General features: G+C 43.8%; 4 protein-coding genes across 17 annotated transcripts; 2 read left to right on the top strand and 2 right to left on the bottom strand.

Moving 5' to 3' along the window:
* Nucleotides 1–40,957: 40,957 nt before the first annotated feature.
* On the top strand, nt 40,958–45,353 carry LOC147449966 (uncharacterized). Its single transcript, XM_086522321.1, has 5 exons — nt 40,958–42,214; nt 42,562–42,749; nt 42,984–43,122; nt 43,375–43,436; nt 44,818–45,353. The coding sequence occupies exons 1-5, from the start codon at nt 41,145–41,147 to the stop codon at nt 44,844–44,846; spliced, it is 1,488 nt and encodes a 495-aa protein (XP_086378447.1). The 5' UTR covers nt 40,958–41,144; the 3' UTR covers nt 44,847–45,353.
* A 16,928-nt stretch (nt 45,354–62,281) lies between these two features.
* On the bottom strand, nt 62,282–63,303 carry LOC147449965 (uncharacterized). Its single transcript, XM_086522752.1, has one exon. It carries the CDS (start codon nt 62,988–62,990, stop codon nt 62,544–62,546), a length of 447 nt encoding a protein of 148 aa, XP_086378878.1. The 5' UTR covers nt 62,991–63,303; the 3' UTR covers nt 62,282–62,543.
* Nucleotides 63,304–115,547: 52,244 nt separating this feature from the next.
* On the top strand, nt 115,548–121,110 carry LOC147449964 (uncharacterized). Of its 12 annotated transcripts, none has more exons than XM_086522312.1 (15): nt 115,552–115,751; nt 116,234–116,363; nt 116,706–116,838; nt 117,027–117,107; nt 117,214–117,312; nt 117,458–117,649; nt 117,733–117,837; nt 117,947–118,006; nt 118,102–118,168; nt 118,328–118,594; nt 118,672–119,536; nt 119,620–119,785; nt 119,875–120,039; nt 120,116–120,268; nt 120,646–121,110. In XM_086522312.1, exons 2-15 carry the CDS (start codon nt 116,350–116,352, stop codon nt 120,883–120,885), a joined length of 2,607 nt encoding a protein of 868 aa, XP_086378438.1. In that variant the 5' UTR covers nt 115,552–115,751; nt 116,234–116,349; the 3' UTR covers nt 120,886–121,110. The 12 variants fall into 12 exon arrangements, with proteins under 12 accessions (XP_086378445.1, XP_086378441.1, XP_086378440.1 ...); XM_086522311.1 differs by having other exon boundaries at nt 116,221–116,363; XM_086522319.1 differs by lacking the exon at nt 116,234–116,363 and having other exon boundaries at nt 115,548–115,751; nt 116,696–116,838; nt 120,426–120,704.
* Nucleotides 121,111–164,312: 43,202 nt separating this feature from the next.
* LOC147449963 (kinesin-like protein FLA10) lies at nt 164,313–282,208 on the bottom strand. 3 transcript variants are annotated; one of them, XR_015189490.1, is made up of 14 exons: nt 282,073–282,208; nt 281,071–281,175; nt 249,910–250,058; nt 248,492–248,539; nt 248,183–248,344; nt 247,973–248,107; nt 245,596–245,745; nt 245,286–245,510; nt 207,130–207,179; nt 205,974–206,154; nt 168,878–169,216; nt 165,399–165,547; nt 164,554–164,604; nt 164,366–164,450 (listed from the first exon to the last, which is right to left on the bottom strand). XR_015189490.1 is itself a non-coding variant. In XM_086522307.1 (12 exons), exons 2-12 carry the CDS (start codon nt 281,138–281,140, stop codon nt 167,676–167,678), a joined length of 1,998 nt encoding a protein of 665 aa, XP_086378433.1. In that variant the 5' UTR covers nt 281,141–281,175; nt 282,073–282,208; the 3' UTR covers nt 167,211–167,675. The 3 variants fall into 3 exon arrangements, 1 of the variants encoding a protein (XP_086378433.1); XR_015189489.1 differs by lacking the exon at nt 164,554–164,604 and having other exon boundaries at nt 164,313–164,450; XM_086522307.1 differs by lacking the exons at nt 164,366–164,450; nt 164,554–164,604; nt 165,399–165,547 and adding an exon at nt 167,211–168,164.
* Between the last annotated feature and the right edge of the window lie 6,150 nt (nt 282,209–288,358).

Below are 288,358 nucleotides of genomic sequence, written 5' to 3'. Positions count from 1 at the left end.
ATGGAACCATACTTGAATATGATATTGTGGGGTACTGAACAAACATGGTGAGTCTGCTCAACTTGTTACTCTATACATTTTGTGGCTTCATCTATGGTCTCCTGCATCTACTCAGAAAGCTTCCTGGTCTTCGCCATGGCTAATTCTTATAAACAGTCTTGCGAGGAAGATGACTCACCTATGTTTATGGAGAATGAGATGCACAAAAGTCTTAGAGTGTCAGGCTTATGCACGAATGCCATGGAAGTAGAAGGCAAGGGCGAAGGTATGGCGCTCTCTATGGGCTGTGTAGATTGTGAAGGTAGAGAGAGCTCAACAAGTGGAGACAATGACTCACCTGTTGTTTTGGAGGATGAGATGCACAAAATCCTCGGAGTGTCAGGCTTATATGTGAATGCCGTGGAAGTAGAAGGCAAGGGCAAAGGTATAGTGCTCTCTATGGGTTGTGTAGACTATGAAGGTAGAGAGAGCTCTACAAGTGGAGAAGCAAGTCACACGATTGCTTGAGAGTAAAGTGTGGGATTGTGCACCCTTTGCATAGTTATTCTTATATGTGCCATGAATGCTCCATGCTCATGCTCTCTTGGTTTTAGGGATGTCAACTGCCATGTGGCAACCATGCATTGTTCTAGTCGCCTACTCATTATGTGAAAGATTCTACCCTTGATTGTCAATTGCCTGTGACTGTTAAGACTATCAAATTGTATAGGTTTTGTATGTATCTGAGTTTGGATTGGAATTGATCCTAAAAACTCTACTGGATCTGGTAAATGTTGTATTTTTTCCTCTACTGGTCTGATATGAAACAAATCAAGTGGTTCATCTTCTAATTCTAGATGTGTTTCTCTGGTACTATTGTTGTTGGGATCTCATTTGACCTGGCATAGTACAGTTTAATCTTGGCCCCATTGTAGAAGTCATGCAATAGTAATCCTGATAAGTCTCTTCTAATAAGTCTCTTCTAATAAGTCTCTTAATCATACTATGCCATTAGAGAATACCCAGCCAACCTCACAGGGTCCAAACCATCCTATCTTCATATTAGGTTTCTTTGGTCCCAGCTTTGATTGGTATAATAGTACCAAATCACCTTTCTTGAACTTCCTGACCTTAATTTTCCTATCATGCCATTGTTTCCTTCTTTATTGGACTACCTCCTATTCCAGCATAGCCCGTTGTCTGATTTCATCCAGCTTTAGCAATTTATCTAACCTTTGCTTCAAATTTGCATTATAGTCTATATTGTGCTCCAAGGTCGGGCCGAGGCTTGGAATGACACTCCATGGGAGCTACTGCCTCTATGCCATATACCACCTTGAAGGATGTCATTATAGTGGCTACTTTATAGGCAATTCTATATGCCCATAACATGGTCTAGAGCTTGGTATCCCATTGATGTGCTTCCTTCTGAACTATCTTCGTTAGAAAGGTCTTAATTGTCTTTTTTTTTATCTTTGCCTAACCATTGTACCCTGGATAATATGGCATTGGTTTTGTGTGCTTGACTGAGAATAGTTCCATCAGCATCTAAATAGTGTCATTGATGAAATGGGTACCCTGATTGGAAACTATCTCTAGGACAACAATATCTTCAGATGATGTTCTCATATAGAAACATAAAAGTTGACTTAGCACTGTTATTTGGGAGTGCCTTTGCCTCCACCCACTTGCTCACATAACATGTATCCATAATGATGGATCTGTTCTTTTGGGGATTGATTTTCTTAAATGGACCCATGAAGTCCAGTCTGGGCCCATTTCATGAATACTCCCAATGGCTGCACTAGAGTCAAGGGTGTCATATTTGTTGTTGTTGGTCTTACCATCCTTTGAGATCTATCACAAGATTTACAAAAGTTCTGACATTTGCCATAATACTCTGCCACCATAAGCCTGCCTGTAAAATCTTCTTATAAGTGATGTTGAGGAGAAATGTCCTCCAGCATCTCCATTATGGGCCTCTGTGATGACTTGCATCCTTCCTACCATAGGTACACATCATCTAAGAACTCCATCAATGCCCAATATGTAGAGGGCTCCCCCAATGATGGTGAACTTTAGGCATTTTATGATTACTACTTTCTTATTTGTGTGGGATGAACCATCTGAAACTCTTCCATTATGACGGGAATTGTACATATCCTATCGTTCTGGATCAAGTTTGTCTGTTATTAAATTTTAAAATAATTCAATCCATTGGTTCATCTCAAAGGCAAATTTCTAAATATCCTTTAGTAATTCTTGAAAGGAAGTTTGCACCACAATGCGTCTTGCCTGGCTTATGAAATATCTTGAATTCAAATTCCATTAAGAACATCATCCATCTGATCAGCCTACTGTGGATAATGACCTTATTGATAAAAAATAGCAGAGCCTGATGATCCACATAAAAATGAAACAGTTTCCCCAATAGATATTGGTAGCAATGAAAATCATTCCCAATGCCTCCCTTTCTGTGGTGGAATACCCTTGTTCAACCAAGCCAAACTTGCGATTGGCAAAGTAGACTGGGTACTCTATCTTCCCATCAGATTGGGTCAGTATAGCCCCCATGGTTATTCCAAATGCATCAACATGCACGTGGAAAATGACATCTCAATTTGGTTGGCAAAGGATTGGCTTCCTATTGATCGCATCTTTTAAGCACTGTAAACGCTATTCACATTCCAAGGTCCAGATAAACTTCTTCCCTTTCTGAGTCAGTTCATATAAAGAAGAGCTTATGTTGTAAACATATGGGTAAACCATCTGTAGAAGTTGACATACCCCAAAAAAGAGCTCACTTTGGACATTGTCGTCGTCGGCGCTCTAGCTTGTTGAACACACTTAACCTTATCAATGGCCATTTCAAAATCATTTTTGGAGACAATGTGTCCCAAAAGTTGTCCTTTCCATACCATGAACACTGATTTGAAAGGTTTTAGGCATATTCTTTTCTCCGTATGGTGAAATCATCTATGAATATGGCCAAAAATTTGTGTATACACTCACTAAATATCTCCATCATATATCTCTGGAAGGTTGTTGGAGCATTACAAAGTCTAAATGACATAACTAGGTACATGAATGCTCCCCATTCAATGATAAATATTGTTTTAGCTCAGTCTTCAGGTGCAATCTTACGTTGATGGTAGCCATTGTATTCATCCATAAAGTTGTACATTTTGTGGTTTGTAATCTCATCCAAAAACATGTCTGTAAAAGGTACTAGAAAAGGGTCTTTGATTGTATGAGAATTTAACTTCCAATAATTCACACATACCCTTAGCTTTCCATTCTTCTTGGAAACTATCACTATTGGAAATAGCCAGTCACTGCTTGCAACCTCTGTTATGAACCCAAATTTGAGAAGATTTTCTATCTCCTCCTTGACCTTCTTAGCATAGTTTTGGTTCATCATGTATCTCAGCAGCCTCACTGGCTAACATTGCATTTGCTTTCTCCTTAATCTTCGGCTTTAGATGCTTATTAATTTCGGTCATTCAAGGGTCTCCCCTGAGTCGAGATTCCATTCTTTGACTTCTTGATCATGTGGAAGCAACCAATTTGGGCCTCTTCCCTTACACTTTGCTAGTGACTCGGCTTCCTTTTTAGTCTGAATGCCAATAGCGTAGTCATTGAAGGGATCTCTTAACTCTAATTATCCATTATGTGTTTCCGTTTGATCGACTACTTGATTTTCTTGATCTGAGTCTCCGCGTGACTGGTTTCCTCTACTAATCTGAAGTCAAACTAATATGGTGTTTGTTGCTTTAGTGGTCGTCCATCTAACTAGACTAATCTTTCCCCAGGATTTAGCTCAGTGAACTCAATTGGGTATTATCTTCTTGCTCCTTGTCCATCAAAATAGCAATCAGTGGAAAAATGTTCATTGAAGCCAACATTTTCTCAATATTCTTAGTATTGTACTTTTTGCATAGATCCTATGGTCTAATGGATTTCTTCTAGCTTTTGATATTATCAATTTTTACCTGTATTCACATATTAGATCCCTAAATTGTTAGAATCTGGTTAGCATAGTTATGAATTGATCCAGCCGTTCTTAACCACGGTCTACCCAAAAGCATCCTATAGGCTCCATGTACATCTAGGACTAAGAAGCTGGTCTTGAATTTCTCTTTACTAAATTTGGTCTACATGTTTTTAATAAGTCTTATAGCTTGGACCACCCTATGGCCAACCATTTTGACTTTGAATGGTGTTGGTTTCATATCAATGATCCCCAGTTTCTATCTCAAATGGTCTCCAAGGATATTGACTCCAGCTCCCCCATCCAGTATCACTCCTAATAATGGTTCCCACTGCTTCCTCAACTTGTAGTCAACTTGAATGACTAGAACCTCATCATGCCTGATGGTTGCCAGGTCTATTGCTCTTGATTCAACTTTAGCCTTCCTCTTTTGTCTTATGAAATTTGCAGCTTCTAGTAATGTGCGTTTGATATCATCTAATTCCACTGTCAATTTCTAAATCCTTTCAAAGACCTTCACATATATTTTGTCATGTTCATTACCAGAGCTACAATCTAAACTAGAAATTTTCTCCTCTTGGCTTTCTTCACAGTTCCACTCAGCTAACTTTCCTTCTCTAGTCGTTGGATGACCCTATGATGGATTAGTTCAGTGGCTCTAGCTTCAGTCAAGTTTGATTTGACTTGTCGTACTTCCTCAACCAGACTCTGGATTATAGCTATCATGGATTCATTCAATCCAAATACTACCTTCTCCCCTGTTTGTTGTAAGCGCTCTTCATGAGCCCTTGAAGGATGAGACCGTAGTTTTTGAATTGTTTGGGCATCTAAACACATTGGCTATTCTAGAATCTTCTTGGCTAGATTCTCTATAATCTTGGTTGCAAGCTCTAATGGTTCTTTCCATTCATCAACTACCTTCTCCTTGCCTTCCATATAGCTCTCTACTGCTCCCACTTCTTAGTTTCAACAGTTTTCTTCTTCTCAGGTTCAACTGAAATTTCTTCAATTATAACACCTTTACTTTTGGTCACAACTCTGACTGACACTGGTTCTCGTGCCTTTAGTTCATATCCCTCTGGTTTGGCAGCATTGAGGCACTGAGCTGTGAAGTGTCATAATAATCAATATCTAATTCTCCTAAATGATTTTCTCATATTAAACTGATCATTTAATGTGGGGAAGTACCAGGGGAGAAAAAAGCTAGAATATTGGTTCAGCTAGCAGACCGGCCACAGTAGGGATCCAAAGGAGGGAAAATAGGGATCCAAAGGGGGGGGGGGGGCATCTGCAAAAGAGCCATGTGAAACAATGGGCTAAAAAGACCCTAAGGTTCAGCCCATTAACACTTCCAAAATGCTAAGGTTCCAAAATTCAAAGGTTGTGTCCAAAGGTCAACCCTAGAGGAAATTGGATGCTTTGTGTGTGACCAAAAAAGTCTTTGAATATCCCTACATAGGAGGGGGCGAGCCTACCAAGTAGGGGATGAGAGAAAAGGCCACACGCACACACACACACACACACAAAAGCTCCCTTTACACAAAGGGAATGAGGGACACATGTCAGCTCCCTAGGCCAGATGCCCACAACGTGTACCCAATTCCTATTGGATGACCCTCGAAGTGGACCAATGAGAATTAGGCTAGAGTAAATTTAGCCTAATTAATTTTAAAACACTTAATAAAAAGAACCAATGAAAATTAAGTCTGCTGCATGATTATTGGACAGCCTGTGAAGGGGTCCAATAGGAATTGAGCAGCCCAATGGGCTACTTAATTCCTATTGGTCAGAATGGGGAAAGGTCCAATGGGGATTTAATTCATTTAAATCAATTAAGTTTAATTGATTAAGCTCTCACAAAAGGGGAAAGGGGGACACATGTCAGAAGGCTATCACTTATGCTGCTTAATAGCCATTGGCTTGACTTGGGGAGGTCCAATGGGGAGCCTGCAAGAGCAAATAGCAAGAGGGCTCGCCCAAGAGAGAGGGGGCTGATTTTTGCAAGGCATTATCACACACACACTCACACAATCTCATGTGTGAAGAAAGAGAAGACTATCTCTTTCCAAGCTTTAATGCAGAGCTCATCACCTACTCCAAGCTTGTGAGATAGAAGCCTACATCGACACACTCTTGGCTAGTGGATGCAAATCCAACCAAGAGCCAAGCTTCAATGCATGCTCATCTCCTCTACCAAGCTAATTACTAAGCTAAAGCTATGCTAATATGAGTGATTATGTGAGGAGATGTACATCTTTCTCGTAAGATACTCCTTCTTCCTCTCAATCTACTCTCATACCCTGCTAGCTCTGACCATGTTCGAAGGTGTGTGAGGTCTTAGGTCTGAGAACGGGGATAATTAAAGTTGTGTTTACTAAGTATTTTGCTTAGTGCATGAAGCTTTCATCTTCATTGCACTAGCTAGTCTTGAAGGAACACAAATAATTGTATTGTACAATGTCTCTCTTGATGGGAGAAACCATAATACAAAGCCTTTTGGAGGGGGGACCGGCTCCATGCAAATCTTGTCCTCAACTGTTGTCAATAGCTTAATTTCTCTCTCTTTTGAAAGTATTGTTGATGCTATCTATCTAGGTGATATGCTTTTTGTTGCTCTCTCCACCCAAGCACTCTTGTAATTCTCATTAGGAATCTATTCTAATGAAATGCCCACTATGTTCATGCTAATTTCCGCTACACACAAGTTATTAGGCCATTAAATGTTACATTGGTATCAGAGCACAAGGTTTCTCTTTTCTTGCTCAAGAAGGGAGGTCCTCAAGCTAGCTATAAATGGTTGGTATTATTAATTGCCTCTGAGTAAGTAGAATAGGGATTTTTCAGCCTTGCAGGGCGCAAGCCTTCGTGCAGTTAACGGGGCATCACCGTCGAGAGCTATGGTCTTAATAGTGGAGTCCTACGGGGCTTGCCTACGGCTTAACCACTATTGAGCTATTAGAAGCTTGACAGGAGCCGGTGCTGTTTTTGTGTCGAAAGACCCTCTCTTCTATTCCTTGCAATTAATGGTATTCGAGTCGCGGGTACAGTAGCTTGAGTGATTTTTCTAAAGGGGTAAAGAGGAGTAGCAACTAGGGCTTGAAGTGCCAAAGTACACCTAAAAGTTGTTAGAATGGCTGACAATAGTAAAGAGAGTGAAATTAATGTTGATAACTTTGATTTTGCTCATGAGCAAGCTACTAATGATGCTTCAATGCTTGTTAACTATCTTGTTTCTAGGCTTCAACAAGCCATGGGCAATCCATCTCTCCAAAGTGAAGTGCAACGGCAGCTCCGTGCTCACAGGATTCTCCAAGCTCGTCACCATGATGAGAGAACACCTAGGAAGCCTCCTTGTGAGACTCCCAAAAGAGGTCTCTCTCCGATTCGGGAAGAAGAAGAGAATCCATACGAAGGGCTCAAGAATTTACTTCTTGATGATGCATCTCCTTCCCAAAGGAGAACTCAAGAGCCTCCACCGAAGGAACGAGAAAGAAGTGAGTCTCCCGCCACCTCGGCGGAGATGGCTCCACGAAGACGGCGGGCTAAACGCTCTCCATCACCACCAAAGCGGAGAAGACCATCACACTCTTCTCCACACCATAATTCAAGAGGGATGATAAAAAGCAAGATAAGAAAAAGGCGAGAAAGAGGACACCCTCTTCTCCATCTTCTTCATCCTCTTCCTCTTATGAAAGTGATGGTGAAGACAACGAAGATCAAGACAAGAAAAAGACGAGAAAGAGGTCACCCTCTTCTCCACCTTCTTCAAATTCTTCACCTTCTGAAGAAAGTGATGGTGCAACCTTTGAACCATCAAAAAGAAGAGGCCATAGGAAATCCTATGCCGCATGGAAGAGGTCATCCAAGCTGAAGAAGTGCAAAGAGGGAGGGAAGAGCATCTCTTTCCTTACCTATGATGGCACCTTTGGTGCTACGGACAAAGTCTTGGCCTTTATCCAGCAACTTGATGCAGCGTTTGGAGATGAGGGCTTCACGAAGTCCTCTAAGCTACGCCATGTAGCTATGCACTTTCAAAAGTCCGCCAGGCAATGGCGGTCTAGCCTACGAGCCAACGGTGAAGCTCCACGAATATGGAAAGCTTTAAGAGCTTCCATTATGAAGCAGTTTTTGGCCACTGATGCCAAAGACAAAGTACTCACCGAATGGCGAAGCTTAAAGCTCTCTCCCTATGAATCCATCCACAAATATGTAGACAAGTTTTGGGACTTACAACTCAAAGCCACTGTCTTCAAAAAGTTGGATTTTGGAGAGCAAAAGCAACAATTTTGTGCGGGCTTAACCGAAGAAATGGCGGAGTATGTCAACTCCCAAAGGCCACGTACCATATCAGCGGTAATACACCATACTATGGTGGCCTCTCGAATCAATTTCCAAACGGGGGCTAAAAGAAATAATAAGCCCACGGAAAACAAGGGTTCCAATGAGCCTAAGGGGAAGGACAATGTCCAAAAGTCTCCTAAGGGCAACTCCAACAAAGCTAAAGAGAAGGGAGTTTACAAAGGTAAGAACAAACTCTCTCGTGAAGAGCTTGAGCGTTATCGCAAGGATAACCGGTGTTTCAAGTGCGGAGAACAAGGGCATGCGTACCATGCTTGTCCCCAAAAGAACAACCGCCAAGATCCTCCTAGAGCTTCCTTGGTTGAAATCCAAGAGGAGGAGGCTCACCAAACTCACCACAAAGGATCTCCTCTATGCCATGCTTGGGGAAAGGTAAGAGAACATGATGCTTTTATTCTCTTTGACCCTGGTTCTACTCACAATTTTATATCTATAGAGTTGGCTACCAAGCTATGCATACAATCCTACGAGATGGGAGATGTCCTACCCGCAGACAGTGCCTTCAAGGGGCAAGAAGCTTCAGTCACTCCCTTAATCGGGAAATTGAGGCTTCATGTCCAAGGCTATGTGGACAAAGAGGACTTCTATATCTCTCCTCTCAAGCATGAGGATGTAATCCTAGGGGCACCATGGTTTGACCGCCTGGCTGCCAATGTTAAATTTCCTGAAAGGAGAATCTCCTTTAAGTTCAAGGAAAAAGACATGTATATAGATGCTAAGGAAATGGGTAACACTATCCCCATTGTACATACACCAGCTTTCAACAAGTCAATAAAGAGCTCTATTTCCGTGTACATGATTTTTGTTAAAGATTCTCAAAATGAACCTAATGCTTTAATGAAAGAAAATACAAGCAACCAAAAGGAATTAGAGTTATCCAATTTTCTCAAGGGGTTTCAAGATGTTTTTATTGACGACATCCCTTGTGAGCTACCTCCTAAACGAGGTAATGATGACCATGCAATTGAACTTCTTCTAGGAAGTTCACCGCCTAACAAACCTCCTTATAGAGCTTCCCAAGCTCAACAAGAGGAGATTAGGCGGCAAGTGCATGAGTTAGTTGAGAAGGGCATGATTAGGCCTAGCTCATCTCCATTTTGCTCACCTGTGCTATTAGTGCAAAAGAAAGACGACACATATCGTATGTGTGTCGACTATAGAGCACTAAATAGGATCACTATCAAGAATAGGTTTCCCGTTCCACAAGTAGAAGACCTATTTGATAAGCTACAAGGATCGACCTACTTCAGTAGGATTGACCTAAAAAGTGGCTATCATCAAATAAGGATAGTTGATCAAGATATTGTAAAGACCGCATTTTGTACCACATTTGGTCTTTACGAATACATTGTCATGCCTTTTGGCTTGACCAATGCACCAGCCACATTCAACCGCTTGATGGAGAAGCTGTTCAGGCCTCATCGAACCTTCACTAGAGTGTTCTTTGATGATATTATCATCTACTCTAATTCATTAGACGAACACAAGCAACATCTCCAGGTAATATTTCAAGTTTTAAGAGAGAATAAACTTTATGTTAATCGAAAGAAAAGTGAATTTTTCTTGCAAGAGATTCAGTATTTAGGTCACATTATCTCTCAAGATGGCATCCAAATGGATCCATCAAAGTTAGAGGTAATAAAAGGATGGCCTAAACCAAGGAATCTTCATGAACTAAGAATCTTTTTAGGTATGTGTGCATACTATAGACGCTTCATAGAAAAGTTCTCACAAATTGGAAGACCATTACATGACCTAACAAAGAAAATCGTTAAGTATACATGGTCTGCTAAGGAGAACAATGCTTTCGAAAAGCTTAAAGAAAAGCTTATCTCTCAACCTGTGCTTACACTACCGGATCTCTCAAAACCATTTGAGGTCCAATGTGATGCTTGTGGTGATTGCCTTGGAGCTGTTTTGCTCCAAGAAGGGCACGCCATAGGCTATGAGAGTCGAAGGCTCGACCCTGTTGAGCAAGCTCTAGGCATATACGAAAAGGAACTCCTTGCAGTTCTACATGCCTTAGACTCATGGAAGCACTATTTATTGGGGACTCCTTTCATTCTGCGAACGGATCACCAAAGTCTTAAGTACTTCATGACGCTGACCAAGCTCTCCGACAAACAAATGAGGTGGGCAAATTTCCTTTCGCAATTTCATTTTCATATTGCTCACATTGCTGGCAAGCATAATCAAGTAGCTGATGCACTCTCAAGACGGCCGAGAGTGAATGCGGTTTCCATAGCAACTCACAATGATCTATCTTCAATGATAGATGAGTACGCTATTGATCCCAATTTTAGAGATGTGATTTCAGCCCTTGCATTAGGGAAGAAAGAAGAACCATTTACTCTACAAGATGGTTATCTTCTCTATGGCAATAGACTATGTGTTACTAACTCTCTACGTGAGAAAGTAATGTAAGAATCTCATGCTCCACCTTATGCGGGGCATAGAGGGATTCAGTCTACCTTAAAGGGAATTGAAACATATTTCTATTGGCCTACCATGAAAGTGAACATACAAGAGTATGTTTCTAAATGTGTGGTATGCCAAAAGACAAAATTTGATAGAGGGAAGCAACTTGGATTGCTTCAACCTTTGCCAATTTCTAATTCACCATGGGAGAGCATATCCATGGATTTTATCTTTGGATTGCCTAAGTCTATCCATGGGAATACGGGAATATGGACGATAGTAGACAGGTTCAGTAAACAAGCTCATTTTATACCTGTCAAAAAGACTATCAAAGCCCATCAAATGGCAACCCTCTTCATTTCACAAATTTTCAAGTACCATGGCTTGCCAATGTCCATAGTGTCGGATAGAGATCCTAGAATGACCAGTAATTTCTGGAAGGGTCTCTTTGAGAATTTAGGGACAAGGCTAAACTTCTTTTCGGCCTATCATCCACAAACGGATGGCCAAAGTGAAATAGCTAACCTAACAATTCTCGATCTACTAAAAGCCTATGTAACGGAAGTAGATCAAAGATCCCAATGGGAGAAGTACTTACCCTTAGTGGAGTATGCTTACAATAACACTGTACATACTTCCACGGGAAAAGCACCTTTCAAGGTAATCGAGGGAAGATCAAAAAGCCCCTTGCTACTTAAAGTACATGGGAAGATCTTCGCTGCAGATGAGTATAGCCGAGACCTACAAGAATCTTTTCAAAAGATTAAGGATGCTATCTCTATCTCACAGTAAAGGCAAAAGGTTGTTTCTGACAAGCACAGAAGATCCCAAGCCTTTAAAGAAATTGATTGGGTCTTGTTAAAGTTTCCCAAGGCTCGATTAAGGCACACGACGGGCAAGAATCCTACGGGCCACCAAAAGTACTATGCTAAACTAGCAAAAAGGTACTATGGTCCCTTCCAGATTCTTGGGCAAATCAATGAGATGGCCTATCAACTCAAGTTGCCTAATCATTGGCTCATACACAATGCTTTCCATGTGAGCCTATTAAAGCCTTACAAAGGAGAGCCACCTCAAGAACCAACTATTGAAGACCCACCGGAGATCGAGGACCAAGAGGAGGTGTTGCAGCCCGAGTCCATTCTCCGATATGAAGACAAGGTATTAAGAGGCGGTAAGACTATCCAATGATATCTTATTAAGTTTAAGAATTATCCTTTTGAAGATGCTAGATGGATGCAAGGCATACAATTAAAGGATAACCTAAACCTTGTCAATGCTTACAATGCTTCCCAAGAGTAAGCAAATGTACAAAATGTTAAAAATGAACAAAGTTTTTTGTCTTATAAGACTCTCTTTTTCTTTATTGTGCACAAAAATGAAGTAGTATGCATGCTTAGATCAAGTTTGCGGAGACGACGTCTCCCAAACACCAAGTAGAGCTTGTCACTCTATTATGGAAGACTGATAGGACTAATGTGCAGACATGCTTGCGGCAGCCTTAGGCTCTCAAGCGCCAAATGGACTAGTCATCCATTGTGGAATGATGTCGTAGGGTAACATAGGGATCCTCTACCCGCTAAGAAAAGACCTCATGAATATGCTTTATCTTCTCTACACCATAGTCAAGGACGACTATGATTTCAAGAGAGAGGTAATGTCATAATAATCAATATCTAATTCTCCTAAATGATTTTCTCATATTAAACTGATCATTTAATGTGGGGAAGTGCCAGGGGAGAAAAAAGCTAGAATATTGGTTAAGCTAGCAGACCGGCCACAGTAGGGATCTAAAGGAGGGAAAATAGGGATCCAAAGGGGGGGGCATCTGCAAAAGAGCCATGTGAAACAATGGGCTGAAAGGACCCTAAGGTTCAGCCCATTGAGACTTCTAAAATGCTAAGGTTCCAAAATTCAAAGGTTGTGTCCAAAGGTCAACCCTAGGGGAAATTGGATGCTTTGTGTGTGACCAAAAAAGTCTTTGAATATCCCTACATAGGAGGGGGTGAGCCTAGAAAGTAGGGGATGAGAGAGAAGGCCACACACACACACACACACACACACAAGCTCGCTTTACACAAAGGGAATGAGGGACACATGTCAGCTCCCTAGGCCAGATGCCCACAAGGTGTACCCAATTCCTATTGGATGACCCTTGAAGTGGACCAATGAGAATTAGGCTAGAGTAAATTTAGCCTAATTAATTTTAAAACACTTAATAAAAAGAACCAATGAAAATTAAGTCTCTTGGATGATTATTGGACAGCCTGTGAAGGGGTCCAATAGGAATTGAGCAACCCAATGGGCTACTTAATTCCTATTGGTCAGAATGGGGAAAGGTCCAATGGGGATTTAATTCATTTAAATCAATTAAGTTTAATTGATTAAGCTCTCACAAAAGGGGAAAGGGGGACACATGTCAGAAGGCTATCACTTATGCTGCTTAATAGCCATTGGCTTGACTTGGGGAGGTCCAATGGGGAGCCTGCAAGAGCAAATAGCAAGAGGGCTCGCCCAAGAGAGAGGGGGCTGATTTTTGCAAGGCATTATTACACACACACTCACACAATCTCATGTGTGAAGAAAGAGAAGACTATCTCTTCCCAAGCTTTAATGCAGAGCTCATCACCTACTCCAAGCTTGTGAGATAGAAGCCTACATCGACACACTCTTGGCTAGTGGATGCAAATCCAACCAAGAGCCAAGCTTCAATGCATGCTCATCTCCTCTGCCAAGCTAATTACTAAGCTAAAGCTATGCTAATATGAGTGATTATGTGAGGAGATGTACATCTTTCTCGTAAGATACTCCTTCTTCCTCTCAATCTACTCTCATACCCTGCTAGCTCTGACCATGTTCGAAGGTGTGTGAGGTCTTAGGTCTGAGAACGGGGATAATTAAAGTTGTGTTTACTAAGTATTTTGCTTAGTGCATGAAGCTTTCATCTTCATTGCACTAGCTAGTCTTGAAGGAACACAAAGAATTGTATTGTACAATGTCTCTCTTGAAGGGAGAAACCATAATACAAAGCCTTTTGGAGGGGGGACAGGCTCCATGCAAATCTTGTCCTCAATTGTTTTCAATAGCTTAATTTCTCTCTCTTTTGAAAGTATTGTTGATGCTATCTAACTAGGTGTTATGCTTTTTGTTGCTCTCTCCACCCAAGCACTCTTGTAATTCTCATTAGGAATCTATTCTAATGAAATGCCCACTATGTTCATGCTAATTTCCGCTACACACAAGTTATTAGGCCATTAAATGTTACAGAAGTGACCATATTTTCCACAAGTGTAGAAATTTCAGCTTCTTTTTTGAAAGTCACCTCTACCTCTGCCTCAGCCAGTACCCCCTTGGTATCTTCCTCAGCCATTGCTAGTACCCATGCTGGTCTCATTGTCCTTGGACCCACTGGCTCCATTTGCTTTTCTTGCCTCATGATTTGTCAGTGCAATCATTGACAAATCTTTTCCCTTCTTGAAATGATGAATCCTAATATTGCAGTTATTTCATACATGAACATAGGCCTTACAATATGTACACTGTGGGCATTCATCATATCTGTTATCTCTTGATCTGCATTCTAGACACTAGATTCCATCTTTTTAATTGAAGATCTTATCTTAGCTATTTGAACAGTTTGCTTTGACATCTCTTCCAGCTTTCTGATCCACGGTCCCTTTTTCTTTCCCTTGCCTTTTTGACCACTCTCAGATGAGCTAGAAGTAGTGCTGGATTCTGACCCTTCAGTTGATGACTCACTATTATTGGACTGTGTTTTTTTGTGGCCCTTCTCCTTTTTGGCTTGTTGCTCCAATTTCAACACACTTTGAACAAGATCATTAACTTTCTTCGTGGGTGATGGAACCTCTTGTTCCCTTAATTAACTCCTTGCTTCTGAAACCATTAAGGAACCAAGCTCACATCCTTTTCTCTGATGGAGGCTCCTACAATTGTTTGGTCAATTTCTTACTCTTTTACATATAGCTTCTGACCGATGACTTGTCTTGTTTGATCTTATCTAGTTCACATAATATGTCCTCTTCACCCCTATTATCTAAATACTCCAAGAAAAAATCTGTAATCACTTTGTTGTAGGATCTAAGCTAGCAGGATGGATAATGGTAATACCGTTTCTGAGCTACCTCTTTCAGTGTCTGAGGAAAATATTCCCCCCATTCATCCTCATCTATTTCCTTGAATTTAGTATATTGTTCAAGGCTTGGATGTGTACATCATGGTCATCTTTCTTTCCCCTTTTGAAGACTGGAAAAGAGATTTTTAGATCATTAGATTGTTCATGGTTACTGGTTCATGTTCTGGTTGTGAGAGCTGGTTTTCTATCTTTGAATCTTATTTTACTATAATGGTATGTATCAGCTTCCCAATCATTGTCTTTTTTAGTCTCAATCATCGTCTCTTATTCCATTCTCTTTGTTGATTTATGTCCTGCTGATTGATGACTTCGCTTGCTGCCCTCACTTTCCTCAGTATGTTTCCTAATATTATGAGATCCATGAGATCGAGTCCGTCTTTCTGCTCTCTATACGCGTCTTTGCTTGGAATGGGTCAAGTGCTGAGAATCCCTTGATTCATCACTTGTCAAGAGCAACTTAGCTCAAGCCACCATTATCGCCAAAATGGAATGAGCTAAGTTCACTAAGCACTTATGACATCTATTCTAGGTTGGTCGGCTAGAATTAGTTCAGACTAAGTCACAACTTCAGATCAAACAAGTGGAATGAAATGGAAGACTGGAACTAAAATATGAGCTGAACTTGGAAACTAAAATTGGACACTAAAATTGGAGGCTAAAACTGGAATATATTCAGAATAAAATATGCCAATACAACAATGAGTCAAGTCTGCTCAGAGCTTAATTAGGATTACAAGATACAAGAGGATACAAAACTCTAAGATATAAGCACTAGCTTCCAAAAGACATCCAAGAGATAGATAGCCCGTAAAATTGAGTAGAGGATCCTATTTATAGTCCTTCGATTGGACCTTTGACACTGTACAATGTACTAGTTATCGCAGTAACTAGTCTTAGTAATTACCAATCCAAGAGACTCAGCCACACATGTGACTCTTCCTTGAAATCTATTCCCATTGTTCACAACATTGATTGTGGGTTACACGGATGCGAATTATGTGGGTTGTGTGGATAGTCAAAGATCCACATCTAGTTATGTTTTCCTATTTGCTATATCAACCATGTCATGGAGATCATGTCTCCAAAACTATACGTCATCTTCCACCACAGAGGTAGAGTATGTGGTAGATTCTAATGCTAGCAAGGAAGCTGTATGGTTAGCTCGCCTAGTGGGAGATCTTGGCATTACTCAAACTCCAGTGTTGCAATGTGATAGTGGGAGTGTGATTGCCTTAGCAAAGAACCCTATGTTTCATTCCAAGTCGGAACACATAGAAGTCCATTATCATGTGATATGAGACATATTGGCTAGCAAGTGTTTTGATCTAGTCAAGGTTCATACGGATGAAAATCCTGCACATGCTCTCACTAAGAGCTTACCCTATGAGCGGTTTGCACATCGCATAGGTGAAACCACAAGATTGCTTCATGGTTGTACAGATGTACATACTTAAACAAATAAACACTCGGGCCACGTTGACCTTCAAGTGAGAGATTGTTAGGGTTTAGACCATGTCATAATAACTAATATCTAATTCTCCTAAATGATTCTCTCATGTTAAATTGATCATTTAATATGGGGAAGTACCAACGGAGAAAAAGTTAGAATATTGGTTAAGCTGGCAGACTGGCCACAGTAGGAATCCAAAGGAGGGAAAATAGGGATCCAAAGCAGGGGCCATCTACAAAAGAGCAATGTACAACAATGGGCTTTAAAGACTGTAAAGTTCAGCCCATTAAGACTTCCAAAATGCTAAGGTTCCAAAATTCAAAAGTTGTGTCCTATGGTCAAGCTTAGTAAAATTGGATGCTTTGTGAGTGTGCCAAAAAGTCTTCAAGACTCCTACATAGGAGGGGGCAAGCCTTGTAAGTAGGGAGGAGAGAGAAACACACACAAACACTCACAGGCTCCCTTTACACAAAGGGAATAAGGGACACATGTCAACTCCCTAGGCCAATTGTCCACAAGGTGCACTCAAATCCTATTGGATGGACATAGAGGTGGACCAATGAGAATTAGGCTAGAATAAATCTAGTTTAATTCATCTAAAAACACTTGATAAAAGAACCAATAAGAATTAAGCTCTCTAGAAGACTATTGGCTAGTCTCCCAAGGGGTCCAATGAGCATTCAACAGCCCCATGGCTTGCCTGATTCTTATTGGCCAGAGGACAAAGGGGTCCAATGAGATTTTAGTTGCATTATTTAATTACCTAAAGCTCTCACAAAAGGGGAAAGGGGAACACATGTCACAAGACTATCACTTATGCTTCTTAAATCCTATTGGCTAAGCTTGGAGAGGTCCAATGGGAAGCCAACAAGAGGATTTAGCAAGAGGGGTCGACCAAGAGAAAGAGAGAGGGGGCTGATTTTTCAAAGGCATTATTCCACACACACTCACACTAGCTCATGTGTGAAGCAAGAAGACTCTCTCTCTCTCTCCTTCTCAAGATTTAATGGAAAGCTCATCACCTACTCCAAGCTTGTGAGAAGGGAGGCCTACAGCAACAACTCTTGGCTTTGTGATGCAAATCCAACCAAGAGCCAAGCTTCAATGCATGCTCATCTCCTCTACCATGCTAATTACTAAGCTATGCTAAGCTTTTATGAGTGATTATGTGAGGAGATATACTTCTTTCTCATAAGACTACTCCTTCTTCCTGTAATAGGACTAGTCTTTGAAGTTCTTAAAGTCGAAAAGAATGTAGCAGGGCATATCTTTCGTTAGCACGATTTGAAAGATTGTTGAATAGTCTATTAAATAGAGCTTATACGAATGTGTTGAGATATTAAGAGAGAACATATATTCTTTTTTTTGAATAATACACTAAAGACGGATTTGATAAAGATTAATGAATAACAGATAGTCTGTCTATGAACAGTAAAATTGAGATTTTTATTAATATCAATGTTTTATATTTATGTGTTTTAGCTTAAAATGCATGGGTAGGCTTAAAATAAGTTGTAAAAGTAGTAGAGACCCAAAAATAGAGGTTTTATGAGTCGCGACTTAAAAGTTGCGTTTTTAACCAAACAAAGACGTTTTTCGCAATTTTGTCCGCGCACCCTTGTAGACCAGACCTATTCCCGTCGTTTTGAGTACCTGGATTGCTCTGTTTTGAGTTTGTTTGTAGAAGTTATGATGAAAACAAACAAAAGGTAGCAATAGTGTAGTATACACAAGGACAGATAGACATACAACATCATACAGCTCTCCCTACTATCAACCAAGAAGTGGATTGTTTCTTCATGGTAGAGTATTGCAATTGAGATTATGAAGGTATAAAATTATGTTTTTTTACTTTGGTTATCATGTTGAATTGGTTGCACGAGTATGTTCTTTTGACTATTTTGTAAGCGATGCAGAAATCAGTTTGTGAAACCGGATCTGTGCAAAGTGTCATGATAAAAATCTAACCTTTACGGATCGCTTAGCGATCACGTTCTTATCTTATTCTCGCAGGTATACTTGGTGCGAGAATCGAGTTGATTGAACGCCTAAAAAGCGACTATTTTGAGAAGCCGCATGCTTTTTGATGAAAAGAAGGATTAAAGAACGACGGATGGTGCGTTTGGGGATCATTCACAGATCTCCTCTTCTGCGAGTGTGAGTGCGAGTGCGAGTACGATTGTGAGTGTGAGTGCGAGTGCGAGTGTGAGTGCGAGTGCGAGTGCGAGTGAGACGCTGCAGGCAAGCGAACTGAAGCTCGGGGGTGGTCGGGAGGTTCGAGCTCCGTACAACGGAGTGCGCCCATATTCAATTGCTCCTCTGTTGTATCAAAACTCTACAAAGATTCATCAATACAAATATCTCTTTCTCTATCTTTTGCTGTCGATCTCTATTATTCGGTTCCCGTGACACTTCCTCTCAATCTACTCTCATACCCCGCTAGCTCTCACCATCTTCGAAGGTGCGTGAGGTCTTGGGTTTGAGACCGTGAAGTAATTGATGTTGTATTTTATAAGTGTTTGCTTAGTGCTTGAAGCTTCCATCTTCATTGCACTAGCTAGTTATTGAAGGAACACAAAGAATTGTATTGTAAAATGTCTCCCTTGATGGGGGGAACCTATAATACAAAGCCTTTTGGAGGGGGGACCGGCTCCATGTAAATCTGGTCCTCAATTGTTGTCAATAGCTTCATTTCTCTCTCTTTTGAAGTATTATTCATGCCTATCTAACTAGGTGTTATGCTTTTTGTTGCTCTCTCCATCCAAGCACTCTTGCTATGCTCATTAGGAATCTATTCTAATTAAATGCTCACTATGTCTATGCTATTTTCCGCTACGCACAAGTTACTAGGCCATTAAATGTTACATTGGTATCAGAGCACAAGGTTTCTCTTTTCTTGCTCAAGAAGGGAGGTCATCAAGCTAGCTATAAATGGTTGGTATTATTAATTGCAATTGAGTAAGTAGAATAGAGAGTTTTTGGCCTTGCAATGCGCCTGCCTTCATGCAGATAATGGGGCATCACCGTCGAGAGCTATGGTCTTAATAGTGGAGTCCTACGGGGCTTACCTACTACGGATTAACCACTATTGAGCTATTAGAAGCTTGACAGGAGCCGGTGTTGTTTTGGTGTTGAAAGACCCTCTCTTCTATTCCTTGAAATTAATGATATTCGAGCCACGGGTACAGTAGCTTGAGTGCTTTTCTAAAGGGGTAAAGAGGAGTAGCAACTAGGGCTTGAAGTGCCAAAGTACACCTTAAAAATATTACACCTACAAAATTGTTAGAATGGATGACAATAGTAAAGAGAGTGAAATTAATGTTGATAGCTTTTATTTTGCTACTAAGCAGGCTACTAATGATGCCCCTATGCTTGTTAACTACCTTGTTTTTAGGCTTCAACAAGCCATGGGCAATCCATCCCTCCAAAGTGAAGTGCAACGGCAACTTCGTGCTCATGGGATTCTCCAAGCTCCCCACCATGACGAGAGAGTACCTAGAAAGCCTCCTTATGAGACTTCCAAAAGAGGCATGTCTCCGATTCGGGAAGAAGAAGAGGATCCATACGAAGGGCTCAAAACTTTGCTTCTTGATGAAGCATCTCCTTCCCAAAGGAGAAATCAAGAGCCCCCACCAAAGAAACGAGAAAGAAGTGAGTCTCCTGCCACCTCGGTGGAGATGGCTCCACGAAGACGGCGGGCAAAACTCTCTCCAGCACCTCCTAAACAGAGAAGACCATCACTCACCTCTCCACACCATCATTCAAAGAGGGATGATAAAAAGCAAGAGAAGAAAAAGGCGAGAAAGAGGTCACCCTCTTCTCCATCTTCTTTGTCCTCTTCCTCTTATGAAGAAAGTGATGGTGCAGACAAGGAGGACCAAGGCAAGAAAAAGCCGAGAAAGAGGTCACCCTCTTCTCCATATTCCTCAAATTATTTATATTTTGAAGAAAGCGATGGTGCAACTTTTGAACCATCAAAAAGAAGAGGCCATAGGAAATCCTATGCCACATGGAAGAGGTCATCCAAGCTCAAGAAGTTCAAAGAGGGAGGAAAGAGCATCTCTTTCCTTACCTACGATGGCACTTTTGGTGCTACGGACAAAATCTTGGCTTTCATCCAACAATCCGATGCAGAGTTTGGAGATGGGGGCTTTACGAAGTCCTCTAAGCTATGCCACATAGCTATGCACTTTCAAAAGTCCGCCAGGCAATGGTGGTCTAGCCTACAAGCAAACGGGGAAGCCCCACGAACATAGAAAGCTTTAAGAGCTTCCATCATGAAGCAGTTTTTGGCCACTGATGCCAAAGACAAAGTACTCACCGAATGGCGAAGCTTGAAGCTCTCTCCTACAAATCTATTCATAAATATGTAGGCAAGTTTTGGGACTTACATCTCAAAGCCACTGTCTTCAAAAAGATGGATTTTGGATAGCAAAAACAACAATTTTGTGCGGGCTTAACTGAAGAAATGGTGGAGTATGTTAACTCCCAAAGGCCACACACCATATCTATGGTTATTCAGCATACCATGGTGGCTTCACGAATCAATTTCCAAACAAGGGCTAAGAGAAATCCTAAGCCCACAAAAAACAAGGGTTCCAATTAGCCTAAGGGGAAGGACAATGTCCAAAAGTCTCCTAAGAAAAATTCCAATAACAACAAAGCTAAGGAGCAGGGAGTTTACAAAGGCAAAAACAAACTCTCTCCTGAAGAGCTTGAGCATTATCGCAAGGATAACCATTGTTTCAAATGCGGCGAGCAAGGGCATGCGTACCGTGCTTGTCCCCAATAGAACACATGCCATGAGCCTCCTAGAGCTACCTTGGTCAAAATCCAAGAAGAGGAAGCTCACCATAAAGGATCTCCTCTATGCCATGCTTGGGGAAAGGTAAGAGAACATGATGCTTTTATTCTCTTTGACCCTGGTTCTACTCACAATTTTATATCCACAAAGTTGGCCACCAAGCTAGGCATCCAAGCCTATGAGATGGGAGATGTCCTACCCGCCCGCAGATGGTGCTTCAATCACTCCCTTAAATCAGAAATTGAGGCTCCATGTCGAAAGCTATGTGGACAAAGAGGACTTCTTTATCTCTCTCTCAAGCACGAGGATGTAATCCTAGGAGCACCATGGTTTGATCGCATGGCTGCCAATGTTAAATTCCCTGAAAGGAGAATCTACTTTAAGTACAGGAAAAAAGATATGTACATAGATGCCAAAGAGATGGGTAACACCATACCCATTGTACATACGCAAGCTTTTAATAACTCAATAAAGAGCTCTATTTCCGTGTACACGATTTTTGTTAAAGATTCTGAAAATGAACCTAATGCTTTAGCAAAAGAAATATAAAGAGTTATCCAATTTTCTCAAGGGATTTCAAGATGTCTATATTGATGACATCCCTTGTGAACTACCTCCTAAACAAGGCAATGATGACCATGCAATTGAACTTCTTCCAGGAAATTCACCGCCTAATAAACCTCCTTATAAAGTTTCTCAAGCTCAACAAGAGGAGATTATGTGGCAAGTGCATGAGTAAGTTGAGAAGGGCATGGTTAGGCCTAGCTCATCTCCATTTTGCTCACTCGTGTTATTAGTGCAAAAGAAAGACAACACATATCGTATGTGTGTCGACTATAGAGCACTAAATAGGATCATTATCAAGAATAGGTTTCATGTTCCACGGGTAGAAGACCTATTTGATAAAGCTACAAGGGTCGACCTACTTCAGTAGGATTGACTTAAAAAGTGGCTACCATCAAATAAGGATAGTTGATCAAGACATTGTAAAGACCACATTTTGCACTATATTTGGTCTTTATGAATACATTGTCATGCCTTTTGGCTTGACCAATGCACCAGCCACATTCAATCGCTTGATGGAGAAGCTATTCAGGCCTCACCGAACCTTTACTGGAGTGTTCTTTGATGATATCATCATCTACTCTAATTCACTAGACGAACACAAGCAACACCTCCAGGTAATATTTCAATTCTTAAAAGAGAATAAGATTTATGTTAATCAAAAGAAAAGTGAGTTTTTCTTACGAGAGATTCGGTATTTAGGTCACATTCTCAAGATGGCATCCAAATGGATCCATCAAAGTTAGAGGTAATAAAAGGATGGCCTAAACCAAGGAATCTTCATAAACTAAGAAGCTTTATAGGTATGTGTGCATACTGTAGACGCTTCATAGAAAAGTTCTCACAAATCGTGGGACCATTAATGACCTAACAAAGAAAAACGTTAGGTATACATGGTCTGCCAAGGAGAACAATGCTTTCCAAAAAGCTTCTCTCTCAACCTGTGCTTACGCTATCGGATCTCTCAAAGCCACTTGAAGTCCAATGTGACGCTTGTGGTGATTGCCTTGGAGCTATTTTGCTCCAAGAAGGGCACACCATAGCCTATGAAAATCGAATGCTCGACCCTGTTGAGCAAGCTCTAGGCATATATGAAAAGGAAATCATTGCAGTTCTACATGCCTTAGACTCATGGAAGTACTATTTATTGGGGACTTCTTTCATTCTGCGGACGGATCACCAAAGTCTTAAGTACTTCATGATGCAGACCAAGCTCTCCGACAAACAAATGAGGTGGCCAAATGTTCTAGAATGGATTCTGCGAAGTGAGATACTAACAATTATGGTCATGTGTGCATGATGTAGCAGGTCAAGGTAGCTGAGTCATGGGCAAAGTCATGGGCAAGTGGCTGGCAGCAGATAGCAGGACATGGAATAAGTCAATAAGAATTTAGTTATTTCAATAAAGTTTTTATCCCCAAAGTGGAGTAAATAGCCTCATTTATGAGCTGTCCCTTTTTGGAAAAATAATATAAATACATGCCTAGAGGAAGCCAGCTCACTCTAGGCTTGGGGGGATGATTGCACCCATTGCTGTGTTATCTCTCTCTCTCTCTCTCTCTCTCTCTCTCTCTCTCTCTCTCTCTCTCTCTCTCTCTCTCTCTCTCTCTCTCTCTCTCTCTCTCTCTCTCTCTCTCTCTCTCTCTCTCTCCATGGCATCCTCGTTCTAGAGGAGCATGTACGTGCATATGCAATTCTCGTCATCACGACTTCCTGGCACTCAACGGTGGTATTAGAGCCCATGGCGACGCTCCATTTGATTCTCAACCCAGAGGAGAAACATGCATATACAGATAAGTGCTACTCTACTTCCGATTCACATGATTATTCTTACAAAACATCGGTTTTTCTTAAATATGTAGTGATTTTTCTAATCAAATCTTAATTTCTTGTCCTAGCATAGAAAATTATCTCCGATGGGATTTGAAACCATGTCATCCCTTCGTGTAGAAAGGGAGCACAACCAGTTGTGCTACGGAGATGCAGATGTACAAAGACCAAGGGCCCATGCAAAGGAAATTATGCGTGCTCAAACTTTGCAACGAGATAGCGTTGAGAACCCAAAGGAAACGTAAGCTCAAAGCAAGACGAGGCAAAGAATGGATTTTGACATCGCAAGGGTTTGGATGCTCTTTGCTCGCGCAAGCATGGAAAACCAGTCTTGCAGTTGATCATTTTCACATTGTATGTACCCAAGAAAAAAAAAACTCGAGCATGAAGGCCAGCACAGGACGTTGGCTTAGAGGTGCCGGGCAAATTTCCTTTTGCAATTTCATTTTCATATTGCTCACATTGCTGGCAATCATAATCAAGTAGCCGATGCACTCTCAAGACGACCGAGGGTGAATGCGGTTTCCATAGCAACTCACAATGATCTATCTTCTATGATAGATGAGTATGCTATTGATCCCGATTTTAGAGATGTGATTTCAGCCCTTGCACTAGGGAAGAAAGAGGGACCACTTACTTTACAAGATGGTTATCTTCTCTATGGTAATAGACTATGCGTTACCAACTCACTACATGAGAAAGTAACGTATGAATCTCATGCTCCTCCTTATGCGGGGCATAGAGGGATTTATTCTACCCTAAAAGGGACAAGGTTAAACTTCTCTTCGACCTATCACCCCCAAACGGATGGCCAAAGTGAAATAGCTAACCTAATAATTCTTGATCTACTACAAGCCTATGTAACGGAAGTAGATCAAAGATCCCAATGGGAGAAGTACTTACCCTTAGTGGAGTATGCCTCCAATAACATTGTACATACTTCCACTGGAAAAGCACCTTTCGAGGTAATTGAGGGAAGATCAAAAAGTCCCGTGCTACTTAAGATACATGGGAAGATCTTCGTTGCAGATGAGTATAGTCGAGACCTACAAGAATCTTTCCAAAAGATTAAGGATGCTATCTCTATCTCACAGCAAAAGCAAAAGGCTACTGCTGATAAGCACAGAAGAGCCCAAGCCTTTAAATAAAATGATTGGGTCTTGCTTAAATTTCCCAAGGCTCGAATTAACGCACACCACAGGCAAGAATCCTACGGGACACCAAAAGTACTATGCTAAGTTAGCAAAAAGATATTATGGTCCCTTCCAGATTCTTAGACCAATCAATGAGATGGCCTATCAACACAAGTTGCCCAGTCATTGGCTCATACACAATGCTTTCCATGTGAGCCTACTAAAGCCTTACAAAGGAGAGCCACCTCAAGAACCAACTATTGAAGACCCACCGGAGATCGAGGACCAAGAAGAGGTGCTGCATCTCGAGTCCATTCTCCCACATGAAGACAAGGTATTAAGAGGCGGTAAGATTATCCGACGGTATCTTATTACGTTTAAGAACTATCCTTTTGAAGATGCTAGATGGATGCAAGGCATACAATTAAAGGATAACCTAAACCTTGTCAATGCTTACAATGCTTCCCTAGAGTAAGCAAATGTACAAATGTTTAAAATGAACAAAGATTTTGTCTTATAAGACTCTCTTTTTCTTTATTGTGCACAAATGTTAAGTAGTATGCATGCTTAGAGTCAAGTTTGTGGAGACGACGTCTTCCAAACACCAAGTAGAGCTTATCACTCTACTATGGAAGATTGATAGGACTAATGTGCAGACATGCTTGCGGAAGCTTAGGCTCTCAAGCGCCAAATGGATTAGTCATCCATTCTGGAACGATGTCATAGGGTAAGATAGGGATCCTCTACCCGGTAGAAAAAGAACTAATGAATAGGTTTTATCTTCTCTACCCCATAGTCGAGAACGACTATGATTTCAAGAGAGAGGTAATGTCATAATAACTAATATCTAATTCTCCTAAATTATTTTATCATGTTAAATTGATCATTTAATATGGGGAAGTACCAACGGAGAAAAAGTTAGAATATTGGTTAAGCTGGCAGACTGGCCACAGTAGGGATCCAAAGGAGGGAAAATAGGGATCCAAAGCGAGGGCCATCTGCAAAAGAGAAATGTACAACAATGGGCTTTAAAGACCGTAAAGTTCAGCCCATTAAGACTTCCAAAATGCTAAGGTTCCAAAATTCAAAAGTTGTGTCCTATGGTCAAGCTTAGTAAAATTGGATGCTTTGTGAGTGTGCCAAAAAGTTCTCAAGACTCCTACATAGGAGGGGGCGAGCCCTGTAAGTAGGGGATGAGAGAGAAACACACATACACACTTACAGGCTCCCTTTACACAAAGGGAATAAGGGACACATGTCAGCTCCCTAGGCCAATTGCCCACAAGGTGCACTCAAATCCTATTGGATGGCCATAGAGGTGGACCAATGAGAATTAGGCTAGAGTAAATCTAGTTTAATTCATTTAAACACACTTGATAAAAGAACCAATAAGAATTAAGCTCTCTAGAAGACTATTGGCCAGTCTCCCAAGGGGTCCAATGAGCATTCAACAGCCCCATGGCTTGCCTGATTCCTGTTGGCCAGAAGACAAAGGGGTCCAATGAGAGTTTAGTTGCAATATTTAATTACCTAAAGCTCTCACAAAAGGGGAAAGGGGAACACATGTCACAAGACTATCACTTATGCTTCTTAAATCCTATTGGCTAAGCTTGGAGAGGTCCAATGGGAAGCCAACAAGAGGATTTAGCAAGAGGGGTCGACCAAGAGAGAAAGAGGGGGGCTGATTTTTCAAAGGCATTATTCCACACACACTCACACTAGCTCATGTGTGAAGCAAGAAGACTCTCTCTCTCTCTCCTTCTTAAGCTTTGATGGAAAGCTCATCACCTACTCCAAGCTTGTGAGAAGGGAGGCCTACACCAACAACTCTTGGCTTTGTGATGCAAATCCAACCAAGAGCCAAGCTTCAATGTATACTCATCTCCTCTACCATGCTAATTACTAAGCTATGCTAAGCTTTTATGAGTGATTATGTGAGGATATATACTTCTTTCTCGTAAGACTACTCCTTCTTCCTCTCAATCTACTCTCATACCCCGTTAGCTCTCACCATCTTCGAGGGTGTGTGAGGTCTTGGGTCTGAGACCGTGAGGGAATTGATGTTGTGTTTTATAAGTGTTTGCTTAGTGCTTGAAGCTTCCATCTTCATTGCATTAGCTAGTTATTGAAGGAACACAAAGAATTGTCTTGTAAATGTCTCCCTTGATGGGGGGAAACCTATAATACAAAGCCTTTTGGAGGGGGGACCGGCTCCATGTAAATCCGGTCCTCAACTGTTGTCAATAACTTAATTTCTCTCTCTTTTGAAGTATTGTTCATGCCTATCTAACTAGGTGTTATGGCTTTTGTTGCTCTCTCCATCCAAGCATTCTTGCTATGCTCATTAGGAATCTATTCTAATGAAATGCTCACTATGTCTATGCTATTTTCTGCTACACACAAGTTACTAGAACATTAAATGTTACAGGCCAATAGGCCAGAGACCCATCATGTTGACCGTATTAACCTTATCTATTCTTTTGATTATATAGAACAATAAGGAGTAGCGAGGCAATTCGAATCTTCATTGAGAGCTCCACTAACACTCTGTGTCTGCTCTTCGTCTCCTTCTCAGTCCACACGCACCGCACACTCTTCAGATGTGCTAGTTTTAAGAAAAAGGGAAGAAAAACTGTGCAAGAGGTTTCGGCGGATGTCTTTTGTGCACTGAATAGTGTCTAACACTGTGTGTTGAACGAAGTTGGGTCCTCTTCGAGAGGAGATAAAAGGTATGGGTAAAGCGTGGGGAAAATTGAGGGTCTGGGATTCAAAATTAAGATGTGCTCGGTCACAACTTAATTTTATTGAGAAAAATTTGATGAAGCAAGACTTAAAATTTATGAGTGATGCAAAATGACATGATGACAACGGTCTTTGAATGATAAAGGATCTGGCTATCCCAAACAATACAAAGATGGTTGTGTATGGAGGCCTAAGAGATGGACTAAGGATTCGTTGATGGACTAAGAGATGCAAAATGAGAAGATGACAACGGTCTTTGAATGATAAAGGATCTTGCTATCCCAAACAATACAAAGATGGGGTCGGGTAGTTGTGTATGGAGGCCTAAGAGATGGACTAAGGATTCGTTGATGGACGAGATAGTCTTGCTTGAATCTAAAAGGGCTTCATGAGAACTAGAGGTGATTGCTAAATCAAACAGACTAGGCGGCTAGAAGAAGCTATGGCTTGAATGTGATGTGAATGGGTGTCTTCCACCAGCTATTAACTCAGATGTTTCCCGAGAGCTCAACATCTCCGAGGTGCACTTGTACATTCTGAATTTGATTGCGATCATTCTGAGCCCTCAATTTTTTGCAATGCTCACGCACATGGCCATAATTGTTACAGTAAAAGCATTTTGGTCTGGTTTGTGCATCATGGTCTGGCAAGCTTCCTCTAGAGGTAAATTATGCATTTTGAACAACAATATACATGGGGGTGGGATAATCCTGCTTAATGTGGCCTTAAAGGGGGAGGCTGCGAATGCATTGGAATTGCCTCAAGTTGGCTACTGCTTTCAATCATATGTGCAATATGCTAAACTGCATCATGAAATGTAATGGAACCCTGGTCTTTGACACGTTGAGCAATGTCGTGTTATAAACTTAGCCAAAGAAAGCACCACTTCATATCCTCCGACATGGAGGGGTCAACACGCAACAAGAGTTGCTTTAACTTCACAACAAATTCATGTGATTGTTAGCAGAGAGTATGTAATTGATGAAGTGCAGATTGAGTGATTTTCTTGTGGGCAAAGTTTTGCACCAATCATTGCTTCAAAAATGCCCAGTTACCTTTAACCTCCAGAGGTTGTTGCATGAACCAGGTGGTAGCGACTCCTTCGAGTAAGGTCCGAATCTCCAAAGCCTTGCATTGCTCGTCCCACTGATGGTATTCTGCCACATTCTCCAAATGGTTGAGCCAATTGAGTACGTCTTCTGAGGGTAGGCTAGAGAAAGAACGAGGGCGAATCTTGGGATCTGTGCGTTGTCTTTGAGTGTGTGTAGAGAACAGATAACTAATTAAGGATTAATTGGTATGTGTAGCTTGTTGTAATATGGTGGACATATCAACAAACATGTGTTCTAAAGGTGGTTGGGGGTTTGCAGCAAACTCAGGATTCATGGAGGGTATAAGGGAAGTATGTGCCACTTCCCCCAACTTGCGAGCCCCGTTTTCATGTGATTACTTGCGTCCCTTGTATTCGGCACTTTCTTATGATATTGATCATTCGTTCGCGTCCCTCATTCTCGTGTCCCTCTTGCGTTCAGTTTTCAAGTTGCGTTCTTGTGTATGCGTTTGCTTGCCTGCACGTCCCGTTTGCATCGCAGGTGAGCCGGCGCGGCCCCTTTTCCGCGACGCCCCGAACGAGGGCGTCACACTTGGTATCAGAGCTTCGGCTCGAGTCCCCGCCGACCCGACGTCGGCCCGTGGCCCGTGGTTGTCACCACGTTTTCGGCCTGTCTGCCTGGTTTTTCCACGTTTTCTCCGCGTTCTCGGCCCGTGTTGCCCCATTTTGCCCCGTTTCACCACGTCCCTTGCGTGATTGGCCCGTTCCTTGCGTTTTCTCCACGTTCCCCACAGCTTTTCACCGTTTTGCCTCGTCTGACCCGCGTTTCGCCCCGTTTTCACCGCATTCTTGGCCCGTTTTGACGCGTTTCTCCACATTGCCCATCGTTTTTCAACGTTTTACCTCGTTTTGCCCCGTCTTACACCGTTTGGGACTGGTTTTCACCGTTTTTGAGCCATTTATCGCAGTTTTCATCGTTTTGGACCCCGTTTTGCGCTGTTTCACAGTTTTCCAACGTTTTCAAGCCATTTTCTTGCAGTTTTCCAGTTTTTTTATATTTTTGAATTTCCCTCGGCTCCGGCCACAAGAGCACCCCAATGGCGGGAAATCAAGAAGATGAAGAAGGATACAGGACTGAACCGGAACCGCATAGAGCCCCCAAGAAGAACAAAGAGAAGAAGTCGCGACAAGACCACCAAGACTCAATGGAAGAAAGACTGGAGGCACGCATCATGGCCTCCGTAGAACACCAAATCAACGTGGTGTCCGCTAATCTGAGCGATCTACTGCAAACACAGCTAGGCCAGCGACACGAAGACCGCCCTGGGCCTAGTAATGTCAACGCGCGGCGAAACACACAAAGACAACCGCGGCCCGGAAGATTAGAGAAAGTCAACGAAGATGAAGACTACCGGGATGACCGAAGTGAAGGGCGCTACTACAGCCCTGAGAGAATTCTAGAAGATGAAAACAGACTGGGCAAATTCAAACCCATTCCCCCAGAGAAATACAAAGGCCATCGCACCTCACTGGAACTTAACAAGTGGTTAAGAGAGGTAGAAGACTACATGGAGTGGAACAACATAGGCAGACGTAGATGGGTGCAAGTGGCCAAAACCTTCCTGGCCGACGATGCCTATGTATGGTTCCTCACTGAACAGCCATCAAAGCACTGGGAGGACTGGTAAGACTTACAAAGAGACATGCTCAGCTATTTTGTCCCAGAGAATGAAGGCAACAAAGTCAGGGATTCGTGGCGCGATCTACGCCAAGACGGCCACATATCAGATTACGTTGTCAAGTACCGGCGACTGATGCTTCAACTTCCATTGATGCACACAGCAGACAGGCTACATGGCTTCCTATACGGCCTTAAGCCCTGGGCCCGTCGCGAGGTAGAGAAGCAGAACCCCAACACCTGGGAAGTGGCCGCCAATATGGCCGAAAAACTACGGGATACAAACTCAACCCCAGGTTTTCCCCCGAATAACCCTCGCCCCAACAATTTTGCCCCCAACAACGGGACTAACCCAACCGCCGGGCGAGGCCGCGGATTTGTACCCAATAACAAAAGCAACGAACCCCGCTCACCACCGCGCAGCTCTTTTGTGAGCAATTCCTACAGCACCACGTCCAGCAGTTCTGTCCCCAATACTTACAAGGGCAACAATAACAACCCGCACCCCGATCGCATCTGGTGCAGTGACTGCAGGATTGCTCATGGCCCCTACTACGCGTGTGTACGCAAGTGCAATCAAGCAGCCTCCTCATCTAGCAGGGTCAACACCCTCCAAATAGAAGAACCACCCTCCCCCCCCCCCCCGAATAAGAGTCAAAGAACTGGCTAGCCCTGTTGCTAACCAGCAACCCCGGACTGGAGTAGTATCCCTCCACCCGCAATGCATGGCAGCAGCGATAACGGACATTCAAAACTTATATGTCCAGGCAACAATTGGATCCCAGCATCAATGGATCATGGTAGACTCAGGCGCCACACACAATTTTCTATCACCACAATGCGCCGCACGCCTGGGCCTACGTCTCACCACCGTCAATGAAACGACAGTCAAGTTTGCCCAAGGAAAGGATAACAATGTCAAGGCAGCTCGTCAAGTCAGGATTGAGATGGGCGAATTCACATGCCGACTTGATTTCATAGTGGTCCCAATGGACGACTTCGAGGCAATTATTGGTCTCTCCTTCAACGATAAGTATCTCATTGCACTCCTAGGCATGAAGGTGGATCAATTACTGCTGAATAATCAAGGCAAAGCAGTGACAGTACAAGGCGCCAGACTCACAACAAAGCAAGCTGTCACCCGTCAGGCGCATCTTCAAACCAACCCCCCTCCCATCAACCGCCAAGACCCTGCTCAGTTAGCAGCAATGAAAGGCAAACAGAAAGTCCCAGAGCACTCGCCCCCCAAACTCAATCTCATGAATGCAAAGCAAGCAGAGCGGGCTCTTAAGAAAGGAGCTCAGGTTCACCTCTGCATCATGCAAGCAAAGGAACAGCCCACAGCAAGGCTCAACTCCATCACCATCGAGCAGGCCAAAGTGGGTGACCCCTCCCTTACCCCCATCCTCTAGAAGTACAAGGATGTCATGCCTCCAGAACTTCCCCCCGGCCTACCCCCTCCCCGTCAAATTCAGCATGAATTTGATCTCATCCCAGGAAGCACACCCCCGGCGAAGGCCCCCTACCGCATGAACGACATCGAGCTCAAAGAGCTCAAGAAGCAACTCCAAGAATTAGAGGATCAAGGTTTCATCCGGCCCAGCAGCTCTCCTTTTGGGGCCCCAGTCCTGTTTGTCAAGAAGAAAGACGGTTCGATGCGACTATGCGTGGCTTATCGGGCCCTCAACAAGATAACTATCAAGAACAGGTACCCAGTCCCCCTCATGGAAGATCTTCTGGACAGACTACAGGGTGCCCAATACTTCACTCGCATCGACCTCCGCTCAGGCTATCACCAAGTCCGCATCGCCTCTAAAGACATCCCGAAGACCGCCTTCCGCACACGCTACGGCTCCTGGGAATGGATGGTCCTGGGGTTCGGTCTCACCGGCGGTCCGGGCACTTTCTGTAGAATAATCCATGACAGTTTCCGCGACATGATTGACGACTACCTAATCACTTACATTGATGATTTGCTCATTTTCAGCAAAACCTTAGAAGAGCACCAGAAGCATGTCGCCGCAGTACTCTAGCGCCTCCGGGAACACCAGCTGTATGCCAAGCTGGAGAAGTGTGAGTTTGTTGTCCAGAAAATCGAGTTCCTTGGCTTCATCGTCACGTCAGAAGGTATTATGGTGGATCCCAAGAAAGTTGACGTTGTCATCAAGTGGGCTCCACCGACATCCATCAAAGAAGTCCGAGAATTTGTGGGCTTCTGTCAGTACACACGTCGCTTCATCCGCGACTTCAGCAAGATCGCTGCACCACTCACAGAGATAATCAAAGGCCACAAACCCTTTCAGTGGACCCATAAAGAAGAAGAAGCCTTTGAGAACCTGAAGATAGCCATGTGTAGCACCCCCGTCCTCCGACTACCCGACTTCACCAAACCCTTTGAAGTCCACACTGATGCTTCCGATGGTGCTATTGGTGGAGTCCTCCTGCAAGAGAATCAACCCATCGCCTACGAGTCCCACAAGTTCACAGATGTTGAGACCAGATGGACCACCCATGAGAAGGAAATGCTCGCTGTTGTTCACTGCCTCCGAAAGTGGCGACACTATGTCCAAGACAAACACACCAAGGTATACACAGACAACATATCCCTCAAGTACTTCCAAACACAGCCCAAAATAACCCCAAAGCAAGCCCGGTGGCAGGATACACTGGCAGAATATGATATCGAGATCATCCACAAACCGGGCACCACAAATGTCATGCCCGATGCCCTCAGTCGAATGCCCACCCTCACTGCTATCTCCACAGCAACCAGCACTCTACGCCAACGCATCCTCGACGCTCAAAAAGCTGATCTTGCTGTCCTCCGCATGCTCAACGACCACATCTCTGGTAAAGCTGCAGTGGGTCTTTTTGAAGTCAAAGATAACCTCTTCTACGCGCATGGCAAAATCTACATCCCCAATGATCCAGAGCTAAAGAAAGACCTCATGTGGGAGGCTCGTGACTGCAAGCTAGCTGGACATGGTGGCCAGAAGAGATCTTATGACAAACTCCATCAACACTACATGTGGCCCAAAATGAAGGATGACGTAATTGACTACGTGTGCACCTGCCCAACCTGTCAACTGGTCAAAGCTCAAAGAGTCAAGCCTGCTGGCCTCCTCCACCCCATGCCAACACCCTCCCGACCTTTGGACATGGTAAGTATGGACTTCATCGTCGACCTCCCCCCCTCCCACGGCCACACTACCATCATGGTGGTCGTCGACTACTTCACCAAGCAAGCCCACTTCATACCAGCAAAGCCTCCCGTCATTGCCTACCAAGTCGCCAAAGTCTTCAAATACCACGGCCTCCCCTTAGCCATAGTTTTAGATCGCGACACCCGCTTCCTTAGTGACCTCTGGCGCGAGCTCTTCAAGCTACTAGGCACCCAACTCCGCTTCTCCTCCGCCTACCACCCTGAAACCGACGGCCAAACTGAAAGAGTCAACCAAGGCATCGAAGACTACATCCGCAGCTACGTCAAGGCCGATCAGAAGGACTGGTCCGAATACATGGACGTCCTGGAATTCCACTACAACAACTCCATCCACAGCAGCACTGGCTACACCCCCTTCGAGCTCTCCACAGGTAAAGAAGTCATCACACCTCTTGCACTGGCAACCGGCGATGTGCATGCCCAAGATCTGGAATGTGAAGAGTTTCTTCAACAATGGCAAACCCGCATGCAAAGTGCCAAGAAGAGTCTCGAGCAAAGCAAGGTACGCATCGCCAAATACTCCAACCAAAAGTGAAGGCCTGCCGAACTCTTCCAAGAAGGTGACTTAGTCCTCGTTAGCTCTCAGAATATCACCCTCCCGCAAGGCCTCTCCCCGAAGTTCAACCACCGCTACTATGGGCCATACAAAGTGCTCAAGTCCTACAACGACATCACCTACAAGCTGGATCTCCCATCACACATCAACATCCACAACGCCTTCCATGTAAGTCTACTCAAAAGATTTGTGCCGGATAACACCTATGGTAGAAGCCTCCCCGAATATGTAAAGGATGGCCCGCCACATGAGCCAGAGGCCATCCTAAAGTCGCGTTTTGGGCGCCGGGGACAACTTTTCTATGTCAAATGGCGCAATCTCCCCATGAAGGAATGCACTTGGGTACCTGAAGAAATCATGCTTCGACTCGGAAGACCCCTTGTGCTGCGCTTCTACAACATGCCCACTGAAGAGGAGGACAACACACTACATGACAACAACATAGAGTAGTCCTCCCCCCCACTTGTAACTAGCATCACCCTAGGTAGCTAGACATTTTTGGCAACACTTCACTCCCCCCCTTGTAAATATCCGCCCCAAAACCTCGGCATCAACTTTTGTATCGGCACCTCTCAAAACCCCGGCTTGACGTGGGCGTCAAGCTCTCTCAACCCGGGGGTGTATATAAGGGAAGTATGTGCCACTTCCCCCAACTTGCGAGCCCCGTTTTCATGTGATTACTTGCGTCCCTTGTATTCGGCACTTTCTTATGATATTGATCATTCGTTCGTGTCCCTCATTCTCGTGTCCCTCTTGCGTTCAGTTTTCAAGTTGCGTTCTTGTGTATGCGTTTGCTTGCCTGCAGGTCCCGTTTGCATCGCAGGTGAGCCGGCGCGGCCCCTTTTCCGCGACGCCCCGAACGAGGGCGTCACAGAGGGATCCTCATATGCAAGGGATCCTAGGGCTTGGCAAGGGGGATTGACACGGCTCATGGTAGATAGTTGGGTTACAAGAGGTGAGCAAGGGATTCTATGGGGGTGTGATTTGAGTGTTAGGGATGAGAGAGAAACTCCTTCTCCTCCACCAATATGAGATACACTAGACTGGGTGCAACATGCAAAGTTCTTGTGTCTCAACTCTCTAATAGATAGACACGTCACAAGATCAAGCAAGATTGTACAAAGGGGACGCCCCCATTAGATCAGGGAGGAGGGCCTAACTAATATCACTTCGACCACACACCGATTAGGCACCATGGTTACTCGACTCTAGGATTCCCCCGGGTGTGCTGACAGCTGGCAGACCCGCCACAATATACATGCCTTGGAAAAGAAATTACCACATGGATAAGTTACAACATTCTTTATGGTAAATTTTCCAAGAAACAATCTAAAACGAGGAGGAGGAGGCAAATAAAAAGCTCTTGGAAAAGGAGTTGATTGGTTTTTTGTACAGCTTAGGATGGGGTGTTGGTCTTTTGGGACAATTTTGGCGACATCTCCAGGACAATGTTAAGGAGAGGGTGGGATGAAACTTGAAAAGGTTTGCTAGCACAAATACAGCTAGATAAAAGGTGTGTACCATTATGCACCAAGAGAAGAGAGAGAAAAGGGGGGGGGGGGGGGGGGGGGGGGGGGGGGGAGGAGGAGGAGGGAGGGGGGATGGGTACGAGAAAGTTGGAAAAAGAGAGGCCTTGAAGCCATGGATGTTCAAACTTCATCATAATAATATAGCCTAGGCTATGACATATGTAGACTATGCGAGGGGAGATAAGGCCTCCTTTTCACAAGAGCGGGGAGGACTGATGAGGAGTGTTCGGGGAACTGTGAGGCAGGTCAGCGAGCCAGCTTGGTGAGTCGCGGGCGCCCACACGGAGTCCGGTCGGCCACAAGGCCAGCAGGCGTCATCGGGGCGGGCCAGCCGTGTATTTTCCTTCCCTCATACGCCTCCCTCTACGTATTCGTAGGCTCCTGCAAGGACGCAGTATGTCCGGCTGCTCCCCTCGGTGGGTCCCGACATTTTGGTGTGCGGCCCCCACTGTCTGCTCCCCTTTTGTCCTCTGGTCACTGCCACGCTCTCTTTACCCTTCGGTCCTAGCGCCAGCATCTTTACTCGTTTCTCTTGCCAGATCTCGGCGTATCCAATCCACGGCCGTGGCATACACGGGCACCCCACCACACAAAAGTGGCTCTTTGGCTCCATTCCTCTCACGACTCGCAACTCACCAATGACCAATGACCATGTCTCCGATCTCACATACCCTCCAAAATAGCACTATTGGCAAATTTTAGCTCATTTATTCATTATAATTGCCAATTTTAACGCCATATCACGATACCATGCGCAAGGTAGCCTATGAATCGAGGATGGAAGGCAAAAGAAAAAGTCACTCATAGTAGAGAGAAATATGCCATCGTCATACTACGGACGGCTACATGAAACACACTTCATGTAATAAGTCCATTCAGGTTTGACCTCCTTGGTAGAGTCGCAAATTGCCTTTAACCTCGGCCCTTTTGAGGTGTAGCAAAGGCTCCTTGATAGACACAATAGATAGTAACAAATAGAGCAATTCATCAAATACAATTAATAGGCAACTTATATACCCAATGGTGACCAAGGACTAGAGCAGATTCCACCTTCCACATCACGATTCCCCCGTGCGCCCCCCTTCACAAATTCCAATGCTCTGCATGCTTGACCCTACGCCTTGCTCTACTGCGACAACCTATACCCTCCCCTGCACCGAATAGCTTGCATGCACATCTTGCTTGGCTTCCACGAGGCTCTGAACAGCATGCACCCTTTGGCCCTCTCAACAACACACTCCCTTGCCCACCTTCCCTCTGGTCCATGTCCAACTAGTCTTTGAACAAACTAGCACATCTGCAGACGTCTTCGACAACCTACACCTGTTGTTGCACAACATCTAGCCCTTTTGCAGTATGCCTTGCACCACCCACAGAGACACCCTGACCTGCATGGCATACCCACAATCTTGGTCAATATTTGACACCTCCTGTGCTTGAGAGAGATAGAGGCAATCCTGGCCGCACACCTACCTCTTGCTTCTCCTTGTCAATCCACTGCCTCCTAGCCTTCTCCTTGCTGTTCGTAGCTATGTATGCTCGAGCTTCTGCTGGCATAAACAGCCATAAGCTCTACTTGATCATCTGACAACCCCCTACTTATGCTTCACAGTGAGAGAAACAAATACGAAGGAAGAGAGAGAGAGAGAGAGAGAGAGAGAGAGAGAGAGAGAAGTAGACATAAAAATATCTTCACACTTCGCTTTTGATCTTTAATTTTGAATAGGCATCTTCCAAAACAAATTCAAAGCACCCAAGAAAAGAAAAACAAAAAAACTTTTCCTCCCCTCTTTTCCCAAGCAAGCATCGTCTTCGGTTCTCTATAAAAGAAATGCGTCTAAAATTGTTGCCACATACTGGTAGTTAGATTCATGCAACCATGGTCTTAGCTTGGATGAATCAATTGTCAAGGAGTTAATGTTGGGTATGTGGTAGCTTATTTAATTCTCTAGTTAAGTAGTGAAGTTTAGGATGTACACTAGCTCCATCTTGGACTTGAACCTTTGGCAATGGATGATTTTTTTAAAACAACGATAGCTCTTTATCTAGGAAGTGTTGCTACCATATTTCGTATAATAGTTTATGTATGAAAGTAGGAATGAACACATTGTTTTTGAGCCAGAATCTACAAAGATCCTTTGGCAAAATTAGTGCATGGAATAGTGTCTGTTTATAGATTAGATTGAGAACATAAATCAAATCCCTGACCCATGCTTAAACTTGATCTCAAAAAACAGTAACTTGCAAAACCCCTTACGAGATGAAAGCTCTACATTAAATACTAGGGCTTGTCTTAAATATATTAAGTTCTGGGTTTTACCCAAGGGTTCCTTGTTGTAAAAGAGGAGGTTTCATATCTCTCACAGACCAACATCCATAGGTTGTAAATCTAAAGAGTACTATGTTGATTTTTCTTTGTTAATACCCACACATTGATAAGATTCCTTTGATGTTTACTAGAGACCTCTCTATAGCAACCTCTCTGTGGCTAGCTTCTCAGAGATTGTATAGGAGAGTAAGGAGATAAGATGTGGGGTAAGTAAAAGGTATAACTCAGATGATTGGATTAGGGAAACTCTCACCATCCAGTCGAGTTGTGTTGTTTAAGGGTTTGAGAATGGGCATGTCTAAGTTTTGATGTAACCTTATGTCCCTCAAGGCTCGACATGAGCTTGAAGCTATTTTGTGATCTCTTTGTGACATTTTAATACAACCACCACTCACAATTGTGAGTTTTGCACACAAAAAAAAGATTTCTTTAATGTCTACCTAGAGAGATGTTGTGAGATTATTGTTTTACTATTGTATTCAATCCTTTGCTCGGTGGTATGCCCTTCGCAATGCACATTGCTTGAATTGTACCATGCTTGTGTGTAGTCACATTGTTACTACTATAAGAAATTATGCACCATTGCTAGGTAGCACTCATACAAGATAACAAATTGTCATAATCTACTTATAGCATAGAGCCCCTTCTTCAATCAAATTGGGTAGGGAAGGAGGTGTCCTAACATTGCCAAATTAGAAAGTTTACAGAAACCATGTTAACAATGGCTATTGTAGGACCAAGTCACTCTGATGTGGAAAAATCATGCAGCATTTGAATGCAAGCTCCAATTTTGAGAGGTGCAAAATCCACCCCTCTCCTTCTTCCCTTCTCTAACTTTGCAAAATTAAGTAGGCTTGTATAACCATCTTTGTTGTTCCACCCTTTTGATTGTCCAACACAACCCTTATCTTTTTCTTTTCTTTTTGGCAAAACTCACAATATGTGAGTGATATTGTATTAATATAATCACCAAAAAAAATACAGAACCCAACCCGGCTCACAACCGAGCCAGGTGCCAAGATCAACAACCCCAACCATACCAAATCAGACACGACAACAAGATCCCAAGTACATCGGCTATAGAAGGGGAGCCACCTCAAACAACAATAAAGACCATGGCTAAACAGGGTGCCACCCTCGAGAGAGTACAAACCAACCATATCTGTCGAGAAGGGCCGGGGCCCATAGTCCCCAACACCCAACTGGGACTGAAGAGGTGTCACCAGGGGACTCTGCTACCACAGGAGCACCCCATGCCTCCCGAGGCCAGTAGCAAAAAGTTGTAGACCACCATTCCAAAGGCCACAAGCGGACCACCAAGAGAGAATCACACCGAACACCAGCGACCAGTGCACCAGAGATGTTCCACCGCATGCCATTATGGAGGGCCAAGCTCCATCAACAGAATCTGACACCATGGAGAACTCCAAGCCCAAAAGCATGAAGCCCCCAAACTCCGCAGATCCAAACATCCAGAAGCTCCATATCACATGCAAACCCAACCATCTCAACTTTTTCAAAACCCAACCTGCATCCACCAGCACAACCTACAATCCACGCCCTCCCAAGACGGCCCCGTCACAAACACAACCCTTATCTTAAAACGTTTCAAGCGAAAACCATTATTATCTAGAGAGATTGTATGTTTTGTGCTACAATCATGAAATCTTGAAGGCTAGTCGTGCAGTTCTCTTGGTTAGCTTTTCTGAAATCATCTAGATCAGTGTTCTATCCGCATTTTAGCTCCTCCTTTATATACTATGTTATGATAAATCTAAAAACTTGTTGGTATGATTATTATAAACCTAGGTTTTTTTCGAGCATGATATTACCTATATGATCACACAATCAATGGGCAACTTCTCACTAATCACCAAGCTTTTATGGCTTTTCTCTTTAAATTTTGAACTGAGAATTAATCTTTTACCAAATACAATAAACAACATGCCCTTCAAGTTTTGTTTATGAAACACACAACAAAATATTGTCAATGATTCAATTCTAAGTAATGGAAAATCATCTTTATATATAAGCCATTACTGACAAGAGTGGAGCACAATTCAATGTTCAACAAACTTGGTGTGTCTAAGTAATGGAAAATCATCTTTATATATAAGCCATTACTGACAAGAGTGGAGCACAATTCAATGTTCAACAAACCTGGTGTGTGTGTGTGTATAGACATGCGCGATTCAATCACGATTCAATACACAACTTTTCAAGCAATGAAAAACAAACTCAACTTGCGCTAACACCTAAGAGATTCTACCTTAGGACAAAGCAAATGAGATTGGCCAACTCAGTAGGCAAGAAGACCAGAATCGCTAGTTGTCATGCATACTTAGTCCTTAAAGGTATCCCGCAACCAAAAAAACATTCACCTTGTTGGTTAACTCTACTTAGCAGAAGCAAAGTAGAATCTTGACAGGTAAATGATTTGAAGTAATGACCTGGATTAGCGAGGTGCCTAGGTGTTGATATGGGAAAATGTCTATTGGGGTGCTCTGTATTAAGGGTTGGAATTTGGGAGTGCTTGCAATTGGGTCCTTGATGTGCTACTAAAACATCAAGGAAGGATTCATAACGGTTTTTTTTGGAGTGTTTGATTTAATTTGAATGCTCTAGACCAAAAAAAGTGTTGGACGTTTTGGCGAAAGGGCAGTCCCTTTGAGGAATTAAATTACCCTTCCACCTACTAAGTACTATTTGATCGATTGGCTATGGTGCTCGTTCCTTCAGAGGTTTTCTGCATATAAAACCAACAATTTTTTGGGGAGTGTTTGATTTAATTCTAATGTTCTAAACCAAAGAGTGTTGGACGTTTCAGCAAAAGGGAAGTCCTTTTGAGGACTTAATTACCCTTCCGCCTACTAAGTACTATTTGCCTACTAAGTACTATTTGACCGATTGGCTACGATGCTCACCCATCTAGAGGTTTCTTGCATATTGAACCCATGACTTTTTGGGGAGTGTTTGATTTAGTTCAAGGAAGGACTTTGCAAATAGCTTTAAGCGAGGTGGGACGGGGCTCTAAGGCTTCGGAGAATTTGATTGATTGCTTTGGATTACCCATGGGTCCGAAACATTACACAAAGGACACAAGAGACCGGTTCCTTGGGAGTATGTCCGCTGGTTCTTCGGCCTTCTCTCCACTCATCATCCCCTCTCCTTTTTTCATCTCCGTCAGTTTTATCCTCATCTTCTTCAAAGCTCTCGCTCGCCATAGCCAAGCCAGCAGTCGCCCATTTCAAGCAGTGCACTCGAATTTGTCACTCTTCTTCTCCCCCCCTTTCTCCCTTCTACGCCTCTCCACTCCATTCCATCAGATTCTCTCGTTTATGCACGTAATTCTTCAATGGCAATGCAGGACTCATGGCGCGAAAGGATAGAGCAAGGTAAGGATCTTCTAAGCTTAGGAAATCAAAAGACGTTATCTTTCTCTGGCGATGGAGGAGGCGGGCCAGCTCTGTGGCCTTCTCTTGCAGAGAAGAACGATGGGAGCGATTCCTCTGCAGTAATTTCTCCTAGTGATGGAGCTGCAGATGCGAAGACCCCATCCGAAAGTTCTGAGCAAAGCGGCTCCACTCTTAAGGAGCATGACTACATCGGCATGGCAGAGGTTTCTTCGGCAAAGACTGAACACAGCAATGACAGCCCAGGGGAGCTCAATTTGAAGGAAACAGACCTATGCTTAGGGTTAGGGCTTGCATTAACGCCCTCAAAGAAAACTGAGCTTCCTGAAGATTCAGAAAAGACCATAGCTTTCACATTCTCTCAGGAGGAGGGCATGCCGAAGACAATGGTAGATGCTAACATCAGTGCAAGATACGCATTCTCAGAAGGTGCACCTGCAGAGCAGCGATCTCTGCAGTGGCCTAATGCATCCATGAGGTCGATCACGGGGGATAGCATGAAAGTGCCAAAGGTGCCACCAGTGCAACAGGGTAGAGATTTTCAGAGTTCTCAGATGGGTCTGCCTATGATGCAAGAGGCGAGCGGTGCGGCCAGAGCAGGCAATTCCTTTCAAAGCCCCCGTGTAGCTGCACACCCATCCACTCTGAAGAACGGTGTGAAAAGAGGCTACTCAGAAGCCATGTCTGATGTAGCCAGGTTCAACATGACTTCTGAAGCAAGGGCTATGGGAGCCATGGCTGTAAAGAGTGGGGAGGCAGATGTGAAAGCTTTGCCCAAGCAGCCACAGAATGCATTTTTACCCGGTTGGACACCCACCAAGCCACCCGTCGCAACTTCTTGGCTCGCAGGGCCAGAACAAGCTACGGCACATGCTTTTGGGGTCAACAAAGCTGCAAGCGTTAACCGCGTTGAGAAGTCAGGCGCTGATGCAACTGCAACCGCATTCAAGGGGAGCCATAATCTGGCTGATGCAGGGCAAGATGCTGCCACAAATGAGGCGCCTCCACCCAAGTAAGTTTAATATCTTACTCCCGTGGCTGGATTTGTTTGATGCCCTTTTGACTTACTGTGCTGAATGCTTAGAACTGCCTAAATTTCACCGCTTGGTCGCAGAGAATTGTAATGATCTCATTGTTATACTTATGTCGAAGCGAAAGCGTGCATGGAATCTGATGCATTGACCATTAGGTTGTTCTTATAGTTGTTGGTGTTTGTTAAACCTAATGCTGTTTGAGCTCTGCCGCTGCAAGCCCGCGTGCGCATAGGGATAGGGTGGATCTATCCATTACTTCGAGTGTTTATTTTCTCTTTAGGATAGCTCTCTCCTTTCAATTTTCTCTGTTTTCTGTACATTTCAGGGATCGAGTTGTGGGTTGGCCTCCAATTCGCTCATACCGGAAGAACACATTAGCAAGACCCATGGAGATGTTTGTCAAAGTGAACATGGATGGCGTAACCGTAGGCCGTAAAGTGGACCTCAATGCTCACAACTCGTATGATGGTCTACTCTCAGCACTGGAGGAAATGTTCCAGCCATCGAACAATGGTAACAAAAAATGCTGCCTAGACTTGGGCATGTATATTTTTCTGTCATCCTTGTGCATGTAATGATTTTGCGACTAAAATATTGTTTATCTTTGTCGCTTTGATGGTAATGATTCTGTTAGCAGGGTGGTAGTAGGCTATACTGTTCTTTACAGACAAAAGGTTACCTTGGCTTGGTGGCCAGTCGTGTTAGCAGTCATATGATTGAACCATAATTTATAATTTGTTTGTACAGTCCAAGGAGGTCCTCAAACAGCAGCTGGTAGCAAGGTTAACGATCCCAAGCACTTTCGCCTGCTCAATGGTTCTGACTATGTGTTGACATACGAGGACAAAGATGGTGACTGGATGCTTGTTGGGGATGTGCCATGGAGGTACGGCATTTGTCTAATTCACGTCGTGTCCATAGCTATACCTTTGTCAAATATACACACATTATGTTGCACTCAACTCCCTTAAGTTGTAATTTAGCTCTTGGGTTTCTGGGTCACTCCCACAAGGGCAAGACTCATGAGTGTTTGGGTCTCTTTGTGAATTTTAAAGGCACACACTCAAAACCACAACTAAATAGTGTATATCTCTGGTTGTGTGAGAAACAATTTCTTACTCTGCTTTTGTTATCACAGCATGTTTACCACTACAGTGAGGAGACTTCGAATCACACGTGGACCTGAGGCAGCGGTCCCCGGTAGGTCTCTGTTCTTGTGAATCTTATGTTATTTTCAAAGTTTATGACACATTGTAGAAGCAATTATTTGCCGAGGTAAAGGTTCACATAATTTGTCAAAACTGCTACATCAGCTTGGAGCATAGAATGCTTGTAGCATGGACCAGAACCTGTGGCTATCTTTGGCTCTTTATTGGGCAATGAGGTAGTTTAGAGACATTGGAATTTAGAACAGGGGCGTGAGTAAAGGGAGAGGGGTTGTGAGGAAAATTTTCGTGTCTATTCTTTTTACATATAATTCTAGGGTGTGAATAAAGAGAAAACCTAAGACATGTTGAATAGGGGTTTTTGAATGACCCTCCATATGCACTAGGCTTGTTAGTAGTGAACACCGCAAGATAATGATGAACATATCTATTTCTCTCAGTGGGAAGGCAGTGATTGAGCTCAATAACTCGAGCCTTTCAAGTTTCGTTTCCATTCTCACTCAAAAGGGCTAGACACAAGAATGTTGTGTAGCAGGTGGGCCTTGAGTGATTGAACACAACCAATGCCTTCCCACTAATAGGAATAGTTATGTACACCATTATCTTGGGGGTTCACTACTAACATGCGTGTCTGGAGGGTCATTTAGAAACCCCTATTTTAACATGTCTTCTTTCACACACTATCTCAACCTAAACACCTCTTGTTAAAATTTTTCTATGAATGTGGGGTCAACTCTAGAATTAAAATACCCCTCGTGTTGAACCTAAGTGGTACAGTAATAAAATGGGAAGGTGCACCCCGGAAGGAAAATATAGATTTATTCATCTCATGTTTGGAGGTTCCTGGAGCATGTATGGGGAGGTTGTTTAAGTTTGTGTGTCTTTCTAGGAGAATGCTTTCACATTTATGCTCATTTCTGCATGAATGTTTCTAGGTATATGCAAGCTTGTCGAGTACATATTGTGTGTTCATTCACATAGGCTTGCAGTGTGTATATTATGTGTTCATTATTATGACTGTGAGAGGAATGAGGTGGATATCTAGTATTGATGCCAATTGTATGGTAGCCTATTGGCAAGATGCTTATGTGGGTGTGATATAGAGCGAGTATGCGTGTGTGTGTGTGTGTGTGTGTGTGTGTGTGTAGACCCCAGCATGAGTACCAGTGGTGCTCAAGATAAAGAACGTGGTATGGAATATGCACACTGCAGTCGTGCATAATAAACTCAAGCAGATGAAAATTCCAAAATCTTATACACACGTGCACCCGCTTTTCAATCATTTCCGAAGAGGATCTTGAAGGTTCAATTAAATCAAACTATTGTATGCTTCCAAATTTGTATTCAAGCCAAATCAAAAGATGTGGTAGATGGTTTTTGCCTTCTTTGATGAAGCTAGTCTGCCTATGTTGCAGGACCAAGGGGATCAGAGAAAGTGAAATGATCTCTTTCGCCAGTGACTGATTGCTGCTCTTTGGTTCAAATGGTTGGCAAGTGGTATCGATTTTCGAAGCAAAGCAGCAGCAGCAGACTAAAAGGAAGCTCCTTATTTGCTCAATAGCCTTCTTTATGCTCTGTCTACAACCCCTCTCTTACTTTCTCTCTCCATTTCTGTCTCCAATAACACCCTTTTTAATTTCATGGGACTATATATGCATGCCCATAGGAATATAGATGGTCCTTCTCTTTTGCAATGGGTTTAAGAACCTCTCTTGCCATTTCTCTTTTGTAACATTTGATAAATCTATCTGGCATAAGCAAAGAGTCGGGTGCCGTTCTTTTGAGTGGGAGCAAAAGCATAGGCACCTTTTCTCTTGATGTTATACATTCCCTCTTTTTCTGTAAGGCTGATTCACATTTCCTTGTTGAAATCACTAGACCAGAATCTCATGTTTGGGATGCTTGTTAACCTAAATTAATGCCATATCATTTGACATGATTTCAAATGGCATGAAGCTGTGTCATCATCGTAGAGAAATGGTAGCAATAGGATTTGCACAAGTGTTTTCTAGCATGACTCAGCAAACAACCATTTGATGGGATGCCCAAAGGGCAAAGGCCATAGTGTTTGTGTTGCTTATAGCCTTTTTGGCTTAAATAACACTCTTAAAACTCGCTGCTACTCCAAGAAATTTTGCGATTGGTGGGAGGAACAAGTCATTTCACAACGATTGTGCAGCCCTTGAAAAGTTACTAGTGTTGTCTGCTCTATATCATCATCTGACATAGTTTCATATGCCATTAAGCTGGTCCACCATGGTAGACAAGTGCCTAGCAATACAATTTGCTCAAGTATTTAGTAGCTCAACTCTGCAAACAACCATTCAATATTTTTGTTTAGCCTGCCCGAGGGGCAAAGGCCACAGATGTTGCTTAGCCTTTTGGCTTAACTCAAAAACTCTATAAATTCAATGTCCCCACAATAAATTTTGCTAGTGGCGGAGAAGCAAGTTGTCATTCGTTAAAGATTAAAAGTTACACTTATTTGTCTGCTCTATAAGCTTGAAAATTTTATTGATCTTATCTCTACATTGAAGATGTGGCACTTGTTAGAAATGATGGTTTCTTACTCCTTTTTTTTCAAGTTAACACAACTTTTTTTGCACCTTTGCACTTCTAGCTATCTATATGGATTTGTTTATACATTGATATAGATTTGTGCGTGCGTGTGCTAGGGGGACTTCTTTACCTCCTACAATCCTCTCGTATAGGACTACCATTTTGAAAATACGAGTCCCGAAGGGTGCTTATAGACATGCCAATTTCAGCTTAATCTTTGGGTTGCTTGATAAAAACAACCACCATTGGGCTATTCTTCTAGCCTTTCGTCAGGGTTTTTTCGGCTTACATAAAGTGTGACATAGACGACTTTACATTCCCTCCAAATTTTCACCTTGAAAATGAATTATGTAGTTTATCATGAAAAAGGTACCTTCAACCTATGTTAAATCTCGACAGCCGTCTAGCCCTCCTCTCTCTCCCCCCCCGTCCATTTATTCCTACAATCTACTCTCCCAACCATTGCTCTAATGTGTCTGTTTCTTGTCAAGTTTTTCTCTTAGTTTGTAGCTTCAAACCCGTTGGAAAGGGGGAAAGAGGAACACAACCAGAACACAATGCTTCTCTGTTGCTCAAGAAATACACAACATCCCAATCCATTAGAGTTCACTTTCAAAACATGACACAATCCACAAGCAAACACCATTTGCACGCAACACGACGCACACGTGCTAGCAACACCACAGATCAGCCCAATCATTTCTCACTGTCCAATTCACAACCTTCCACTCACACAACCTTCCTTTATCTCTCTTTGCACAACAGACTTCAGGGAGGCACACTTGTTGACACACACACGGTAATGCACACACACAAGCAGAGAAGAGAAGGGGGAATCGACACAAGGAACACATGCATCAGTGAGCTCAACACCTAAACGAACAGCCCTCTCGGCTCCACGTAGCACAAAATGGCAAAAACCCTTACAAAAAAGCAAGAACCTCCTCTTATATAGAATACCAAAGCTTAAAATAGAAAAAATTGGGCTACCTCCTCTCACACAGTCTAACTTGGGCTTTTTGGCATTTTATTGCATTACTTAGAAGTGGCACATCATTTTTTTAGCATTACCCTGCATGGTTGGACACCTCGGCAAGTTCCCTTCTCTTTCTCTCACTTAGCTGTATGATAAGCACTTGTTGGCCGCTCTCTCTCTCTCTCTCTCTCTCTCTCTCTCTCTCTCTCTCTCTCTCTCTCTCTCTCTGTGTGCACTTGAGCACCGTGGGAAGGGGTCCCTACTGAGCACTAGTGCCAGTGCTAGTGGGGTCACCCCTTATCCTTCAAAATATGAGCATGTAGGGACGCGGGATTGGCCGCTCGGGCACGAATTGCCACGTAGCATTGCAGGTAAGCGCCCCATGGTCTCCACCGTCGCCCGTCGCTCTGCACCCCCGCCAAGAGCCGCCTGGTTGTGCCTGATAGGGCAGCTTCACGCACCACATGCAGCGCCAGGCAGAGGACCCCATAGCCAAGGACGCTCCAAAGCTCACGCCTCATCACTTGAATGCCTTTGAGGATGGCACCCTACCATATAAATACTATGGGTGCCTTTCTTGGTGGGATTTTCATACGCCACGTGGCACTCATATAGAAACTCCCCTCCAAAAACTTCAAAGACCACCACCAAAATTACAAAAACACCTTTTTCTTTTATGCCAACTTGGATCCTTTGCCATTCCCGAGCCGTAAAGCACCCTTGAAACTCCATATTGTTGGTTTCGCTCTCCTCTGTCTTGGCCACTTTTCAACTTCCCCAGGCCCTTCAACCATCGGTCTGAAAACTGCAAAAATACATATGGCATTGCACTGCCGTCCTTCGGCACCAACTTCAACATGCCACATCGCACTGTCCAGGCATCCGATTGACAAGTAGTTACTTCCTATCAACTCCATACTCTGTCTACAACCTCTGCAAATCTCGTCGAGCTTCATTGAACCATAGAGCACTCCACTACCACAACAGGTACATAATCAGCAGGCTTTAACAAGCCCAACTCTAGCTTTTGCTTCACTTTTTTGCTCTTTACTTTGGCCGAGTACACCATATCGTCATAGGTATCCGCACCAAACTCTACCTTGTCCCTGATCTTTGGATGCAAGCACTCAAGAAACTTCGACAGCTTCAAGTACTGATTGCCTCTAACTCCCGTAGCAATCTCCAATTGCTTCCAACATACTTCAAATTGCTCCAAGAAAATTGAAAACTTTTTACTTACATCTTGGCACACCATCTTCAGCTTTGCACTAGCCTCTACCGGAGTAATCACCTTTCGAAGCCGCTTCAAAAACTGATCCCGCAGCTCCTGCCTCCCATCGTCACTCTTTAAACCATCAAACCATATCTTTGCCCATCCAACAGCGGTACCGTCTGACTGCAGCTTTTTCGCATTTGTCAACATATGCATCGACAACATCCATAACTCAAAATCTGCTACCCAGTCTTCAAGGTCTTCAACGCCTATAAATATGGGACCAAAACGTGGCTCTCTCATCTCTGTCAACTTCAAACTCGACCAATGAACATTCTTCAACCATCCGCAAATCGCTTGTTAGCGTCAAACACCACCATCAATCTTCAAATAGGAGCATCATTACACTCCTCAGTAGGGGCACTGGAAGATGGAAAGGGGAACACACCCGGAACATAAACACAATGTCTCTCTATATCTCACGACATACACAACACCCCAATCCACTAGAGTTCACCTTCAAAACTCGACACAAATCCACATGCAAACACAGTTTGCACACAACACAATGCACATATGTGCTAGCAACACCGTAGATCAACCCAATCATTCCACACTGTCCAATTCACAACCTTCCACTCACACACAACCTCCCTCTATCTCTTTTTGCACAACAGACCTCGGGGAGGGGGGGGGGGGGGGGGGGGGGGGGGGCACTCTTGTCGACACACACACACACACACACACACACACACACACACACATGAAAATGCACGTACACAAGTAGAGAAGAGAAGAGGGAATCAACACAAGAAGAGAAGCGGGAGTCGACATAAGAAACACGGCAATGATGGATTCTCTACCATCAAAACAACCATGTACAAATGCCTCAAGCCGACACATGCATCGGTGGGCTCAACACATAAACGGGCAGCCCTCTCGGCTCCACATAACACAAAATGGCAAAAACCCTTACAGAAACGTGAGAACCTCCTCTTATAGAGATTATCAAAGCTTAAAATAGAAAAAAATTGGCCTACCTCCGCTTGTAGAGTCTAACTTGGGCTCTTTTTCGTATTTTATTGCATTACTTACAAGTGGCACATCATTTTTTTAGCATTACCCTACATGGTTGGACACCTCAGCAAGTTCCCCTCTCTTTCTCTCACTTAGCTGCATGAGAAGCACTTCTTTGCCCCCCCCCCCCCCCCCCCCCCCCCCCCTTCTCTCTCTCTCTCTCTCTCTCTCTCTCTCCCCCCCCCCCCCCAAACACTTCAGCACCGTGGGAAGGGGCCCCTGCTAGGCACTAGCACCAACACTAGTGGGGTCCCCCCTTATCCTTCAAAATATGGGTCCGTAGGGGTTTGAGATTGGCCGATGGGGCACGAATTGCCACATCAGGACTACGAGTAAGCACCCCATGGTCTCACCATCGTTGCTCTGTTGCTCGTCGCTCTGCACCTCCGCCAAGAGCCGCTCGACTGTGCCCGATAGGGCTGCTTCGCGCACCACACGCAGCGTTCAACAGAGGTCGCCATAGCTGAGGATGCTCCAAAGCTCACGCCTCATCAATTGGATCCTTTGCGGATGGCACCCTACCATATAAATACTATGGGTGCCTTACTTGGTGAATCCCATATGGGATTTTCATACGCCACGTGGCACTCGTATAGCAACTCCCCTCCAAATACTTCAAAGACCACCACCAAAATTTCAAAAAAACCTTTATCTTTTATGCCAAACTGGACCCTTTGCCATTCCTTGCTCACAGCCCCAATTCCCAAGCTGTAAAGCACCCTTGAAACTCCATATTGTTGGCTTTGTGCTTCTCTGTCTCAGCCACTTTTCAACTTCCCCGGGGCCTTCAACCATCTGTCTGAAAACTGCAAAAAAACATCTGGCATTGCACTGTCGACCTTTGGCACCAACTTCAACAGGCCACATCTCACTGTCCAGGCATCCGATTGACAAGCAGTCACTTCTTGTCAGCTCCATAATTTGTCCACAACCTCTGCAAATCCCGTCAAAAATCACATACAGGCACATTCTCCAAAGCAATCAAACTGGCTATGAATCGGCCCCTGGCAAAACTTCGACTAGTCATATCTCTCCCATTCTGGCTCCGATTGACGAGTCATCTGGACTTGCTTGCTCAGCATTTCAAGCTCTGTATTCCCAACCAAAAAACCAACCCTTCAGACATCCTTTCACGTGCCATCCCATTTAGTCCACTTTGAAGCCCATCTGGCCTAGAAAACCACATCAACCATACACAACCACTGCCACCTGCCTCCCAAGTCTCACTTGCTTCATCTCTCCCATTTTGGCTCTGATTGACGAGTCATCTCGACTTTCTTGCTCTGCATTCCGAATCGAAAAACCAACCCTTCAAACATCCTTTCAGTTGCCATCCCATTAAGTCCACTTTGAAGCCCATCTCGCCTAGAAAACCACACCAGCCATACACAACCGCTACCACCTGCCTACCCAGGTCTCTCCCGCTTGCTTCATCCCTTTGCCATGCACATGCTAGCACATATATACCTACTTGTGCCATCTTCTATGGTCGACCAACTTTAGCTGTACCACCGTGCTTAATAGAGTTCCATAAAACACACACACACACACACACACACGCGAACACACACGCACACATTTTCCCTAGAACAATGGAATTTGGCTATCCACTTTATCTCTATAACAAAAAGTAACCAGATTATGATACGATTCACATATTGGCTACAAGTATGAGTGATTTTCTTTTCATCCTATCAACTCCTACTGGCTCACTGTATATTATATTCAATCATTACAGAGATTCCTCCGGTTTTGGACTTGGACACACATGAATTTCTTTCACTCTTACTCACCCTTACAAAAACTAGAGTCCATAGGTCGAATTCATGCATTGATGACTAGAGCCTTAGGATGGACTCCCATAACCGCTCGAGCAATCGTATGAGATGCTGCAATAGCGGAGCTGTACAAATTATGAAATTTTGCATGTCTTCTCGCACAATGCAGGACTCTCACCCACGGTTCCAGAGCTCTTTGCCTCTGTGCGCTCCCTCCTTGCCCGCCCCCATGCCTCTCACCCAATATTCCTTGTCTGCATCACCTGGCCTTACCTCCTACTCAGCTGCCCACAATGACCTCCTATTTGACTGCCGCGTTGCCCAATACTTGGCTCCGTATCCTGTTTGATTCCTTGTAATTTTTGATTTTATGTGATTGGGCCCCCTACTCTTAAACCAATCAAAAGGTGTCCTCGCTTTATCTCTCCCTTTTCGTGCATAGGATTCTAATTTGTTTGATGCCACAAACTTAAACGTTGCCAGAGTATCTTACAATTTCGTAGCCCGCTAAACCCCACGTCCTTGGGATTACAATGGCAACTACAGTAGAATCAAGCCTTCAGTATCCATAACCCCTTGCATATTTGGTGACAATTTCCTTGCTCATCCACTCTATATTCATGCATTTGGCATCCCATTAATAGGCTCCTCACTTTAGGTCGGTTTCTTTAGTAAATTCGCTTTGTATGATCTCACTTAGTGAGATGTTGATGAGAAGCTATGGCCATTAAAACCAAGTGTTTGTTGAATTCCTTAGGAGAACAAATTCACTCATTCCTTGTCTGTGTCGACTTGCATGCGATGGGTGCACCCTCTCTCTCTATGTCACACCTTGCTCTCCACTTGGGTTCATTAGATACGATTATTCCACTTTAAGACATGCCTTTTAAAAGCGTACCCCAATCCATCAAACCTCCTAATGTAGGGGTTATTAGTCAAGTAATGGGTTTACTATGCACCACCCAACTACTTCCCCCCTCGCTATTGATACCGGAATGTACTCCTCATTACCACTCAAAAACCAAAACGATGGCCTTCCTCTCCGTTCCACATATAGCTGTTTTTGCCTCTGTGTGTGTGTGTGTGTGTGTGTGTGTGTGTGTGTGTGTGTGTGTGTGTGTGTGTGTGTGTGTGTGTGTGTGTGTGTGTGTGTGTGTGTGTGTGTGTGTGTGTGTGTGTGTACGCTTGTCTTGATCCACGAGGATGACAAGGCATTCAGCTGTAGATTTGGTAAAGTAATCCATAAAAAGTTTAATCCTTCAAAGCTTTGAAGCTTACAATGCCGATAAGAGCTCGAGGTAGGATTACCACTCTTTTTTGCTTACTGCATCTTCATGTGCCTTCATCGCATAACAACCTCCAATTTTAGGTAGGTGCTCTCACACCTACACAATACCTGGTTTTAAACATACACATGCTTGGGAAGTGAGTGATATTGTAGAAGGTGAGCAATACTATAGCAAATACACACACAATTGAACAAAGTCTAAACAATACTACGTCATGAAAACTCAGCTCAAGTGATGTCGTAAGTAGTTGATTTTGAAATAAGGATTGTGGTGATTTTTTGGTGATCTCATGTACATGCATACACATGGAAATGTTTCATAGAGGGTCTCTCAAGCCATGTCATAGTTAATATGGAAATGAAGATTGCAGTTTTTTCTATAGTCTCATATATATGCACATGCATGAAAATGATTAATAGAGGTTGATAGGGTTTAATATCTGCTTGATCTATTTGAGTCCAAAAGGGGAGAAGACTACATGTATATCTAGATCATAAATTCATTAATACATAAACTACTTACCTGAGAAATTTGCTGCTACTTGGTCTTGATCTCAGATAATAATGGGCTCATAAGCTGAGTATTCACACTTGTATGGGTGAAAATTGTGCTTTTGAAGTTTGATGGTCTTTCTATGGAAACTTTGACTACCAGTAATTGCCTTAAATCCTCCCTCCAGTGAGTTGGAGTACTGAAAATATCCCATAAAAGCATGGGAATTGTTGTCAAACTTTTGTAGGATTACCAGCTTTTCGGATGATTACCGGTATTTTGCATACATAAATTAGCTTGTAAAAAAATATTGATAGTTTGAATGAGTACCAATATCTTAGAGGTTTCTGCCTTGTAAAATTCAGCTTGTTTGCCTTTTTAAAAGCTGGTGGTCCTTCATTGCTAGCTGGAATCACATAATACTAGCAATTGCTGGCTTCCATTAATGACTTGGAATAGTATAATGGAATATTGCTAACCTAGTATTGTTACACAATTGAATATTTATTGGCTAGATCTAAGATATTATTTTATTGTCTAGTAATGTAATTCCTAATATATATGTGATTGCAAGCATATCTATAGATTACACTCAGATTGAAGCATATATACAGGGCCGTATTTGGCTACGACACTTATACCCATGGTGGTAATTCAATGAATAATAGATAGATCTTTAACATGTTGTTGTTTTTTTATTTCTTGAAAATAATACATGATTTCAACTTCACATATGCTGTGTTTTTTGATATGTTTTTATAAAACAAAGGGGAAAATGTGAATGGTTTGGAACATTGCATAAGCATGCTTTTACTGTTTGGGAGAATATGACTCGAGGCATATGCCTCGAGATTTTGTATATTGATTTGGAATTTCAACATGGCCTATGGCTTGGGATAGACAAGGCATAGATTAATTGGTTTTAAGGTTTCTCCTGCTTTGAACACATTGAGCTAGTTTTCTCTTTATGATGATAGCCGTAAGCCTCAAGTGCGAGCCCCTTATGAGATGACCATTATTGGATTTTTTAAAATATTGTTCGAAATACAAACAGAATGATGTCAAATTTTTTTCAAATGGAAGTCTACGCGATTACTAACAAATTTGCTTGACCTCTGCATAGTGGTAAGTTTCTTTGTAATTTCTGACACGGGTAACAAGGGAAAGGGATCATTGACATCCATCCTTCCATGAAATTTCGTTACTGATGTGCTTTGATGCATATGATTATGTTTTGAAATAATATTAACTTGTTGATCTCTCCTTAGTTGTCAGTTTCTTTGTAATTTTTGGCACCGATAACAAAGGGAAGGGGTTGTTGACACCTATCTTCCCAACTAATGCCATTTTTGATGGGCTTTCGTTTCTTGGATGGCGGCAAATAACAGGTTTCTTCCTTAGAATTACAATAGGATCAGCAACTATACCAATCGATCGACATACAAGGACCTATATTTGGCCTATTTTATTAGGTCACAAAACCTCAATGTATATGTAAAAATTATTGTTATCTAATAAGCATAATTCAATGGCATTTACAAAGGTCTCTCTCTTTTTTTGCCCATTAATATAAGGAAAGTATAATTTAAGTGATATAAAGTCTTTGTTTAGTATGGTCCATTTTATGGTTCAATAATTTGTACTCTTCAATCTATTGTTAGACAATCAATTCAATCTCTCTCTCTCTCTCTCTCTCTCTCTCTCTCTCTCTCTCTCACACACACACACACACACACACACACACACACACACACACACACTTACTTTGTGTACTTGATGTGCTCTCTTCTCAGATTTCCTCTATCTCAGTTGTGCTACTAGAAGTGCCCTTATCCCAAAGATCTGCCACCTTTTAATTTTGACGTTTCATCATGTGCGTGCGCACACCCCAGTCTCGGCTCTATAAGTGCTCCTGTCTTGATCATCTAGGGTTCTTCTAAGTTACCTACACTATTTTAGGAAATGTCTATGGTGCCCTACATTTCTTTGAGATAATGCCTCACTCTTACCTCAATTATTTTATGTTAAGGCTTTTTGAGCTCGGATCCTATAAGGAACTTGTTTTCTGTCCTTTATGCTTACGAGGACTTGTTCAAAAAAAACCCTATGAGGGTGGCCATAAAAACTGGTTCTAATATTGTGCAAGGCTGGTAGAGGGTGGGACTTGCCTCTTGGAGGTCACCCACCTAATTAAACAATGGATTGTCTCTGAGTTCATGCCTTGACTCATTCTCTCCTTCTCTTGTTCTCTCATCCCAACAAACCTCATGCGATAGAGCTGTTTCTTTGTTTTTCTCCCTTTTGTAGGCATCCTTACTGATACCTCCTCATGGCATGCTGACTGGCTTGTGACTCATTGAGGAAAGTAGGGCTGCTTTGCACATATCTTTGTGAACATTTCTCTCTATTTCATGTGATTTTTTTATTGCTCTGATTAATCGATTAGCATATCTACTATCCCCATAGTGTGATGCTAGCCTATGGTATCCTTGGAAAGTGATGGATGCAATATGGCTTAATGATTGATTAGCATATCTATTGTCCCCATGGTGTGATACTAGCCTATGGTACCCTTGGAAAGTGATAGATGACATATGGCTTAATGAACCATGCATAGTGGGTTTCCCTTTGATTATCGTGGGTAATCTACTTATCGGGTGATTGAGATTATATTGCCGACACTTCACATTGTGCTTGGTTTTTGGTTTACAACTGCAGATGAGGTAATTGGATAGGGTAGTTGATGTAATTTGTTGAGCGATGCACAAACCTTGATGTAATATTTTGATAAGCAATAAAACTTTTTGCTATGTCTTATCTTGTCATTTTAGCTCCATCTTGTGTAGTAAAATATATTGTACTAAATTGTATGATATATTTGTCGATTTATTTGTATAAACCTTGGTAGAGGCAAGTAGAGCATGATGTGGGGTGTAAGAAGGGGCCCACCATGATGATCAAAACCAAATACTAGGGGTGATTGGTACGCAATTTTTTGACAAAATCGGATCCTGAGGGGGGCATGGGACCATGCCGAGGACATGGCATGGTGTCGGGCAAGGCATCTGTCTTTGTTTTTCAACCTTACATCCTTTATTGAAGATTTCACAAGCTCAATTTCTTCATACCTTATTATTAATTGGTGTATGCATAATGCAAGAAGTTTTTCTTTACTCGTTCCATCTTCCCATGGCAGTACATTCCATGTAAGAACTACATCTTCAATTGGCATCATAGATTTTTTACCATACATCTAATCAACATGCATATAGCTATTGGTTGAACTATGTGTCATGCAATCAACCCATAATGCAAATGGTAGTTGCCTTGGTCACTCTCCAAGCTTATTTTCACAAACCTTAGCCAAAGCTTTAATTATTGGAGGATTCCCTCTTTCACTCTCAAGCCATTGTCCTACCTGAATCTGTGCCGATAGTCAAAAGCACACACATTGATTTTGAGAGTATTGAGCATATGCCACTGATGGACCTACCCGATACATCAAGTGTATCGGGTATATTTAGGACATGGAGGAGGACATACTAGACATAGATGTTTGAGATGAGCTAAAGCAATGGATAGCAAAAATGCCGAACAGTGTGGCTAAAGAATATATGGAGTTTGAGCTTAAGGTCTTAGAATTTGCTACATTACTGATGATCCAGCTAGATGTGCAAACCAAGAATTTTGGCCACACCATGCTAGCATTTCCACTGATGAAACATGAAGCTCTCTTGTGGAAAATGAAATTGCTTCCTTCTTTAAAGACAAATGTCCATGGAGAATATGAGGGAGTGGCAGTAACAAATGAGCAAGTTATAATCATCCTTGAGAGCCAACCCTTATGGAGAAAGAGATGGTTTGAAAAGAGGCCTCAAGATGAAACAATATATAGGAATGCACCACAACACCTAAGGATCAACATGACCTACTATCCTATTCCTAGAAGGTGATCCTAGAATAACTATGACATGTGGAGAAGCAAGCAGAAGATGGTGTTCAGCTATCCAATCCTTGCCAATCCTAAACCGAACATCAAGCCCATTGAAGCATACATGTTGCACACCCTCCGAGAAATGAGAAAGTTATTGAGAGATGTTCTAGACCTTACATCTCAAATGACATGTAAGATAGAAATGATGATTATCACATGTATAGAATCTTTTAATGTCATCAACAAAGCAAAGCATCCTTGGGAAGTTTTTGTTGAGGGCACAAATAGTATCAGCTGGGTATGTATGCCCATATTATGTTTCTGCCATTGCACTACATGCAAACTTTTGAAGAGGCTTTCATGACAAGGTTCTTTGAAATGGATTCAAACATATTTAATCTATTGACAAAGGAGCTTCAAGCACGGCATGTGGCCTACCAAAGTACCTTGCTCAACAACCCTCTTTGAGATCTCTCCTTTAAGGTGGACATAATGGCACGGGTAGTAAAATTCAATAAAGTACTAAAGTCCCTTGAGAAGTAGCACTTCAAAAATTATACATAGATCTTTGCAATGTGCACAAGGACGTGCATTGGTTAGGAAAGGGGGGAGTGTTTAGCCATTATAGCTTATGGACACCCTCTTAGCCAGACACAGATTTCATAGCCACATTTTTGATACATTGTACTTTATTTTTTCTGAGAACCATGTACATGAGCTTATGTAATTTGGATCCTAGAGCTATGGATTTCTGAGTTGTAAATGTCTTATTATGTATAAAGGCCCAAAGTAGCCAAGCCAGTGGCCATTTTTAAAGCCCTAGATATATAAGAAAATAGATCTAGTTGGAAAACGGATAGTTTTTTGGATAAAGAAAAAGCTCTGTTGTACGTACTATCAAACTGCTTCTCTATGTTATCAAGTTGCTTCTTAGCTCTACTTTGTAAGTAGCATAACTCTTACTTGGGTAATTCAAATTCTGAAACTTGTATCATGTTTCTCTTCTCGTGCTCTTTCTTTCAAGTGTAAACATTTTAAGTTACGTGATGATTCATGACTAAGTGTCTGTGAGCTATATTTTCAATTTTGAGTGCTTTAGACTTTGTTTTATGTCATTTTGACTATATGAGAGTGTTATTAGACCTTAGGGCAACACTTTTGTACATTTTTGTTGTAGTTTTGTATGACATGAGTCATGATGGACCATGATTCTTATACCTTGTCAGAATATTGCTAGACTTTGTAGACTTGTTCCCTTAGATCTAATATAGCTTCCTCTAAAGTTTTGTGGCTATCCAACTTTTGTTTAGTTATTGAGATAGCGTGATGAATGAGAGTGGTGAGAAGACATAGATAGATTTCTTGGTTTGAGTTGTTGATTTGCTTATAGAGACTTGCATCCTTGCTTCTTAGGTTCACTTATGGAAGTTGCCCCACTCAAAGAGTCTCCGTGCCCTATCAGAGTCACCTCCCAGAGTATTGACAAGTGTATGTTAGCGCCAGAAGGCTATGCTATGGACGTTCATTGTGACAAACAACTAACACATACAAAAATGCTTAAGGGTTGCATAACTTGCTATAAAACCTTTTAAGTAGATGTGAGTATAGAAACATGGTAGATGTGACGATACTGCAACTCTCCTACTTCTTACTGAAAGTCTGTAATGCATTGTACTGAACAAATGATCAATTACTTCACTGCAGGATAAGTATATTATTCTTTAGGCCCTCTCTACAATGTGACATGGTTGGACGAGCACTTGGGGGAACTAGTTCATGAATAGATTTCCAGACAAGGATTGCTAGGAAGAAAATACTACACTTGACAACATAACACTTGATATGTATACGAGGTAAGGTATATGTGATATCATGAAACAAGATCTACTGGGCGAGGGAACCATGCTTGGCAATGCTTTAGTGGACATGCATGCCAAATGTGGTGGTCTAGTAAAGACAACACAAGTCCTTGATGCTGAGCTGCCTGAGAGAGAGAGAGAGAGAGAGAGAGAGAGAGAGAGAGAGAGAGAGAGAGAGAGAGAGAGAGAGAGAGAGAGAGAGAGAGAGAGAGAGAGAGAGAGAGAGAGAGAGAGAGAGAGAGAGAGATTAAATGAAATAAAATGTTATATTATACGTCTTCAAAAGGTATGAGAACAAACTGATACAATCTTACTGGACCCAATGTCTCGGTACAAAAATAAAGCTGAAGTGAAAGACTAAAATTATCATCATATCATCAATGCTTGAGAATGCCTGGCATTGGGCGTTGTCCGAAAAAGTATTACATTGGTTGTTGAAGAGATTTGTCAATGTGCACCTCTATAAATAGTCATATTGGGCCTTCCATGTCGTGCTAGAATGTTCTGGTCCTATGATGGAGCCTCCATCAATGTTGTCGTCGCCCTTGTATACCTTGGGCATCTAGCTTTCTCAGGCTCAATGGCTCTATCAACTAATATACCTCTGGTATAAGTGGGCTCTGAAGTTTGCTATGAAGCATGCTCATTTGGCTGCTAAGTCCCTACTCTAAAAAAGTCAATGATCTCCCTCTGTGAATGTCTTCCACTGCATGATCTCCTCAAGAGACTCTCCATGTGTCTGCATATATCTAGCAAAAACAATCTGAGGAATATATGATCTGATATCTCATGACGTTGTCTACTAGTACTCTCCTAAATCTGCCAATCTCAATATCTAGCAGATGCAAGGATCTGTGCATCTAACCAATAGCATATCGTATCCCATATGATAAATGAGTGTCCATATAGGCCAGTCTGATCACATATTGATACTCTATTAGTTGGAAAAGATGCTCTCTATAGAAAGCCATTATCTTGTCCAACTCTTGAATCGGCGATATCCATATGCTCCTAGTATCTAGCTGAATCAAATCTTGACATACAAGTCTAGTGATCTCTGTCCATGGAGAGATAGGGAGGGTGCATGCAAGGTAGTCTATCCATGCTAAATCCATGTGATTGAAACCATGATGTCATATGCCCATAAATGTTGTGTCTCTCTGTAGCGCTCGCAATCAGGATGACTTGAGGGCAAGCTACACATATCTGTGTCTAAAGAGGTCACATAAAATATGCATCAAGGATACTAATCTAATAAGATCCCGAAGACCTCTCCCCTGCCCATCTCTCCCATGAAAGCAACTGCCTGCTTATGAGTAGTCGCTCCACCCTCTGCATGCTGCTGGCGAGTTCCTCCCTCCATGTGCTCCTCTAGATGTTGTTGGCAGCCCACCACGAGAGGGGAGGTCTCTCTCTCTCTCTCTCTCTCTCTCTCTCTCTCTCTCTCTCTCTCTCTCTCTCTCTCTCTCTCTCTCTCTCTCTCTCTCTCTCTCTCTCTCTCTCTCTCGTGCATGCACGCATGCACATTGCCTCAAGTTGTGCCAGCACTATCAAGAAAGCAAGATAAGTAAAATAATTGTAAATGGTAGATGCTGCTTTAGCCTCAGCTACTATCTGGCTCCCAAATGTTGTAATCAGAGGCCTTAGCTCAAAACATCCAAGACATCATATGTGCTCCTTTGGATGCTGCTCGCAGCCCACCACGAGAGGGGAGGTAGCTAGCTTCGCAAGAATTTGCTACCAGAACTTTTGTGGGGTGTGTGTGTGTGTGTGTGTGGAGAGAGAGAGAGAGAGAGAGAGAGAGAGAGAGAGAGAGAGATGGAACTTGATCCGTGTGAAGGTGCAATCAACAAACAACGTCAAGATTTGAAGGATAGAAAAAAAAAGGGGGAGGGGCTGGAGCCCCCCATCATCCGCACGCGGATGATGGGAGGGCTCCAGCCCCTTCCATTTTTAAAACAATTTTTTTTGCTAGGAGTCGTTCTTGTGCATATTAGGTGGTGATGCTACATGTGGCTCTTGCCCCATGGTATGCGGCCGTTGTCCCCGACCATGTTTCCTGGCTAATATTTGAAAGGGATAAGCATCTCCCCATGTTCATTGCCTAGGTCGATATATACGCCAAATGTGGTGTGCTTTACTGAGCAAGTTGTAGTGAGGTAGGCGTGCCATGTGTTGCTCATTGGTGATATGAGAGAGAGAGAGAGAGAGAGAGAGAGAGAGAGAGAGAGAGAGAGAGAGAGAGAGAGAGAGAGAGAGAGATTATGTGAGTCACAGGGTATTAGAAGCCAGAAATTCATTATCAAAAGGGAAAAAAGGGGAGGCTAGAGCCCCCTTATCATCTACGCGCGCACGGATGATGGACAGGCTCCAACGCCCTTTTTTATAGCTTTTTCCTTGAGAAGTTTAAGGTGAACATGAGCTTAACGGTGATGGCGATGAGGAGAGTAAGGGTGATGGTGAGGATGGATAAGGTGACGAGCAAGAGCGTGGCTCGGACTCGTGATGGGGTTGAGCAGCAGAAGATTTTTCCACCTCAGATTGCCAACTTGCCAGATGTGGACGAGATGCAGACTGTCTAGGAAGAATTAGCAGTAGATAGCATGTTCTCGACTATCTCCCATTTGCAACAGACTAAGGACCTCTCGTCTTTGCAACTCGGGTCGTGGTGACTTAAGCCAATTTTGTCCAACAAGGCCTCACGCTCTAGTAATGGCGGGTCTGGACCTCTGAGCCGTGATGGTTAATAGCCCGTTGGGTTGTGCTGACCCTCTCAATCGATGCATTTTTAAAGATTTTTTATGCACAACCTATATTAAAAGAATAATCACTGATCACAACCTTCAATACACTATGGACAATGCTTTTCCAATCAACATGAACATTAGCTCCTGTTTATAAACTCCTATGGACCCATGCAAGGAGACACTACATTTCAGATCTTCCAAATTCACATATTCACTCACATTAAGCATACTATAAGATCTGATTCTACAGGGTGTGGTGCTAGCGTTGATGCCCAATCTGCATCGGTTGGTGCTATTGGTAGTGGAGTTACAACAACAAACAATGCACGTTGGCCTGTGCATAGCACTATTTGCAAGACCACGTTTAGATAGCGGTGGTAAAGCCCAGAAGAGACTATCCACTGAGCGGGATTCATTTCCATGTGCATGTGCATACCTTTAGAACAAGAAGCCAACATCATTTGTTCTACAAACAATTATGAAAGACAAAGAGAGCATGACAAAGAGGATGATTTTGAAGATAGAAGGGATCATAGCCACAAGGATGCGATGATTGAAGACTCTCCGGCTACAATTGCAAAATCATGGCTAGATTCTGAGCTTGTCATGAAGAAGACGGGTATAATTTTACAAGTTTTAGTGGAAATATTGACAAATGCTTCAAATTTTAGTGTAAATACTGGCAAATGCTTCAGGTTTGTGTAAATATTGGCAAATGATTTGAATTTTGACTTGAAAACCGGAAGAGTTAACAAGTGTGCCCTTATTGTCTTGGATTATAAAAAATGTTCCTGGCATGGCAAGCCAGGGCACACAAGTTAGTCTTTCAACAAGTAGTAGATTCAGCTAAGGGCCTCTTTGTTAAGCTTTCTATTTTTTGAGTCCCTTTTGACATGTGTCAATAGGTTACACATCCCCATTTTTATGGCTTTTCATTAGCACAATGTTCAAGGTCTCACTAAGAGGGCCCAAAGAGCCTCTATTAATTAGTAGTAGAGATGCAAAACAAATGCATAGTGATCAAAGCTTAATATCATTCGTGCAAACCATCTCGGATATGGACCGATTGGACGCACAGACCGTAAAGTTGCAAACAGACAAAGCAGCAAAGTGATGCTTGAAGATGTTGGGAACGTTAACTTTGCCTGACATGTGAGTGTAGGTGGAGAAAGGCAAGGAGCCATTGTTGAGGTCACTGATAATGTGTGCATTCAAGATTAGCCGATCGGCTGTGAGAGCAAGACTCGAGGAGAATCGCTCCGTGCCACCACATAGCCGGAGGGGATATGAATTGAACCCACCTCGACATCTCTGTAGAACATGTGTGATGTGGTATCAGAGTACTTGAGGCTTACCCTGTTGGAATTGTGTATAAAGATGACAAGCTCCAGAGTAGCATTGACGGTAAGTGTAGGGGGGATGTTGAGGAGTAGGTTAAACTCAAAGCTCTGCAAGGTGACATCCTCTACATCTATTTTGGGGTCCTTTGGCTTCAACAGAGTGAAGGCCAAGATGACCAGGACCACTATGCCGAGGATAAGCAGAACACAGCATGCCCCGCAACATGCATTGATGCGGCGAGATGGCTTTCTTCGTGTGGGGCCCTCAGAAATGGCTGGCTTCATCTTGCCAAGCTCTATGAGCTTATTGCCTTCATCTTCCATGGCTTGCAGCTACTTATCCAACTAAACAAGCTGATCGGAATTTCCTGCACATATGTTGGCTTTGCCGCCACAACGGCCGAGCGACAACCGCAGCAAGGGCTTTCCCTTTCCCCTCTGTCGCTTAGCTCCTCTCTAGATCTGTCGCTGGAGGTTGAAGCAAGCTGCTTCTACAGGACTACATAGAATGCACCACCATACACCTAGCAAGCACCTTGGCGATGGAGGCCTCTCTCTCTCTCTCTCTCTCTCTCTCTCTCTTTTGCGCTTTTTCTCTACTCTGTGCGTACAGGTCGTTGAAGAGCGGGTGATTTTTAGGTCAGACCAAACCTTCAGTGTCCAAATGGAAGGCACCATTTCAACATCATACACGACTTATAGCTTGCATTATGGACCCCTTCTTTATTGACAAAAAGCGTGGCTCTGTAATAGTTAGCTTTATAGGTTTTCTTTATCACATCATGGTAAGAGAGTTGTAAGTATACTGCACAATGTTAAATTGTTAGGTGAGCAAGATGGCTTGGAGGTGGTCCTTCATGACTAAAGACCCCAAGGTCTTAAACGAAGTGTGAATGATGAGATCTCTGAAGGTGAAGTCAAGGCACAAAGAGTGTAGTTCAATTGGTTGAGCCTTCGTGATGTAATCCCAATGTTGAGGGCTCGAGGCTCACGACTTGTGTTCGGTGGCTGCTACAAACTTCTCCAAACTTCTCCATTGGGGGAGTTGCTCCCATGGAATGACCCCTTATGGATGCAATGTGTATAGCAAGTTTGGTTGAAAATACAAAAATATATATAAAGTTCTCCCTACTACTTTCCTCGCGCTGATGGTGAAGTCAAGTGTGAACCTACTATTGTGGGTTAGATGGATGCATTAATTGACCTGTGTCCCAATTACAATTTTTGTCTTAGTTTACTATGCACGCTAAAGGTGAGAATCATTGGGTCAAACAAACCCGCACAGGATTCTGGTCAAACGTAGGCGACACCCTTCCTTGGAAAGTTATCATACATGTTGCCCTTCAATCCATTCTTCTATTATATAAACTAGTAAGGCCGGCAGGCTTCGCCCGCCTCTCTCTCTTTCTCTCTCTCTCTCTTTGTGTCGTTGTGCTCCCGAAGCTGCAGGCCACACCCGTCGCTTGAAGGAGCTTCTGACACATGGCAGAAGGAGGGAACCGGAATTCCCTCCCCCATTATCCTTAGTATAGATAAATAATGGCTCCATTTGTTTGAGGATAACTCCATGTGTCTGAAATAGGAGAAAAATTATAGCTCTATTGTGAGTGTGTAAGTCCTTTCAAAGGTGTGTATATTCCAAGTATATGAACTCAGTCTAATGTGAGCTAAAATTACAAAGTACAACTTGGATTGAAATTGATTAATTGCTATAGCTACAAGGATTGACATAAGCCCATCTCAAGGCTAGATTTCAATGAGTAGGTGAGAAAATTTCACATTTGTAGTAATATCCAATGTCACTTGATTTGATGAAATATGTACATTTTTTTCATGTAGCTTAGTTTCTAAAAATTGAACATTCAAGAAAAAGAACATGTACAATTTTAGCAAGGTTGTGGCAATGAATTGTAATTCACATTTCAAAGGTTAGTATAAATCTTCCGGTGATATACATTGAGGAATGTTCTTGGTTTTCATTGAATAGTATGTTTGGAGCATGAACAATGAGCACCGGGAAAGTAGGCCAATGAAGCTTCAGTTGATCAATCATGATGAAGATGGAGTCGATGTGATACTCTTAAAGATCTCTACATACGGTAAAGACAATTTCAAGGATGGAAATGGAAAAATATTATAGCCTAAAGGGAAATAAAGTTTGGAATGCACTAGTTGGGGGATGATATTACAAAATGAGAGAGGAAAAAAACGGCCCCATGGGTGCAATTAGAGGTAGATTATGGGTATAAGCATATTAACGTGTCACTAAAAATGTTGTCCCGGATAATGTTAGTTACTTGTGCTTGTTAGCGTATATTGAAAACCAAAGAGCAAGTGCAATTTGAATTTAAAATGTCCAAAAAATATATGGAGGTGACCTTATCTTTCAGTTACTGAAGACGACGTGGGGTACTGGACTGTGTGTGTGTGTAGCGCAGACTCTCTCTCTCTCTCTCTCGCGCGCGTATTTGTTCCTTGCACCGGGCATCCTACCTCGGAGTTGAATTGTCAAAGTTGAGCTCTTTTCCTCGCTCTGGCATAGACCTATAGATATGGAGAACCAACATACAACATTATTGCCACTAGCTCCAATGCTGGAAATGGAGGTGCAGTATTGTTCATGCCAAGTTAATTAAGTATATTGGTTATGTTGCTACCACTAATAAGTTCACCCTCTATGTTCTCAAAGTAGGCTCATTAAAATGCTCAATATAATTTTCTTAATTCCGCTATTCTCAAATTTCATAGGCCATTTCCATTACATTTGTATCAGAGCTATTGGTTTCTCTTTTCTTACTTAAGAAGAGAGGTCCTTAAGTTGTCCATGAAAGGTTGGACTTGTTCATTGCAATAGGGTAAGTGGGACAGAATGAACATTGATAACTTTGATTTTTCACATGAAGGTGCTAATGATGATGCCCCCATGTTTGTTAATTATCTTGTTACTAGGTTGCAGCAAAGCTATGGGCAACCATGCTTTGCAAGCCGAAGTTACTACAACTTCTAACTTATGGGATTTCCTTTCCTCTCGAAGAGGAGAGAGAGATTAGGAGGCCTCTTGATGAGACTCCCAGAAGAAGACTCTCTCCCATAAGACAGGAGGAATCCAAAGAACGAGAAAGAAGCGAATCACGAAGCTCCTTTGAAGATGTGGCTCCACAAAGATGTCGGTCTAGACAGTTGCCAACTTCTCCCCAAGAGGAAACGGTCATCTCAATAGTCCTTCTTCTCGACATTCCAAAAGGGAAGACAAAAAAAAAAGGAAGAAAAAGTCAAGAAAGAGGTCACCCTCTTCTCCTTCTTCTTCACCTTCCTCCTCTTCCGACGAAAGCAGCAACTATTCTCCTAGAGAATACAAGAAGAGAGGACATTGCAAATCCTACCTTGCATGGAGAAGGTCTCAAAAGCTCAAGAAATTCAAAGAGGGAGGAAGGAGTATCTCTTTTTTTTACCTATGATGGCACCTTTGGTGCTACCAACAAAGTATTGGCCTTCATCCAGCAATTTGATGTGATCTTTGGAGACGAGGGCTTCACAGATTCCTTCAGAGTACGTCATGTAGCTATGCACTTCCAAAAAATTTCTCATCAATGGTGGACTAGACTTCGTGGCAACGGCAATGCCCCAAAGACATGGAAAACTCTATGAGTTTCCATCATGAAGCAATCCCTTGCAAGCGATGCAAAGGACAAAGTGCTTACCAAATGGCAGAGTTTGAAGCTGCTCTCCAACGAGTCTATCCACAAATATATGGACAATTTTTGGGATTTACATCTCAAGGCTATTGTCTTTCAAAAGATAGACTTCACCAAGAAAAAGAAACAATTCTGTGTGGGATTACCTAAAGAAATGTTTGAGTATGTCAACTCCCAACAGCCTGGTTCTATCATCGAAGTAATCCACCACACTATGTTTGTTTTGTGCATCAATTTCCAAAACAAGGGGCTAAAAGGAATCCCAAGCCCATGGAAAACAAAGATCGAAATGATGCAAAGGGGAAGAACAATGCCCAAAACTCTTCCCAAGGAAATTCCAACAACAACAACAACAAAAATCGGTCCAAGGAGAAGAGAGTTTACAAAGGTAGAAATAAACTCTCTCTTGAAGAGCTAGAAGCTTTTCATAAGGACCACAGATGCTTCAAGTGTGGGGAGAAAGGACATGATACCGTCCTTGCCCCAAAAGAAATGCCCGCAATGAAACTCCTAGAGCTTCCACGATCGAAGCTCCAAAAGAGGATGCTCATTGCAAAGGATCATCTCTCTCCTATGCTTGGGAAAAGGTAAGGGAGCATGATGCCTTCATATTGTTTGGCCCTGGATCTACTCACAACTTTGTATTGGCCACTAAGTTGGGCATTCAAGCTTTCAAGATGGGAGATACTGTAATTTTTGATGGAGCTTTCAAGGGACAGTAAGCCTCCGTTACTCCCTTGATTGGGAAGTTGATGCTTCATGTCCAAAGCTACGTCGACAAAGAAGACTTTTTCATGTCTCCTCTTCAACATGAGGATGTTATTCTAGGGGAACCATGGTTCAACTGCATGGCTACCAACATGAAGTTCCCTGAAAGGAGAATCTACTTCACCTATATGGAAAAGAGCATGTATATAGATGCTAGTGAGTCCGATCACACTATACCACTTGTAAATTCACCTACTTTTGATAAGTCAATGAAAAGCTCAGTTTCTGCATACATGATTTTTGTCAAAGAGTCTCCAAATGACGCTAATGTTTTATCAAATGAAAATGGTAGGAATCAAGAAGAGTTAGACTTGTATAATTTTTTAAATGGATTCCAAGATGTTTTCATCGATGATATCCCTATGGACTTACCTCCAAAACGAGGGGATGATGACCATTGAATTGAGCTCTTACCAGGAAGCTCACCACCTTACAAGCCTCCTTATCGAGTTTCCCAAGCTCAACAAGAGGAGGTCATGAGGCAAGTACAAGAATTGATAGACAAAGGGATGGTGAGTCCTAGCTCCTCTCCCTTTTGCTCTCCAATATTTTTAGTGCAAAAGAAAGATGGTACATACCGCATTTGTGTGGACTATCGAGCACTAAACCATATCACTATCAAAAACAGATTTCACGTATTGCGGGTCAAAGATATGTTTGATAAGCTACAAGGTTTGGCCTACTTCAGTAGGATTGACCTTAAACGTGGCTATCATTAAATAAGGATACTGAATGAAGATATCGTAAAGACTGCGTTCCGTACAACGTTTAGTCTTTATGAATATCTTGTCATGCCTTTTGGTTTGACAAATGCTCCAGCCACATTTAATTGTTTGATGGAGAAAATATTTAGACCCTACCGCAAGTTCATTGGAGTGTTCTTTGATGATATCATCATCTACTCCAAGTCCTTGGAGGAGAAAAAGCAACATCTCCATGTAATTTTTCAAGCTTTGAGGGAGAACCAGCTTTTTATCAATCAAAAGAAGAGCAGATTTTTCCTTCAAGAGATTCAATACCTAGGTCATATTATCTCTCAAGATGGTATCCGTATGGATCCATCAAGTTGGAGGTAATAAAAGCATGCCCTAATCCAAGGAATCTACATGAGCTACGAATCTTTATTCGTATGTGTGCATACTAAAGACGCTTCAACATCAAAATTAACTCAAATAGCAGGACCTTTACATGACTTACAAAGAAGAACGTTATGTACTCATGGACTGCTAAAGAGCAAAATGCTTTTGAAAAGCTCAAAGTGAAGCTTATCTCCCTACCAATGCTTATGCTTCCATATCTCTCAAAGCCATTTGAGGTCAAATGTGATGCTTGTGGTAAATGCCTTGGAGCAATCTTGCTTCAAGAAGGGCATGCCATAGCATATGAGAGCCGAAGGCTCAATGCCGATGACCGAGTATTTGGCATATTTAAAAAGGAGCTTTCAGCTCTTCTACATGCTCTAGAAACATGGAAGCACTATTTATTGGGGACTCCATTCATTTTGCGAGAATGGACCACCAAAGTCTCAAGTACTTCATGACGCAAACCAAGCTTTCTGACAAACAAATGGGGTGGGAAAATTTTCTTTCGCGATTTTATTTTCATATTGCTCACATTGCTGGTAAGCACAATCAAGTGACCGATGCATTTTCACGACGACCAAGAGTCAAGTGGTGTCTACAGCAACTCACAATGATCTATCTTCTATGATAGATGAGTATGTTACTGACCCTGACTTTAAAGACATAATGTCAGCCCTACATTGGGGAAGAAAGAAGAACCATTCACCTTGCAGGATGATTATCTTCTCCATGGAAATAGGCTATGTGTTACCCACTCCCTTCATTTGAAAGTCATGTATGAATCATATGCTCCTCCCTATGCAGGGCATAGAGGTATTCAACCTACTCTTTGAGGAGTAGAGACATACTTTTATTGGCCTACCATGAAAGTGGACATACAAGAGTATGTTTCAAAATGTGTGGTATGCCAAAAGATCAAGTATGATAGAGGGAAGCAACCTGGATTACCCCAGCCATTGCCAATCCCTAATTCACCATGGGAGAGTATATCCATGGATTTTATCTTTGGATTACCCAAGTCTATCCATGGGAATACGGGAATATGGACAATAGTCAACATGTTTAGCAAGCAAGCACACTCTATTCCTATCAAAAAGACTATTAAATGGCAACTCTCTTCATATCTCAGATTTTCAAACACCATGGATTGCCAACATGCATCATGTCAGATAGAGATCCTAGAATGACCATTAATTTCTAGAAAGGTCTCTTTGAAAATCTAGATACAAGATTGAATTTCTCTTCAACCTATCACCCACAAACGGATGGCCAAAGTGAGATAGTCAATCTTACGATTCTCAATCTACTAAAGACTTATGTTACCGAAGTAGATCAACGCTCAAAATTGGAGAAGTACTTACCCCTTGTAGAGTAAGTATACAATAATATTGTCCATACTACTAAGGGAAAGACACCTTTTGAGATCATAGAGGGAAGACCTAAAGTCTCTTGCTACTTAAAGTACATGGAAAGATCTTTGATGTTGATGACTATAGTTGTGACCTACAAGAATCTTTTCAAAAGATTAAGGAGGCTATATCCATCTCTCAAAAACAAAGGCAAAATTCTGTTGTTGATAAGCACAGAAGGGCCTTAACATTAAAATAAAATGATTGGGTCTTACTCAAGTTTCCCAAAGCTCAATTGATCAATGGGCAAATATCCTGCGGGCCATCAAAAGTATTATGCTAAACTAGAAAAAAGATATTATGATCCTTTTCAAATCTTGAAGCCAATCAATGACATGGCTTATCAACTCAAATTGCCCAACCATTGGCTCATACACGATGCTTTTCGTGTGAGCCTACTTAAGCCCTACAAAGGAGAGTCACCAAGTGAACCAATTATTGAAGACCCCCCAATAATCAAAGACCAAGAAGAGGTGCCACAACCAGAAGCTATCCTTTGGCATGAAGACAAGGTACTACGACATGGTAAGATTATCCGATGGTATCTTATTAAGTTCAAAAATTATCTTTTTGAAGATGCAAGATGGATGGAAGGAATACATCTTAAGGATAGTATGAACCTTGTCAATGCTTACAATGCTATATTAGAGTAAGAAAATGTAAATGTTCCCTTTAAATGATCAATGTTTTTGTTTTATAAGACTAATTCTCTTTTTATTGTGCACAAATTTAAGTAGTATGCATGCTTAGAATCATGTTTGTGTTGACGACGTTTCTCAAAACACCAAGTAGAATTTGTCACTCTACTTTGGAAGATATAATATGGACTAAAGAGCAGACATGTTTGCGGCAACTACATCTCCCAAGCACCAAATGGACTAGTCATTCATTCCGGAATGATGTCGTAGAGTAACAAGGGATCCTCTACCCGCTATGGAAAAATGGACTAATGACCAAGACTTTATCTTCTCTATCTCATAGTCAAGGAAGACTATGGTTTCAAGGGAGAGGTGATGTCATAAAATCTAATATCTAGCTTTACCCAAATGATTTTCTCATGTTAAATTGATCATTTAATATGCGAAAATAAAAGGGAAACAAGAGCTAGAACATGGATATGTGTTTCTAGGCCAAGCTCACCACGGGGCCAAAAGCAGATGGGGCTCACAAGGAGTTGGTCTACTAAAGAACAATGCTTGCATGATGGATCTTGGAAGACCTTAGGGTTAGCTTCATTAAAGACCTCCAATGGTTAGTGTAAAAGTCCTTAGACCTTAGGTTAAAGTTAGGCCTATGCTCGAGGTTGAGGATTAAAAGGCATGAAATGCTTGATAACTAAGGTGCATGCTTGAACCTAGGCATGCGCTTGAAGTCAAACCTAATCCCTACAAGGAGGGGTGAGCCCTTGAAGCTAGGGGCATGAGAGAGAGAGATCCCATACTCTTACTAACCCTATGCTTGATGATTAAGTGCTTAAGCAAGTAGGGGTCAAAGTTGCTTGGGCTTGAAAGTCAACATGCAAGCCTACAAAGGAGGAGGCGAGCCATGCAAGTAGGGGAGGTGGTTGAATGGCCTCTCCTTCTCCCAAAGGGCACCCCTTGCTCAAAGAGGAAAATAGGACACATGTCAAGCCCCTAGCTAGGTTTCTCCCATAATGTGCCTAAAGCCTATTTGGTTGACCCTTAGAGAGCTACAATGAAAATTTAGCTCATTAAATTAATTTTTTAAGCATTTATCAAGTCCTCTCTCTTCAAAGGGTAAGAAGGACACTTGTCCTAATGCTAGCATGGTTGCTTGATGTCACTAAAGCAAGTGATTGGCTAGGCTTGTAGGGGTCCAATCAAATTTCAGCTTGAGCTTCAAGGAGGGGTCGACCAAGAGAAGCTAGGGGTGTGCTTGGGGGGTATACTCTCTCTCTCTCTCTCTCTCTCTCTCTCTCTCTCTCTCTCTCTCTCTCTCTCTCTCTCTCTCTCTCACACACACACACACACACACACACACACACACACACACACACACACACACACACAAGTTCATTCTCACTTGGGAAAAGTGTAAGAACTCAATCTCCTTCTCCAAGATTTTTGAGAAATTGAGATCCTACACCAACACTCTTGGCTATGGAAAGCAAATCCAACCAAGATCCATACTTCAATGCTTAAGCTTTCCATATTCTTCATCATCATTATTATGCTATAATGTTATGCTATGTAAGAAGAGTGATGATAAGTGAGGATCTATTTCTTTCTCCTATGAATGATTCTTCTTCCTCTTCCCTACCCTCATTCCCCCCGCTAGCTCTCTCCAGCTTCGAAGGTGTTTGAGGCCTTGGGACTGAGGCCATGGATGGTTAATGCTTTTACAAGTTTATGTTATGGCTGAAAGCATGCAATTGTGGTACAAAAAGGACTGCCCTTGACACAACATGGGCTTGGTGGTTCATTTGTGTATAAATTGGACCTTTTAATTGGAAATGGAGAGGGGCCATATATTTCTTTGTTTTTAGACATTTCACTATTTGGAGGGGCCACTCCAAGAGAGGAAGTGGGGGGAGAGGGCTGGACCCACGTTATGGTTATTGGCTCTCACGATAGCACCTCTCTCTCTCTCTCTCTCTCTCTCTCTCTCTCTCTCTCTCTCTCTCTCTCTCTCTCTCTCTCTCTCTCTCTCTCTCTCTCTCTCTCTCTCTCTCTACACACGGTTGTGTTGTTCTTGTGCACCTTCCGTGCTCCATAGCCAGCGAACTTGGAATGATCTCTCGTTATCTCTCTTTCTCTCTCTCTCTCTCTCTCCACCAGCAAGCTGAGCCCTGGTTGACCAGTCGCTGCATCTTTGTCTCTCTCTCACTCACTCTCTGCACCAGAAAGATGCACACAAAACCCTGGTTTTAATTGATGTTTAGTGACCACTGTTGCATCTATCTGTGTGTGTGTGTGTGTGTGTGTGTGTGTGTGTGCGTGCGCGCGCTCCTTGCCAATGGACAATACTACAAGAGTTTACCGCTCGGGTGACTCACAACTACTCTCTTTCGACGAGCTGGATGAGGAGGAATCACGCATGGATGAACAGATACAAAACCATCCCATTGTCAGTTCCATTGAGACATGTGTCACTAATCAAGCTTTTCTTCATGATTATTGGGCTGCAAAGAAACACGAACAGAGAAGGAAAGAATGACATCCTTCTTTTGCACTTGGATTACTGAAAGCCAGGTCAAGGAAGAACATTTGTGCAGCGGTGGCACGATGTTGGCGCAAGCAAAAACTCGGGCTGTCAAGGAATGAGTAAAAGGAAATATTTCAGCAACTATTGGACCACCAGACATTTTTCGAGCTGCAAAAATCAAAGTTCAACAATGTCGAAGACACCGTTCTATCGGGTGTGCGCAACACTTGGGCTCAAATTAAGGCCCCGCACTCAGCAAGTGAGATTTTTGTTAAGAGAACCTCTCTGATGATGATCTTGAACAATAGTACAAGTGTAGCCTCAGTAAACCAATCCAAAATTGCTAGTGTCCTGGGTGTCCATCGAAGGAATATAGCTGTTGCAACTTCAAGGCTAGAGAATAAAGATGAGGATGAAGTGTTGCCATTGAGTGCTTGTGAGAGACAATTGCCACAAGGAACCATTATCACTAATGAAACAAGAGATTTGGTGTATGACTTTTGGACATTAGAAACCAGAGTTTCAACAACCAAGAAGGACATAAGTAAGAAGAGAATTGGAAGGAAAATTGTTGTCAAAGATCCTGTGCATCTACTCGATGACTCTCAGGTACCAACAAATCTTAGCAATTGTAATTTATTTGGTGATTCTTAAGGCTGATTTGGTCAAGACAGTACCAAATTTGGTGGTCTGCTATATGGCAGTGGTGGTATACAGTACCTTACAAAGGTTGTATACAGAACCAGTGCATTCCTGGGTGGTTCCAGAGCTATCCTTTATAGAACCAAAGACCTAGTGCAGTACCAAATTTGGTAGTCTGCTATATGGTAGTGGTGGTATACAGTACCTTACAAAGGTTATATACAGTACCAATGCACTCCTATGTAGTTCCAAAGCTATCCTGTAAAGAACCAAAGCCCCTATGCAATACTAAATTTGGTAGTCTGCTGCATACTAGTGATTCCAAAGCTTATTTGTACAGTATCAAAGCCTCTGTATAGTACCTTTTTCGTCCCTACAGGCACCAAAGCCTCACTCTATTTTACCAAAGCCTACTTGTGTAGTACCAAAGTCTTTGTGCAGTACCAAAACTATTCCTTGTATAGTACCAAAACATTCTTGTTTATCACCAAAGCATTTGCAAAGTTTCCATATGGGTACTCTCCTGCAAACAATTCTAAAATGAGTCAAAAGTAGACAGATAGTACAATCTCTGGTACTGTTTACAACCAATTTGGGTTCTACAGTACTATCTTTGGTAATGTTTACAACCATTTTGGTTCTACAGTACAATATTTGGTATTGTTTACATCCAATTTTGGTTCTACAATACTATCTTTGGTAATGTTTACATTCAATTTTGGTTCTACAGTACAATCCTTGGTACTTTTTACATCCAATTTTGGTCCTACAGTACAATCTTTGGTAGTGTGTACATCCAATTTTGGTACATTACTATCTTTGGTACTGTTTACAACCAATTTTGGTTCTACAGTACAATCTTTGGTACTCTTTACATCCAATTTTAATTCTACAGTACTATCTTTGGTACTGTTTACAACCTACTTTGGTACTACGGTACAAGCTTTGGTAGTGTGTACATCCAATTTTGGTACATTACAATCTTTAGTAATGTTTAAAACCAAATTTGGTTCTACAATACATCCTTTGGTACTGTATACAACCAATTTTGGTACTACTGCACATTAGTGGCATTTTACCATTTGCATGAAGTTGGAATTTTCTAACTCTTATTGTATTGGTTCCACAAGTAGAGCTATACCAAAGATTCAAGAGGACTCATCCTACAGTGGTCGTGTCTCGTAGATGATTTGAGGCATTGAAGCCGTACTTTGTTCGGAAGTTGAAAGAGCGGTATACCTGCTGCTGTGTATCCCATGTGCAGATACTCTATTTCAAAGAGGCTTTTAATTAGATGCGGCAAAACAAGTTTGGGAATCATGGGAAAGGTCACCTTTGCAATTGCTCCGTGTGTTGTAGAAGTGATGATATAGGAGAGTGTTTTGCAAACCAGGTAGTATGTCAGCCAATCACTAGTATGTGGGAATCCATCAAGTGCCCATGGCCAAGAGATAGTGAATACCATTCCAAGAAATGCTTGATGGGGGACTGCTCCCAATGTGGTGTACGGTAGTTGACATTTTGTCCAGATGAGATAGCAGAGGATAGCAGGGAGGTGTCTGTGAAGGTCTTCATGGATGTTGGAACAGGACAACTTGATGCAGGTGGGAGTGAGAAGAAGAGAAAGGACTTGATTGTGTGACGGATGAAAGTGTTGCTTTTATTAGCCTATTTTCAGCCCACCTCACACGCTTTGTCAAGCACAACTTTGTCTTTCGTTGGCAAGCCCAACAATTCAAGGATTGTTTGCTCAAGTTTCCTAGCAATGTCGTTGTTATTGACTTTGCAAAGAATTATTCTTTTAAAATTCAGAATGAGATTCAATCAATGCATTGGTAGTCTACCCAAGTCACAATACTTGTGCACATCACTTATGTAAGAAATGTAGCAGGTGGTGTTCAAAAGACGTTGCACTTTTACATATACGATGACAAGTAGTATGATACATTGTTTGTACAACATTGTCTCTTGCTTCATGACAGGTGGCTGAAACAGCAAGGACATTGTTTGCAGCACCATTGGGTGTTGTAAGATGGTGCGGCTTCACAATTCAAAGCTCGTAGACCTTACTATTTTGTGGCCAGGTATTATCAAAAGACAGGCTTGCACATGATGCATAACTTCTCAACATCCGGGCATGGAAAAGGAGAGCATGATGGGGCAGGGGAAGTCATCAAGAGAACCTTGACACATGAGGAATTGAAATTAGATGGCTAGCCTATGAAGTGTGCGAATGATGTGGTGAACTTTTTGAACGCAACATTTCAGCCAAGAGATCAGTCTCACAGGTGTACTACACAGTGAGTCTTTTGGCTTATTGGCGTGGATGATGTGCAACGTGATCTCCAATGGGACTGTGAGCGCATTGTGGGCTCGCGCTCATTTCATTTTGCTGATGGGTATTCAAAGGACAACCCGTGCGCTATGCGCTTTCGAACCATTTCATGCTTCTGTGATCCATGTATGAGTGGGCTATGGAGAAGATGCAAAAATAGACTACACATAGAAGAATGGAAATATGTTTCCATCAAACCACTGTCGGAGTCTGTAAATACAGGAAGGTACGATGAAGAGGATGATGAGGAGGATGACAAATATTCAGATTTTGTGCCGATGAGCCAAGTTTCTAACCTGCCATTGTATGAAGGAAGCCTTGAATTGTTATGTGAAATGCTGTCCATTTGGGATAACTTTGCAATCAAAGCGGACGAGACTAAAGAGGACTTCTACCTTATCAAATGCACGAAGGACTTGTACCAGATGGTGAGATCACAAAAGGATATGTTGCATAACAAGATTGTTAGAGGCGGGAAGGTTGTTGAAGGTTTCTACTATGGCCAAATCAAAGTAAAAGTTGATCATATAGCTTACTGGATCAGATACATGTAGTCATGATCTACTCACATCTTGTAAGGGCCATACGTTTCCTGATGGAGCCTATTGTTGGAGTCCCTAATCAGTTCAAGTTATCTACTGAAATATATGAGAACATATACAATATCATGCCATATGATGATGATGATAGTGATGATTGTGCATCCATGATACTTGAAGTTACACAATGCCAAAACCCCTAAGTGGGCAAGTCCATGCTTTTCCTCTTGGTCATAATATATCTTTTTATCCTCATGGTTTACTGTTGTTCTTTCTATCCTTCACTTCCAAAATACAAGTATGCACAGTAGGGTCTCCAATTACTGATTGTCTCTTAAGACTTGCCCCTAACCTAAACTAAAATAATACTAACCAGTACCAAAATAATGACAAGAAGTACCAAAATTTGGTACTTTAGCCAACTTTGCATAATCACAAGACCATGGATCCAAGCTGCAACCCTAGGCTACCAAATACAAGTATGAACAATAGAGTGTCCAATTACCCTTTACTCTCTAAAAACTTTCCCTTCACTCTGATACCATGTGAAAAATACGGGAGTGAAGGGATCTTTGTGCCATATGTGAGAATGACAAGTATATAAATGAAATATATGAGAGAGAAAATGTTATACTGAAAGGAATATATTTATTAATGATGAAGAAACCTTGGCATACAATGTTGGTACTACAGACTACCAAACTGGGTACTGTAGACTACCAAATTGGGTATTTTAAACTACCAAACTGGGTAATGTAACACAATCTTAAAAGTACCAATAAGAGAGAGCAAATAGTTGGTACTGTGAGTACCAGTACCAAAGTAGGTATTGTGTAACACCCAGATACACAATATTGGTACCTATTGATACCATTGTATTAACACTAATGTTAGGGATCTTAAAAAATTTGCTTTTAGACTAGAAACTACTAGACAACGCTAAAAAAAAAGATAGTATAGTTCAAGTACCAAACAGACAATTTGGTACTTTGGAAGTACCAAAAATTTGGTACTGTGAGTACCAATCAGGTACTGTGTAATACCCAGATACACACAGTACTGGTACTTACTGATACCATTGTATTAACACCAATGTCAAGGATCTTAAAAAAGATGCTTTTAGACTAGAAACTACTAGACAACACCAAAAAAGAGACAGTACAGTTCAAGTTCCAAGACAGTGTACAAAAAAAGTGGGTTTCCATTATATATGTGCACGACACGATACAAATTTGGTTCAAGTACCGAAGTTCAGGAATCTCCATTACATTTTATGTGACATGATACACAAGTTCACCAAGTACAACACTTTAGGAATCTCCTAGGTCAGGGGGATCTAATCTGTAAGAGTACCCCTCCATCTGTATGAAGTAATCAGCAACGTATGGAGAGACATCATCTTGTGTGTCAAAAATTGGGTTTTTGCGAGTGTATGTTTTTGGGTACCGATCGTGTATCCATCCTTGCAACCAGGGAAAAATACGGACCATCAGGTAAAAAGGGTAATCTTTTTCAACCACCAGAGATTCATATGATCTAATGGCAAGACAGTTCTCATAGTCATTTTTCAGCGACTTGTATCTGCAGTCATTCACCACTATTGTGTTGCTAGCATCAAATTTGGGGTGTCTTGCCCACATTGTCCATAGGTTCTTCTGGAAAAATAGGCTTGTTGGCCAAAACGTCGGGCACGTGCGGCACCTCCACCATACTCTGCCACCAGGTCTCACAGTCTTCTTGTGATAGTATATCTACCATGCCATAAAGGCGGTTAGAAGTCTAAGTAGCTTAACATCTAAAGCAGTCAAGGCATTATTACCTGCAAAATGCCTCACATGCTGGGGGAAGCAATCGTTCAATATATTCATCTTTTTTTGCCTTCTACATGAGGACCACACAATTATCTTGGTTTTCTTCTTAAGAGTTCGTATGAACTCCTTAGCATCTAGCCTTACACAACAAACCAGCGAGCTATTGGGATGGATGATCAGTGGTTGGTGCTCATCCGCCAAAACCCAAAGTCCTTCTGGCAGCTCTGTGTAGCTTGTCAATAAGGCCCCATTAAGGTCAAGCACAATCAGCCGGCCAGGTTTAGCAGCCAGATCAGCCGCAAGTGTTGTGTTTGGTCGTGTCTCATCTTGCCACCAAGATCTTACTACAATACCAGCAATTCAAATGAGTGGTGGAAAATATACAATGCAAACATTATATAAAAAACAGAGCACCACATGACACAAGAAGTACAAAATTTGATATACTATACAGTATCGTATTGTGGTACAATATTGCACAGTAGAAGTGTAACATTGGAAAACTGCTTTGTACTATATAGTATCATAATGTGGTACAATATTGCACAGTAGAAGTGTAACATTGGTAAATTGCATTGTACCAAACTGCAGTGTAACATTGGAAAACTGCATTGTATTATACAATACCAAATATGGTACTATACATTACCAAATTGGGTATTGTATTGCACTGTAGCAGTGTAACAGTGGAAAAGTGCATTGTACCATAGTGAGCAGTGACATTGGAAAACTGTATTGTACCATAGTGAACAGTTACATTGGAACACAACTGATGAAAGACAAAGGCCAAAAGTTGATTGTATTGGTAGAATGAAAAGCACATTGTGCAAAATACATAAGCATATGAGAAGGGCTACAACTTACATGCACGAGAAAACTGGTCACGGGCGCGGTTGCGCTTCTTTCTTTGCAGACTAAAAAGCTATGACAGGGTCACCGAATCAGTGGAATCACCTGACATCTTTTGCACAGCATCTTTAGCTTCAGGATCCGCACTCCCGTCAGTACTGTCCACTTTTGCATCCTCCACTGCCACTTCCTTCTTGGCATCCTCGGGCCCATCCCCCTTCATCGCATTGCCTCTATATTCTAACCCTTGTTCTTGTTTATTCTCTCACATTAAATGATCAGTCTAATATGAGAAAATCCCCCTTCCCCCTTCTTGGCCTCCTCGTCATCCCCTTTCTTGGCATCCTCTGCACATTTGTCATCCCTAGCTTCCACCCCCCTCTTGGCCTCCCCCTCAACCCCCTCCTTGTCCTCCTCCCCCATAGTGGCCTCTTCCCCTGCACCATCCAGTTCCACTATATGAGGCACTTTACCTCCAACATTGTCTTTATTCCTTTTAGCATCTTTGTCCTGTTTTCTTCACTGTCCTACATGGTATCACAATGCTGTCCCTTCTCAGTCCCTTTCCCCTCCACACCACCATGCTTTAAATCCCGGAGAACATCCCTTATCTATGGAGTATCATCATCCTCCTCCCATGCATGACTTGCAGCAGATTTTGTGGCATCTTGTCCATCCTTGACTGCCTGTCCATTTTTCCCACCGGGCCCAGCCGCTGCAGCATCCTCTTCCTCTGCAAAAACAGAGAAAGACAGCACATACTTACAAACAACCTCACATTCGGTGTAGGTAAGCATATGATTTGCAGAACACACACATACTTACTCTTCACACCACGATGCCCACCGACCCTAGGCTTTGCCACCTCGGGGATCACCATGTTACAACCAGGTTTGGCACAATGTTCCCTGCTTAGTAGCAAAGCAAAGCAAAGGGGGTGATACTGACGTCGACACTCAAGCATAAAGGTTCCTACAACTCCTACAGACTCCAAGAGCTCACCACATGCAACACACATTGCAAACACATGGATCATCTACCCCAAATCAATAACCTTGGGCCTAGGATATAACATAAATCTCTTCCGGCGTTGAACATCATCAATCATCTGCTTCACAAATAGGACATGGCCTTGTGCTTCCTTCCATGTTGCCTCCAGCACATCATACTCAGCATGTTGTCAACAAGCAGCAATACAAACAGTCCCAAATTAGAACCCAAAAGCTAGCAAACCGTACCAAAGGCATCATGCTACCAATTAGTACCAAAATGTAGCAGACAGTACCAAGGCCATCATACTACCAATTAGTACCAAGGCCATTATACTACCAATTACTACCAAAAACTAGCAGACAGTACCAAGGCCATCACCAATTAGTACCAAAAGCCATCATACTACCAATTAGTACCAAGAACTAGCACACTGTACCAAAGCCATCATACTACTAATCAGTACCAGAACCTAACAGACAGTACCAAAGCCATCATACTACCAATTAGTACCAAAAACTAGCAGGTCATCAATGCAAGAAGACAACCGTAAACTACCAAAGTTAGTACCAAATCATAACTAGGAGCTACCAATTAGTACCAAATCATAACCATGAGCTACCAATTAGTACCAAATCATAACCATGAGCTACCAACTAGTACCAAAAATCATAACCAGGAGCTACTAGTTAGTACCAAATCATAACCATGAGCTACCAATTAGTACCAAAAAAGCATTGTAAGAAGCTACCCTAAAACCCTAAAAGTACCAATACATTCAAAGTAGTGTTGGGTACCAGAACCATGAACTACCAAAGGAACTGCCAGAATAGGACCAAATGCTACCAGTTAGTACCAAAAGCATTACGAATACACCCAAGTCCACCAATAAACTACCCAAAAGCAACCAAAACTACCAAAAGAACATTGTTAGATCCACTCCAGAAACTACCAAAGCATTACCAAAAGTACCAAAAGCTACCTGTAAGGGTTTAGTGGTACTGGCAACACAACCAAAACTACCAAAACAACAGATTTATCAGACTACCAAACTACTAAAAACAACATGATAAAAGATACCAAAATAAGAAAATATATCCAAAAAAAACCAAAAGATACTAGTATGGACAAAAAGTAGCAAAATAACATAGAGAAAATTCAAAAAATCCACCTAGACCTAGCAATCTACCTAGAATACGCAACTGCCATACAGAAGCAAAACCACCAAACTCTGTCAAACTAGCAAAGCAGCATTTATAGATACTAAAAAGCTGCATGCACTACCAAAACCACTTTCTTAAGACATGATAGGAATTACTTGTTGTAGATGAACCTCCTTCTCTAGCTTCAACATGTCCTCGCTGTTTTCAAGTTGCTAAAGCATGCGTCGACTGGCTCCCAGATCAGTCTCAACCTCTTTGAGGTCCTCATCATTGAAAGGGTTTTCCTGCTTTAGTTTTACAAGCTGCAATTCATAGTGCTCTATGTCATCCTTGATCCGCTTCCCAATAGCATTGGAACCATCGGCTCTCAACAATGTTTCCTTGTTCTGCTGCAGAGATGCTTTCAGCTCTTTCAGCCTGTCCGATGCAGCTGCACTTTTCTGAGGCACTCTCTCAACAATACTTTCCAATTCTATAACATAATCAGGCAACTCTACGTGAAGTTGTGGGGGGTCTAGCTTTGTACAGAGGTTACTACCACTTTGCGTAAGGCAGGGCTTCTTAACAGATGACCCTAAACTACCGTGGGAGGCACCATTTGCCCTTCGCCAAGTTTCGACCTTCCGCTCCAACCCTCCTGGGCGGCTGGTACACATGTTCAGTACTGCCTCTCCAAACCTCACCCATGTGACTTTATGGCGCGCAGGGTCCTTTGTTGCCGCATGGCATCTCTCAAAAGCATAGCAGCACGCAAACTTTACAGTGATTTCCCCACAAGATGGAGGGGCTTGATATACCTTGTGGAAGAGGAACTTGCAATCTTCAAAGAGTCTTGGGTGCACATGATTCAAGCAGATCTTTGCATTCTTCTGGTAGCTTTGCTTGAACACCGCCATCCACTCGTCATGAGGGAGGTCTTCATCCCTAAGATCCTTTGCAAGCACCCCCTCCATGCTGAGACCATACTCTTCGTGAAGCTCCTTGGTCAAAATAGGGTATTCTTCCATTTTGTTTTTGCCTGCAATGTGGAAACACAAAGCTCAAATGTTAGACATGCCCTCCGTCTACCAATCCAAAATACCTAAGCATGCTTCCTAAATGACCTTCTATTGGCAACATTTCAGCAATGTCAAACTAAACCCTACACCCTAAACAACCCTTTGGTCACACAGATGTTCTTCCCAATGCACAATTTGGTACTGACCAAATTTGAGGCTATACAGAGTTATCATTGTATAGTACCAAATTTGGTACTGTAAAGTACCAAATTTGGTAGTGTACAGTACCATATTTTGTACTCTAAACTTCCTCATTTTCTTAGTAAACCCTCTTTTCCTACAGGGTATGATAATAGGGATACAAGAAGACCCTTCTGCATAGATGCATAGATGAAACAATACATTCACAATTGTTGAAAAATCTCCTGAGATAGTGTTCGATTGAAGGCACATATGCTTGAATCATGAATGCATGCAATGCGAAAAAAGGATAGAAATGCAAAGCTCCTGAGCAAGGAAAACATTGACTTAGATGCAATGCATAGATGAAACAATACACTCGTGCAATTGTTGAAATTTTTCATGAAATTGTGTTTGGTTCAAGGCACATATGCTTTTATGAATGCATAATGCAAGGCTCTTGAGCAAAAAACAGTACATAAACTTGCATGCAATGACCTTACAACCTTTGACATAGCTACCTCTCATGAAACAAAATCAAAACCTGTAATAGGACATGACAATGTAGAAATAACATCCTCTTGTTTTCGTTGAAGACCGATTCTCGTTCTCGGCAAAAGGCGCTGCAGATTTTCCTGATTTCTCCACAAAAATGCTCCCCTTGCTAGCCCTTGTGTTTGGTGTGTTGATGCTTCGGGGAGATGTGCGATTATGTCGCACGTGTCAATGCAAGGAACTTGCCGATACACCGTGTGCGAGCCACAAATGGCTCCAAGCACACAACAAGCCTAAACTAGTAAGCTCAAAGAAGGCGATGGTGTGTCACTCAACGCTCTACGCTTGCTTCGTGGAGGATTCCTCGCCGCGAAGAAGAAGGAGACGCCGCTACGCCACGCTCAACCGCTTCACCGCCATCGTGCCTTCGTAATGCTCGATCGCCCACACACACTCTCTCTCTCTCTCACACACACATACACACACACAAGGAGGTGAAGAAGAAGGAGATGGAGATGGAGATGGAGCAAGAGCACTCTTCTATTGCACAAATGAGAGAATGAGTGAATTTTAGGTTTAGTTGACTTTTATATGAGCTCGCCCCATTCACACTTGGGCGCCCATGCTTAGCCAACTAATCCATTGAATGTTCCAGTTAGAGTGCACCTCTCATCGGCGATCACTCTTACTCTTTCCTATTGGACCTACAAGCCCGGTACCTGACTCTACCAATAAATAATACAATGTCCACCGTAGGTTACAACGTCCGTCTCGTAGGTGATAGGGTGTCCGTGAGCCGTGAGGGTTAACATGCCCCCCTTCCTGATGTAGATTCCGTCCTCGGAAGCTAATGAGTTGAAGCTCGTCCGTCGAGGTGGAAGAGCATTTGAGGTGAATGTCCTTAGCCTTGTTCAGTCATTGCAAAATCAAACAACATTGGCACATTAATTGCATTCTCATAAGCGATTAAAAAGCATATGTAGTTTTAGGCAGACAAATTGATTGGTAACAGAATTTTAAACAATTTGTTAGCAATAAACATTAAATTGCAATATAATCAAATCCATAAACAGATGTAAAGGTAAAAAATTAAACAAGTTTGGGGTCGCTAATTTAACGGTCGAAAGGCACTAGAGATCGATTATTAATACCATGGGTAAGCTTCTTAATTTTCTCTGGTCAATTAGTTTAATCGCGAGAGCCAAGTATTTCATGTTCGAGGGCTGACTAAAGGCTATACCTAGAAGACCTTGTAGTTAAGCTACGATAAAAGGAATTTCTCATGAAATCATCGCCTGACTGATTACCTTTTCTTTGACCCCCCAAAGTCTTTTCACAGTGATTCAATTTTGATGTGTGTGCTTATTTTGTATGCCTTGGGTTTTTTGCTTTTCAAGGAAAAGTGCCCACACTGGGAACCCTAGGGCTCTAGTACCATAGGCGATACATGTGAGTGAAGTACCCAATCAAGCTGAGATTTCTCTTCCAGCTTAAGATTTTACATTGTGGCACTTTGATTTGTTTTTGTTTGTTCGTTTTCAGCATTTTAATTTTGTAACTTTGGGGGGTCATATAACACTGATACACCTCCCCAGGCTCATCACACTAGTAAACTCCCTTTATAATACTTAAGCTAAAGGTCAATAGGGTCAAGCCCACTAGAAAGCCCTAGTACATTTGACACAATGCTCCCTAAATCGGATTAAGAACCTAAGTAACCATTGATTATTAGGAAGGCATTCCCCATGGTATTAAGAAAAGATCTCTAACACCTAGCTTGGTCAAACTAGCATAGTCGGACTGCTTGATTTTTAAACCTAGACAAGTGATTATGACAAAAGATTACATTGAATTAAATGTTTGATACTAAGTAAATGCATTGAATATTATGCTACCAATCACAATTAAAGCAGACAAACATGGATGCAAAAAAGATAAGGGACAATGCTAATGGACAAGAAACACCTGTTTGTGTTGATGGTCGCGCTTGATTTGAAGTGGATGAGAGAAAGATTCCATGAAGGTCCAAATCCTAACCACAGCAACACGCTCCTGTACACACTAGGAAACACAAGGAATACCTCTAGGAGGCACATCAGTGGGAAAAAAGATTTTGCTAATCACTCAACTCTAAAACAGAAACACTCCTATTGTATTAATCCTACCTACCCTCCATAACTCGAGTGATGGGGATCAAAGGTATTTTATGACATAGGTTTTTGTTTCAATGTACCGGATGTGAATGTGTAGGTCTGAGTCAATGTTTTGACTTTTATTGTGCATACTCGTTTGCTAATTGCTCTTGCTCTTTATTTATTTTTTGTTTTTTGTGAGTATAAGGCTTTATATGTACATTCCCTAAGATTGGGAGATTAAGAGGTCAGGGAGGAAGGTTGAGAGGGAAACAAGTGAATGATGACTGTCAGCAAACATTCCCCCCTTCCTTGGGTAGATCATATCGTTTGAAATGTGCTCGTCACCCTTTGAAACCAATTGTTCCAGTCGATAATAGGTGAGGATTTTTGCCAGTAGTTTTCTATTACCTTAGGTGCCTCATCGAGTTGCAAGGGTGGTAAGGTACTCTCCCAGGATCGAACTTGAAGTGGTTCATCAGGTGATTCTTGAACACTGGGAGGTGTGGATTCCTTTGTAGCTTCATGGAGGTCCACTATTGTAGGTGGAGACTCTGGAGAAGCTTTTACCTCTATGGATGCATTACATGAGGAGCTAGAAGCTTCATGGGACTCCCCCCTTCTTGAGCTAGGTGGAACAAATCGCTCTTTCTTTGGTACCCAAACTAGCTCTGGAGCAGGTGTGTAGCATTCTGTGATTTTTTTCTTTCCACGATCATCAATTCGTTTTGGAGCTATGGGATTGGGCTCACATGGGTCAGGTGACAAGTAAGAACGCAATCTACGTTTTGGTACCCAGATTTGATCATTTCCTTGACAGTAGCCTTGGGCTTCCACTAGTCGTTTAGGAATCCAGCGCCACGTTTTCTTACATTTCTTGGAGTGAGTGGAATGTTTCTTACAAGGCTTTTGTTTTTTAGCACTAGCTATGGTCGCTAAAGAAGCTTTAGGGACCCACTTGTATGTTTTCTTTGTTATATTAGGATGAGTCTTGCCAGAAGCTATATGCATTGCTTGTAGCATATTTAAGGGTACGGGCATTTCATCCCCCTCAAGTGTTACCCAGGTCGTCTCCCTATTTCCCCAAGTGTCTATGGTTGCTGCTAGGTGAATCCAATCCACATTGTCCGACTCAGTCATCCCAGGTAGTACATCCATATAAGGAGAATCTTCCCCAACATCAGTGTCCGCTTTACACGTGTAACAATACTGCAATGGGGCCGAGTGAACTGTGGTGTCAGATCTATGATCAATTATAAACCTGTTTCCTAGGGGATGTGCTCGACCAGTTACCAGATCCACTCGAATGACAGAATCTTGGAATTGCAAGTAGACATGGTTTTTAGACCACAGTCATGCACCATTTTTGCTTCCCTCATGAAAGGACGTCCTAAGATCATCTCCGATGCCATAGTGTGTTTGGAGAAATCCATAACAATAAAGGTAATCCTTATTTTATGTCCAAAGACCTTGATCTTGAGATCTTCTAGCATCCCAATAGGTTTAACAATAGACCCATTGGCCATCTTCACTACTATGGTTGTGGTCGCAAGGTGAGGTCTTCCCATAGTTTCCTAGCAATTTTTAGTCACAATGCTAAACCCAGCGCCACCATCAAGGATTCCCTTCACAGTTACTCCCTTAGTAGTGATTGGTATAGTCGCATTAGATTCATCACCCTCAAAGTATTGTCCCAACTTGTTAACAGGTATTTCTATAACAAGGTTCTCATCTAGGTTCGCTTGTGGATCTATGTATTCCTCCTCTATTGGCATCTCCCTAGCTCCATCCATCTGCGCAAATTGTGGTAGCCCAAAATTCAGTTCTCCATTGAGGAAGGCTCGAAGGACTGAGACTAGCTCGGGGTCTTTATATAGTTTGGACATGATGGTGGTTCTAACTTCTGAAGACATGAAATCCATCAATTTGGCAATGTTTAATGGCACCTTTTGGCCTTGAGTCCCTTGACGTGGGGAAGATGGGATCTCCATTTCTTCGATAGGATCAGGTAGTCCCTCTGTAAACATTCTTTCCATCAAGAAGTGAGTACGCCCACTTTCCCATGACTTTAAGTCACTTTCTTCTTGGATGACACTAGGTATGTCCAAGGGTCTATGGACTTGGTGAGGTTGTTGTTGCGTAGGGAACACGGTGTCTGTAATCTCGATCTTCCTAGGTGCTGGTTCTAGATCCCTTTGGGTATCTTCTACCAAACTCCTTAATTGCTTGACTCGCTCAATCTCCTCTGTAAGGTTTGGGTAAGTTCCTATCTTCTTTTTGGATCCTAGCCATTGTGGCTCATGAAGATCTTCCTTGTTGGTTTCTATGTTAGTGGTCGTTTTGGTCTCCATGGTTTCACTTGAATCAGAATCTTCTTCAGCGTCGTTCATATATACGGGGTCATCACCATTCCCTATGTTGGTCTTTGAACTGGGGTCTGACTTCGTTGCTTTTTGCGATCTCTTTCTTCGTGTTTTCTTCTTTTTCTGAGATTGGGCAATTGATGCCGTGTCTCTTTCCTCAAGAATATAATTTTGTTTTTGGAGCATCGATCGTGTGAGTACGTTTACTGGTACCACGGGTGTACTTGGTGATGTCTCCTCGGTAACTTCAATCAATTTTAATGACGTGATCTTTGGTGCATTTGGATTATTTGGACATTGGGCAATCAAATGATCTATGCCACATCGATTACACATGAGTATCGGCATTGTAGACGTGCTCGCTTGATTGGTTTGCATTAGTGTGGCTTTCTTTTGTAGCCTAATAGGACACTCGGCTACATGATGTGGACCTCCACACTCATAGCATTGAAGAGGTGGTCTCTTAGCGGTGTAATTGATATTTTGGCCTCTTGCCGCAAGAGCAACTACTTGATATACAGGTTTGACTTGTCCCCAACAGTCCTCCATGTAGTATTGTGGACTTTTTTCAAGCACATCCATCCCATAGGCGATATTAGGATCTATATCTTCCTCATAGCCTTCCAAACAAGAAATAGATGACTCACAACCCACTTGATTCACAGAAGTGATTCTCGGATGTGGTGGTTGCGGTCCTAGCACTGGAGGTGGTAAGGGTGTTGTTTGAACAACATTTTGGGCCCTAGGGACCATGTGTTGTGCTGTTTGTTCAAGAGGTGGGGCCGGCATCAATGCACGCACTTGAGGTGTGTCTGTCTATGCTAAGGTTGGTCTATTGGCCATCGCGCGCTTAAATACTATGCAATCCTTAGCTTGATGACCATACCTTCCACATGCATTGCAGTTCCCATTGAATTTTACTCTAAAAGTAGGGCATTCACTGGTACTATGCGGTCCATAGCATACTGAGCACCATTGCTACTCCCTTCTTGGATACATATGATTGTTTTGCGGAGGACGATTGTCTCTAAGACTCTCTTGAATAGCCTTGGTGAGATCTGCTAAAGTCATCTCAGATATCTTTGGCTCCTTAGCAATAGGCTTTAGGGTCATTGGCCGATGCCCTGATGCTTGCGAGCTAATAGATTTAGGCTCAACAGACACTCTTTCTCCTTGAATCATTAAATTATCCTCCAATTGGATCGCATTGGTGGTGACTGCTTCCCAAGTGGTGATACCTCTAATGACTATGCCATTGTAGATATCCTCATGTCGTAATCCCCTAATGAATCTATCGAGCAATTGGTTATTGTTGAAGCGCTCATTTGGATTACAACGAGAGTTCAAATGCTTCAAGCGACTTATAAAGTCTCTCACCGACTCTCCTTCCTCTCGTTGGGCTTTCTGGAGCTGAAAGGCTACACCCCAAAGCACTCCCTCTCGTATGTATTCCTTTAAGAACAGTCTCCTAAGAGTAGGGTAAATCGTTTTTTGTTCCACCCTTAGGGTTCTATACCAATCCCCAGCCTTTCCACTTAAGGTTAGGCTTAAAGCATTGCTCTTATGTAGGTCATTGTGTTCTCCTAGAGAATCGCATATTTGTTCAAACACTTCGATATGCTTTCTCACATCCTCGTCTCCACTAAATTTTTGTGTGAGCTTGGCTATTTGTACTATCTTACTTCTAGTCTCTCTATCAGGTGTGTTACGCATATTCTCAGCAATAGATCGACCAATATCTTGAGCAAATGTTGCCAAGTCACCTAAGTGAGCAGGCACCGTGGGTGAAGGTGCTCCAGAGACTACATGTGGAGTAGGTATTGGCATTGGGCTTGGCGCATAGGAAGCCCTTGGGTTCCACGTTGGGTACGATGTTGTGCCATGTGGTGGTCCATAGTTCATATGAGTGCCCCTAGGCATAGTAGACGTCGGATGTGACATGCTAATGCTAGCCGGTATAGTCCCATGGAAATAAGAACTTGGGTGTTGTGGTTGTGGAGCATAGGTAGTTGAAACAATGGGATGGGTAGGGACTACATGAGTACGTGGACCCATAGGTGCATACGATTGGTACGCACTTGTAGGTACTATTGCAGGCATTGAGCTACCATGTAGAGGTGCTTTACCAACAAACGAGGTCCATGGTGTGTTTCTTGGCATGCCCATCATTGGGGTAGGCAAGGTAGCCGTGGTGTCAGCAAGGGAAAGATGAGCTAGACTTGGAAAAGTAAAGCTATCACTTGTGGGCTCAGATTGCATTGAGACCCCTGGCGAAACAACATATGGGGGATCGATGGGACTCACTGGGGGAGTCTCCATTTGTGATAGAGTGGGTTGTTTCCCTTTGCCTGTGTCTAAAAATTGCATAGGACCCGTCGAAGGTATGTTTATTCCTCGATTTTGCCTCTTGGACTGGATAATCCTATGGATGACATTGCAGATCATGTGTTGTTGTTCCTCTAGACTAGTGGCACTAGATGTAGATTGTACAACTTCTAACCAACCCACATGGTATGTGTAGCCCATGTATAGGTCGGTCAAAGTCTCCGTGTGTAGGTCATATTCCCAATTTTCATTGAGAAATACCCCGTCCAAACTTGGTGTACTAGAGGGTTGCCGTGAGGTAGATGCAATGTTGCTTCCCGTGTTTTGACTTTTAGTCACCGCTACCTTAGAGGCGACTTTGGAAGGTGGTAGCTCGCTAGGGCCCTCATTAAATGAGGTAGATAGAATGTCCACGTGGACACTCTGAGGGAGTGTGGGGTCTACAGGAGATGTGAATGGTGATTCTACTTCCCCACCCCCTTCGTTTACTTCATTAGCCGTAGGTTCAGAGCGCGTAGCTCTACTAAAAGTTTCCATCAAACGGCTAAAAACACTAGTTCTAGGTTGTTGGGCCTAGCTAGGTACGATTTCATTTGTTCCCCCGGGGCTTTGTGTAAGATTCTCTTCCATAATATCATAGTCAGAGGAAGAGTCGCTAGCCGCTATATTTGGGTCTTGGGTTACACTACCTTGGGTCCCCGCCGAGGGCGTAGACCCTAGCGTGGAAGGATAGTGAGTACCCCCGTAAATCGAAGCACTAGCTAGTTGTTCAGACTCTAGCACACGACCAGAGCGTAGATACATGTGCTTTGGGTGCCCTACAAGTGACGGCAAGTACCCTTAAAGGTTACTTGCTTTGTTTTGTGGGTGTTTTGCACCCTGTTTTCTACTTGATTTTTTCTTGTTTTTTTGAATGTTTTTTTAATGTTTGATTTTTTTGATTGAAGTGTGTGATAGCTCGAAACGAGCGTATCACTTAAAGGGTCGCTGTGTGCTTTACAACACAATTTTCGGGCATCTAACGTTCCGTTGAACCTCAAAAAATCGATTTTTAGCTACGTGTGAAGCTAAAATTCGTTTTTTTAAAAGGCGACTAAGGCCTAGGCCTGAGCGTGAGCTTGGGCTTGGGTCTAGGCTTGGGTTTGGGCTTGGGTCTGGGAGATATTCCCGATCCCAGTCCTACCTTTAAATTTTATTTTTTAAAAAAATTAATTTTTAATTTTTTGTTTAAAGGATAAGGCCGCCGCCGCCTGCGCGAGAGCACACACACTCTCTCTACCTACTTCTAACTAATACACCTACTCTTACACACTAACACACTCTATTAACTCTCACTAATCTACTTCCTACTTACTGTACACAGAAAACTAACTACCTTAATATATAGAGAATAAACACAGAACCTTTGAAATCTCTATTAACAAAGAAAACTAACTACCTTAATACACAGAGAATAAACACAGAACCTTTGAAAACTCCATTAATAAAAAAACACACAGTATAACACCAAATCCCTCTTCTCAACACACACACACACACACTCCTTCCTTACCTTTCCTACAATAGAAATTGCACCACGGAGAAGCACAGAGTGCTACTCGAGCTTGGTGTATGGCATTCCCCGGCAGCGGCGCCAAAAATGTGCGCTTATGTCGCACGTGTCAATGCAAGGAACTTGCCGATACACCGTGTGCAAGCCACAAATGGCTCCAAGCACACAACAAGCCTAAACTAGTAAGCTCAAAGAAGGCGATGGTGTGTCACTCACCGCTCTATGTTCGTGGAGGATTCCTTGCCGCGAAGAAGAAAGAGATGCCGCTACTCCGCGCTCAACCGCTTCACCGCCGTCATGCCTTCGTAATGCTCGATCGCCCACACACTCTCTCTCTCTCTCTCTCTCTCTCTCACACACACACACACACACACACACATACACACACACAAGGAGGTGAAGAAGAAGGAGATGGAGATGGAGATGGAGCAAGAGCACTCTTCTATTGCACAAATGAGAGAATGAGTGAATTTTAGGTTTAGTTGAATTTTATATGAGCTCGCCCCATTCACACTTGGGCGCCCATGCTTAGCCAACTAATCCATTGAATGTTCCAGTTAGAGTGCGCCTCTCATCGACGATCACTCTTACTCTTTCCTATTGGACCGATCACAAGCCCGGTACCTGACTCTACCAATAAATAATACAATGTCCGCCGTAGGTTACAACGTCCGTCTCGTAGGTGATAGGGTGTCCGTGAGCCGTGAGGGTTAACAGGAGACTTTGTGCCTTTAAGGGGGGAGGTTGCGTCCATTGTCCTGGGCTTCTTGCCTTTGTCGAGGGAACCCTTGGCAGCAGCAGCAGACTTTCTCGCGGGCGTCCTCATTGTGGCGCGGGAGCTGCACGGGGGAATATTGAAGGTGATGCCTGAGACCTTTGTGACAGCGTTGCGCAGTCATAACCACTATGAAAAGCCACTGGTACTACGCAAGACACACACGCTACGTGCAAAAACTCCAATCCATCATTGGCCCCACCCATGATTTTTTATATTTACTAGCTTCCCTCCTACAACATTTAATTTTAGAGGCCGAAAACAGTTCCCTCCAAAACAACCTCTTGCTTTTGTAGAAGTATCAACTAGGTACAAACAAAAAAGGTCCTTTTTTTGTACCACCATTGCATGCTTTCAGCCTTATGCTCGTGATGCATGAAGCTTTCCATCTTCATTGCATCACCTAAGTCACAAGGAACACAAAGATTGTATTGTACCAAGTCTCTCTCTTGATTGGAGAATCTATAATACAAAAGCCTATAGGAGAGGGAACCGGCTCCACATAAATCCGGTCCTCAATCGTTGTCATGCTCTCTAATTCTCTCTCTTGAAAAAGTATTGTTTATTCCAAGTTAATTAATTATAATGGTTATGTTACTACTGCTAATTAAGTTCACTCTTCATGTTCTCAAAGTAGTTGTAATGGAAATGGCCTATGAACTTTGAGAATAGCGAAATTAAGAGAATTAGAGTGACCATTTTTGTGAAATTATTTTGAGAACATAGAAGGTGAGCTTAATTGATGGTAGCAACATAAACATAGTACCTAACTAACTTGGCATGAATAATTTTTTAAGAGAGAGAATTAGAGAACATGACAACAGTTGAGGATCGGATTTATGTGGAGCCGGTCCCCCCTCCAATAGCCTTTTGTATTATAGATTCTCCAATCAAGAGAGAAACTTGGTACAATACAATCTTTGTGTTCCTTGTGACCTAGGTGATGCAATGAAGATGGAAAGCTTCATGCATCACGAGCATAACATAAACTTGTAAAAGCATTAACCATCCATGGCCTTAGTCCCTAGGCCTCAAACACCTTCGAAGATGGAGAGAGCTAGAGGGGGGAATGAGGGTAGGGAAGAGGAAGAAGAATCATTCATAGGAGAAAGAAATAGTTCCTCACTTATCATCACTCTTCTTGTTTAGCATAGCATAATAGCATAGTAATGAAGATGAAGAGGATGGAACGCTTAATCATTGAAGCATGGCTCTTGGTTGGATTTACATTCCATAGCCAAGAGTGTTGGTGTAGGCTCTCAACTTCTCAACAAGCTTGGAGAAGGAGATGGAGCTCTTGCACTTTGCACCACACAATGAGAGAGAGAGAGAGAGAGAGTGGGAGAGTATACCTCCTCTCATGCTTGGTCCACCTCTGTCTCTCTCTCTCGTATTATTTAATTACATCATTTGGACATGTGTCCTCTTTTTCCTCTTTGAGAGAAAGAACTAAATTATTTATTTTTATGCATCTAAATTCTCATTGGACCCCTTTAAAACCTATCCAATAGGATTCATGCACATCATGAGGGCCAAACGGGGAGGGCCTTGATGTGTGTCTTTTATGCTTCTTAAGATATCATGTTTGAATTGAACACTTCAAGCACCTTAGTCATTTAAGCATGAAAATTGTTTATGCCTCTTGAGAGATCATGTTTGAATTGAACACTTCAAGAACCTTAGTCATTTAAGCATGAGAATCACCTCAAGCTTGGGCAAGGTTCCCACAAACACCTTAGTTATTTAGCAAGCACGACAAGCACCTCATGCTTGGGTATGTTTCCCACTGCAAGGTTAGCCCTAGCTTGCCTAAGTCAAAGGACATTTTAACACTAACTTTTGCAGGTCTTCAATGAAGGTGACCCTAAGGTCTTTAAGCTCCATTAGGTAGCATTGCTCTCTAACAGACTATCTCTCATTTTGACCCCTTTAAACTTGGCCCCGTGTTGAGACAGATCCATAAGCACATATCTATATTCTAACCCTTGTTCTCGTTTATTCTCCCACATTAAATGATCAGTTTAATATGAGAAAATCATTTGGATTGGTTAGATATTAGATTCTCTGACATTACCTCTCTCTTGAAATCATAGTCGTCCTCGACTATGAGGTAGAAGAGATACAATCTTTGTCATTAGTTTACGTTTCTTAGCGGGTAGAGGATCCCTTTTCACCCTACAAAATCATTTCATAATGGATGACTAGTATATTTGGAGCCTGGAAGAGGTAACTGCCACAAGCATATCTACTCTTTAGTCCATATCATGCTCCCAAAGTAGAGTGACAAATTCTACTTGTTGTTTGAGTGACGTCGTCATCACAAACATGATTCTAAGTATGCATACTATTTAAATTTGTGCACAAAAGAGGATTAGTCTTATAAGACAAAAACATTGTTCATTTAGAAAGCATTTACATTTTCTTATTCTACTGTAGCATTGTAAGTATTGACAAGGTTCATACTATCCTTAAGCTCTATTCCGTGCATCCATCTAGCATCTTCAAAAGGATAATTTTTTAACTTAATAAGATATCTTCGGATAATCTTACCATGTCGTAGTACCTTGTCTTCATGCTGAAGGATAGCTTCAGACTGTAGCACCTCTTCTTGGTCTTGGATTTCTAGAGGGTCTTCAATAATTGGTTCTCTTGGCAGCTCTCCTTTGTAGGGATTAAGTAGGCTCACATGGAAAGCATTGTGTATGATCCAATGGTTGGGCAACTTGAGTTGATAAGCCATGTCATTGATTGGCTTCAAGATTTGAAAAGGACCGTAGTATCTTTTTGCTAGTTTAGCATAATACTTTTGATGGTTCATAGGATTTTTGCCCGTCGTTTGCCTCAATCGAGCCTTGGGAAACTTAAGTAAGACCCAATCATTTTCTTTGAATGTTAAGGCCCTTCTATGCTTGTCAACAACATCTTTTTGTGTTTGTTGAGAGATGGATATAGCCTCCTTAACCTTTTGAAAAGATTCTTGTAGGTCATGGCTATACTCATTAGTGGCGAAGATCTTCCCATGTACTTTAAGTAGCAAGGGACTTTCTCATGGGATTCATACATGACTTTCTCAACAAAGGGAGTGGGTAACACATAGCCTACTACCATGGAGAAGATAACCATCTTGCAAGGTGAATGGTTTCTCTTTCTTCCCCAAAGCAAGGACTGACATTAAATCTGTAAAGTTAGGGTCAGTAGCATACTCATCTATCATAGAAGATAGATCATTGTGACTTGCTATAGAGACCGCATTGACTTTGGTTCGTCATGAAAGTGCATCGGCCACTTGATTGTGCTTACCAGCAATATGAAAATAAAATTTCAAAAGAAAATTTGCCCACTTCGTTTGTTTGTCGAAAAGATTGGTTTGCATCATGAAGTACTTGAGACTTTGGTGGTATGTTCGTAAAATGAATAGAGTCCCCAATAAATAGTGATTCCATGTGTCTAGGGCATGTAGAACAACTAAAATCTCTTTCTCATAAATGCCCAAGACTCGTTCATCCGTATTGAGCCTTAGGCTCTCATATGCTATGGCATGCCCTTCTTGAAGCAAGACTGCTCCAAGGCAATCACCACAAGCATTACATTGGACCTCAAATGGCTTTGAGAGATCCGGAAGCATGAGGACTGGTTGGGAGGTAAGCTTCCCTTTGAGCTTGTCAAAAGCATTTGCAGTCCATGAATACTTAATGTTCTTATTTTTTAATTCATGTAAGGGTCCTGATATTTGAATTTTTTTTTGCTATGAAGCGTCTATAGTATGCACACATACCAATAAAGCTTCTTAGCTCATGTAGATTCCTTGGATTAGGTGTTGCTTTTATTATCTCTAACTTCAATGGATCCATACGGATACCATCTTGAGAGATAATATGACCTAAGTATTGAATCTCTTGAAGGGAAATTTGCTTTTCTTTTGGTTGAGAAAAGCTTGTTCTCCCTCAATGCTTGAAAAAATCACTTGGAGATGTTGCTTGTGTTCCTCCAAGGACTTGGAGTAGATGATGATATCATCAAAGAACACTCTAGTGAACTTGCGGTAGGGTCTAGATATTTTCTCCATCAAACAATTGAATGTGGCTGGTGCATTGGTCAAGCCAAAAGGCATGACTATATATTCATAAAGACCAAACGTTGTACGAAACGTGGTTTTTAGGATATCTTCATCCACTATCCTTATTTGATGATAGACATTTTTAAGGTCAATCCTACTAAAGTAGGTAGAGTCTTGTAGCTTATCAAACAGATCTTCTACCCGAGGTATGGGAAATCTATTTTTGATAATGATATGGTTTAGTGCTTGATAGTCCACACACACACGGTATGTACCATCTTTTTTTGCACTAAAAGGACAGGTGAACTAAAGGGAGAGGAGCTACGCCTCACTATCCCTTTGTCTACCAATTCTTGTACTTGCCTCATGATCTTGTTGAGCTTGGGAGACTTGATAAGGAGGCTTGTTAGGCGGTGAGCTTCCTGGTAGGAGCTCAATTTGATGGTCATAATCCCCTCGTTTTGGAGGTAAGTCCATAGGGATATCATCGATAAAAACATCTTGGAATCCATTTAGAAAAGTAAACAAGTTTAACTCTTCTTGATTCCTACCATTTTCATTTGATAAATCATTAGCATCATTAGTGGATTCTCTGACAAAAATCATGTATGCAAAAACCGAGCTTTTCATTGACTTGTCAAAAGCTGGTGAATTTACAAGTGGTATAGTACGACCAGACTCATTAGCATCTATATACATGCTCTTTCCCCTGTAGGTGAAGTAGATTCTCCTTTCAAGGAACTTCATGTTGGCATCCATGAGGTTGAACCATGGTGCCCCTAGGATAGCATCTTCATGTTGGGGAGGAGAGATGGAAAAAACTTCTTTGTCAACATAGATTTGGACATGAAGCCTCAACTTCCCAATCAAGGGAGTATGGAGACTTAATATCCCTTGAAAGTTGTGTCAGCAGTTACAGTATCTCCCATCTCAAAATCTTGGTGGCCAACTCCGTTGATATGAAGTTGTGAGTAGAGCCTAGGGTCAAACAAGATGAAGGCATCATGTTCCCTTACCTTTCCCCAAGCATAGGAGAGAGGTGATCCTTTGCAATGAGCATCCTCTTTTGGAGTTTCAATGGTGGAAGCTCTAGGAGTCTCACTGTGGGCATTTCTCTTGGGTTAAAAACGATAGCCATGTCCTTGCTCCCCACACTTAAAACACTTATGGTCCTTGAAAAAAGCTTCAAGCTCTTCATGAGAGAGTTTGTTTTTACCTTTGTAAACTCCCTTCTCCTTGGACCGATTGCTGTTGTTGTTGATATTAAGAATTTCCTTGGAAAGAATTTTGGGCATTGGTTTTCCCCTTTGCATCACTTTTGTCTTTGTTTTCCATGGGTTTGACATTTCATCTAGTCCCTTGCTGGAAATTGATGCGGGAAGCAACCATGATGTGGTGGACTACCTCCGTGATAGAACCAAGCCGTTGGGAGTTGACATACTCGGCCATTTCTTCAGGTAATCCCGCACAAAATTGTTGCTTTTGCTTGAGAAATTCTATCTTTTGGAAGACAGTAGCCTCGAGATGTAAATCCAAAAACTTTTCCACATACTCATGGGAGAGAAGCTTCCAATTGTGCCATTCGATAAGTCCTTTGTCCTTTCCATCGCTTGCAAGGAATTGCTTCATGATGGAAACTCATCGAGTTTTCCATGTCTTTGGGGCTTCGCCGTTTCCACAAAGGCTAGCCCACCATTGACGAGCCAATTTTTGGAAGTGCATAGCTAATGGCGTAGCTTGGAGGACTTCGTGAAGCCCTCGTCTCCAAAGGCTACATCAAATTGATGGATAACGGCCAATAATTTGTCGGTGGCACCAAAGGTGCCGTCATAGGTGAGAAAAGAGATACTTTTTCCTCCCTCTTTGAACTCCTTGAGCTTTTGTGACCTTCACCATGCAGGGTATGATTTGCGATGTCCTCCCCTCTTGTATTCTCTAGGAGAATATCCATAGCTTTCGTCGGAAGAGGAGGAAGGTGTAGAAGAAGGAGAAGAGGGCGACCTCTTTCTTGAACTTTTCTTCCTTTGTTTCCTCTCTTCCCTTTTGGAGTGACGAGGAGAAGGACTGTGTGTTGACCGTTTCCTCTTGGAAGGAGTTGGCGATCGTCTAGACTGCTGTCTTCGTGGAGCCACATCTTTAGAGGAACTAAGGGATTCATTACTTTCTTGTTCTTTGGATTCCTCCTCTCATATGGGAGAGAGTCTTCTTTTGGGGGTCTCATCAAGAGGCCTCCTAAGCTCTCTCTCCTCTTGGAGAGGAAGGGAACTCCCATAAGGACGAAGTTGTTGAGTAACTTCCGCTTGCAAAGCAGGGTTGCCCATATCTTGCTACAACCTAGTAACAAGATAATTGACAAATATGGGGGCATCATCATTAGCACCTTCATTTGCAAAATCAAAGTTATCAATGTTCATTCTACTCTCTTGGTTATTGTCAGCCATGCTAATTATACTTATATGTTTACTTAGTGTATTGTTTGGAAATTCAAAACCTTAGTTGCTACTCCTCTTAACCTTTGAAAATCCGCACTTAATTATGTACACCCACGACTCGAATTGGTTAATTATAGAGAGTAGTGGAGTGGGTCTAATATTGCAAAATTGACAAGGGTTAGCTCCTTTTGAACTTCTTATGGCTCGATAATGGTAAAGCCGTAGGCAAGTCTAAAAAGACCCATTATTAAGACCAAAGCTCCCGAGGTGTGCAACATATCCCACATAGTGGACTCAACAAAACCAATAATAGATCCCAGTCTCACTTACCCTAATATAATTAACAAAATCAACCATTAAAAGATACTTAATGACCTCTCTTCTTAAGCAAGAAAAGAGAAACCAAATGCTCTGATACCAATGTATTGGAAATGGCCTATGAACTTCGAGAATAGCGGAATTAAGAGAATTAGAGTCAGCATTTTTGTGAGATTACTTTGAGAACATAGAGGGTGAACTTAATTGATCTTAGCAACATAAACATAGTACTTAATTAACTTGGCATGAACAATACTTTTGCAAGAGAGAGAATTAGAGAACATGACAACAGTTGAGGACCGGATTTATGTGGAGCCGATCCCCCCTCCAATAGGCTTTTGTATTATAGATTCTCCAATCAAGAAAGAGACTTGGTACAATACAATCCTTGTGTTCGTTGTGACCTAGGTGGTGCAATGAAGATGGAAAGCCTTATGCATCACAAGTATAACATAAACTTGTAAAAGCATTAACCATCCCTGGCCTTAGTCCCAAGGCCTAAAAAACCTTTGAAGCTGGAGAGAGCTAGCGGGGGGAATGAGGGTAGGGAAGAGGAATAAGAATCATTCATAGCAGAAAGAAATAGTTCCTCACTTATCATCACTCTTCTTGCTTAGCATAGCATAAGAGCATATTAATGAAGATGAAGAAGATGGCAAGATTAAGCATTGAAGCATGGCTCTTGGTTGGATTTGCACTCCATAGGCAAAATTGTTGGTGTAGGCTCTCAACTTCTCAACAAGCTTAGAGAAGGAGATGGAGCAATGAGTATGTGTGTGTGGGAGAGTATACCCCCTCTCATGCTTGGTCCATCTCTCTCTCTCTCTCTCTCTCTCTCTCTCTCTCTCTCTCTCTCTCTCTCTTTCTCTCGTATTATTTAATTATATCATTTGGACATGTGTCCTCTTTTTCCTCTTTGAGAGAAAGAATTTAATTCTTTATTTTTATGCATCTAAATTCTCATTGGATCCCTTTAAAACCTATCCAATAGAATTTAAGCACATCATGAGGGCCAAATGGGGAGGATCTTGACATGTGTCTTTTATGCTTCTTAAGATATCATGTTTGAATTGAACACTTCAAGCACCTTAGTCATTTAAGCATGAAAATTGTTTATGCCTCTTGAGAGATCATGTTTGAATTGAACACTTAAAGAACCTTTGTCATTTAAGCATGAGAAGCACCTCAAGCTTGGGCAAGGTTCCCACAAACACCTTAAGCACCTTAGTTAGCAAGCACGACAAGCACCTCATGCTTGGGTGGGATTCCCACCTCAAGGTTAGTCGTAGCTTTTTCTTAAGTCAAAGGACTTTTTAACACTAACTTTTGGAGGTCTTTAATGAATCTGGCCCTAAGGTCTTTAATGAACTTGGCCCTAAGGTCTTTAAGCTCCATTAGGTAGCATTGCTCTTTAACAGACCAACTCTCATTTGGGCCCCTTTAACCTTGGCCCCATGTTGAGACAGATCCATAAGCACATTGGGTTGGTTAGATATTAGATTTTATGACATAAAAATGCTCACTATAATTTTCTTAGTTCCGCTATTCCCAAAGTTCATAGGCCATTTCCATTACAGACGGTATGAAAACCTTGTGGATAGCCCACTCACTTCAAACTAAGTCATTGGCTTAGTTGGTCACATCATTGCATGTTTGGACTTGGAATGTTTGGAATTACAGCATCAAGTGTTGACAGTTATTCATTTAAGTGATTTCAAGTAATATATTATGCACATTATAGTTCTCTGGAGAAAGTAGAAGGGAGCCATTACAGGAAATGAATTACAACTCATAGGATTCAACTCTTTTTATTATGAGGAAATATGAGAGAGAACCAAAGAGTAAACAACAAGAGCACAAACAAATGAAATTTGAGCAAGGACATAATATTTTCGAGGATGAGGAGAAAAAGAAAACCTTCTTCGAGATTGTGAGAGCTTTTGAGAGTAGGATTGAAGGTCTTAGTACATAAGAAAAGTGGGAAATCTAGAATCTTATTGCTCAAAATCCACTTGCTTGGGAAACTGATGATTGGTCTTTAGGGGAGGAGGCTCTGCATGGTAGTTACCACAATGTTTATGCTAATTAGCACTCCCAATATGCTAATAAGCATACGGTCGGAACAAGATGTATGTTATAAACCACACTATATTCTAGTTAGCATCCCTAGTATGCTCACCAGCATGCTGAGTATGCCATTTAACATAAGGTTTATGCTAGTTAGTCTTCCTAGTATGTTGGTATGCTAAACGCTATATAAAATTCTGTCCAGTGGAGGAATTACCAACTCAGTCCCGACTCATGCTGATATTTATCCAAGGATTGAGAAATGTAGATCTTCAAAAGGATTTTCATATGAAGAAGAGCTCAACTCTAGATGAGTTGACCAAAGAGGCTCTATACCTAGTAGATGATGGCAACTATAGAGACTTAGATGATCACTCATCATCACAACAAAGCGGAGCTAAGTCTATAAAGTTGTCACAAAAGAGCGAGATTACAATGAATCAAGAGAAACTTGTCAAGGAAGCTCTCAAACAGATAAGCTGTTTGCTAAGCCACATGCTAAGCAACCTAAATGGTGTGCCATTGAGCAAAAATGGACAAATCAGGCTACGAAAGAGTGTTATTATAACAAGGGGTATGTAAGAGAGCAACAATATGCTCCACCAGCCCAAGTAGCACCTCCTCAGGTACCACCAATGCCTAGGTATGTGGTAGAAAAATTTCCAGGGCCAAGAAGGGTTGAACGGCCACAACCAGTTTTAGGGAAACAACCACCTCTGCCAGGAACACGACCATTGGGCTTCAGATATACACCCATGGGTTTATAGAGGAATCAAAGGAACAAGCCTTAGTGCGTGTGCCTATGTATTATGAAGAGCCAAGTGAATATGGGGATAGCTCAACATTATCCACCGGAAGAGCCAAAAACACCTGAACCTTGGAGCATGATTGGCAATGTTGGACCACCAACAGCAGCTCATGCTGCAGGAGAAGGTAGATACAATTTGGATGAATGCACATTGTTGTTCATAGCCCGGGGGATTCACCATGGAAAACTTACCGCACCACGTAAGTACAGGAGAGGGGTTTTTTTTTACAAGTTACATAAGCGTATAAGTTAGAGGCAGACCCCCAATAATTTATCTCTTAAGCTAAAAATAAGGGAGGGGGGTATCATATTTGTGGGGGGGGGGGGACTAAGCCGGGTTGATTACTTGTAATGATTGGTCACTGGTGTGCACTAGAACTCGAATGAATTTTGGGGAAGTTTTTTATCAAGTCACACATCAAATTTTGGATCGAGCCGATCATAGATAAGCCTAATTTGGAGTAGGTCAAGGGTTGATTTACACCAGCTTTGGATGGGTCAGAATCAGACGAGTAGCCAGAGTGCATGCTAATTGGGCACATAATTTGAAATTCAAACTAAGACACATTGAGGGTACATCTAGTTATCAATAGAAGTGGTTCCTTTGGTACATTGCCAGTCACTAGGCTACACAGTCTTTCACTAGTTGAACTCAGTTAGATCATGTGAAACCTAAATTTTATATATAAGATAGGGGTATGATATTTTTCTTCATTGATTGTCGTATGAGCGTAGAAAGGTGGGTAATATTCCCTGATATGAGTCGTATATAGGGGTTTTATCAAAGTTTTCCGCTCGTTGCAAGTGGCGTCCCGTTTTGTATATAGAGTGAATCCCCCGAGGTTCATAGTCAATGGGGGGTTAACAGGACCAAGGCATGCCTATCAACAGAGAGTGGCCCCAGGAGCTCCTCGCCAACCCTTAGGACCGTGCTATAAGTGTGGTGGTGACCAATTTATGAAAGATTGTCCTCACATAGAGATCATGAGAGTAAATGTATATTGCCCAGATTGCGGTATTATGCATTTGATCTATGAATGTCCAAAAAACCCAAATAAAACGGTGAAAACTACATTAAACATAGTGGGTGCGATTCCATCAAGTAGCAGTTCAAAAAATGAAACAATGATATCCATACAGGTCGTCACAAGAGCGCAAGTTCAAAAAGCAAGGAAAGAACCAATAATTGAGGAACCTAAAACAAATGTGTTTGGTTATGAATAAAACACCTGGAAAGCAAGGAAGGCACGTATGAAAGATAGAAAGGAACGTGAACAAATAGCCCTAGCAGAGGAGTTTAAACAAACCAGGGATAGATTAAAGAGATTAGAGAGTCAATCTTGAGTTGGAACTTTCTGAAACTAGAGAGCCTAATGAGACAAAGATACCAAAGAGTGCAATTTTTGGAGGATCAATACTAGTTGCAAAAGTGAATGAACCTCTAGACGCACTTATGAAAGCCTACGAAGTGTGACTTCAGATTAAGCAAACTCAAGGGCAAAAATGGATGACATATCCTTATGCCAAGTTGGAAAAGGTTGGAGATGCATTAGAAAATGATCTAAAGTGCCCAAGCTTTGTTAGAGCCACCTGCAAGAAAGCTAAAGAGTTGGATCGAAGTTCCATCTCCAACACGGAAAATCTCGTTGAGGCATGAAACTAAAGGGACCATCGAGGAATCCATAGTTGAAATAGAAAAGCCTAGAGTAGTTATGAATACCACAAATCAAGAATCTGAGGATCTCCACTCTATGATACCAGAAGTTAACACAAGTGCATTCAAAGAAAACAACACAGACAAACAAATCAAAATCTTTGGATAATATGATGACTGTGGATGGGATCACCTACTCAAACACTGTGATAAGAATCTAGACAACATAAGCAAACCAACAATAGTGGAAAAATAATGACCTTTGGATATGAGGGTTATTGCAAACACAATAGAGCAGGCTAAATCGCTTGAGATGACACCAATTCTTGAAGTGGACAAGCTGTAGCAGTGAATAAGGTGGTCGATTATTGTGAAGGTAAAGAGGGGAACACCTCTTTACCGTTGGCATACAAGGGAGTAAATATGATAGAGATACTTGACAGTGGAGCAGAAGCAGCCAACTTTGGATTCAAGAACGCAGATGCCTGCTTCGTTAATGAAAGATGAACATATTTGGATGTGTGGAGCGTCGGAGTGTGGACGCATAAAAAAAGAAAATTGCATAGAACATAACTATTACATGAAAGAGCCATTTCCAGAGGAGTTGTTTGAACCCTTTGGATGGGAGAAGGTACACGTGACTCTAGATGTTTGCGTGAATGAGGTGACCAACACGACCTTTTGTGACAAAGATGGTTACGACATACTGCCCTTCTAGATGGTAAATGCTATCTTGACAATAGATAAGAAGACTAAAACAACGAAAAGCAATGAAACAATCGATGCAAACGCATAGTGGACAAATTTTTTTTTGAGATCTTAATGACAATGACAAGGAAAAATTCCATGATTCAAGGAGTGATGATTTTGGGCACGATGCTGAAGGCGAACTTTCAAGCGGCTCAAAAAACAAAAAGATACCAAAACTAGATGAGCCGATCTTCTACGATTTTCTTAACCAAAAAATAAGGAGACAATAGAGATATCAAATGAGATGAACAAAAAAACAACAAAACAAATTTGAGAAACCAATGCCGAATTTGATGATCAAAATGCAGTATCTCATGCTCATAGGAGCAAATGAATGTGTCCGAGATAAAATAATAAAAAAACCCTTGAAATTGAGAAAAAGCGAGTACCAAAAGTTAAAACAAACACTAAAGGAGGGTTGGACAATGAAGATAGAAAGTGGAGAGGACACTAATACAAAAAAAATTGATACACCCCTCATTACAAAAAGTACACATTCAAGACCAACGTATTGTGATTGAATAACCAATGCGAGAGCCTCAAGAATTGGAAACATCATATGATGAACCTTAGAATGCAAAGAGAATTGATCTTGCTAAACTAGGGAAAGAATCAAGACCCAGCTTACATAGCCGTGGATCTCAACAAAGAGAAAGAGAACTACCCTTAAGCAATATAGAGGTATGTTTGCTTGGTCGCACAAGGATCTTAAGGGAGTAGATCCGAGCATATGCCAACATACGATACCCCTTAAGAGTGATGTTATACCTATACATATCACGAAACATTTGTGAAGAAAATCAAAGAGGAGATAGACAAAGCTAAGGAAGCGGATCTTATCTATGAGATAGAGCACACGGAGTGGGTTGTCACCAATTGTGGTAGTACCCAAAAACAACGGTAAATTACGAGTGTGCATAAATCTTAAATATGTAAATGCTACCACGATCAGAGATAACTATCCCTTACCCATCGTAGATCATGTGATTGAGAGAGTAGCATACAAAGACTTTCTTGATGGATTTTTGGGGTATAACCATCTCGCCATTAAGCCAGAGGACCATCACAAAACGACCTTTGCCATAGAATGGGGCATATTTTTTTATTGGGTGATGCCATTTGGCCTAGCCAATGCACCTACCACGTTCCAAAGGTTGACGAGTCATGCATTCAAGGAATATCTAAGATATTTCTTGAAGATTGATATGGATGACATGTGTGTGAATTCTCTACAAAGTAACGAACATGTCGAACACTTGAAAAAGATCTTTGAGAAGTGCAAAACTTATCTAATTTTCCTAAATCCTGAAAAATGTGTCTTCATGGTAAGACAAGGTAAGGTTTTGGGGTATATTGTGTCCAAAAATGGCATTTCTATAGACCTTGAAAAGATACAAGTGATGGTTTCTCTTCCAAGACCCACCAAAGTTAAAGAAGTACAAAGCCTTTATGGGTCATTGTTGCTATTATAAAAGGTTTATTTACATGTATGTGGTTGTTGCAAAACCTCTCTATGCTCTCATCACAAAATTTGAGTGGAATGAAGAATGTGAGAAAGAATTTTGATAATTGAACCAGAGATTTATTTATGCTCCAATTTTGAAAGCTCTTGATTGGAACAAGATCTTCCACTTCCATGTAGATGCATCAGTATAGAAACCACAACCTACTGCTCAAGACAAAGGCAATCAACAATGACAAAGCATTCGTCAAGCGGCAAGGGCACAGATTCACATACAAGGACTTCGTCTATTCAGAAATGGAATTGCCACTTTGTCTGATATCTCAACATATCAAAGTACAAAATCCGCCAAGGTACAAAGAGCCAAATTTGCACAATGCACTAGTTATGGCAATGGGATTTTCTGAGCAAAGAGTGGCCCGATCCGACTTGGGGAACTACATCCTAGAAAATTTGGTCGAGGCCAACCTCAAGATCAGCAAGAGGAGCAAAACTTACATGAATGGAGGGCCAATGCTTACTAGGATAGCATACCAAGCACTGGGGATGATTGACCAACTACCGCCAGCCGATTCCTAAATTGATCTTTTGCACAAGTCAAAGCATGCGGTCTGGGCAGTAGGTGGGCCATCATCGGCACTTGGTACAAAGAAAACAAGAGGGAAAAGATCCAAAAAGAAGACTTCAGACAATGAAAATATTGAAACTGACATTGAGCTCAACGGTGAGATCAAACCCAGAATTCTAAACCACGATGAATGAAGAAGATGAAGATGAAGGATAAGATTTTACCATACCACTAGTGCGGATCAAGCATAGATCAACTGGGCCAAAATACCAAATTCCAATCTCCCATGCTCAAAGATCTATGGAAGAGGCACAGAAGATGAGAGAAGAAAGAAGGCAAAAGATGGTTGAGGAAAAGAAAAAGGTAGAAGCAGAGGGTGATGATGCGGATGATGAAGAGGACGATGATCAGAACAAGACTTTAGAAAAAAAAAGTTTGAAAGGTTGGAAAAGATAAAGCAGTACAAGAGGAGGACAACAACGGATAAGGTGGAGTTTTTTGGCACCATGCAGCAACATACCTATAGGGTCCTCAAGTGCAAGAGAAGTAGAGAGCTCAAGAGGAGTCCAAAAAGCAAAAGACCGATGACCTTGAATCCTTGGACGACTCCTTGAAAGGCAAAGAAAAGGATGACAAAGAACTGCCAAGGGAGGAGACGGGTGTGGAACCCTTAGAAGTCCATACAAAAACAATGCCACCTCTCTCCTCCAAGGCCACCACCCCTCCTCTTGCTGACAACACCAAAGATGAAGCAGGCAAGCAAGAAAAAGTTCAAGAGTAGCCACCTAGGGAGTAGCCCATTGTTGAAGAAAAAGAGAAAGGGGACAAGGAAAAAGAAACTACAAATTAGCAGATCCCTCTAGTGCAACAAGAGTCTGAAAAGCATCAAGAAGCTCACAAAGAAAAGCAAACTAAAAAGATGGAGCAGATTCCAATTGCTGAGACAAAGCAAGAGACACAAGAGGTACCAAAGAAGATAGAGCCGGAGGTTGGCACCTCTCAACACTGGATTACATCAGAAAGAGGGCCAATATCTCCGTGCTCTAAGGCTATCATTAAAGATGAAGCAAGACTTTTTCAATATTTTGACATTGATGAGCACTTAGAGTATATCAAGATACAGTTCAAATGCCAAAGAGCCATCACCAGCCTAAGGGAGCTCAATTTGAGAGATGCCCAAACAAAGCAGTAACATTAAAAGAAGACAATCAAAAACTCTAGCAGCAAGTGGAAGAGCTCCAAGATAGTTGAATCTAGCTGAAGGAAGCTTTGAAAGAAGAAAATAAAGAAATGGCTACCCTCTACCTAACCCTACACTGGAGCATATAGAGGCAAGTAGCCAAATGTAGGTAGAGAGACAGACACTTGAAGAAAGGCTGGAAGTGGATCATTAGAAGAATGTAAAGCTCGTGGAGTCTTATGGTGTGGTGAAGAACACACTCTCACAGCTTCTGGCAATACAAGACGCACCTACCCCAGCTTTGACATCATTAGCTCCAGCAACGGCTCTAGAAGAGTTGAAGACTTTCAAAGAAGATTTAGTTCAAGAACGGCATGAAAGACATATTCTGATAGTGCAGGGCATAGAGCTATCCAAGCTCAAAAAGCTAAAGAGATTAGACAACTCAAGGAGCAATTGGCAAGGGCACAGGCAGAGTTAACTGCCCATAAGCGAAATATGCCTTGGAGCTACAAAAGAAATACATGGCAATCACTGCCATAAAAGCCAAAGGAGTCATGCCGGATCAACCACCACATGCAACAGAAAGTGAGCAGCACACAACGGTAGACCTACCCCCAATAGAGTTGCCAATCACTTCTATTGAGGGAGGTTTACATGATTTTTAGGCCACAGAAGACATGATAGATGCCCGAGAGGAGATAAAGAAGTGGATTTTAGAGGTGCAAGATCCCTCCCATCGAGAATACATGCATTATGAACTCAAGGTTCTGGAATCAACATCACTTTTGATGATCAGGCTAGATGAAGTGGTGAAGAATTTCGGCCATGAAATGATTTCCTTACCACTCATGAAGCAAGAAGCTCCTGTTGAAAAGAAGCTATTGCCCACTCTCGAGCCAAAACAAAAGGGGAATTACAAAGACGTGCTGTTGACAATAGATCAAGCACTTGCAATTCTAGAAAATCAACCCCTATGGCAAAAGAGATGGTTCAATGAGCGGCCACCATAGGATGAGACTTTATACAAGAATGGACCACAACATCTCAAGATCAATCCTACGTTCTGCCCCATCAATAGAAGGCAATCCTGGGACAGCTATTATACCTAGCAAAGAAAAAGGCCGTTGGTACTAAACTACCAAGTAATATAAAAGCCAACCAAAAACTTTCCCCCTTCAGAACACTATATGATTTATACACTATAAGGGGTAATAACACACATGGGAAATGTCCCAGATCTCACTTGTCAAATGCTGGTAAAAATTGCCAAAATGCTTATCACCTGCATCACTGCATTTGAGGACATTGAGGCAATAGAACACCCATGGTAGGTGTTCTGGAGGGCACCAGAGGCTTGTGCTGGAACATGGAAAGAGAGATTCCAAGCCGCAACATGATCATGGGGTTGTACGCTTACGTCATGTTCCTGTCCTCATAATACATGCAAACATTTGAAGAGGCATTCATGACCAGGTTTTTTGAGATGGATTCTACCATCTCCCTTGACGAAGGATCTCCCTACCCATCACATAGCCTATCAAAGAGCCATAATGAACAACCATTTCAAGAAGTTGGCAACCCAGACAGAGATATCAACACTAGTAAACAAGTTCAATCTACTCACAAAGACGCTGGAAAGAAGGATGCTTGACTATTAAAGACACCAGCAACTCAAAACAAAGCCCAAATGTTGCCAGAGCCAGAGCCAAAGACAAAGACCATGACCAAGCTTGCAGGAGGGCATGCAAAGACTAGGAAGAGGGGAATGTTGGTAGTTGGACCAACAAGCACCCTCCTAGTCGACCCCTTTTTCATGAGCCGTCATTATTTTTTCAAAAAGCCTTGTAATTATAAGAGAGCCTCTAATTTTAATAATATAATTTCTAAGCCAGTTTGTGTCAAATCTGAGTTGTAAAGTATGTAAATGAGTCTAAGCCTTGTAAAGCTGGCCATTGGCCAAAGAAGCCCTATGTATAAATCTCTTTTTGTAAGTGGAAGGAGGACACTTATCATTATCACAAGAGCTATGAGTTTTGGAGTGCACGACTAAGAGCAGCTACTCTCCCGCGCTTTGTAGTTATTCAATCTTGAGCTCTGGTAATCCAATTTTGATTCCAAAACTTGCATTGTGTTCCTTGTCTACTGCTCTTTCATATAAGTATAATCATTTTCAATTATGATGTGGTTCACGACTATGTGTTGTTGAGCTAAATCAGTTGTTCTGAGTGTGTTAATGGTTGTTTTTTATGTTTCAACCATAGGAGAGAGTTCCTAGACTTTAGGGCGACCTTTTTGATATATTCTATTGCAGTTTTTAGGACCTTGATCATGATGGATTGTGATTTTTATACCTCATTGGATTGTGACCAAACTTGGAAGGATTGTGTCCCTAGGTGTCTCAGACCTCTCCTAAAGTTTTGTAGCATTTGGACTTTGTTTAAGTGCCAAAATGGCATGAAGACCGAATGTAGTGACATAGGAGATAAGCAGTTTTCCATGTTTGAGAGTGATATATTTGCTAGTGCAATAGATTTCTTCGTTCCATAGGTTCATTTCTTGAGGTTGACACCCTCAAAGAGTCTCCATGCCCCATCTGAGTTGCTTCCCTGAGTATTGATATTATGTTAGTGCCAAATAGCTCTACAGACGTCCGGTCGCAACGACCCGCTAACACACATAAAATATTTCAAATAAAAATTATAAATAAATTAATTTTGATTTCAAAAATTATTAAAAAACAAATAACTTTCAGGGTTAACATAATATATTCATAACTCTCTACACATAGTTACACATTGTCATTCTCATTTTCCAATCTAGTGCTTATATCTTAAACTGTAATATTATATCATGTCGTATAGTCTTTCCCCCCTTCAAAATATATTTTTCCTTTACCAGCGGGAAGATTATTTTTGGAGTTAGGTACCCACAAGAACATGATGTGCTGCAAACATTGAATGCTTTACATGCCATTGTCATGGTTGGGAATGCAAAGTTGAAAGTGGCACTAAAAAAGACTAGCAATCATTTAGGAGAGGAATTTTATTTTTGAACGAATCTCTCTTACAAAGCTTGTGGTGGTGGTCGAAAATGTCATTGTCTCAAATTCCAATGAGATGGCTTCTCTTCTTGTGGATGCTCCCTACATAGACTTACTAGCCCAATGAAGGAATAACCTTATGGGGAACAAGCATTGGAAAATTTTGATGAGATAAGGGGAACAAATAGCATTTTGTCCTTCTTAGCACAATGAAAAATCCAAACACATTAACAAAGCTTCTTCAAAGATAGTGGAAACCAATCCTGCATGGATAGGCCTTCACAAAATTGTTAGTCTACAAATAAAGCATCAATTTGGGAGACTCAAATACACACTTTGGAAAATCCACCCTTCACTCACTCTAGGTAGTAAGACTATCTTCAAGAGCATGTGGCTATTGCAAATCAATACCCAAATTGTCGGTAGTTCAGGGGTCTTATCCGCAATTAAAGTTGCTATGCAAGGAGACTCCAAGACCATTTTGATGGGAAAACTAATATTGGATAGGAGTGGAAGGTACTTTGGTAACATAGTGTTTGAGTTTCCAACAACCTTAGGGAATGTTCATCCAATCGATCCTATGGAACATAAGTACGACCCACTGTGCTGGATCAAACCACAAACCTCAAACATTGGATTTCCTAAAGTGTGCTGCAAAAGCCACTATGTACGTGCTTTGAAATGTGTTAATGATTTATGTCCTAGCCAATTATGACAGGTCCAACACCACCCTTTTCAATGGTATCATGCTTAAATTGCCCTTTATGGAAGAGTTGGGCAAGTTATGTGTTGGACTTGGAGGCAAGCTTACTTTCACTATTGTGGAAAACCCGTGGACATCCACCCATTTTCTTGTGTACATGTGATTGCTTCGTTTGTTATGTCATGCCGCAAAAGTGATGAAGATTGATGGTGCATCAAGGGAGTCATTAACACGACATGAGGGATGGTACATCAAAAAGACTCATTGATGAAATGCTCATTGCTAGTCGCTCTTGCTCATTTACGATTTCAATCCTCTTTTTTGTTTTTAAAATTTGGTTTGCTTTAGTATAGGACTATATATATACATTCCCTAAGATTTGGAAGTTAAGGGGTGTGGGAGGAAGGTTAAGAGGGAAGCAATCGAACAATGATTGTTAGTAAGTACTCCCCCCTTCCTTGGGTAGATCATACCTTTTGGAACGAGTTGTTCCAAGTTGTAATGGGTGAAGATTTTGACCAATGGGATTTTGCCACCTTAGGTGATTCATCAAGCTGTAAGGGTGGTAAGGTACTCTCCCATGATCTTACTTGAGAAGTTTCTTCAGGTGATGAACTCATAATTGGAGGTACAAAGTCTTTTTTGTTTGTGTGGATTTGTACAATGGTAGATGGAGGTTGTGTCAATGCTGCTTGTATTTCCGTAGATAAACTACATGAAGAGCTGGAAGCTTCATTTGACTTCCATGTTCCTGAGCTAGGTGGAATAAAACGTCCTTTCTTCGATATCCAAACTAGCTCTAGAACGGGTGGGTAGTAATGCGTGATTTTTCCGTTCCCACGCTCTTCAATCGGCTTCACAGTTACAAGATCCAAGTCACATGGATCTATAGGTGATAGGGAAGAACACAAATTATGTTTAGGCAACCAAATTTGATCATTTCCATCATAATAGCTTTGGGCTTCTAATAGTCTCTTAGGAATCCAACTTAACATTTCCTTACATTTCTTGGGGCGAGTGGGGCGTCTCTTATGAGGATTCTATTTTGAACCAGATTGAGCATCAAAAGTGGTTGTTAATGAAGCTTTATGGACCCATTTGTATGTTGCCCTTGACAAATCATGTTGAGCCTTTGGTGCCTCATTCTTTGTTTCAATCATGGAAGTTGAAGCTCTAAAGGGTTGTGCTATAGGGATAGAGTTTCAACCTCTTGAATATGCAATGTTACATTCTGTGTTCCCTCAGGAGGCAATAACTCGTGCACTGTTGCTTGAGTGGAAAGACTAAGAGTTTGTTTCTATGTTATGATACTCCCCATTTCCCAATCGATAGTACACTTGGTTGCAGACATCCATTTACGTCCCAGGTTTATGTTGCCCTCCATAGCACCCACATGCATGACCAAAAACCTTTGAGCCACGGTCCCGTTGTCGTAACTAATAGGAGTGTGCAAGATTCCAAAGAAAATTGTTTTCTTCTTGTTAATACCCTTGACTTGGATGGTACTCTTGAATAAAGATGGCTTTCCTAACTGACACCACACTCCATAGGATAACAGATTATGTTTAGGTTATGTCTCCAATAAAGCGTTACATAGCACTTTCCCATAGGTGCTATATCTCGATGGGGTATCTTAGAGGTGGGTCAGAATGTTCCAAATCTTCCTATGATTCAACTTGAAATGCTCCATGTTTGGCCTCTCGTTGGCGCCTAATACGTTGTTGTCGCTCTCAATTCTGCTTGTGCCTTGGCTGCCTTTTTTTGATGAATAGCACATAGCTCCTCTCGGCCTAAAGGATCATAGTATCTTTTAAATTTACTAAACAACATCCTTGGATACAATAAATCCCAAATATTCCACCTTGTCAGTGAAGAAGGTGCATTTGATACATTTAGCATAAAGTTGATTTTGACGGAGAAGTTTAAGTACTTGTTGCAAATGTTGTTCGTGTTCTTCTCTGTTTCTTGAGTAAAGATCAATGGAACTCACTGAGGGAGTCTCCATTTGTGGTAGGGTTGGTCGTTTGGCCTTTCCCGTATCCAAGAATCTCATAGGACCCGTCGAAGTAATGTTAATTCCCTGGTCTTGCCTCCCTAATTGGACGGCACCATGGATGACGTCATAGATCATTTGTTGTTGCTTCTCTAAACTTGTGGCCCAAATGTGGATTGTACCACCTCTAACAACCCCACAGGGTATGTGCAGCCTGTGTACAGGTCGATCAACGCCTCAATTTGTAGGTCATACTCCCAATTTTCTGTGAGAAATATCTCCTCTAAGCTTGGCGTGCTGGAGGTTCCCCTTGAAGTGGAATCATTATGGCTCCCCATCGCATGACCCTCCGTGACTGCTATCTTGAGAGGACTCGGTTGCTCGACTGACATGGTTGTTTTCATAGGGGTCTTCGCTTTCATGGCTCGCCTTTGTTATAGCATTCTAGGTTCTCAATTTTCCTCTCCTTCATTGCTTGCATATATCGTTCGATCTCTTACACTTCGGCAAGACTCCTACCATCGGGTAGTAGAACCTCAGGGGATGATGGCTTAGTAGGGTCTTTATGAACGTAGTAGGTAGGATGTCAACATGGGCACCCTTTGGGAGTACAAGGTCTACATGAGAAGTGAAAGGCGAATCTACCTCCCCATTGCCCTTGTTCACTTCACTAGTTGTGGCTCCGAACGGGTGGCTCGTCAACTAAAGATCTCTTTTAAGCGGCTAAACACGCTAGACCCGTGCCTAGGGGCAAAGGCTTGCAATTCTTGACTTGACATTTCAGGGTTTTGTGTAGGATATCCAGGGTCTTGAGTTGCACTACCTTGGGTTCCAGCCAAAGGCCCGTAACCTAACATGAGTGGGTAATTGGTTCCCATGCAATTCGAGGCACTCTCTAATGGATTGGACTCTATCACACTCGTCTAGAGTGCAAATACATCTGAGGTACGCATCCCAAAAGCATTGAGTGACGAGTACTCTAAGAGATCTCGCCCACAGGAGATTTTGGTCGTTTTACTTAGTTTTATCTGTTTTGTATTTTGTATTTTAAAAAAGAACCATTTTTTATGTGCGTGAGATGGAATAGGTCCTATGATAGCTCGAAATGAGGGTATTGTTCAGAGAAATTTGGTGTACTTTAAAGCACACGATTTGGCTACCAGAAACTTTCGTGACCCCCAAAATAGTCGAATTCTAGTTGGGCATGTAGGCAAAAGGGGGAAAGTCCAACAAAGCTAGTAGAAGGAAAGGGTGAAGCCTAAATCCCAAATGCTTCCTTTTGACCTATAGACTTGGGCTATATATATAGCATGAAGTACTCTATTCACTTGAGAGGAAGCTAGGGGGGTCTTCTCTTCCTAAAACATATATACCAAAGATCGATACCGGGGTTGGGGAATGATCCCGATCCCGATCATTCTTTTAATGAAACTTTTCTAGAAAAGAAACTGTTTGGGCGTTTTTTCCCCTTTTTTCTCCTGTTTTGTTCTTTGATTCAAAGATTGCAAAAACTGTGGAATTTCAGAATGATTAAAATGCAAAATTACAGAACTGCAGATTTGCACAAATGCAACAAAAATTCAGATTTGCAAAAATACTATATCTAGGCACACAGATCTAGAGCAAAAACAGTTTTGACAGAAAATTAAAAAGATTGCAAAACACAGGTCTGCAAAAACAACCACACACACACGCGCTCTTCCCAACCTTTCTTTGTAAACAAAAGGAAATATTAACCTTAGCAATGTAGTATGCAGACTACATGTGGAGCTTGGCGCAGAGCATTTCCCCTGCAAGGGCGCTAAATATGTCTACTTCTAGGCACTTGCTATACGCCGTGTACGAGCCGCAGGGCTACAAGCACACAACCTCATGCAAACAAGCTCTACGTCTACAGGGCGGTGTGTCACTCACCTCCTATTAACAGCGGCTGAAGCCATTGTTTGGCAAAAGTCAATTTCACAATCATACCAAATTCCCTTTAGAATAGATTCAAAGAGAAAAAAAATCAGAATAACTTATTTTCTTGAAGTTTCCAAGCTACAAGGAAAACAACTCTCAACAAATGCACCTACATGTTCGACGCAAAGCTCTTTTCTTGGTCATAAGTGGCACGGGGGAAAGTGAAGGGATCAATGGCGCGGGTTTAATCCGGTGTTGATTGATTTCGATTAAATTAAAAATTTAGGGTTCCATGGCGTCGCTGGTGCCCATTGAACGCCCAACCTCCCACTCCACGGAGCAACATATATAACCCCCCCCCCCCCCCGGACGCGCTGTGGAGATCCGATGGCCCAAATTCCTCGCACCCCGACGATTAAACGCCTGCCATTGATCCATCCAATGTGGAACTCGTGTCATCTATACACGAGGTTGGCCAGGGTGCGATCAACTCTCTTCGTCAAGTGACAAATTACAATAGGGAATGCGCATTTGCGCCGTTCTTAGTGTGAGTTTGGGCGGCTGAGCCCAGTGCCCACCCAAAATGTGAGGTTTGAAATGGATTTTTAAAGTCCGAAGGACTCCGAACGTCGAGTCTGTTTGAGGAAATAAATGTCCTGTTGCCCGTTCAATTACAAATTGAAACCGTCTCAAGCTGCTTGTAGCTATGGCGAGCTTCTAAAGTGTGTATAGGGGGGCTTTTGGGTCTTTGCAGTTCGCAATCCCTCAGACACCCCATCATCAGCTTGGACCTGCTCGAGAGTACCTTGCGGCCGCCATGGCAGTCACTTGAATTTCACCAGCTCGGAAGAGTCGAAGGAGATGACGATGCAACTTCAAGGTAAAGATGTGTGAGATGCGGTAGATGAAGCTGGCAGAGTGTTTCTTTCGTGCCCAACTGGCTTGCAACCTTTTGAGAGAGAGAGAGAGAGAGAGAGAGAGAGCTCTTTTACGTCCCTTCCTTCAATTACTGTTGTAATACGCAGAGAATGAGGACAATATGCACTCGCTTGAAGTCCTGCGTCCTCCATGTTCTAGCATGCTGCTCTTTTAACCACGTATGAAGTCTATCAAGGACTTCTATGTCATTCTTTTCGCTGTGCTCTTCGCTCCAAGCTACTCTCTCTCACACACAGACACACGAGAGAGAGAGAGAGAGAGAGAGAGAGAGAGAGAGAGAGAGAGAGAGAGAGAGAGAGAGAGAGAGAGAGAGAGAGAGAGAGAGAGAGAGAGAGCGAGCTTGCTTTCACTTTCATTTTAACGAGAAGGTGACTGGTGCATGGTTGATTTCAACTAAGAATTCCTTACAGCCATGCTACGCAGACAAAAGTAATTTGCAGACGCAACTCCAAAATTGCTCAGCTTTACCCAATTGGGTGTTCAATCTGGTGTCCTCACAAGGCTACTGAGCAGTTCGGCAGCTTGAGCGTGGTTCTGCCATGGTTGAAGCAATGTGAGTTATAGATACTACTTAGGACTTCAATAGAACCGACTTTCTGCATGTGTGGATGGAGGCTCCCTAATGTAGCAGAAGCGTAGTAAAACGAGTTCGGTTGTATCGCCTGATTGTATGCTGTTTCACATGGCCTCCTTCATCTTTATTGTGCACATGTAACTCGGGTGCTTGAGTTGCAAAAAATGTGGCCGATTTCATTGTTTATGCATGCCCTTCCTGATCAAGACATTTTTGTATAAAGAATGTGGAGGTCTGTCTTCGGCAAAAGGAGATTTTGAGGTTTGACACTTAATTGAATAAAGTTTCGTTTTCTTTTTCTTTTTTGCAAGAAATAAGCAGGAATGCAGCAATTCTTGGGCAATGTGGATCTTCTGCACCAGAAAACACCTTGTTGCAGCTGCAAACACACTTGCTGGAAAAGATCTCCTGCCTCTATGCAGACCGCCACGCGGAACTTCAATCTCTTTGGCAGGTGAAACACACTATTTGTTGACAGGTTGGGCATCACCAATTTCTTTTGTCATGTAAAGAGTGGCGGTAGAGAGTCAGGTTAATCTTGTAAATGGGTCATACTCATCACTCTGGAACTGGCGATTTTAAGAATATCCATCATACATTGGCCTGGTCACTTTGACTCGAGGATTTTTGCCTTGTCACTAGGAAACTGGTGAAAACAAAAGGCAGAAGCTTCAAGAGCTCTCACACATGGTATCAAAAGCAGTGGATGAGGTTTACAGGAAGGTAAGCACTTAGGTCGTCTTGGTCCTTTATGGGTATTCCTCTATGAGGGGTGCTGTGAAATGCCTTGTAACACAGAAGACTTTTAGTATGGAATTTCTTTGTACAGGTGCTGGAAGACAGCAAGAAACAAAACTTAGACATCACTGAAAGAGTGCGCATGAGTGAGGCTCGTTTGAAAGAGCACATGGGATCCAGAGCCTCAGAGGTATGGCTATGTAGTTGTTAAGTAATGCCACAAGGCGACTGTTTTGTTCAAGGTCACTGCCTATGATAAACCTTCAAGTTTCCATATAAATCTTCTTGGCAAGACCATAAGCTGAGCTCCAAAATGGTGCTGGCATGACAAACAGGTGATTGCCCCTGGAGAACTTCCTTTGCTAGTGCGGCTGCGGAGCAATATTGCGCGGTTGAAGGGTCTTTATAATTCAAAAAATGATGTAAATTCTCAACAATCACTTGTGCTGACACGATTGTGCAACCAAGACTTTGCACTGAAAGAGATGCTCAGTCTTCAACCTTGTGTCAGTACAAGACTTAATGAGGTCACATCAAACTAAACTGCTTGCACTCTAGTTTTGCGTCATTCGAGTCTTATCTGCTCTCTGAATACGGATTGGCTGTTCAGGTGCTCACCAGTGCTATGGAAGTGCTTGGCATTTTCTACTCAGGAAACTCAGCCTCAAGTCACTTGAAATCTGAGCATGACAATGAGTATTCACCCATGTTTCAGGCATGTCGTAAAAGATAGTTTTCTTTTAGATTGATGTCAGAATGTATGCAGTATGAAATGGTGCACCGACTAGTGCAATTGGAAGACTCAACAAAATGATTGTGAACAGCTTCTCTACCCATTTTACCGGACTCTTGGAGCAATAGAGGCAGATCTCTTGTTCATGAAGGTGCCTTATTTACATTTTTGTTCCTTGAAGAAATGTCATTGCTTAGCACAAGCTTTCGAGCAACAATCACTGAGGCTCTTTTGTGGTGTGGTCAGGGGACAAGAAAGGTCTTGGAAACTTTTCATCCTAGTGCGATATTGACTGGACCAAGCTTGCAAGGTGGTTGCAGCTTTTCCTTGTCTCCCCTTAATGCCACCTTCTGGAAACTGTACCTGGCATGTTGTGTAACTCATCAATGGCCATGACTTAAATTTTTGTGTCCTCACTTGAGCTGCCTAATGGCTCTGCCTTTGACTTCACCTCCTTATACGTTGGCCACAGGATATCCTATGCTCTCTCGAACCAGCACGGCGATCGAGTTTTGGTGTATTGATACCAATTTTATGCCCTTGCCTTCTTGTCTAGATTCCAGGGAGACAGCTGCTAGAAAGAGAAGTTTCGACGATGGAAGTGCACCAACAATACCTACTGGCAATGCCTCAGAAGACAGTTTTCCAAAGCTTTCTGGCCCAAAACCTCACATTATTGTGAAGGAGAGTAGGATTGTCAGATTCATCCCAGATGACATTTCCATGCTAGAAAAGCTTGGTAAGTGCATACTACAAGCTTAGACACTGTCTTGCTTGCAAAATCGCAACATTTGTGGGTTTTGTCTCATTTTGCAGGCCACAAAATCCTAAAGAAGCTTGAACGCAACATAAACCATTTGAAATGTGAAGTTGAGGAAGATGCTGGCATGACTGAGCCTGAGTCACTCCAGAATGGATGGACTCCAGCCTTGGAGCATTGCTTCTCAATACCACCCTTTTCAGGCAACTTGAATGCAGGGGCACAAATGCAGGTTTTGGTTTCAAAGGGATCAACTTCCCATCTCTGTTGCAGCGAATCCACTATACCAACTCTGAAAGACAAGTATTCTGTGAAATGCTCACAATCAAGATGTAAATTCCTTGATCTTCAAGGTCAGTCTAACCCAGCAGAGTATGGAAGGGACCTGGCCAATAGTGCTGCAATGCCACCAGAATGCTCTTTGAAACAAAGTCATGCTAACATGAGTGTCTCTATGTTGTCAAGCTTGCCTATTGCTACCAAACCAGATAAAGAAGTGCCAAGTGCGAGTTGCACTGGCATCACACGATTGCCTTTAATACCTATAACGAACAATCAAGTTGCTCCTGCATCAACAGGAAAACCTTCCTCACAGGTGTTGTACCCGCCACCGCCACCACCACCACCTCCACCACTGAGACAAAATCCACAGCAACCGCGGACGTTGCCACCTCCCCCTCCTCCCCCACCTACACCATCATCTTCTATGTTCGGGGTCATTAAAGCACGACCGTCAAATTCAGCTAAGCTTAAGAAATCTGCTACAATAAGTAGACTTTATCTGGGAATGAAGAAAAAGGCTGAAGGAGTAGCATTTGTGCCATGTAACGCAGTCACTGATGCATCAGTGCAGCGAAGAGCCGTTGCAGGAATTGGTTCACGGGAGGGCATGGCAGAAGCTCTTGCAGAAATCACAAAAAGGCAAGCTACCTTCAAAGTTTATGGGCATGCAGTAATGTTTACAATGCTTCTTTAATGAAGGGATTTTTATGCTTGCGCTTCAGGTCTGAATATTTCAGAAAAATTGAAGATGATGTAAATAAGCAGGCAAGTTCTATACTCTATGTGAAGTCTCAACTGGAAACATTTCAAACTCATGACATGGATGAGCTATTGAGATTTCACAGAAGTATTGAGGTGCACCTGGAGCAGCTAACCGATGAATCTCAGGTAGGATTTGAATGAGCCAGAGAAAAGCTCTATCAAAAATTTGTGGTCTTTGCTTGCTGCCACTTGAAATTTGAAGGTTATCTATTCAGGTACTTGCCCGCTTTCCTGGGTTTCCAATTCGGAAGCTTGAGACCATACGAGCAGCTGCGTCTTTGCACCTTAGGCTCACCTGCTTGATGGAGCAGAGCAAAAATTGGGTTGTTGAGCCTCCACTATCAGAGCAGCTTGAGAAGGTGGTCACATTTTTTGATAAGGTGATTATGAATCTGCATGATCTCATTTGCAAACATATAGCCATATATTTGCAGGAACATTATGTTTTTGCTTCAGGTGAAAGGTGATGTGGAAGCAGTCGAGAGGACCAAGGACGAGGATCTGAAGCGTTTTAACTGTCAGAAAATTGGGTTCAACTTTGAAATTTTATGTAGTATCAAAGAAGCTGTAGTGCGCTTATCATCACAATGTCTAGCATTAGCATTAAAGGTGAGTGTTTTTCAGCCTCTTGATTGTGAGAATTACATATTTTCCTGTGAATTAGTTATGCCGATCAGTGTTTGTTATTGCTGACACCTCTGAATTTGGCTCCCTAAGAAGTGAATGTTGATATGCAAAGCTCGTGATGATTTTCCTGTGTGTATAGTAATGCAAAACAGGGTGAGGATTGTATTTAGTGATGCTGTTAGCTGGCACTACTGTGACTGCACGAACTTGGAAGGCCATGGCAAAATTGTGATCTCAGTAAATAACAATTCTAAGATAGCAGCATATAGATGGCTGCATTTCTTTTGCCGGCATTCTAGAAGGTACCGACGATCCAAAGAGACTGCCATTGATATGGTTATGATTTTCTACCATGCCAGGAGAGTGAGAGGACGCAGAAGAGGGCGCTGAGCGTGGATGAGGCGTGCACTTCGATGAAGGAATTGAACAAACAAAGATTGAGCTTTCAACTGCTATACAGGACATTCCAATTAGCATACCGGGTGCACAATTTCGCGGGAGGCCATAATGAGATGGCTGAGCAGCTTTGTTCTGACCTGGCTCGCGAGATGGAAACATACCCTTCCAGCTTCTGGCTGGAGCTTGCACCCAGGCAATAAACCCAGGATTGCCTTGATTGTTTCTTAATTGTGCCGCAGTGCTATTTTTCATTGCCAGCATTCAGTGAAATCACTTCTTGTGAAACTCTCTGCTACTGCTGCCATTATTGCAGACTCCTGTCTGTAGCAAAAAAGTGGTGATAGAAAAAGAAAGCTCAGGACTCTTTTGTACAACAAATTCCATGGTTTATATTTGAATGACCGGCCAATCTGTTGATGGTGTGAGACTTGTTAGCAAGAATCTTAAGGGTAGCAAGTGCATTTATGATCTTATACATGCCAATTGATATCCGAATAGGTCACATCTGCAAAATTCCATCAGATTCCCATGATTTTTTAGTAGAAAATCAAGCTTACCTTTAAGAAAGCCAACAATCTCAAGTAAACATCCAGAAAAGCTTTAAAATGGGTGGCTGAAATTTGACTCAAGAGGATCTGTATGTTGACCAATAGGGCCAAAGCATATATTAATGTTTTTCTTGTTGAAGCAAACAAGTGACACCCACCTTGGAGAGTTAGCTTAATCCTATGTAGGGTTGTTTTGATAGGCATTTATCAGTTCTTTGGATATTTTGCCCATTTTCTTTCTATAGATAAAAATACGAGGGGCTCTTTACCAAATATACTAAGCCATCAACAAATCTAAGAACTCTTCAAATTTTGATTAACGAGGGAGCTTGTTGGTGGTTACAAATGCAATTATGAAGAGGAAGATGACAAAGAAGACAAATGATTTGTCGAAGGGATTGAACACAGTTTAGGTGCTCAATGATTTTCTAAGGACTCTATTTTTACGTCTTATGGTAGAAAGAATTCTTGCAGCTTATGTCTTGGTTATCTTCTTGAGGTGAATACTTTCAAGGAGAAAGTTTAGTGAAGAAGACAAAATCAAGTGTGCAACAAATGAGCTCATCAAACTTGCTTCTCTTTGGAAGAATGTACTTTGCAAACGACATAGTTTATTGACAAAATAGAAAAAATCCTAAAAAATGGTAGATAAATACGTTCACCCTTTTTAAAATAAATAAAAAGTTAAATATGTATGGGATACTCTTTAGTTTAGGCAACATGAAAAAGTTTTACACAGTACATGATAGCTTTTGGCAATTTCTACTTGCTCTTCAAAATATGAAAGAAGTTTTGCTCTACTTTCAAACAAAAATATGTGGCACATTTGGAGCATACTTTGCATGTTGAAGTGGACAAGTTTTGTACGCATACTTTTGAGCGAGCTATTTTCTTACCTCTCAGTGTTAAAGCTGCTAAACAAAGAGATCTAAATCAAAAGTTGCAAATACGTTGAAAAACAACTTTATTCTATGACGTGTGGATAAGACTACTTTGCAACCAAGGACATTTAATGACTATTAATTAGTCACAACAATGCTACAATCATCTCCATAATCGGATTAACTCAAACAGAAATGTTTTTGGCCAAAGAAAGATAAACAATAATGCTTCAAAGAATATTTTTGAACCTTCAAACGTTCCTTTCTTCAAGTCGCATAATAAAGCACTTCAAAGTCACAACAACAATGATACTAAACAAAAGAACAAAGAAAACCCCTAATTGAAGATCATTGTTTGTTACAAGTATCACAAGATGAGCCATACAATCAATAAGTGTTTTCAAAACAAGTCGGGACTTTGGCCGTACTTCATTGAGAGATTTGAAGACTACAACAAAGCTGAAGTACAAAACATGGAGACAAACAATATAGGTGACTTTGATAATGATGATCATGAGCAACAAGGTAACTCAACTGATCAAAATAACATATTGATACTCTTACTCCTCACCTACATAGTTTTTTACATATGGTAACTCATTCTTTTAAAGTGCACATGATAATGGTGTTACCATATTATAGTAGTAGTGTATGTGAACACACTTAAGGCCATCAGGGTACTTTTTTTTCTTTTAAGAGGATTTCTTCCTCAGATTATATATATGCCCATCACTTTAGGGCAAGCCTTATATTTTTATTGGCACCCTAAGCAAAACTACTTCCTGTGTTGTGCGCTCTTGAGTTTCTCCTTTATCTCTTTCATCTTCACATGTATTTTAGTAGCTATATTTTCAACAATCGGTATTAGAGTGGGCTTCAACATCCACAGTAACGTCGACAACAACCCTATTGCTTACGTTCTCCGATCGAGGTGATTTTTGGTGAGTGTTTGTAGGATAACATAACCTTGAACAAAGATCTTTGATTTTGAGAATGTTAGAATTTTGATTCGACCTTATTTCTACCTCCATTTCCATTATTAACAGTACTGCCCAAACAATTTTGTCCTTTTATGCATATTGCATAGAGCTATAAGCCGTTGGTACAACCAAACTTGTGATCCAGCCCCAAATTTTGTATGCACACAAAATACACATGCTTGCATGTTGAATCTGATTTCTTCTCTTTCTCTTATCGCTCAATGATCCCAATTGTCCACTTGATTAACACATATTCTAAATCCATCTCTAGTTCTTGTAATTGTACCCTCAGAGATCGTAGTTTCTTTCTCTAAATGTACACTTGGAGATGAGAGCCCCATTCATCATTTTGAGGAAAAAAGTATTTTTGAAAACCAACAAATAATGTTTTAAATGTTTTGTTTTATTTACTTATAGAAGTTTTTTTTCTATTTTTTTTACTAAATCTTCATTGAGAATTACTAATGAAAAAACTAGCCAATGTTTTGCAGACTTAAATCACTTATTATCAAATGTCAAGCGATTCGTTAAAAAGTATGAGCCTAATCATCGCACAAAGCTATAAGCTGTTGGTCCAGGCAAACTTGGTCGACCTAGCAAAAGCATGGCAAATGATATGGACAGATATGTGCAACCTAGCAAAAGCATGGCAAAGGGCTAGAGCAGCTACAAAGTTCTTGGGCACATAGGTAGCAGCGGATATGTATGGATGATGAGGATTATAAACCAAGAAGGGCTCCAAAAGGGTCAAATTAAGGTGGAGTCTTTTTGCCTAGAAATGTAGAGCTTGAGTTGCTGAAGGAGCAGGTCCAGACGGCTCGTCAAACAGAGCTACGGAGCCCAAGATATTTGAGTTTGAAGTTGCAGTGCATTGCAGGTCCTCGACGGACAGGGCAGCTGGGGACAGGTGGCCTAAGTGGATGCCAGTGTATGGGTGTGTAGTGCTTGATTTATGGAGCCTGTTGGTTTTTTCAAATAAGTAATTTGAGTCCCGGATGTCAAGTTATTAGCAGTCAAAGTTTTGCCGAGGGCCAGGTTTGTGTCGGTTGGTCGCATCGATGGACGTGCCATTTGATGATTTTGGAGCTTTGCCAAGGATTGTATCATTATATGTGGTGTATGGAAATAGCAAGAATTGTCTGATTGTCAAACGGAGGTACAAACTGCAAGTTATGGCCGGTCAAAGATAAGGTGCGGTTTATAGAGGTTGGTTACAGATGTTATTTATCGTTTTGCGGCCTCGGATGGCAAGTTTGGAGATCTTGGAATGCAACAAGGTCGCAGGGTTTTGGAGCCAATCATGTGAATTTTTTGTAGGGCTTTACGGATCGGGAGCCAGATCTTGGAGCAACAAATGGTAGGGCTTTGAAATTGGGGGGCAACACAAAAGAGTTTTTGATGAACTTAGGAGAATTTTTGAGGCATGGGGATTCGGGCGCTCAGAGGACACCACCACGTGGCGGGTGTGTAAGCCCACGTATGGGCGCAAGCAAGAGGATGGCGGGCTTCATATCCTAGGGTGTGAGCCCATTTATGGACACAAGGAGAGAGAAAGAGAGCTCTGGCGTGCATTGGCTATGGTCTCATGCTGGACGGTGGTGGGTACGTGGTGCGGGTGGCAGCACTGGCAGTTTTTGTGAGGGAGAAGGCGTCACAACAGAGCCCGTTGGCGGCGGCCAGTCATGGGACGATGTCGACGATTGAGCTCATGTGATGATATGGTAGGCCTTAAGGGGCTAGTCCCGTGGGCCAAAGTCGCCTATTTTTTTGAGGGAAAGGGGGAGCCCCCACTAGCAATATCGCTAGTACTAGGGGGGCTATCCCGCGGCAATTGTAAGGCAGTGAGAGAGAGGAAGGATCATAGGGCAAGTGGGTGGCCTAGAGGGCAAAGTAGACAAACAAGGCGAGGTGTCCATCATGCAAGAATAATACTAAATGAGCATGCCAAGTGGGTGCAATGCACAAAAATACCAAAATGATGTCAAGTTGAGCTCCACGAGCTGGGAAGCTCCAAATTTTTTTCCCTTTTAGCCACTCTTATAAAAGGAGATGTTTGTGATTTTGAAGGGGCTTTTGCAGTTTTGACGGTACGGATAGCCAAAGAGGGCTGCCAACCCTGGATTTGGAGCTCGTCGAAGCTGTGCCGACTGACCCATTTTGAACATGGTTGTGTTGATGCTAGTGGAATCCATCATTGTTGTCTTTGGTGTCGATTTTCCCTTTCCCCTTCTCTTCTCTGCTTGTGTGCGTGTTTGTTTTGGGCGTGTGTCGACGTGTGTGTCCCCCTAAAGTCTATCGTGCAAAGGGAGATAGAGAGAGGATGTGTGTGTGTGGAAGGTTGTGAGTTGAGCAAAGTGGCATGATTGGGTCTATTTGATGCATTGCGGAGCGTGTGTGTGCGTATGATAGTGTGCAAGCGGTGGTTTGCTTGCTGATAGTGTCAAGTTTTGAAGGTGAACTCTAGTGAATTGGGGTGCTTTGTATACCCTAGGCTATAGTGAGGCATTGTGTTGTGTTCTGGGTGTGTTCCCCTCTCCCCCTCTCCATCTTATGGTGCCCCCACTGAGGAGTTGTCTGATGCTCCGGTTTGAAGTTTGAAGCGATGTTTGGTAGCCGACAAAGTGGTTGGCTAATGGTCGAAGTGTTCGATGATCGAGTTTGAAGTTGGCAGAAATGGTGGAGCCAAGTTTTGGCCCCAAATTTACGGGCGTTGAAGACCCCGAGGATTGGTTAGCAAATTTTGAGCTATGGCTGCTGCTGTCGATACGTGTGTTGACGGATGCGAAAAAGCTGCAAACAGTGCCACTGCTGATGCGTGAAGGTGTTACCATATACATGTGGTAGTGATGTGTGTGAACACACTAGGACCGCCGGGGCATTTTTCCCCTCTTTAGGAGGTTTTTTCCCTGTGCATTGTATATACGCCCATCACTCTAGGGCTATCTATCTTTCCATTGAACACTAAGTAACACACTCTCTATTGTGTGCCTTGAGCTTCCTTCGTCTTCTCCATGCTGTGTGCATTTCTCTGCAACGCTAATTCCAACAATTGGTATGAGAGTAGGTTACGTCCTCCCGGGCTTAGTCGCTTGCTGCTCCAGCACACGCCTGTTCACTTTCTCCGATTACAGTGAGGTTTGGCAAGCGTTCGTAGATCGACAAAAAATTTGGGTGTACTCGTAGAGCTTAGTCTGCTCAGATTTTTGATTCGGGCTCATTTCGGCCTCCGTTTCCACTACAGGCAGGTCTGCACAGGCTATTTTGTCATTTTGTGCAAAATTTCTGTTATCAATGCCATTTTCTGCATAACAGGTACTTTACAGTCTTCTACGGTTTATGCTATATAGCACGTGTTGTTCTCGCTTCGTTTCTCCTCTTTTCGGGCAGTTTTCGCATCAGGTGCAACACTTACCATGGCTGACAACAGCACAGATGTGCTCAAGATGTTTGCTGCTGAGGACAGGTTGGATGGGGACAATTACCCTATGTGGGCTTACATGATGCAACATGTTCTTGTGTCAAAGGGCGTCTGGAATATTGTGCAGGGCATTGATGTACGTCCTGGTTCTGAGGATGCAGGCAATATTGAGGATATTGCAGGTCTTGCTGCAAGGATTGTTGCTATTAGAGTTGTTTTGCCTATGACAGAACAAACTGGTTGGGATGTAAAGGATGCACAGGCTCATGCATTGATTGTGTTGTCTGTGAAGTGCACCATTGTTCCTCACATTCGTTCAACAAAATCTGCAACACAGGCTTGGGATATATTGGCTGGTCTTTATGCAAGTCGCAATGAGGCTAAAATTGCTTTGCTGCGTAAAGAGCTGGAGTCAAAGATTATGCATGAGGAAGATGATATGGACACTTTCCTTGCTGGTGTCAAGGATATTAATGAGCAACTTATTTCTGCAGGTGAAGTCATTTCAAACAGTTCCCTTGTGCAGACTGTTCTTGATGCCTTACCACATTCCTACCAGACTTTTGTTAGTACTTGGAGACTGATGACCCAAGGAAATCCTGAAGTTGTCAAGTTTGATGCATTATGCACATTGCTGTTGCAAGAGTCACTTTACAGAAAAAACAGGACTAGGCAGTGTGCAGTTGAACAGGCTTTTATTGCTTCTCAAAGAAAGGTTGGTAACAGCAATGCATCCACTTCTTATGGTTCTGCTGCGAGTGGAAAAACTTATGTTCCTAATGCTTCTGTAGGCAGCAATTCGTCTGGAAATTTTGGTGATAAGGGCAAAAAGAAGAAGCATTGCCATTATTGTAAAGCTAATGATACTTGATCAAGCAGTGTCCTAAGTTGAAGGCCAAAGAGGCTAAGAAGAAAGAGGGTGGTTCCACTGCAAATGCTGGTTCCACTACAAATGCAGCCATTGTTGAGTCTTCTATAAAAGGAAACTATAATGCTGATGTTGATACAGAATGGGCTTTTAGCACAGAGTGCACTTACAATCGTGTTGTCCATGATGCATGCTTGTCAGTTGCTGCAGATTCACATGTGTGGTATTTTGATAGTGGTGCTACAAAGCACATTACCTCACATCGTGAATTGTTCACCTCTCTCGAGTCTGTCCCTCATGGGAATTCAGTCACTTGTGCCAACAATGCCTCTTATCCGGTTTAGGGAGTCAGAAAGATTGTGCTTACTGGTGCAAATGGCATTTCTTTCATACTTGTTGATGCAGTTTATGTACCTGGGATCAAGAAGAATCTTTTGTCTGTATCTGCACTTGCTAGACTTGGACTTGTAGTCAAATTTGTGGATAATAGATGTACAGTTCATGATCTCAGTTTTGGTGATGAAATTGTTGCATCTGGGCTTTTGTGTCGTGGGTTGTATAAGCTCACTTTGTATGAAAAGTATGGATAAAATTTTGCAAATGCAGATTCAATGGCTATTTCAGATGCAAAACTTTGGCATGCACGTTTTGGTCATCTGAATTTTGCCAGTTTGCTGCGTTTGCAAAAAACTGATATGGTTGCTTCTTTGCCGCCTCTTGAAGCACCTGTCAAACATGTTTGTGAAGACTGTATTTTGGGTAAGATGCAGTGTTCGAAGTCTCCAAAGGATGGTTTGGTTCGGGCCACATGCAGCTTGCAGCTTGTGCATAGTGATGTTTGTGGGCCCATGCAAACTCCATCATTGGGCAATTACCTTTACTTCATGACTTTCATTGATGATTACTCCAGGCATGCATGGGTATTTCCGCTTAAAGCAAAGTCCGAGTTTTTATGTGCTTCAAACAATTTTTGGCTATGACTGAAAATGCCTCAAAATGTACTATGGGCACCCTTCATTCCGATCGAGGCGGGGAGTATATGTCTGATGAATTCAATGCATTTCTGGCTACTCGCGGGATAAAACACCAGTGTACAGTGCCTTATACACCTCAACAAAATGATGTTGCTGAGAGGAAAAACAGGTCACTTACGAAAATGGCACGATGTATGGTCAAAAGTCAAGCTTTGCCACATTTTTTTTTGGCTTGAGGCCATCATGTGTGCCACTTATGTACTAAGCAGGTGTCCTACAAAAGCTTTGCAGTCTATTACTCCGTATGAAGCATGGCATGATAGAAAGCCTTCTATTGAGCACATGCGTGTTTTTGGCTGTTTGGCATATGCTTTGGTGCCACAAACACAACGCAGAAAATTAGATGATAAGGCTATCAAATGTATTTTTGTTGGTTATAGTGCTGAAAGCAAAAGTTACAGGTTGTATCATCCGCAAATAAAACAAATTTGGTTTCACGGGATGTAGTGTTTGTGGAAGATTCTGTTTAGCCCTTGCTGTCATGTAGTAGAGACAGTAATGTAAGCTCACAGGAGATTTATGACACTTTGTTGCCTTTTTTCAGTGGTGGAAATACGAATGTAAGTTCCAATGAGGCAAATGTACAGCCTATGGGGGTTTCTGAAAATGTTACAGATCAGCCTATTACTGATGCAGATGTACATGATGTACTTGATGAGGAAAGGTCTGAAAATGAGCAGGCTAGAGGTATGCCAAAATGGCTTGTGCATGTTGGGGTATAGACGTCTGTGCCTTGCCCGGCCACCCAGAGTCTGGGCGCCCACTGACTTGTATACCTTATACATAGCATAAGTGTATAGGGGGCTGCTCACTCTTTGAGTCTCCCCACCCATATCTGTGTGTCGTGTGTCTCCTCCTCTCTCTCACTCTCCGTTTGTGGTGCTCCCCGATCCCCTTCAATTGGTATCAGAGCGTAGGTGGGGAGGGAGCGCGTGTGTGCACAGTCACGACGACAGCAGAGAGCCAATTTCATTCCCGAAATCGTGTCCGCGCGCGCGCACTTTCAAGAGTGCAAACAGGGTTTCGACTTCGGCATCGGCAAATTCAGCTTTCCGAGAGCGTTTCCTCCAGGCGTCCGGGAGATTTACCCCCTTTTTGAAGCCATTCGAGCCATCAAAAACTTCATTCGAGCTACGGTTGAGGAGCTGCATTTTCAGCCCTCTTTTGGCAGTTTATGATGCGTTTTTGGGTCGAAACGGAGGTTTTTGGCATAGCTTTCACACCCGGACTCGGATACATGTGATCCAGGAGTCTACCTTGGGGTTTTGGCACGCTCCGGACGCGCTCGTCATATCAGAATTTTAAAATTCTGAACGCTGAATTTTCTGCAGCAGCAGCAGTTGTTTATTGTGTGTCGACGATTCCACACATGGTTTTGCTCTCAGATGTGAGAGTGATATTTGCTGCAAGTTTCCTCACAGGTGGGAGGATACAATATATGCCTTATGTGGTTTGATGCTCAGGGAGACTAATGTGATTGCATTTTGAGCTCGGCAATGTATGCCTCGAGCATATTTTTTGGCAGTCACAGGTAGAGCAGATATTTGTGTACTAGATTTGCAGGTGTTTGCAATGATGTATGCAAAGTGTGGAGATTGGTGCATGCATTCGGAGTGCGGTTTGATGCGCTTTGGTTGCTCATGGTTTTGAGCGTATAGTTAGTTTGGTTACTGGTTTTGTGGCCGTTTTACTGACGAAACTCTGGCGAAATTTTCCCGGGATTTTTATGCACATCATTTATGCGATCTAGGTAGAGATTGCGGGTTGCACTCAGCATTTGCATGCGGTGTTCTTTGCAGGTGGGAGATTTGTGCGTGTGTATGCATCGATACCGCACAGTGTGGGCTTGGTGATTAGCTCACGGTTTGACAGGCGTACAGTTATCTTGACACACTCACAAGAGTGAATGTTGTGATGTATGCTTGTGTGGCTACGAGCTAGGTCGCCGGATTCGAGCACTAATGGCTTGAGGTTTTTCAGCAGGTTTCAGCTACAGGTTTACAAGTTTACAGGCAGGTTTGAGGTCTCATTTGGGCGCTGAATTTTCAACCATTGTTTCCTCTTTGCAGGTGTCCATGTATGGCTCAATTGTAGGCCGATCTGGGACACGTTTGTGACTTGTTTATGCAACTGTTTAAGAGTTGAATTTTGGGACTTTTTTGGGGCTGATTTGCAGCCATATTTGCAGACTTTTGTTGATGCGATTCGAGCCAGTTTAGGGCTGATTTGGTTGACATTTGCTACTCATTGTTGGTTGCTCTTTTGTGAGCATTATGGCTGATTTTTCATTTGACTTCCAGCGTTATGGTCTGACACAGTTTGATGGTGCAGATTTTGTTGCTTGGAAGGAGCATATGCTTGTTGCATTGGCGGATTTGGGACAGGATAAACCCTTGTGTGGTTTATCGGCGAAGCCCAAGTCTATGCGTGATGATGATTGGCAGGATCTTGATGAGTTAGCAATGTCTACGATTCGTTTGCATCTGGTTGAGTCTGTTGACTGGCAGGTCTCGAGGGAGACTACAACTCATGCTTTATGGCAGAGTTTACATGCTATGTACGCGACATCCATGTCTACAGGGGAGTCTAGTCCCACTTCTATGTCCATGGGAGAGATTGATCCCACACGCAAGTCTCGACGGCATAGAGACTTGACATGTTGGCATTGTGGACATAGAGGGCACATTATGCGTGGATGTTTCAGGCGTTTGAGACAACGGAGGCGACAGATGCGTGATGCAGATTTGAGCATGACAGATGCTAGTGAGATCAGTACGGTGGTTACTGAGTATGCTTGTGACGGCGATGTCACATTTACATCTAGCTTGTCTTCAGATGATCTTATGTCTATGGATTGCATATCGGATTGCACATTGTCTTCACATTGGTTACTAGATTCAGATGCTACTTTCCATGTCACGTCGCATCGTGAGTGGTTTAGCACGTTTTCTAGTGGGAGACTTGGTTGTGTGCACATGGCTGATGGTGCTGTGTATGACATTGAGGGTACAGGAGACGTATGTTTGTCCTTGCCCAGTGGTATGAGATTTACCCTGCGTCATGTGCGTTATGTGCCAGATCTGAGACGGGATTTGACCTCAGTCAGACAATTACGGGATAGTGGATGTCGGGTATCGCTGCTTGAGCGATCTTTTGCGTTGCATTTGGGTTCGCTAGTGATTGCGAGAGGTGCTAGAGTTGGCACATGGTACCCATTGCACGTAGTACTGGTGCGAGATGGTCGAGTCTCAATCTTGTTACATCCATGCAGAGAGCGAGAGACCCGGATAGTCTCTTTTGCTCATGGGTTGCAGGATGCTTTGCATGGAGTGCAGAGTAGTGAGCTCGTTGTGCACACAGTTGGGGCACGACTTGAGTAGTCACACAGAGAGGTGACAGAGTCAGACATGCATGCTTTGCTAGTGACTGAGCAAAGCAGAGAGTCAGTTGTACGAGATACTTCTATGCGGGATAGACAGGTAGAGCGGTCTTGCTCTAGTGAGTCACGACAAGAAGACGTTGTGCAAAAGTCTATGCATACGGAGTTAGAGCATGAGAGCTCTAGTGAGTCACAGCAGATTGAGTGGTCATGTTTGCAGTGGATGATTGCAGAGGAGGCTGAGATGTCAGCGATTATGCAGTCATTCCTTTCTATGCTCGACAGTGAGCATGGGGATATAGTTGTGCAGGATATGTCTTCTAGCAGACACCTAGAGCAACTAGTTTGCTCTGAGGTTGCACAACAGGTTGATGCGTCTTTTGCGGACAGTCAGGAGATGCATGTGGCTGACACGCCTTGTCAGTCAAAGATGCCTATTGCCAGGGATATATATGTTGATGCATGCTCCGTAGAGCTAGCAGGGCCCGCTAGCATTGCATCGGCATTCGGTGGTCTCATGTATGGGATGTTGATCTTGAGACCGGATATCGCAGTTGCAGTGGGAGCATTTGCAGTTGGGTTATCAGTCGTTTGTTGACTGATGATGGCATAGTGCACGAGGGAGATATGCAGGTATTGCGTACATACTTACAGTACGTGTGCGGTACGTCTAGTGGTGTATGGACTTACACGGGAGCAGGACAGCCGGATGCACACGATCACAGCCAGCCAGTGGATTTCGGTTGAGAGCGGTTTTCTCTCACCTTTTGTAGTCTTTAGACTAGGTTCCCTTGCTTAAAGGCACAGTCGCCTTTAAGTGGGAGGTTGTTGGGGTATAGGCGTCTGTGCCTTGCCCGGCCGCCCAGAGTCTGGGCGCCCACTGACTTGTATACCTTATACATAGCATAAGTGTATAGGGGGCTGCTCACTCTTTGAGTCTCCCCACCCATATCTGTGTGTCGTGTGTCTCCTCCTCTCTCTCACTCTCCGTCTGTGGTGCTCCCCGATCCCCTTCAGTGCACACTTTGCGTGACAGTAAATTGGATGCACCTTTGTCTAGTCGTACTCGTTCAAGCTCTCGCCATGCATCTTATGCATCAGATTGTTATGCTTTGGCTGTGTCTAGCTTACATGATGTGAGGAGCCTCTGTCCTTTGATGAAGCACAGAATCCAGAAAATTGGATGGTTGCCATGCAATCAGAATATGATGCACTTATAGAAAATGACACATGGACTTTATGTGATTTACCTCCTGGCAAAAAGGCCATTGGTACGAAGTGGGTTTACAAGTTGAAACACAAGCCGGATGGTGAGATTGATCACCATAAGGCTCGACTTGTTGCAAAGGGTTATGCACAGCAAAAAGGCATAGATTATGAAGAGAAATTTTCTTCCACTTGTCATATGACTATTGTGCGTTCTCTATGTGCATTGGTAGATCATTTTGGTTGGGATGTACATCAATCAGACATTGTTACTGCTTTCTTGAATGGTGACATATTTGAGGAAGTTTATGTAACGCAGCCTCGTGGTTTTGTCAAGAAAGGACAAGAGGAAAAAGTGTGCAAATGTAACAAGGCTTTGTATGGGTTGAAGCAATCTCCTCGTGCTTGGTATGAGAAAGCTGACACTCATTTGGTCAAACAAGGCTTTCGTAACAATCCAACAGAAAGCACATTGTATGTAAAGCGTGAGGGTGATGTACTTCTCATTGTGGTTCTTTATGTAGATGATTTGCTGATCACTGGACCAAATGAGAGACGTATTGCTGAATTTAAGGCTGATTTGAATGCTACTTTCAAGATGATAGATTTGGGGTTGTTGCATCATTATTTGGGCATACAGTTTAAGCAGTGTGATGGTGGTATTGCCTTGTGTCAAAAAAGTTACATAGAGACATTGCTATGTAAGTTTGGACTTGAGGATTGCAAACCTATTGCGACTCACATGGAAACAGATTTGAAGTTGAGTCTACATGATGCTCGCGATCCTGCTGATGTCACTCTTTACCAAACTACTGTTGGCTGCCTCATTATGTATGCAACACGAGGCCAGATATTCAGTTTGCAGTCTCACAGGTCAGCAGATTTATGCATAGCCCAGGGTCTAAGCATTGGAAGGCTTTCAAGAGGATTTTTGGCTGCCTTAGTGGTACTTTACATCTTGGCTTGTTTTATCCCAAGGGGGGATCATTGCCGCCAGATTTACATGCTTTTTCGGACTCAGATTGGGCTGGCTGTTTTGACACACAAGTGTCCACAAGAGGTTTTTGTTTCATGCTTGGTAGTTCATGTATATCATGGTTGAGCAAGAAGCAACCTACTGTGGCCACTTTGAGTTGTGAGGCTGAGTACAGGGCAATCTTCACAGCTACGGTTGAGTGTTGTGAGGCTGAGTACAGGACAGTCTAGCTACGGTTGAGTGTGTATGGCTCAGACATCTTATGGTTGATTTGGGTATTGGACAGGACACTGCCAACACTATCTACACTGACAGTCAAAGCGCATTGGTAGTTGCGAGGAACCCAGTTTTTTATGCTCGCACAAAGCACATTGAAGTGCATTACCACTATGTCAAGGAGAGGCTCTCAACAGGAGAGATCAACTTGGCTTATGTGCCAACACAGGACAACCTTGTAGATCTTTTCGCAAAGGCATTGTCTCGTGAGAAGCTCGAAGCTTTCCGCAAAGCTTTGGGCTTACTCCCCTTTGTGGACTAATCATGTCCTCAGAGCATGGCACTTCCCTTTACTCATGCGTCAGCTCTCGTTCGCCGTATTACTCCATGGGGGATTTGTTACCATCTACATATGGTAGTGATATGTGTGAACACACTAGGATCACCAGGGCATTTTTTCCCTCTTTAGGAGGTTTTTTCCCCGTGCATCGTATATACGCCTATCACTCTAGGGCTATCCATCTTTCCATTGCATACTAAGAAACACACTCTCTATTGTGTCCTTTGAGCTTCTCTCGTCTTCTCCAACTTGTGTGCGTTTCTCTGCAACCCTAATTCCAACAATTGTGAATCCCCCGTCTCACATAACAGGCCCAAATTTGTGTCTTATACCCTAATCATTGCCTGCCTTTCACAATTTTCCCAGGCTACGATTTCTCCTTATTGCATAAGAAGAGTTTGGCGAGAGGCCACACATTGCCACATACCTTCAAGGTACCGACGATTGCATATGCAAAAAGGCCTTCCCTTTGCATCTGATGGACTACACGTCGCGTCGCATGTGTGTGTGTGTGTGTGTGTGTGTGTGTGTGTGTGTGTGTGAGAGAGAGAGAGAGAGAGAGAGAGAGAGAGAGAGAGAGAGAGATTGTAACCTCGTAAGAACATCCCCAAGTGACCTAATAAATTTGTCGGGCCTTGGACTGCATGCATCCACAATTTAGAGGGAGGAGAAAGAGAAAATGAGGGAAAATCTATTAGATTCGCCTTGAGTCTCATTTTTCAAAAGAGAAAGTGAGAGAGAATCCGCCTTGAGTCTCATTTTTTGAAATGTGTATTACCTACCTGGGGTGGGTGGCGTCAAGGAAGATGGGCATGGGCCAGCGCGTCTCCTTGGCAGCTCGGCTCGGCTCTGCTCTGGCGCTGCAGTGCTTCTTCATAGAGCCCCAACTCAACCAACATGAATGATCATCGAAGTAGCTAGGTTGATCAAGTTAGCAACATTTTGATAGGACCACGACAGGGCGACAACAACAACACCACAACAGAGCATGGCTGATAGCCACAACACCACAACAGAGCATGACAATGCTAGTGCATATACAGGCCAGAGCATACCACCGACAGCTGCAGTGTTGTAGCGCCTGCACCACACACAAACACAGCTTATGCAAAATATGTGAGAGAGAGAGAGAGAGAGAGAGAGAGAGAGAGAGAGTGTGTGTGTGTCTCTATGCCACCCTCGACACAAAGACACTTCGCTTGTCTATGGAGCCTCAACTACAATCTTTGCCTTAAACCCTAAAAGCTTAGAGGCAGATGCAATCCCCACAACACGTCCGCCTAAACCATTGGCACCAGCAAATGACTCAACAATGTCCTTAACAATTAAAAAAGAGAGAAGCCGGCTTTCCTTCGCACCTGCTGCCGCTTGCACTGCGCCAGCGAGGCCACAAGCTCTTCTACATGTGTAGCATCAGGACCGCTGACATATGCAACATCAAATTCGCGCATGTTAGGCATCAGACTCTTGGACCATCTTTGATAAACTCGGCGATGGTGTACTCTAGGTTAGGTTCTGCTCTCCCACCTTCTCACCTTTGCCCTCCCTCTGCGAGCTTAGGAGGAGGAGGAGGAGGAGGAGGAGGAGGAGGAGGAGGAGGGAGGCCTTCTTTTATTCCTAGTTCGTTGAGTGCGAAGCTTGGTTGAGTTCATTGTGGTGAGCTTGGTTGAGTTTATTGTGGTGAACAGAATTAGTTAAATCTTAAGCTTGGTTGAGCTTTGTAGTGAGCGTTGATCTCCCTCCTTCCCACATGCACAAGCTTGTAGCTTGTCCGTGTAGCTTGGTTGAGCTTTGTGGTGAGCCTTGCCCTCCCTCCTTCCCACACGCACGAGCTCACAACTCGTCCGCGTGCAAGGCTCCCTCCTTCCCACATGCACGAGATTGCAGCTTGTTTCCCTAGCTTCCTTGGTTGACCCCCCCCTTGTAGCTCATGCTTGAAGCTCGTTGAACCCCTCAAGGCCTAGCCAAACACAAGCAGGAGGTAAATCAAGTAACAAGGGTAGCCTTGGGACAAGTGTCTCCCTTTCCCTTTTGAAAGAGAGGACTTGATAAATGTAAAAACAATTAATTAAATCTTCTAATTTATCATTGGACCCCTTGGGTGGCCAACCAATAGGTTTCATGCACACCATGAGGTCAACATGAGGAGGAACTTGACAAGTGTCCCTTATGCTTTCTTTGTACCAAGCATGCCTTGTGTGAGTGTGTGTGTGTGTGTGTGTGTACTCTCTCATCTCCCCTCTCAAAATTATGTGTGTCTATGCCTCGGCCAAAAAGTGTTCCCATTTTCCCTTTACAAAGTCACAAAATAAATTTACTTGTGAAAGACACTTCATAGTACCCACTCACTTTTCAAAAGAAACCATAACATGCCACCTAAGAGCATGCTCCTTGGAGGAATTTTAGGCAATACTTCAATCAAAGATGCTACAAAACATATTTTTTCTCCCGACCTTATGCAAGGCTCCCCACTTGGGGTTTTGAGGATTTATTTTCAAATCTTTTGTGCAAAATATTCAAGGAGACATGGTGTAAATCCTTCAAAAAATGATGGACCACATGCAATACAATAGAATAACCATGAATATGTAACATGTGCTTACCTTCTATGTCAATGCACAGCCAAAAAAATCCCACGCATGAGTTGCGAGCTCGACTATGCATGGGACCAGGGAGGACAAGAGCACATAATAGGTTTGCAAGGGGCTTACCAAGATGATGAGGCACACCAAACACCTTAGTCTCCGGTATGTTTTTTATTTAAAGCCACAAAGAAAGGGAACCAATTAAAACTTGCTTATGTACTCTCTTATCCAACATTTAAAAAAATACCCTCCTTCCGCATGCCACAAATCTCAACCCAAGCTACTATGCATGTTTTTAATTTTTATTTATTTTTCATAATTGGCTGTTGATAATATTTACGAATGAGAATGATCATGTACTTGACATATTTGTTGGATGCGGTGGACTTGACTCTACTTGCACAAAGGAGATGTGTCATTGTTTTATGTTGGAGGGAGATGTATTTGTCTTTTCCAATTGTTTGGAGCAAAAATGACATGGTGCTTTGGAAGATGATTAGTAGCTAGGATGATTTCATTTTAAAATTACCTCCTTTCATTGTTTAACTATTTTCTTTGTATGGATTTTACTTTTATAGTAAAGTGAAAGATTAATGGGCATTGTGTGTTTTTTCCTTGTGTCCCCAAGGGTTTTTTAATCCACAATCTTGGAGCAACATTTAAGAAGCTATTATGTCACTTAAATATTGGTAAATCCTATAAATTGTTCAAATGTGAGGAAATTTTTTCTCTTTAGTGGTCATGCACTTCCAACAATGTGAGTCTTTTGCTTATAATAGTGTTTGCTATACCTTCAGTTTATGGTGCAATGCCCACTAAGGTTATGGCCCTCAAAAGCATGAATGTTAAGTGTTAACCCTCACGGCTCACAGACACCCTATCACCTACGACGAACGTTGTATTATTTATTTGTAGAGTTAGGTACCGGGCTTGTCGGTCCAATAGGAAAAGGGTAAGAGTGATCGCCGATGAGAGACGCACTCTAACCAGAACATTCAAGGGATTAGTTGGCTAAGCATGGGCGCTCAAGTGTGAATGGGGCGAGCTCATATAAAAGTCAACTAAACCTAAAATTCACTCATTCTCTCATTTGTGCAATAGAAGAGTGCTCTTGCTCCATCTCCATCTTCTTCTTCTTTATCTCCTTGTGTGTGTGTGTGTGTGTGTGTGTGTGTATGCGTGAGAGAGAGAGAGAGAGAGAGAGAGAGAGAGAGAGAGAGAGAGAGAGAGAGAGTGAGATCGAGCATTGCGACGACGGCAGGGCGGCGGCGAAGCGGTTGAGCGCAGCGAAGCAGTGGTTCCTTCTTCTTCGCGGCGAGGAATCCTCCACGAAGCAAGCGTAGAGCGGTGAGTGACACACCATCGCCTTCTTTGAGCTTACTAGTTTAGGCTTGTTGTGTGCTTGGAGCCATTTGTGGCTCACACACGGTGTATCGGCAAGTTCCTTGCATTGACACGTGCGACATACGCGCACATTTTTGGTGCCGCTACCGGGGAATGCCATACATTAAGCTCGAGTAGCACTCTGTGCTTCTCCGAGGTGTAATTTCTATTGTAGGAAAGGTAAGGAAGGAGGGTGTGTGTGTTGAGAAGAGGGATTTGGTGTTATATTGTGTGTTTTTTTTGTTAATGGAGTTTTCAAAGGTACTGTGTTTATTCTCTGTGTATTAAGGTTGTTAGTTTTCTTTGTTAATGGAGATTTCAAAGGTACTGTGTTTATTCTCTGTGTATTAAGGTAGTTAGTTTTCTGTGTACAGTACGTAGGAAGTAGATCTATGAGAGCTAATAGAGTGTGTTAGTGTGTAAGAGTAGGTGTATTATTTAAAAGTAGGTAGAAAGAGAGTGTGTGTGTGTGTGTGTGTGCTCTCGCGTAGGCCGTGGCGACCTTATCCTTTAAAAAAATAAAATAAAAATAATAATTAAAAAATAAATAAATTTAAAGGTAGGATCGGGATCGGGAATATCTCCTAGACCCAAGCCCAAACTTACGCTCAGGCCTAGGCCTCAGTCGCCTTTTAAAAAAACGAATTTTAGCTTCATACGTAGCTAAAAATCAATTTTTTGAAGACCAATGGAACGTTAGATGCCCGAAAATTGTGCTGTAAAGCACACAGCGACTCTCTAAGTGATACGCTCGTTTCGAGCTATCACACACTTTAATCAAAAAAATCAAACATTAAAAAACATTAAAAACGTAAAAAACACGAGTGAAAACGGACGCTTAAAAAGGTAAGCGATTAACCTTCGAGGTTATTCACCGCCGACGTTTGTAGAGTGCCAAAGGAACATGCATCTGCGCTCTGGTCGTGTGCTAGAGACGGATCAACTAGAGAGAATTTTGACTTACGCGAGTTCTCAATATCCACCTACTTTAGGTTCCGGGCCCTCGGCGGGGACCCAAGGTAGTACAAACCAAGACCCGAACATAGTGGCTAGTAACTCTTCCTCTGACTACGATGTCATGGAGGGTTTCCCAATGCCTAATCCCGATAGCTCAAGCCAAGACATGCATGCCATCGGTCCTCGGTCCGGGCCGAGTGTGCTTAGCCGCATGAAGGAAACCTTTAGTAGAGCCACTCGCTCCGAACATGGAGCTAATGATGTAACTGAGGGGGGTGGGGAAGTAAATTCTCCATTCATTACCAATGTAGACCCTATATCCTTAGAGAATGTGCACGTGAATACTTCATTCACTGCACCTCCTGACTCTTCAGAGTTATTTCCCTCCGAGGTCATATTACCCGATGGAAGAAGCCTTGCCAAAGTGCAAGAGGTTGAGCGATATATCCTTGCAGCGAGGGAAAAGGAAGTCGAGAGCTTACGCAAGGTGGAGCAATGAAGAGAGTTAAAAGCGAAAGCTCCTATGTCAACATCCTTGCTAAGAGAGCAATCGAGTGCTCCTGACTTAGCAACCGCTAAGGGCCAACCCCTAGAAATCAACATTGCATCTAGCTCAAAGGACACCCCTAACACCTCAATCCTAGATGGAAGGTTCTTAAATGAGAACTGGGAGTATGAATTACAAACAAAGACTCTGACCGACCTATACACAGGTCACACCTATCATGTAGGTTTGTTAGATGTCCTACAATCCACAATGGGTGCTACTAGTGTAGAGGATCAACAACAAAGAGTTTGTGAGATCATCCATAGGGTCATTGAGTTAGAGAGACAGAACAAGGGGATCAACAAGCCTTCAATGGGTCTCATGAGATTCTTGGATACAGGGAAGGCTAAACAACCGACCTTATCGCAAATCGAGACTCCCTCGGTAAGTCCGATGGATCCCCCATATGTTGTTTCTCCAGGGTTCTCATTGCAATCTGAGCCCACAAGTGATAGCTTCACCTTTCCAAGTCTAGCTCATCTTTCCCTGGATGACACCACGGCTATCATGCCTACCCCAATGATGGGCATGCCGAGAAACACGCCATGGACCTCATTTGTTAGTAAAGCACCACTACATGGTAGCTCAATGCCTGCAACAGTACCTACAAGTGTGTACCAATCGTATGCACCTATGGGTCATCGCACTCATGTAGTCCCTACCCCTCCCTTTGTTTCAACTACCAATGCTCCACAACCACAATACACAAGTTTTTATTTCCATGGGACTATACCGGCTAGCATTAGCATGTCACATCCGACATCTGCTATGCCTAGGGCCACCCATATGAACTATGGACCACCACATGGCACAACATCGTACCCAACGTGGAACCCAAGGGCTTCCTATGCGCCAAGCCCAATGCCAATACCTACTCCACATGTAGTTTCTGGAGCGCCGGCCTTCACCCACGGTGCTTGCTCACTTAGGTGACTTGGCAACGTTTGCTCAAGCTATTGGTCGATCTATTGCTGAGAATACGCGTAACACGCCTGATAGAGAGCCTAGAAGTAAGGCAGTACAAATAGCCAAGCTCACACAAAAATTTAGTGGAGATGGACATGTGAGAAAGCAAATCGAAGTGTTTGAACAAATATGCGATTCTCTAGGAGAACACAATGACCTACATAAGAGCAATGCTTTAAGCCTAACCTTAAGTGGAAAGGCTGGGGATTGGTATAGAACCCTAAGGGTGGAAGAAAAAACGATTTACCCTACTCTTAGGAGACTGTTCTTAAAAGAATACATACGAGAGGGAGTGCTTTGGGGTGTAGCGTCTCAGCTCCAGAAAGCCCAACGAGAGGAAGGAGAGTCCGTGAGAGACTTTAGAAGTCGCTTGAAGCATTTGAATTCTCGTTGTAATCCAAATGAGCGCTTCAACAATAACCAATTGCTTGACACTAGGGAAAATTTGGACTCACAAAGGGGCCTTATAAGGAGTTTGACTTCCTCTCTCATGTCCAAAACGGACGTGCGGTAAATTTTTTACAAATCAACTCTAAACTTGGCGGAGGTTTGGCAGTTAGAATCTACTCTTCAAGCTCTTTCTATTGATATATAGCACTCCACAAGATTCCTCATATTTTGAAAGATTCTATTTTTGATTCTCTAGATTCTAGACGGAGTTATCACATCACAAGAGAATCAAAAATAGAATCTTTAAAAATATGAGAAATCTCATGCCGTGCTATATATCAATAGAAAGAGCTTGAAGAGTAGATTCTATCTGTCAAATCTCTGCCAAGTTTAGAGTTAATTTGCAAAAAAAATTACCGCACGCCCGTTTTGAACTTGAGAGGGGAAGTCAAACTCTTTATAAGGCCCCTTTGTGAGTCCAAATTTTCCCTAATGTAGATTCATTAGGGGATTACGACATGAGGATATCTACAATGGCCTAGTCATTAGAGGTATCACCACTTGGGAAGCAATCACCATCAATGCGATCCAATTGGAGGATAATTTAATGATTCAAGGAGAAAGAGTGTCTGTTGAGACTAAATCTATTTAATGATTCAAGGAGAAAGAGTGTCTGTTGAGACTAAATCTATTAGCTCGCAAGCATCAGGACATTAGCCAATGACCAACCTTAGCATGGGCAGACACACCACGAGTGCCTGCATTGATGCCGGCCCCACCTCTTGAACAAACATCACAACACATGGTCCCTAGGTCCCAAAATGTTGTTCAAACAACACCCTTACCACCTCCAGTGCTAGGACCGCAACCACCACATCCGAGAATCACTTCTGTGAATCAAGTGGGTTGTGAGTCATCTATTGCTTGTTTGGAAGGCTGTGAGGAAGATATAGATCCTAATATTGCCTATGGGATGGATGTGCTTGAAGAAAGTCCACAATACTACATGGAGGAATATTGGGGACAAGTCAAACCTGTATATCAAGTAGCTGCTCTTGCGGCAAGAGGCCAAAATATCAATTACACTGCTAAGAGACCACCTCTTCAATGCTATGAGTGTGGAGGTCCACATTGTGTAGCCGAGTGTCCTATTAGGCTACAAAAGAACGCCACACTAATGCAAACCAATCAAGTGAGCACATCTACAATGTTGATACTCATGTGTAATCGATGTGGCATAGATCATTTGATTGCCCTATGTCCAAATAATCCACATGTACCGAAGATCACGCCATTAAACTTGATTGAAGTTACCGAGGAGCCATCACCAAGTACACCCGTGGTACCAGTAAACGTACTCACACGATCGATGCTCCAAAAACAAAATTATATTCTTGAGGAAAGAGACACGGCATCAATTGCCCAATCTCAGAAAAAGAAGAAAACATGAAGAAAGAGATCGCAAAAAGCAGCGAAGTCAGACCCCATTTCAAAGACCAACATAGGGACTGGTGACAACCCCGTATATATGAATGACGCTGAAGAAGATTCTGATTCAGGTGAAACCATGGAGACCAAAACGACCACTAGCATAGAAACCAACAAGGAAGATCTTCATGAGCCACAATGGCCAGGATCCAAAAAGAAGATAGTAACTTACCCAAACCCTACAGAGGAGATTGAGCGAGTCAAGCAATTAACGAGTTTGGTAGAAGATACCCAAAGGGATCTAGAACCAGCACCTAGGAAGATCCATATTACAGACACCGTGTTCCGTACGCAACAACAACCTCACCAAGTCCATAGACCCTTGGACATACCTAGTGTCATCCAAGAAGAAAGTGACTCAGAGTCATGGGAAAGTGGGCGTACTCACTTCTTGATGGAAAGAATGTTTACAGAGGGACTACCTGATCCTATCGAAGAAATGGAGATCCCATCTTTCCCACGTCAAGGGACTGAAGCCCAAAAGGTGTCGTTAAACATTGCCAAATTGATGGATTTCATGTCTTCAGAAGTTAGAACCACCATCATGTCCAAACTATATAAAGACCCTGAGCTAGTCTCAGTCTTCGAGCCTTCCTCAATGGAGAACTGAAGTTTGGGCTACCACAATTTGCACAGATGGATGGAGCTGGGGAGATGCCAATAGAGGAGGAACACTTAGATCCGCAACCCAACCTAGATGAGAACCTTGTTATAGAAATACCTGTTCACAAGTTGGGACAATACTTTGAGGGTGATGAATCCAATGCGACCATACCAATCACTACTAAGGGATTAACTGTGAAGGGAATCCTTGATGGTGGCACTGGGGTAAGCATTGTGACTAAAAATTGCTGGGAAACTATGGGAAGACCTCACCTTGTGACCACAACCATAGTAGTGAAGATGGCCAATGGGTCTATTGTTAAACCCATTGGGATGCTAGAAGATCTCAAGATCAAGGTCTTTGGACATAAAATAAGAGTTACCTTCATTGTTATGGATTCCTCCAAGCACACTATGGCATCGAAAATGATCTTAGGACGTCCTTTCATGAGGGAAGCAAAAATGGTGCATGACTGTGGTCTAAAAACCATGTCTACTTGCAATTCCAAGATTCTGTCATTCGAGTGGATCTGGTAACTGGTCGAGCACATCCCCTAGGAAATAGGTTTATAATTGATCATAGATCTGACACCACAGTTCACTCGGCCCCGTTGCAGTATTGTTACACGTGTAAAGCGGACACTGATGTTGGGGAAGATTCTCCTTATATGGATGTACTACCTGGGATGACTGAGTCGGACAATGTGGATTGGATTCACCTAGCAGCAACCATAGACACTTGGGGAAATAGGGAGACGACCTGGGTAACACCTGAGAGGGATGAAATGCCCGTACCCTTAAATATGCTACAAGCAATGCATATAGCTTCTGACAAGACTCATCCTTATATAACAAAAAGAACATACAAATGGGTCCCTAAAGCTTCTTTAGCGACCATAGCTAGTGCTAAAAAACAGAAGCCTTGTAAGAAACGTTCCACTCGCTCCAAGAAATGTAAGAAAACGTGGCGCTGGATTCCTAAATGATTATTGGAAGCCCAAGGCTACTATGAAGGAAATGATCAAATCTGGGTGCCAAAACGTAGATTGTGTTCTTACCTATCACATGACCCATGTGAGGCCAATCCCGTAGCTCCAAAACAAATTGACGATCACGGAAAGAAAAAAATCACAGAATGCTACACACCTGTTCTAGAGCTAGTTTGGGTACCGAAGAAAGAACGATTTGTTCCACCTAGCTCAGGAAGGGGGGAGTCCCATGAAGCTTCTAGCTCCTCATGTAATGCATCCATAGTGGTAAAAGCTTCTCCACAGCCTCCACCTACAATAGTGGACCTCCATAAAGCTACAAAGGAATCCACACCTCACAATGTTCAAGAATCACCTGATGAACCACTTCAAGTTCGATCCTAGGAGAGTACCTTACCACCCTTGCAACTCGATGAGGCACCTAAGGTAATAGAAAACTACTGGCAAAAATCCTCACCTGTTACCGACTGGAGCAATTGGTTTCAAAGGGTGACAAGCTCATTTTAAACGGTATGATCTACCCAAGGAAGGGGGGAGTGTTTGCTGATAGTCATCATTCACGCACTCTCCTCTCAACCTTCCTCCCTGACCTCTCAATTTCCCAATCTTAGGGAATGTACATATAAAGCCTTATACTCACAAAAAAAAAAAAAGAGCAAGAGCAATTAGCAAACGAGTATGCACAATAAAAGTCAAAACATTGACCAAACCTACACATTCGCATCCGGTACACTGAAACAGAAACCTATGCCATAAAACACCTTTGATCCTCATCACTCGAGTGATGGAGGGTAGGCAAGATTAGTACGATAGGAGTGTTCTGTTTTAGAGTTGAGTGATTAGCAAAGTTTTTTCTTCCCACTGATGTGCCTCCTAGAGGTATTCTTTGTGTTTCCTGGTGTGTACAGGAACATGTTGCTGTGGTTAGGATTTGGACCTTCATGGAATCTTTCTCTCATCCACTCTTCAAATCAAGCGCGACCATCGACACAAACAGGTGTTTCTTGTCCATTAGCATTGCCCCTTATCTTTTTGCATCCATGTTTGTCTGCTTTAATTGTGATTGGTAGCATAATATTCAGTGCATTTACTTAGTACCAAACATTTAATTCAATGTAATTTTTTGTCATAATCACTTGTCTAGATTTAAAAATCAAGCAGTCCGACTAAGCTAGTTTGACCAAGCAAGGTGTTAGAGATCTTCTCTTAATACCATGGGGAATGCCTTCCTAATAATCAATGGTTACTTAGGTTCTTAATCCGATTTAGGTAGCATTGTGTGAAATGTACTAGGGCTTTCTAGTGGGCTTGACCCTATTGACCTTTAGCTTAAGTATTATAAAGGGAGTTTACTAGTGTGATGAGCCTGGGGAGGTGTATCAGTGTTATATGACCCCCCAAAGTTACAAAAAATAAAATGCTGAAAATGAACAAACAAAAAATCAAAGTACCACATTGTAAAATCTTAAGCTGGAAGAGAAATCTCAGCTTGATTGGGTACTTCACTCACATGTATCGCCTATGGTACTAGAGCCCTAGAGGTTCCCAGTATGGGCGCTTTTCCTTGAAAAGCAAAAAACCCAAGGCATGCAAAATAAGCACGCACATCAAAATTGAATCACTGTGAAAAGACTTTGGGAGGTCAAAGAAAATGTAATCAGTCAGGCGATGATTTCATGAGAAATTCCTTTTATCGTAGCTTAACTACAAGGTCTTCTAGGTATAGCCTCTAGTCAGCCCTCAAACATGAAATACTTGGCTCTCGCGATTAAACAACTTAATTGACCAGAGAAAATTAAGAAGCTTACCCATGGTATTAATAGTCGATCTCTAGTGCCTTTCGACCGTTAAATTAGCGACCCCAGACTTGTTTAACTTTTTACCTTTACATCTGTTTATGCATTTGATTATATTCCAATCTAATGTTTATTGCTGACAAATGGTTTAAAATTCTGTTACCAATCACATTGTCTGCCTACAACTGCATATGCTTTTTGATTATATATGAGAATGCAATTACTGTGCCAATGTTGTTTGATTTTGCAGTGATTGAAGAAGGCTAAGGACATTCATCTCAAATGCTCTTTCAACTCGACAAACGAGCTTCAACTCAATAGCTTCCGAGGACGGAATCTACATCAGGAAGGGGGACATGTTAACCCTCACGGCTCACGGACACCCTATCACCTACGACGGACGTTGTATTATTTACTTGTAGAGTTAAGTACCGGGCTTGTCGGTCCAATAGGAAAAGGGTAAGAGTGATCGCCGATGAGAGGCGCACTCTAACCGGAACATTCAAGGGATTAGTTGGCTAAGCATGGGCGCCCAAGTGTGAATGGGGCGAGCTCATATAAAAGTCAACTAAACCTAAAATTCACTCATTCTTTTAATTTTGCAATAGAAGAGTGCTCTTGCTCCATCTCCATCTTCTTCTTCTTCATCTCCTTGTGTGTGTGTGTATGAGAGAGAGAGAGAGAGAGAGAGAGAGAGAGAGTGCGATCGAGCATTGCGACGACGGCACGGCGATGACGAAGCGGTTGAGCGTGGCGAAGCGGCGGCTCCTTCTTCTTTGCGGCGAGGAATCCTCCACGAAGCAAGCGTAGAGCGGTGAGTGACACACCATCGCCTTCTTTGAGCTTACTAGTTTAGGCTTGTTGTGTGCTTGGAGCCATTTGTGGCTCGCACACGGTGTATCGGCAAGTTCCTTGCATTGACACGTTCGACATACGCGCACATTAAGGTTAATATATCCAAGACAGTTTATACGTTTTAAAGTTTTAAGAATCTTCTAAACTTGACATGCATTGAGACGGTCCGGGGCGAGCAACAAGATAAGAGACCTCTAAAAACTCCTCAAGGCTCCCATGCTACTCAATTGAGACTGGGACGACTACAAGCACACAAGACAACAACAAACCCACAGCCAAACCCAACAAAAGAAAGGGACACCACCTAGTTATGGATGCGAACTAGGACGCAAATAGTATGTAGCCAAACATGCAAAGAGAGGAATGGTGAATTGCCACACACCCCAGGGGATTTACCATGGAAAACTTACCACACCACGTAAGTGTAGGGGAGGGGGTTTTTTTTACAAGTTACATAAGCATTCAAGTTAGGGGCAGGCCTCCAATAATTTATCTCCCAAGCTTAACAATAAGGGAGGATGGTATCATATGTGGGGTGGGGTGAAGGGAGAGAAGTGAGAAAAGGAAAAAATGAGAGGAAGTTTATGTGTTTCAAAATCATGGCTTCTCAAAAGAGTCTGCCCTTGACATTGTAAGTCAATAGCTGCAAAGATACATGCAAGAACTAACACTGCTTTGTATCAATTGCTTGTTTTGTGATTATAGTTCATTTGTTGAGGGATGAAAGCTATAAAGAGTTTGTCTAGATGCAAATTTACACGGAGAACCTAACACAACTTTATAACCATGTCTTTTGAGTAATTTAGTTAGGTCAGAATTGGTTTAGCAGCTAGAGTGCAGGCTGATCGGGCACATAGTTTGAAAGTCAAACTAAGATACATTGAGGATACATCTAGTTATCAACAAAAGTGGTTCCTTAGTATGTTGCCAATCATTATGATACGCACTCTTTGACTAGTTTTACTCAGTTAGATAATGTGAGACCTAAATTTTATACGTAAAATAGGGGTATGATATTTTTCTTCATTGATTGTTGTATAAGCGTAGAAAGGGGGATCATACACACACACAAATATACACCAAACACAGTCCTTCGACAATTATGAAAATGACGATTCGGTGACAAGATTTTTCAAATTTTCAGAGATTATGCATGTTCTACATACCGAATTTTATGTACATAGAGAAGAGGCGAGATGAAATTATGATTAACACTAGAATGGTAACATGACACTTTTATGTCCTTGGACACTTTTGTGTCCTGTTAAGTGACCATTTTGCTTGAATTATTTGAAGAGTATTAAACTTAGCATTTTTTTTTGAGTATCGATCTCACCATTAACCTTACTCTTGCACAACATTTTTCAACCTAAACTGTGTGAAAAAACGGGTCCTGTTTTTAGCTTTTTTCCAATTTTTGGCAAGTATACCACTCTAAAATTCATGTTTGTGAGGTTTAGATGGCTAGAGGTTAGGCCTTCATAGTTCTCAACATGTTTTGATGCTTGTAGGGAGAGCTAAGTGTTAAAATTGAAAGTTATGACCAATTTACAAGAATTGCATAATCCTGTTTTTTGGCCAAAATTAACACTTTTATGATTTTTTTGGTGGCTTCTTGATATCCAAATTCAATTTTGATTGTGTAAGTGTAATGTATAACATAAAGCTAATCTTCCTTGAGTTTTGGGGGACCTAATATGCTATATAGCATAGTATATGATGATGGTTGAGTTTTTTGATTGCTGAAGAATACGATACATTTTAGAGTAGCAAGTATAACTTTCTCAATATTGCTAGTTTCTTAGACCACTTGTGTGTATTTTGTAGGTAGTAACCATATCTAATCATAGACTACAAACTTGGCTAAATATTGAGTAGTTTCTATGGGTTTCTAGAGGTCATAATGCTAAACCCAGTTTTTTCATGTTTGTTGTATTTAGCACTTTATCATTGCCCCCAAGGTTCCAATTGTAAGAGATCCATTATCCTTTTGACATGCTCCATGGATCCTTTTGAATCCAGAGGCCCAAAGGGAACTAAGAAAACATGTATATAGTATCTGTATTGAGAGTGACTATAGAAACTTTGATGATAGGTCCACAGAATGGCAAAAATGCAAATTTTTTGTACCTATTTTTTTTGCCCAAAAAAAAATTAGTGAGGTAAAAGCAACCATATGTTTTGGTCACCAACCCATTGAAGTTAACGGGGCATTTTATCTCATGTCCTACAAAAATCTCCACTCTTATTTATATGCAATCAACCGTAAGAAATTGCTATTTTGGGCAAAATGCACTGGTGCATCAACTTTGGAGGCTTATAGTGACCAAGGGATGAGAAAAATTACAAGTTTCTCATTTTTTCCATATATAGTAGTTATTGAAATATAAGCTCATGAAAGGATTTTTCAAAATGAGTGGATCTACTATGGTTTTGGAATTTTTTCCCAAAACCCTGAAAGGACACTTTTATGTCCTGTTAGGTTACCATTCTAGTGTTAAGAGGTAATAGAGAGAGACATAGATAGGGTGTATATACATGTAGAGTTCATATGAGATCTAATGGAGGTGAGAGGGAAGATTAGTGGTGAAGAGGGTCAAAGAAACCATGGAAGTTGCAGGTTTGAGGGATGGAGAGGAATGAGCGTGTGTGTATGTGTAGAAAAGTGAAGAGAGGTAAGAGAAGACTAGGGTGACTTGTGAGAAAAAGTGGGCAGACTAAGATCCACCAGAAAATTCATGTATCATCAATGGTAGCTCCAAAAATTATGAAAAAAAACTGAGGTGAGTATTCTTCTCGTGGGATACATTTTTTTGTTGGTCATTTCTTCAAATTACGAGTGGAGATAGGCGCCAAAAATCTCACCAAAAAGCCTAATTTTTATGCCTGCAAAAGTCTTCTAGTGCCCCCCTCCTTTGTTGAATTTGCAGAATGCATCCATGAGTGAGTCCCTCCATGAGTCATATCATGATACAAAGCATCCAAGTTATCTTTACACATGCATAGAGGAGGATCATTGGTGAATAAAGAAATATATGTAGAGTGCGCAGGTGATGGAGAAGGTAGGAAAGAAGACTACACACACACACCAACACACATCGAGACACACACACACAATCGTTACCCTGCAGCAGCCATTCAACGAGCTGCTCTTCTCTTCTTCTCTTTTGAACTATTATCCAAAGTATATTTACAACATAGTATAGTCAGTGTCCAGTCGCCCATAGCACAATGGACATATTCTTTAACATCATATTCTTTAACACTCCCCCTCAAGCTCAGAGTGAGCTTGCATATGATGGATTCCCAATGCTTCACGAAAGTAGCAAAACTTCTCCTTTCCAAGAGCTTTTGTGAATATATCCGCAACTTGATCATTTGTCTTCACATACACCAAATCAATCTCATTTGCCAAAACTTTTTCTCTAATGAAGTGATAATGTACCTCAATGTGTTTAGTGTGAGCATGGTAGACTGGATTCTTTGCCAACATGATAGACTGGTCACAATATATAATGACACTGTCAAGATAGTCAAAACCAAAGTCTACCATAAGTACTCTCAACCATGACTCTTCACATGCTGCCAAAGCTGCTCCACGATATTCAGCTTTTGTACTTGATAATGCTACAGTTGATTGCTTCTTGCTACTCCAACTTATCATACCATTGCCAATGGAAAATGCATAACCACTTATAGATCTTCTATCCATAAAATCTCTTGCCCAATCTGCATCTGTGTAACCATAAAGACAAAGCTTCCCATTCTTTTCATAAAACATTCCATAACTGACAGTGGCTTTCACATATCTCATAATCCGTCTCACTGCATCAAGATGACTTTTACATGGATTTTGCATGAATTGACTCACAACACCCACTGCATAACTCAAATCTGGCCTTGTTATTGTCAAGTAAATAAGGCTTCCAACCATCTTGCGATACATAGTGACATCCTCAATGTAATGTCCATCATCAAACAACTTCACATTTTGATCAAGAGGTGTATCAACCGGTTTGCACGCTGTCATTCCATACTTCTCAAGCATATCCAACGCGTATTGTCTTTGTATCATCCAAATTCCTGATAAAGTATTGACAATTTCAATTCCCAAGAAATATCTCAACTCACCAAGGTCCTTCATGTTGAATTCTCTTAACAAACTCTTCTTGACATGCAAAATTTGCTCAGCATGACTTCCAGTGAGAATCAAGTCATCAACATAGATAACAATAACGACGATCTCTCCATCAACATGCTTCAAAAATAATGAGTGATCAGCAGTAGATTGTTTAAATCCAATCTTCTTCAAGAATCTGGTTATCTTTTCACACCAAGCTCTAGATGCTTGCTTCAAACCATACAATGCTTTCTTCAACTTACACACATAATATGAAAACTCTGGATGTTGATAACCCTCTGGCTGTATCATATAAACTTCTTCTTCCAAGTCACCATTCAAGAATGCATTATCCACATCCATTTTTCGTAACTTCCAACCGAACATACTTGCCATTGCTATCACCAATCTGACTGTTGTCATCTTTGCAACTAGACTAAATGTCTCATCATAATCAAGACCTTTTGTTTGTGCATAACCTCTAGCAACAAGCCTCGCTTTGTATCTTTCCACACTACCATCTGACTTGCACTTGACTTTGTATACCCATTTTGAACCAATTGCTTTCTTTCCACTTGGCAAGCGAACCAAATCCCAAGTGTCATTCTTCACAAGAGCATCCATCTCATCATCCATAGCTGACTCCCATTCTAATTTTCCAATTGCCTCTTGAAAACATGTAGGCTCTTTATGTTGCACACGTGAAACCATGTATGCATAATGTGTACGCATGTAACTGTTGTATGTCAATCTATCAACTGGATAACGCACCCTCTCTGATCTTCTCAACTGTGGTGCACTCTTCTCTTCAACTCTTGCATATGAGGGTACATATTTCTCAATATGCTTACTTCTAGGTGTTCTCAAATGTGGTAAACCATTCTCTTCATCGAGGCTTTCATCTCCAGAACTCTCTTCAACCACTTTCTTCTTGCCTTTCTCGTCTTGCTTCTTATCTCGCAAACGACCGCTCCATGGGTTGACACTTCCTGTACTCTCCTCTGGCATATGTGGTCCTGAAATAGTTCTTGTTGATGGTCCTGGCTTATCAACAACATGACGCACATTCTCTTGCTCTTCATACTCATCTTCTTTCATCACTGGCTTTGGTTTATACCATGGTTCATGCTCACAAAATCTGACATCTCTACTGACATAAACTTGTCTTGTCATAGGATCATAGCACTTGTAACCTTTCTTTTCAACTGGGTAGCCCAAGAATATACACTTCACTGCCTTTGGCTCCATCTTCTTTCTTGCTTCATTTGGCACATGAACATAGCAAACACATCCAAAAACTTTCATGTAGGAAACTGTTGGCTTGATCCCATAAAGTCTCTCATAAGGTGAAATTTCATGAATGGCAGCTGTTGGTGTTCGATTCATAATGTGTACAGCTGTATGAACTGCTTCAGCCCAATATGTTAATGGCATATTCATCTCATTCATCATGGCTCTTGCAATCTCTGCTATGACTCTATTCTTTCTCTCAGCAACTCCATTTTGTTGTGGTGTGTATCTGCAAGTAATCTCTCTTCTTATGCCTTGTTCACGTAAGTAATCATCAAAACTGTGTGACATGTACTCTCCCCCTCCATCTGTACGTAGGCATTTAATTTGACAACCGTTCTCTTTTTCAACCATAACTTTGAACTCCAAGAATACCTCAAATGCCTCTGACTTTGCCTTTAGAAAGTAAACCCATGTCATTCTGTTGTAATCATCTGTGAATGTGATAAAATATCGATAACCATTTGGTGTAGCATGATCACAAGGTCCCCAAATATCTGAATGAACAATTTTCAAAGGACTTTGGCTAATTCTCCCCCTCTTTGGAAATGGTAAACGAGATTGCTTTCCAAATTGACAAGCTTCACAAACATGATCAAAATTCAATCTGCCAAACTTTGGTAATCCACGTACAATTTGATTTGATTGCATATGCTTTAGTCTTCTAAAATTGACATGACCAATCCTCTTATGCCATAACTCTGCCCAATCATCTTGAGTGGCTGATTTGTTTGCATACATACCACTGTGTAAACATGGATCTCCAACTTCCAATGAGAACAAGCGACCTTTCTTTCTTCCACGTGCCAATATCTTGCCTGGTCTGTCGTTGTGAAACTCCTCTATGAAGCAGCCATAACGATTAAAACGGACTTGCAACCCTTGATCTGTCATCTGTCCAACTGATGCTAAATTCTTTGTGATTGAAGGCACATATAGAACATCTCCCAATGTGTTGTATGTCTCGTCTTTTTCTAGCAATGGAACTGAACCAACATGTGTAATCCGGTGCATAGTATCATCACCTGTAGCGACAAACTCATCCTCTTCTAACTTCTCTTTTCTGTCAAACCATTCACCATGATATGTCATATGATTTGTGGCACCACTATCTAAATACCAATCATCTGTATGATGTGGCTCCACCATGCTTCCAACAACATGCTCCATAGGAAATAAATGTCCACTCGACCTATTGTCATATATATTTTGATCATGAGGATTGTATCCAACAAAGTTTCCTCCATGTCTGCCATAACCTCGGCCTCTTCCACCACGATCACGATTTTGATTTAGCCTTGTGTAAAATTCTCTTTCAAAGTGACCATAAATGCCACATCTGTTACAATATCCATCTCTTTGAGGATCTACAAATCGTCCACCTCCACGTCCACGAGTTCGGGCTCTCCCCCTGCCTCTTTGGCTATAATCGTTGTAACTTTGACTTTGTTGGTTTTGCCATTGACCTCTTCCAACATTGTTTCCACAACCATAGTTTCCTCTTCCACCTCTATTGTTTCCACGACCTCTAGAGTAAAAAACCTGATCTCTGGAATTGTTATTTGATGTAGAAGGACCTGACTTGCTTAACTTCACCCCTTCTTGCAAACAAAGGTTTACTAACTCTTCAAAATCAGGCATGTGTCCTCGAACAGATATAGATGTATCCAATGACTTGTATTCCGGTCCCAAACCATTCAATGTCACTGAAACTAAGTCATCATCTGGAACTTCAACATTAATGCTCGCAAGATCTTCCTGTATTTGCTTTATCTCTGTCACATAATCTGATATGGATCTATTTCCTCGCCATACACAATGTAACCTTTGCTTCAAGTGAACTTTTCGTGGTTCTGTATTGGAGGTGTTCATTCTTGCTAGTATCTCCCATGCTTTCTTTGGAGATTGAGCCTTCTTCACATGTGGTATAAAGAAGTCACTAATGCATAGTGAAATCCAATGCATCACTTTCCTTGAATTCTCGATCCACTTCTTGTAAGCTTCTACTCCTGCTTGCCATGTTTTATGTGCTTCAACATTCTCTCTATTTGGTTTCAAACCAACCTTGGGACACTCTTGTTCACCTGTAATATAATCCCATAAACCTTTGCCCATGATAAAGTTCTCCATCCTGTAAGACCATATGTTGTAGTTCTCTCTGGTCAGCTTCTCTCCAACAATCTGTGTGACTTGAGTTGAACTTTCTGCCATCTTCACTCTCTCAATTTCTTCCAAAGGATTTTGACAAAATTTCGGCAGAGTTTCATTTGTATTTGGACAATATCTCAAGTGAAAATCTTAACCAAAGTGCTCATAAACACTGACAAAAAATCTCTCACTGCCAAGGGAAAATCCACTGACTCACTTTGCCACAGACTGACTCAATACTATGCATAAATACTCTAAAACAATGTCCACGTGGACCTGTATGCAAATGCAATCCATACGCTGTCCTATACCACATATCCATACATCCACCTTCTTCCCATAGTCGTAAACGACATATGAGGTCTTTCGCGGGGCCAGTCGGGGGTTCGCTCCAGTACTTAATCCACCTTGCCAAGGTACCAAAGCTCCCAAGGCAAGGCTTCAAAAAACCTCACTTGACCCTCACAAAGGCTGCAGTTTTCCAAAATACATTGACCGCATATCCATACATAACCACAAAGTACTCAATCTGACAATATAACCGCCTCAACTTACAACCTTTCTTACATAGGCGACTGTCCATAACAGACCCACAACAACCAAACATAATCTTCGATAACACAATATCATGATGCAAAAGCTCTATGTCGCTCTCCAAAACCTGTGTAAATGCTGAATTCTTCACCTGTAACCTGTAAATCTAATGTCGAATGCAAAACTAGACATCTCTTATGCTTGTGTGAACTGGCTGTTTGCTGCAGAAAATTGCAGATTTTGGCAAATCTAAGTATGCCAATGCGTCCGGAACGCCCAAAACCATAAAGATAGACTCTTGGATCACTGTATTCCGAGTTCGGGTGAGGGAGTTATGACCAAAAAACCTCTCTTTTTTTGCTGTTTTCCAGAGCTGCGGAAACCTGTGTATTGACTGTAGCTCCTCAAACTGAGCTCTGATACCACTTTGTAAAGTGCGCAGGTGATGGAGAAGGTAGGAAAGAAGACTACACACACACACCAACACAAATCGAGACACACACACACACACAATCATTACCCTGCAGCAGCCATTCAACGAGCTGCTCTTCTCTTCTTCTCTTTTGAACTATTATCCAAAGTATATTTACAACATAGTATAGTCAGTGTCCAGTCGCCCATAGCACAATGGACATATTCTTTAACAATATATACATGGTGGGACTAGTGTATGGACTATTCATGGACTTTAGCGCAATGGCACATGGTGTTTGAATTATGAGTACAAAATAAAAAGTATGGAATAATTATGGATATGAAAAAAGATATTGGAATCATATGATATGGTCCCTCTTTTGTATTATTTTGAATGAAAGAGGAAAAAGTATGCAAGTAAATGAAAATTATATAATAAATAAGTGACTAAGGGAGTAGAAACTGGTTTTTTGGTTTCACAAGGGTGAGGGTGATTTGTATAAAAGAAAATATCTATGAGATTAGAGGATATACACATTGGTAATAAAAATATACTTATGGTGCAAGAGGATAAAAGGAGGCATACATAGGTCTAATAAAACGCACACCTAGGTAAAAATGTTTAAATGAATATCAAAACAATTATAAAAATCTCTATATTTAGGCCCTATATACAATGAAATATTTACACCCAAATGGAACATAATAAAAATTTTAAGTCTTTTTAGTTTTTTTTGGCTCAACTAGCCCAACGACGACTAGCTAGCTTAAGGTTTTTAAGAAGATATTGAGAAAGTTCCATAACTCACACACGCCTATGTACAATAAAAGGGTAAGAATAGCCACAGTGTTTAAGTGATTTTGATAGGGTGAGGTAGCTCACTATGGCGATTCCGAATAGCCAAAAAATGGCTATCAGCATGTAAGATTAATAGATCCACGACAATTTCTAAGCATTAAAGTTTTAAGAATCTTCTAAACTTGACATGCATGTGCCGTGAAGAGATTGTCGGTTGGTGACCTTACAATATAAAGAGATACTAAATCATAAGCAATGTGGAAGAGAAGTTTGATTTCAAAGAATATCCATATCATGCATGTTTTGTGACAATGTGGCAAGAACCTGAGCCTACAACTTGAAAAAGTTTTCAAAAAAACTCCAAATGAGAAGCTCACAGATTTATAACCCCCCATCGGTCCTCCTTTGGACATACATGATGCAACACATCCCTGTTGCAAAGGGCGCTTGGAACATTGTGCAGGGTTATGATATAAGACCAAGTTTCATGAATAATGGTGCAGGTAGTAGGAGTTTTGTTACCAATGTTGTTCTACTTATTACTATTGAGCAAACACTATTGAGATTGTGACCTTTGACTTATATAGACAACTAGTGTTAGAGCCGTCTCTTGTACAATCAACAGTCTAGTCACCATGTAAGCATGTAAGGGTCTATGGCCTAGACGGCATGGTAGGTGAGTTGCACAAGATTCCAAAAAGGTATCCTTTTATCACCCTAGCTTTCTCCAATCTATGGAGCCATTCTTGACCTTTGAAAATTTCCCCTTGACCCTTAGGAAAAGGCACCTATGTGACCCTTGAGAGGTGCACCTAGCCATATGAGCTACTATATAAGTAGTTAGTTCTTGTACACACTTCTTACCCTCAATCTAATCCAATCCAATGCATGTATGTTGTTAGTCCATTACTCAAGTTATCATTTTGAGTCTACACACTCTCTCTAATTACTTGAGTAATTATCAAAGTATGCAATCATGAATGTTAGTTTTGTTGATCCACCTTAGCTCTACAACTGGTATCAAAGTGTTGGTATGCTTAGCATATCCTAATCTACGTCTTAATCGACCTATGATTGTGGGATATGTTCATTGTACTAGCCCATTGATCCACTACCCTCATCAAAGATTTGATTAATCAAGTGATTAGGTGCATTTACTGTCTAATAAGCTCTTTGATTGAGTATCATTAATTAGAATAACTTGCATTTTCATTTAGCGTTGATGTTTTGCATCTTTTGCTTCTTCTATTACTTTCTCCCTATATATCTTTTGCTTGCACCACTTGTGTGCGGAGAGAGTACTCTTCAAGATCTTTTTGGTAAGCTCCTAACCACTGCATTTCAAGATCAAGATATCATTCAACGTCATTGCCCACTTTTGTGCAAAAATAAGGTGTGTGCGTGTATGGGACAATATTGTCAAGTTCACCTCAAATACTCTTTTTTGGGATATGCCTTCACAAGGAACCCAATTGGGAACTTGGCGTAGATCAACACACTATTAATAGTGTGTGTGTGGTGGTGCGGGTTCAAAGGCCCTTTCATTTTGTGGAAAAGTGTCTACACGTGAACAAGGTCCAATTCCCATTTCGGGTCCGTGGATTGGTGTTCATGAATGCACGCTAAAATCCTTTCACCCGAATACCACGGCCAATCTCCAAAAGGCCCTATTGCCTTTTTTGACTTTGCTAGCGGGCCATCCCGTGCCCCTCTTGCAGCTCGCCTCTCTTCTCCTTGAGTCCCCCCAAGCTCAACCCATATTGGGGAGCAATCCCGCCATTGCTCACACAAAAGGCCCCAATACCTCTTCACTAGAGGCTTTTCACACACATCAATAGTAGAGTTTACCCTCTGTCAAGGGGTGATCCTACGAGAAAAAAACAAAGAACACCTTTCAACAGCCTCGGGTATTTCTTTTCCATCAAAGCTATCAAAGCTTCACAAAGGATCCAAGTCAAACTATCAAAGATTTAAAGCGGAATTTCAAAGGCCTTCCAAAGCTATAAAAGCTTGCACTTCAAGTATTCAAAGGAGCTTTCAGAGCTTCAAAGCGCATTCAAGGCTTCCGTGTCCTTTCAAACATACAAATCAATGAGGATTCTACCTTCTCTCTCTCTCTCTCTCTCTCTCTCTCTCTCTCTCTCTCTCTCTCTCTCTCTCCCCCCCCCCCCCCCCCCCCCCAAGGAACTTTAAGTTTAACAAATTCTTGCATTCCAAAGCACACATTGCAATGTATGCCCAATTTTTCATTTATGGAGATGATATCATATTGTGCACATGTGAGGAGATAGACTTTGTAGTCCCTTGAAGATTCTTCAAGCAGTAAGACCTCTCCATCTAGTACTATGAGAGAAAAGAAAAAACAATCTTCAAGGGGAGGAGTATCAACACTATCGACCTACAACGCATCTAGTTTTTCCTACACCGCATCTAGTTTTTCATCAAATAAAGGTATAAAAAAATGCTACAAGTGTAAAAATACCGGACACTTTGCAAAGGATTTTTGGAATATTAAAGCCTGTACACATTGTGGAAAGATGGGGCATCCCTCTTCCAAGTATAGTAGTAGTAGTAGCAGTAGCAACATCCAAATAGCAGGGATGGACATGAAGCCAAAAGTCTTGTGACTTGGAAGTGATAGTGGTAAATTGTAGGCAAAATATGGGTGAACCCCAGCCTCATCTTTGGAGTCATCTTGGAGGACAACTCGAACAACTTGTTCCAAGGAGACTCGTGGTTTGAGGGGAGGTGTCTTTAGCCTTCGCGGCACCATAGTCCATTGAGTCATTATACCTTTGTGGTTTCACCTTTGTGGTAGTTGTATCTGTAGTTTTTCACTAGTCTGAGGACAGGTTTGTTGGGATTGTGGCCTTTGGTCTATACTGACAACTAGTGTGATAATTGTGTCTTGTATAATTAATAGTTTGATTAGCATGTATACATGTGAGGGGCAAGTGAGTTGCACAAGATTCCAAAGAGGTATCCAATCACCCTAACTTTCCTCAATCTGTGGAGCCACTCTTGATCTTTGGGAGTTGCCGCTTGACCCTTGGGAAAGCCTTCTACGTGACACTTGAGAGGTGCACCTAGTCATATGAGCTACTATATAAGTATCTAGTTCTTGTACTTATTACCCTCAACCTAATCCATCCCAATGCATATATGTTGTTAGTCCACTACTCAATTTATTGTTTTGAGTCTACTCTCTCTCTCTCTCTCTAATTACTAGTGTAATTATGAAGTATGCACTCATGAATGCTAGTCTTGTTGGTTTACCTAATTAGGGATAAAGACCATTATACCAATATCATAACAGACTAAACACTCACTTACCCTTATCTCATTCTTTCTTATTGATAATATAGAACAATAAGGATTTCACACATAGAGAAGAAGCTCCACCAAAGCCTCTCTCTCTCTCTCTCTCTCTCTCTCTCTCTCTCTCTCTCTCTATCCAAACCCTAATCTCTCAACCCTTGCATCTCTTCTGCATTTTCCACTCATCAACAGCTGGTATACAAGTGGGGGTAAAGGCCTTGCATCATTGCAAGGACGTGGCGGAGACTACGATGAAGTTGCAAAATTTTCAGCTCTGGTTTGTAGCAGAGATTTTCTGAGTAAACATGCAATTTTTTGCTTAGTTCTGCCTAGTGGTACTGGAAACATCATGGTCTACAACTTTCTATTTGAAAGTTTTTCCAAATTCAACACCAATTTTGTTGTACATTTGATAGACCGCGTGACAAATTTTTACAGATTTGTTTCGACTTGTAAAAATAGCCCATTCCATGCATATTCCCACAATTCTTAACCATTTTTTTGCGATCTGTAACTTTGCAAATTTTGTATGGTTTAAGAGTTATCGATTGATCAGCTGTAGGATATTGTGAAAGTTGTTGATTCTTTTGTGAAAAGTTGTTGGAAGTGATATGCTTATTACATACTTCATTTGTTCAATGTGTGGCAAATTTGTTCGGGGATTTTGAGCAACATAACAAAAATTTATGCATGGCTTGTGAAGAAAATAAATGAGCTCGTCTTAGGTTTATTGAGTAGATTTATGGTTGATAGTGCATCTTGCTTATGCGCATTGTTGATTACTTTGATGCACGGTCATGTGAATACTGCCTGTGTACGCATTTGTGGAGCCATCTTGGCTAGTATGGTAGTACCGGCCATTTCTGAGAATGAATTTGAAAAATAGTCATTTTTAGATTTGATTTTAGTCGTGTCATTGCTTAGCCTTTTGTGAGGGTTATGCATGATATTTTTTAAGTTAAACACTAGGGGCCTGGTTACCTAGTGCAAGGTGAATTAGGTCACTGGAGTTTCCCTTGTTGTGGCCTTGCCATCGGATAGGTATGGTAATGGACATATGCGCTTGACATATGTGTTCATGATATATATACATTGAGAGATGTGGTGATTCTTGACTCTTGCTGAGGTACTAACAAAAACTGCTTATTCTGCTGATTTATGACACTTGAGATTTGAGACACTATTCTTCGTATAAGGGAAACACTGCCAAAATTTGTCCATGCATTTCATGGCTGTGATTTCTTTAATATCTCTTTAGCTTACCATTTATGAGCTTCTATTGGGTTGGCTGATTGACATTTTACTCAATTTATAGCTGATTGACATTTTACTCAATTTATAGCTGAAACTATGTCAAACTTTTGTCACGATTATTCTTTTCATTTAGTGGCATTATGGATTCTTCTTCTTTGGATAGTCCTTTGATTAACATTGGAAAATTAAATAAACAAAAAAATCTTATTGGAAGAAACAAATCATGAATCTTGTCTTGGCTAAAAAGAAGTAGGTTAAATCCACTAAGTTTCAAGGTGTCAAATCCGAGAACATGGATGCTGAAAAATGGGAGGAGATAGATGAGTTAGCTAAGTCTACCATTCAATTACCATTGTATAAGGCTGTGTACTACAATGTGAAATATGTTGAAGGATGTGCTTATGCATTATGGAAGCATTTGCACAATCTTTATGATCAAATTAGTATTGTATCACAAGTCTATTGGCTAAAGAAGCTTGTTGATTTTCACATGAAAGAAGGGAGTTCAATGTCAGATCACTTGAACAAGTTAAATGTACTTTTTAGATAGTTGATCACACAAAAGGTTCCTCTTTATGATAGCCTAAAAGCTATGTTTCTCTTGACCACTTTGCCAAAAAGTTGGAATACTTCTTGTACAGTATTTAGTATTACAGTGAATGAGCTCACCATGGAGAAGGTTGCTAGTTCTTAATTGACTGAATAGATGAATAGAAAGAACAATGACAATGAGAAATGTTCGTGACTGCTCTTAATGTTTGCAGTAGATTGCAATCAAGAAAAGAATATGTAGAAAGAGGAGGATCAAGAAGCAAATCTCTTCTCATCATGACATGAAGTGTTACCATTGCAATAAGCCCGCCGATCATATACAAAAGGATTGTTTTAGATAAATAGAGAGCAAAGGAAAGCTAAAAGTAAGCAAGGTCAAGACAAAGGTGAACAGAATGGTACGTTTGTGAAGATTGAAGAAGCAAACACAATGGAATCACATGGAGATGTGTTATTCTTATCATCTCTTGACTATGATGTTTGGTTTCAAGTTCCACTACTATTTTTCAAAACTAGATCATTGATTTTGGTGCATCATTTCATGTTACTCCATGTAGAGAATAATTTTCTACTTACGATGCTTCAAAGAAAGGAGTGATCCATCTTGGAAATAATGATGCATGTGACTTAGTGGGCATTTGTGATGTGCAGTTGTGGTTTGCTAATGGTTGTAACTTCACTTTGAATAATGTGAGACACATTACAAAGTTGGCAAAAAGTTGGATTTAGCACTAGGTAACCCGATGATGAGGATTATCATACCTCTTTTGGAGATGCTTCCTAAGTTGTAAAAGGATTCTTAGATTGTGAAAAAGGATTTAAAACATGGAACTCTTTACACTCTACATGTTGCTAGTATTAAGAACAATGTTATGTGTATAGCCGAGCAACAAAATACATCTTTATGGTATTGTCAACTAAGTCATATAAGTGAAAAGGGAATGAAAGCATTGGCTCATTTGGGATATACATCGAGTTTTGATTAGTCTACCTTTAAGGAGTGAGAGCATTGTTTGTATGGTAAAACAACACAAAGTCCTCACAAAGTAAGTGGCTATAGAAGAAGTGAGCACTTAGAGATGATACATAGTGACATTTGTGGTCGTATGCGTAGTGTCTCATTAGGGGGTGCTTATTTTACCACATTCATATATGACTATTCTCGCAAATTTTTGGTTTATCTTCTTAAACATAAGGATGAAGTGCTTAATGCATTCAAAAAGTTTCTCTCATTAATTGAGAATGAGAGTGAAAAGAAAGTCAAGTGCTTATGCACTAACAATGGTGGAGTATGTTGCAAAGTCTTTTCAAGGCTTTTGTAATTCACAGGCAAAGATAAGGTGGCGTAGCCATGGTATGAATGCATTGGCTTGACATATATTGGTAAGAAATGTATAATGAGCCTCCCTCTCTCTCTCCCTCCCTCTCTCTCTCTCTCTCTCTCTCTTGCTTTTTGTTGGACTGCTATGAAAGACTTAATTAACGAAATAAATGTTAGCTTTCTCATACCAAGCACGAGGAGACTGCTTCAACCCATACAGATCTTTCTTGCATTTTCACACTATCTTCATGTTCTTTCTTGACAAAACCATAAGGTTGCATTACATAAAACTTCCTGAAATATATCACCATTCAAGAAAGCAATAAAAATGTCTAATTGGTGTACATCCCATCCAAAGTGAGCTATCAATGCACATAGAAAACAAACAATAGTCATACAACGCGTGGGAGGAACAGTCTTCTTAATCTATACATGTCATGGATGCTTGAGAGTCAATCGTTACTTGCATCATCACATGTCATCGCCTACATCATCATTAGAAGATTCTAGAAGGTTCTAAAAGTATAAGGAGATTCTAGAAGTTTTTAAAAAGCTCTAGAAAGTTGAAGAAGGTTCAAGAAGAACTAAAAGTATCAAGAAGGTTCTAGAAGATGCTAACCTCCTCAAAAACAGCCTAGAAAGTTCTAACCTCCTCAAGCACTAGTATAAATAGGGTTCTTGGGCCACAAGCCCCTCTGTCTTGCCAACACCGGTTGTGAGGCTCCTATGAGGAAATCCCTCTTCAAGTTCTTATGTTCAAGTCTTGTCCTTGCAATCAAGCCTTGTCTTGTACTCAAGTCATGTTATCCAAGTCTTGTATCTAGCTCTCTTAATAAAGTATTAAATCTTGTAATCAATATTAGTAACTATGGGATCCTAAACGGGTAGGCGTGAACTAAGCAGCTAGCTGGGGTAGCTAAATCACAAGTCACAAGAGATCCAGCATCGGTCTTGACAAAGATTCCACTGTACTTGGGCTGAAGTTTCTTCGGCATACACCTTGCCTGCCTAGCAAAGGCAGTGGCAATAAATCAAAACAAAACCATGCTATAGTCGTACAAAGCTGTATATGTACACGAGCAGATGTGTGCAAAAATGTGCCCCGGTCCGATGCCTGTCTGAACCGATTACCTTGCACATTCAGCCTACTTTGTTTTCATTAGATAAAAGAGAGACCACCTCATGCAAGACGTAAAAGCCCAGCTAATTGAGTACTCTGCAGCGCCTGTTTTAAATCGATGACTTATGTCAAAAGATCTGACGAGTGAGCCTCATCATGCAAAAAATCTTGATTTCCATTACCATCTAACAAAGAGAACCATTATGAAGATGACAAACAAAGTCCTTACAATAGAAAAATGTTACATACCCCAAACCAGATATATTCACAACAGAGTCCTACCATAACCACTCTCAGAACCATATATCAGCAAACATAATTGTTGCCACTCCTATTCAAAATACAGAGCCACATCAGAAGGTATACTGTTCACAAAAGTACGTATGCAACCCTGGACTTCCAGGGAGGAGCAAACTTCTGAACATGCTGAAATCGCAGTGTTCGCAAAGCAAAATCGTACTGGCTGCAAACGTTCCCTGATAATTGATGTCTGCACATTCAGCCAAAAGAAAAATCTTGGTTTACTTCAATGTGGGTACTACATTACAGAAACAATCAGTGGCCAAACAAAATTGATGTCCTAGGATTAATACCAATTGAGTGCACAAGGCGTGTCACTAGGATCTCGGTGAGAAAGTTCAGACCTGGACAGGTACAAATACCACAAAGAGACGGTGAATGTGATGGGTTTAATCAATGTATATTACTGGGAAAAACACAAGGGTATGCATACAAGAAAATAACACAAGCCACAATCGCATAGCCAGTACAAAATATACAAGAAACTTAGCACACTATAAACCTGGTCAAAAGACTTCCGCTTACCCTTGGTGCACTAGGATTTGTAGGCAAGGTTCCATTCAGCAATTCTGGAGCAGCCTCTAAACACTCGAGCATGCATCATGATAATGTGGCATCTAGTCATGACTAGTGCCCGAATGCACTGTCTTAAGGCACTGTTCCTCTGGACAAGGAATTCGGGCACTAGAGTGTGATTGATACCTTCAAAATCTCCAGATAGCGATGGCTATTTTTGGGGTAAAACTTTATCACACAGCTGAGACTGCACCACCCAGTCTTCGCCACTTCAAGATGCCCGCCCTTTTCACCCTGGACATGCCCCACCCAATCACTTTCCTGGAATGGTTTCCCCACTTATATTTTTCTTGCCATTAACCATCTTAGTATGATGTTTCGAGTCTCTAGGTGAGAGCACAAGTCTCAATTTGGCACATCAATAGTATATTCTAGTATCAAATATGACATACCTCAAGAGCTCAGTCAAAAAAAAAAAAGAACGTGACAAATTAAAGACTTCGCAAATAGCATAAATGTCATGAAAGGAAGTTGCAAGGTTGAGTTTCGAGGATAAATTTTCAAAGAGGGGAATTTTTGAAAAGACAATTTCATACACCTCCCACAGGCAAATGGCTTTTACCTTATACACAGAAGGTTCAACCACAAAAATCGGCTCATCAGCCTACTGTTGAAGCACTATATGCTTTGTTAAAGTTGCTCGTATGGGCTACAATAACCTGGTTACAGCTTATATAAAGCAGGTATCAAGGTCAATCTTGAATCACAGCTCTGCAGTACCAAAAAAAAAACTACATTAGAACTATGATCACTAAGCATAAGATACAAAGAAAAAAAACTCGCTTTCATACAACCTCATGAGTTATGTCCCATATTGAAAGAAGCTTTGAACCTGTTGAGGGGCTGGTCCCTTTTTTTTTTTGGGTTTTTCATTGTGTTTAGGTTTTCGTGGAGAGAGAGGGGGGGGGGGGGGGGGGGGGGGGGGGGCGCACATTGTCTATTCACAACTGTGCCAAGAGGCAGTGGCTTGCAAAGGAGGGCAAAGGACTCTTTAGAGCCAAGACTGCACCAAGAGGCAGTGGCTTGCAAAGGAGGGCAAAGGACTCTTTAGAGCCAAGACCCAACGCAGATTGGTCTTAACAGTCAAAACTCGAGATAAAAACATCTACTTAGATACAGAGTCCACCTTGCAATCAACATCTGTCCATCCTCTCTCTTGCAGCTGGCACAGTTACAGATTACTCGTTATCAGAAGAAAGACACGAATTGCACAATTGAGAAAACAACCAAAAGGCCGTAGTTTGGAGTCCAAAACTCCAGAAAACCAGATCAGAGATGTATGACGAAACAAGAATGAGAACTGGAGCAGCAAGTCGGAAGAGACATCTATGACACACACCCAAGAGACGTGTAAATGATTTTATGTGAAAGAAAAGGGAGGACTTTTTCTTCCTAAAATGAAAACAGTTGCCAATTATATTCCCAAAAGCAATTACCACCACCTACAGACACAATAATACAAGATAACAGCTAGCGACAGGAAGGATTACTAGATAGAAGCCTTGGTATAGGAGCATACGTTGATGAAAAACGCTACTACCCATTCTGATATACCACAGTTGGAAGCTCCAAAGTATTTTAGATATATAGAAAGTGTTTCTTGCTTGTCTATCCTATATTGAGGATGACACTATACTACCACTCTTCTCAACATACTCAGGCACCTAGGAGATGCTCCAAACTGAAAGACTCATGCACAACTCAGTTTTCCCTGGGACACATAAGCATGCCATCCTCTGAGACTAGCTAGACCAACAAAATAACCATCTGCACACCTCTGTCCCTTCTCCCAACAATTACCCAAAGACACACTATGCATCCAAGTTCAAGCTCCGTATCCAAATGTAGGATGTCTCCATGATCTGCCTCATCTCATGCATGCTCCTGATAAAAGCTGTCCAAATGACATTTACAATATCTGGATGCATACTTTGCAAACATTTTGCTGGCACCTCTCCACATCGCCTCCAAAAGCAAAAATGTAGAGTTTCTATAATTCTCATGTGTCATACCAGGAAGACAGGGCAGAACGATGTCGATTCTTCTCTATCTAACATGAGAGGGGATTTCTCATCAAGAAACACCCCACGCATGCGCTCACACGCCACACACATGTGAGCGTGCACATGTGCACACATGGATAGTTAACTTTGCAATGGCAAATGACAAATTGATTGGTCAGGCTAATGTCACATGCTAGATTGCAAGTCTCTTGAAAGCATTAATTAACAGCAGTAAGCTAGACAGGTTTTGAAATACTGCAAATAAACCAAGGCGTTTGCATTACCTATTATTTTAAAGGCGACCAGGATTATGCTCTTCAGCCACCTCAAAGCCTCTTCCGCTGGGTTCAATCATGCTCAAAGCCATCATCTGAGTCTTGTTTCTTGAGGTTGATTTTCGAACAACAAGAGCTGGCTGAGGATTCAACATTAGAAAAAGCTGTTCTTTTTGCACTGTTAGAAATCTATCCGCACACAGCCCTCCAGTAAAGTAACTCCTTGAACATACGACTGTGTATGTCTTTACGTCTCTTGCCTGCCCTGTATAAGGTGATTTTAGGTGGGACGTCCTCAGACTTACCTTGCAGACAAAGCCTAGAATAACGAAAACCTCTCCCCAGTCCGTATGGCAAGTGCATCAGAACAATAGAATGGGAATACTTCATTTACACAAGGAAATTGCCTACTTTACAAGGGACTGGCTTTCATGCACAATTCTATCTGCACCAATGCCACACGCGTGGAAAATTTTGACCAAAATGCTACGCCCTTATGATGACCAAAAGATCATCGATCTTGCTGATAACAGCTGCTGCTCTGGCTGTGCGAACAAAATCTTAAATAGTGACTAGATTTGATCCATCTTTGTCTGACACATTGATGTCTAGCAGGCGCAAAAATGCATTTTGGTTCACCGTAATGCTTCCCTGAAAACCAGTGTCCTTTGTTCCACCCCTGCTGGATATGCTTCTTGGCAAACTTTTGGACCTGACCCTTGAACTGAGATGATCCACGCTAATTCTATTTCGACGGCTGAAAGGTTGCAACATTCTATGTTGATTTGCTTCTAAACCTCTGTACGTACCTGATGCGCTTCCTTGCTTTCCTACTAAACCAAGGTGTATCTTACGATGTTGCCCTCCAACACCCACATCATCACTCCTGCCCCTGCTTATGCTACAGCTTTTATTTTTGTATGAATCCTCAGAATAACTATGAAGTGGTTGGGCACTTGGAAATGACTGGGTTCTTCGTGAAAGGTTTTCAATCCCTTCAATGATAGGAGCTTTTGGTTCTTGCTGCCACATTGCATGCTGCAAAGCATCCTGCAAAGTGCCAGGAAATGGAATGAAAGTAGCCACAAAATAACTGATCAAACCATGCAGAGCACTATATATAACCTCTCATGATGAAACTCATCATATTTGACTCAAAAGGCAGTGAATGAGAACAGAAGCTGCATGGTTTGGATAAAGATACTTGTAGCCTAACAAACACTGCGGCTGCATCGCAAGATGCATTACAACATGTCCAGTAAATAATCAGCCTAGGTACCTATCCTTTCCCCAGTCATCCTATAGAGCCCATGCATACTTCCAATCAGGCTCCCGAAGAGCATCACGTAATAGAACCGCCCAGGACGCGTGTACATCTAAAACTATCTGCTTAATTAGGTCGCAGTTTTAGGTACCCTTAGAGATCTCCTATCGTTCTTGTAAATATTGACATATTTATCTTATGATTTTACTTCTTTATTGGCAGCAGTCAGTTACGAAGAATGCCTCGAGGGCACAGACCCCAAGTTACAGTACAAAGATAGGAAATTTTAATCGAGGCTTGCAAATGTTCCTTTGACATAATTCCATTGACTTGTTTTAATATCAAATCATGCAAACTTTTTATTAACAAATCTGTCCAGAATAAAAAACAGGCACTCAAACAAACAAAACCGCAACTCTGAAATGACCCAAAAGTACAGTAAATAGGATGACCCTGAAACACCAATAAGTGACAGACAGCGTAAAGAAGAGCAGCCAACCTGTACATTCTCTCTGCCATTTGGAGCCATTTTATTGCACAACAACCTTTCTGCAGTACGTAGCTGTGTCAGCATCCTCTCTTTATCAAGCATCCACCCACATTGATTACTATTGATAGGTTCCCTCGATACAAGAGCCTCATTTTCTTCCCCAACACAAGCAAGAGGTTTGGAAAAAGGCGTGATTGCTAGAGACATTTGACGTTGGTTCGTTTCTACATCAGGTTGTGGTGATGTCCCACCCTTAATGTCTCCTTCACCTGGCACTCCAAGTTTTGAGCGAAGGAGCCTATTTTCTTCTTTCAATTGGTCTATCTCCTTGCGAAGGTTGACAATAACCTGGAAAATTCCCAGTATCATCAAAAGATTCAGATAAAGCAATCTCTCTCTCTCTCTCTCTCTCTCTCTCTCTCTCTCTCTCTCTCTCTCTCTCTCTCTCTCTCTCTCACATAGGTCACTTTGGCCTTTTGAAGACGTTAATATAACATTTCATTTCATTTCATTTCTCTCTCTCTCTCTCTCTCTCTCTCTCTCTCTCTCTCTCTCTCTCTCTCTCTCTCTCTCTCTCTCTCTCTCTCTCTCTCTCTCTCTCGCGCCTAACATGCACGACGCCCGGTCAAACTATTGTCCATGGAGGAGATTGATGAGATCCGCCACCGACCGATGCTGGATTTCTTGTGACTTGTGATTTAGCTATCCCAGCTAGCTAGTTGCTTAGTTCACACCTACCAGTTTAGGATCCCATAGTACTTTTATTTTATCATTTTGTCCTTTAATTTTGTTACTCTGACTTTGTATCAGATTCACCACATTGTAACGCTTTGGTCTCATAGGTCATTTTGGCCTTTTGAAGACGTTAATATAACATTTCATTTCATTTCTCTCTCTCTCTCTCTCTCTCTCTCTCTCTAGACTCATTCATCAGGACCTGATCCAGCTCGACACCAGGAGGACATGGATAGAGCCGCCTCAGGAGTTGAGCACGAAGATGGCTTTCTATAGAGAGCATCTTCTCCACCTCACAGGAGATGGGTTTGTGATTCGACCCAGCTACATGGACACACATATGTCTCATGGTTTGCGTTGTGCCATTGGTCAGATACGCACATCCTCACATCAGCTCGAGATTGAGACTGGTAGATTCAGAGGGATACCAGCAGACAGCAGGATATGCCGATTATGCCAGAGAGAGCCAGAGACAGAGTTGCACTACAGATGTCATTGCACAGTGTTCTATGAGATACGGGGGCGTTTCCACTGCTTATTCAGAGAGGGTTTTGGTCCTCTATCTAGGGTCATGAGTTATGAGGATCAGAGATGTCTTGGACTATATCTACTTGAGTTACACAGGTATAGAGACACTTTACTAGGGAGAGCTAGAGAGAGGCAGTCCCAGAGACACATTACAGATTTCTTTTCACTAGATATGGGACAGCCAAAGGAGCAGCCACCACTGCAGAGCTCGTCCCACACTCATTCGACCACTACTGGCACTCTCATCGACCGAGCATTGGAGCTACAGAGATACAGACGACCGCGACTGAGGAGAGGAGCTACACAGCATCGCCGGAGACTACAACAGAAGATTCGAGCCATACTCTCTCGACATCCAGAGTGCAGATGAGGATGGATCCTCACCATTTCTTCCATCTTTGTTTCACACACTGTTACATCCAGTTTACCGGGTACCTATTGTATCAGCTGCTACACCCACGTAGTTTTAGATTGTAGTAGTAGTAGTAGTATTTTGTTCCACTTCTAGTTCTTTTGTACCCAGACATGGTATTAGCTTCACTATTTTGTAACTGATTGGTCTCATAGGTCATTTTGGCCTTTTGAAGACGTTAATATAACATTTCATTTCATTTCATTTCTCTCTCTCAGGAGGAGTGGCAATGTTATTCAGGGAGGAATTGCAGCCATTGATACATATAGCCCGCAGGGATGAGCAAGCTAGGTACATGTGGGTGAGATTGAGAGCAGAGACAGGCAGATATCTTTACATTGCTATTTGCTACTTTCCCCCATGTACGTCAGTTTATGCACCACCCAGAGCATAGTCCCCCTTCTCTATTCTGGATGATGACATATGGGAGTTCTCTAGAAATGGTGACATCATCATTCTAGGGGATTTCAATGCTAGGACTACCCATCATCAGACAGTATTTTATGATGCTTTAGAGGAGATGCTGAGAGAGTTGGATGTTGCACAGACGGGCCTATCCAGACTATCACAGGATGGAGAACACAGTGAGTATGGACGACACTTGATAGACATGGGGATTGCACATGGATTGGCCATCTTGAATGGCCTACTGAGATTTCCCGCTGCGGGGGGTTTTACATGCTTTCCACACAGACATGGAGCCAGCACAGTGGATTATGTCATGGCACAGCCGAGCCTCATCTCTAGTATCCAAGACCTCACGGTTGGACCCAGACATGTTGGTGTGGCAATGGATCATGCTCTTGTGTCACTCACCATTTCTTTTCAGTTTAGTGTAGCACACCGGCTACGGGCAACAGCCCCTACTCGCTACACCTTCACGCGCGAGACGGACTCTATAAACATAGATGGGATCTACAGACGCCTGTGCACAGAGGAGCCACGGCGACCTCTGGAGGAGCTTACTACTATACTGACACAGACACTACATGATGCAGCAGCAGAGGCATACCCACATACCCAGCCTGAGCAGAGACGCCGTTCGGGGAGCATGCCCCAGAACAGTTGGTATGATGAGGAATGCCGAGACACTAGAGCTAGACTTCAGAGGGAGGTGCTTTTGGGGGACATCACTCACAGGCAGTCACATATTGACTTCCGACGCCTAGTGCGGCAGAAGAAGAGGGCATTTTTGGCTCGCCTAGAGCAGGATCTATACCAGCTATTCTTAAGTCAGGACTCACGTGAGGCATGGAGGCATGGAGGCTCTTTCATGAGCACTCCTTCCCCCCCCCCCCCCCCCCCCCCCCCCCTCCCTTCACTTCTAGAGAGGCTTGGGGCCACTATGCATCATCTCTGTACACAGTTCCTGAGCAGCCCCCCCTTCCCGATCCCCCCGACCCATGCCCACACACATGTGCTTTTTTCACTGCTGAGATGGTGAGGAAGGCCATTGACAGGATGAGGACTGGGAGAGCATATGATCATGATGGCTTAGTGGCTGGGCATTTCACGCATGCCAAAGATTTACTAGCAGAGCTTCTAGCAATGTATGAAGGCTTGCCTGATACTTGAAGCCTATCTACTATTGTACCTATCTTCAAGTCGGGAGACCCTATGGAGCTTGGGAACTATCGCACTATCATGATTGGACACACATTGGCACGGTTGTACGCATCTATTCTTGAGCAGCAGCCGAGTAGATGGGCAGAGAGAGAGGGGATACGCGCAGCCGGGCAGGCAGGTTTTAGGAGGGGTTTTTCTACTCTTGACCATATCTTGACACTCAGAGCCATCATTGAGGAGGGCAGATCGCGTGGGAGATGGATCTATTGTAGCTTTGTGGATTTCCGCAAAGCATTTGACACAGTGCCCAGAGCTAGATTGATGCGCAGATTACAGCAGATGGGAGTACCCACAGAGCTCATTTGGGGGGTCATGACATTATACAGGTCAGTAGTGGCATGTACGCACCCCAAAGGGTCTATCCACACCAGTTTACTCCACTATTGGGATGAAGCACGGCTGCCCGCTCTCTCCTACTCTATTTCGTATGTATGTAAGATGAGGTTTCTGACTACATTGAGAGAGATGGTGATAGAGGTGCGCAGCTGGCACGGACATGGATTCCACTATTGTTATATGCTGATGATATTGTGTTGATCTTCGACTCTCCGGAGGGGATGCAACCTCACTTGGATGCTTTGCCTAGATTTTCCCAGGAAAGTGGTTTATCCGTCAACCTTGGTAAAACCAAGGTCATGGTATTTAATACCACCCCACAGTGGATCAGGAGGTCAACGCCCACCTTCACATACGGCCAGGAGAAGGAGTATACAGATGCTTACACTTACCTTGGAGTGGTTTTTAGTGGGCCAGCATTTTCATTGAGGAGGGCAACAGAGACTAGATTGACCAAAGCCCATGCAGCATTGGGTAGATTGGAAAGGATGTGTTCACAGGTTCAATTTCAGGAGCCTCGGACGAAGCTCTGGCTCTTTGACACTTTGGTGGCTTCTGCATTGCTTTATGGAGCTGAGATTTGGGGACCTTCATTGGATCATCACGGGAGGACATGCCGCACTGATGGATGGGGGGACATGGAGAAGCCTCTGGTCTCTATGATCTCGCGACTCATTATAGCCAAGGCTTCAGTACCACGTGCTATTGTACGAGCAAAGCTAGCTGCCCCCCCAATGGTGGTTGAGGCGCTCACCAGATCTGTCTCCTTTATACACCGCATGTGGGAACTTCTTAGAGACAGATATGCACGCCTTGCACTTGAGTCCTCTCGACAGCCATGCAGGGAGATACATCATGCCGGTATGGGGAGATGACATCATGGTTTCAGGCGCATGGGTTCAGCATAGACAGATTGCCTCCCTTCCAGTACTCACTGGATGCGCCCTCTCTAACACTTACACAGTCCGAGATCACCAGGCTCATTCTCCAGGACTTGACTCAGCTAGACACCAAGAGGACATGGATACAGCCAGCACAGGAGCTGGGCACGAAGATGGCTTTCCACAGAGAACGTCTCCTCCAGCTTACGGAGGATGGTTTTGTGAGGAGGCCCAAATACATGGACACCCACTTGTCTCATGGGATACGATGTGCTATTGGCCAGATACGCACATCTTCACACCAGGTGCGGATCGACACTGCGAAATACAGCGGAGTACCAGCAAAGATGCCCCCTGTGTGACATCGAGGCTGAGACAGAGTTGCACTACACATGCCATTGCCCCGTCTACTACGAGATACGAGACCGCTTCCATTGCTTGTTAAGAGAGGGCTTTGGACCATTCTCTAGAGTCATGCGGTACGAGGATCAGAGATGCCTGGGTTTGTTTTTGCTCGAGCTGCGTACACACAAAGAGAGCCTGATGAGAGGAGAGGCTAGCGAGTCTCAGAGACAGATCACGGACTTCTTTAGAGCTGCCACTGGACACCCGGAGGAGTTACTACCACAATAGAGCTCGTCACTTTACACCAGAGGCATACTGATCGACCGAGCGACTGAGCTAGGGAGATCTAGACGCCCACGACTGCAGAGGACTACACAGCATCGACGAAGGCTGCATCAGAGGATTCGGGTCACTTTGGCTCGACATGCACGATGCCCGGTCAGACTACTGACCATGGCGGAGATTGATGAGATCCGCCAACGACCGATGCTAGATCTCCTGTGATCTAGCTATCCCAACTGTTTAGCTGCTTAGTCCACACCTAGTAGTTTAGGATTCCTAGTATTTTATTTTGTCATTTTGTCATCTTGTTACTCTAACTTTGTATCAGATCCACCACATTGTAACTTTCTGGTCTCATACGTCACTTCGGCCTTTTGAAACGTTAATATAACATTTCATTTCATTTCTCTCTCTCTCTCTCTCCTCTTCTCTCTCTCTCTCTCTCCTCTCTCTCTCTCTCTCTCTCTCTCTCTCTCTCTCTCTCTCTCTCTCTCCTCTCTCTCTCTCTCTCTCTCTCTCTCTCTCTCTCTCTCTCTCTCTCTCAGAACAGCTGGTATGATGAGGAGTGTCGACAGAGTAGAGCTCAGATACAAGGCGAGCTTACATTGGGAGTGATCACCTATAGACAGTCTCGTATTGCTACACAACGACTAGTGCGACGGAAGAAGCGAGCTTTCTTGGTCCAGATGGAGCAAGATTTATATCAACTCTTCCTTAGTAGAGATTCAGGAGAGGCTTGGCATCTATTCCATGAGCAGTCTCCGCCACCAGTGATTACTTCTACAGAGATATGGGGGCAGTATGTAGCATCTTTATACACTGTACCTGGACAAACCACCACTACCAGATCCACCACACGCCATGTCCCGGCTACGAGCACCTTCTTTACCACTGAGATGGTAAAGAGGAGGCCATTGACAAGATGAAGACCAAACGGGCACAGGATCATGAGGTTTGGTAGCAGAGCACATTATACATGCTGGGGATTTTGTTGGCAGAGATGCTTGCAACGGTTATTCAACCGTGTCATGTGTGAGGGTTTCCCTGAGTCTTGGAGATTATCTACTATTGTACACTATCTTCAAGACAGGAGACCCCACAGTGCCGGGGAATTACCGTACTAACTATCATGGTAGGACACACATTGGCACGTTTATATGCATCCATCCTTGAGCATAGGCTGAGCAGTTGGGCAAAGATTATGGGCATACGGGCACCTGGGCAGGCTGGTTTCAGGAGGGGTTTCTCCACACTAGATCATGTCTTTACACTCAGAGCTATCATTGAGGAGGGTCGAGCACATGGTAGACGGATATCCTGCAGCTTTGTGGATTTCCGCAAAACTTTTGACACAGTACCGAGGGCCAGATTGATGTGCCGACTTATAGAATTGGGAGTACCCACAGAGCTGATATGGGGGATTATGGCATTGTACAGTTCAGTGATGGGCCATGTACGCACATCAGAGGGGATATCTGACATAGTTCACTCCACTATAGGGGTGAAACAGGGATGGATGCCCACTGTCTTCTACTTTATTTGGTATGTATGTTGATGAGGTCTCTGATTATATTGACAGAGGAGGAGATAGAGGTGCTCAGCTTGCTGGGACATGGATCCCTCTTTTATTATATGCTGACGATATCGTGTTGATATCAGACTCACCAGAGGGTATGCAGAGACATTTGGACGCATTACATAGTTTTGCAGAGGATAGTGGATTGTCTGTCAACCTTGGTAAAACCAAAGTCATGGTATTTAATACCACGCCACAGTGGGTTAGGAGATCGGCACCTACTTTCACATATGGGCAGGACAATATGGAGTACACTGATGCATACACATATCTTGGGGTGGTCTTTAGTGGACCGAGGTTCACACTAAAAGTGGCAGCAGACACTAGATTGACTCGTGCCTATGCAGCCCTAGGGGGTTTAGAGAGGATTTGCTCGCAGGTTCAGTTCCAGGAACCTCGAACAAAGCTATGGTTTTCGACACTTTGGTCGCTTCAGTTATGCACTACGGGGTTCAGGTTTGGGGGCCGTCTGTTGACAGTGCTGGATGGAGTAATATGGAGAGACCCTTGATATCTATGATTTCTAGGCTCATTAGAGCCAAGGCCAGAGTTACCGGGGAACGTCCCCTAGCCCCCGTTCCGGCGTTCTGGGGGGCAGTTCCCTTCCCGAACGTTCCGAAACGTCCCGGAACATCTGACGTTCCAGGTGGCCAATGCAAACCGGAATGGCCGTTCCGGAACGCCCCCGGAATGTTCCGGAATGCCCCTGGAACGGCCAACGGCTACAAACAAATTTGGCAAAAATTGGAAAAATTGAAGTAAATGTTTGGGCTTCTTTTTTTGAAGTGTGCAAGGCCTCAAGGACTCATAAAATGCACCCCCTCTCCCCCTTCCCTCTCTCCACAAGCTAATCCTCAAGGGTCAAGCTCTCTCCCTCTCACACTCTCAAGATCTCTCCCTCTCAAAGACTCACTCTCTCAAGGCTCAAGGCTTCAAGCCTTCAAGCTCTCTTCCTCTCCCTCCCACACTCTCTCAAATCTCTCCCCTCTTCCCTCTCACTCTCTCAAGCTCTCTCTCTCTCCATCTTCATCTAGTCTAGTCATAGCAGGTTGAATGTCTTCAAAACGAGTTTTTTGTGAGTATTAGAGTCAAAGCACTCTAATACTCCTTGTATTTAAACACAAGGAGCTAAAAAATGCACTATTTGGGTGTTTTTTAACCTCCCTTCCGGACCCCTAGCCGTTCCCTTCCGCGGGGATCTCGTCGCCGTTCTCAGTTCCGCGTTCCGTGGTAACTATGGCCAAGGCCTCACTCCCACATGACATATGCACAGATGAGCTCATGGTTTCAGAGGCACGGTTTCAGCATGGACAGGCTGCCCCTTTCCAGTATTCTCTTGATGCACCATCTTTGGCTCTTACACGGATGGAGACTACTAGACTCATTCGACAGGATCTTATCCAGCTTGATAGCAAGAGGACATGGATAAAGCCAGCACGGGAGTTGGGTACGAAGAGGGTTTTCTATAGAGAGCATCTTCTCCAACTCACGACAGACGGATTTGTCACACGGCCCAGTTACATGGACACACATCTATCTCATGGGTTACGATGTGCTATAGGCCAGATTCGCACATCTTCACACCAGCTTGGGATTGAGACAGGTAGATTCAGAGGCATACCAGCAGACAGTAGGATATGTCAGTTATGCCATGCAGAGCCAGAGAAAGAGTCTCATTACATATGTCGTTGCACAGTCTACTACGAGATACAGGGACGCTTTCATTGTTTATTCAGAGATGGTTTTGACTCGCTAGATAGAGTCATGAGATATCAGGATCAAAGATGTCTCAGATTATTCCTACTTGAGATACAGAGACATAGAGACACTTTATTGAGTGGGCAAAGACAGAGACAGTCCCAGAGACGCATCTCAGATTTCTTCAGTCTGAGTACCACAGAGGCAGAGGGGACACCACCATCACAGAGCTCGGTTCCTACCCATACACACACTAGCGGTACTCTCATTGATCGAGCTATAGAGTTAGGGAGATCGAGACGACCGCGACTGATGAGGAGGGGAGCCACGCAGCACCGGCGGAGATTGCGGCAGAGGATCCACAGGATTCTAGCACGACACCTAGAGTGTCGATCAGGATAGGCTTCATGCTACTGTTATATTGTATCATGGTGACATTTATCCCCACTTTGTACCTTTATGGCATGATACCATTGATCAGCCTACCAGCCACCCATAGGAGTCGGTAGCACTCCTATCAGTTTCCTTGTTTTGTAGTTTTCTTTGTTTGTACCCAGACTTGGTACTAGACTCATCATTGTAATCAGTTGGTCTCATAGGTCATTTTGGCCTTTTGTAGACGTTAATATATCATTTCATTTCTCTCTCATTAGTGGATACAAATGAGAGCCGGCCTATGGACAGGAGACACGATCAGAGAACAGACGGCGGGGCTCAAGAGGAGTGGCAATGTTATTCAGGGAGGAGTTGCAGCCATTAATACATATAGCCCGCAGGGATGAGCAAGCTACGTACATGTGGGTGAGATTGAGAGCAGAGACAAGCAGATGTCTTTACATTGCTATTTGCTACTTTTTACGTCAGTATATGCACCACCCAGAGGATAGTCCCCCTTCTCTATTTTGGATGACGACATATGGGAGTTCTCTAGAGATGGTGACATTATCATTCTAGAGGACTTCAATGCTAGGACTGCCCATCAACAAACAGTATTTTATGCTACTTCAGAGGAGATGCTGAGAGAGCTGGATGTTGTAGAGACAAGCCTATCCAGACTATCACAGGATGGGGAACATACTGAGTATGGACGGCACTTGATAGACATGGGGACTGCACATGGATTGGCCATCTTGAATGGCCTACAGAGATTAACCGCTGCGGGAGGTTTCACATGCTTTCCACACAGACATCGAGCCAGCACAGTGGATTATGTCATGGCTCAGCGAGCCTCATCTCTAGTATCCAGGATCTCACAGTTGCCCACACCTGCTGGGGTGGCAGTGGATCATGCTCTTGTGTCGTTGACCATCTCTTACCAATTTAGTGTAGCACACAGGCCACGGGTAGTAGGCCCTACTCGCTACACCTTCACACGGGAGACGGATTCTGTATACATAGACGGGATCTACAGACGCCTATGCACTGAGGAGCCAGGGCGACCTCTCGAGGAGCTTACTCACAGATTGACTTCCGACGCCTTGTGCGACGGAAGAAGAGGGCATTGTTGGCTCGACTAGAGCACGATCTATACCAGCTATTCTTCAGTCAAGACTCGCGTGAGGCATGGCGGCTCTTTTATGAGCAGTCTCCCCCCCCTGCCATTACCTCTACAGAGACCTGGGGTCAGTATGCATCATCTTTGTACACAGTCTCTGGACAGCAACCCCTTCCCGACCCCCCCGCTGAGATGGTGAAGAAGGCCATTGATAGGATGAGGACTGGGAGAGCATATGATCATGATGCCTTAGTGGCTGATCATTTCATGCATGCCAAAGATCTCCTAGCAGAGCTTCTAGCAGTTATGTTTAACCGTGTCATGTGTGAGGGCTTGCTTGATACTTGGAGCCTATCTACGATTGTACCTATCTTCAAGTCAGGAGACCCTATGGAGCCTGGAAATTATCACACTATCATGATTCGACACACATTGGCATGGTTGTACGCATCCATTCTTGAGCAGCAGCTGAGTAGATGGGCAGAGAGGGAGGAAATGCGTACGGTTGGGCAGGCAGGGTTAAGGAGAGGTTTTTCTACTTTTGACCATATCTTAACACTCAAGGCCATCATTGAGGAGGGCAGATCCCATGGGAGATGGATCTATTGTAGCTTTGTGAACTTCCGCAAAGCATTTGACACAGTTTCTAGATCTAGATTGATGCACAGATTACAGGAGATGGGAGTACCCACAGAGCTCATTTGGGGGATCATGGCATTGTACAGATCAGTAGTAGGATCTATCTACACCGGTTCACTCCACTATTGGGGTGAAGCAGGGCTCCCTGCTCTCTCCTACTCTATTTGGTATGTATGTAGATGAGGTTTCTGACTACATTGAGAGAGATGGTGATAGAGGTGCACCACTGGCAGGGACATGGATTCCGCTATTGTTATATGCTGACGATATTGTATTGATCTCCGACTCTCCGGAGGGGATGCAACGTCACTTGGATGCTTTGCATAGGTTTGCCCATGAAAGTGGTTTGTTTGTCAACCTAGGTAAAACCAAGGTCATGGTATTTAATACCACCCCAGAGTGGATCAGGAGGTCAGCGCCCGCATTCACATACAGCCAAGAGATAGTGGAGTATACATATGCTTACACTTACCGTGGAGTGGTTTTTAGTGGACCAGCATTTTCATTGAGGAGAGCAGCACAGACTAGATTGACCAGAGCACATGCGGCATTGGGTAGATGGGAGAGGATGTGTTCACGGGTTCAGTTTCAGGAGCCTCGGACGAAGCTCTGGCTCTTTGACACTCTCGTGGCTTCTGCATTGCTCTATGGAGCTGAAATATGGGGCCCTTCATTGGATAAGCAAGGGAGGACAGGTCGCACTGATGGATGGGGGACATGGAGAAGCCTTTGGTGTCTATGATCTCGCAGCTCATTAGAGCCAAGGCTTCAATACCACGTGCCATTATCCGAGCAGAGCTAGCTGCCTCCCCACTAGTGATTGAGGCGCTCACCAGATCTGTCTCCTTCATGCACCGCATGTGGGAACTTCCCAGAGACACATACGCCTCGACAATTAGCCATGCACGAAGATACAGCATGTTGGTATGGGGAGATGACATCATGGTTTCAGGCGCATGGGTTCCGCATAGACAGAATGCCCCTCTTCCAGTACTCACTGGATGCACCCTCTCTGACTCTTACACAGTCCGAGATCATCAGGCTCATCCGCCAGGACCTAACTCAACTAAACACCAGGAGGACATGGATACAACCAGCATAGGAGCTGGACACAAAGATGGCTTTCTATAGAGAGCATCTTCTCCAGCTTACAGAGGACTGTTTTGTGACCAGGCCCAGATACATGGACACCCACTTGTCTCATGGGATACGATGTGCTATTGGCCAGATACACACATCTTCACACCAGCTATGAATCGAGTCTGGGAGATACATCGAAGTACTAGCAGAGGCCAGGACATGCCCCCTATGTGGCATGGAGCTTGAGACAGAGCTGCACTACACATGCCATTGCCCCGTCTACTACAAGATACGAGGCCGCTTCCACTGCTTGTTCAGAGAGGGCTTTGGACCACTTTCCAAAGTCACGAGGTACGAGGATCACAGATGCCTGGGTTTGTTTCTGCTCGAGCTGAGCAGACAGAGAGAGCCTGATGAGAGGAGAGGCCAGCCAGTCTCAGAGACACATCACAGACTTATTTAGAGCAGACACTGGACACCCGAAGGAGCTACTACCACAGCAGGGCTCGTCACCTCACACCAGAGGCACACTGATCAACCGAGCGATTGAGCTGGGGAGATCCAGACGCCCACAACAGCGGAGGACAACACAGCACCGATGGAGCCTACATCAGAGGATTTGGATCACTTTGGCCCGACATGCACGAAGCCCGGTCAGATTGCTGACCATGGAGGAGATTGATGAGATCCGCCAGCGACCCATGCTGGATCTCTTGTGATTTAGCTATCCCAGCTAGCTGCATAGTTCACACCTACCGGTTAAGGATTCCATAGTATTTTTATTTTGTCATTTTGTTACTTTGACTTTGTATCACATCCATCACATTGTAACGCACTGGTCTCATAGGTTACTTTCGCCTTTTGAAGACGTTAATATAACATTTCATCTCTCTCTCTCTCTCTCTCTCTCTCTCTCTCTCTCTCTCTCTCTCTCTCTCTCTCTCTCTCTCTCTCTCTCTCTCTCTCTCTCTCTGTCTCATTGCTGAGTATGGCGAGCTGGTGACCATCACGCGCTGCTGCCCTCTCTCTTTCGCCCCCCTCCCCTCGCCTACACACTGCCTGCCTCCTGTGCCCTCCCTGCGTGCTGCACATTGGCTGCTTGGGTTTACCCTGCACAGCCGGAAAACCCTGACTTGCTACACGTTCCCCCCCCCCCCAAACCGATTTTCCACTCCCGCTGCCCCCAATCCCAGCTATACACACCTAAACACGCGCACACATCCAGCAGGCTTTCAGTTTTTTTAGTTTGACAAATTTTCAGAGATTTTCAGAAACTTGCAGAATTCAGAAAATTCAGAATTTTCAGATTGCAGAAATTCAGAAAAAAAATTCAGGTTGCAGAAATTGTACGCAAATTGTATGTTTGACATGTGTGCTTGAAGTGGGAGAATATATATACATAATGTAGAAACTCATTTGCGTATAGTGCACTGCCAAAAGTTCTCGTATCCTCTCGTTTTTGGCGGCCATCAAGCATGAGGAAGCAAAATGACAAGACTGACCTCTTAGAGGATGCCATTCAAAAGTGCAAAGAAGAAATGACCGAAACCATTAACAAGATCAACCGAAACCTACTGGGCACAATAAAGATGCTAGAAAACGCGTGTTGGTCCAAGAAAGCAAGATAAGTAAGTTGAAAGATCATGTGACGGCCCAAGATGAAGAGATTGCGTCACTCAAGAAGGATGTGGGTGCTTCTGAAGATAGTTTTTCTGGGAGAGACATCATCTTCTACACTGAGACACATCATGCCCCTAGATAGTCTATGCCTCACATCAGTGGATACAGATGGGAGACAGCCTGCAGATAGGAGACACGATCAAAGCATAGAGGGTGGGGCTTAGGGGAAGTGGTAGTGTTATTCACAGAGGAGTGGCAGCCTTTGGCTAGGTACATGTGGGTGAGATTGAGAGCAAAGACAGACAAATATCTTTACATTGCTATTTGCTACTTTCCCCCCAGTACATCAGTATATGCACCACCCAGAGGGCAATCCCCCTTTTCTATTTTGGACGATAACATATGGGAGTTCTCTAAAGATGGAGACATTATCATTCTAGGCGATTTCAATGCTATGACCATGTCACAAATTGATGACGTGGCAGTGCCCGGACAATACGAACGTCCGAAATTCACGTTGACGTGGCAGCTGTACGAGATCCCGTAATTCACGCTGACTATACAGACTGTCGAAAAAAGCACAAAGCACTGACGTGGTAGTGCGTACAAATCTCCACGTTTTACGTTGACTGTATGGAATTCCGCAATTTTTGTTGGCTGCTTTTGGCAGCGCTAGTTTTTGGGAGAATTTACTTTTGAAGTTTAATGCTTTTGGGCCTCTACATTTAGCATCCCTTGTAACCTTTATAATGAACCCAAGGGAAGCTTGTTAAGCAGAGCGTCTGGACGCAAAGTCTGAGAGCGAGCACCCGCGGGCAGTTGAACTTTGCTCAAAGATTAATATAAAAGAAATACCGAAAGGGGCGCCAATCTTGGGGCCAGAATCTCTTGGCACAAAACTACACCGGGCCGTGTGGACTCTCTCTTGATTTTGTGAAGTGTTTTGAAGAGAATCCTTGCTGTGTCGCGACAGAATCTTGACTTGGGGTGTCCATGTTTGTTACAATGGTATCAGAGCACGATCGATTTCTCTCCTACCAGGAAATCCAATCCCTTTGCTCGCGCCATTGATGGATTCCAAAAAGAATCAATCGACCTCTTCTACAACCGCTGAGGTGGGAGGAGGCAACGCAGAAGATTTAAACGACTTAACAAGAGATGAGTATGGGCCACCTCGGCCTACAAGTTGATGCAATGTCAACAACAGGTTGACGAGTGCACACAGCAGATGCTTCAGTTTGCAAAATATTTGACTCAGCAATCCATGGCTGAAGTGCATACTCAGTGGCAGAAAGACACTGAACCTCCTACTCCGAGGATGTTTACAAAAGAAGAACTTCAAGAGGTGGTTCAGACCCAGATCAGTCAGCTTTTGGACACGAAGAATCAATTGAAAAAGCAATTGAACAAGCGCTACCTTGGTTACTTGGGCCGTCAATCTTCTTTTGCATCTACAAGAAAGCAAACGAAGCGTGTGCGTTTTGAAGGACTACCCAGTTCTTCTTCCTCTTCTTTTGACACTTCTTCTAGCTCTTCCAACTCGAGTGAGGAGGACAGAAAGGGCAAGAAGCGAAGCAAAAAGCAAAGCTTCGGAAAGAGCAAGAAAAAGGCAAAGAAACTCAGATTCTAACAAGTTTCTGATAGCTCTGCGAAGGAGTCATCCTCTGACAGTTCGGACTCCGGTGACCACATGTTTTACGCAAAGAAGAAGCACTTCTACAGAGTAACCACATAAAATTTGACAGTCCATAATCCTTTTCTGGATTCTTGAGATGCTCCGAGGGCTTTGGCCTTCATCCAGCAGTTTGACATAGCCTTCTGTGGAGGGCATTACTCAAAGCGCCAAGATCATGAGGGCTGCATCTTTTCTAAAAGGAAATGCCCGAACATGGTGGTCCACTCTTCTTCTAAGGAAAGAAGCCCCAGTTAAGTGGTTGAAATTCAGACGCCTCATTATTTCTTCTTGGCTGACCCGGGAGTACGAACGGGATGTAGGAACCGCTTGGAACCATCTTCGGATGACCAAGGGAGATTATTTGGATGCATATTGCGAGAGGTTTTGGGACTCTTTTCTACCGACCTCTTCATTTAAGAAGGTCACCTTTCAGGAACAGATTGAGCGGATTTGCTGCGGACTCCCTATAGAGATCCGAGATCACTTCCTTTAACAAAAGTCGAACACTATTCAAGAATTAATCGGTCATGCGAAACCGGGTTTCTCAATACATTTGGGAAACTTCACTTACCCCACTAATGAAATCTTGACTCAAAGGACCAGACATACCTCCAACAATGAAAGTAGAAAAAAAATGAGTCCCCAAGAAAAGAAGGATACACTACCCCAATTGACTCTTATAGAAAGGGCTAACTATCTCAAAGAGGGGAAGTGTTTTGGTTGCAGGGAACAAGGGCACATCTCCGCAAAGTGCCCCAAAAAGGCACAGCAAGAACAAACTGAAGACAAGCCAGAGAGTTCTAGAGCAGCAGAGAAACGTGGTAGAAAAGGCAAGATGACAGCAGGACTGGTACCAAATTGCATGGGAACCGACCCAAGCCAGATAGATGAAAGTAAAGAACTTTGTCGAGCTTTGGGCAAAGTGAAAGATCAAGAAGCCCTTATCTTTTTTGAAGGAGGAGCCAAGGCTAACTTCATTTTACCTGGATTGGCGGTGCGGCTCGAGATTACGCCCGACAGGGTGGGGCCACCCGTACAGGTAGTTCTATAAGTTCTAGCCATTATGCCTGTCATTGGCAAACTTCGTTTGCATTGTTAGGGGTATTTAGGGCACGAGGACTTTGACATCATGCCTTTGGAAGGGTGTGACGTCCTCCTAGGAGTCCCTAGGTACCAAAAGAACAATGCCGTGGTCGGCTATCCGGCCAAGAATACAACTTTGACAAATGAGAAGGGCAGTAAAATTGTACTAGATGTAAAATTGAAGGGCAAGTCCGTCCCTATTGTATCGGCTTCGGCCATTTCCAAATTAATGAAATCCAGTCTTTTTGTTTACTCGATCTATTTGAAAGAGTTGAATGATGAACACAAAACAAACGTGTCTGAACTAGACAAAGACCGCCAAGATTTTCTCCACACACATGCTCATTGTTTCTCTGAAGGCTTGCCAGGCGAGTTACCCCCATCTCGTCCTGAGGATCATACTATTGATTTGATTATCGAAGCACACCACTGAACCGGCCACCTTACTGTATTAGCCGAGCCCAGAATGAAGAAATCATGAACCAAGTGAAAGACCTTGAAAAGATTCTTATCCAGCCAAGTACTTCACTCTATTGCTCTCTAGTGTTGTTGGTATTAAAGAAAGACGGATCTTGGAGAATGTGCATTGATTATAGAGCTCTCAATAAAATCACTATCAAGAACAAATTTCTAATTCCAAGGATCAATGATATTCTTGATCGACTTCAGGGATCCTCTTGTTTCAGCAGGATTGATTTGAAAACCGAATATCATCAGATCAGAATCGCTCCGGGAGATGTCTACAACAGTCTTTGAGACAAGCTTTGGTTTATTCGGATTTTTGGTGGTGCCTTTTGGACTAACCAATGCTCCAACGACTTTCAACCAAATGATGGATAGGATTTTCCGAGAGCATCGATCTTTTGTCGGCACTTTCTTTGATGATATTATAGTTTTCTCCAAGGATGAAGCAGACCGTCGACACCATTCGCCACAAGTCTTTCAGGCATTGCGTGATCACAGACTAGTCCTCAATGCCAAAAAGAGTAACTTTTTCTTGCCGGAGATACACTTTTTGTGACACATCATCTCAGCAGCAGGAGTACAGATGGACCCAGCCAAGATATAGACTATCAGCGATTGGCCAGATTTGAAAAATGTTCATAAAGTTAGAAGCTTCTTGGGTTTGTGTTCTTACTACAGGCGATTCATCCGGAAGTTTGCAAAGGTAGCTTCACCTTTGCACATATTGACTCAGAAAGAAAGATGCACGACCCAAGCTCACTCCTCAGGAGAGAGCTCGCTACATCAAGGAAGGGAAGTGCTTTGAATGCGAAGAAACTGAGCATATCTCCGCGAAGTGCCCTAACAAGGCACCGAATGAACAAGATAAAGAAAGCCAAGATTTTCTCCACTCTCATGCCGATTGCTTCTCAGAGGACCTGCCAGGGGAGTTACCACCTGCTCGTCTTGAAGATCATACCATTGATCTGATACCTAGAAGCACACCACCGAACCGGCCACCTTACCGTGTGAGCCGAGCCCAAAACGAAGAGATTATGAACCAAGTGAAAGACCTCTTGGAAAAGGGTCTTGTCCAGACTAGTACTTCACCGTATTGCTCTCCAGTGTTGTTGGTTTTGAAGAAAGACGGATCTTGGAGAATGTGCATCGATTATAGAGCTCTCAACAAAATCACCATCAAGAACAAATTTCCGATTCCTAGGATCGATGATGTACTCGACAGATTACAAGGATCCTCGTGCTTTAGCAGGATTGATTTGAAGAGTGGATATCGTCAGATCCGAATCGCGCCGAGAGACGTCTACAAGACAGCCTTTTGGAGGACTTTTGGGTCATTTGAGTTTTTGGTGATGCCTTTTGGCCTCAACAATGCTCCAGCGACATTTAACTGGATGATGGACAGGATTTTTCGAGAGTACAGGCTATTCGTTGGCACTTTCTTTGACGATATCGTTGTTTTCTCCAAGAATGAGGTAGAACATAGAGATCATCAGCTTTAGGTCTTTCAGGCATTAAGAGATCACAAGTTAGTGATTAATGCAAAGAAAAGTGAATTTTTCCTACCAGACATACACTTTTTGGGACACATTGTGTCAACAACAGGAGTGCAAATGGATCCGGCCAAGATAGAGACTATCCGTGATTGGCCCGATTTGAAGAATGTCCATGAAGTTAGAAGCTTCTTGGGATTGTGTTCATACTACAGGCGGTTCATTCGAACGTTTGCAGAGGTTGCTTCCCCTTTGCATATCTTGACACAGAAAGGAGTCCCTTTCTCCTGGGGACCCACAGAGGTGACTGACTTTCAGACTTTGAAAGAGAAATTGACTACGGGACCAGTTTTGACTTTACCAGACTTGCAAAAGTCATTTGAAGCATATTGTGATGCTTGTGGTCGTAGTCTGGGTGCGGTCTTAATGCAAGAAGGCCATGTCATTGCTTACGAGAGCCGATTGTTCTCAAGGCCGGAATTGACAGCACAGATTTATGAGAAAGAGCTTTTGGTGGTTATCCATGCTCTTACTCAGTGGCGGCACTACCTACTCGGAGCGGATTTTATTGTCTTTACAGACCATCAAAGTTTACGCTACTTCTTGTCACAGAAGCAGCTATCGTAAAAGCAAATGCGGTGGGCGAACATCTTGTCACAGTTTCACTTCCAGATTGTCCATGTTCACGGACAGAAGAATATGGTGGCAGATGCTTTGTCTCGAAAGCCGTTGATTCTAGCTATTTTCGCGATACATCATAGGAGCTTCCAGGATATGGTCGATCAGTATGCCACAGATCCGGATTTTGCAGACGTTTTCACACGGATATGGGATGGGAGACAGTAGCGCGATATTCCATTCGGGATGGCTACTTGATGAGGAAAACCATGTTGTGCCTTACACAGCCGTTCAGGGAAAAGGTTATGACTGATTGCCACTGTCCACCTTTTACGGGTCACCGCGGCATTGCTACCACCATGAAAGGGGCAGAGAGATATTTCTTTTGGCCGAGACTCGAGAAGGATGTGGAAGAGTTTGTGCGTAGTTGCTTGGTATGCCAGAAGGTCAAGTTTGACATGCATAAAGCACACGGATTGTTGCAGCCTTTGCCCATACCCACCCACCCATGGGAAAGTATTGCAATGGATTTCAGTTTTTATCTTCCGAGAACACAGAGTGGTCACGATGGTATCTGGACTGTTATTGGCAGATTTAGCAAGCAATCTCATTTCATTCCAGTGAAGAAGACAGTCAAACCGGATCACTTAGCGAGACTGTTTGTGGCCCAGATTTTCAGATTACATGGCATGCCTGAGACGATTATCTCCGATAGGGACCCCATATTTACGAGTTTGTTTTGGAAGGCAATTTGGGAGAACATTGGCACGCGGTTGCAGTTCTCGTCATGTTTCCACCCGCTGTAACAGACTTGGACACTCCAAGTCAAGAATCAACCGCGACAGCACCAAATAACCACTTCAAAACAATTCACAGATCACAATAGATTTGCACTGGCCCGGCGGAGTTCCGTGCCTAGAGATATTGGCCCCAAAGACTGGCGCCCCTTTCGGTATTTCTTTTTATATTAATCAATCATCAAAGTACAAGAGAGCGGTTAGGGTTTCACTCTCAGACTCTGCGTCCAGATGCCCTGAGAAGTGAGGCCCTCACCACTAATTTAAAGGTTACAAGGGATGCCCAAAAGCAGAGCCCCAAAAGCTTTTAAAATCAAAAGCATCAGTTCTCTCTCTCTCTTAGAGAGTCTTTTCTCTTTTTTTTTTTTTAAAGCAAAAGAAAAATTCGCGCCGCTCATCATTTTCCAAAAAAAAAAAAAATAATAATAATAATCCGCCTCCGCGATTTTCGGAAATTAGGGTTTCTTGCAGAAATTAGGGTTTGCAGGAATTTTAGGGTTTCTGGCAGAAATTAGGGTTTTTGCTGTCCGCCACGTCATCACTTTGTGGCATACCCCCCTCTTGAAAGCATTGTAATCGACCGCGATTACGCCTGCAAAACCGACAAAAGCCATAAACCGTCTTAGCAGACACTGACTGTTAGTACCTAAGTACTAGGAACGCACATCTAGCACATGTACAAAATCTACAATCACATCACACGACATCACAGGACATCACCAGACATCACAGGACATCACATGACATTCAACATTCATTCGGATCTTAGACCATGATTTATCGGCAATGTAGCTAGCAATCACATCTAGGTCCAATCGGGACCTCATCGATGTCCGATTGACTAACCCCTATTGCAACCATGTCTATTCGAGATCAAGTAGACCAAAATGCTGCAGTCATTTCGTCTATCCGTTCCTGCACTCACAAGAAGTCAAGAACAAATCAGTATCATAATCAGGAATTCCATTTCATAAAGTCATCCAGCAGAATACTGTCAGCTCTCAGTATCCCTGAAGCTCAAAGAGACATCAGTGACTTTAGTATCAAAATCGAGGCATCTGTTGACAAAGGAGTGGAGTGACTCCCCTCTTGTGCATCCCACTGCACCAGATCTTCGGCCAAGCTGAGTTTCTGGGTTCCGTTTGGAGTAGACTATGCTAAACCAAAACATCGAGGTAAAGTTTCACAATCCGAGGAGTATCTGCTAGGTCCTCCTCCTCCATCCACTTCGCATCAAATGCAAGAAAGTTCTTGAACTAAACAAGGAACCGCCTTTGGACTTTACCTTTCTTCGTATCATTATGTGCCAAAATCTGTTCAGGAACAAGGATCTCCTCGTTTTCTTCCACTTCGGGTTGCTCATCAGGCTCCCCATCATCAGGCACACCACCTTTAAAAGGTTTCAAGAGATTCTCATGAAATGCATTGTGAATCCTCCAAGTATCCGGCAGTTTCAGTCGGAAGGAGACTTCATTTATCTTTTCAGTAATCTGGAAAGGGCCGTAGTATCGCATACTAAGCTTTGGAAAAAGCCTCTCCTTTCCCTTGTTCTTTCGTAGGCGTGCCTTCTCAAAACGTAAGAGCATCCAATCATCCTCCTTCAATTTCATGTCGCGACGATGGCGATCCGCTGCCTTTTTCTGTCGTTCTTGAGACTTCTACAAAGTCTCGCGAACCTTGGCAAAAGCCGTATTCAGATCTCGCGTATATTCATCCGCTTCAAATTTCTAATCTTTCATGCTCAGGAAGGATGGAACCTTCGCAGCACTTTCAACAATCTCACATGGCGTCTTCTCCGTCCAAGAGTGTATCGTGTTATTGTAGGCAAATTCCACCAAAGGTAAGTTCTTTTCCCATTGAGTCTTCTGATGCGAGATACAAGACTTCAATAAATCTAAAATCACTGAATTGGCAATCTCAGATTGCCCGTCAATCTGCAAGTAGAACGATGACGAGAACTGCAACCACGTGCCAATGTTCTCCCAAATTGCCTTCCAAAACAAACTCATAAATCTGGGGTCTCTGTCGGAGAGAATCGTCTCAGACGTGCCATGTAATCGGAAAATCATCGTGATCATTCTGTATTCTCGGGAGATCAAAAAAATGAAATCCATTTCAATATTTTCCGAGGGGCGGGTGGGTATGGGTAAAGGCTCTAACAATCCCTGTGCCTTATGCCTGTCAAACTTGAACTCCTGGCATACCAAGCAACTGCGAACAAACTGTTCCACATCCTCCTGAGTTTCCGCCAAAAGAAATCTCTCTCTACCCCTTTCATGGTGGTAGCAATGCCGCGGTGACCCGTAAAAGGTGGACAGTGGCAATCAGTCATAACCTTTTCCCTCAACGGCTGTGTAACGCACAACATAGTCTTTTTCATCAAGTAGCCTTCCCGAAGGGAGTATCCAGCTACTGTCTCCCCATCCTGTATCCGTGTGAAAGTATCTGCAAAATCTGTATCTGTGGCACACTGATCGACCATATCCTCGAAGCTCCTATGATGTATCGCGGAAATAGCTAGAACCAACGGTTTTCGAGACAAAGCATCTGCCACCACATTCTTCTGTCCCTGCACATGGGCAATCTGGAAGTGGAACTGTGACAAGATGTTCACCCACCGCATCTGCTTTTCCGAAAGCTGCTTCTGTGACAAGAAGTAGCGCAAACTCTGATGGTCTGTAAAGACAGTAAAATCCGCTCCGAGTAGGTAATGCCGCCACTGAGTAAGAGCGTGGATAACCGCCAAAAGCTCTTTCCCATAGATCTGTGCTGTCATCTCCGGCCTAGAGAACAAACAGCTCTCGTAAGCTATGACATGGCCTTCTTGCATCAAGACCGCACCCAGACTACGACCACAAGCATCACAAAATACTTCAAATGACTTCTGCACGTCCGGCAAAGTCAAATCTGGTCCTGTAGTGAATTTCTCTTTCAATGTCTGAAAGGCAATCACCTCTGTGGGTCCCTACGAAAAAGGTACTCCTTTCTGTGTCAAGGTATGCAAAGGGGAAGCAACCTCTGCAAACTTTCGTATGAACCGCCTGTAGTACGAACACAGTCCCAAGAAGCTTCTAACTTCATGGACATTCCTCAAATCGGGCCAATCACGGATAGTCTCTATCTTGGTCGGGTCCATTTGCACTCCTGTTGCTGACACAATGTGTCCCAAAAAGTGTATCCATGGTAGGAAAAATTCACTTTTCTTTGCATTAATCACTAGCGTGTGATCTCGTAATGCCTAAAAGACTTGAAGCAGATGATCTCTGTGTTCTGCCTCATTCTTGGAGAAAACAATGATGTCGTCAAAGAAAGTGCCAAAAAAAAAAAAAAGCCTGTACACTCGAAAAATCCTGTCCATCATCCGGTTAAATGTCGCAGGAGCATTCGTTAAGCCAAAAGACATCACCAAAAACTCAAATAACCCAAAAGTCGTCCGAAAAGCTGTCTTGTAGACATCTCCTGGCGCTATCCTGAACTGATGATATCCACTCTTCAAGTCAATCCTGCTAAAGCACGAGGATCCCTGTAACCTGTCGAGTATATCATCGATCCTAGGAATCGGAAATCTGTTCTTGATGGTGATTTCGTTGAGAGTGCTATAATCGATGCACATTCTCCAAGATCCGTCTTTCTTCAAAACCAATAACACTGGAGAGCAATACGGTGAAGTACTAGGCTGGACAAGACCCTTTTCCAAGAGGTCTTTCACTGAGTTCATAATCTTTTCATTTTGTACTCGGCTCACACGATAAGGTGTCCGATTCGGTGGCGTGCTTCCAGATATCAGATCAATGGTATGATCTTCAGGTCCTCTCAAAAGCAATCGGCATGAGAGTGGAGAAAAAAAATCTTGGCGTTCTTTTCTTCAGGTCAAAACATTTTCAACTTTTATCCATCGTTCAGTTCTCCCAAAAGAATCAGTAAGAAAACTGAAGTTCATCAAGTACAATCTCTAAGCCCTTCATTTATCAAAGTCGCTTTCTCGGTCCGGTAGTCAACCACGGTGTAGTTCTTGTGGTACCAAGGGATCCTGAGTAGAACGTCACTCGCGTGCCCTGAACACCCCTGTCATTGCAAACGAAGTTTGCCAATGCTCGGTGTAATGGCAACATCCCATCCGGGTGCCAGTCGAACTACCTCCGCCTGTGGCGTCAGTCTGTCGGGCGTAGTTCCAAATCGAGCCGCCAATTCCAAGTGAAAAGAAGTTGGCCTTGGCTCCTTCAAAAGAGCTTCCTGATCCTTCGCTTTGCCCCGAAAGCGGCAAAGTTTGTACTTTCATTCATTAGATTCGGTGCAGGTCCCACACCATGTGGTACCAGTTCTGCTTTTCTATCTGCCTTTTCTGCCACATTCCTCAACTGCTCTCGAACTCTCAGACCTGTCGTCGTCTTTATCATTCTGTTCTTTCTGTACCTTATCAGGGCACTTTGCGGAAATATGTCCATGTTCCCCGCATCCAAAGCACTTCCCCTCTCTGATGAAGCGAGCTCTCTCCTCAGGAGTAAGCTTGGGTTGTGCATCCTTTTTCTCTGGCTTGCTCTTTTTCTTTCTATTTTCATTCCTAGAAGTCTGTTCGGCTCGTTGTGTCATGGCCTTATCTGTGGGGTAGGTCAAACTGCCAGAGTGAATGGCACAGCCCCGCTTCACATGACTCATCAACTCCTGAATAGAAGCTGACTTCTGTTCCAAGCAGTGATCTCGGATCTCTGTAGGTAAACCCAAGGTAAACCGCTCAATCTGTTCTCTGAACGAAATCTTCTTGAATGAAGAGGAGGGTAGAAAAGAGCTCCAGAATCTTTCACAATAAGAATTCACTGTATCGCTCTTGGTCATCCGGAGATGGTTCCAAGCAGCTCGTATATCTCGCTCAAACTCTTGAGTCAACCAAGAAGAAATAAAAAGCCTCTTGAATTTCAGCCATGTAACTGGCACAGTCTTGCTTAATAGAAGCGTGGACCACCAAGTACGAGCATTCCCCTTAAAGTAAGAGGCAGCTCTCCGAATCTTGGAGTGCTCTGAATAGCGTCCTCCCGCGAAAGCGATGTCAAACTGCTGTATAAAAGACAAAGCCTTCGAAGCATCTGAGTATCCTGAAAAGTATCAAACTTGATCGAGTGGCCACCTTCCTTAAACTCTCGGACTTTCTTGCTTTTATCTTCGAGAAAGTCATACTGGTTGGCTTTGTGAAAATTCTTCTTGTTCACATAAAACTTTCCGTCATCGGAATCTGAGCTGTCTATAGACAAGTCCTCAGTAGAACTGTCAGTCTCTGGGCGAGATTTAGCCTTCTTTGCCTTTCTCTTGCCCTTTCCAAAGCGTTGCTTCTTGCTTCGCTTTTTACCTTTTCTGTCTTCTTCGCTCGAATCCGAGAAGCTAGAAGAACTGTCAGAAGAAGAAGAAGAAGAACTGGATAGGTCTTCAAACTTGACGCGCTTCTTCAATTTCTTTGCCTTGTCAAATGTAGACCGACGACCCAAATATCCCGGGAAGTCAATGCCTTTCTTCTGCTTTTTGCCGTGCTTTTTGGCTTTCTTTTGCGTGTCAAAAAGCTGAGCAATCCGTGCATCAACCACGTTCTACAGTTCCTTCTCCGTATATTTCTTGGAGGCAGAAGGTTTCTTGAGAGCGGGTTTCGGGAGTGGTGTTGTGGTTCTCTGCCACTCCATCTGTACCTCTTCCAAAGAGGTCTGGTTCATATATTTTGCCATCTTCGGGTCCTTGGCAAAATTGAGCATCATCTTTGTTGCATCGCTGATCAACTGGCGAAGCTCTATCTCTCGCCGCTCCGCCTAAGTAGGCCAAGGCGAGCCATACTCTTTGCCTGAATCTTCGTTGTGATCCCAGCCCGCATCTCCAGATGCAGAGGGAGTCGACTGATCATTGCCTGAAGCCATAGGTGCCGCGGAAAAAAAAAATTCGGGGATCGAATTTCCCGTAGAAGAGAAATCGGCCGTGCTCTGATACCACTGTAACAGACTTGGACACTCCAAGTCAAGAATCAACCGCGACAGCACCAAATAACCACTTCAAAACAATTCACAGATCACAATAGATTTGCACTGGCTCGGCGGAGTTCCGTGCCTAGAGATATTGGCCCCAAAGACTGGCGCCCCTTTCGGTATTTCTTTTTATATTAATCAATCATCAAAGTACAAGAGAGCGGTTAGGGTTTCACTCTCAGACTCTGCGTCCAGATGCCCTGAGAAGTGAGGCCCTCACCACTAATTTAAAGGTTACAAGGGATGCCCAAAAGCAGAGCCCCAAAAGCTTTTAAAATCAAAAGCATCAGTTCTCTCTCTCTCTTAGAGAGTCTTTTCTCTTTTTTTTTTTAAAAAGCAAAAGAAAAATTCGCGCCGCTCATCATTTTCCAAAAAAAAAATAAAAAAATTTAATAATCCGCCTCCGCGATTTCGGGAAATTAGGGTTTCTGGCAGAAATTAGGGTTTCTGCTGTCCGCCACGTCATCACTTTGTGACACCCGCAGACTGACGGGCAATCTGAGATTGCCAATTCAGTGGTTTTAGATTTATTGAAGTCTTATATCTCGGATCAAAAGACTTAATGAGAAAAGTATCTATCTTTGGTGGAATTTGCCAACAACAACAGGATACACTCTTCGACGGGGAAGGCGCCATTTGAGATTGTTGAAGGTGCTACGAAGGTTCCACCCTTCCTAAGCACAAAAGATAAGATTTTGGAAGCTGATGAGTATACGTGTGACTTAGACACGGCTTTTGCCAAGGTCCACGAAGCTTTGCAGAAATCTCAAGAAAGATAGAAAAAGACAGCGGATCGCCATCGTCGCGATTTGAAATTGAAGGAGGATGGTTGGGTGCTCTTACGTTTTGAGAAGGTACACATGAGAAAGAAAAAGGGAAAGGAGAGGCTTTTTCCAAAGCTTAGTATGAGATACTACGGACCTTTCCAGATCTCTGAAAAGATTAATGATGTCTCCTTCCGACTGAAACTGCCTGACACTTGGAGGATTCACACTGCATTTCATGTGAGTCTCTTGAAACCTTTCAAAGGTGATGTGCCTCACGATGGGGAGCCCGATGAGCAACCCGCAGTGGAGGAAAACGAGAAGATCCTTGTTCCTCAACAGATTTTGGCACATAAGGACACAAAGAATAAGGCTAAAGTAAGAAGGCGGTTCTTGGTTAAATTCAAGAACTATCCTTCATTGGATACGAAGTGGATGGAGGAGGAGGACCTAGCAGATACTCCTCAGATTGTGAACCTTTACCTTGAAGCTTTTGGTTTAGCATAGTCCATTCCAAATGGAACCTAGAATTCAGCTCGGCCGGGTGCAGTGGGATGCACAAGAGGGGAGTTACTCCGCTACTTTGTCAACAGATGCTTCGATTTTTGAATACTAGAGTCACTGATGTCTCTTTGAGCTTCAGGGATATTGAGAGCTGACAATATTCTGTTGGATGACTTTATGAAATGGAATTCCCGAATATGAAACTGAATTGTTCTTGACTTGTTTTTAAGTGCAGGAACTGATAGACAAAATGACTGCAATATTTTGGTCTGAATGATCTCGAATAGACATGGTTGCAATAGGGGTGAGTCAATCGGGCATCTATGAGGTCCTGAGTGAATCTAGATGCAATTGCTAACTGCATTGCCGATAATCATGGTCTAAGATCTGAATGAATGTTGAATGTGATTTGTCATGTGATGTCCTGTGATGTAGTGTGATGTGACTGTTGATTGGTACATCTGCTAGATGTGTGTTCCTAGTGCATCGGTACTAACAGTCGATGTCTGCTAAGACGGTTTATGGCCTCTGTCTATTTTGCAGGCGTAATCGAGGGCGATTACAATGCTTTGAAGAGGGGGGTATGTCACAAACTGGTGATGTGGCTGCTGGCTACTGCCCACTAGACCCACGCATACACCCTCGAATGCTGACATGGCAGGCTCAATTGCTGACGTGGCGCTGTAGTACGGACATGCCCGCAAATTGCGAAGAATGTGCCACGTGGCAGACTGTATGGATACCGTATTTTACGGCGCAGCTTTTGGGGCAAAATTGGGTGCAGCTTTTGTTGCTTTATGCTACGCGATTGAAGAAAGAAAGAGAGAGCTTTTTGCTTTATTTTAGGACTCAAGAGAGCTTGTGAGAGAAAGCTTTTGCTTTATTTTAAAAGCTTTTGATTTTCAGCTTTTGAAGCTTTTGGGGGCTCTGCTTTTTAGCATCCTTTTGTAACCTTTAAATATGTGAGCAGGCCTCTCACAACTCAGAGCATCTAGACGTAGAGTCTGAGTGTGACCGTCTGCCCGCACTCTTGTACTCTGAACTCAGATTAATACAAAAAGAAATATCGAAAGGGGCACTAGTCTTTGGGGCCAATATCTCTAGGCACGGAACTCCGCCAGGCCAGTGTCAAATAAAATTGTGAACTGTGAACTATTTTGAAGTGGTTATTTGGTGTTGTCGCGGTAGATTCTTAACTTGGAGTGTCCAAGTCTGTTACACTCAATGGTGACATTACCTACTCACAGCCGATTTCACGGTCTTTACTGATCATCAAAGTTTACCCTACTTGTCACAGAAGCACCTTCGGAAAGGCAGATGCGGTGGGCTAGCCTCTTGTCATAGTTTCACCTCTAGATTGTCCATGTGTAGGGACATAAAAACTTGGTGGCAGATGCATTGTCTCAGAAGCCCTTAGTCTTGGCTATTTCTGCGATTCATCATAGAAGCTTCGAGGATGTGCTTGATCAGTACGCCACTGATCCGGATTTTTCCAATGTATTCACTCGGATACAAAATGGGGAGATAGTAGCAGGATACTCCATATGGGATGGCTACTTGATGAAGAAAACGATGTTGTGTGTCACACAACAGTTGAGGGAAAAGGTTTTGACTGAGTGCCGTTGTCCACCTTTTACCGGTCACCGCAGCAATGTCACAACTTTGAAAGGTGTGGAGCGTTATTTCTTTTGGCCAAGACTCAAGAAAGATGTGGACAACTTTGTTCGTAGTGGTTTAGCATGCCAGAAGGTCAAGTTTGACAGGCATAAGGCACAGGGATTACTACAGTCTTTACCCATTCCAACCCGCCCTTGGGAAAGTATTGCAATGGATTTCATCTTTGATATCCTGAAGACACAAAGTGGACATGATGGCATTTGGACTGTCATTGACAGATTTAGCAAGCAAGCTCACTTCATTCCGGTGAAGAAAACAGTCAAGCCGGACCATTTAGCGAGACTGTTCATTGCGTAGATGTTTCGATTACATGGCATGCCTGAGACAACATCTCCGACAAAGATCCCCGATTCACGAGTTTGTTTTGGAGGGCTATTTATTTAGGTACATTGGCACACGGTTGCACTTCTTGTCATCATTCCACCCGCAGACAGATGGGCAATTTGAGATTGCAAATTCAGTTGTTCTGAATTTATTGAAGTCTTACATCTCTGATCAGAAGACTCAATGGGAAAAAAAATGCCTTTGGTGGAATTTGCCTACAACAACACGGTCCACTCTTCGACAGGGAAGGCACCATTTGAGATAATTGAAGGTGCTCCGAAGGTTTTACCCTTTCTCAGTACTAAAGACAAGATTTTTGAAGCCGACTAGTACACGAGCGACTTGGACACTGCTGTTGCCAAGCTCCGGGAGGCTTTAGAGAAATCTCAAGAACGACATAAGAAGGCAATAGATCGTTATCGACGAGATTTGAAATTAAAGGAAGACGATTGGGTGCTCTTACGTTTCGAGAAGGCACGCCTAAGGAAACGGAAGGGAAAGGAGCGGCTTTATCCAAAGCTTAGCATGAGGTATTATGACCCTTTCCAGATTAAAGAAAAGATAAATGATGTCTCCTTTCGACTCAAGCTGCCCGATACTTGGAAGATTCACAATGCATTCCATGTGAGTCTCTTGAAACCTTTTAAAGGTGATGTGCCAGTTTGATGGGAAGCCTGATGAGCAACCCAACGTGGAAGAAAGCGAGGAGATACTCGTTCCAGAACAGATTTTGGCGCACAAGGAAAGAAAGATGAAAGGTAAAGTGATTCGGCGGTTCTTGGTAAAATTCAAGAACTATCCGGCATTGGATGCGAAGTGGATGGAGGAGGAGGACCTAGCATTCGGTTTAGCATAGTCTAGTCTAATAGAACCCCGAACTTAGCAAGGGTAAATTTGGTGCTGCGGGTACAAGAGGGGAGTCACTCCGCTCCTTTGTCAACAGATTACCTCGATTTTGAATAAGGTCACTGATGTCCCCTTTGGGTTTCAGGGATACTAATGGGCTAACCAATATTCTGTTGTATGACTTTATGAAACGGAATTCGCAAAACTGAATATGATTGATCTGTAGTCACTGACTTCACGTGTTTGAATGTAGGGACTAAAAAACGAAATAATTGCAGCATTTCGGTCTCATAAATCTCTATAGACATGATCGCAATAAGGATTGGTTAATCGGGCATCAATGAGGTCCAAACTAGATCTAGATGTGATTACTAAATACATTGCTGGCAATCATGGTCTAAGATTTGGAATGAATTTTTCTATGGTTTGTCATGTAATGTCCTGTGATGTTGAGTGATATCTTGTCACAAAATGCTGACGTGTCAAAGCCCTGAAGAATGGGGCCAACTTACAGATGTCGGCCGAGGGGCCTAAATCCTAACAAGAACAAGTAACAGAAGAAAAAGTCCTACCAACTTATGGGGACCCCGTCCGATGGGACCCCAAGTGACATAAGGGATTAAAATAAAGCAGGACCCAGACACACACATATCCGGAAATTGCGTTGACATGATGAAGTGGTAGAATTGTACGGATTTTCGCGTTTCACGCTGACAATGCTGACGTGGCAGATTTTTGCAAAACGTGCTGACAGTTCTGACGTAGCAACTACATGGAATTCTGTGATTTACGCTGGCAGCTTTTTGGCATTGCTTTTGGACAAGAAGCTTTTGAGTTTGAAGGCTTTTCATGTAAACTGCTTTTCATGGGCCAAGGGCCTTTAAATATGTGTTAAGGGCTCATTCTCTGGCATGCTTCCTGGAGAAGGTGCAGAGTCTAGAGTACCGGCTTGTAGTGTGTTGATGCAATATAAAGAAATACCGAAAGGGACGCCAAGGTTTGGGGCCAATACTCTCTGGGGTGGAATTCCGCCACTCCGTGTCGCGTGTTGTCTCTCTCTCAGTTCACTTGTTATTAAAGTGCTAAAAGTCTGTTCAGTCTGTTCTTTTCTATTAACACGTGGTGCCCGTCTTGTGACAGTGGTATCAAAGCATCAGGCGTGTGTTTTTCTAAAAGCATACCGGTCCTACAAAACAGCAGACAGAGTACCCTTACTTATTAGCCACTCCCACCCTTACTTCATCGCGCATCGCGCGCGCTCCCATCTTCATCGCTCTGTCTTATAGGGCAAATATTTACAGTTTCTGCTCAACGAACTCCACGACATTCTTTCGCGAGATTCTCAATAGAATCTTGCGATGCTGCAGAGTTTTCAACAATTTTTGAATACATGTTACCCCCTCTAAAGCCTTAGGTGGTGCCATCAAAAAGTACGAGAGGTTCCAACTAGCAACCTTCTCAACCGTCTTTTTCGATTGGGGGAGTTTTCAGGAATATGGTGCATCCATCTGACCCTGATCCAATGCAACCGCCTTTGCCACCGCCATTGCCCCCACCTCGACCACCACCAGGCTACAATGGTTGGAGCCCATATAGATACCCTTGTCATCCATACCCGGGTTATGCGCCTAACCAACCCAAAGATCTCAAAGATGGCGGCACGACACTCAAATTTTTCACTTTTTCCGGGGTGAAAGATCGCAAGAAAGCATTGTAGTTTCTACAGCAATCCGACAACATCTATGCTTTGGGAAACTATACAGAAGAATCCAAGATTTCTCGAGTAGCGGGATTTCTTAAAGAGAATGCTATGCAATGGTGGAGTTCAATCGCGACACCACCGCATGCTCCAAGGACCTGGCAAGCTTTCAAGACAGTTTTTGCACGTAGTGACATGACTTCTATGTTTGAAGTACGGATTTTGGCAGAGTGGGGCAACTTGATAATGCTTGCCACCGAAACCACAGACGGATATAACCAAAGGTTTCTCAACGTGTACCTTTCGGTGTCCTTTAGATTTGTTCCCTTGGAGGCCCAATGTGAGCGATACACCATTGTACTACCATCACCATTGCAGGAATATTGTCTATCGAAGCAAGTCTCTACCATGCAAGAACTTATGGACCATGCCGCAGTGAGCTACAAATTGATGAAGGGAAAGCTAGAGTTTACCACAGAAGAATCTCCGGCCACTAACCACAACTCTCGGCAACAATGAACAAATTTTCGAGAGTCTCATGAAAATCAACCGCAAAGGCCTCGTTTGACCACTCAACAACGAGACACCTTACTACAAGAAGGCCGATGCTTTGGATGCTTTCAAACAAGGCATAATCATTCTAGTTGTCCCAAACGCACTGATAGACCAGAGGAGGCGATGCCCGCACCAACGATCGACAGAACCCAAGTCCTGCTAAGAGAGCTAGACCAGCTATTGAACTAGTTCCTGATATTTATGGCATATGCCTTGAGAGTACAAATGAATTATGTCGAGCATATGAATGGATTCAAAGCCCTTATTTTCTTTGATCCCGGAGCTACAGAGGACTTCATCCATCCAGAATTCTTAAAGCAGATGCACTTTGATTATCTGCAGAGGGTGGAGAACTTGAAGCTGAGCTAGCCACGGGGCAAACTTAGAAAGTGGTACCACTCATTGGTGTTCTTCTAGTGACTATTCAAGATTATCATGGAAAAGCTGATTTCCACATCATGAAGTTGGGCAATTGCGACGTTCTCTTGGGCATGCCTTGGCACGACAAGAATGATGCGACTCTCTAGGTTCGAAACCGAACCATCACCATGATGCAGCAGGACAAGCCAGTCGTCCTCAAAGTTCGGTTGTCCGAACAAAACCTCGAATGAACTCTCTACTTGTTTTTCTTTATAGCTAGAAAGTAGTGTTTGAAAATTTGTTTGGAATTTGTTTGAAATGGATTGTATCTGTTTTGAACTTGTCTTGGTGCCGATTTGAATTGTTTGACTCTGGTTTTAGTACCGATTTTAATGATTGGTGATTTTTACTCTCGGGTGGAGTAGTGAGAAATGATGTTTGAGAATGCTTGTTCATTCTCATGGCCCGGACCCTTGTGGTTATTTGCCTGGGGAGTATTGAATGATTGAAAAGTGTTGTTGGGACTCCCGGCCCGGACCTGGATGGTTATGCGGGAGGAGTATTAAGAAGTCTGAGCAGTGGTTCCTCTCAACACCTCCAAACGACGCAAGGTGCAGTCTGGGGGGCGTTTGGTTGTAAAAGGCCTCTATATCTCTCGGCCCGGACCTTTTTAGGTTATGCGGGAGGAGTGATGAGGGAGTCGTTGAATATCTCCCGGCCCAGACCTTGTTAGGTTATGCGAGAGGAGTGTTCATCGACGACTTTATGTTTCTATGTCTTGTAACATGCATAAGTCATCATTTGTGTGCATTGTGACGTGCCAACCATTGAATATTCCTAATTGGATGAGATTGCCTGGGTATGTTAATTTAGTCCATCAAGACACCCGTGGAAGATAAGTGCGTTCTGGGTCTGATGGCTAATTTTACTACGCCAGAATATCAAGAGTTCCGATCTGGACAAAAGGAGAAGCCAACTCCTTGATCAAAAGAGCTGAAAGGAGACGCTAACTCCTTAACAAAAAGAGCAAACTCATTGTCCCTCGAAATGTCCCTCGGAAATTTTTTAGCTAAGTAGAGTTGTTTTGCAGATATGTTGTAATCGCGGACGATTACTCTCTTTCAAGAAGAGGAGACGTCACAAACTGCTGACGTGTCAAAGCCCTCAAGAATGGGGCCAACTTACAGATGTCGATCGAGGGGCCTAAACCCTAAGAAGAACAAGTAACAGAAGAAGAAGTCCTACCAACTTATGGGGACTCCGTCCGATGGGGCCCCAAGTAACACAAAGGATTAAAATAAAGCAGGACCCACACACACACACAAATCCGGAAATTACGCTGACATGATGACGTGGCAGAACTGTACGGACTCCCACGTTTCACGCTGATAATGCTGACGTGGCAGATTTCCATAAAACGCGCTGACAGTGCTGATGTGGCAGTTGTACGGAATTCCATGATTGACGTTGGTAGCTTTTTGGCATTGCTTTTGGACCAGAAGCTTTTGAGTTTGAAGGCTTTTCATGTAAACTGCTTTTCATGGGCCAAGGGCCTTTAAATATGCACTAAGGGCTCATTCTCTGGCATGCTTCCTTGAGAAGGTGCAGAGTCTGAAGTATCGGCTTGTGCTATGTTGATGCAATATAAAGAAATACCGAAAGGGGCGCCAAGGTTTGGGGCCAGTACTCTCTGGGGCGGAATTCCGCCAAACCGTGTCGCATGTCGTCTCTCTCTCTCTCTCTCAGTTCAGTTGTTATTAAAGTGCTAACAGTTTGTTCAGTCTGTTCTTTTCTATTGGCACGTGGTGCCCAGCTTGTGACATGTCTTGTGATGTGACTGTCGTTTTGTACAAGTGCTAGTTGTGTCATGTCTAGTGCGTTGGTACTAACAGTCAGTGTCTACAAAGACAGTTTATGGCTCTGTCTATTTTACACGCGTAATCGAGGGAGATTACAATTCTTTCAAGAGGGGGGTATGTCACAAATTGATGACGTGGCAATGCTCGGTCATACACAGTACGGACGTAATGACGTGGCTGACAGTACAGACGCCCACAATTCACATTGACATGGTAGTTGTACGGAATCCCGTAATTCACGCTGACTCTGTAAGACTGCCAAAAAAAGCGTTGACTGGCTGCTGATGTGGCAGTGCGTACGGATCTTCGTGTTTTACGCTGACTGTACAGCGATTTTTGCTGGCTGCTTTTGGCAGCGCTAGTTTTTGGGAGAATTTACTTTTGAAGTTTAATGCTTTTGGGCCTCTACTTTTAGCATCCTTTGTAACCTTTATAATGAACCCAAGGGGGGCTCACTCTGCAAGGCATCTGGACGCAGAGTCTGAGTGCGAGCACTCTTGGCACGGAACTACGCCGGGCTATGTTGACTCTCTCTAGATTTTGTGAAGTGTTTTGAAGTACATCTATGCTGTGTTGGGACAGAATCTTGACTTGGGGTGTCTAAGTTTGTTACACACTGTTCTCGGAAAAAAGAAAGTTTGTTACACACTGCCCATCACCAGACAGTATTTTATGATACTTCAAAGGAGATACTGAGAGAGCTGGATGTTGTAGAGATGGGCCTGTCGAGACTATCACGAGAAATGGAACATACTGAGTATGGACAACACTTGATAGACATGGGGACTGCACATGGACTGGCCAGCTTGAATGGCCTACAGAGATTTTTTGATGTAGTAGGTTTTACATGCTTTCCACATAGACAAGGAGCCAGCATAGTGGGCTATGTCATGGCACATCCACGATCTCATGGTTGGGCCCACACCTGTTGGTGTGGCACTGGATCATGCCCTTGTGTCGATGACCATCTCTTTCTAGTTTAGTAAGCACACAGGCCACAAGCGGCAGCCCCTACTCGCTACACCTTCACGCGGGAGACGGACTCTGTATACATAGATGGGATTTACAGACACCTCTGCATTGAGCCAGGGTGACCTCTAGAGGAGCTTACTACTATACTGACACAGACATTACATGAGGCAGCAGCAGAGGCCTGGGGCCAATACGCATCATGTTTGTACACAATTCCTGGACAGCCGCCCCTTCCCAACCCCGTGATCCAAGCCCACACACATGTGCTTTTTTCACCAATGAGATGGTGAAGACGGCCATTGACAAGATGAGGATTCGGAGAGCATATGATCATGATGGCTTAGTGGCTGATCATTTCATGCATACCAAACATCTAATAGCAGAGCTTCTAGCACTTATGTTCAACTGTGCCATGTGTGAGGACTTGCCTGATATATGGAGCCTATCTACTGTTGTACCTATCTTCAAGTCGGGAGACCATATGGAGCCTCGGAATTATCGCACGATCATGATTGGAGACACATTTGCACGGTTGTACGCATCCATTCTTGAGCAGCAGCTGAGTAGATGGGCAGAGAAGGAGGGGATACGTGCAGCCGGGCAGGCAGCGTTCAGGAGAGGTTTTTCTACCCTTGACCATATCCTGACACACAAAGCCATTACAGGGTGTCGCTGTCTACTTGGGGGCACTCTAGCTGCCAAGTCGTGAATTGTTTTGAAGTGTTGAATTCAAGTCACAGGTTTCTTCTTCAAGTTCCTTTGTGTCATAAAGTACAATAAAGTTAAGACGTATAGATTGGGTGAAAGCTAAAGACTACCGCCCTCTAGCGAGTCTACAGGCCAGTTTCAACTGCGCTCTATGATACAAGTAGTGTGGGTTACAGTGCGGACAAAGGGCTGTAGAGCATTGTAAATCGCTAAATGCTACTTTCTTCCTAGTATATCCAAGTTTGTTGACTCACCTAAGAGAGAATCCCCATACATGATCTTAAAAGAGAATATTTGGGAGTTCTCGAGAGAGAGATGTCATCTTACTCGGAGAATTCAATGCTAGGACAGGTTGTTATCGGTCATCTTTCTTGGACACGTCGGAGGAAATTCTACATGGGCTTGACCTAGAAGAGATGGACATGGAGCAGACTTCTTGAGGATACAGGGAAAGTAACCAAGTATGGGAGGTATCTTCTTCAGTTGGACACTCTTCATGGACTTGCCATATTTAATGGCCTTGCAGATATCCTCTCTTTGCAAGTTGCTTCCATGATGGACATGCCCTTAGCTTTTGCACTGTGGATTATGTACTAGCTCATATACCACTTATCTCATTGGTGGCGCAGCTGATCATGCTTACATATCTTTCGCAAGTACACTATTGATCGAACTCAATACATAACTTCTTGATATCCGAGATACCATTTCTGTATAGAGACTGATCAAAGTATACATGGGGGAGACCTACAGGTTACTCTGAAGGTGTGCATGATAGTTTGTGTCATGTCATTCCCACAAATTTCTATGTGGGATCTCTTGAGATTCACCGCTTATAGATGCTTTATCCGAGGATGAGTTGCACTTGATCATGTGCTATCTTAACTTCCTCTAACTTGAGAAGCTCTTTCCCTTGAAGCTTTAGCCTCCTATCCTGACAGCATATCCTCATCACAATGCCCGCATGCATAACAGGAACACATACCTAGAAGCACAGCCAAGGGCATTGGCTCCCTGTTGTGCCTCACGGGCTTGACAGCACAAGAGCCACCTTCATGAACAGCGAGCAATCTGTTCCTGATCCATCAAGCTCACCATTTGACATAGTAAACCAAAATACAGCACACAACGATGTGTGTTTGTTTCATACACTTACACAGTGATCGTGCCAGGGGCAAGTCGACAACCATGCAGCCTCTCTTGCTGAAAATTATCTGCCTTTAGCAATTTGAAAAAATTTACTTCTCCAAAAGCCCCCATGAGTGAAGAAAAGAGGCAAAGGCATTATTTGCAACCCTAGAACTTGGTAGGTATGCCTAGCCACATTGCCATGTTTGGAAGGCTTGTCTATATCTGTAGCTTTTCAAACAATCAAAAACAATGTTCTGAAACTGAAGAACAAACTGGCATGGCCTTTTGTAGAAGATAGGGCTAATTAATATTTGTATTTCAAATACCTTGTCCCTTTCATCGATATTGATAGATGGTGCATTTACGATAGTCTTTGTACAAGTAGCATAATATAAGGTGCTCAATGTTTCTTCAACAACAGAAGATGCAGGAGATATACAAGCAATCATCAATGATAGACTGTTTCCACCAAGTGTCTCCATTAGAAGCTTTGTCAACATACTTTCCCTGGTCCATTCAAATTGGCATTCTTAAGAATATAATGCAAGCAATGGCTTGATACAATTTATGTTATCGCAAAACTTTAATTTTCTTAGTATGTAGACAAAAAGAAAGGAGAAACTCTTTCCAAACAGACATTTGAACAAAGCTAAATCATAAAAACATTAGTTAACTTTTAAACTTTTGACCATGGCACCTTTTTCAAGTTACACTAGCCATGAGGAAATACACAGCTCTATTAAGCCAAACCATTGGAAAACTATCCTCTACCTCTTACCTACATGGCAGAATGCATAAATTTACAGCAGATAAAGTGTGTAAACAAAGAGCAATAACAGAAAAAGAAAATGTAGAAAAAGAACCCATTTTTTAACCCAGAAAAAAAATGGGCAGGCCAGGTAAAAGGGAGCTCTATTACTATCAAAACTAGATAAAAAGTCCTTGCCTAAGCTTACAGGAAGAACTGCCTTTACAAAGAAGCAACAAGCTTCTTCAACTGAGTTTAAAAAAGGAGAACATAGGAAGTTTAAATCAGGAATTTGACGCCATTTTATTGCCTTCTCAATAGGCGGTGGTTCAAGCTTCAATAACATGCGAGATTCCCCAAATTTGTTGGACAAGATAATTCATTATTCATGGGCACAAATGCCAGTCTATGAGCTCATTGATGCAATTTTTTGTCTAAAGCACTTACAACGCAGATCTTAATCATCAGATAGAACATCCTATGTGAAAATTTTATCAACCTATGCAAATTTGATATGAGGAATTCTTGAAGTATTACATGAAATACAGGCATATTTTGGTAATTTCCTATCAATTATATCAATTGCAAGTTTGACTCGGTTCACTACGACCACCGATAATGCAGCCAGGGTGCAAGCAAATCTTGTCCTTGACGGCAAAAATTGTTTCAATGGATTAACATGCCAGTTTGCATCTATAAAAAGCAGAGTGAGTTTCCAAACTTCCAAGACGCACCTGTATGGCACAAGATCTCCTTTTTTTCCTTCTGCTAACGCTGAGATGACCTGCAGTTTGAGTCATGCAAACATTATTTGTTAACCTCAGGAATCAGTGGCAGAGCTCAGCTCAGCTCTCTCTCTCTCTCTCTCTCTCTCTCTCTCTCTCTCTCTCTCTCTCTCTCTCTCTCTCTCTCTCTCTCTCTCTCTCTCTCTCTCTCTCTCTCTCTCTCTCTCTCTCTCTGTCTGTGTGCAGATGAAGATGGATCTCTACTTCCCTCCCATATTGTCTACACATTGTACTGCTTAGTTCACACATTTCACACCTTTCACCTTCACACCTATCAGCTTAGTTTAGGATTCCGCAGTACTTATATTTTGTTATCCTAGTTTAATTTATTTTGCTAATTTGACTTTGTATCAGATACACCGCATTGTAACTTTCTGGTCTCACAGGTCACTTTGGCCTTTTGAAGACGTTAATATAACATTTCATTTCATTTTCTCTCTCTGGCACTAAGAAAAGCGGGAGCAACGGAGAAACCTCGAAGGAAAGGGCACTCATTCTCCGCTTCCCCTCCATGGAAGTGAAGGACTTCCTGAAGAAGAGACCGATCCTAAAAAAGACTGGCATCTTTCTTGGAGATGACCTCACCCCCTCGCAGATTGCTCATATGCAAGAAGTAATGCCGGAAATTAGAGCAGCAAGGGAAAAGGAGAAGATTTCTTTTTACAGGGATGGAAAGGTGGTGATATGGGAGCGACGTCCCGCATGACGGTGCGAGACCTATGGGACCACACTAAAGATGGCAACCTGGAATTGTAACGGATCACTTCGTCTTGATATAGGGGCCTTTGAGGATAGCTTCACAGGGAGAGACATCATCATCTACTCTGAGACGCATCAAGCCCCTGGGCAATCCATGCCACAGGTGAGTGGATATAGATGGGAGACAGCCTGCAGACAGGAGACCAGATCGGAGCATCGAGTTTTTACTTTTTACTTTTTTACTTTTTTGGGCTAGAGCCGGCAAGCCAATCAGAGCATCGAGGACGAGGCTCAGGGGGAGTGGTAGTTCTATTCAGGGAGGAGTTGCAGCCACTGATATATATATAGCGCGCAACGATGAGCATGCTAGGTACATGTGGGTGAGGCTCAAGGCAGAGACGGGCAGATACCTCTACGTTGCTATCTGTTACTTTCCTCCTAGTACATCAGTATATGCATCACCTAGAAAACAATCCCCTTTGCTATTTTGGATAATGACATATGGGAGTTTTCTAAGGACGGTGACATTATCATACTAGAGGATTTCAATGCTAGGACTGCCCACCACCAGACAATATTTCATGATACTTCCGAGGAGATGCTTAGGGAGTTGGATGCTACAGAGATGGGTCTATCCAGATTATCACAAGATGAGGAATACACTGAGTATGGTAGATACTTGATAGATATGGGAACAGCACATAGATTGGCCATTTTGAATGGCCTACAAAGATTTTCGACAGCCGGAGGTTTTACTTGCTTTCCACACCGACATAGTGCCAGCACAGTCGATTATGTCATGGCCCAGCCAGGTCTCATTCCATTCTTTCAGGACTTCATGGTGGGCACTCGGCCAGTTGGAGTAGCAGTTGATCATACTATCTTGTCCTTCACCCTGACGTTTCAGCTCAGCACAACTCCATTAAGAGAGGCCCCCACACACATCCGGTATACCTTCATTAGGGAGACGGACTCTGTGTATATGGATGAGATATATAGGAAACTTTGCACCCAGGAGCCAGGACGGCCACTAGATGAACTCACTCAGATACTGACAGACACTCCATGATGCAGCATCAGAAGCATACCCCCACAGCCAGCCTACACGGAGACGATCTGGGAGCATGCCCAAGAACAGTTGGTACGATGAGTGTAGAGAGATGAGGATCAAATTACAGAGGGAAGTGCTCATGGGGATTACCACACATAGACAGTCACGGATTATCTTTCGCCGCCTAGTGCGACGAAAGAAAAGGGCTTATTTATCCCAGCTAGAGCAGGATCTGTATCAGCTATTTATAGGTCAGGACTCAGGCGAAGCATGGAGGCTATTCCACAAACATTCACCACCACCAGCGGTCACCTCCACTGAGGCATGGGGGGAATATGCCACATCTCTCTACACAGCTTCAGGACAACCACCTCTGCCGGACCCACTAGAGACAGGCCCGGAGACCTGTTCTTTTTTTACTGCCGAGAGGGTAAGGAAAGCCATTGACAGGATGAAGACAAGGAGAGCACATGATCATGATGGGCTGGTAGCAGAGCACTGCATCCATGCCAAAGATATGCTTGCAGAGCTCCTGGCTATGATGTTTAATCGAGCCATGTATGAAGGCTTCCCTGAGACTTGGAGTATGGCCACGATTGTGCCTATTTTCAATTCAGGGGATCCCATGATTCCCAGGAATCACCGCGCCATCATGGTTGGTCACACATTAGCTAGGCTATATGCATCCATTCTTGAGCAGGAACTGAGTAGATGGGAAGAACAAGAAGGCAGAAGAGCACCAGGGCAAGCAGGTTTCAGGAGAGGTTTCTCCACTCTTTACCAGATTCTGACACTCAGAGCTATTATTGAGGAGGGTAGACACCATGGCAAGAGAATCTATTGTAGCTTTGTGGATTTCCGCAAAGCTTTTGACACAGTGCCGAAAGCCAGACTTATACGCAGAATACAAGACATGGGTGTGCTTACAGAGCTATATGGGGGATTTTGGCTCTCTACAGGCCAGTGATGGGGTGGGTGCGCACCACTGAGGGAATGTCTGACATGGTCCTCTCCACTATTGGAGTAAAGCAGGGATGCCCCCTATCCCCGACTCTTTTTGGAATGTATGTGGATGAGTTTCGGACTATGTAGAGCGTCAGGGAGACAGGGGGGCTCAGCTAGCAGGAAAATGGATTCCATTGTTACTATATGCTGATGATATTGTGCTGATTTCCGACTCTCCAGAGGGGATGCAACGTCATTTGGATGCTTTGCATGCATTTGCTCGTGATAATGGATTGTCTATCAACCTGGGGAAAACCAAGGTTATCGTGTTCAACACCGCACCACAGTGGGTCAGGAGGTCAGTGCCCATTTTTACGTATGGCCAGGAGACAAAGGAGTACACAGATGCGTATACTTATCTGGGGGTAGTCTTCGTTGGACCGGTGCTTTCACTACGAAGCGCATCAGAGACCAGACTGACGAGAGCATATCCAGCTTTGGGAGGACTGGAGAGGATGTGTTCGTAGGTTCAGTTTCAAGAACCGCGAACAAAGCTCTGGCTTTGTGACACTCTACTCCAGCTATGCTCTATGGAGTTCAGGTATGGGGACCCTCAGTAGACCACCATGGGAGATCTGGCAACACAAATGGATGGAGATGTACGGAGAGGCCTCTGGTCTCTATGATCGCTCGGATGATCCGGGCTAAGGCCTCAGTGCCGCATGAGATTATCCGAGCCGAGCTAGCCGCCCATCCCCTCCTGGTGGAGGCATTGACTAGATCAGTATCCTTTATGCACGATCTATGGGATCTCCCCAGGGATAGATACGCTCGGCTCGCCCTGGAGTCATCTCGACAACTAGCTCTACAAGGCAATACAACATGTTCATGTTGGTATGGACAGATGACAGCATGGTTTCAGTCGCATGGTTTCAACATGGATAGATTGCCTCCGTTTCAATACTCCCCGGATGCACCCTCCCTATCTCTCACACGGACAGAGATCACCAAACTCATACGCCAGGATCTGATTCAGCTAGATACCAAGAGCACATGGATACAGCCGACACAGGAGTGGGGCACGAAGATGGCCTTCTACAGAGAGCATCTTCTCCAACTCACGGAGGACGGTTTTGTGACTCGGCCTGCATACATGGATACGCACTTATCTCATGGGATAAGGTGCGCTATTGGGCAGATACGCACATCCTCACATCAGCTCCAGATCGAGACTGGCCGATTTTGAGGGGTGCCGGCAGGGCCAGGATATGTCACCTATGTAACTTAGAGCCAGAGACAAAGCTACACTACACATGTCATTGCCCGACGTACTATGAGATACGCGGCCGCTTCCACTGCTTGTTCAGAGAAGGCTTCGGACCTTTTTCTAGAGTCATGAGATACAAGGATCAGAGGTGTCTTGGATTGTTCCTACTAGAGTTGTGCAGACTTAGCGAGAGCTTGCTGAGGACATCAGTGGAAAGACAGTCTCAGAGATGGATCACAGATTTCTTTACACCGGCCAGGGGAGAGCCAAAGGAGCAGTCAATACAGCAGATCTTAGAGCCCACCCATACCAGAGGTACGCTGCTTGATCGAGCCACTGAGCTAGGCAAATCCAGACGCCCACGACCTCGGGGGTCTCTTACCATCAACGAAGGTTGCAACAGAAGATACAGATCACTCTAGCTCGACATGCAAGACGCCCAACTAGAGTACTGACCATGGAGGAGGTTGATGAGATATGACAGCGACCGATGAGGGACTTCATCTGAACCCACCAACCCCTCCCCCCTATATCTCGTCTCAATCCCGAATCGGCTTCAGATTTATTTCCTTTCTCAGTGTTCTAGTGTTTAGTTCTTAGTTAGTTTAGTTCTTTTAGTTTCGTACTCAGACATGATATCAGATTCACCAGTTGTAACTTTTTTCGTCTCATAGGTCATTTTGGCCTTTTGAAGACGTTAATATAACATTTCATAACATTTCTCTCTCTCTGTTGCAAAGAAAGAGGGTGATTTCTATCACTTGAAAAATCCTTCAGAACGCCCAAATGGTGCCGATTGTGAGGCAAGTACATCCTTAAATACAAAGAAGGCTGAAAGGCGATAATCTGGAAACTGTAAGAACCGGATACAATTGGCCACATGACGAACTGTAAATAGTCAAAGCTTGGGTCTCCTAAAGAGAGTAAGAAGGGCCCTGGCAAGCTAAGAGGAGAGACCATGACAGCATTTGTTACAGGCTTGAACACTCCAAGCCAGAAATCAATAGCAACACACGAACAGATACTTGCCAGGTCTCATTCCATTCTATCAGGACTTCATGGTGGGCACTAGGCCAGTTGGAGTAGCAGTTGATTATGCTATCTTGTCTTTCACCCTGGCCTTTCAGATGAGCACAACTCCATTAGGAGAGGTCCCCACACACACTCGCTATACCTTCATGAGGGAGACGAATTCTGTGTATATGGGTGAGATATACAGGCAGCTATGCACCTAGGAGCCAGGACGGCCACTAGATGAACTCACTCAGATACTGACAGAGACGCTCCATGATGCAGCATCAGAGGCATACCCCCACAGCCAGCCTACACGGAGACGATCTGGGAGCATGCCCACGAACAGCTGGTATGATGAGGAGTGTAGAGAGAAGAGGATCAAATTACAGAGGGAATAGTGCTCATGGGAATAACCACACATAGACAGTCATGGATTATCTTTCGCCGCCTAGTGCGACGAAAGAAAAGGGCTTATCTATCTCGGCTAGAGCGGGATTTGTATCAGCTATTTATAAGTCAGGACTTTCGCGAAGCATGGAGGCTATTTCACGAGCATTCACCACCACCAACGGTCGCCTCCACTGAGACATGGGGGGAATATGCCACATCTCTCTACACAGCATCAAGGCAACCACCTCTACCGGACCCACTAGAGACATGCAGGGAGACATGTTCTTTCTTTATTGCGAGAGGGTAAGGAAAGCCATTGACAGGATGAAGACAAGGAGAGCACATGATCATGATGGTCTGGTAGCAGAGCACTTCACCCATGCCAAAGATATGCTTGCAGAGCTCCTGGCTATGATGTTTAATCGAGCCATATATGAAGGCTTCCCTCAGACTTGGAGTATGTCTACGATTGTGCCTATCTTCAAGTCAGGAGATCCCATGATTCCCGGAATTATCGCACCATCATGGTTGGTTGGTCACACATTAGCTAGGCTGTATGCATCCGTTCTTGACCAGGAGCTGAGTAGATGGGCAGAGCGAGAGGGCATAAGAGCACCAGGGCAAGCAGGTTTCAGGAGAGGTTTCTCCACTCTTAACCAGATTCTGACACTCAGAGCTATTATTGAGGAAGGTAGACACCATGGCAAGAGGATCTATTGTACCTTTGTGGATTTCCACAAAGCTTTTGACACAGTGCCGAGAGCCAGACTTATACGCAGACTACAAGACATGGGTGTGCCTACAGAGCTGGTATGGGGTATTCTGGCTCTATACAGGACAGTGATGGGGCAGGTACACACCACTGAGGGAATGTCTGACATGGTCCACTCCACTATTGAAGTAAAGCAAGGATGCCTCCTATCCCCGACTCTCTTTGGGATGTATGTGGATGAGTTTTCGCACTAGTAAGCGTTAGGGAGACAGGGGGTCAGCTAGCCAGGCAATGGATTCCGTTGTTACTATATGTTGATGATATTGTGTTGATTTCAGACTCTCCACAGGGGATGCAACGTCATTTGGATGCTTTGCATACATTTGCTCGTGATAGTGGATTGCCTGTCAACCTAGGACAAACCAAGGTTATGGTGTTCAACACCACACCACAATGGGTCAGGAGGTTGGCACCCACATTTACGTATGGCCGGGAGACTGTGGAATACATAGATGCATATACTTATCTCGGGGTAGTTTTCGGTGGACCGGTGTTTTCACTAAGGAGAGCATGAGAGACTAGACTGACGAGAGCATATGCAACTTTGGGAGGACTGGAGAGGATGTGTTCGCAGGTGCAATTTCAAGAACCGCAAACAAAGCTCTGGCTTTCTGACACTCTAGTGACTCCAGCTATGCTCTATGGAGTTCAGGTATGGGGACCCTCAGTAGACCACCATGAGAGATCTGGCAACACAGATGGATGGAGATGGACGAAGAGACCTCTGGTCTCTATGATCGCTCGGATGATTCGGGCTAAGGCCTCAGTGCCGCATGAGATTATCCGAGCCGAGCTAGCCCCCCCCCCCCCCCCCCCCCGCACCCCCCCTCGTAGTGGAGGCATTGACCAGATCAATCTCTACAAGGCGATACAGCATGTTCATGTTGGTATGGACAGATGACAGCATGGTTTTAGTCGCATGGTTTCAACATGGATAGATTGCCTCCGTTTCAATACTCCCTGGATGCACCCTCCCTATCTCATACACGGATAGAGATCACCAGACTCATACGCCAGGATCTGATTCAGCTAGATACCAGGAGCACATGGATACAGCCGACACATGAGTTGGGCACGAAGATGGCCTTCTACAAAGAGCATCTTCTCCAACTCACGAAGGACGGCTTTGTGACTAGGCCTGCATACATGGATACGCACTTCTCACATGGGATAAGATGCGCTATTGAGCAAATACGCACATCCTCACATCAGCTCTAGATCGAGACTAGCCGATTTCGAGCGGTGCCAGCAGGAGCCAGGATATGTCACCTATGTAACTTAGAGCCAAAGACACAGCTGCACTACACATGTCATTGCCTGGCGTACTATGAGATACGCGGCCGCTTCCACTGCCTATTCAGAGAAGGTTTCTGACCTTTTTCTAGAGTCATGAGATACAAGGATCATAGATGCCTCGGATTGTTCCTGCTAGAGCTGTGCAAACTTAGGGAGAGCTTGCTAAGGACATTAGGGGAAAGACAGAGTCACAAATTTCTTTACACCAGCCAGGGGAGAGCCAGAGCAGCAGTCACTACAGCAGATCTCAGAGACCACCCATACCAGAGGTACGCTGCTTGACCCAGCCACTACACTAGGCAGATCAAGATATGAGATACAAGGATCAGAGATGCCTCGTATTGTTCCTGCTAGAGCTGCGTAGACTTAGGGAGAGCTTGCTAAGGACATTAGGGGAAAGATAGCGTCACAAATTTCTTTACAACCCAGCCAGGGGAGAGCCAGAGCAGCAGTCACTAGAGCAGATCTCAGAGACCACCCATACCAGAGGTATGCTGCTTGACCCAGCTACTACACTAGGCAGATCAAGATGCCCACGACCTCGGGGGGGTCCTCCCACCACCAATGAAGGCTGCAAAAAAAGATACAGATCACTCTAGCTCGACATGCAAGACGCCCAACCAGAGTACCGACCATGGAGGAGGTTGATGAGATCCGACAACAACCGATAAGAGATTTCATCTCAACCCACCAACCCCCCCCCCCCCCCCCCCTTGTATCTCGTCTCAATCCCGAATCAACTTCAAATTTATTTCCTTTCTCCTGAGTGTTTTAGTGTTAGTTCTTTGTAACTTTGTATTTTCCGTACTCAAACATGATATCAGATTCACCAATTGTAACTTTTTGGTCTCATAGGTCATTTTGGCCTTTCGAAGACGTTAATATAACATTTCATTTCATTCTCTCTCTCTCTCTCTCTCTCTCTCTCTCTCTCTCTCTCTCTCTCTCTCTCTCTCTCTCTCTCTCTCTCTCTCTCTCTCTCTCTCTCTCTCTCTCTCTCTCTCTCTCTCTCTCTCTCTCTCTCTCTCTCTCTCTCTGTGTGCGGATTGAAACTGGGAGATACATCAGAGTACCAGCAGAGGCCAGGACATGCCCCTTGTGTGACATGGAACCTGAGACAGAGCTACATTATACATGCGGTTGCCCCGTCTACTACGAGATACGAGGCTTGTTCAGAGAGGGTTTTGGACCACTCTCTAGAGTAATGGGATACGAAGATCAAAGATGCCTGGGTTTGTTCTTGCTAGAGCTGCGCAGACACAGAGAGAGCCTGATGAATGGCGAGGCTAACCAGTCTCAAAGACGGATTACCGACTTCTTAAGAGCAGCACGGGACAGCCACAAGAGCCACTCCCATAGCATAGCTTCCCCTCGTCTCACACCAGAGGCACACTGATCGACCGAGCGATTGAACTGGGGAAATCCAGGCGCCCACGACTGCGAAGGACTACACAGCATCGACGGAGGCTACGTCAAAAGATTCAGAGCACGCTGGCCAGGCATGCACGACGCCTGGTCAGACTACTAACCATGGAGGAAATTGATGAGATTCGCCAACGATCGATGCTAGATCTTTTGTGATTCAGCTATCCCAACTAGCCGCCCATTTTTGCTTAGTTTTCGGCTTAGCTCACATCGACCAATCTAGAAGCCCATAATATATATCTTTGTTTTGTACTGTTGTTAGGTTAGTTTGTTACTCTGACTTTGTATCAGATCCACCACCTTGTAACTTTCTGGTCTCATAGGTCACTATGGCCTTTTGAAGACGGTAACATAACATTTCATTTCTCTCTCTCTCTCTCTCTCTCTCTCTCTCTCTCTCTCTCTCTCTCTCTCTCTCTCTCTCTCTCTCTCTCTCTCTCTCTCTCTCTCTCTCTCTCTCTCTCTCTCTCTCTCTCTCTCTCTCTCTCTCTCTCTCTCTCTCTCTCTCTCTCTCTCTCTCAGCACACGTTACCCATATCCGTATGTTGCACACACACATACACACATTTCACATCACATCACTACATTTCAACATGACTCTCCTCAACACTTAAGTCAGGCAAGGCAAACGAACAAATCAAGAAAGCTCTAAGATGGCAAAAGGAGGAGTAACCGAGGAATTAACCAAGATGGACGACAAGCTCAATGAATCAATCAAGGAGAACAAGAAGATGACGGACTCCGCCATCAACACTATCATCAACCGTCTCTCCAAGCTCGAGAAGGAAGTGGAAGCCTTGAATAAGGAGAAAGAGGAGTGGGTCAAAGAAAAAGAGATTAAAGACGAGGAGACAAGGAAGGAGCTCGCGATGTGGAAGGAGGCCCAAGAAGGATGGAAAAAGGAGAAGAAGGAGATGCAAGAACAAATGGCCATCCTCAATGCCTCAATCGCATCCCTCACCCCCGAGGAAGGCGAAATAAACAATGAAACCAAAGAGGCCATCAAGGAAGAACTCACCAAAGCTCTCACCAAAAACTTGGAAGACAAGCTCGAGGCCTCAAAGGAAGGGTGGGTGGAGGTGGTCAAGAAGAACCTTAAAAAAGAAGTCAAAGAGGATGCTCACAAAGAAGAGGCCCCCCTTGTACACACCACATTTGAAGAGGAGGAGAAGAGGCATGCCCGCCGCCTAAATATACGAGTCACCGGCATGGAAGAAGGGAAAGACTCCACTCCCGAGAAAGATGGCAAAAACCCTATGTACCAAACTTGGGTGCAAGATAGAAGACCCAACCCCCTTCACCAAAGCTTGGAGAGCCGGTAAAGACCCAACCAAAAAGAGGCCCCTCATCCTCCAATTTCCATCGGAAGAAGCCTGTACCCTCTTCATCCGCAAGAGGGTCATTCTACGAGGCCTCACAGGGGCCCCCATTTACCTTGATGATGACCTCACAAAGATGCAAGTAGAACACAGGAGAGCATGCAGGCCTCGAGTACAACGAGCACGCAAAGAGGGGAAACGGGCCTCCTACCGAGACAGTCGAGTCATCGTTGATGGCAAGGCCATAGCATAGGGACTCACGGCCTATGGGACACTATACGAGGAGATACACATGGCAGTTTGGAACTGCAATGGCTCTCTATGGACACATCCAAGGAGACTAGAGGAGGTGATGCCTGACCGAGACATTGTTCTACTCACAGAGACACATGCGAGTCCCGAGAGAGGCCTACCTTGAGTACAGGATTACCAATGGGAGTCTCGACATAGGAAGTGCACACGGCACAACACTTCTAGAGGATCTGGCAGGGTAGCAATCCTCTATCACCGCTCACTTCACAGCAGGATACAGATAGTAGCCCGCAACCCAAAGGCACGCTACATGTGGATACGGATTGAGCTATCGGAGGAGCACACTCTATACATTGTCATTTGCTACTTCGCGCCTAGCGGTTCTAGGTTTGCACATACAGAAGGAGCAGGGGTAGAGGAGACCCATACGCACGTAGGAGAGGAGGAGGATGATACACAATCACCATATACGTGTCTCAGGGAGGGGATCATGGAGTACTGCAGACTAGGGGAAGTCTTCCTTATGGGGGATTTCATCGCCAGGACACAAAGTAGACAGTGTGACATCTACGACTTCGATGACCCAGAACTACTCTCCACCCTGGAGAACACAGAGGCAGAGAGGACCTCCGGAGATACCACCACGCCCACACCATATGGGAGACACATACTCCGTTTGGGATCACAGCACCGTCTCGTTATCTATAACGGGATGGCGCAATAGCCATCATCTGGAGGCTTGACTTGCATACCACCATCGATATCTGGTGGAGGTAGTATAGTGGATTACATCATCGGCCTCAGAGAGGGAGCTCACCTGCTCACATCCTTCACCATCCCACCACTACCTATTGGGGCTGACCACGCATACCTTGCTCTCTCTTTCACTGGCTCACCCATTTCACACACACCACCCACACCCACGCCACACACTACCATACATTTCACACATGAGCTTGCCAGAGTCTATTCATCACATGTGTATGAGGGGATCTATGCTCTCGATCCAGATACACCACTCTCTACACTCACTAGCCAGCCCTCCGCAGTTCTTCACACTTCAGCCCTCAGTTGCTTCCCACACACCACTCACAGCGGCCGACCCCCACCCTCTGGGACGATGCCCCAGAACAGATGGTATGACAGGGAGTGCAGAGACCTCTACAGACAGCTACAGGCTCAACGAGCCTTGGAGGAGATCCCCGAGAGCGAGGTTAGGAGACAAATGAAGGCCATTACACGCCGTAAAAGGCGGGCCTTCGAGGAATAGCAGGAGCTTGAGCTATACCACCTTCTCATGAGTACAGACTGCGCCACAGCATGGAGGATTCTCAAAGAGCCACGTCCTACTACCCCACTAGAGGACCCTCAAACCTGGCATGACTATGCCGAGCGCCTATACTAGAGACCTGGGCAGCCATTGATCCCAGAGCCATCCGACCCTCGACCTACCACTTCGACTTTCTTTACATCTACTAAGGTGGAGAGGGCCATTCGGCGCCTGCAACACGGCCGCTCAGCAGATCATCCCGGCCTACAGAGCGAGCACCTGATCTATGCAGCGGACACTCTCTCCCCCCTGATAGCACGTCTCTTCAACCGTGCATTGGTTGAGGGACTACCAGAGGACTGGACTATGCACACCATTGTGCCTATCCACAAATCTGGCGACACCCTGGATCCAGGGAACTACAGGACTATCATGATTGGCCACACACTGGCCAAACTATACGAGGCAGTTCTTGAGGCAGAGCTTAGCACACATGCAGAGGCATCAGGGATACGAGCACCAGGACAGGCAGGTTTCAGACGCACTTTCTCGACTACCGATCACATTTTCGTGCTTCGCTGTCTGATAGACGGAACGAAGGCGCGGAAGAGGAGACTCTACTGCTACTTTGTGGACTTCCCCAAGGCATTTGACACCATCCCTAGAGACAGACTCTTTCAGCGCCTTCAGGAGCTACAGATACCCTCTGACATGATATGGGCCATTATTCTTTATATGCACAGGTCACAGATAGAGTGCGATGCCCTGGTGGACTATCGGATCCCATTGCTAGCACCATCGGTGTGAAGCAAGGATGCCCTCTCTCCCCGACTCTATTTGGTCTACATCGACGAGATTTCAGATTACATCCTACGAGGAGGCGGGGCGGGCTCAAACTTGGCAGGTATACCACTCCACATTATGCTCTATGCTAATGATATCATCCTTGTTTCTGAGACACAGGAGGGATTACAGAGCCACCTACGAGCCTTAGATGATTTCTGTACACACAGAGGGCTCACAGTGAACCTTGGCAAGACCAAGGTCATGATCTTCCATACCTCCAGGACAGTTCATAGTAGAGCAGTACTTACAGCAAGCAGCAAGCGGACAGGTCGAGGTGGTTGACTCATATGTTTACTTGGGGGTGACTTTTACGGGCACCACTGGCAGATTTTCCATGGCTCAGCCAACCCGAGACCGGATTACAAGGGGATATGCAGTGCTGGCCACCCTAGAGCGCAGATGCCATCAGGCTCACTTCCAAGAGCCCAGCACCAAAGGGTGGCTCTTTGACACTCTAGTCACACCTGCCATGATGTATGCCGTGGCAGTATGGGCACCAGGACTCTCAGCACCTCTATGGACACAAAAAGAGCGTCCACAGATCATTATGATCTCTTGTTTTCTTCATAGCAAACCCTCAGTACCACATGACATCATCAGAGCAGAGCTAGCCACACCACCGATGCTAGAAGAGGCCCTTTTTCAGACGATCTGTTTCATTCAACGCATGCGAGAGCTCTCACCAGACAGACTCACCCATAGAGCTTTTGAGGCATCGATACAGCTGTATCAGGAGGGTGAGAGCATGGTACTCACACGTCACAGAGTGGTTTACATCCCATGGTTTGGACATCACACACCTGCCTCCTTTTCAGTATGATCCTGACTCTCCTCATATATACCTCACACACTGAGAGGAATTGTGTTCTCAGATAGGACCTCTGGCAGCTCTACATTAGGGAGACATGGATCACACCCAGAGAGCCTCTCCCCACGAAGAGGCAGTACTACAGAGATCACTTCCTGACTATCCTAGCAGATGGGTTCATCCAGAGACCGAGATAAATGGATATCTGCATGCCACATAGAGCACGGGTCACCATCGAACAGCTTAGAGTGTCATCACACCAGTTAGAGATTGAGACAGGACGAGCTACACATGTCCCCAGAGCAGAGAGGATATGCAGACTTTGCACAGCAGAGATTGAGAGCGAGGAGCACTATGTTTGCAGATGTAGAGCACATGAGGAGATCAGAGGCAGATACCCAACCTTGTTTGCAAATCAGCCCACTCTACATCAGATTTTTGAGTCCACAGACCAGCGACAGTTCGGCCGCTTTCTCCTCGAGATACAGCAGCATCGGGACTCCCTCCTCCAGGTAGCATCAGCCGGGAGAGATGAGCGGCAGACACAGCTCACACACTTTTTTCAGAGGACCATAGCAGCTCCACCACCTCCGACCATCCAAAGAGGAGTGACTCTACAGTAGGGGAGGTTCGAGCTCGCAGACGCCCTCGTACCCATGGACGCAGGGCGCCTCACCTACACCAGAGCGAGATCCAAGAGATCCAAGAGCACTACTATAGATCTTTGGAGGAGAGATGCCTCCGGGCTTTTGTAGATCCAGCAGCCATCTTACGAGGACTGCTCACACCCTACCCGCCCATGCATCCTGTACTACACCCAGATTATGGTACTGGATGGAGCTAGAGATAGGATAGCATTTCATCTTATGATTGTACATTCTACCCCAGCATATAGGATTACATCTTTTCCCCGGTTTTGGAGCTCCATCCCCACCCTTGTATCACTTTCCTCCCCCAATCATCATACAAGATAGTCACTTTTCCTTTTGTACCTTTTATCCTTTACGGATACAAAGAGGACACCCACCTCATGTACTTTGATTTGTCTCATAGGCCGACTTCTGCCTTTTATAGACGTTAAAAATCTTTCTTTCTTTCTTTCTCTCTCTCTCTCTCTCTCTCTCTCTCTCTCTCTCTCTCTCTCTCTCTCTCTCTCTCTCTCTCTCTCTCTCTCTCTCGTGTGTGTGTGGGTGTGTGTGTGTGTGCTAATAAAAAGAGGAAAATGGTATAACCTTTCTATCACCCAAGTGTGGTAGATTGGTTATGCCATTTCCCTCTTGAATAACACGTCGAGTTCAACTCCTCGTCGGTTAGATCTTTAGGTCTCCTGGGATAGTTTCCTACGACGTTAAAACTCTCTTCTTCTCGGGTGTGTGTGGGTGTGGGTGTGTGTGCTAATAAAAAGAGGAAAATGGTATAACCTTTTTATCACCCTAGTGTGGTAGATTGGTTATGCCATTTCCCTCTTGAATAACAGGTCTTGAGTTCGGCCAGATCTTTAAGGTCTCTTGGGATAGCTTCCTACGACGTTAGAACTCTCTTCTTCTTCTTCTTCTTCTTCTTCTTCTTCTTCTCTCTCTCTCTCTCTCTCTCTCTCTCTCTCTCTCTCTCTCTCTCTCTCTCTCTCTCTCTCTCTCTCTCTCTCTCTCTCTCTCTCTCTCTCTCTCTCTCTCTCTCTCTCAAGAAAACAGGTATCTTTCTCGGGGATGACCTTACCCTCTCACAGATCGCTCATATGCAGGAGGTAATGCCAGAGATTAGAGCGGCAAGGGAAAAAGGCAAGATTGCCTTTTGCCGAGATGGAAGAGTGGTGATATTGGAGCGACGCTCCACATGACGGTGTGAGGCCTATGGGACTGCACTCAGCTGCTACCTGGAATTGTAATGGATATATGTAGCTGCTTTTGAGGAGAGTTTTTCCGAGAGAGACATCATCTTCTACTCTGAGACACATCAGGCCCCTGGGCTATGCCTCACATTAGTGGATACAGATGGGAGACAGCCTGTAGACAGGAGAAACGATCAGAGCACAGAGGGCACGGCTCGGGAGGAGTGGCAGTGTTATTCAGGGAGGAGTTGCAACCATTGATACATATAGCTCGCAGGGATGAGCAAGCTAGGTACATGTGGGTGAGATTGAGAGCAGAGACAGGCAGATATCTTTACATTGCTATTTGCTACTTTCCCCCGAGTACGTCAGTATATGCACCACCTAAAGGACAGTCCCCCTTTTCTATCTTGGATGATGACATATGGGAGTTCTCTAGAGATGGTGACATTATCATTCTAGGGGACTTCAATGCTAGGACTGCCCATCATCAGACAGTGTTTTATGATACCTCAGAGGAGATGCTGAGAGAGTTGGATGTTGTGGAGACAGGCCTATCTAGACTATCGCAGTATGGGGAATATACTGAGTATGGATGGCACTTGATAGACATGGGGACTGCACATGGATTGGCCATCTTCAATGGCCTACAGAGATTTCCAGCTGCGGGAGGTTTCACATGCTTTCCACACAAACACGGAGCCAGCACAGTGGATTATGTCATGGCACAGCCGAGCCTCATCTCTAGTATCCAGGATCTCACTGTTGGGCCCAAACCTGTTGGGGTGGCAGTGGATCATGCTCGTGTCGTTGACCATCTCTTTCCAGTTCAGTGTAGCACACAAGCCACGGGCAGCTGCCCCTACTCGCTACACCTTCATGCAGGAGACGGACTCTGTATACATAGATGGGATATACAGACGCTTGTGCACTGAGGAGCTAGGACGACCTCTGGAGGAGCTTACTACTATACTGACACAGACATTACATGATGCAGCAACAGAGGCATACCCACACACTCAGCCTGAGCAGAGACGCCGTTCTGGGAGCATGCCCCAGAACAGCCGGTATGATGCGGAATGCCGCGAGACTAGAGCTATAGTTCAGAGGGAGGTGCTTTTGGGAGACATCACTCACAGGCAGTCACAGATTGACTTCCGACGCCTAGTGCGGCGGAAGAAAAGGGCATTTTTGGCTCGACTAGAGCAGGATCTTTACCAGCTATTCTTGAGTCAGGACTCACGTGAGGCGTGGCGGCTCTTTCATGAGCAGTCCCCCCCCCCCTGCCATTACCTCTACAGAGACTTTGGGCCAGTACGCATCAACTCCGTACATAGTTTCTGGACAGCCGCCCCTCCCCAACCCCCCCGATCCATGCCCACACACGTGTGCTTTTTTCACCGCTGAGATGGTGAGGAACGCCATTGTGACAGGATGAGGACTCGGAGAGCATATGATCATGATGGCTTAGTGGCTGAGCATTTCATGCATGCCAGAGATCTACTAGCAGAGCTTCTAGCAGTTATGTTTAACAGTGCCATGTGTGAGGGCTTACCTGATACTTGGAGCCTTTCTACGATTGTACCCATCTTCAAGTTAGGAGACCCTATGGAGCCTGGGAATTATCGCACTATCATAATTGGACACACATTGGCACGGTTGTATGCATCCATTCTTGAGCAGCAACTGCGTAGAAGGGCAGAGAGGGAAGGGATACGTGCAGCTGGGCAGGCAAGCTTCAAGAGAGGCTTTTCCACTCTTGACCATATCTTGACACTCAGAGCCATCATTGAGGAGGGCAAATCACATGGGAGACGGATCTCTTGTAGCTTTGTGGACTTCCGCAAAGCATTTGACACAATATCCTGAGCTAGATTGATGCGCAGATTACAGGAGATGGGAGTACCCACAGAGCTCATTTGGGGGATCATGGCATTGTACAGGTCAGTAGTGGGGCATGTACGTACCTCAGAGGGTTTGTCCGCACCGGTTCACTCCACTATTGGTGTGAGGCAGGGCTGCCCGCTCTCTCCTACTCTATTTGGTATGTATGTGGATGAGGTTGCTGACTACTTTGAGAGAGATGGTGATAGAGGTGCACAGCTGGCAGGGACATCAATTCCAATATTGCTCTATGCTGATGATATTGTGTTGATCTCCGACTCTCCAGAGGGGATGCAACGTCACTTGGATGCTCTGCATAGATTTGCCCACGAAAGTGGTTTGTCTGTCAACCTTGGTAAAACCAAGGTCATGTATTTAATACCACCCCACAGTGGATAAGGAGGTCAGCGCCCGCATTCACTTACGGCCAGGAGACAGTGGAGTATACAGATGCTTACAATTACCTTGGACTGGTTTTTAGTGGACCAGCATTTTCACTGAGGAGAGCAGCAAAGACTAGATTGACCAGAGCCCATGCAGCATTGGGCAGATTAGAGAGGATGTGTTCACAGGTTCAGTTTCAGGAGCCTCGGACGAAGCTCTGGCTATTTGACACTTAAGTGGCGTCTGCATTGCTCTATGGAGCTGAGATATGGGACCTTCATTGGATCATCACGGGAGGACAGGTCGCACTCATGGGTGGGGGGACATGGAGAAGGCTTTGGTCTCTATGATCTCGCGGCTCATTAGAGACAAGGCTTCAGTACCACGTGCCATTATCCGAGCAAAGCTAGCTGCTCCCCCACTAGTAGTCGAGGCGCTTACCAGATCTGTCTCCTTCATACACCGCATGTGGGAACTCCCCAGAGACAGATATGCCCGCCTTGCACTTGAGTCCTCTCGACAGTTAGCCATGCAGGGAGATACAGCGTGCTGGTATGGTGAAATGACATCATGGTTTCAGGCGCATGGGTTCAACATAGACAGATTGCCCCCCTTCAGTACTCATTAGAGGCACCCTCTTTGACTCTTACACAATCCGAGATCACTAGGCTCATCCGACAGGACCTGCTCAACTAGACATCAGGAGGACATGGATACAGCCAGTACAGGAGCTGGGCACGAAGATGGCTTTCTACAGAGAGCATCTTCTCCAGCTTACAGAGGACGGTTTTGTGACGAGGCCCAATACATGGACACTCACTTGTCTCATGGGATACGATGTGCTATTGGCCAGATACGCACATCTTCACACCAGCTGCGGATCGAGACTGGGAGATACAGTGGAGTACTAGTAGAGGCCAGGACATGCCCCCTGTGTGGCATGGAGCCAGAGACAAAGTTGCACTACACATGCCACTGCCCCGTCTACTACAAGATACGAGGCCGCTTCCACTGCTTGTTTAGAGAGGGCTTTGGACCACTCTCCAGAGTCATGCAGTGCGAGGATCAGAGATGCTTGGGTTTGTTTCTACTCGAGCTGTGCCGACACAGAGAGAGCCTGATGAGAGGAGAGGCTAGCCAGTCTCAGAGACACATCACAGACTTCTTTAGAGCAGACACTGGACACCCGGAGGAGCTACTACCACAGCAGAGCTCGTCGCCTCACACCAGAGGCACACTGATCGACCAGGCGACCGAGCTGGGGAGATCCACGCGCCCACGACTGCGGAGGACCACACAGCATCGACGGAGGCTACATCAGAGGATTCGGATCACTTTGGCCCGACATGCACGACGCCCGGTCAGACTACTGACCATGGAGGAGATTGATGAGATCCGCCAGCGACCGATGCTGGATCTCTTGTGATTTAGCTACCCCAGCTAGCTGCTCTGCCCCGTTCACACCTAGCACTCCAGGATTCCATAGTATATTTGTTTTGTCATTTTGTTACTCTGACTTTGTATCAGATCCACCACATTGTAACTTTTTGGTCTCATAGGTCACTTTGGCCTTTTGAAGCCGTTAATATAATATTTCATTTCCTCTCTCTCTCTCTCTCTCTCTCTCTCTCTCTCTCTCTCTCTCTCTCTCTCTCTCTCTCTCTCTCTCTCTCTCTCTCTCTCTCTCTCTCTCTCTCTCTCTCTCTCGTTGCCCCTCCCTTGCCATACCTCCTCACGCTCCCCCACCCACCCATCCTCTGCGGGACGGCGATCAAGAATGAGGAAGCTAAACGATAAAGCCGACCCCCTAGAGGATGCCATTCAAAAGTGCAAAGAGGAAATGACGGAGATCATTACCAAGATGAACCGCAATCTCCTAGGCACAATAAACATGCTCGAAGGACGCGTGGTGATCCAAGAAAGCAAGATAAGTACGCTGGAAGACCGAGTGACGACTCAAGAGGAAGACTCAAGAAAGATCTCGCCGAAGCACGATCAAGAAACACACTGGAAGAGGGCGAACTGCAACCCTCAGTAATCGAAGAAATCAACACGATCAAGGAGCAAGTACGGGCATCAAAGAGGGAGAAGAGCAACACAGAGAAATGACGACCTCTTGGGTGGATGTTCTTACCAAAACTTAACAGAAGGCGGATGAAGCCGAGAAATGGATCAAGGTGGCCAAGAAAGGAAAAGGCAAGGAGATAACGCCCACGTCCACACCCACTATCATTAATCAAACACTAGAGGAGGAGCAAAGAAGACGGATGCGCGCTTTACATGTGAGAATTTGCGGTCTTAAAGACAAAGGCAATGTGGACGAAGAAGTTAAAGAACTCACAGCCTTGATGGGGGTTCATGAGCCGACGCACACAAGGGCATGGAGAGTGGGCAACATAGAGAAAAATGGAAGCAGTGGAGAAACCTCAAAAGAAAGAGCACTCATCCTCCGCTTTCCCTCCATGAAGGCGAAGAAGTCCTTGAAGAAAAGACCAACGCTTAAAGAGACTGGCATCTTTCTCGAGGATGATCTCACCCTCTCGCAGATCGCTCATATGCAGGACGTAATGCCAGAGATTAGAGCGGCAAGGGGAAAAGGCAAGATTGCCTTTTACGGAGATGGAAAAGTAGTAATACTAGAGCGACACTCCACAGAACGGTGCGAGACTTATGGGACCACACTCAAAGTGGCTCCCTCGAACTGTAATGGATCTATGCGTCTGGATGTGGGTGCTTTTGAGGATAGCTTTACTGTAAGAGACATCATCTTTTACTCTGAGACACACCAGGCCCCTGGGCAATCCATGCCTCACATCAGTGGATACAGATGGGAGACAGCTTAATGACAGGAGACACGCTCAGAGCACAGAGGGCGGGGCTCGAGGGGAGTGGCAGTGTTATTTAGAGAGGATCTGCAGCCAGTGATACATATAGCCCGCAGGGATGAGCAGGCTAGGTACATGTGGGTGAGATTGAAAGCAGACAGGCAGATATCTCTACCTAACTATCTGCTACTTTCCACCGAGCACATCAATTTATGCATCACCCAGAGGACTGTCCCCTTTCTCTATTTTGGATGACGACATATGGGAGTTCTCTAGGGATGGTGACATTATCATCCTAGGGGACTTCAATGCTAGGACTGCCCATCACCAAGCAGTGTTTTATGATACCTCAGAGGAGATGCTTAGAGAGCTAGATGTTGTAGAGACGGGCCTGTCCAGACTATCACACGATGTGGAATATACTGAGTATGGGCGACACCTGATAGACATGGGCACCGCACATGGATTGGCCATCTTGAACGGCCTACAGAGATTTCCTGTTGCTGCGAGAGGTTTTACATGCTTCCCGCACAGACATGGAGCCAGCACAGTGGACTATGTCATGGCACATCCGAATCTCATCTCTAGTATCCAGGATCTCACAGTTCGGCCCAGACCGCTCGGGGTGGCAGTGGATCATGCTCTGGTGTCGATGACCATCTCCTTCCAGTTCATTGTAGCACACAGGCCACGGGTAGCCACCCCTACTCGCTACACATTCACACGGGAGACAGATTCTGTATATATGGACAGGATCTACAGACGCCTATGCACTGAGGACCCGGGGCGACCTCTGGAGGAGCTAACTACTATACTGACACAGACATTACATGATGCAGCAGCAGCAGAAGCATACCCACACACCCAGCCTGGGCAAAGCCGCCGATCAGGGAGCATGCCTCAGAAGAGCTGGTACGATGAGGAGTGCCACCAGACTAGAGCCAGACTTCACAGGGAGGTGCTTTTGGGGGACGTCGCTCACAGCCAGTCACAGATTGACTTTCGACGCCTGGTGCGGTAGAAGAACAGGGCTTTTTTGGCTCGACTCGAGAAGGATCTATATCAACTATTCTTGAGTCAGGACTCGCGTAAGGCGTGGCGGCTCTTTCATGAGCAGTCCCCCCTGCTGTTTCCTCCACAGAGACCTGGGGTCAGTACGCATCATCTTTGTACACAGTACCTGGACAGCCGCCCCTCCCCAACCCCCCCGATCCATGCCCACACACATGTGTTTTTTTCACTGCTGAGATGGTGAAGAAAGCTATTGACAGGATGAGGACTGGGAGAGCATATGATCATGATGGCTTAGTCACTGAGCATTTCATGCATGCCAAAGACCTACTAGCAGAGCTTCTAGCAGTTATGTTTAACCGTGCCATGTGTGAGGGCCTACCGGACACTTCGAGCCTATCTACGATCGTACCTATCTTCAAGTAAGGACACCCCAGAATTATCGCACTATTATGATTGGGCACAAACTGGCACGGTTGTATGCATCCATTCTTGAGCAACGGCTGAGTAGATGGGCAGAGAGGGAAGGAATGCGTGCAACTGGGCAGGCAGGGTTCAGGAGAGGCTTCTCTACTCTTGACCATATCTTGACACTCAGGGCCATCATCAAGGAAGGCAGATCTCATGGGAGACGGATCTATTGTAGCTTTGTGGACTTCCGCAAAGCATTTGACACAGTACCCAGAGCTAGATTGATGCGCAGATTACAGGAAATGGGAGTACCCACAGAGCTCACTTGGGGGATCATAGCATTGTACAGATCAGTAGTAGGGCATGTACGCACCCCGGAGGGACTTTCTACACCGGTTCACTCCACTATTGGGGTGAAGCAGGGCTGTCCGCTCTCTCCTACTCTTTTCGGTATGTATGTGGATGAGGTTTCTGACTACATTGAGAGCGATGGGGATAGAGGTGCATAGTTGGCAGGGACATGGATTCCACTTTTGTTATATGCTGACGATATAGTGTTGATCTCCGAATCCCCATAGTGAATGCAACGTCAATTGGATGCTTTGCATACGTTTGCCCACGAAAGTGGTTTGTCTGTCAACCTTGGTAAAACCAAGGTTATGGTGTTTAATACCACCCCACAGTGGATAAGGAGGTCAGCACCTACATTCACATACGGCCAGGAGACTGTGGAGTACACAGATGCTTACACTTACCTTGGAGTGGTTTTCAGCGGACCTGCATTCTCACTCAAAAGAGCAGCAAAGACCAGACTGACTAGAGCCCACGCAGCATTGCGTAGATTGGAGAAGATGTGTTCACAAGTTCAAGTTCAGGAGCCCCGGACGAAGCTCTGGCTCTTTGACACCTTGGTGGCTTCAGCATTGCTCTATGGAGCTGAGATATGGGGACCTTCATTGGATCACCGCGGGAGGCCGGGTCGCACATACGGATGGGGGAACATGGAGAAACCTCTCGTCTCTATGATCTCGCGGCTCATTAGAGCCAAGGCATCAGTACCACGGGCCATTATCCGAGCAGAGCTAGCGGCCCCCCCACTAGTGGTGGAGGCGCTTACCAGATCAGTCTCCTTCATAAACCGCACATGGGAACTTCCTAGAGACAGATATGCTTGCATAGCACTCGAGTCCTCTCGACACTTAGCCATACAAGGAGATACAACATGCTGGTATGGGGAGATGACATCATGGTTTCAGGCGCATGGGTTCAGCATAGACAGGCTGCCACCATTCCAGTAATCACTAGATGCACCATCTCTCACTCTTACACAGTCAGAGATCACCAAGCTCATCCACCAAGACCTGACCCAGCTAGACACCAGGAGGACATGGATACAACCAGCACAGGAACTGGGCACGAAGATGGCTTTCTACAGAGACCACCTTCTCCAGCTTACGGAAGATGGTTTTGTGACGAGACCCAGATACATGGATACCCTACTGTTCATGGGATAGGATGTGCTATTGGCCAGTTACGCACATCTTCTCACCAGCTGCGGATTGAGACTGGGAGATACAACGGAGTACCAGCAGAGGCCAGGACATGCCCCTTGTGTGACATGGTACCTGAGACAGAGCTGCATTATACATGCCGCTGCCCCCTCTACTACGAGATACGAGGCCGCTTCCATTGCTTGTTCAGAGAGGGTTTTGGACCACTCTCAAGAGTCATAGGATGCGAAGATCAGAGATGCCTGGGTTTGTTCTTGCTCGAGCTGCGCAGACACAGAGATAGCCTGATGAATGGCGAGGCTAGCCAGTCTCAAAGATGGATCACAGACTTCTTCATAGCAGACACGGGACAGCCGCAAGAGCCACTCCCACAGCAGAGCTCCCCCTCGTCTCACACCAGAGGCACACTGATCAACCGAGCGGTTGAACTGGGGAAATCCAGGCGCCCACGACTGCGAAGGACTGCACAGCATCGACAGAGGCTACGTCAGAAGATTCGGAGCACGTTGGCCAGGCATGCACGACGCTCTGTCAGACTACCAACCATGGAGGAAATTGATGAGATTCGCCAACGACCGATGCTAGATCTCTTGTGATTCAGCTATCCCAAAAAGCCGCCCATTTTTGCATAATTTTTACTTAGTTTTTTGCTTAGTTCACATCGACCAATCTAGGATCCTACAGTACATATCTTTGTTTTGTACTGTTGTTATGTTATTTTGTTACTCTGACTTTGTATCAGATCCACCACCTTGTAACTTTCTGGTCTCATAGGTCACTATGGCCTTTTGAAGACGTTAATATAACATTTCATTTCATTTCATCTCTCTCTCTCTCTCTCCCTCTCCGGTTGCTACATTCCTCACTATGACTCCAACTTTTATGCTCGCTTGAATATGGATAGAGATCAGCCCTTTGTTGAACTAGAGGAAGACATTGCTCATTACAAGGATCAAGGTGAAGTCATTGTTTTTGGAGACATGAATGCTCGCACAAATATGTTACAACATGACACACAACAAGTCGACATGCCACATGTCTCAAGAAGAATGGATAACTCATACATGTATAATCGAAGTTCTAATGATGCAAAAGAACTCGATCACTATGGAAAGTCACTTCTACAACAGTGCAATAGTACCGGAATGCTCATTGCAAATGGTGTATCTCTATGGCAAGGCACCAATGACTTTACATGTAGAAAGCACAATGGTGATAGCGTGATTGACTATATGTTGTTCTCGGAAGCCACTCTAGAATGCATACAAAGCTTTACACTTGGTGAATGGAATCCGGAATCGGATCATAGGATGTTATGTATTGACCTCAAGTGTGGTAAACGGCCCGAGCATGTAGCCTCCAATCATGATGTGAATCATTTGTACCTACGTCTAGACTTCAAACGAGCACTTATATATGCTGATATGGTGGACCAAATGTTAAGCATGATAGAGCATCAAGAGAGCCCAACATTAGAATGCAAGTGGAAAGTTTTCAAAGAAGTAATTTTCTCTTGTGCGAAGGAATGCTTTTCGGTGAAACACATGTCTTGCAAAAGGTTTAAGAAGGGTAGCACCAAGAAGAAATGGTTTGACATGGAATGTAGTCAGGCCCGAAAACACTTGCTAAGATTGGATGCAATCAAAGACAAGGAAGTTTACTTGGAATGTTCACACACATACAAAGCACTTGTTCAAAAGAAGAGGAGAAGGTGGAAAGTCGAAAAACAACTTCTTTTAACACAAGAGAAAGCACATGCATCTGGCAAGTTTTGGCAAAATCTAAAAGGCAAGCGCGTTGAGAGCTTTGGTGACTTGACTCTTGAGGATATGTATATGCATTGCAAGAACCTCTATGAATAACCCAATGTTGATAAGATGGAGTGTTGTAGCTCCCTTCCGTATATGTCTCCCTTCTTTACCATTGAAGATGTATGCCGCGCTCTTGAGAAACTTGCTACTCGCAAGGCAGGTGACCTTCAAGGTGTCAAGGCTGAAATGATTAAATGGACAAACAAGAAAATACGATATTGGATATGCGATATGTTTAACCTTGCACTTCATTATGGCATGCCTCATGATTGGAGTGCAAATTGGATCAAACCTTTGCACAAAGGAGGAGATGTAAACAATGTGAACAACTATCGCACTATAATGGTTGGTTCTTTGATGGCAAAGTTATTTGGATGTATCATGGAGATGAAAATAAGTGAATGGGCTGAAAAGACTGGCAAACGTGCGCTTCGCCAAGCAGGTTTTCGAAAGCATCATAGCACTATTGATCACCTTGTCACTCTTCAAGTTCTTATGGAAGCGTCTCGATTGAAAGGAAAAAAGTTGTATTGTTGCTTTGTGGATTTCAAGAAAGCTTTTGACATGGTACGGCGAGGAAATCTTTGGAGACGTATGCAAAGCCTTCAAGTGCCGAGAGAATTTATGCATGCAGTCTTTCATATCTACCAAAAAGTGATATGTCGATTACGTATGGGAGATGGAATTTCAGAATTTTTTGCAAGCACTATTGGTGTCAAACAAGGATGCCCACTTTCCCCAACCCTCTTTGGGCTACTCATTGATGAATTGGAATGCATGGTTCTTGATTTTATGCAGCAAGAAGGCATAGAAGAGGTTAAGATTGGAAATGCGGTGATCATGCTTTTGCTTTATGCCGATGATGTAGTGCTCTTGGCACATACCTTAGAAGATGCACAAAAGCTTATGAGTGTCTTCGAACGCTTTTGCCTACATAGCGGGCTGATCGTGAATGGATCCAAAACCAAGGTTATGCTTATAAAGACCCTCAGTGAAGAAAATCCATGCATTGTATACAACAATGAGCAACTTGAAGTGATAGATCACTTCAAGTACCTTGGCCTTGAGGTTCCATCCAATCATAAATGGAAGGATTGTGCAATGCGTCGCTTGGAAGCCGGAAAGAGGGCTTATTATGCATTTGAGAACATGTGCAATGCAGGAGAGATCAAGTGTTGGGCTCTCAAAAAGTACCTCTTTGACACATTGGTGACACCGGTGCTTCTTTATGGAGTGGAGGTGTGGGGTGGAAGCATCGGGAAGTCTACTTGGAAAGAGTTTGAGAATGTCCAAAAGCGTTTTCTCACCAACTTTCTCCAAGTCAAGACACAAACACCCTACATGCTCTTACTTCTCGAGTCCGGATTGCTTCCCATTGAGGTCTTGGGCATGCAAAGGGTTGTGGAGTACATGCGTAAGACACAACGTAGCCCTTTGCATCGACTTCCTAGAATCGCATATGAAGCAAGTCAAAAGGTTCAAAAGACATGCAAGAGCAAAATACTAAGTTCGGGGTGGATGCTTGACATCAAGAAATGGTTTGGAAGATGGGATGTATGTCACTTGGTCAAGGATGTGTCGATCGACTCCCAAGTTAATGAGGCCTTCTTACAACGCCAATGTATCACGGCTTGGGAGAAATCCGGAGGTTCTCGCTTCAGCCATTACACCACACACGTTGCCCCAAACTACAAATCTATCTTCTTCTCCGAACGAGGTAACCGAACCCATCCCTACATCCTTGAGCCCATCCCGTTGAGTGCGATCCGCACCATTGCCTCCATTCGTCTTAGCTCCCATTCTCTACGCTGCGAGACAGGACGTTGGGGCACTGGCGAGGAGTGTCATCCACTTTGCACCTTATGCCCTAGTCAAGTGCGAGAGAGTGAATACCACACACTACTTGAGTGCTCAGCTTTTGACCACATTAGGTCCTCCTTTCCCCATATATTTATCCATGAGCTCTCCCTACATACCTTCCTCTCCCAACCACGATGTGGACTCTCTATTGCGACGCTCATTTCAGCCATTTTTGAGCATCGAGAGTCACTTATGACCTCCATTCACACCACGTGACATGTTCATTTGGTCCCATAGGTCATATTTGACCTCCGAGGACGATAATACAACTCTCTCTCTCTCTCTCTCTCTCTCTCTCTCTCTCTCTCTCTCTCTCTCTCTCTCTCTCTCTCTCTCTCTCTCTCTCTCTCTCTCTCTCTCTCACACACACACACACACATCAGTGGATACAGGTGGGAGACAACTTACAGACACGAGACACGCTCAGAACACAGAGGGCGGGGCTCGGGGGGAGTGGCAGTGTTATTTAGAGAGGATCTGCAGCCACTGATACATATAGCCCGCAGGGATGAGCAGGCTAGGTACATGTGGGTGAGATTGAAAGCAGAGACAGGCAGATATCCCTACCTAGCTATTTGCTACTTTCCCCCGAGTACATCAGTTTATGCATCACCCAGAGGACAGTCCCCTTTCTCTATTCTGGATGATGACATATGGGAGTTCTCTAGGGATGGTGACATTATCATCCTAGGGGACTTCAATGCTAGGACTGCCAATCACCAAGCAGTGTTTTATGATACTTCAAAAGAGATGCTAAGAGAGCTAGATGTTGTGGAGATGGGCCTGTCCAAACTATCACACGATGTGGAATATACCGAGTATGGGCGACACCTGATAGACATGGGCATTGCACATGGTTTGGCCATCTCGAACGGTCTCGGACTGGAAGAGCATATGATCATGATGGCTTAGTCGCTTAGTCGCTGAGCATTTCATGCATACCAAAGATCTACTAGCAGAGCTTCTAGCAGTTATGTTTAACCGTGTTGTGTGAGGGCCTACCAGACACTTGGAGCCTATCTAAGATAGTACCTATCTTCAAGTCAGGAGACCCCATGGAGCCTTGGAATTATCGCACTATTATGATTGGGCACACACTGGCACGATTGTATGCATCCATTCTTGAGCAACAGCTGAGTAGATGGACAGAGAGGGAAGGAATGCGTGCAACTGGGCAGGCAGGGTTCAGGAGAGGCTTCTCTACTCTTGACCACATCTTGACACTCAGGGCCATCATCAAGGAAGGCAGATCTCATGGGAGACGGATCTATTGTAGCTTTGTGGACTTCCGCAAAGCTTTTGACACAGTACCCAGAGCTAGATTGATGCGCAGATTACAGGAAATGGGAGTACCCACAGAGCTCATTTGGCGGATCATGGCATTATACAGATCAGTAGTAGGGCATGTACGCACCCCGGAGGGACTCTCAATACCGGTTCACTCCACTATTGGGGTGAAGCAGGGCTGCCCGCTCTCTCTTGCTCTTTTCGGTATGTATGTGGATGAGGTTTCTGACTACATTGACAGCGATGGGGATAAAGGTGCACAGCTGGCAGGGACATGGATTCCACTTTTGTTATATGCGGATGATAATGTGTTGATCTCCGAATCCCCAGAGGGAATGCAACGCCAATTGGATGCTTTGCATACATTTGCCCACGAAAGTGGTTTGTCTGTCAACCTCGGTAAAACCAAGGTTATGGTGTTTAACACCACCCCGCAGTGGATCAGCAGATCAGCACCTACATTCACATACGGCCAGGAGACTGTGGAGTACACAGACGCTTACACTTACCTTGGAGTGGTTTTTAGCGGACCCACATTCTCACTCAGAAGAGCACCAGAGACCAGACTGACTAGAGCCCACGCAGCATTGGGTAGATTGGAGAGGATGTGTTCGTAGGTTCAGTTTCAAGAACCCCGGACGAAGCTCTGGGTCTTTGACGAGTTGGTGGCCTCAACATTGCTCTATGGGGCTGAGATATGGGGACCTTCATTGGATCACCACGGGAGGCCGGGTCACACAGACAGATGGGGGAACATGGAGAAACCTCTCGTCTCTATGATCTCGCGGTTCATTAGAGCCAAGGCATCAGTACCACGGGCCATTATCCGAGCAGAGCTAGTTGCCCCCTATAAGGGAAGTATGTGCCACTTCCCCCAACTTGCGAGCCCCATTTTCATGCGATTCTTTGCGTCCCTTGTATTCGGCACTTTCTTTCAATATTGATCATTCATTCGCGTCCCTCAATCTCGTGTCCCTCTTGTGTCCCGTTTTCAAGTTGCGTTCTTGTGTATGAGTTTGCTTGCCTGCAGGTCCCGTTTGCAACGCAGGTGAGCCGGCGCGGTTCCGTTTCCCCGACGTCCCGAACGAGGGCGTCACACTTGGTATCAGAGCTTCGGCTCGAGCCCCCGCCGACCCGACGTCGGCCCGTGGCCCGTGGTTGTCACCACGTTTTCGGCCCGCTTTGCCCGTTTTCGTCGTTGCCTCCGCGTTCTTGTCCCGTTTTTCCACGTTCTCCACGTTCTTGGCCCGTTTTGCCCCGTTTTCATCGCGTTCCCTGCGTTCTTGCCCCGTTTTGCCACGTTTCTTGCGTTTTCTCCACGTTCCCCACCGTTTTTCGACGTTTTGCCCCGTTTGACCCGCGTTCCTTGCCGTTTTGCCCCATTTTGACGCGTTTCTCCACGTTCTTCATCGTTTTTTTAACGCTTTTCCTCGTTTTGCCCCGTCTTACACCGTTTGGGACCGGTTTTCATCGTTGTTCATCGTTTTTGACCCGTTTTTCTCGGTTTTCGTCGTCTTGGACCCCATTTTGCGCTGTCTCATCGTTTTTCAACGTTTTCAAGCCCGTTTTTTACAGTTTTCCAGTTTTTGACATTTTTGAGTTTTTCTCGGCTTCGGCCACCAGAGGACAACAATGGCTGAAAATCAGGAACATGACGAAGGATACAGGACCGAACCTAACCTGAATAAAGACCGCAAGAAGAAGAAAGAAACGAAGCTGCGACAAGATGACCAAGACCTAATGGAAGAGAGACTGGAGGCACGCCTCATGGCCTCCTTGGAACACCAGATGAACGTGATGTCTGCTAACCTGGGCGACATGATTCAAGCACAGCTAGACCAGCGACACGAAGACCGCCCAGGCACAAGTAATGTCAACACGCGACGAAACACACAAAGACGACCACGGCCCGGAAGACTAGGAACAGTCGACGAAGACGAAGACTATCAGGATGACCAAAGTGAAGGACGCTACTATAGCCCTGAGAGAAATCTAGAAGATGAAAACAGATTGAGAAAATTCAAACCCATTCCCCCAGAGAAGTACAAAGGCCATCGCAACTCACTGGAACTCAACAAGTGGTTCAGAGAGGTAGAAGACTACCTGCAGTGGAACAACATAGGCAGACGCAGATGGGTGCAAGTAGCCAAAACCTTCCTGGCCAACGACGCCTATGTATGGTTCCTCACCGAACAACCATCAAAGAACTGGGAGGAATGGGAAGACTTACAAAGAGACATGATCAGTTATTTTGTCCCAGAGAATGAAGGCAACAAAGTCAGAGACTCGTGGCGCGAACTACGCCAAGACGGCAACATATCAGACTACATTGTCAAGTATCGTCGACTCATGCTTCAACTCCCACTGATGCACATAGCAGACCGACTACATGGTTTCTTGTACGGCCTTAAGCCCTAGGCCCGCCGAGAAGTAGAAAAGCAGAACCCCACCACCTGGGAAGTGGCCGCCAATATGGTCGAAAAGCTACAGGACACAAACTCAACACCAGGTTTCCCTCCAAATAATCCTCGCCCCAACAATTTTGCCCCCACTACCTCCAACAATTGGTCTAATCCACTCGCCGGGCAAGGCCGCGGATTTATACACAATAACAGAAGCAATGACCCCCGCTCACCACCCTCCAATTTCAACCCTGGATTAGGCCGCGGAAATGGCGCCTTAGTCCCACGCAGCTCTTTTGCTAGCAATTCTTATAGCACCACGTCCAACAGTTTTGTTCCCAATACTTACAACGGCAATAATAACAACCCGTACCCCGATCGCACCTGGTGCTGTGACTGCAGAATTGCTCATGGCCCTAACTACGCATGTGTCCGCAAGCGAAATCAAGCGTCATCATCATCTATCAGGGTCAATACCCTCCAAATAGAAGAACCACCCTCCCACCCCCAAATAAGAATCGAAGAAATGGAGAACTCTGTTCCTGCCCAACAACCCCGTATTGGCGCAGTATCCCTCCACCCTCAATGCATGGCAGCAGCTATCACGGACATTCAAAACTTATATGTTCAGGCAACAATTGGATCGCAACAGCAATGGATCATGGTAGACTCAGGCGCTACCCACAATTTTCTATCACTGCAGTGCGCCGCTCGCCTGGGCCTCCGTCTGAGCACTGTAAATGAAACTACTGTCAAGTTTGCCCAAGGAAACGATAGCAATGTCAAGGCAACCCGTCAAGTCAGGATTGAGATGGGTGAATTCACATGCCGACTTGACTTCATAGTGGTACCAATGGATGACTTCGAGGCAATTATCGGTCTGTCCTTCAACGAAAAGTATCTCATTGCACTCCTAGGCATAAAGGTGGATCAATTACTTCTAAATAATCAAGGCAAAGCAGTTACAATACAAGGTGCTCGACTCACAACAAAGCAAGCATTCACACGCCAGGCTCATCTTCAAACCAACCCCCCCCCTATCAACCGCAATGACCCTGCTCAATTGGCAGCGATGAAAGGTAAACAAAAAGTCCCAGAGACATCTTCCCCCAAACTCAATCTCATGAGTGCAAAGCAAGCCGAGAGGGCTCTTAAGAAAGGAGCTCAGGTTCACCTCTGCATCATGCAAGCAGAGGAACCGCCCACAGCAAGACTCAACTCCATCACCCTCGAACAGGCCAAAGTGGGTGATCCCTCACTTACCCCCATTCTCCAGAAGTACAAAGATGTCATGCCCCCAGAACTTCCCCCCGGCCTACCCCCTCCACGTCAAATTCAACACGAAATTGATCTCATCCTAGGGAGTACACCCCCGGCCAAGGCCCCCTATCGCATGAATGACACGGAGCTAAAAGAGCTCAAGAAGCAACTCCAGGAATTAGAGAATCAAGGCTTCATCCGGCCCAGCAGCTCTCCTTTCGGGTTCCCAGTCCTGTTTGTCAAGAAGAAAGATGGCTCGATGAGAGTGTGCATGGATTATCAGGCCCTCAACAAAATCACTATCAAAAACAAATGCCCCGTTCCCCTCATGGAAGACCTCCTGGACAGACTCCAGGGTGCCAAGTACTTCACCCGCATCGATCTCCGCTCAAGCTATCACCCAGTCCACATTGCCCTTAAAGACATCGCGAAGACCGCCTTCTGTACACGCTACGGCTCCTGAGAATGGCTTGTCCTGGGTTTCGGTCTCACCGGCGGTCCTGGCACTTTTTGCCGAGTGATCCATGACAGCTTCCGCGACATGATTGATGACTTCCTCATCACTTACATTGATGATCTACTCATCTACAGCAAAACCTTAGAAGATCACCAAAAGCATGTCGCCGCAGTCCTTCAACGCCTCCGCGAACACCAACTTTATGGCAAGCTGGAAAAATGTGAGTTTGTTGTCCAAAGAATCGAGTTCCTCGGCTTCATCGTCACGTCAGAAGGTATAATGGTAGATCCCAAGAAGGTCGACGCCGTCATCAAGTGGGCTCCCCCGACATCCATCAAAGAAGTCCGAGAGTTTGTGGGTTTCTGTCAGTACACACGCCGCTTCATCCGCGACTTCAGCAAGATTGTTGCACCACTTACAGAGATAACCAAAGGCCACAAACCCTTTCAGTGGACCTCCAAAGAAGAAGCAGCCTTTGAGAACCTGAAGATAGCCATGTGTGGTGCCCCCGTCCTCCGACTACCCGACTTCACTAAGCCATTTGAAGTTCACACTGATGCCTCTGATGGTGCCATTGGTGGTGTCCTCATACAAGAGAATCAACCCATAGCCTATGAATCCCACAAATTCATAGATGTAGAGACAAGATGGACCACACATGAGAAGGAAATGCTCGCTGTCGTCCACTGCCTCCGAAAGTGGCGACACTATGTCCAAGACAAGCACACAAAAGTCTACACAGATAACATCTCCCTCAAGTACTTCCAAACACAGCCGAAAATAACCCCCAAGCAAGCCAGGTGGCAAGATACACTAGCAGAATACGACATTGGCATCATCCACAAACGTGGTACCACAAATGTCATGCCCGATGCCCTCAGTCGCAGACCCACCCTCACAGCCATCTCCACAGCAACCAGCACCCTACGCCAACGCATCCTCGACTCTCAAAAAGCCGACCCCGCTGTCCTCCGAATGCTCACCGACCACATCGCTGGCAAAGCTGCCCTGGGTCTATTCGAAGTCAAAGATAACCTCTTCTACGCGCATGGCAAAATCTACATCCCCAATGACCCAGATCTAAAGAAAGACCTCATGTGGGAAGCTCATGACTGCAAGCTAGCTGGACATGGTGGCCAGAAAAGATCTTATGACAAACTACATCAACACTACTTCTGGCCCAAAATGAAGGACGATGTCATCGACTACGTGCGCACCTGCCCAACATGTCAACTGGTCAAAGCTCAAAGAGTCAAACCCGCAAGCATCCTTCACCCCATGCCAACACCCTCCCGTCCTTGGGACATGGTAAGTATGGACTTCATCGTCGACCTCCCCCCCTCCCACGGCCACACAACCATCATGGTGGTCGTTGACTACTTCACCAAACAAGCACACTTCATACCTGCAAAGCCCCCTGTCACTGCCTACCAAGTCGCCAAACACTTCTTCGCCAAAGTCTTCAAATACCACGGCCTACCCTTGGCCATAGTATCTGATCGCGACACCCGCTTCCTCAGCGACCTCTGGCGCGAGCTCTTCAAGCTTCTAGGCACCCAGCTCCGCTTCTCCTCCACCTACCACCCCGAAACCGATGGACAAACTGAAAGAGTCAACCAAGGCATCGAAGACTACATCTGCAGCTACGTCAAGGCCGATCAGAAGGACTGGTCCGAATACATGGACATCCTGGAATTCCACTACAACAACTCCATCATAGCAGCACTGGCTATACCCCCTTCGAGCTCTCCACAGGTAAAGACGTCATCACACCTCTTGCACTGGCAACCGGCGATGTGCATGCCCAGGATCTGGAATGTGAGGAGTTTCTTCAACAATGGCAAGCGCACATGCAACACGCAAAGAAAAGCCTCGAGCAAAGCAAGGTACGCATCGCCAAATACGCCAACCAAAAGCGACGGCCTGCCGAACTCTTCAAAGACAGTGCCTAGGTCCTCGTCAGCTCTCAGAACATCACCCTCCCTCAAGGCCTCTCCCCGAAGTTCAATCACCGCTACTACGGTCCATACAAAGTGCTCAAGTCCTTCAACGACATCACCTACAAGCTGGAGCTCCCACCACACATCAACATCCACAACGCCTTCCATGTAAGTTTACTCAAAAGATTTGTGCCGGATAACACCTATGGGCGAACGCTCCCCGAGTATGTAAAGGATGGCCCGCCACATGAGCCGGAGGCCATCTTAAAGTCGCGCTTTGGGCGCCGGGGACAACTCTTCTTTGTCAAATGGCGCAATCGCCCCATGACGGAATGCACTTGGGTACCTGAAGAAATCATGCTTCGACTCGGAAGACCCCTTGTGCTGTGCTTCTACAACATGCCAACTGAAGAGGAGGACCACACACTAAATGAAAACCACATAGAGTAGTCCTCCCCCCCCACTTTGTAACTAGCATCACCCTAGATAGCTAGACATTTTGTTTGCAACACCTAACTCCCCCCTTGTAAATATTCGCCCCCAAAACCTCGGCATCAACTTTTGTATCGGCACCTCTCAAACCCCGGCTTGACGTGGGCGTCAAGCTCTCTCAACCCGGGGGTGTATATAAGGGAAGTATGTGCCACTTCCCCCAACTTGCGAGCCCCGTTTTCATGCGATTCTTCGCGTCCCTTGTATTCGGCACTTTCTTTCAATATTGATCATTCGTTCGCGTCCCTCAATCTCGTGTCCCTCTTGCGTCCCGTTTTCAAGTTGCGTTCTTGTGTATGCGTTTGCTTGCCTGCAGGTCCCGTTTGCAACGCAGGTGAGCCGGCGCGGTCCCGTTTCCCCGACGTCCCGAACGAGGGCGACACACCCCCCCACTAGTGGTGGAGGCGCTCACCAGATCAGTCTCCTTCATAAACCGCACATGGGAACTTCCCAGAGACAAATATGCTCGCATAGCACTTGAGTCCTCTCAACAGTTAGCCATACAAGGAGATACAACATGCTGGTATGGGGAGATGACATCATGGTTTCAGGCGCATGGGTTCAGCATAGACAGGCTGCCACCATTCCAGTACTCATTGGATGCACCATCTCTCATTCTTACATAGTCGGAGATCACCAAGCTCATCCGCCAAGACCTGACCCACTTAGACACCAGGAGGACATGGATACAACCAGCACAAGAACTGGGCACGAAGATGGCTTTCTACAGAGACCACCTTCTCCAGCTTACGGAAGATGGTTTTGTGACGAGACCCAGATACATGGATACCCACTTGTCTCATGGGATACGATGTGCTATTGGCCAGTTACGCACATCGTCTCACCAGCTGCGGATTGAAACTGGGAGATACAGCGGAGTACCAGCACAGGCCAGGACATGCCCCTTGTGTAACATGGAACCTGAGACAGTGCTGCATTATACATGCCGCTGCCCCTGTTCAGAGAGGGTTTTGGACCACTCTCAAGAGTGATGGGATACGAAGATCAAAGATGCCTGGGTTTGTTCTTGCTAGAGCTGCGCAGACATAGAGAGAGCCTGATGAATGGCGAGGCTAACCAGTCTCAAAGACGGATTAGAGACTTCTTCAGAGTAGACACAGGACAGCCGCAAGAGCCACTCCCACAGCAGAGCTCCCCCTCATCTCACGCCAGAGGCACACTGATCGACCAAGCGATTGAACTGGGGAAATCCAGGCGCCCACGACTGCGAAGGACTACACAACATCGACGGAGGCTACGTTAAAAGATTCAGAGCACGCTGGCCAGGCATGCACAACGCCCAGTCAAACTACTAACCATGGAGGAAATTGATGAGATTCGCCAACGACCGATGCTAGATCTTTTGTGATTCAGCTATCCCAGCTAGCCGCCCATTTTTGCTTAGTTTTCGGCTTAGCTCACATCGACCAATCTAGAAGCCCATAATATATATCTTTGTTTTGTACTGTTGTTAGGTTATTTTGTTACTCTGACTTTGTATCAGATCCACCACCTTGTAACTTTCAGGCCTCATAGGTCACTATGGCCTTTTGAAGACGTTAATATAACATTTCATTTCATTTCATTTCATTTCATTTCTCTCTCTCTCTCTCTCTCTCTCTCTCTCTCTCTCTCTCTCTCTCTCTCTCTCTCTCTCTCTCTCTCTCTCTCTCTCTCTCTCTCTCTCTCTCTCTCTCTCTCTCTCTCTCTCTCTCTCCATAAAGTGGGGCTTTGACCCTTTGCATTACATGAAATCGACCATCAGTCCATATACAAGAAACATGAGAGAAACCCTGACGAATGTACAGTGAGATCGTGGGGAAAAATCCAATAACAAACCACAAGAAACATATAGGGATAAAGATACTCTAACTAAGTGGTAAAGTGTAGCTATCTGGATATTGATCTCTACACAAATCTGCCCAAAGCTCTGTCCACCTTGGACAATGTAGCCAAAACCACAAAGTCCACTACTCAATATCTAACTGATATAAAGCATCCTCTGTAAAAACCTCCTGTCGCAACTCACAAAAGCCAAGGGACTGTGAAACCCCTAGGCCATGCCTCCAAAACCATCTGCATCCACTCTAGCATTTCCTGATGATGTACCCCAAAAAAGGATGCGGATCTACGGCACAACCAAAGTGTAAGAGAGGCAGGTGAGACTAACTCACAGTCCACCTCAAAAGCCAAGGGAAGGTACCAAGATGCACATCTCTCTTATCAAACCAGCTTCCCTATGGCCTCTCTAAACTGACTCTCAAACAAATCTGCAAACTGTCAGATCTCCATAAAGTAGCTGGCCTCAACCATTGTCTGCCCCTGTATGGTATAAAAGGCACCCTCCCTTGTCCAGAAACCAAATTTGGTAACCCAAAAAAGAATACTCTCTGATTTTCTCCTATGGAGAGTGAGAGTGAGAGAGAGAGAGAGAAATGAAACGAGGATTATTCACAAGAGAGGGGTGAAGAATCAATCAAAGAGTGGGTGTGTATATACCATTGGATGAAGCTCCACCCTCACTCAAAACAACTCCCAGATTGCTACCAAGCTCTGAAATGTGCAGCTGAAACTCAGCCCGGGAATTTATCAATAACAGCTAGACCCTCGCCAATACTAGATTCATCCCATGTCTCCATCTGTAAACAGAAAGGTTAGCTTTGCCGAAATCTAGGAGACTTTGTGCAAAAACTGAACTACTCGGGTCCAAGTTCTCAGATTGTTAATCACAATCCTGGAAATAAGCATGTCTAGGAAGGCAGCCCTATGGTAATACAATAGCTGTCTGACTGACAACCTTTCTCCCATCACCTTGCAATCTGCCTCTATCGTGACCACTAAAATGTGAATGAAACTAAGAGTATCTGCTCAAAGCCTCAAAGTCTGAATCTGATGGATATCCCATCAAAATCCATGATGAAGGAAAAACTCACCTCCAATGAGCAAGACTGAATGCAACCCGAATGTTGGTGTGGGTGACCCAGTGGAACTATATTAAGCAGCAGGCTGGACAATTAAACTCAGTGGAACTATATGAGGATAAGCAGCAGGCTGAACAATTAACGTGCAACTAAGCTTAAAAGGGTTAAAAACAGAAACAAAGACAAAGTTTCATTCCTGTTGAAAGAGTAGTATACATCACTCTTTCGGACTGACCGAAGGAACTAATTAAATCTGTGCAAAGTCAAACATCAGTGTCATAGTATCTACACAGTCCTGATCCCACTAATATGCAATGCAAAACATACATGTACCATTGAATCTCATCTCCAGTTAATAATCTTTTGTCTAATTGGACAGAGAGAAAAACCACAACAAAATTTTATGCTGCCATAAAAGATGATCCTATCACTATTTTAGTCCAAAAAATATCATGAGAAAAAAGTACCTTGCCAAGCGTGAACAGGGACCGATTAATATTTCCTGTTTCTTTGAGCATATCTCCTGAGCTTCTACTCTTTTTGAGTCTCTCACTCCCAGCAAGATCAACAAATAGCATTTTTCCATACCTAACAATGGGAGTGCCGTTCCCAATCTCACTAGTAGAATCAACATGAAGTGTCATAATACAATGGCTTCTACTGCTATCTTTATTCAGTTCATGGGATCCAACCTGTGAAAGCCAGTTCATTCATGAAGCTCTGATGCCTATACAAACAATAGCAAAAGCTGAGAGACCTTAAAAATACGTTACTTACTTTTCGGTTTTTAGCTCCTTCATTCAGGACTGAAAAAACATCGTCAACTGATTCACAATCAACCAAAAGAAGGTCATCCACATAGTATCCCTCTTTCACACTCCACTTTACATCACGTGGAGCACAATCCAGTCGTAATAAATCATTGACCTGAGATAGAGATCAAAATGCTTCAATAAGATTTGTACTCAGAGTTTCAATATTTTGCTGGATGTGCAAAATCAGAATTGTATGCCGATGTTCTATGACACGAAGACAAGCCAAAAAAAGCACTGCTGGACAAGCACACAAATAACATCAGGTCATTAGTCCCTTTACATCATGTGTAACTTTGGCCAGCCCTGATTGACAATCAGTAAAGTCGATACCTTTCATTGAGTACAAAGCATAGTTGCATGCCACATGCACAAAAAATGTTTACACCTCTACAAGATCTCCATAATGAATGGAGATTCCATTCAGATGTACCAAATGCTTTGGTTTTAAACAAAAAAAACTTCTTTGGGCCTTTGCCTGTCATGCTGCTAGCCAAACCCTGATCCTTGAGCACCTCTATAAGGGCCACAAAGATGATGCTTTTGAGATTCTTCTTTTTATTAAAATTTAGTTCAACTCATTCATCAATCACTAATGCTTACAGATTACAATACTGAACATAAAAAACCTCTTAAGTGCCTCTAATCAGCACACCTGACAAAAAGACCCATCTTCAGTTTCAGCAAACTGCTGGTTTCTCTCTTACAGTTGATAAATCACATCATGGTGTCATCTTTATTTATTGCTTATGGGTTTATGCAAAGAGAGCTATGAGATCGACAACTTTCATATAGTTAGTGACAATCCAATTTTCAATCTCAATTTATGGCAGATTTCTGCCTTGATTAACGGTGAGATGATTGGGAGTGCAGAAAATTATAGATGAGAAAATTTTGGTGTTGAACAAAGATTGAACGGTTTGTATACTTTACCAACGCAGCTATTTCAAAGGTTAATCCTTCGTGTCTATAACTATTCCTATTAATGCATAATAACCTCGATTTGTATCAGAAAATTTTGGAGAAAGCTCTTTTAATTCGGGTATCCCTAGTGCGCGGAATTTCATTTAAGAATCGCAAGAGAACATTCTATTCTCTACAGTAGTAATAGACCACCTTGGGTAAATTTATACAGAGCGCACTCATTAATAGTTTGTGGCACAACAGGCTCCGACAGAAGCAAGATGGGTCCTTAGACCATCAAACAGAGTAGTTCTAGGTATTTTGGACAAAGGTAGATTAGATTGATTCCTCTTGCCTTCACCTGTGCCTTTCAAAAATCCTTAATAATGCCCTTTACTTATGCCTTGAAAAAAAATCCCTTCTCTTTATCCACCATCCCGTCTTTGGACCCTATAGGATCCGTGGCAAGCTTTTCCCTCCATGCAAATCCAACGGCCTTGCCAGTGAGCACATGATAGGCATATTAAGCAATCTTGATTAATGGTGACATGTTCCGAATTCCACACTATGAGCTTTATGTAGTGATGGCAAAGATTCACAAAAGGGAAGCAACCCACACCAGACAAGTTAAACTTGCTCTTGCAAAGATACCAAGTGAAAAAAAAAACCACTAAAAACAAGTCACCCAATCATAGCAGTGACATTACAATCTTTATAACTAATGCCATGCTGCTAACATACGAGCCTGAAAATTTCGTCAGATACAATGCTCAGAAAAGGTGATTGAATTCTATCCAAATTTAAAGGACCCTTCATTTAGCAGACCTAACCACCATGCACATGAAATTTCTTTCAAGAAAAGTAGTCAAATTCCTGACTTAAGAGGCCCCTGTAAACTCAGGGTACTACCTTTAACATCTTGCACAATAGGAATTGCTACATTCAATCAATCATACCTGACAAATGAAGTTCAAAGCTAAAATGTAGCATACAATCACAGTCAATGTCACCATGTTTCGGTGGCTCTAAACTGTGAAATTCCTAAAACGTTTCAAAAGTCATGAAAGGCCACTCAAACGTTAACTTTACAATAGTTAACTTTTAATAAGCGCTTACTTTTTTTTTGTTGACATTTTGATGCTAGACTCCTGCGTTTTGTCGTGACTTTCGAATGGGGTGAAACGTTTCATCAAAAAAATCTGATGTTTAAGCGTTTTAACTTTTCGCTACTTGATGTACGCTCCCCATGGACACTAACTATTATTCTCTGTTATCTTTAAACAAAAGATACACCTCCATGGTGGTTCCTAACTAATATCCCTTGAGTTGTCTGTATGAATACACGTTGAGCACAATGATATAGCCCCAATTAATTCAGTAATTCCCAATAGTTGTTTAATTTTGTACTTTCTTTTCAAAGAAACAAAAGTAAAGTTTACCTGCTCATTGTACACCTCATAATAAGAAGCTCTTAGGGAATAGGTCCTTTTACAACCTGGGAGCTCCTTTCTCATGGTTTTAAAGATGTACGTAACACATTGAGCAATCAGCCCATCTTCATGTGTGCTCTTATCCTGCATAGAAACACTGATGCTTATTTTACAAGATCCCATAGGGTCAGAATACAAAAGTCCTCCTAGAGAACCAACCTCATTACGACCACACATTGTGTATGTTTTGCCGGACCCAGTTTGACCACAAGCTATCACAGCTGAGCAGTAACCTTCCAGCACAGAGTCAAGAAGGCGTTGAACTTTACATTTTTCCATGATCTGATCTTGCCCTACTTCGTGTCCAAGACAGCCATCGAACTGCATTTTAACAATTTACCCATGATCAATGAGTTGTATAAACAATACACTGCGCCATGTCTTTCTTTTGTATAATTCATAGAATTAAGCAGATGTTGACAAATTCAGTAAATAAATTGCTAGATTACTGTAACAGCAGCATTTTACCTGGAATTTTCGTGTCAAGGCATTGTAGCCATACCCAAAATCTACAACCTGACCATAAGCGTTTTTGTTAATCCATTAACCAAAGATATTCAAATCTTTCAAGCATCCTGAACACCTCAATTGGAGGAAACACAAATATGAAATATCATAAGTTGCATCAGCTTTAAAGATGCTGTTTGCAAGTTGGTCCAGACATCAGAGCCAGCATCATGAGCATCAGTAAAGATATTGCTTCCACAACGAAACGGGACAATGCTGAGATTCAGCCCACTTCAAAACCAATATTTAAGTGACCCCTGAGTTGAGACTTTGCCTCTCATCAGGTTGAGAGGACTCTAAACATCAAACCTGACATGTTCTTGACAGCTCGATGGAAATTCTTGACAGCTTAAGCGAGATAGGAGCAGCCCTTCACTCAATGTGAATTGGCCATTTACAAGTCATTATGAAAAAAGGAGTTCCATATGGTGGAAGGGACTGATTTCCCAACCAGGTGGTATGCCTGAAAACATTGTCCAATTGCCAGATTCCAAAATCCTTAGTACACTGTTAGAACTTGCTACACATCTTATAATATCTACCCATGCTCAATTCATAACTGATGACGTAGTCCTCTCAAGATGGTTGCAAGATAAAAGCATAGCCATAACAGCTCTTTTATGTCCCATCGAACTGTCTCATCATGCTACTACCAAAGAGACGTGTCATGAGATTGAAACAAGCATGACAGGTTTTCCACGCTACAAAGAAAAAATTGGCCCAGGAGAACTCTCTCCTCGGCATTCAGAAGGATCTTGACCTTCCTGAGAATCTGAGTGAATCAATGTCATCTTATTGGTTTTCGCTATCCTTCAAGGAGAGATATAATGTTTGAGCAAGGGGACCTTGCATACCAAGGAAGAGTTTGTCAGAATCTCATTATTGCGCACTAAAAGCCAATTAGATCATCCTTGTGACTATTGCAGCCTAGACGTTCATTGGCCTAGCAATGGCCCATAATTAACAAAGACGGTTTGGAAGGCTTTAATAGGAGCACCAAAACAACACACACACACTCTGTGTCTGTGTGTGTTGTGTTTCATATTGAAATGACCTCCTTGCAAGATTATCTTTGACAAATGGCAGCCTGTACAGCGACCATAGAGGTCTGATGACCATGAGTCAAATATACAATGAGCAATTCTTAAAGCTAAGTGGTAGGCCTACCACACAATCACTCCAAGAATGGTGGCCCATATATTAATCCTCATTATCAATCTGGCTAAGGACTCATGTGCCTATAAGTACTCTCATGAATGGCAAAATAACTACAGACAGAGAAAAGAAGAAGCCAGAGACTGGCAATCATACAAGTTTGCATCTATAACGTAATGATAATTATCAGTTAAGATTTATATGAGGTAATGATCTAGAATTACCTTAATAAATTGTGTGTCTTTCATGACCTGCACACAAGACTTCTCTCCTCTGGACTTCTCCTCCTTGGTTAAAGGCCGTACTCGGACAAAGACACTGATATTATTACCTTTGCCATCACCATCAACCTCCGCCTTTGCACTTATGTAACCTTTGTTCAATTTGCAAAATGTAACAATATAAATTAAGCAGGATTAGATGCCACTCCCAGGTTGATATCATCGAAACCCTCTTACGTCTTATTATGCATACTGCTCACCAACCACATCATGACAGATTAGCCAAAGATTCAGATTTCAAGGGGGAAAAACAGGATCAAAGAAAAAGCGTACTTATCAAGCCCGTCCAGCAGATGCTGCACACGAAATTTTATATCATGGAAAAGTTAGGGATGGGGAAATTTTTCTGCAGTTCAGTGGAAACACTTACTCTGGCGTTGCTTGCTTTGCTTAAACTTACCGAGTAATAGGCGAAAATTTGGAAAATACTGATTATTATTCAAATTCAGGTTAAATTGTGATGTTTTCTTCAGTTTTACCTGAATTTGAATCGACAAGACAAAGACAATGTAGACGAAGAGGTAAAAGAACTCATGGCTTTGATGAGGGTTCATGAGCCGATGCACTCAAGAGCTTGGAGAGTGGGTAACAAGAAAAATGGCAACAAGGGGGAAACCTCGAAAGAAAGGGCACTCATCCTTCATTTTCCCCCCATGGAAGCGAAGGACTTTTTGAAGAAGAGACCAACTCTTAAGAAGACGGGCATCTTTCTCGGGCATGACCTTACCCTCTCACAGGTCGCCCATATGCAAGAAGTAATGCCAGAGATTAGAGCGGCAAGGGAAAAAGGTAAGATTGCTTTTTACCGAGACGGAAGAGTGGTGATATTGGAGCCACGCTCCACATGACGGTGTGAGGCCTATGGGACCACACTCAAAGTTGCTACCTGGAATTGAAATGGATCTATGCGTCTTGATGTGGGTGCTTTTGAGGAGAGTTTTACCGGGAGAGACATCATCTTCTACTCTGAGACACATCAAGCCCCTGGGCATTCTATGCCTCACATTAGTGGATATAGATGGGAGACAGTTTGTAGACAGAAGACACAATCACAGCACAGAGGGCGGGGCTCAGGAGGAGTGGCAATGTTATTCAGGGAGGAGTTGCAGTCATTGATACATATAGCTCGTAGGGATGAACAAGCTAGGTACATGTGGGTGAGATTGAGAGCAGAGACAGTCAGATATCTTTACATTGCCATTTGCTACCTTCCCTCGAGTACGTCACTATATGCACCACCCAGAGGACAGTCCCCCTTCTCTATTTTGGATGATGACACATGGGAATTCTCTAGAGATGGTGACATTATCATTCTAGGGGACTTCAATGCTAGGACTGCCCATCATCCAGACAGTATTTTATGATAGTTCAGAGGAGATGCTGAGAGACATGGGGACTGCACATGATTGGCCGGCCATCTTGAATGGCCTACAGAGATTTCCCGCTGCGGGAGGCTTCACATGCTTTCCACACAGACGTGTAGCCAGCACGGTAGATTATGTCATGGCACAGCCGAGCCTCATCTCTAGTATCCAGGATCTCATAGTTGGGCCCAGACCTGTGGGGGTGGCAGCGGATCATGCAATTGTGTCGTTGACCATCTCTTTCCAGTTCAGTGTAGCACACGTTCCACGAGTAGCAGCCCCTACTGGCTACACCTTCACGCGGGAGACGGATTCTGTATACATAGACGGGATTTACAGACGCCTATCCATTGAGGAGCCAGGGCGACCTCTGGAGGAGCTTACTACTATACTGACACAGACATTACATGATGCAGCAGGAGAGGCATACCCACACACACAGCCTGAGCAGAGACTGGGAGCATGCCTCAAAACAGCTGGTATGATGAGGAATGCCATCAAACTACAGCTAGAATTCAGAGGGAAGTGCTTTTGGGGGACATCACTCACAGAAAGTCACAGATTGACTTCCAACGCCTAGTGCGACAGAAGAAGAGGGTATTTTTGGCTCGACTAGAGCACGATCTATACCAGCTATTCTTGAGTCAAGACTCACGTGAGGCATGGCGGCTCTTTCATGAGCAGTCTCCCCCCCTGCCATTACCTCTACAGAGACCTGGGGTCAGTATGCATCATCTTTGTACACAGTCTCTGGATAGAAACCCCTTCCCGACCCCCCCGATCCATGCCCACACACATGTGCTTTTTTCACCCCGCTGAGATGGTGAAGAAGGCCATTGATAGGATGAGGACTGGGAGAGCACATGATCATGATGGCTTAGTGGCTGAGCATTTCATGCATGCCAAAGATCTCCTAGCAGAGCTTCTAGCAGTTATGTTTAATCGTGCCATGTGTGAGGGCTTTTGATACTTGGAGCCTATCTACGATTGTACCTATCTTCAAGTCAGGAGACCCTATGGAGCCTGGAAATTATCGCACTATTATGATTGGACACACATTGGCACAGTTGTATGCATCCATTCTTGAGCAGCAGCTGAGTAGATGGGCAAAGAGGGAGGGAATGCGTGCGGTTGGGCAGGCAGGGTTCAGGAGAGGTTTTTCTACTCTTGACCATATCTTGACACTCAGGGCCATCATTCAGGAGGGCGAATCCCATGGGAGACGGATCTATTGTAGCTTTGTGGACACGGTACCCAGAGCTAGATTGATGCGCAAATTACAAGAGATGGGAGTCCCACAGAGCTCATTTGGGGGATCATGGCATTGTACAGATCAGTACTAGGGCATGTATGCACCTCAGAGGGTCTATCTACACCGGTTCGCTCCACTATTGGGGTGAAGCAGGGCTGCCCGCTCTCTCCTACTCTATTTGGTATGTATGTGGATGAGGTTTCTGATTACATTGAGAGAGATGTGACAGAGGTGCACCGCTGGCAGGGACATGGATTCCGCTATTGTTATATGCTGATGATATTGTGTTGATCTCCGACTCTCCGGAGGGGATGCAACCTCACTTGGATGCTTTGCATAGGTTTGCCCATGAGAGTGTCTTGTCTGTCAACCTTGGTAAAACCAAGGTCATGGTATTTAATACCACCCCACAGTGGATCAGGAGGTCAGCGCCCACATTTACATATGGCCACGAGACAGTGGAATATACAGATGCTTACACTTACCTTGGAGTGGTTTTTAGTGGACTAGCATTTTCTATGAGGGCAGCACAGACTAGATTGACCATAGCCCATTCGGCATTGGGGAGACTGGAGAGGATGTGTTCATAGGTTCAGTTTCAGGAGCCTCGGACGAAGCTCTGGCTCTTTGACACTTCGGTGGCTTCTGCATTGCTCTATGGAGCTGAGATATGGGGGCCTTCATTGGATCATCACGGGAGAACAGGTCGCACTGATGGATGGGGGGACATGGAGAAGCCTCTGGTCTCTATGATCTCGCGGCTCATTAGAGCCAAGGCTTCAATACCACGTGCCATAATCCGAGCAGAGCTAGCTGCCCCCCCACTAGTAGTTGAGGCGCTCATCAGATCTGTTTCCTTCATACACCACTTGTGGGAACTTCCCAGAGACAAATACGCCCACCTTGCCCTTGAGTCCTCTCAACAGTTAGCCAGGGAGGGAGACACAACATGTTGTTATGGGGAGATGATGTCATGGTTCCAAGCACATGGGTTCAGTATAGACAGATTTCCCCCCTTCCAGTACTCACTAGATGCACCCTCTCTGACCCTTACACGGTCCAAGACCACCAGGCTCATCCGCCAGGACCTGACTCAACTAGACACCAGGAGGACATGGGTATAGCCAACCCAGGAGTTGGGCACGAAGATGGCTTTCTACAGAGAACATCTTCTCCAGCTTACAGTGGACGGTTTTGTGACGAGGCCCAGATACATGGACACCCACTTGTCTCATGGGATACGGTGTGCTATTGGCCCTGGGAGATACAGCGGAGTGCCAGCAAAGGCCAGGACATGCACCCTGTGTGACATGGATCCTGAGACAGAGTTACACTACACATGCCACTGCCCCGTCTACTACGAGATACGAGGTCGCTTCCACTGCTTGTTCAGAGAGGGCTTTGGACCACTCTCCAGAGTCAAGAGGGACGAGGATCAGAGATGCATGGGTTTGTTATTGCTCGAGCTGCACAGACACAGAGAGATCCTGATGAGAGGAGAGGCTAACCAATCTCAGAGACACATCACAGACTTCTTTAGAGCAGACATTGGACACCCAAAGGAGCTACTACCATAGCAGATCTTGTCGCCTCACACCAGAGGCACACTGATCGATCAAGCGACTGAGCTAGGGAGATTGAGACGCCCACAAGTGCGGAGGACTACACAGCATCTGTCATAAAATCTAATATATAACCAACCCAAATGATTTTCTCATATTAAATTGATCACTTAATGTGGAAGAATAAACGGGAAATATAGATGTGCTTATAGATCTATTTCAGCATGGGGCCAATGGTAAAGGGGCCCAAATGAGAAAAGGTCTATCAAAGAGCAAGGGTAACCAATGGAGCAAAAGACCTTAGGGTTGTCTTCATTAAAGCCTCCAAAGTTAAGAGTTAAAAGCCTTGAGACATAGTCTTTAATTTTTACTCTTTAGTCACTAAGGTCCAAGCAGGTAAGGGAGGCAGCTTGCTTAAGCTAGGGTTGTGCTTAAGCAGGGGGCTTGCCTGCTTACCAAGTTCAAAGTACTTGCTACTAATGAGGGGCCGAGCCCTACAAAGGAGGGAGATGGATAGTATGTGAGCACCTCACCAATGACCCATAATCTCATGGGAGGAAAGGGGCCACATGTCACGTGTAGAGACACACTGCTCAAGCAAGTAGGGGTTGTGCTTAAGCAAGGGGGGTGCTAGCTTAGCCTCACAAGGGGAAAGGAGGACACTTGTCAAGAGGCTACACACCTTTCCCCAAAGGGAGCCAAGTTCTCATTGGCTAGAGGGCTACATGGCCCAATGAGCTTCAAAGGTTTAAGGAACCCTAGGAAAGGGGGTCAACCTAGCTAGCTCTCTCTCTCTCTCATTTGGGCATCCCACGAGCTCTCTCTCCCTCATTCTTCACTTCATACACTCTTATGAAGCAAGGATTCCGTCTCCTTCTCCAAGCTTGAGAAGTTGAGTGCCTACTACAACAAGCTCTTGGCTATGGATGCAAATCCACACAAGAGAATGCTTATGCTTGCTTATCAATCTCTCTAATCTCCATTAACACTATGCTAAGCTATGCTACAAGAGCTATGAGTGATTATGTGCAAAGGGTTATTGCTTTCTCGTAGAGCTACTTCTACTTCTCTCTTCTTCCTCACTCACCTTTCATGGTGTTTGAGGTCTTGGGATTGAGGCTGGGCATTTTCCAAGTTCATGCTAATCATGTTTATTGTTGTTATACTTGGTGAGTGAAGCTTACCATCTTCATCTCATCAAGAAGGTCTCAAGGAACACAAACATTTGTATTGTAAACAAGTCTTCTGTCATGGAAGAATCTATAATACAAATGCTCTGGTCTCATAGGTCATTCTAACCTTTTGAAGACGTTAATATAACATTTCATTTCATTTCTCTCTCTCTCTCTCTCTCTCTCTCTCTCTCTCTCTCTCTCTCTCTCTCTCTCTCTCTCTTTATTGGAAACATGGGAACACGATGCATGTAGAATACCACACATTGAAGGATATGTCACACACTCCCTACGGATGCCATGTACAAAAATGAGGGGACAAGGAGGAGTCGCAGTGATATACCGAGAGGAACTCAAAAAAATGATCACAATTTGTAAGACAGATGCTCATAACCGGTACATATGGATCAAGTTTGACACAAAACCTAAACCTATGTTCATTGCCGGGTGCTACATCCCCCATAGAGAGTCACCATTCTATGGTGCCTTCAATGTAGAGAAGAATTACCCTTTCGAGGATCTGTATGCCGATATCCATGCCTATGCACAAGAAGGGATGATTATGCTTATTGGGGACATGAATGCTCGCATAGCACATACGCAAATGCAAATGGTGGATCTCATGACACCTCCAATGCTTGAACATAATGAGATACTAGATCCCACATGGGAGAGATGTTCGAAAGATCTCATTACAAACCCGCAAGGTATTGCATTGCTCAGTATGATGACATCCTTACAACTAATCGCCGTCAATGGAACAAGTAAGTTTGAAAAATCGGGAGAATGCACATGCTACACAGCCAACAAAGGCATGAGTGTTATTGATTATGTATTGATTGCATATGAGGCATCCCATATTGTAAGTAATTTTACAATTGGGAAGAGGTCACCCAATTCGGACCACACCCCAATCCATGTATGGCTACAAGTTCCCACTCAAAAAGCACAAAAACAGCCCCATGCCCGATCATGGACATACAAAATGCAAGTGGACAAGAAAAGAATGTATGCAGAACATCTAGACAATGCACTTGCTCATGTACCCATGCCATCACACATTGAACAAACATGGCCAATTTTCAAACAAGCTCTATGTGATGCCGTGGAACAAACAATGGGAAAAACGCATCGGCGAGGAAATCATGTTAAAGGGCTACCACATAACCCATGGTTTGATGAAGAGTGCAAGTACGTCAAAAAACAATTGCGGGCACTGTCAACGACGAACACGGAATGGGAAACTTTATCAAAAGACTACACAAATCTCAAGAGGCGGAAAAGAAGAAACTATGAGCTACGCACGGAGACACAAGCCATAGCCAACTTCAAGAAAAATCCCAAAAAGGAATGGCTGAAAATAAAAGGACGGAGACATGACATTATGGGTGACATAAGCTCAGATGACATGTATATGTATGTGGAACAACTATATGTGCATAATAATGCGGAAGAAATGCCACACATGCAAACCGATCTCCATGCCCAAGACCACTTTGATTCCGAAACGGTTAAAAAAGGCATACAGAAACTTACAAATGGGAAAGCTCCGGACATACTACACTTGAACTCAGAAATGCTTAAATGGTCAGGTTTGAGAGCCAGAGAGTGGATACATAGAATGCTAAACCAAGCCATTGTTCAAGGGCTACCCGAGGATTGGCAAAAGAACTGGATCAAAGCACTTTACAAAAAAGGGAATGTTAATCAGCCTACCAACTACCGTACCATTATGGTAGGATCTTGCATGGCAAAGCTTTTGGGAAGCATCTTAGAACAAAGCATAAGCACATGGGCAGAGACAAATGGAAAACGAGCAAAAGAACAAGCAGGTTTTCGACCAAAACATAGCACCATTGATCACCTTGTTTCACTCAGGGTATTAATGGAAGAGAGTCGGCTAAAGGGAAAAACATTATACTGTTGCTTTGTAGATTTCACTAAAGCCTTTGACACGGTCCCGAGAATGGGTATATGGAAAAGGATGGAATGCATAAAAGTACCGATGCATCTCAGGAGTGCGGTAGCACGTCTCTATGACAGAGTCATATGTCAACTAAAAACGCACGAAGGGCTGTCCAAAGCTTTCTCGAGCAACATGGGGGTCAAACAAGGATGCCCTCTCTCCCCTACTCTTTTTGGATTGTGCATTGATCAAATAGAAAGCTTCCTCCCTCAACTAGAAGGGGATGAACCAGCCATCGAGATGCTTACACTTCTCATGCTCATCTATGCAGACGATGTGGCTCTTTTCGCCCATGACATTACAGCTCTACAGAAATTGGTCGATGCGTTACATGCTTTTTGCGAAAATGTGGGTCTATCAATCAATGTAGACAAAACAAAGTTCATGATTGTAAAGACTCGTAAGATGGATATCCACGCCCCCCTCATGTATCAAGGGAAACAAATTGAGAAAGTCGACAGTTTCAAGTACTTGGGGATTGACATCCCGTGCAACTATGCTTGGGGACAATGCGCACATAATAGAATTGACATCGGCCATGCCAAGTACTATCAATTTGAAAACATGTGCACACAAAGGAGCATAAAAAGATGGGAGATAAAAGCGACCATTTTTTAGACATGCGTAGTGCAAGCCATCCTCTACGGAGTGGAAATCTGGGGAGCAAGCATTTCAGCCCACACATGGAATGAAATTGAAAAAATTCAGAAAAAGTTTCTATATCGACAGATGGGGGTCAAAAAGACGACACCATACTCCGTGCTACTCTTGGAGACAGGCAAGAGACCACTAGAAATGAAAGCATTGCAAAAAATGTACACGTATATCATGAAGGTAAAGCGATGCCTACTACTCGAATCCCCCGCATTGCATGGGAAACGGGATGTGCGCCGCAAAAGACAAAAAAAAAAAGTAAATTTCTGTCATCGAGCCTCATACAGAACATTAAGAAATGGTTCGCTAAATGGAATGTAGAGACATATGTGGACATGCTTATTGAGGAGGGCAAGGAGGGAGAACACATGCTGAATTTTGAAATTGCATTACTAAATAGCCTCCACACCAAGTGGAAGACAACGCAACACCGCTCGAAATTTGAATACTATTGCAAGCATGTCAACACAAAGTATTGGGAAGGCTATAGCACAAACCCAATGGAAGCCCAGGCCCACATACGAACACCCATGCCCCACATGGCACGAAGAGCCATCTCTTTGATGCGCACAAGGTCACATATGCTCAAAATAGAAACAGAGGGTTGGCTGAAAATTGATGCTTCTAAACGAATATGAACATCATGTACAATGCAAGCTCCCAAGACAGACCCCTCCCCTACAACTCTCGAAACATACCTCACCCGCATACTTGAGCATCAAAAGACACTCATAGGAACACAAAAAGAGAATAACACACACCACACCATACACCCCCGTGAGGGGAGACTATGTATCACTTTGAGGTCCCATGGTTTTATTTATTTATTTTTTTATTTTATTTTTAAAATTTTTTAAAAGTTTAGTGATTATAAAGTTTCTATCTGTGTGTTGCTATTGATTTCTCGCTTGGAGTATCCAAGCCGGTTACATTTTGAAAGCTTGCTTTACTCAGGATGTGCACATAAGGCATCCAAGCAGCTTGAGCTTACTTCAGACGATGGCATCATGGTTTCGACCCTACTGCGGATGTGCTTGAGGAGGAGGCAGACTTGCCGATTTCGATGTGCTTCCCGGGCCCGAGGCGAGAGTACCTCTCTCTTCTCCCCAGGATTGGTTCCATGGTCGGGCCAGCTCTGGAGTCTCAGGCGCACTGCAGCTTCAATTGTGGCCAAAGCCACAGGTTTACCTACTGTGCGGGTTCTTGTTCGAGACACACACTCCCTCTCGAAAGTGGTACTGCTGCCTCGGGTGAGTGGGGGTTGAATCAGGCAGTGTGTGGAGTATTTGGGTCTCCCGAATCAGTGTTTCATTTGCAGACAGATGAGCCATTTAGTAAAGGCCTGTCCTCGCAGGAGGTCTCAACCCACAATGCATGCGCAACCTACCAAGGCTGAGCATGCCCAGCAGCCAGATACACAGGATGCACAGGCTGGTACCTCGACAAAAACCAGCGATCAGACAGCTAACGGTTGGCAGCAGGTGCCAGGCTGCCGTCGACAGGGGTGGGCTCGCCCCACTGCTCCCCTGGTGGCCGACCTCCTGCAGCTCAGAAGCACTGGGTTCTGACAGGGAACCGTTTTGACCCCCTTTAGTAGGACCGCCTGATGAGGCCCCGTCCACTTCAGTTCCTCTGCCTCTACCTCCTCCTCCCCCTCACACGCTGCCGCTCCGCCTCCCCCTCCTCCATCCTCCCCTCCTCCACCTCCACCCTCGCCTCCCGTCCCTCCTCTCCCCCCGGTGGGGCCCACAGCCTCATCTCCCGACCCCTCCTCAAACGCAGGGGACTAGACACGTGTTTGCCGCGAGGCGATCTCTTGGTAGTGCTTTCGCTATGAGCCGTGTGGCTCGGGAGGGACAGCCCCATCTGAGGCCGCGTTTTTTGGTGTAGACTTCTCCTTTTGCAGCAATCCCTAGAGGTTTGACTAGCTTTGAGATTCGCAGACGCTGGGACTTCTTCCACTACAGCTTCACACGGGGTGACTCTTCTCTTGACCTGGAGGAGGCTTGCTTTCGAGTCTACGTCCTCTTTCTTGTAGCTCGAGGCATTGAGGCTTTGGACACAGCAGTGGGTTTCTCCTTCCCGCTGTGCGGTAGGGATCCTAAAGAGTGGACCCTGCACACATTTCTTGACTGGCTCCAGAGTCAGGCTACTGAGTTCTCACACCACATAGGCAACTTAGGGGTGACAGATTTGGTACAGACACTTTGGCCTCTTCACTAGTTCAGCGTGACGCCACTGAATGCAGCGGGTTACAGGCACATTGTGGTGCATCTGTTTGCTGACACTCAGAGCCCTCCTTGCTATATATTTGTACATGAGGATTCATGGCAAGAGGATGTAGCCCTACTGGCTGCACGCTCGGCTTGGGCCTAGGTGGGACAGTCGCTCCATACGCGCTTGTTTAGAGGTCGTTCGGATGCGGATTACTCCCCATCCAAACCAGCCTCAAAGATAGCGAGGTCGGCTGCTGTTGCAGCGTCTCTTTTCTCTCACCGACTCCATGAGGATCGTCTCATGAAATGTGCAGGGATTAGGAGGGCCCCGGTTTCTACCTCAGAGGGTCGGCTGCGTCAGGAGCTTCAACGATGCCTTGTGGGTGGTGAGATATATTCTTATGCAGAGCTCAGTGGATTACTATGCAGGTTCAGGGTTGCCTCATGGGTTTCCTAAACATTTATGCGCCCAATGTGGCAAGTGCACAGGCAGAGTTCTAGTCTCAAGTTGTGGAGTCATTGCCGCATACAGAGCAATGGTGTGTTGGGGGGCCTTCAACATGTTGGAGGACCCCTTTGATCGGATTGGAGGTGGCCATGTCACGGTGCACAGGGCTGAGCTTGCAGCTTGGGAGCAGCTTTGTATGACTAAGGGTTTCTGCTGTTTAGCAGCACCTTTAGTGAGAGAGTGCAATGGACACAAACAAAGTGGTGAACACTATGAATGAAGGTGCAGGAGACTGAGAGATGGAGAGAGAAGAGAATACGACACCAGAATGTTGTCAAACCCTCCTCCGAAGGCCCCACTCTCTATGGCGAGAGCGGTCTACTTATGATTGCACAAATCTCTACAATGCTTGGACTTGCCGACGATGTCGACAACAATGAGGACGACGACGAACGGGCCGAAATCTGAAAACTGTAAGGGCTGAAATCTGCAAATCTTTATCTGCTGAATTCTGACTCTATGTCGGTGACGATGTCGATGGCGATGATGCGACGACGACGCGCTGAAAACGCAGATGCTGAAATCTGCGTTTTCCGGGCTGAAACTGTAAACCTTGCGGAATCTAACCGTGCGGCGAGGATCTGCTGCGGGAAGGTGAGATCTGCGAGATTTGGGACTTGGTCTGCGATGTCTAAGGGCTGAAAACTGAAAACGCTGGGTTTTCTTGAGGTTCCGTCGCGGAGAATCTGCAAAACGCTAGGGTGTGATGCAGATGCAAAAACGCTAGGGCTGAAAATCTGCTCTGCTATCGCCGGTTGTCTTGCTAGGCAAAACGCTAGGCTGATCTGCTGTTGCCAGGTCGCTTCAATGCAAAACGCTGGACTTCTTCTTTTGAAAACGCTAGGTACTGGATGCGGACAACGCCAGGCTGGCTGCTCCAAAAACGCTAGGTCTCTTGGGGGGTTCTGCTGAGAAGGTGCCTGTTGAGCGTGTGCTCCTGCTGCCTCTTCTACCAATTAGTGCTAGTTTAGGTTTGCTTATATACAAACTTACTCAATTTGCCCTACCTACTTTTCAACAAAAGTCACTTCTAAATAATAAGTGAAAAATGTCAAAAATAGGAAAAACAGGCTAAATCCACTCGAAAATTCCCCTGAAGGATTCTGATGGATTCTGATGGGAATGCTTATGATCATGCTCTGTGCAACCAGAGGATATGCATCTACACTAAGTGACTGGGTATGCACGGTCTGCGAACAGACTCACAAAAGTGTCAGGTCACTTCTTATTCTAGATTGACTTGACGGAACTGAACCCTAGTCATGCTGTAGCTTGTCCACGGACACATACGGTTGGATGTGTCACGTGACATCCCCTCCTTTTCAAAGTGAGGTACTAGTACCGAACTGTATGGCGTCGAGGGAGATCGCCAATAACATCTAGAATCCTGGAAGGGACTCTTCGTCGGTGTTAGGTGCAGCGGAATGAATGTTGTATTTTCTCAAGATTAGTGATCTTTATTGCTCAAGGTTCCTTTTAGTTCTTTGGGGAAAGAGAGAGCTTTCCGTCTTGTAGAGTGTTGTGGTCACGAACAAAGTGAGTGGATATTGTGCGTGCAAGTGAATGAGACTGAGAGAAGGAGAGAGAAGAGATACGACACCCGAGAGGTTGTAAAACCCTCCTCCGAAGGCCCCACTCTCGTCGGCGAGAGTGGTCTACTTTGATTGCACAAAGGTGTACAATGCGTATGCAACGGACTGATGCAACTTGGTCTATGCCGACGACGACGATGACGATGATGGCTGAAATCTGAGATCTTCTAATCGCTGAATTTCGGGACTGTTTCGGTGGCTGAAAATGACTGTTTTGGCTGCGTTTTCTTGGCTGAAAAATGAGGTTTATAGGGCTGAAAACTGATGGTCTTTACGGGCTGAATCTGCTACACTTTAGGTGAATGATGCCGGTCTTAATTTGCTACTGAAATCCAAAAACACCAGGGGCTGAAATTGGTCCTTCTGTCGCCGGGGTTCTGCAAATGCAAAAACGCTAGGCTGATCTACTGTGTCGTGATGACGCCGGGGCTGATCTGCTGTGCACAAATCGCCAAGGCTAATCTGATGCAAAAACGCTAGGTCTTCTGTGGAGAAAACGCCAAAGTAGTCGCGGGGGTTGGTCTTGCTGAGAAGTTGCCTGTTGAGCAAGGTGCTCCTGCTGCCTCTTTTGCCAGAAAGTGCTAACTTGGGTTTGCTTATATAGAAACTTAGCAAAATTGCCCTACCTACTTTTGTTGGAAAGTCACTTAAAAATAATAAGTGAAAATACCAATAAATAGGAAAATAGGCTAAATGCACTGGAGAATTCCCCTAACTGATGCAAATGGATTCTGATGGGAATTCCGATGATCATGCTGTGTGCAACCAGAGGATATGCATCTATGCTAAGTGACTGGGCATGCACGGTCTACGAATAGACTCACAAAAGTGCCAGATCACTGCTAATCTAAACTGACTGAACCCTGCTGTGGTGTAGCTTGTCTACGGACACATAGGGTTGGGATGTGTCACGTGACATCCCCTCCTTTTCAAAGTGAGGTACCGGTACCGAATTGTATGGCGTCGAGGGAGATCGCCAACAGCATCCGGAATCTTGGAAGGGACTCTTCGCCGGCCCACTCTGATGTGTGAGTCGTGCGGTACTTGAACTTCATAAAGGTCTGCAACGCTTGCTTCTTTGGGCCGCGCTGAAAGCGACACAAAGTCTTCTGAATCTCCTTTCTAGCTTCAACTTCGTCTAGAGTCCTGCTTCTTTCGTCTTCAAGAATCTCCATGGCTGAAAATTCCTGAAACAATCTTCAACACAAAACCATGAACATACCCATTCCATGTATAGTGAAGGAAAAAAATCTTGTCTTCTCTAAAGACTGTGTATGCAATGTAGATGAACATAGAGACGGAGTGACAAACCGTTCATCAAACACATACAAACAATGAGGTCGAATCTTTTCTGTTTGATCGAAATCAATCAACTGTGGCAATTTACAATGGAAATGCCCATGCTTGGTGCTCACACTATCATGTGCTCTTTCGGAAATTGTGTCATGCCAAGGAAGAGACATGGAATGTGACTTCCTGACATACAAACTTTTCAACTTTTCATAAACAATCCGCATACATTCGTGCTCATCCATGAGAAAAGCGTGCTCAACATACAATATGTCATGCCTAGGAAAAGGGATCACATAACGATGCTAACTAAAATACAAGAAACCTTCACGAATGAAACACTCGAACAATGCGTGCGTACCAATCATGCGAACACATAATACTTCCTGTGATGGTTCTTTGGACCAAGGCTCGAGAGCCAAGATCGGTTCGTCCTGAATGATCGAATCGTCCTGTGGGGGTTCTTTGGACCTCGACTCGAAAGCCAAGATCGCTTTTTCGTGATTGATCGAATCTACAACGAGGTTAGCTTCGCTAAAAAAGCATCAACTAACACATCATCCTTGTGAACAATCACATCTTCTTCATGCAACTCATCATGCTTGTGAGAAATCACATCTTGATCATGCAAATCATCATGCTTGTCATTGTCATCCAAATCATTATACAAATCATTGGCATCCAAATCATCATGCTTATCATTGTGCTTCAAATCATCATGCAAGTCATTGTCAATCAAATCATCATCATGCTTCGCACAATCATGCAAATCCTGTGTGTCATGTTTTGGAGAAGAAGAGACTGAGAGAGTCTCCTTTGCCCAAATCTCTTGCATCTGTGCCTGAACTTGAGAATAGAGTCGCCAAAACTCTTTGTTTTGTTGGTCGCTTTGTTCTTGTAATGCTTTTCTTTCTGCTTTGTCTTTTGCATGCCTGCGATCCATTTCTACTTTTCTTTCTGCGTGTCTGCGTTCCATTTCTGCTTTTCTTTCTTTGCATTCACGATCAAATTCTGTCATTCTTTCTGCATTTCTTGCTTCGCGTTCTAACTTCCTTTCCAGAAACAACTGCCTCAACTCCTCCATAGGAGTTGGTGCAATCTTTGTCGTAGATGGGGAAGGGTCTGAAAAACCTCCTGGTGGGGAAAATTCTTCTTCGCCTCTCTCATGCTCATCACCTCCAAGCGAAGTATCCATTCCGCTTCGAGTGATGACCATTCTGAAGTCGTGGGTTCTTGTGGTCTGGGTTCTTAAGTTCTCGAGGAACTTGGGTTCTTGGGGGGTCTTGGGTTCTTAAGTTCACGAGGAACTTGGGTTCTTGAGGTTCTTGAGGTTCTTGAGGTCCTTGATTCGTGAGAATCTAGGGTTGTGGAGGTGTTCTTTCCCTTGCAAATCGCGCTGGAGAGGGATCTTCTCTTCACCCGAGTTCTACGCTTTTCTGCGGGCCCACCCCTTGGTGGCCTTGCGCTCACACCAAGGTTGTTTTTTTCCACCTCACGTCGATTGGCCGACCACTAAGTACACGGTCCGCTCTCAATGAGTGAAAAGAGACACAAGGAGAGGCTGGACAAGCCCTTCTTTCTTGGGATTCCTGTCACTCTTCAACAAAACACGATTAAGAATCGCCACGCCCAAGTAAACTTGTTCGTGCGATCACAAGAAGCAAAAAAATTCTTGTGGTTCTTGTGGTTCTTTCCTTGAGTAATGCAGAACACTTCCAAAGCTCTGATACCAATGTTAGGTGCAGCAGAATGAATGTTGTATTTTCTCAAGATTAGTGATCTTTATTGCTCAAGGTTCCTTTTAGTTCTTTGGGGAAAGAGAGAGCTTTCCATCTTGTAGAGTGTTGTGGTCACGAACAAAGTGAGTGGATATTGTGCGTGCAAGTGAATGAGACTGAGAGAAGGAGAGAGAAGAGATACGACACCCGAGAGGTTGTAAAACCCTCCTCCGCAGGCCCCACTCTCGTCGGCGAGAGTGGTCTACTTTGATTGCACAAAGGAGTACAATGCGTATGCAACGGACTAATGCAACTTGGTCTATGCCGATGACGACGATGGTGACGACGACGACGATGACGATGATGGCTGAAATCTGAGATCTTCTAATCGCTGAATTTCGGGACTGTTTTGGTGGCTGAAAATGACTGTTTTGGCTGCGTTTTCTTGGCTGAAAAATGAGGTTTATAGGGCTGAAAACTGATGGTCTTTACGGGCTGAATCTGCTACACTTTAGGTGAATGATGCCGGTCTTAATTTGCTGCTGAAATCCAAAAACGCCAGGGGCTGAAATTGGTCCTTCTGTCGCTGGGGCTCTGCAAATGCAAAAACGCTAGGCTGATCTGTTGTGTCGTGATGACGCCGGGGCTGATCTGCTGTGCACAAATCGCCAAGGCTGATCTGATGCAAAAACGCTAGGTCTTCTGTGAAGAAAACGCCAGAGTAGTTGCGGGGGTTGGTCTTGCTGAGAAGTTGCCTGTTGAGCAAGGTGCTCCTGCTGCCTCTTTTGCCAGAAAGTGCTAACTTGGGTTTGCTTATATAGAAACTTAGCAAAATTGCCCTACCTACTTTTGTTGGAAAGTCACTTAAAAATAATAAGTGAAAATACCAATAAATAGGAAAATAGGCTAAATGCACTGGAAAATTCCCCTAACTGATGCGAATGGATTCTGATGGGAATTCCGATGATCATGTTGTGTGCAACCGGAGGATATGCATCTATGCTAAGTGACTGGGCATGCACGGTCTACGAATAGACTCACAAAAGTGCCAGATCACTGCTAATCTAAACTGACTGAACCCTGCTGTGGTGTAGCTTGTCCACGGACACATAGGGTTGGGATGTGTCACGTGACAGTCGGCCCACTCTGATGTGTGGGTCGTGCGGTACTTGAACTTCATAAAGGTTTGCGACGCTTGCTTCTTTGGGCCGCGCCGAAAGCGACACAAAGTCTTCTGGGTCTCCTTCCTTGCTTCAACTTCGTCTACGAGTCATGCTTCTTCCTTCTTCAAGAATCCCCATGGCTGAAAATTCTTGAAACCACTTCCAACACAAAAACATGAACATACCTATTCCATGTAAAGTGAGTGGAAAAAATCTTGTCTTCCTCAAAGACTCTGCATGCAATGTAGATGAACAAAGAGACGGAGTGCCAAACTGTTCACCACACATACGCAAACAATGAGATCGAAGCTTGTCTTTCTGATCTATATCAATCAACTGTGGCAATTCACAATGGAAATGGCCATGCTTGATGCTCGTACTTTCTTGTGCTCTTTCTACAACTGTGTCGTGCCAAGGAAGAGACATGAAATGTGACATCCTTGAATGCATACTTTTCAGCTTTTCATGAAAAATCCGCATAACATTTGTGCTCATTCATGAGTGAAACGTGCTCAACGTACAATATGTCATGCCTAGAAAAAGGGATCACATAAAGACATTGTCTAAAATACAGGAAACGATCACGAATGAGACACTCGTACAATGCGTGCTACTAATCATGCGAACACATAATACTTCCTGTAAGGGTTCTTTGGACCTAGGCTCGAGAGCCAAGATCGGTTCGTCGTGTTTGATCGAATCTGCCTGGGGGGTGCTGTGGACCTTGACACCAAAGCCAAGATCGATTCTCCGTGATTGATCGAATCTGCAACGAGGTTAGCTTCGCCAGAAAAAGCATCAACTAAACCATCATCTTGGTGAACAATCACATCTTGATCATACAAATCATCATGCTTGTGAGAAATCACATCTTGATCATCATGCAAATCATCATGCTTGTCCTTACCATTCAAATCATCATGCTTATCATTGTCATTCAAATCATCATGCTTATCATAATCATGCAAATCATGTGTGTCATGCTTTGGAGAAGAAGAGACTGAGAGAGTCTCCTTTTCCTAATTCTGTGGAAACTGCGCTTGCACAATAGAAAAGAGTCGCAAGAACTCTTTCATGTGTTGGTCGCTCTTTTCTTTTCTTGGTTTGTTCTCGCGATGAAATTTTGCTTGTCTTGCTTTGTTCTTGCGATCTATGGCTGCCATTCTATCTATGTATTTATGCTCTATGGCTGCCATTCTTTCTTCGTGTTCACGCTCTATTTCTGCTTTTCGTTCTGCATTTCTTGTTTTGCATTCTAACTTCTTGTCCATCATCCTCTTGTCGAAAGCCTCCATAGGAGTTAGTGCAATCCTTGTCATAGATGGGAAAGGGGGAGGGTCGGAAAAACCTCCTGGTGGGGAAAACTCTTCTTCTCCACTTCCATGCTCACCACCTCCAAGCGAAGTATCCATTCCGCTTCGAGTGATGACCATCCACTGAAGTCTTGGGTTCTTGTGGGTTCTTGTGGTCTTGGGTTCTTAAGTTCACTAGGAACTTGGGTTCTTGGGGGTCTTGGTTCTTGGGGTTTTTGAGTTCTTGAGGTTCTTGCGGGTCTTGAGGTTCTTGAGTTCTTGAGGTTCTTCTTTCACTTCCAATCTGTGTTAGAGAAGGATCTTCTCTTCACCCGAGTTCGGCTCTTTTCCACGGACGCACCCCTTGGCGGCCTTGCGCTCACACCAAGGTTGCTTTTTCCCACCTCACGTCGATTGGCCGGCCGCTAAGTGCACGGTCCGCTCTCAATGAGTGAAAAGAGGCACAAGGGGAGACTGGACAACCCGTTCTTTCTTGGGTTTCCTGTCACTCTTCAAAAACACGATTAGGAATCGACATGCCCAAGTGAACTTGGGTTCGTGCGACCTCAAAAAGCAAAAAAAATTCAGTGGTTCTTTCCTTGAGTGATACAGAACACTGCCAAAGCTTTGATACCAATGTTAGGTGCAGCGGAATGAATGTTGAACTTTGCTCCAGATGAGTGCTCCGAACTGTGCTCAAGGGTTCCTTTTACTTGCCGAAGGGAGAGCCTTCTGTTCCTTTAGTGAGAGAGTGCAATGGACACAAACAAAGTGGTGAACACTGTGAATGAAGGTGCATGAGAGAAGAGAATACGACACCAGAATGTTGCCAAACCCTCCTCCGAAGGCCCCATTCTCTATGGCGAGAGCGGTCTACTTATGATTGCACAAATCTCTACAATGCTTGGACTTGCCGACGATGTCAACGACGATGAGGACGATGACGAACGGGCCGAAATCTGAAAACTCTAAGGGCTGAAATTTGCAAATCTTTATCAGCTGAATTCTGACTCTATGTCGGTGACGATGTCGATGGCGACGATGCGACACGACGTGCTGAAAACGCAGATGCTGAAATCTGCGTTTTCCGGGCTGAAACTGTAAACCTTGCGGAATCTGACCGTGCGGCGAGGATCTGCTGTGGGAAGGTGAGATCTGCGAGATTTGGGACTTGGTCTGCGATGTCTAAGGGCTGAAAACTGAAAACGCCGGGTTTCTTGAGGTTCTGTCGTGGAGAATCTGCAAAACGCTAGGGTGTGATGCAGATGCAAAAACGCTAGGGCTGAAAATCTGCTCTGTTGTCGCCGGTTGTCTTGCTAGGCAAAACGCTAGACTGATCTGTTGTTGCCAGGTAGCTTCAATGCAAAACGCTGGACTTCTTCTGTTGAAAACGCTAGGTACTGGATACCGACAACGCCAGGCTGGCTGCTCCAAAACGCTAGGTCTCTTGGGGGGTTCTGCTGAGAAGGTGCCTGTTGAGCGTGTGCTCCTGCTGCCTCTTCTTCCAATTAGTGCTAGTTTAGGTTTGCTTATATATAAACTTACTCAATTTGCCCTACCTACTTACCAACAAAAGTCACTTAAAAATAATAAGTGAAAAATGTCAAAAATAGGGAAAATAGACTAAATGCACTGGAAAATTCTCCTGAAGGATTCTGATGGATTCGATGGGAATGCTTATGATCATGATGTGTGCAACCAGAGGATATGCATCTACACTAAGTGACTGGGCATGCACGGTCTACGAACAGACTCACAAAAGTGCCAGGTCACTTCCTATTCTAGACTGACTTGACGGAACTGAACCCTGGTCATGCTGTAGCTTGTCCACGGACACAAAGGGTTGGATGTGTCACGTGACAGCGGCATTGTTCTTGTAACATGCATATGTAAGCATCTAAGTTGCATTGTGATGTGTTAACCACTAAATACTCCTAATTGGGTGAGATTGCCTAGATATGTAATTTTAGTGCATCAAGACACCCGTCACAGATCAGCGCGGTCTAGGTGTAATGGCTAATTTTGCTATGCCGAAATATCAAGAGCTCCAATCTAAAATGAGAAAACTGATTGTCCCTCGGAATGTTCCTTGGAATGACCCTCGGATATTTTTGAGCTAACTTGAGTTATTTTGCAGATAACCTAGAATCATGGACGATTACTCTTCTTTCTAGAAGAGGAGATGTCACAAACTGTTGACATGTCAAGCTACTGAAAACCTGCAGACCCCGGCCGAGGGGCCTAAACCCTAGAAGCAACAGAAGCGAAAGTTCTCACCAACTTACAGATCCTAGCTGAGTGGAGCAAAATATTAAAGAACAAACTTATGGGACACCTGTCTAATGGGACCCTAGTGACCTTAGACATTTAAAATAATGTAAGACTTACAGACGAGGATTGCACAGCCAATTGATGACATGCAGGCCTATACGGCACATTCCGCGTTTTGCATCGACATGCCACGTGGCATTGTACAACAGAGCCTGCGATTCGCGTTGAGTCCTGACAGGTGACTTGGTAGCTGTACAGATTTTCGCGCTGACATCTTTTGGACTCAACGTTTTTGGACCAGATGCTTTTGCCCTGATGCTTTTCATGTAACTCCTTTTGGACCTAGGGCCTTTAAAGAAGACCCATGAGCTCTCACTCTGGCAGTCTTTCCGTGGTGGGAGATACATAGTAGAGCCATGGGAGTTGTACTTAGTTGAAGCAATATAAAGAAATACCAAAAGAGGCGCTAGGGTTTGGGGCCAGTGCACTCTTGGGGTGGAACTCCGCCACTCCTCATCTCGTGTGTCGTGCGCTCTCTCTTTCTGTTCAGTTGTCTGAAGGGCTAAACGTTTGTTCTTTTCAGTTGGCACGTGATGCCCATCCCGTTTTAGTATTGACTAAATACCACAACATTCCCACTAACATCGTCAATGCTCAATAATGGGTGTAGAGCTAGGGACTAACATATGCTCCCAACACAACATGCACCACATGCGTGCACACATGAGCATACATCAACACAAAGTTCAGCGGACAAAGTTTCTATCATGACTCCGAGGATCAAGTGCAAACTAAGATATAATGAAGCCTAGCACTTAAAGAAGTAGCAAATCGGAAAAAATGAGATAGTTGATAGGGATTATAGCACTTCGTTGACACTTTCTACCTCAAATCCCTTGCTACACATAACTTGCATTCCCCATCAAATGACCATCCTTGAGAGAATTATCTGCAATGTCTCCACACTTTGGATGTTGTTAAAAGTGACGTCAAAATCTAGATCACAAGCGTACTACTCCCTCGTATCATCTCGGTCATGATAAAACACTGTTGTGACAACAAATATCACTCGCTTGCAAGATAGCGCATCTGCAACTTCCAAAAACTCCGGCTGAGACAAGAAGTACTTAAGACTCTAATGATTTGTGTGCAATCTAAAGACTACACCAAACAAATAATGCTTCCACTGACTCAAAGCATGTATCATTTCTAAGAGTTCCTTCTCATAAATCTATGCAACCCTTCTTGGCTTTAGGAGTATGCTACTCTAAAAACCTACCACATGGCCCTCCTGCACCAACACCGCTCCCAAACTGCTACCACATGCATTGCAATAAACCTCAAAAGACTTCTGTAAATATGGAAGTATCAAACACGCCCTATAGTCAACTTCTCCTCAAGTCGCTCAAATGCTATAACCTTTGTAGTTCCCCAAGTAATGGTACACCTTATAGGGTAAGGGCATGCAACAGCGAAGAAATCTCTGCAAAGTGTTTGATAACCCTCCTATAATAAGAACGTAAGCCCCGGAAACTCCTCGCCATAGTAGCTAAAATACGAGTATTTTATTTAGAATATACGACGTCCCGTATTGAAACGTACAATACGTCTCATAACGTTTTCTATTGTAACGTTTTTTTGCTCAAAACGTATGTCTTTTCTAGTTGATCAATTGTGTTTTAGAGCTTCCGGTGCTTGTTTATGTATGCTATGGTTAAATATTGAAGAGTCATTGAGAAGGTCCATGAACCGCTTCATTTGTTCTTATTAAAGTATCATATCTAAAAATGTTGACATATTTTATTTTTGATTCTCAAAAATACGTCTCGTACGCGTATTGTACACCCCGTATTAAACGTCCCGTCCCGTACCGCAGCTGCTATGCTCCTCGCATCATGAAATATCGCAAAGGTGGTCAATTGTGAATGCCTCAACCTTGGCAAGATCCATGCTAACGCCCTCAGCCTTCAAGCAAAATATTAAACCCCAAGAATTGTATCTCTCCTATAAAAGAACTTCCGTTGATCACCAATCTATGTTCCTGTGGTGCTCTAAACACTTGTGCCCAATGCTCTTGATGCTTGCTTTGGACTTGGAGAAAACTTCTTTCATGCGCCATGATAACGAAACCTCCCTCATGACAAGGGAGCTTTGTGAAATAACGGGTAGAACATGGGTGGAAGGAGGACAAGCTTTTGGATCGATCATTGTATAAAACAAAAGTTAAGAAGTCGTAGAAATTGTAGCAATAGGTATATACTGAGAGGTCTTAGGAATAGTCTGTTTGTCAATAACTAGTAGTTTGTCGTGATTAATACATCGAAAAGAATCTGGAAATCGTCTCCTTCTATAAACTATGCACACAGCTCCAATGTAATAGCACTTTGCAATTCTTGCACTAGATCAACAAGATAATCCTTATTGTTGAATTTAGAACAAGAATTTCCTCACCCTATTGATTCAGGTTCAACTCTATTTTCGGATTTACAAGAGCGTCCACCTTTTTGGAGTGATCCCTCCTCTTCTTGACGAGAAGGAAAGTTCCCCGCAAAGATGCATTGGACCTTGATCCTGAGGTAGGAGACTGCGACTTCCCACGATTAATGACATTACAACTAGCACTCATACCACATGTAAATAAGAGTTGAGTTGCTACACGCAACAACTTCAAAAGCAATTAAAATACAAGGATCGAAAGCCCCACGAGATGCTAAAAAGCATTTGCAAACTGAAAGCATTTGCATCAGTACTACCGCCACATACGCATGTTGTCTATATAATTTCCACATCATTATGCCATGTCATATGTTTGTACAACCTACTACATCAGGGTGTGTACAGCTTACTGACGTCATCGTCCGTACAACCTCATCAATTTGGGACATATGAAAATGCTTAGTGGTGCAATGTAAGTTCAGTAAGGTTATCATCCTTAAGAGCACATTGTATCCACTTAATGGCAACATGTGCTGATGTGGTGGACTGATGATGCAGTAGGTGCTAATATGGCACAATTGCCATGGCAGATGCTCATGTGGCAGCCAAGTGACACAATATGGGTATCCAAAAAGCTAGGTATCCCAGCCGGAATCCCAACTATGATGCCAAAACCTCCAGTTTCTACTCTAGCCATGATTTTCTATTCTTTATAAAAAGCACCAAATCAATGTCTTTTTTAAAGCCTAGCTTTTTGGGTGCTTGCATTTAATTCACCCATTAGGGCCTGTTAAAGGAAGGCCCATGAGCCACTTTTCGAACACAAACGTATCTATACGCGGATGACTCGATGTTTTGGCCTAGAAATCAACCTGACGATGTTCGATGTATCATGGAAGCTCTACATGTTTATGGGTTGGCTGCAGGTCTGCAAATGAACTTTCGAAATCTAAATTGTTGTCGTTGCATCAAATGGATTGACGCTCTAATTTATGGCCGGGTGAGATAGTGAAGGCTAATCAAATTGTGAGGCATCTTGGATACCCGCTCGTTGGCTTGGTCAGTAAACAATATGTAACAAACTGCTGATGTGTCAAAGCCTAAAGAATGGAGCCAACTTACAGATGTGGCCGAGGGGCCTAAACTGCCACAAAGTGCTGACGTGGTTGCCCAAGAGTAGAAACCCTAACCCTAATTTCTGCCTGAAACCCTAACTACTAAAACCCTAATTCTGGAAACCCTAACCTAAAACCTGCAAACCCTAATTTTGGAAACCCTAACCCTAAAACCTGCAAACCCTAACTCTGGAAATCCTAACCCTAAAACAGCAAAAACCCTAACCCTAACCTTAAGGGCAGCAGGGAGATTTTTGAAAATTGCGTTGGCTGATGACGTGGCAGGCTGTACGGATTTCCGTGATTTACGCTGGCAGCTTTTTGGCTTTGCTTTTTGGACCAGAAGCTTTTGAGTTTTAAAGGCTTTTTACTGTAACTGCTTTTCAGGCCAAGGGCCTTTAAATATGAGGTTAGGGCTCATTCTCTGGCATGCTTCCTGGCGTAGGTGCAGAGTCTGGAGTACCGGCTTGTACTATGTTGATGCAATATAAAGAAATACCGAAAGGGGCGCCAAGGTTTGGGGCCAATACTCTCTGGGGTGGAATTCCGCCACTCTATGTCACGTGTCGTCTCTCTCTTTCAGTTCAGTTGTTATTGAAGTGCTAAAAGTCTGCTCAGTCTGTTCTTTTCTATTGGTACGTGGTGCCCGTCTTGTGACAAAATATATATACCTAGATGAATCTAGGATAAGCCCAGATTCTCCCTTAAAAGGAAACTGCAATGTATAGACCCATGGTAGTCACCCACAAGACAATATAACCATCAGCTTCATCATGCATAGTATTGACTAAATACCACGACATCCCCACTAACGTCGTCAGTGCCCAATAGTGGGTGTAGAACTAGGTACTAACATATGCTCCCAAACACAACACACACCACACGCACGCACGCACAAGCATACATCAACGCAAAGTTCAACGTACTGAGTTTCTATCATGACTCCAGAGATCAAGGGCAGACTCAGCTCAGCCATAATGAAGCCTAGCACTAAAAGAAGCCTTAAATTGGAAAATTAGCAAAAATGAGGTAGTTGGTAGGGCATACGCACCACAAAAGATAGAAAGAATTAGCACAATATCAATTGGTCGTACCTCGGACGAAAACTTCACAATGTGAAGTCTGCATGTCTGCTATACGACTTAAAAATATATATAGATGAATCTAGGATAAGCCAAATTATTGGATTGGGTTGAAAATAAACTGAGGTCTAAATTGCAATATTGGAAATTGTCCACTTGGCCGTTGCATGTAAGACTCAGAATAGTGCAGTCCATCTTGGTGGCATATATGCAATTTTTCCCACCATTGTTGCATTCACCACCTGTCGTCTTCGGGCCTTCATGTCTCGGATTGTAGAGCACTTTTGGTCTACTTGCTCCCAGAAAAAAGGTCTGCGATTGCTCGCGATGGATAAGTTGTGTACTCCAAAGTGTTGTGGTGGTCTGAATATTCTACAGTTGTGCTCTCGTGATACAGCAAGGAAGGCTACTTTGTTATTGGTACTGGTTGAGAAAAAACAATCCTGGACGCAGATGTTCGCGTTTCTGTGCTCTCGTGCGGTTTCACCAGCTTTTGGCCATTGGCAGCCTTCGTATTGTGATGTGGTTTTTGGTAAATTTGAAGCTACAATATCTGGATGCCCCCTTGCTTCCAATCTTGTAGCTGATTGGAAATTAGTCACACAGGAATTGTTGTGGCAAGGTAGAGATGACAAGTGTGGCAATTCACTTCGATTGGAGAGTTTGCATTGAAGTCTGGTTTTTTATCAGACTCTTGTTCAGACTCTCCTAGATAGGCTTATTTTCTCTCTCAGAAAGGTATTGAAAGAATAACAGATGTGATAGACGATGATGGACGGGTGCTCTCGTTTAGAAAGGCTGCTCTTACTTTTGGGCTTGGGATGCACTATAGGCGCATGTGGACCACCATTAAGGATCTTGTTGACTCCATATCTCCCATTCCGCCGCTGGTTGAGGACGATCAAGTCTGTGGTTGGCATTACGTTGGTTCTTCGTCAACTCATTATCTGCAAAGAAGGTGTATTGTCATTTGCAGTCATCTTCCTAGGTACAAAAACATTGTAATAAGGTATGGAATATGAATAAGGCTTACATGGTGGCGGAGTAAAGTTATGAAAGTGTGGCATGCTAAGCTACTTCTAAAGGAACGATTATTATGTGGAGATGCATCATTGGGGTTCTCTCAACTGGCAATTTTTTGCGCTCCAAAAGACTGGCCTCTTCGAGATGTGTTCGTTGTGGTGCGGGCATTGACAATATTCCACATTTATTGTGGTCTTGTTCTCATATGCAACAATTTGTGGATTGCATCTCTACAGCTCTTCGCACTTGTTTCCCTAGGACACCTTTTTGTCGATTTTTCTGGTATTTTGAGTGCTTCCGCCTTTGCTTTGGCTGGGTCAGATTCTCGATGCTATGGACAGTGTGGAGAGCATGCAATTTCCTCATGTTTCAGCAAGTAATCTGACATTACTATGTGTGTGTGTGTGTGCGCACATGTGCCCGTGTGTGCGTGCGTGTGTGTGTGCGCGCCTGCGCATTCCTTTGCAGTGGATTCAACCTCTCAGCACGCGCGCATGTGTGTGTGCGCCTGCGCGTTCCTCTACAGTGGGCTCGGCCACTCAGCGTGCACGCGTGTGTGTGCGTCAGTGAGAACCATTTCGCGAGTATCTTTCAGCTTGCACGTTCCCGACAAAGGACTCCCTGTAGCCCTGCGCGTGTTCTCAGCACTGTATTACCTCTGTATCGCTGCGCGCCCACTGCTGCGAGCAGGATCCTACGCCAGACAATTTTCAGCGCCCCTAGCCTCCCTCAACTCTGCGCCATCTGAAGTTCAATCCTTGCCTTGACGGTCAGCTTCCTACGCAGGTTTTGTAAAATCGTCAGGTTTTCAGTTTGATTAAAGTTTTCAAGCAAGCAGGTTTCTGTACAACCAGCCTGTGTGTGTGTGTGTGTGTGTGTGTGTCTGTGTCAGTAGCAGTCAAATATCAAAAACCCCAAAAAAAGAGTGTGTGTGTGTGTGAGCTTCACATGGATTCGACTGATCAGTGTATATACAAGCGCCAGAAAGCCATGGAATCTTCGGATAAGGATGCTTTAAGCCTTATCAAAGAATGTTTGCATAAGGACTTCAGGATGCACGTCAAGCTTGGGAAGGATCGGCTCCCGTCATGGAAGTGCGCATCCCTATATAGGAGCTTGTGGATCCTGTTGCTCAATATGCACTTAACGCAGTGATTCTTTTTTTCCCGAGTAGAATGCCTACGGCTCAAGATGTAGGCCAATTGGTTGATTTCCTACTCAAACGGCAAGCAATCCGTTGGGTTTACTTTGGCACGCCAAGGTTCTTTGAAGTCTTGCTGGCCGACATGGATGCTCGGGATGCTCTGCTTGAAATGTCTCCTCTTTTTTTCAATACGCAGATGATTCGTGACTCACCAAGGACTATCAGAGTCTCATTCGTCACAAGTGTCCCGTTTGGGTTGAGGTGATTGACTTTCCTCGCACTTGGCGTCACTTTCTTCCTTTGTTGGCTACTCAGCTGGGCAAAGTCATTTGCCCTCCTAACCTGGACGCAAACACAAACCGTTTTTGTATTCTGTGGGATACAAATATCCCCACACCAGCAGGTATTTCGATCGATTCTAGGGATGCGGTGGTTGGAGAGCGTTCATTTAAGCTTAAATGGGGCAAGTTTGCAAATTCTTGCTTCTACTGTGGCAAATTTGGTCATATGCAATCCAAATGTCCGGAACCAGATCTACAACCACCTCCTTCAGCTGTCCCTACTCCTCAACCTCACTCACCTCCGAAATCTTCTACTGATGTTCAAACCAAAGGTACTTCAATCTCCTCCCCGACAGCTGGGGCGAATAAAGGCAAAGGAAAACAATTACAATTGTCTGCACTTTCTGCTTCTCCAAATATTAAAAACAAAGGAAAAGAACAAGTTTCGACCTCTCAAACTTGAATAGTGCTCAAGAAACAGCTAAAGCTGCTACCGCCCGTATTCCAGCATCTTCTCGTAATTATGTGCCCCCTTTGAAGAATGTTTCTTAGAAAAAACTCCCTTGTAATGACAACACTTCTTTGGTTGAAGCTTGGGACAAGGTGGTTCGCTCTTACGAGGAACTTGTTACAGAAGAAGCCTCTACATCGCAAGGTGCCTTTATTTTCAACCATCCGGGTAGGTCTTGACCCACCTCCTCAGGTACCTACAGCTGGGGAGGATGTGTCGATGGGCAATGGTACTTGAGTTTTTTCCCCCCTTTTCCACATTTCCTCGCCCACTATATATACCATATAGAATGCATAGTTCTTTGAATTGCATCTCCTATAACGTGCGTGGGTTATGCAATCACGACAAGTGGCGGCTTACCTGGCACTATGTACATACATGTAAAGCGGACATTGTGGTTCTTCAAGAGCATAACCAGCATCAATTTGCAGAACAAACTTCTTACTTTGCCGGCTACTGAATAGCTTATGCAGGATCAGCTTGCTATTCTGGAGTGCTTGTTCGACATGAACTCTTCCCGACCTTGGTTTTCAATGACCCGGCTGGAAGATGGATGGTCATCCAATGTATTGTTAATGGAGAAGTTTTCGAATTTGGAGGATTATATGCATGCACGGCTTTTGCAGATACGGCACGATTGTGGAGTGCTATCTCCTCTTATTGTTGGCGTTCCAATGCATTTCTCTGCGGGGATTTTAATAATGCACCAAACCTTGCGGATAATACTATTGGGCATTCTCACATGCTTCATATGAAACGGCAATCATGGGACCAATTTATGTTGACATGTAATGGGCTTGATTTGTGGCCCTTTTTGCATGCGACTGATCCAGGATTCACTTTTCACCATAATGCTCAATCTATGTATCGCGGGATCGCTAGTATCTTTTTCACATGCAACAGTATGATGACTTTGTTTGTGAGATAAGGATTGATTATGCTGTGTCTCTCGGATCATTTTCCCGTATGCTTGAAACTTCGTTTTGGCTCTTTTGATGTCAATGACCACCTACCCAAGAAGAGACTTTTGCATGTCAATAATGCTTATCTCAAGCATGAGCCTTTTCGCGCTATGATTGTGGATATCATCCCGCCTTTGATCTCCCATATGTATGTTGATAAGAACATAGCCTAGTTCCGCTTTGTCATGTGTGTTCAATCTGTTATCCAGGATTATGGCAGGGATTATTTGTCACAATTAAGGGAACGGGTTAATCAAGCAAAGGATGCTTGTAGCAGATTAATGTACTTGGCTAATCATTCTTCTCTTACTGACACTCAAATGACTGAGTTGCTTTCTGCTCGTGCTATGTTACGGCACAATGATGAGAGGAAATTGGCCAAATGGCAGACTCGTCAACAGGCTTTTGCAGATAAAGGATGTGCTTCTAAACATTTCTTCCAGCATTTGCATCACTCCAGGCAGTCTCAGGCTATACAGAGAGTTAAATTACCGTCAGGGAGTGGACCTCTACTTTCCGAGAGCTAGCACTAGCCCTACACTCTCATTATGGCAAGATTTTTGAGGCCCTTCTTCTCCCATGACAGAAGCCCGCCAAGCGCGTCACATGTTTCTATCGCATGTTACTCCCATTCTTTCGATGCGGCAGACTCAAGACTGGAAGCTGTTTTCACTGAGTCGGAATTGTATGCCAGCTTGCTTGATCTGGGCCGATGGAGAGCTCCTAGTTGGGATGGTCTCTCTGTGAAATTTTTCTTGTCTTTCTGGGATTATTTGAAGTTGCCTCTGTTGTTCATGATGAATAAGCTTGGGAACAACAGGAATTGCCCTTCTCTTGGAAAAATGGTTTGCTCAAGCTGATACCTAAGCATGCATTGTGTAAAAAATTCTCTCATTGGCAGCCTATTACACTCATGCCTGTGGTATATAAATTAATGGCAAAAATGCTTGCTAACCGACTCGAGTGCTTTCTGCATGAAGGCTTGCATCAATCTCAATACGGCTTCATTCCACGACCTCAGATTACTGACAACCTCGCGAATGTTATTATTGGTATGGAATATGCAAAATATACTCGACAGGATGTCTTAGTCATGCAGGTTGACATTGAAAAGGCATTTGATACTGTTCTTTAGGATTATATTGCGGATAGCATGCAACACTTGGACTTTGGGTCTAGGCTATCCCGTGTCGTGCTTTTCTTGTATGCACACAGCACTTCTGCAGGCTTGTTGGATGGATCTCTCACAGAATCTTGGCCTTTGGGATGGTCGGTAAGGCAAGGCTGCCCTCTGAGTGCTTTGCTTTATGCGATTGCTACTCACCCCTTGTTTATGTATTTGGATTCCTTGACTTCCACTAGGAGGCTACATGGCCTGACTTTACCTTCTAGATGGCAGTTTGCAGGTCAGGCTTATACGGATGACTCTTTGTTTATGCCTCGCAATCACTATGATGATGTACAACAAATTATGCATACCCTTCACTTGTTTGGATTGAAAGCAGGTCTCAAAGTTAACTTTCGTAAATCCAAGCTATTGCCTTTGAAAGAGTGTGACAGGCATAAGATATTGTAGCCTGGGGAGATTGTTTGCCTCATAGTGCTCCGCTTTTTGTATCCCTTTATTTTCGTGAGTTTTCCTCGCTTTGAGGGTTCCCACTTGTAAATTAATCAAAGCAGATATACAAAAAAATGTGTGTGTGTGTGTGTGTGTGTGTGTGTGTGTGTGTGTGTGTGTGTGTGGGTGTGTGTGTGTGTGTGTCTCTATTTACTAAGAACTAATCTCAAGGTTGAAAACTCTTTGGCCTCTTAGGTTTCATAAAAATTATCAACAGCCTTCAATAGGCACCAATCAAGAGTTCAAGAGACGAATCCTTAAGGTGTAAGTTGTAAAACATTGTCTAGCAACCATGCTCACATAAAAAATCTATTTTGTGTATGGTAATGAAGATTGAAATCATGACTTTGTTGTATCTACCACAAGAAATAGGCCATATTAAGGTTTATAATAACAAAAAACTTAAACTGAATGTTTCTCAACTTGTTGACATTGTGGCTTTCAGTTCAATACTAAATGCCTCAGCATGCACCGTTCAATAGATCGATAAAAAAATCCTTGATTGATAAGCTTTACACGTAAACATCATCTAAAAGTTCACATAGAAAGCTGCTTGTTTTTTACGTGTTTGTGATTATTGAAGTTCTAATTTATATGGCATTTACAACAAAGAGAAGGCAAAAGAGGCATGTTCAACATGCTAACAAAATAAAACCTATAATAAAAATAAACGCCATAATTGCAAACACCAACATCCTTCAGCATGCACCATTCGAGAGATTAACAAAAATATACCTGAATGATAAGTTAGCACATTACATATTATCTAGTTGAGAAAGCTCAAATACCACGCTTCTTGTTTTCACATGTTTATGATGATTAGAAGTCCCATATTGTACCACACTTAAAACAAAGAGAAGGTCAAAGAGATACGTTCTGAGGATTGGCATAAACGAAAGACATTGTCTTTACCTCGTTCCCTTGCAGGCGAGGTACGACCAGGCTGGACCTCGATGTTCTTCGCTCGCATGTCAAAGGCCATGTTGAGAGTGACTCCAGCAAGCTACAATCGCATTTCTACATGTACAATTCCAATTAGGGTGATGGTTCCACAATACGGAAATGGGGGGATGATGATAAGGAAACGCTTGCAATGTCATAATTTCTGGTAGAGGCATATAGTGCAAATCCCTATGCACTGCATGACTAACAAAATCATTGAGTACTTTGTGCATATATTCATGAGTCTGTCACAAGGCATTGTTTTCATAAAATCCTTGTAAAAAGATGAAAGCTTGCCACTAAATCTGCAATCAGGATGAAGAGTACAGCTAGCATGCACTGTAGACACAAGAGGAACGACATTGAGACAACTAGGACTAAGACAATCTGTGAAGAGTGCTTCCAAATTATAGGACTCTCAGATGTCATTTTGATCCATTAGAAAACTACTGAGTCCTTCAACTTGTATTCCTTTGCTGTTAAGTGTGATAGAGTATGAACAACTTGGGGTTTCATAACTAACACAAGGTGGGCAAAATCTGGTTGCACGGAGCAAGCCCCTCTTCTTCTCAGTCTTTTATTCCCAGTGCATTGCCAACAAATTAGGCTTATATATATTGCTGTCGCACCTCCTGTCCATGGTCACTTCTAAGGTCTTGTGTTCCTTGCTATGTGGCCATCTTCTCAACACAACTGCTTGTCCTTAATGCTCTTATAAAAGGAGAAAGAAGGATTCCATGAAACTGGATTTTCTATTTTCCTCTAAGAAGGGAGGCATTGCCTAATTCTATGCGTGGCAAAGTTTGTGGCCGCTGCCTCATCGAAGTTGCACGTATAAAGCATGCATGCCTCATTCCCTTGCACTTCCCATGCCACACATGCAACCTTATCACCTGCTCGTGATTCTTTGAAGAGATCTTACACGTTCTGAGAGAGAGAGAGAGAGAGAGAGAGAGAGAGAGAGAAGCATACCTCGTCTTCGCGAAGGCATTCTTCTGCAATGCAAAATAGAAGAAACGGCACACAGTTTCGAACGTTCTTTCTCTAAACAATTACACATTGGTCGTTGTTTAAATTGGAAACTTAATTTCAAATTGAAATGGTCTGCCCGCTTAATCTACACGTACATTATCATTATCTAGACCATATATGGCGCAAGGGGGAGTCCTTTACACTTGTTAAAATCTACCACATGACACACGAAGGCTAAACTCCAAAACTAAGAGAAGCGCATGTACACACGATAAAGAGGGAGAGAGAAAGAGAACGAGAGGCCGCCAAAGGCGGTCGACCGTACTAATCATCATATAACGGGAGGGCGAGTCAAAATTCCATGTGTCATGCTTTGTGTGATGAAGGCTACACTTCAAGCAATCATCAACCGTTGGGTTCGGAGAATCTACACTTATCATATATCGGAAGTGCGAGTCAAAATTCCATGTCATGCTCTACAAGATGAAGGCTACACTCCAAGCAATCATTAACCGTTGGGTCTAGAGAATGAGAGAGAGAGAGAGAGAGAGAGAGAGAGAGAGAGAGAGAAGAAATTGGACCTTCAACCTACTTGTTAGCTCAACTTCGGGGAAGGATTTTCCCTAAAGTTATTAACGAATTTCGCTTGAAGCCTTATGTTAGTGGGAGTTCTCATTTCAAGGAGGGTGAGACAATCTAGAAGGATCTTGGGGAAAGGTCTATGCCATAAGTGGGGAAAGGTCACATCGACGAGTTTCAAATTTGGAACTAGAAGTGGGTTTAAACATACCCCTCACCTAGACCTCTCATCGCCCTCATGCGTGTGTTTGTCCTGCTCGAAGCTTTGCGCATGCTATTTTTCTCTCGCTATGCCGAAGAAACCTTTAGCAATTGAAGCAAGAGAATCTGCAGTAATGTCCTCATGGGTGGACCAGGGGGGAGACTAGTTATAGGTGTGGTTATAGGTGTAGCTTTTTGGGAGAAGTAAATCCACGCACAAGAGCAAAACCCACTTTGGGAGGCTTCTAGAGTACCTGCTTTGAGCTAAGTAAGGTAGTGATGTGCGCAGTGGGCCTCTCTCTCTCTCTCTCTCTCTCTCTCTCTCTCTCTCTCTCTCTCTCTCTCTCTCTCTCTCTCTCTCTCTCTCTCTCTCTCTCTCTCTCTCTCTCTCTCTCTCTCTCTCTCTCCGGCATAATGCGTCTTCATTTACCCATGTGCCGTCATCACCATGCTTGGAGGTCTACCTGCTCCAAGCGCTTTGACCGCTCATGAGGTTGTAGCAAAGGGTTACAGTATGATACGAGAGAGAGAGAGAGAGAGAGAGAGAGAGAGAGAGAGAGAGAGGTTACACTCCCCAAGCCCCTACCCAATCTGTTTGCAAGCTCATCTGTACATATAGGCTATTGGCATCTCAAGGCCGCCACAAGCTCGCCGAGTCGCCAATGATATTTTAGTTTGGGCCCAAGCCCACTGATTGGAATGATTGGCGGTGACGACCTGAAGGAGGTGAGAAGCGGCCAAGACATGAACAACACACACACACACACACACACACACACACACACATTGCCCTTGCTAGAGAAATGTAGCACCATCCTCGGCCACTGTATACATGTAATATCCAATATAATGGCAAAGTGAGTCTCACGACACGTAGTGCAAAATCCTCAATTCGGTCAACTTTGTCAACTCCCAACGATGTGGTGTTCTCTGAGGACCTCACCACTATAGTTTGCACACACACACACACAGAATCGTTTTTGCTGGTTGTTATCACATGGACAAACTTAAAGAGTGAGAGAATCATTTTTACTCGCGAGTCAAAATTCTACATGTCATGCTCTACGAGATGAAGGCTACACTCCAAGCAATCATTAACCGCTGGGTCAAGAGAATGATAGAGAGAGAAGAGAAGAAGAAATTGGACCTTCAACCTACTTGTTAGCTCAATTTTAGGGAAGGATTTTCCCTAAAATTATTAACGGATTTTGCTTGAAGCCTTATGTTAGTGGGAGTTCTCATTTCAAGGCGGGTGAGACAATCTAGGAGGATCTTGGGGAGAGGTTTATGCATAAGTGGGGAAAGGTCACATCGATGAGTTTCAAAATTGTAATTAGAAGTGGGTTTAAACGTACCCTGCATTGTAGACCTCTCATCGCCCTCACGTGTGCGTTTGTACTGCTTGAAGCTCTGCGCATGCTCTTTTTCTCTCGTTATGTCGAAAAAACCTTTAGTAATTGAAGCAAGAGAATCTACAATAATCTCCTCATGGGTGGACCAGGGGGGAGACTAGTTATAGGTGTGGTTATAGGTGTAGTTTTTTGGGAGAAGTAAATCCAGGCACAGGAGCAAAACCCACTTTGGGAGGCTTCTAGAGTACCTTCTTTGAGCTGAGTAAGGTAGTGACGTGTGCAGTGGGCCTCTCTCTCTCTCTCTCTCTCTCTCTCTCTCTCTCTCTCTCTCTCTCTCTCTCTCTCTCTCTCTCTCTCTCTCTCTCTCTCTCTCTCTCTCTCTCTCTCTCTCTCTCTCTCTCTCTCTCTCTCTCTCTCTCTCTCGTTTGTATCATACTGAAAGCCTACACTACAACCTCATGAGCGGTCAAAGCGCTTGGAGCAGGTAGACCTCCAAGCATAGTGATGATGGCACATGGGTAAACAAAGAGGCATTGTGTCGGAGAGAGAGAGAGAGAGAGAGAGAGAGAGAGAGAGAGAGAGAGAGAGAGAGAGAGAGAGAGAGAGAGAGAGAGAGAGGTTACACTCCCCAAGCCCCTACCCAATCTATTTGCAAACTTATTTGTACATATAGGTTGTTGGCATGTCAAGGCCGCCACAAGCTCGCCGAGTCGCCAATGATATTTCAGTTTGGGCGCAAGCCCACTAATTGAAATGATTGGCGGTGACCCGAAGGAGGTGCGTAGCAACCAAGACATGAACAACACAAACACACACACACACACACACATAGATCGTCCTTGCTAGAGAAATGGAGCGCCATCCTCGGTCACTGTATACATGTAATATCCCATATAATGGTAAAGTGAGTCTCACAACACATGGTGCAAAATCCTCAATCCGGACAACTTTGTCAACTCTCAGCAATGTGGTGTTCTTTGAGGAACTCACCGCTATAGTTTGCACATAGAGAGAGAGAGAGAGAGAGAGAGAGAGAGAGAGAGAGAATCATTTTTATTGGTCCTTGTCCCTTGGATAAATTGTATATATAGAGAGAGAGATGAGAGAGTTGAGAGACTTTGTACAGGCCTTCTACATCTCACACACACGCAACAATAATGTGGTAGTGGGTAGAGTCACGCTTCTACAATGGGATGCACATAGGCGGAGGTCAAGGGCAGTGATGAAGAGCTTCATAATGATGTGCAGTGATGACGAGCTTCAGAATGTAGGCTCAGTGTGGGCTTCTTCTTCTGCAGGTGTTAGGGGGGAGAGCTAGAGGTTGGTGTAGGGTGGGCGATGGAGATTAAGTATGAGGTGAAATGGCAGTAGTAGATGGGATGAAAGAGGAGAGCGTCGCGGAGTAGGAGTAGCCAAAATATGGTGTAGAGGGAGTACTTTGTTGGAGTAGTAGGCTACCAAGGGAATGAACCAAAGGGCAACCAAACAAGGGGTTGGACTTCAGATGGATCTTGAAGCTCTAGGTGAAACATAGAGGGGTAGAGAGAGAGAGAGGTATGAAAAGAGAGTTAAGGCTTTTTGAAATAATTGTGCCTCATGTATGATCACACACACACACACACACACACACACACACCAATTATTTGTCTTATATGCAACTATCAAAATCTTTTGGCATAATTTCATCAATAGCATCTGATATATCACCAAAGTGAGTCATATGACACGTGGTGCAAAATCCTCAATCCGTCATCCTTCCAGTGAACTTTGATATTGCGAATTGTTTTTAGTTGTACATGTAGCAATCTCTTGCTTACCACCTTGACAATCAAAGGCCATTGGTGTCGCCATGAGTATTGGATTGTTGGAGCATTGCGCGGACCTAGAGGGCTTCATCCACATTCAGTGCCAGAGTAGGACCAACTCTCTCTCTCTCTCTCTCTCTCTCTCTCTCTCTCTCTCTCTCTCTCTCTCTCTCTCTCTCTCTCTCTCTCTCTCTCTCTCTCTCTCTCTCTCTCTCTCTCTCTCTCTCTCTCTCTCTCTCTCTCTCTCTCTCTCTCCGCGTGTCGCGGTGGCCACATCCTTCTTATCTTCCCCTTATCCTCACCCTATCCCAACTGTAAATAATGGCATCTTGTAGTAGTAGGAGCTACCCTGGGCTTCTTGCCCTTCTTCCAGCCACCTCTTCTATCCTCTTAGGACCTCCTCACAGAAGTAGAGAGTGGAGTCTCTCTCTCTCTCTCTCTCTCTCTCTCTCTCTCTCTCTCTCTCTCTCTCTCTCTCTCAGTACGTACCCTCATGTGTGAGGCTAATCGATGCAGGCAATATTGAGTAAATTCTATGCTTCCTTCGACATCACCATTCCTGGCCTAGAGATGTTCCATGTTGCGACTCTCGCTTTGCACCCATAACTACAAAAATTTCTCTCTCTCTCTCTCTCTCTCTCTCTCTCTCTCTCTCTCTCTCTCTCTCTCTCTCTCTCTCTACTAGGGTTGTTAAAGTGTTTGACATGAAATGACATGTAGTGCGTACTCATAATGACACAACGTAGCCCTTTGCATCGACTTCCTAGAATCGCATATGAAGCAAGTCAAATGGTTCAAAAGACATGCAAGAGCAAAATACTAAGTTCGGGGTGGATGCTTGATATCAAGAAATGGTTTGGAAGATGGGATGCATGTCACTTGGTCAAGGATGCGTCCATCGACTCCCAAGTTAATGAGGCCTTCTTACAACGCCAATGTATCACGGCTTGGGAGAAATCCGGAGGTTCTCGCTTCAGCCATTACACCACACACGTTGCCCCAAACTACAAATCTCTCTTCTTCTCGGAACGAGGTAACCGAACCCATTCCTACATCCTTGAGCCCATCCCGTTGAGTGCGATCCGCACCATTGCTTCCATTCGTCTTAGCTCCCATTCTCTACGATGCGAGACAGGACGTTGGGGCACTGGCGAGGAGTGTCATCGACTTTGCACCTTTTGCCCTCGTCAAGTGCGAGAGAGTGAGTACCACACACTACTTGAGTGCTCAGCTTTTGACCACATTAGGTCCTCTTTTCCCCATATATTCAGCCATGATCTCTCCCTACATACCTTCCTCTCCCAACCACGATGTGGACTCTCTATTGCGACGCTCATTTCAGCCATTTTTGAGCATCGAGAGTCACTTATGAACTCCACTCACACCACGTGACATGTTCATTTGGTCCCATAGGTCATATTTGACCTCCCAGGACGATAATAGAACTATCTATCTCTCTCTCTCTCTCTCTCTCTCTCTCTCTCTCTCTCTCTCTCTCTCTCTCTCTCTCTCACACACACACACACACACACACACACATAGAAGATTTTTGAAGAAGCGTGTCATCTACAAGGCGTTGGCTCTCTTGACAGGCATTTGTTTTTGCCACAGTGCCTCTCTCGGCCCCGCCGACATGTATTGTGAGATGAGACCCCTCCTCTTCTCTCACTTCATCTTCATCATGGAAGGCTACTTCCATGCCATCATGGTTCAACCCTCCTATATTAGATTTTGCACCATGCAGTCTTCATACAGTTATGATTTGTGTTTCCAGGATACGCCCTTGGAATTGGAGAGAGAGAGAGAGAGAGAGAGAGAGAGAGAGAGAGAGAGAGAGGTGGGCAACTACTTCAAGGAGCCCTCCGTCATTTGTGCTAACTATAAAAACGAGTAATTAAGTTCATACGGACACAACTTACTTAAGAAATTTTCATTCACACCTTAAGAATACCATGTGCGTCATGATAAGAGTGAGTGAGACTCGCCAAAGGGGGGGCGCTCGAGCTAGTAATTAATAACAAGGATATGGTATGCTTCTCTCTCTCTCTCTCTCTCTTTGTCTCTCTCTCTCTCTCTCTCTCTCTCTCTCTCTCTCTCTAACATCACATGTGCACACTCAAGCCATTGCCCAATTTTGTGTCTCATCCCATTAATTATATGAAAATCTCACAACCTCACAATTATCTTGAAGTTTAATACATTTCCTTTGTTTTCACAAATATTTTCAAAGAATAAGATATATAACACCACCATGCAAGTATAACACAAAGCTCCCTATAGCTAAGGCTATTATCACCATAGTCACTGCCATGTAGGTATAACACAAAGCTTAGTGGAATTGTGGTGATG

Source organism: Adiantum capillus-veneris, chromosome 10, assembly GCF_014529385.1.
Source record: "Adiantum capillus-veneris isolate H3 chromosome 10, ASM1452938v2, whole genome shotgun sequence".
Classification (NCBI taxonomy): domain Eukaryota; kingdom Viridiplantae; phylum Streptophyta; class Polypodiopsida; order Polypodiales; family Pteridaceae; genus Adiantum; species Adiantum capillus-veneris.
This window is presented reverse-complemented; position numbering and strand designations above follow the sequence as displayed.

Excerpts from the sequence above, each read along its gene's own strand:
- LOC147449964 (XM_086522308.1), top strand. Across the intron at positions 118,169-118,327 it reads TGGACCAAGCTTGCAAGGTG|GATATCCTATGCTCTCTCGA; the intron begins GTTGCAGCTTTT and ends CGTTGGCCACAG. Across the intron at positions 118,595-118,671 it reads TTCCATGCTAGAAAAGCTTG|GCCACAAAATCCTAAAGAAG; the intron begins GTAAGTGCATAC and ends CTCATTTTGCAG.
- LOC147449965 (XM_086522752.1), bottom strand. The coding sequence starts at position 62,990 with ATGGAAGATGAAGGCAATAAGCTCATAGAGCTTGGCAAGATGAAGCCA.
- LOC147449966 (XM_086522321.1), top strand. The coding sequence starts at position 41,145 with ATGGCAATGCAGGACTCATGGCGCGAAAGGATAGAGCAAGGTAAGGAT. Across the intron at positions 42,215-42,561 it reads AATGAGGCGCCTCCACCCAA|GGATCGAGTTGTGGGTTGGC; the intron begins GTAAGTTTAATA and ends TGTACATTTCAG. Across the intron at positions 42,750-42,983 it reads GTTCCAGCCATCGAACAATG|TCCAAGGAGGTCCTCAAACA; the intron begins GTAACAAAAAAT and ends TTGTTTGTACAG.
- LOC147449963 (XM_086522307.1), bottom strand. The coding sequence starts at position 281,140 with ATGGCCTTTGACATGCGAGCGAAGAACATCGAGGTCCAGCCTGGTCGT. Across the intron at positions 250,059-281,070 it reads CTCGCCTGCAAGGGAACGAG|GTTACATAAGTGCAAAGGCG; the intron begins GTAAAGACAATG and ends AATTGAACAAAG. Across the intron at positions 169,217-205,973 it reads ATATCGATGAAAGGGACAAG|GTTATTGTCAACCTTCGCAA; the intron begins GTATTTGAAATA and ends GGAATTTTCCAG.